Source organism: Podarcis cretensis (genome assembly GCF_951804945.1).
Source record: "Podarcis cretensis genome assembly, chromosome: 3".
Lineage (NCBI taxonomy): Eukaryota > Metazoa > Chordata > Lepidosauria > Squamata > Lacertidae > Podarcis > Podarcis cretensis.
In genome coordinates this window covers 108,940,399-109,203,505 of record NC_137172.1, presented here as the reverse complement: position 1 = coordinate 109,203,505, position 263,107 = coordinate 108,940,399, and the positions used below count along the sequence as shown (strand labels likewise).

The 263,107-nt window shown below is 43.3% G+C and overlaps 4 protein-coding genes across 9 annotated transcripts; 2 read left to right on the top strand and 2 right to left on the bottom strand.

Moving 5' to 3' along the window:
* Window positions 1-109,614: 109,614 nt before the first annotated feature.
* KIF16B (kinesin family member 16B) lies at window positions 109,615-220,166 on the bottom strand. Of its 4 annotated transcripts, XM_079969655.1 has the most exons (27): window positions 220,012-220,166; window positions 210,947-211,016; window positions 209,405-209,518; window positions 208,198-208,314; window positions 207,009-207,106; window positions 205,426-205,535; window positions 203,671-203,813; window positions 196,935-197,103; window positions 196,700-196,831; window positions 192,049-192,224; window positions 190,436-190,501; window positions 187,103-187,162; window positions 167,379-167,498; window positions 166,923-166,974; window positions 165,878-166,015; window positions 156,922-157,004; window positions 156,644-156,732; window positions 153,975-154,007; window positions 153,661-153,714; window positions 150,885-152,228; window positions 148,098-148,256; window positions 147,002-147,107; window positions 145,397-145,447; window positions 137,386-137,508; window positions 136,903-136,992; window positions 125,450-125,533; window positions 109,615-110,820 (listed from the first exon to the last, which is right to left on the bottom strand). In XM_079969655.1, the coding sequence occupies exons 1-27, from the start codon at window positions 220,056-220,058 to the stop codon at window positions 110,662-110,664; spliced, it is 3,987 nt and encodes a 1,328-aa protein (XP_079825781.1). In that variant the 5' UTR covers window positions 220,059-220,166; the 3' UTR covers window positions 109,615-110,661. The 4 variants fall into 4 exon arrangements, with proteins under 4 accessions (XP_079825781.1, XP_079825782.1, XP_079825783.1 ...); XM_079969656.1 differs by lacking the exon at window positions 153,975-154,007; XM_079969657.1 differs by lacking the exons at window positions 209,405-209,518; window positions 210,947-211,016; window positions 220,012-220,166 and having other exon boundaries at window positions 207,014-207,106.
* Window positions 141,501-145,388, bottom strand: LOC307212453 (uncharacterized protein). The gene has a single exon (XM_079969846.1). The coding sequence runs from the start codon at window positions 144,475-144,477 to the stop codon at window positions 142,432-142,434; it is 2,046 nt and encodes a 681-aa protein (XP_079825972.1). The 5' UTR covers window positions 144,478-145,388; the 3' UTR covers window positions 141,501-142,431.
* Window positions 220,167-239,285: 19,119 nt separating the features above from the next.
* SNRPB2 (small nuclear ribonucleoprotein polypeptide B2) lies at window positions 239,286-247,522 on the top strand. Of its 2 annotated transcripts, XM_079970136.1 has the most exons (8): window positions 239,286-239,487; window positions 240,825-240,940; window positions 241,063-241,149; window positions 241,595-241,767; window positions 243,483-243,620; window positions 244,587-244,637; window positions 245,695-245,783; window positions 247,048-247,522. In XM_079970136.1, exons 3-8 carry the CDS (start codon window positions 241,086-241,088, stop codon window positions 247,205-247,207), a joined length of 675 nt encoding a protein of 224 aa, XP_079826262.1. In that variant the 5' UTR covers window positions 239,286-239,487; window positions 240,825-240,940; window positions 241,063-241,085; the 3' UTR covers window positions 247,208-247,522. The 2 variants fall into 2 exon arrangements, with proteins under 2 accessions (XP_079826262.1, XP_079826261.1); XM_079970135.1 differs by lacking the exon at window positions 240,825-240,940.
* A 613-nt stretch (window positions 247,523-248,135) lies between these two features.
* Window positions 248,136-255,290, top strand: OTOR (otoraplin). Of its 2 annotated transcripts, XM_079970184.1 has the most exons (5): window positions 248,136-248,163; window positions 250,837-250,996; window positions 251,731-251,870; window positions 253,696-253,806; window positions 255,027-255,290. In XM_079970184.1, exons 2-5 carry the CDS (start codon window positions 250,870-250,872, stop codon window positions 255,048-255,050), a joined length of 402 nt encoding a protein of 133 aa, XP_079826310.1. In that variant the 5' UTR covers window positions 248,136-248,163; window positions 250,837-250,869; the 3' UTR covers window positions 255,051-255,290. The 2 variants fall into 2 exon arrangements, with proteins under 2 accessions (XP_079826310.1, XP_079826309.1); XM_079970183.1 differs by lacking the exon at window positions 248,136-248,163 and having other exon boundaries at window positions 250,311-250,996.
* The last annotated feature ends 7,817 nt before the right edge of the window (window positions 255,291-263,107 follow it).

The following is a 263,107-nucleotide window of genomic DNA, read 5'->3' as shown; positions in this document are numbered from 1 at the left end:
TGGTTCAGACACCAATTCAATGCTTCAGGAAACAGCCTGCCTCATCCCAAAATGCTTTGACAGCCGCCTGAATCAGCTCAAATTTTGTTTAATGGTTGGTGGTTTGCTTGTTTCCTTTGTCTGCATGAAGGGCAGGTGGGAGGCACATATCCTGAGAAAGAGCACATGCCAAAGAGTTATGAGCTCTTGAAAAATTACCAGTGGCAATGTTTATCCCACACATTCTCCAATGATGCTTGTTACTTGCCAACTCAATTCTCAAGTAAGCTAAGGGAAGTTTGCCTTCTCAAGGGGGCTGGAAAAAGAAGGTAGCTGTAGGATTGTCAGTATGCTATGCTCTACACTATGAAGTATAAAACGTGCAACAAGCCCATATCTGGTAGTTGATGGGCCTAGTTCCAAAACAAAAGCCCCAGAATTTCTCAAATATAGTAGCCCAACATTTCCCTGTTTTTTTAGTCATAAGAGAAAGGTAAGTTAAAGGTACAGGTCCATTAAGTCCAGTTGCCTACAACTCTGGGGTTGCAGCGCTCATCTCGCTCTATAGGCTGAGGGAGCCAGCGTTTGTCCGCAGACATGCTTCTGGGTCATGTGGCCAACATGACTAAGCCGCTTCTGGCAAACCAGAGCAGCGCACGGAAACGCCGTTTACCTTCCTGCCGGAGCGGTACCTATTTATCTACTTGCACTTTGACGTGCTTTCGAACTGCTAGGTGGGCAGGAGCTGGGACTGAACAATGGGAGCTCACCCCATCGTGGGGATTCAAACCGCTGACCTTCTGATCGGCAAGCCCTAACACAGCCACACAAACATGATCTAAAAAGGTGTAACATAGGAAGCTGTCTTAAACCAAGTCAGACCATTAATCCATCAGTGTTTCTCAAACTTAGGTCTCCAGCTCTTGTGAGACTACAATACCCATCATCCCTGACCACTGGTTCTGATAGCACGGGATGATGGGAACTGTAGTTCAACAACGACTGAAGATGCAAGCTTGAGAAGCGCTGAAGTTCATTCTGGTTAACACTGACAGACGGTGCATGAGACATTAATGGATTATTTGGATTATCCCTGCGGCGGGGTGCGCTCCCGTTGCTCGGTCCCAGCGCCTGCCAACCTAGCAGTTCGAAAGCACCCCCGGGTGCAAGTAGATAAATAGGGACCGCTTACTGGCGGGAAGGTAAACGGCGTTTCCGTGTGCGGCTCTGGCTCGCCAGAGCAGCGATGTCACGCTGGCCACGTGACCCGGAAGTGTCTCCGGACAGTGCTGGCCCCCGGCCTCTTGAGTGAGATGGGCGCACCAACCCCAGAGTCTGGCAAGACTGGCCCGTACGGGCAGGGGTACCTTTACCTTTACCTTTAAGGTGATCTTATTAGGAGATATGAATGGAGTGGTCTCTACAAATATGGATAAAGCACAAAGACAGGTGGTCTCTAAGGACGGGAGACTACCTAAGACCTTTTTTGAAATGACTGAAAACATGGACCTGATTGATATCTGGAGAACAAGAAACCCTCTTGAGAGAGAGGGAACATTCTTTTCAGAGGCACAAATGACATGGACAAGAATAGATCAAATATGGATTACTAGTGGAATGGCTCCAAGGATAAAAAAGGTGGAAATCTGCCCAAAGACATGCTCCGACCATAACGCAGTGAAGATGGAAATGAAACTAACAACAGCTGGATCCTTCAGATGGAGAATGAATGACACCCTATTGAGAGGTGGAGATTTACAAAAAGGCCCAAAAAACCTTGAAGGACTATTTTGAGATAAATCTGAGGACAGATGTTGAGAAAAGAGTGATTTGGGACGCAAGCAAGGCCGTGATGCGAGGTTTTCTGATACAACAGAACTCTTTAAAGAGAAAGAAACAAAATGAAAGGAAGGATAAGATTCTGGAAAAAATAAAAGAAGGAGAAAAGAAATTGAGGTCTAAACCAAAGTCTCATGAGATTTTGAGAGAAATTAAGTTTTATCAGATGCAATATATGGAATTGATGAATCAGGAGATAGAATGGAAAATCAAGCAAATGAGACAGAGGACATTTGAATCAGCGGACAAATGTGGGAAACTTCTAGCATGGCAACTGAAGAAGAGACAGAAACTAAATACAGTCACAAGCTTGGAGGTGGATGGAAAGAACATTTTTAAACCAAATGAGATCAGCAACTGCTTTCAGAGCTACTTCAGGAGATTATATGCACAAGGGCCGGAAAATGAAGGAGATATAGAAGATTTTCTTAAGAAATATGGATTACAAAAAATTTCGAAACAAAGTATGTTGATTTTAAATGAGAAAATAACAGATCAAGAAATGGAGGGTGCCATTCAAAACATGCAACTAGGGAAATCTCCAGGACCAGATGGACTAACCTCCAGATATTATAAAGCATTGAAAGAATGGTTAATACAGCCGCTTAAGGAGGTTTGTAACGAAATATTAGAGGGGAAAAAGGCACCTGAATCGTGGAAAGAAGCATTTATTACACTTAACCCAAAGACTGAAACTGAAAAAAACCAGATCAAGAACTACCGCCCTATATCATTACTTAATGTGGATTACAAAATATTTGCTGATATTTTAGCAAAAAGACTGAAGAGGGTGTTAATGGAGGAGATTCATAAGGACCAGGCAGGCTTTCTCCCAGGAAGACACTTAGCAGATAATGTAAGGAACATAATTGACATTATGGAAATGCTAACTGTAAATATTAATACGAAGGCAGTCCTAATCTTTGTGGACGCGGAGAAAGCCTTTGATAATATCTCTTGGAACTTCATGAAGAAGAATCTCCATGGGATGGGGGTAGGCCAAAGGTTTGAAAATGGTATAAGTGCAATATATTCTGAACAAAAGGCAAAGCTAATTGTAAATAACGTGGTTACTGATGAACTTTCCATAGAAAAAGGGACACGGCAGGGGTACCCAATATCCCCATTACTTTTTATATCAGTCCTGGAGGTTTTGTTGAATATGATCAGGGGGGACCAGCTGGTAAAAGGAGTTCAGGTCGGAGCTAAACATTATAAATTGAAGGCATTTGCAGATGACCTAGTATTGACTTTACAAGAGCCAGACACTAGTACAAAAAGAGTTTTAGAGTTAATTCAATTCTTTGGTCAGGTGGCAGGATTCAAGTTGAATAAACAAAAAACTAAAGTTTTGGAAAAAAAATTAACAAATGTTGAAAGAGAGAGATTCCAAAATGAAACTGGGTTAATGGTGGCAAAGAAAGTAAAATATTTGGGGATTAACATGACATCTAAAAATGTGAATTTATTTAAAGACAATTATGATAAATGCTGGACAGAGGTAAAGAAAGATCTAGAAATATGGTCGAATCTGAAGCTTTCCTTGTTAGGCCGAATCGCAGTGATCAAAATGAATGTATTGCCTAGAATGTTATTTTTGTTTCAGACATTACAAATTGTGGATAAACTAGATTGTTTCAAGAAGTGGCAGAAAGATATATCTAAATTTATCTGGCAGGGCAAAAAGCCCAGAATAAAATTTAAGATACTTACTGATGCAAAAGAAAGAGGGGGGTTTGCCCTGCCGGATTTAAGACTGTACTATGAATCGGCAGCTTTCTGCTGGTTGAAAGATTGGCTACTTCTTGAGAATGCAGACATTCTGGATTTGGAAGGGTTTGATAATAGGTTTGGCTGGCATGCATATTTATGGTATGACAAGGTTAAAGTTCACAAGGGTTTTAAAAACCATATTGTTAGGAAAGCACTATATAATGTTTGGATTCGATACAAGGATTTGTTGGAAAATAAAACGCCTAGGTGGTTATCACCTATGGAGGCTAAGGAGGTGAAGAAACTTAACATAGAATCCAAATGGCCAAAATACTCTGAAATTTTAGAACAAGAAAGTGGTGAATTTAAACTACAGAGTTTTGAGAAAATAAAGTTCAAGGTACGAGATTGGCTCCATTATTACCAAATAATGGAAACCTTCAAACAAGACAGGAAAATTGGCTTCCAGGTGGAGAAATCGAAATTGGAAACAGAATTGTTAGAACCCAATACTAAGAATGTATCAAGAATGTATAATTTGTTGCTGAAGTGGAATACAATAGATGAGACAGTTAAATCAGCCATGATGAAATGGGCACAGGATATTGGTCATGACATTATGTTTGCTGACTGGGAACAGTTATGGACCACCGGTATTAAATTCACGGCATGCAATGCCTTAAGAGAAAATATTATGAAAATGATTTATAGGTGGTACATGACCCCAGTCAAGCTTGCGAAGATTTATCATCTGCCCAATAATAAATGCTGGAAATGTAATGAGACTGAAGGTACCTTCTTTCACTTTTGGTGGACCTGCCCAAAGATTAAAGCCTTTTGGGAAATGATCTATAATGAAATTAAGAAGGTACTTAAATGTACCTTTCACAAGAAACCAGAGGCATTTCTCTTGGGCATGGTCGGCTAATTGGTGTCAAGGAAGGATAGGGCTTTTTTTATGTACGCCACTACAGCAGCAAGGATCCTTTTAGCAAAGTATTGGAAGACACAAGAACTTCCCACACTGGAAGAATGGCAGACGAAAGTGATTGACTTTATGGAACTGGCGGAGATGACTGGCAGAATCTGTGACCAGGGGAGGGAGACGGTGGAGGAAGACTGGAAGAAGTTCAAAGCTTATCTTAAGAATTGTTATAATATTGATGAGTGCTAAAATGTCAAGGGAAAGGAAGATACAGAATTGCAGCGGAAATTGTTTGTTGAAATAAGATGAAATTGAGAAAGATAGTAAGATAATAAGTTTTAATTAACTGGAGTAAAGGGTTGCTGAAAAACTGTAAAATAAGGATGCAAAAAGGGGGAGGTATGGGGAAGTCCGAGAAAGAAGGCTTATGAAAATGAGGTTATGAAATCATATCTGTGTGTTTGTTTTTGTTTGTCGATGTATGTTGTTTTGTCTTAAAATTGGAAAATTAATAAAAATTATATATAAAAAAAAAACACTGACAGACGGTGGCTCTGTCCAGGGAGATCTGTCTGGGATTTAGAACTTGGGACCATATTTGTGCAAGAGCGGATGCTCTGCCATTGACCTGTAGCTCCTCCAACCAATCAAGGAGGCTGCCACACATACATCTATGTGCCAGCAAGAAAACAGCACCAGACATCCAAACACATTCAACACAGATGCAAAAAGACATCCACCTGCTTACTGCTGATGGGCAATGACAAGAATTTCCTGCACATCAAATTTGGGAGGCAAAATTGTTATAAGAACCTGGCTGGAGTTGTTTTTTTGCTCTAATCTCACATACGGCAGATTTCACAGTGTGCTGTCTAAAGCAAGCCGTTTCCACGAAAGCCAAACAAGCTGCACAGGGAACCCAAGTATTTCCATAAGTAAAACCATTCAGCCAAAACAGCTCTGAATCAAAAGTTCCATCAACGCAGCTACCCTGTTTTGAGTGCAATGATAATTTTAAGACTCCATTGTTATTCTGATCCTCCAGCGCGGGTGGGTAGTTTTCTTCTTCCCCTTGGAAATCCCATCCTGGTCCGCTTGCTCGACAAATGTGCATGAGTACAGCTGGGGGGCAGGGGAGAGGACAAAAACAATAGGAGGCGATATCTACTTTGCTAAATGAAAATTATACAACGAGAGCTTGGTTCTACAGCTACTCCAGAATTGGGATGAGGTTTGTTGAGCATCAAAAGTGCTCCTTAGCTGTTTTTCCTCAATGAGATAATGCTGGTAAAGAAGACTCTACCTTTTCTAGCCTTCTGCCATTGTGGTTCTTGTGTCTCTGTTTAAAAGCCCAGAGTAAGAACAATTCAACAGTCAAAAATTTTTCCATTCATCCCATGTGTTGCCTGCAACTACCCTTGACAGCTCCACCCAATCCTTCCTTCCATCCATCCATCCATCCATCCATCCATCCATCCATCCTTGTTGATTGAATATATATACCACCCTTTACCACAAATAAGGTGTTGAGTTTGTACTTTTCAGGTTTGGTTTGAGGCGCACATAAATCCCCAGCTATTTTTAAACCCATCTTTAGTGGAAGGGGCAGGGTGCAGGGGATACAGGCAAAAGTTAGATTTTCACGGTCGCACTACATGAAAGGCATGGAGTGGTTTGTTTTGCAGAAAAATAAATACATCCAAATGGGGAGCCCGAGAGCAGGAGCAAAAGGTCATAGGATACATTTAGCACTTTTGATATTGCTGCATAGCCATCCAGCTGGGATGGCTACATGACATGCGATGCCTGATTGCTTTTGTACAGTGGTAGCTGCTGCCTATTACTTTCCAAATTAAAATCTGCTGCTTTTGGTAGCGAGACCAAATCCGAATTCTGCTTCAACATAAACACTTGGGACAAATAGCCTCTCAACTAGCAATGTCAGGTTTCACTGGCCCTTTTCAATCCATTTCTAAGATTATCAAGTAACCTATTCATTTCAATAATTGCAGCTGTTCTGCTCATTACTCAATTACGCCAAATCTTTGTGGAGTCTTTGTTGTGGTTATATGACAATGAGCATTCATCGTGGGCTGCTTGTGGGGTGTTTATATGTCTTTCCTTAGTCGTTTGTCTATCCCACACTTTTCAGGGCATTTCCTCACTTAAGTGCAGAAAGCTGCTGTTATTTTTTAAGTAGCTTTGTTGCATTGCGGTGACAGAACAATTTTATGCACTTTTAATTGCACAAATATTGGGCTCCAGTGCACACTTGAATCCCTCCCGCAACACAGTGACCATCTGCAGGTGAACTTAGTCCTTGCTTGTTTTTCAGAACACAAGCTCCCAGAATTTGGGTGAAGGGTAGCAGTAGCAACATGTAGCTTATATAGACATCACTAGTTCAACTGGCTTAATCGCCACTTCCTTTCTTCCGTTCTTTTTTCCCTGTTTTATTAAATTTGCTTAATAACATAACATTATTATATATATTCTTTAAAACAAAGAATACAGAACAAAATTAATTCATACTACAATGCCTAACTACATAACATTAATATATATGGTTTCTGAAAAAAAGGCTTACATAACAAAATCAATTCAAAATACCACCCGGTTTACTTTTTTCTTCTTCTCCTCCCTCCCCACTCCAGCCCTCCCCACCCCCGGTCAGGCCTTCCTTCTTCATACAGTGGTGCCCCGCAAGACGAATGCCTCGCAAGACGAAAAACTCGCTAGACGATAGGGTTTTCCGTTTTTCGAGGTGCTTCGCAAGACGAATTTCCCTATGGGCTTGCTTCGCAAGACGAAAACGTCTTGCGGGTTTGCTTCCTTTTTCTTAAAGCCATTAATACCCGGGGAATCCGCGCTCTGCAAGACGAAAAAATCGCAAGACGAAGCAACTCACGGAACGAATTAATTTCGTCTTGCGAGGCACCACTGTATCTTTATCCATGTACACAGTCTGTTCATTCAAGCTTGTATGTTAGGGTTCCTGTAAAATGCCCATTTATTTGTGATTCTTTGGCATTTATTTTCCCATCTATCCTCTGCCACTATCTGTGTGAATATTTCTGATTGTACGTATTCAAAAATCGCCACTTCCTCACCCCAAGCTGTCCTGGGAGTTGTAGTTCTAGGAAAAGGAAGGGGAAAGCCATAGACTATCTGCCATAGACTGCTAGCCATAGACTAGCAGAGAATTCTCAGCACCCTTGCCCGACAACAATCCCCAGGATTCCAAGATGTTGTTCCTATTGTTTTCCCTGATCCCCTGCTAGCAGTGTTCACTCACTTGCAACCAGATCCTCTACATATTTAGCGAAAAGCAACTTCCACTGATTTCAATGAGACTTGCTCTCAACTATCTGTGCTGTCCACCCCGAACAGATAAAATGACTTGGGGAGGCAGGTAGTTAGAATACCCAGTGATTTGTACATAATGCCAAACCATGGAAGACAGGCTCAAAAGTCCTCAGTAGGGATTTGACTAATTTAAAGGCAGACTTATCAAAAATTGCACTTTCCAAAACAATTCACAAACCAAAGCACAGCCAACCTTCAAAATGTGTACATCTCTAAATTTTGCAATGCGGTTCTCCAGCCAAGTAATGCTTACCAAAAAATGCATGTAAGAGGGCAAAGTGCACATAACAGTGCATCTCTCATATTGGGGAAATTGCTTAGCCTAGAGAAATTTGCACTGACATTTTTTTCTAAAAGACAACGCCCAAATATTGCTGCAGAATGTGGAGCATGGAAATTGTGATGAGGAAAATGAGAAACTGAATGTAATGAAACTGACAGATTTGCCTCTTCCTGTTCCTCCAACTGCCTAATCCTCAATCCCAGGGTTCTTCCCCTATGGAGATTGCCCCTATGGCAAGCATAATGGCAGAGACTCTTGGTGGCTGAGATAAAGCTTGGTTGGCCTCAAGCCTTGATCAACGCATGACCTGAGGAAAGATTTCTGATATATTCACAACCGTTGATTCTGCAAAAACAGCAAACTACTCGTCACTGAAGAAAACTTTTGATTACGCAAACAATAGGATTTGGGATGGATCTCCAACTTCATCTGCATCTCATAGCCTTGTCCTAAAGTTTGAGTCACCCTAACCCTATCCTTGTTGGAAGGCCGTGTAGGCATTTAATACTATAAATCAGGCAAAGGCAAATTCGTCCCTCCAGATGTTTTGGGACTACAACTCCCAGCATCCCTGACCACTGGTCCTGTTAGATAGGTGTCAGGGAACTGCCATCAGTACTGGAGGGAGAGCGCAAAAGCCAGATGGATTCCAGAGCGCGTCCAGGGATCGGGAGAAGCAGTCCATCTTCTGGGGAAGAGAATCAGCGTAGCACCAGTGGAGAAGGGGGGCAGGTGGGGGAAGTGGCGAGGCGGTCCCATGACTCCTTGCCTGGGACCAGCGGGGAGAGTAAGGGTCCTCCGTTGCCCATGCCCTCCCTGCGCAGAAGGCTTTCGCGCAGAGAGGGTAGGCGGAGACTAGGCGTCAAAGAGCTTCTTTGCTGGAAGAAGTTTAAGAAACGCCCACTCACGGATTCTGCCAGTGACTGAGTCAGCCACGGGTGTGTGGCAGTCCGAACAGATGAGGTTCACTTTGGAAACCCAGCCAGGTGTTTGCACCCAGCCAGGGAGATAGGTACCTGCTTACGCACGAGCAACCCCTTAGAAACCATTACAGCAATCCGTGAGTCCCTGACGTTGCTTGTGCGCAGCCCGGGGGAGGCAGCACGATGAGCCAGACAGGACCAGCCAGAGAGACAGAGCAAGAAGCCATGGTGCGAGGTCTGGTCGAGAGGAATCGAGACCTGGAGGCACATGTCGCTACCCTGTCGGCGTGACTGGAGGAGAGGCAGGCTCAGGATGTGCAGGTCAGAACCACCCCGATAGGGAGGAAGGTCCCCGGGCTGGTAAATAAGTTTGGAGGAAAGCCCCAAGACTATGCTTTCCGAACGGAAATTCAATACGCTTTGGAATTGCAGAAAAATGACTTTGCTGATGACAGCAAGAGGGTGGCATACATTATTGGACGTCTGCAGGATGGGGCGCGGGAATGGATCAGGCCCTTGATGGCGACGGGGAATGATGCATTAAAAGATCTTTAAAAAATTTACCAGGCAATGGACGCAATGTTCTCCAGCGAGGTGGAGCAAAGTGTGACGCGGAGGGAGCTGCTGGGGAGCAAGCAGGGGAGCCTATCCGTCAGAAGCTACTGGTCACGTTTTGCGATGTTAATGCACAAGCTCGGGTGGGACCTGGACTCTGAACCAGTACAAACGCTGTTTGAGGCAGCTTTGAATCCCGAAGTGAAAGACAGGTTGTTCAGAGCGCCCCGCCCGCGGTCGATGGAGGAGCTCACAAAGACTGTGCTTGCGATTGGTGTACGTCAGGAAGCGCGGGCTCAGGAAAAGCGGGAGATAAGGGGGGAGCGTTTCCATGGCAACCGGATTCCTGAGATGCCAAGGGAGCCTTCCCAGGCGGCAGAGCCAATGGAAATTGATGGAGCGCGCACACGCGAAGTTTCAAACGCTAGAGAAGTCCGGAAAAAGGAGGGGAAGGAATGGAAAACTACCAAGAAGTGTTTCCTCTGTCAGTGGCCAGGACATTTTGCAAAGGTCTGTCCCCAACGAAAGGCCTGGCAAGGCATGATGGGGACAGCAGGCCACACCGAGAAGGGGGAGGAGGGGTCGGTGCAGGAAAATGAGAAAGCCTGGCTGCCAACCAGCAGGGGCAGCAACCAGGCCAGCGACCAATAGAAGTGCCCCGGCCTGACCCTCCCAAGGCAGCTATAGCCATTGAAGTGGTGCTAGAACTCCCAAATGGGCACCCAGTCAAGGTGAATGGTCTGCTGGATTCTGGCTCCTCATGTAACTTCTTCTGTAGAGACTTCACCCTGGAGCACCAGCTCCACCTGTTGCCACTAGATTTCCCCTTGCAGGTGACCACCATTGATGGCAGGGAACTACTGGGAGGGAAGTGACACACCAGACACCACCAATGCGGATGAGTGTTTCCAGGCACATGGAAACCATGGCCTTTCACGTGGCCACGCTGGCGGGACCCCCAATAATACTAGGAATGAGGTGGCTGGCACTACATGACCCAGTGGTGTCATGGCATCAGCGGTCGCTCACCTTTGGGTCAGCTTACTACTTAGAACACTGCCTGGGAGGAAAGGAACCAAGAATGACTGTGGCCAGGGTGGCTGGGGTGGCCCTGGAGGAAAAGGGACGGATGCCACCGCAATATGCAGATTTGAAGGAGGTCTTCAGTGAGAGAGAGGTGGATAGACTGCCCCCCCACAGACCATATGACTGCCAAATCAACCTGCTTCCGGGGGCCCAGTTGCCGGTGGGTAAGCTGTACGCCATGTCCGACCGGGAGATGGAGGAGTTGAGGCAGTTTATTGACAAGAACTTGAAGAAGGGCTTCATAAGGGAATCGAAGGCGGTGGGGGGGAGTCCAGTGTTCTTTGTGGACAAAAAATCAACCAATCAGCCCAGATTGGTGGTGGATTACCGCCGCTTGAATTTGGTGTCAGAACCCGTGACTTTCCCAATGCCCAGAATCGACGATATTCTGACACGTGTGAGGCAGGGAAAGATTTTTACCAAGCTGGACCTAAGGAGGGCATACAATCTGATTAGAATATGGAAGGGGGACGAATGGAAAATGACCATGTTCACCCACCTGGGGGCTTTTGAGTATTTAGTTATGCCATTTGGATTACAATCGGGATCCGCCTGCTTTCAATCCTTCATGTACCATGTGTTGGGGCCCCTGCTGTACAAGAATTGTGTGGCCTTTTTGGATGACGTCTTAATCTATTCGGAGAATGAAGTGCAACACGTCAAAGACATCAGGGAGGTGCTACAGAGATGGAAGAAGCATCAGTTGTGGGTCAAGCTGGAAAAATGCCAATTCCACGCCTGGGAGGTTGAGTTCCTGGGATACAGGTTGTCAGACAAGGGACTGGCCATGGACCCAGGCAAGGTGGAGGCAGTGCTGGAATGGAAGGCCCCCCAAAACCGAAAGGATGTGCAGAGGTTCCTAGGCTTCAGCAACTTCTACAGGAAGTTCATAAAGAACTTCGCCCACTTGACAGCACCCATTACGGATTGTCTTAGTAGCAAAAAGAAGTTCGCATGGACAGAGGATGCGCAGCAATCCTTTGAGAAATTGAAGAAGGCGTTCGCCTCAGAAGAACAGCTCCTGCACGTGGATCCGGAGAAGCCCATGAGACTGGAGACGGAAAACGGAAATTATACCTAATATAAGTGACTGGCAAGTTAAAATGGTGGAATACGCCGAACTTGCTAGACTAACGGCTAGAATACGAGACCAAGATGAGCAAATATCTCATAAAAATTGGAGTAAATACTGGAAATATACTGAAAATAAATTGTAGATGACACTGGTGGGCTTCGATTAACTCTAACAGAGAATAACTAATATTTAAATTTAAGAGAAAATACGTGAATGTAGGATTATTTGATACTTACCAATAGGGTGGAGGGAAGTCCAGGACTAACTAAAGTCCAAAGGGGTTTTTTTTTTCTTTTCTTTTTTCTTCCTTTCTTTTTTGTATATCTACATGTATGCTTGTATATCTACATGTATGCTTTTGTATATCTACATGTATGCTTGTAAGTTGGGTGATATGATGATCTGTATAGCGTATATTTGTATAGACATGTGTATTTTCAAAACTTGAATAAAAAGTACTTAAAAAAAAAAAGAGAGACTGGAGACGGACGCGTCTGACCGCGTGATTGGAGCAGTATTGTTGCAACCCGGGTCCAAGGAGAACTAGAGACTGTGTGCCTTTTTCTCTAGGAAGCTGAGCAAGTCAGAGCAAAACTACACGGTGTATGACCAAGAACTGCTTGCGATTTACGTGGTATTTCATCAATGGAGACACCTTTTGATAGGGGCGCGGCACAAGATCCAGGTCCGAACTGACCACAAGAACCTGGAATACTGGCGGACCGCATGAGTGCTTAACCAGAGACAGATCAGATGGTCCCAGGAGTTCGCCAAGTTTTTCTTCGAGATACGATATGTGCCGGGAGGGGAAAATGTTAGGGTGGATGCACTCTCCAGGAAACCGGTGGGTGTGTGGGGGAGCGTTGGTAGGTAAACGAGAGCTAGCAGGGCTCACCAGAGACGATGAGTTTGCTCAAACTAAAATCAGGGAGCTCAGAGGTGGAAAGGAAGACAATGGGGGGGTTGAGGAAAAGGAAGAGCTACTGTACTACAAGGGGGCACTGTACGTACCAGGAGAGACATTGAGGGGCAAGATACTTAGGCAGCTCCATGACAACCCAACAGCTGGGCACTTTGGACAGCACAAGACCATGCCACTAGTCACCAGGCAGTTCTGGTGGCCAAAGGTGAGGGAGGACGTACGAGAATATGTACGAGGGTGCGATCAGTGCCAGAGGGCAAAGGGGGAAAGGACTGCCCCCGCAGGGTTACTGGAACCCTTACCAACACCGGAGAGGCCCTGGGAGCTGGTGTCCATTGATTTTATGACAGATCTGCCCAAGTCAAGGGGAAAGACAGCGGTCATGGTAGTGGTCGATCTGCTGACTAAAATGTGCCATTTCATAGCGTGTTCGCATGCAGTGTCGGCAGAGGAGATAGCCAGGCTGTTTGTGGATCACATTTTTAGGCTGCATGGCACCCCATTGAGGGTAATCTCAGATCGCGGAAAACAATTTACTTCCCGGTTCTGGCGGAGGCTCATGAGCTTGCTGCAGGTCGAGGTGAGCTTCTCGACGGCGAGGCACCCAGAAACCAATGGACAGGCCGAAAGAGTGAATGGTATACTCCAGCAGTACCCACGCTGCTATGTCAGCGAGAGGCAGAATGATTGGGTAGAGAAATTAGAATTGGCTGAATTTGCGTACAATAACGCTGAACATGTGTCCACGGGAATGAGCCCTTTCATGGCCAATTACGGGTGTCACCCCTGGGCCTTCCCAGGGAGGGGGGAGGAAGGATGGAGTGTACCTGCGGCTGAGCAATTTGCCGAAGAAATGGAGGCCTTACACCAGCAACTCAGGCTGAACTTGGAGAGGAAGTTTACAAGAGGCAGGCAGGCAGGCACCGTCGGGAGGGGGAGGCCATACGGGTGGGAGACCGGGTGTGGTTGTCGTCCCAAGGGTTGCCCCTAAAGGGAGGGTGCAAGAAGTTGCAGCCTAGGCGACTGGGGCCCTTTGAGGTAATACAGCAGGTCAACCCAGTGGCATTTAAACTCAAGGTTCCCGACAGCATGAAGATACATCCGGTGTTTCATAGGTCCCTACTTTCACATTACAGGGAGGGTCGGGAATTCCCGGGAAGGGAGGGAGGGGTTACCACCCACCCGCAGGTAGAGGAGAGGGAACTCTGTGATGAAGCTACGGAAATACTCAATTCGAGGTGGCGGGGTCACCAGGTAGAGTACTTGGTAGCCTAGGAGGGAGAACCCAGGTCGGAAAACACTTGGGTCCCTGCTGAATCAATCACAGACGGGTATCTGATGGAAGAGTTTCATGGTTTGTTCCCGGATAGGCCTAAACCATTAGCTAGATTCTGGGATGGAGAATTTGGACCCACAGACGACGAAGGGGACTTTGTGGGGTTTCCTGCCTCCGAAGAGGAGGAAGGGGAGGTGTCCGAGGGAGAAGAATCAGACTGGGAGGTTCAACCAGCTGAAAAAGATCCGAGGGGATGGGAGGCCGGTTTTGAATCCTCAGAAGATGATGACAGTTCTTTCAGGGGGTTCCCCGCATCGGCGGTCGAAGAGAGAGAGGAGGAGGTATCGGAAGATCGCGCCGGGGGTGAGGGGGGTCCTGAGGAGGGGGTGGATGTCAGGGAACTGCCATCAGTACTGGAGGGAGAGCACAAAAGCCAGAGGGGTTCCAGAGAGCATCCAGGTATCGGGAGAAGCAGCCCATCTTCTGGGGAAGAGAATCAGCGTAGCACCAGTGGAGAAGGGGGGCAGGTGGGGGAAGTGGCGAGGCGGTCCCATGACTCCTTGCCTGGGACCAACGGGGAGAGTAGGGGTCCTCCGTTGCCCACGCCTTCCCTGCACAGAAGGCTTTCGCGCAGAGAGAGTAGGCGGAGAATAGGTGTCAAAGAGCTTCTTTGCTGGAAGAAGTTTAAGAAACGCCCACTCAAGGATTCTGCCAGCGACTGAGTCAGCCACAGGTGAGTGGCGGTCCGGACAGATGAGGTTCACTTTGGCAGCCCAGCCAGGTGTTTGCACTCAGCCAGGGAGATAGGTACCTGCTTACGCACGAGCAACCCCTTAGAAACCATTACAATAGGGATAATGGGAGTTGTAGTCCCAAAACATCTGGAGGGCCAAGTTTGCCTATGCCTGCTATAAATACATGGCAAAGGAGGATAGATCCATCTCTACCCCCTGCACGCTAGCCTGGATTTAGCAGGCAAATTCTGGTTTCCTCTGCTAAGCATGTAACTGAACAAAGCCAGCCAGGCATAATATATCCTCATTCAACCGTCTCCTTCTGCTGTACTATGCATTGAAGTGGTGCTAATGAGTTCAATGATAATGTCTGAAATCACAAACATGCTATTAAGCAGTGACTGGAAACACTGTCTAAAGAAGAATGCCAAAGTGAGCCTTCTCCGTGATCAAAGAGTGGGATTTTAACTCCCACATAATACATTCTAACACCTGCCTCCTCGCATTTCAGGTGAGCAAACACTGACACTACAATGTAGAGTTTTCTCCATGAAAAACATGTACTAGCAATACCACAAGCTACAAAAATGGGTGCATGATCAATGACTGTAATGATTCCTGTAACGACTCCAGTGTATCAGGGGAAACATTGCGAATCCATATTCAAGACAGCTCAGAACATTGGATATTGTAATATGAATGCCGTCAGAAACAGTAGCAACTTTATTAAACATTTGTGAATGCCCAAAGGCTCTGACTACTTCATTTGTTTAGCACAAGTGGTGTGCTAGGTGCTGAACCCAAAGGGCTTTCAAGTAATGGATAAGAAAAGAAGAAAGATAGGGGAAAGCCAGGGACTGATTCAGAATAGTGTTCATTCAAGATGCCAGTAAAGTTCACCTGCCAAGCTTCCTTCAAGGAAACCCTCTGGAGAACCACAGTCACAACCAGATCTCCGTTTTATTGTGCATTCATGATGAGTTGTGCTAATGATGCTATTGAGTCGGCCACAGCCAATCCCCCTTCACATTTGTTTGCACTTGCAAAAGTTTTGGGGCAGTCACACTGCTTCATTTCCATCCCTTAATGCACATCCCATAACTTGCTGCTCGTTAATGTCTCGTTAATGTTCTATACCACAAATGTTCTGGTTAATCTCATGTTCTGATCAATATCCATTTCAAAACGACAAATAACTTTCTGCTGGGGTAAATACAAACACAACTACTCTATTTGCACTTTAGTAAAGTACCCAATCCATGATCAGATGAAATAATATTCCTTAATTGTATAATGTGGACCACTTATAAACACCATCTCCAACTCCTTGAAAGATTCCATCAATGGTGTCTCTGAAAATTTTTATACATCACTTGGGAAGACAGGTGAACTAATGCCAGTGTACTGGAAGAAGCAAAGATCACCAGTGTCAAAGCAATAATTCTTCAACATCAACTTCATTGGACTGGTCATGTTATTTGGATGCCTGATAATCATCTTCCAAAGCAACTACTCTATTCCGAACTTAAAAATGGTAAGCATAATGCTGGTGGACAACAAAAGATGTTCAAAGGCTCTCTCAAGGTAAATCTTTTAAAAATGTAGTATAAACACTGACAATTGGGAAACACTGGCCTGCGAGCGCTCCAATGGGAAAACAGCCTTTACCAAAGGTGTCATGGACTTTGAAGAAGCATGAACTCAGAGCAAAAAGGAGAAATGTGCTAAGAGGAAGGCACATTTGGCAACCCTCACCGTGATCAACTCCCACCGAGAAACCTATGTCCCCACTATGGAAGGACGTGTGGATCCAGAATTGGCCTCCACAGTCACTTACGGACTCACTTTTAAAACTGTGTTTATGGAAGACAATATTACTCGGCTACGAGTGATCGCCAAAGAAGAAGAACATGTTCACATGAAATAATATTCCTTAAACTGGCGAAAGTGGTTATCAACATATGTACAAGAAACTCTATATGGTATAGTTTGAAAAAAGAGACAAAAGTTATGTTAAAAGGTAAGTTATCTTATTTGAGATAAATAACCAGCCGAGTTCTCGGGGTCACTGTTCAGGGATTATTTGGGGAAGTAAAGGAGATCTGAAGAAATTTGTGAATGACACAGAGTTAGGAGCCACTGTAAATGGGGAGAAGAATTGCTCTGTTACGCAGAATAAATCGCATGACCTTATAAAACGAAATGATAGAAATATAATGAAATTCAATAGTACATAGTACAAGGTCATGCGCACAGGGATAAATAATCAACATTTTTGTTATCAGCTGAGGACTCATCAGTCAGCCACTGTTGACTTCATTCACACGAGGGAAAACAAAATTCTGCATGCAGGGACAACTTTGCAGTCGGGATGAGAACTGCTCTGCATTTCTGACAGTGGTAGGACCAGTGTCTAGTGACAGATATGTGGTTGGTGTGTGTGTCATAGCTGTCAACTTACAAATTTGAAAATAAGGGACCAGCAGCCTCGAAAATAAGGGACCAGCAGCCAAAATAATGGATTTTAGTCAACCAGCTGAAATATGAAGTTAAAAGGGACCAGATAATTTTGGAGAGCAGTGCTGGTTTTTAGCCCTTCGTTTTCAGAGGTTGCTGCTCAAGACACCATCTGATGAAACACTGCAATTAAATAACTATAAGCAGCAACCACTTTTCGTGCAAAATGAAGTCCAAGTTACGAAGATGCTGCTGTAGTTCTGTATATTTTCTCTCGTGCTCCATTTGCAGCTCTCAGTTCCATCAGGCGGGGCGGGAGGAAGAGAGGGGGGGGAATAGCGCCCAAAGTAAACCCGCAAATCAGACCATCTATGCTAGTCTACCACTACAAATCTATGGGAGAAGCGCTTGCAGTCCTTCCTCCGCTTTCCCCCTCTATGGTTAGCCCTTGGAACACCTGCCCGCACCTCCGCCTCCTCCTCCTCCTCCTCTCTCTGAACTGCTTTCTCTATGGTTGCCCTCGCTCTCCTCTCAAGGCTCCTCAGCAATACATAGGCCACGCCAGGCTGCCCATCTCATCTGGGTCCTTCAGTAGTGCAGCCGCAGTACGGACTAGCAGGAGCGGCGGCGGGCAGAGGGGAGGCCCCAGGCAGAGACACTCAGTTCAGCGGCCGTGAGGAGGGTGGTGGCGGAAGGGCCCGAGGTTCCCGCCAGTCCTGGTGGGGAGGGGCTCCTGGGGGCAGAGGCTGGTGAGAGGAGGCCGGAGGGGGGCAGTCTGGGCAGCCAAGCAGCACAGTTGGAGCCTCCCTCCTCCCTGGCCAGCAGGGAGGGAGGGAGAGGAGCTGCTTCCTTTGAAACCCGGGAAATTTAAGGGGCATCATCAATAAGGGACAGCAGCGGGACATGGCGCTGGGATAAGGGAGTTTCCCGCCAAATAAGGGACGGTTGACAGCTATGGTGTGTGTGTGTGTGTGTGTGTGTGTGTGTGTGTGCAATGTGTTCCAAACTGTGCAAACACAAGCTTATCTCAGCAACCTCAGGGCACACTCTACCAAGCATAACAACGAGTCATGTGTAGTAAAGATAATGTGGAATTTCCATCTCTTGGTCACACTTTCTGGGCGAGCTCCTGCTCAACAAATTGGTTGGGAGCAGAACAGCCATTAGGAATGCCAGTGGCTTTCCATGGGAAAGAAGGCAGCGTTACAAAGATGGCCCAAGCTGCCACATGAAGGTGGAAAGTGAAAGTGAAGAAGGCCTGTTGTGTGCCATTTTCAATGAAGCCATTTGCCTTGGACGGTAGAACCAAACTCCTTTCTACCCCCACCGTTGCGCCGCTGCCAGTCCCACCAATGCTTTACCCATTCCACCACAGCACCATTGCCCTCACTGCTGCCATGGGTGCAGCCACAGGTGAGGGGGAAGTGGCAGGATCAGCGTGACTGTGGGCACAATGGTGGGCATGGGTAGATCTGCAGGGGAGGTGGGGCTGTGTGAGAGGGGTATTTTCCCTGCAGTGGCAAAACATCTCAGGCTGGCCCTGGGCATATGGCTTCCTCTACTGTGTCCATGTTTGGATCTGGGACAGAAATGAACAGGGATAGGGATGCCTTGGGGAAGTAAAGGAGATTTGAAAAATAGGGGGCGGGGGACAAAAACTGGAAAAATAAGAAATCAAGATAACAAACTTTTTATAAAAGAATGGAAATAGTTTGCTGAATATTTACAAACAAATTGTAAACAGGCAAGAACATCAGCAGGATTATTGTAACAACCTGCAGTTTCCTAAGAGTATAATATTTAAAGTAAATGAATAAATGAACAAATTAAGTTAATTTGGATATGCAGAAAATATTAAAGATAAATTTAAGGAACCGCAGAAAGAGGGGGAAGGAAGACAAGTTTTTAAATGTTAAAATGACTATAAAATTATTGAAATACATGAACCTGAAAATCATAAATAGTTTTTAAAAATGGATAGAGATGCCTGAGGTGTCTTTTTTCAGGCCCGGTTCAGAAATGGACTTCAGTAGTGCATAAAAGCCTGCCTTAAAGGAGAGGCAAGCTTCCAAAAATACTGGATTCGTCCCCGCCCCCCAGCTCATATCAAAATACAGGCCACAGAAGAATTTGTTGTTTCTCCCCTCTCTTCTGCACCAGTCCTTTCCTTTTCCTAACCCCAAACACACACCCTTTTTTAACCTTCAGGTGGCAGCGGCTGTGAGAATATTTGTGGACCACATGGGGAAAAGAGAGGAGGAAGATTTTCCCTTTCTTTCCTCGGCCTCCTTTGTCTGATGCACAGTGTGGGAGTGACCAGGTGAAATGCATCTCTCATCACTTCCAGTGTCCTGGCATGTTATCAGTGGGCTGAGCTTTCAACCCAAGTCTAAGCAGGTGTGCTCAGAAGGACGTTCTACTGAATTTACTCCCTCTCAAGGGTGATATTCAGTGTTATGCTGCACACAGACACACCAACCAAGAATCCTTGGGAACTGTAGTTTGTTATGGGTTTCTTGGATTCTGATATTTACTGTGAGTAGTAAATACCATAGTAGTTTCTTGCAGCTATCATCCTACTCAGAAGAGATCCATTTGTTTAAATGGGTCTACTCAAAATAGTGAAGAAATGGAAACTTCCAGCATGCAGTTATCATGCAACTGTTACAAGACGAGCAAGGCCATAGAGGGAAGCAAACAAGAATGAGTAAATTAAGAATCTAACCTTCAAAAGGAGAAACATGGAATGTTAGAACCTGATTGGATAAGAATGTAAAGCTTCACTCTCTGTTTATTTGTATAGTCAATAAAAAGTGGGTGCACCCTGATTGGGGTGTGCAGATTGCGAACATATTGCTCTGCACCATTTGCTTTGCATATGCGAACCAAATAAACTCTGCTTAAATCCTGAATTGGCGTTTGCCTCCCTGTGTCCAGTCCGTGCTCCAGAATATCCGAGTCACATGCGGTCCAACAATATGACTTAGTTGGATATCACCCTAAGTGTGCTTTGCACTACAGACTTAATTCCAAATAAGCATGCTTACAACTCATTTCATGCCTGCAAAATTTGTGTAATTTGTATATTTGCATAAGTCACAGCAACAGCCATCTGAATCGGTGTGTGTAAATTACCTTTTCAGGACATGAAATTGCATCAGAGTACTTCTCCTGGGTTTTGGAGCATATTTCCATTCTGATCTAATTTGTGTGACTACGCACATCCAGCTTAGCCCCTAAAGCAGCACTTTAGAGTGAACTTGCTGGATCCTAGCTATGGATGGGGATTAGACTCAGTTCACTTTTAATATTCAAAATTTTCAAAATTGCATCACATTACTGGAAACTGCCTTGCAAAAAATGTACATATTAGGAAAAAATTGCATGCAAAACTTTGTATTTGTGAAGAAATACACACCAAAATGTTTGTGTATTTTCATAAGACCTCTTTTTAAAAAAAAAAAAAAAAAGCAAACTGATGTGGAAAGGTGAATAACTGAAATTTTCCAAGAACGGATAATTTAGAAACTGAAACAGACAGATTTACCCATCCCTACACCTCATCTGTCTCCTGAGAAATCTCTATGTGGGACAAGAAGCTACAGTTAGAACTGGATATGGAACAACTGACTGGTTCAAAATTGGGAAAGGAGTACGACAAGGCTGCATTTTGTCTCCCTGCTTATTTAACTTATATGCAGAATTCATCATGCGAAAGGCTGGGCTGGATGAATCCCTAGCCGGAATTAAGATTGCCGGAAGAAATATCAACAACCTCAGATATGCAGATGACACAACCTTGATGGCAGAAAGTGAGGAGGAATTAAAGAACCTTTTATTGAGGGTGAAAGAGGAGAGTGCAAAATATGGTCTGAAGCTCAACATCAAAAAAACGAAGATCATGGCTACTGGTCCCATCACCTCCTGGCAAATAGAAGGGGAAGAAATGGAGGCAGTGAGAGATTTTACTTTCTTGGGCTCCATGATCACTGCAGATGGTGACAGCAGCCACGAAATTAAAAGACGCCTGCTTCTTGGGAGAAGGGCAATGACAGGCCTAGACAGCATCTTGAGAAGTAGAGACATCACCTTGCCAACAAAGGTCCGTATAGTTAAAGCTATGGTTTTCCCAGTAGTGATGTATGGAAGTGAGAGCTGGACCATAAAGAAGGCTGATCGCCGAAGAATTGATGCTTTTGAATTATGGTGCTGGAGGAGACTCTTGAGAGTCCCATGGACTGCAAGAAGATCAAACCTCTCCATTCTGAAGGAAATCAGCCCTGAGTGCTCACTGGAAGGACAGATTGTGAAGCTGAGGCTCCAGTACTTTGGCCACCTCATGAGAAGAGAAGACTCCCTGGAGAAGACCCTGATGTTGGGAAAGATGGAGGGCACAAGGAGAAGGGGGCGACAGAGGACGAGATGGTTGGATAGTGTTTTCGAGGTTACCAGCATGAGTCTGACCAAGCTGCGGGGGGCAGTGGAGGACAGGAGTGCCTGGCGTTCTCTGGTCCATGGGGTCACGAAGAGTCGGACACGACTAAACGACTAAACAACAACAACAAGAGGCTGGGGCAGGGACGCAGGTGGCGCTGTGGGTTAAAGCCTCAGCGCCTAGGACTTGCCGATCGAAAGGTCGGCGGTTCGAATCCCTGCGGCGGGGTGCGCTCCCGCTGCTCGGTCCCAGCGCCTGCCAACCTAGCAGTTCGAAAGCACCTCCAGGTGCAAGTAGATAAATAGGGACCGCTTACCAGCGGGAAGGTAAACGGCGTTTCCGTGTGCGGCTCTGGCTCGCCAGAGCAGCGATGTCACGCTGGCCACGTGACCCGGAAGTGTCTCCGGACAGCGCTGGCCCCTGGCCTCTTAAGTGAGATGGGCGCACAACCCCAGAGTCTGTCAAGACTGGCCCGTACGGGCAGGGGTACCTTTACCTTTACCTTTACCTAAGAGGCTGGGGCAGAGAGCAGTCCTGAATCGGAGGCAGGAGAGGAGTGGGGGCCAAGAGACAGAAATGAGGCAGGCTGCTGAAGAATCCAGGGAGTCTCCCCTTCTTGCTGCGGCCAGCTCCTCTCCTCTCTGGTCTCCCAGAACATGCAGACAAATGTAGAGGGTGAAGCAACAAGAGACAAGACAATGGAGCCTTAGGCTACTGGGGAAGGAGCCTTAGAGAATGGTGGGAAGGCAGAGACATTCTATTTCACTGTTTCACTGGGGCAAGACCTACCGGGAAGAGTTGCTGTGACCACTAGGCCTGTGCTGTTTGGGTTTCTTTGAATAAAGTTAACTTCACTGACACCAGTGTTTTTTTATTGCTGACCTACTCCTGACAGGGCGCCAGTGAAATTTGAAAGACCAAAGCTTGCCCTTGCTGGGTATGTCATTCACTGCATTCAACAGGCATTTCATATAGAACATACAATTAATACGAAATACCCTCTGGACTTCTATTGGCAAAGCAGCTGGCCCTGTTGCAGCTGACATAAAGGCTTGGTGCACTCTAACCCTCCAGGTATACACTATACAAGTGAAGAACTAATGGGCCACGACTGCTGCCCCTACCCATCACACCCCTATGCCCTACAGTCTCCCTTGATGCCCACTCATTGAGAAGAACTTTGGATAAGTGAGCTCATTTGGATATAGTGGGATGTTCACAAGCTCTCCTTTCTGGCATTGCACTCAAATGTACGGACATTATGGACATTATGGGAGCCAGCAGACAATCTCCAGCTGTCCCCTCCACAAGTTGGCTATCTACACGGACGGAGGGATGCCTCTTCTGAATAGCCCTATACAATGGTACCTCGGGTTACATACGCTTCAGGTTACATTTGCTTCAGGTTACAGACTCCACTAACCCAGAAACAGCACCTCAGATTAAGAACTTTGCTTCAGGATGAGAACAGAAATCATGCTCCAGCGGTGCAGCGGCAGCGGGAGGCCCCATTAGCTAAAGTGGTGCTTCAGGTTAAGAACAGTTTCAGGTTAAGAACAGACCTCTGGAACGAATTAAGTTCTTAACCCGAGGTACCACTGTATTTTCACAGCAGTCAATGAGAGTTTCATCAGGAGTGAAAAGTAGCCTTAAGGAGCTTCCACGAGTTCACTTACAAACTGCCGAATGCTAGCCACATATGTTCAGAATCTCATTTGACATTCCTAGCTGGAGAAGAGCTACTCTGGGGAATGGCACTTGGTTCCTAACACACTGAGCCGTATTCTGGGTAAATTTGTATGCTGCACCAAGCAATTATGAATGTAACGCTGATAACACCCCCCTACCCGGAAATACAGTCGCTTTGTAGGAGATGTTGTTTCGCTCCCAGCCAGCCGGTTCTATGCACTCCAGCAAGTCCTACCATTTTAAACTCTGTTGTCTGAAGCACCTTCAGTTTGGAGGGCAGCTCTAATTAATGAGTCAGGGTTTATTGGCTGTGATAAGCAGCTCAATGGGAAGGTCAAACGCAGACGGCGGTCTTTGTGAAATATTTCTCGAAATGGCAACCATCTACTAATTCCTGGCCCGCACCTGCCGTTTCCTAATAGAAATGCTTCAGGCTCCCATCAAGAATGCTCGGTAGTTTGGGAGAGCGAATGTAATTTAGCTTATCTCATGCAGGGCAATAAAGCATTTTGGTAGCACTGGCATGTGCATTTTATCATGGTCAATAAAGCTGAAGGTCACACCACTAAAAAAAAAATAGGGGACTTCTCCCTTCAGAAAATGGCAGTAAATATTTGGCAGCAGCTTTTGATGAGGAATGTGCTAAAAACAGTTCGATATGGGGAAGGGGCCATTGTTCTACTTTCTCCCAGGTGCAGAAGGTTTAATAAGATGTGATTGATTTTTGGCTTTTGGAACCAGATCTTGAACCACTTAATACTCCAGATCAGTGGGCTGGGCTGTGGTTTCTTTGTGGGAATGGAAACTCACTCAAACATGTTCTTGCACAAAATCTGAGCATGAACACTGCAGAGCCTAGTAGGGCCCACCCTGAATTTTTGTGAGTTAATGGCAGAAGTACTTGCACTGCGAGCCTCATTCTTAGAAGACACCAACAGGTCAAAGGAAACAGGAAAGGGAAATGGTGACGGAAAGTTAGAAGGATTCAGCTCTGCACCAAAAGGAGCATATAACATGGAAAAAGGGCAATGAACATTGGTATATTTCTGTTGGCGATAAGAAAATGTTTCTGGCAGTAAAAATAGAATAACAATGGCGACTTAGCTATTTGCTGGCCTTTTGTGGCATCCAAAATCAGCTGCCTGAGTCAGCCATCTCATAACTAGCTCTGGCTCTGCCATTTTGATAGGCCATGATCTGGTTCTCTTCAGATATTAGGCTGACTCCCATCAGCCCCAGCTAGCATAGGCAACGGTCAGGAATTATGGGAGTTGCATTCCAACAAGGCTAGCCCAGAGGGGAAAGGTGACCATGTAATATGTCTGCAAAGTGCCAAACTTGTATTACAGAAGCTCACTAGGCCGTCTAGCTTCCCGAAATCAGCTACAATATTGGTTGTTGTTGTTAAGTCGTTTAGTTGTGTCCGACTCTTCGTGACCCCATGGACCAGAGCATGCCTGGCACTTCTGTCTTTCACGGATGTCAGGGAACTGACATCAGAACGAGAGGTGGAGGCAAGGCTCCACAGCGATGCAGGAGAGGGGACCAGCAGGGGGGAAGGAATTCAGCGTAACACCGGTACAGAAGGGGGGGAAATGGAGGATTCGGAGAGAGGTCTCCAAGACCCTTCACCCGAGACTAGTAGGGAGAGCGCGGACACGCCTCTGCCTTCCCCTTACTTGTGCAGACGAGTTCCGCGCAGGGAGAGTAGGAGGAGACTTGGCGTCAAACAGCTCTTATGCTGGAAGAGGTTCAAGAAACGCCCACTGACGGATTCTGCAAGTGACTGACCGGCCACGGAGTGTGAGCTGTCAGCCAAAGCATGGTTGGCCAGGCAATATAACCAAAACTGAAGGCAACCTACGCACAAGTAACCCCTTACAACCATTACAACTGCCTCCCGCAGTTTGGTCAAACTCATGCTGGTAGCTTTGAGAACACTATCCAACCATCTCGTCCTCTGTCGTCCCCTTCTCCTTGTGCCCTCCATCTTTCCCAGCATCAGGGGCTTTTCCAGAGAGTCTTCTCTTCTCATGAGGTGGCCAAAGTATTGGAGTCTCAGCTTCAGGATCTGTCCTTCCAGTGAGCACTCAGGGCTGATTTCCTTCAGAATGGAGAGGTTTGATCTTCTTGCAGTCCATGGGACTCTCAAGAGTCTCCTCCAGCACCATTATTCAAAAGCATCAATTCTTTGGTGATCAGCCTTCTTTATGGTCCAGCTCTCACTTTCATACATCACTACTGGGGAAACCATAGCTTTTACTATACGGACCTTAACAAATTCAGTGTTGGCAAACTCATTCATTCCAGATGGAAACCAGGATCAGTCATCAGCTCTGGATAAATCTTGTGGAAGCAGAGTGCACTGGAGGGATTCTAGGCTTGTCTGGAGGTAAAGCAGGACCTTTAAGAGGTATGTGTGAAGGGTTAAAGTTGGGGGCACACACACAAAATACTACAGACAAGTCTCTGCTAAAAGTAAAACCAATGTCTCCAAGCTTCTCATATAAGGAAAATGCTAGGGTGCAAGAGGAGGGGGGAGGTAGGGCAAACACCAGGGATGAGGTAGGGTGGTGGAGAGCTGCTGTGACTAACAGATCAAGCCAAAGGGGATGATTTTGCCCTGACTTTCCAGTCTCAGCATTTTGGACGTAGAGACAATCTAATTCAATCCCTTTTAGTTCTCCACCCACCTCCCCAAAAGGAAACTTTAAAGATGATTGCAAAAACGTAATGGACTGATTTATCTGCAGTTTGGCAGGTTTCTTACCTAGGGGCACCTCTCTAATGTGTGCTGTTTTTAGACAAATTGTCCACAATACATCAGGAGAGATGAAGCGATTCCCATTTTTGATCCATCCCCAAACTGCAAAGTCTGCCCTTGCAGAATAGCCACATGGCTACCTTCTGAACTTTGGCAGAATTCATCCTCTCACGTAGGGCTACCATGCCCGCAAACTTCATTTGATTATGTAAAAAAATTAAAAACTATTATAGATGTTTCTTTTACAAAAAAACAAAACAAAACTTAGTAGTGGCACCTGCCCTCTGGAATGCCCTCCTCCCATCAGATGTCAAAGGAAATAAATAACTATAAGATGTTTCGAAGACATCTAAAGGCAACTCTTCATTGGGAAATTTTTAATGTCTAATGTTTTACCATTTTTTAATGTGCTGTAAGCCACCCACAGTGGCTGGGGAAACCCAGCCAGATGGGCGAGGTATTATTATTATTAATAATAATAATAATAATAATAATAATAATAATAATAAACTTAAAAGCCCCTGAACCTGTAATTAGGCAGAATTAACTGATTCGGCGGGAGTGGGGGAGGGTAGTGTGTCTGCAAATTTCACTCCATCCAAAGGAAAAGTGTAATAGCTATTTTTAAATTTTCCACCAATTTAAAGTTGATTTCCTAAGTGTTGAATCAGGAGTTGAACCAAATCTTGTGGTGGATGCACACCCCGAACAGCAACACAAAGCTCAGTACCATGCTGCCTCAAAGTATTTTGGTAAGCAGCGTCTTTAGAGCCACTCTGTAGAAGACTGAAATCCATATAAAGATTCACAGAGCCGTACTCTGAACAGTAGACAGCAGCTGAAGACAACGCAGGAGAGGGAAGCAGACGCATCTGAAACGGCAGATGGAATCTAACCCACAGTTGGAGTTGAGTCAATTTTGCAACAGGGGCATACGTAAAAATATATTTTCAAGCACCACCACCACAAAACTATGCTCTTGAGAAGACCTAATCAAGCAAAGCTGCAATTATTTTAATCATTTCCCTCACTGCTGCCATACCCATCCTGAGAGTATACTTCTGTTTACAGCTCTGCCTCAGCTTCAAATTCCAAATAATGTTTTGCTATGTTCTGTTTTGACAACTTGAGTTTGGGCAAGACAAGCAAACTGGTAGGTTTAGGGAGAGTAGCTTTGGGGATTATACTTTTCTATCCCACGCTGACTTTTCTTGTCAGCCAAGGTGGATCATGGCACACAGAGAAGCGGTCACCTGAATACAGATTAAGCTTGCCACCACGAAACGCTTCAAGATGGCCGTTTCTCAAGGTGCCATTGTAGTAACTTGACTTCCAGCCTTGTGATAGAGTACTCAGGCGGAAAATACCCATTTTATCTGTACAGGCAGGTAAATGTTGATAACGTTTTGAAAACCAAGGTGATTGGGCCACACACACAGGATATAGTTTGAGTGTCTCACTTGTAGTTTTATAAATCATTTAATGTGTCAACACGAGTTGAAGTTATTAATATTGCAGTTGTTGTATAGTGGGATTATTACTATGACTGAGATGTAATTGAAATTAGTAAGATTTTGGAACGCAGAAATAAAGAAAATCATCAAACCATCAATTCTAGCAAACGGGGAGCCACCTAAATTATATAATTCGTTATCTGAATTAGTAATTGTATTATAAATTGGTATTGTTATAATGAGGCTATTATTGCAATGTAATTCAAAACTAAGAACAATTATTATCAAAGAAAAGAAAACCAAGGTGATCGCGTGACTCATTCCACAGTCCCTGTGTAGTGAGATCAGTGCCTCGCTGCCATTTTAGAGTCCAGTAAGACGCAGCAAGATTACCTGCCAAGCTTGAAGCACTGCTTTTGTATATATCAAATATTAAATTGCAAATAAAACAAAACAAGAGTATATTTTTAGAGCATTTGTCATGGCTATTAAAAAAAAATACACCTTACAATTATTACAGGCAGCCAACATTTTACCGGTGTTCAATTGACGTGCGATTAGGCACATGTTCGTCTCTGCAAAGCATGTAAATATAGGCCATAAGATATTTAACATGTGCCTTTCCAGTGAGTCCCAATATGTTCCCTTTTAGAAGCTATTTCTAAACTTTCCCACTTCCCTAGCACAGAGTCCACATTTTTGATAAGTCATAAATCGGCTTACTTACGAAACTCTCTGATTAATAGGCTTTTCCATGCAGGAGTCAGCAAAGGTGCGCAGGAAGTTGCAAATGTTGCTTAGTCACAAAAGTTTCTAAACTCTTAGGGCAGAAAAATGATATTTTCAGACTCCATTCTGGTCTGAAATGAAAGAATGCTGCTTAAAGCCAAGCTCAGAGCTCCTTACATATTGAAATCCACAAGGAGGGAGGGAAGAAGGGAGAACAAAGATTGGTGACCCATTTCCTCCCAAGGTGAGAGGAAGTGACATAGGCAGGACAGTGAACTCTATGGTTTTAACCTCTTCATGCACTAATTAGATCTAAGCACGCTAGGATTATATATGAGGTGGGACCCTGCAATTTGGGGACTTGGGTAGAAAGGTTGGGTTCAGTTTGGTTTGTTTTTTTCTCTGAGATGGAAAATAATACTGGGGCTTTATAATGCTCACGTCTAGCACATATGGGGTGAAGATGGAGTGAGGGGAGAGATACCTTGTGCTGGCCATCAAGTGGGCTTTCCCCACTGCCTTGCCTCACCCTCCAGCCCAGCAGAAGCAACTGGGAAGGGAGAAGAGGAGTTGTGGGTTATATCTATATTATATATAATTTTATGAGTTGTGTGTCTTTGTTTTTACATGGTTTTGCTTGCACTGTGGTGTTTTATGCATTGCAGCTTGCTGTTATTTTTATTGATTGTAGTTTAGTAATTATGATTGTACTGGTTAAGCATGAATTTGTTTCATTTTAATTTGCTAATATATTGCATGCTGATAATTGCATTGTGCACTACTTTATTCAAACGGATTGCTGAATATTACTTTATTTGACATAAGTAGTTTAAAGTTGTGTTTTTTTATGACGTTTGTATTTGGTCAGATTGTGTTACAAGGTGTATGATCTTTGTCAGGGAACTGCCATCGGCTCAGGAGCGAGAGGGGAAAGGCCAGATGGATTACAGAGAGCCCCCCCAAAGATCGTGGGAAGCAGCACCTCCTCAGCGGAGGAGAGTAACCACGCCTCCAGCGGAGAGGAGCTGCAGGGCTCAGGGGAGGCAAGGCAGTGCCAGGAGACCTTGCCTGAGCAAAGTGGGGAGGAGAGAGGTCCTCCGTTACCACGCCCTCCTTGCGCAGTAGGTTTCCACGCAGAGAGGGGAAGCACAGACTGGGCATCAAGAAACTACTCTGCTGGGCATCAAGAAACTACTCTACTTAAGGACCGCCCACTCTCAGATTCTGCCAGTGAATGAGGGAGCCACGGAATAGTGGCGCTCTGCATGGTGAAGGTTTTTTTGGCACCAATAACAAGGCTTTACAGCCGACCAGGGAGGCATTTGCCTGATTGCTCTCGAGCAACCCCCTGATACCCTTACAATCTTTGTGGAATATTTTGTTGTTTCTTTAGCCTGTAGACTGCCTTGTGTATAGCAATAGAGAAAGGCGATGTACAAATAAAAAGCAAAATGAAAATAAAATGACTGGTGTAGCTTCCTCTTAAACAGGCTAAGCTAGCTGGCTGACCTTTTTGTGGAGACTACCGTTAAGGCTGCAAGACTGACTGCTTCAGTGAGGGGCCATTTCTTCCAGGGATTTCGTTTTTATTGTCCTTCAGACGTTACCGTTGCTACTATATTATAAAGTGCTCCTTTGGGTAGAAATCATAAATGGGAGAAGTGTTGATAGCTTGATATGTGTGACAAGTGATGGGTTGTTTTTGGCTTTAAAAAAATTAATGCACTTAAAACAGATGGAATCTCCATGAATTCCATCACTTGATGATTTATGCCGTTGGAATAATTAATTGCTTTCCACATTGAGCTCGAGGCCTGTAAAGAAGTGCTTGGGGGTTAATAAGCTAAAGTATTTGCAACTCACAAAACCTTCACATCTGTAAAACCCTTCTGGGAAGTTATATTAACATCACATTACAGTGGAGAAGCTATAAAGCAGTGGGACTGTGTTTTCCACCTGATGGGGGAATCTGTCTGCATATAAAATTGTTTCGGAATTCACATATGCATGCCTGGAAGCAAAAAAGGGTCTGCACCTTCCAAAAATTGTTTTAAAGCCTGGAGAAGAGAATGTTAAGATTTCGTCGAAAAATCAAAAGAGACATTCTGATGATCGGAGCCACATGAAAAGTGGAATAGACAGCCTCAAAGAGGTGGTGAGCAATCACTTGCCAGAGCTGTTTAAGCAGAAGCCAGGCAGCCGTCTAACACAGAGGCTGTAGAGCAGCGGGTTCGGCTGGATGAGCTTTAGTGGTGCCTTCCAGTGCTATTAACTTTAAGGCTACAATGTTATTATAATATAATAATTTATTATTTTTACCCAGCCACTCTGGGCGGCTTCCAACAAAGATTAAAAATACATCAAAATGTCACACATTAAAAACTTCCCTGACCACTTACTTGAGAGTAAGCCCCATGGAATTCAGTGTGACTTATTCCTGAGTAGGATTGTGCTGTATGCTTTGTCATTGTCTCTGCGCAGCTACCCTGTTTCCTCCTTGCTTTCGTACAGTCTAGGGCCAGGCAACGTTTAATTTTTTTACGTGAGTGTGCGCCAGGACATCTCTTACTCTGACAGGGGTGGGGAAAGGTAGGTCTATCCAGCCATGAGGGCTCTTCCTTGGGAAATCCCCTTCTCTAGGCCACACCCCTTCTTATGAGGCCACACCCATCACAAGCGCAACTGCATACTCTTCTTGGGTGCTTTTGCTTGACTGGAATGTGTCCTTAAACTATGAAGATGCTTCTTGATTACCTGGATGGAGAGGTGTGTGCATAGAAACCTTCGGATTGCTCGACTAGAGCCTATTGTACTCAGTTAATAGTTGGGTGTTAATAGTTAATAGTTAATAGTGGGGTGCCACAGGGCTCTGTCTTGGGCCCGGTCTTATTCAACATCTTTATCAACGACTTGGATGATGGACTCAAGGGCATCCTGATCAAATTTGCAGATGACACCAAACTGGGAGGGGTGGCTAACACCCCAGAGGGGTGGCTAACACCCCAGAGGACAGGATCACACTTCAAAACGACCTTGACAGGTTAGAGAACTGGGCCAAAACAAACAAGATGAATTTTAACAGGGAGAAATGTAAAGTATTGCACTTGGGCAAAAAAAATGAGAGGCACAAATACAAGATGGGTGACACCTGGCTTGAGAGCAGTACATGTGAAAAGGATCTAGGAGTCTTGGTTGACCACAAACTTGACATGAGCCAACAGTGTGACGCAGCAGCTAAAAAAGCCAATGCAATTCTGGGCTGCATCAATAGGAGTATAGCATCTAGATCAAGGGAAGTAATAGTGCCACTGTATTCTGCTCTGGTCAGACCTCACCTGGAGTACTGTGTCCAGTTCTGGGCACCACAGTTCAAGAAGGACACTGACAAACTGGAACGTGTCCAGAGGAGGGCAACCAAAATGGTCAAAGGCCTGGAAACGATGCCTTATGAGGAACGACTAAGGGAGCTGGGCATGTTTAGCGTGGAGAAGAGGAGGTTAAGGGGTGATATGATAGCCATGTTCAAATATATAAAAGGATGTCACATAGAGGAGGGAGAAAGGTTGTTTTTTGCTGCTCCAGAGAAGCGGACACGGAGCAATGGTTCCAAACTACAAGAAAAAAGATTCCACCTAAACATTAGGAAGAACTTCCTGACAGTAAGAGCTGTTCGACAGTGGAATTTGCTGCCAAGGAGTGTGGTGGAGTCTCCTTCTTTGGAGATCTTTAAGCAGAGGCTTGACAACCATATGTCAGGAGTGCTCTGATGGTGTTTCCTGCTTGGCAGGGGGTTGGACTCGATGGCCCTTGTGGTCTCTTCCAACTCTATGATTCTATGATTCTATCTATCGCCTCATCCACTTTTGCCCCTGCCCCTTCCCTACTGGGAAGCTGCCCAGGAGGCATAGCTGTCAACGTTTCCCTTTTTTTAAGGGAAATTCCCTTATTCCGAATAGGATTCCTCACAAGAAAAGGGGAATGTTGACAGCTATGCCAGGAGACAATGAGGTCCCCCAATCCTGTTCTATGAAGACAGCTGAAGCGGGGTAGAGAGGTAGCTCTTAAGGTTTGTTTAACTCATAAAGCACCACTATGGCTTTTCCCTATAAAAATAACAAGAGAAACATTTGTTTATAAGTCAAGCTACAGTCAAAATCTGGCAAGGTTTGTCTTTAAAACTGAAAGCACTTGCATCTGACCAGCTATCTTTCTCGCAGTGCGTTGGGGAATTTGCCAAGTTGCCTTTAATTAAGCGTACAAAGGCTATATTTGTTCCAAGGTGCCATATTGATTGGAGCCAACGTTTGTATCAATCAATCATTGCAATTTAAACCCCCTGACTTTTCATTTAATCAGTGGAGATACAAATCAAACTATTTTGAAATGTAGATGAATTAATTCTTACAGGAAACAAATGCCAATATGAGAGACAGCTATCACTTAGGTGATTTGCAGCCTATCTTCTAATTGGTTGCTTGAATAGTTCTGAAGTCACTTTCTTTCTTCTCCATGGCCTGAAACGCCATCTAGTCAATAATTTTAGGCCCATTTTCCTTCAATGGAAATTTACCTATGACAAGGGGCAGTCACAATGCCAGGATCAATTCTGCCTTTTACCTCCAGTGGCAAATTTGTTGCAGCTGGCTGATTGGTGATGTATAAATTGCCTGCACATATGGAGGCACTGTTTACTTTATTATTATTATTATTTCTCATGGCCCAGGGCCTGAGTTCGGAAAGCGGTTTGAGATACAGCTCTGTGGAGTATTGGCCCTATCCTAAAACACACAGGACCAAATTTCACATCAGAAAGATGCTTCCAAAAAGGTGACAACTTTTTTCTTGTGATGATGATGATGATGATGAAGAAGAAGAAGAAGTGATTGCTATTAATTTGCTGGAACGGATTCAGTTTATGACAGGTCTTAAAAATATATCACCATCTTTTTCTTCTTCTTTTAATGTTCTGTGAGGAAAGCCTGAGGGAAAGGCAGAAATACCATACTTAGCATTCAAGTAGCACTTCAGAGTATTCAAAGCACTGCACATATATGAGCCCAGTAACTCTTCTAAAAACGCCTGTGGAATCACTGTGGTATAAGGAGAGAACAGTGGGCTGACTAAAGGCAGGGATAGAAAACCTGTGACCCTGACCCCACCAGACATTGCTGGACTCCAGTTCCTATCAGCCTCAGCCTCCTTATTGCTTCTTAGGGTTGCCATACATCTGGAATTCCTTGGACATATATGGAATACTGCAGTTGGCAGCAGTGTCTGGGCAGAAATCAGCAAAATGTGAAAATCCGGACGTATGGCAACCCATGTTGGCAGTGTGGTTTTTGCCACCAGGCCATCTGGTGAGTGAATGGCCGCAGCGCTGTTTCATGCAGGGCTTTCTTGGGTAACAACTTGCCTCTTAGCTACTGTGCTGTTCCACACCAGCTCTCAGACAAAGGCCTACCTGCTTTAGTAGCGTTGGTGTGTCAATCCCCTCGTGAGACAGCATGATACATCCTCACTGAACACATGACAGTAGATTTGCTTGATACGGAGTCTTGATACGTGTCCTGAAATGAAAGCCACATGGATTGGAAATTGACAACTGCCTGGAGCCAAGCTTTTTGAGATATGGGGTGTGATCCTGCTGCTTCTTCCTTTGGATTTGTCGGGCTGTTTCGCCTAATGTGCCCCATCAGCAGAAGCAGAATAAAATGATAATAAATATTCAGGTGTGCTTTCCCAGTGTTGTTTTCTTTCATTTTACTCTGCAATTGATTTTAAGATCCTTATGCATTGGAACCTCAGTTTTTCAGAGTCTCAGAAGCCAAACGTTTTGGTTTTCGAACACCGAAAACCTGGAAATAATTGCTTCCGTTTTCAAACGTGCCTCAGAAGTTGAACAGCTTCCACTGTGTGTTTTCCAATTTTCTCAGTGGATTTTGCCAACCACCCTTTGTGCCTTGGTTTTCGACCGTTTCGGAAGTCGAACGGTCTTCTGGAATGGATTACATTAGAAAACCGAGGTTCCACTATATTGTTAGTTATCATGACCATCATCCCTGCTGGGCAAAACATTCAATACAGGAGCAGGAAGAAGCACATCATAAAAAGGCACCGGGGTCAGTTATGAGGAGGAGTAACACTTGAGTGAAAACCTGGACCTTTGCTGTCCGCTTGTTTCACCACCTTCAGAGGTTGGGAACGTCAGGCCCAGGCACTGAACGTGGCCCTCTGGCCTTTTCTATCTGGCCCTTGGGACTCTTCCCATACCCCCTACCCCTTCCTAGACACTTCCCCCTCTCCCTAAGCCATGCCTCTCAGCAGCCTTGCTTCACACCCAGAGCCGGCCCACCAATGGGGCAGGGTGAAGCACCTACCTCAGGCAGCGGAAGCACGAGAGGCTATACACCACCTGCTCCACTACTTCTGCCAGAATGCCCCCCTCTTGCCAGCAAGAGGGAGCCATTTTGGCGCACGGCATTGCCACTCCTCTTCCCCCGCCCTGGGAGTGTCCCAGCTCTCGCCGGGTTTGGCGAGGTTGGGGGCTTTCCAGTGGAAATGGCACATTCCCGTCTTACCCCAGGTAGCAAAACAAGACAGGACATCCCTGTTAACCCCCTTCCAGAGTGTTTTTTGCCTTGCTGGTATGCTTTCTTTGCTTGCCCGGATGGATGTGTGTGCGTGCACGTGAAAACTAGCCAATTTAACAAAGCCAAACTACTACTCCTGCCTCTGGCACTGCCCGCCCCTGGCTTGCAGCCCCTGAAAGGTTGCTCAGAAGGGAATGCGGACCTTGGGCTGCAAAAAAGGTTCCCCACCTTGCCTTCTCTGTGTGGCAGAAGAGTCATAAAAAAATGCAGGAGAGTTAATGGGAGGCTGAACAAGAGAGAAATGCTAGTAAATGTGACGGGCTGGGCCAAATAAAAGTCTCCCGGTCATCATATTCTCGCAAAAAGAAGAAAACTTTTATAAGCACAGAAAGCTTGCTAGGATTTTTTGTCCTCCGTTAAGGGGTGAGTCACACCGATTTTGGCATGTGAGGGAAGTTTTTGGTTTCAAATGCTGATGAGCTGTGTCAAATTACTGAAAGGACCGGCATGCTTGCCGCAACAATGAAACACAGCGGGCAGGGGGGAAGCTACAGCAATTTCAAAAGCTATTACATATCCATGTACTGAAGGACACATTTCTTCATCTTATACTTCTCTCCCTCTCTCTTTTAATCTTCCCAACGCTCTGACAATGATCAAATTCCCTAGCTGGGGACCAGCTCTCCAGGCGGCAGATTGACAACTAATTGACAAGCTAGAAGCACTAAAGAGCCTCATGAGAGCAGAAAAATTGAAATGGGGCAGCTCAGGCCAGCATCCTGCATACACATCTCCTCCTGCCTCCTATTAATGTAGGTGATGTTCCCAAGCCCTCGCACGGATTGTATTTGATGCAGGTTAAAGTGTTTGCTAAAGGCAAGACGGGGTGGACAGAGCAATGCTTTATTGAACTCATTTATCTTTATGGGCTGTCACGGGTCCATTTATCATTTGCTGCATTGCAGCTGCTGTCCCTCCCGATGCACTTTGAACTTGACCAATCCTGATAACATTGGCCTGATAGCTGAAGCAGCACAATCCCCAGTCCCTTGTTTGACTCACTGTCTAGTAAGCACATATGGAAGGTTGTTTGTTGCGGACGTATAGATTTCTGTTGGAATATCAAGTTTGCAATTGAAGGGGTCTATTTACTCCAGGATGTTTGGGCTTTCTCTACAAGGCAAAGCTGCTATTGCAGAGGCAATTGACTTAAACCATGGGTAGGCAAACTAAGGCCCGGGGGCTGGATCCGGTCCAATCGCCATCTAAATCCGGACTGCGGACGGTCCGGGAATCAGCGTGTTTTTAAATGAGTAGAATGTGTGTTTTTATTTCAAATGCATCTCTGGGTTATTTGTGGGGCACAGGAATACGTTCATATATTTTTTCCAAAATATAGTCCGGCCCCCCACAAGGTCTGAAGGACAGTTGACCGGCCCCCTGCTGAAAAAGTTTGCTGACCCCAGTCATCCTGGGCAAGAGGAAAAACAAGGAAGTATTTTGTCTTCTGTGTGGAGAAGATGGAGAGAGAAGGCAGAAGTGCTCAGTACCAATTTTTCCTCTGTCTTCTCACAAAAGGAAAACAGTGTCCAATTGGGTGATAAAGGAATAAATGGTGCAAAGAGGGAGATGCAGCCCAAGAAAGGAAATGAAGTGGTGAGGGAACACCTAGCTACTTTAAACAAATTGAAATCTCCAGGGCCTGATGAGCTGCACCCAAGGGTACTAAAGGACATGTACATGTAACCTCAGAGCCTCTGTCTATAACCTTTGAAAATTCTTGGAGAACAGGTGAGGTCCATGCAGATTGGAGGCAGGCAAATGTTCCCTCTTGGGGGTGGGGGACCCAGGGAATGACCAATCAGGCAGCTTGATGTCGATACCAGGAAAGGTCCTAGAACAGATAATTAAAGAGTTGGTCTGTGAACACGTCGAAGAGGATGCTGTGATTGCTAACACCCAGCCAGAGTCTTCAAAAACAACTCATGCCAGACGAATCTTATTTCTTCTTTTTTTTTAACAGAGTTACAGGCTTGGTGGATCAGGGGAATGCTTTGGACATAGCATATCTAGAATCATAGAATCACAGAATTGTAGAACTGTAGAATCTTGATTTTGGCAAGCTTTTTGACACACACTCCCATGATATTTTTGCAGAGGAGATGGTAAAAGGTAGACAAGACCATGTTACTGGTATGTGCATTTGTAGCTGGTTGACTGGCTGAACTCAAAGAGTGCTCAACTCCTGCTCCCATCAGCCTCAGACAGCATGGTCAATGGACAAGAATGTTCGGACTTGTAGCCCAACTCCCTGCAGTTCAGGAATCTCAACTAGATCATATATGACAGTAGTGTATTCTGAAATTTAGATAGTCGCGACAGATCTAAGTTGTTGATTTGTTTAACTTGTTTCTTGTAAAACACTTTACTTAAGAATTGATGTCACCATTCAAGTACTCTACAGAAAACCTCTAAAATTCAGTGATACCTTGGCCAATATTTTTGGGTACTGTAGGAGATTTTATTTTTAATCTGTTCAGTCTCAGTTATATGTTGTCACCCAAGCTGGAGGGCTATTGCCAAAATTCATGAATAATTTGAACTTGGGTCTAACTGCGTGCGTCTGACCAAGTGGGGTGCTGTTCTTAAAAATTCAGAAAGAATAACTGAAAATTTGCCTTATTTTTAATAAATACTGTTCATATTTATCCACAAGATGCTTGTGTATTTTCAGTGCTACAGCAGGAATAGTTATGCATATTTTTGTCATATATTTATTATTGCAATAACTTAACCCCTTTCATCACACATGTTTGAGAGTAACAGTTGATGGAGCTTTATGAGTAAAGAATTCCTGCAGCAAAACAGAACAGCTGCAAATGTAGCGGAAGGACTACAAAATCCTTGACACATTCCAATTAAAAAAGCATATGCAACAAGATCCAGGGCCTACACTGACAAAGCAGGAAATGATAGAAGTGCACATCAAAGCAGGTAATTTTAATTAGGGCAATAGATCTTCTTGGGTAGCTTACTACCCATAGTATAGGCCAAGAAAATGGAATTGCCATTGTATTCTGCACAATCCTGTTTAACATGGTTTTCCCCCCTGTAGCACATGTTGGACTTTGTCTCCATAAGAATGAGATCTTGCTTTTTAACAGCTAATTTACAATTAAACTCTGGCAGAATTTAGTTCAACAAACTAATAAAGAGGTTAAGACTCCTGGTGGCCTGCAAACATAATTCCCATATGAGCCCCATTGAAATGAATGGCATTGTTACTTTGTTCTCTTTCTCAGTTTCCATTCATTTCAATGTGTTTGCAAAGGAGAATTCCAGTGGATGGTACTCTTAATTTAATATTATACCTAGAGTCATCATGTGTATTTTAAAGAAATCTTCATAAAAAAATCAAATCAACACAGAGCAAAAATGTTTAGCATGCCAGTGCCTTTCTCTGGAACTTTTCTTGAAGGACATATCCTTCCTAGTTTGAAATGCAAAAATGTAGAAATGGTGCTCATCATAAAAACATAAAACAGCATTGCATATGCACGAAACGAACAAAGCTACAAAATGAGGCAGTAGAGCCATTGTTAGCAAATTACACAGCTGATCTCAGCCATTTTACAGCCTTGAAATGCTAAATAACCAAGTCACCCTTAATGAACTGTAAAGCCATGATATTCATTCAAATATGCCATATTGATTGCAGCTCGCTCCACACCCAATCCATCATGCCAGTTTAAAGTTCTTGACTGCTACGGAAGCAATAAATGCACCCAATGGTTCATGAGAACTATTGATAATCTTGCAACATGTTTCTAAGAATCTTGCAAGTAATCCAGTATTTGAAGGCCTGTCGATAGCCCTATGCCTGCCTTCAATCACTGGACATTCTCAGCAGATTTTACTAATAGCTAGCTTTGAGTTGCCTTGGAGTTCTCCTGGTTATCAGATACATTTTTTAAAAATATCTAGCAAATAACTCTGCACCCTGGAATAAATATTTCAATATTTGCTTTCATCCAGGTTGTATTTGATCCATTTTGCCATACTTTTAAGGTAGAAAGGAAAACGTAAGTTTATAAATTCCAGTCTAGGCATATCCTGCTTAAATCTGATTTGCATGACTGCGTGCCTAGCATGGCTGCCAGTACTTCTACCAAGCAGAGCATTTGGAGCAGGATCATTCTCTTTCTCCTCCTCCTAAAAGTCAATGTATGCACATGACATCATCACACCCGCTGTGTGCACATCACATTGTCATGCTCGTGGCGTGCTGATGTCACTCCCACATGTGGCAGGGGCGTGCTGATGTGAAACACACACGTCCCATGGCATGTGCACACCACCGAGTGGAATCTGGGACGGGCAGCTCCTTCATTTAACATCTGTGGGTACCTAGGCACCCAGGGCCCCACATATTCAGCGCCTATGCAAAGGAGACATCTCGCAGTTGACTGTCATGGAATTCTACTCAATATTGATCTAGAGTAGATTCCAATGTCTAGTTAGCAGAGTAAAAACTTAAACAAGTTGCAGGATTCCACCCCCCAAAATAGACCAGAGGCAATTGTATTTCATCCAGCAGAGCTTTACTGCGACTGAAGGCAAATGAGCATAATGGTCACAAATCCAATACATTCAGGATTGGCACTGTCCATAAGGCAGAAGACCTAACTTAAACTTATAATAGGTCTAAACCTTAACATACTTGTGTACAGAACACCACACCAGAAGGAAAAGAGATAGAGAAAGTGAAACCCAGGCTCCTTCTGGCCTTACAGTGGTACCTCGGGTTAAGAACTTAATTCGTTCTGGAGGTCCGTTCTTAACCTGAAACTGTTCTTAACCTGAAACACCACTTTAGCTAATGGGGCCTCCTGCTGCTGCCATGCGATTTCTGTTCTCATCCTGAAGCAAAGTTCTTAACCCGAGGTACTATTTCTGGGTTAGCGGAGTCTGCAACCTGAAACGTCTGTAACCTGAAGCGTCTGTAACTCGAGGTACCACTGTACTTTTATAGTCAGCATGACCTTGACAAAAAGAGATAACAGAACCAGTTTAAACCAGCTGTACACAGCTTTTCTGAAGGAATAACCCAAACATCAGGAACTTTCTGCTTGTTTCTTTCGCACAGAGAAGCTTCCAGAACCCTCTTGTATTAATGAAAATAGGAAAGATCTCTACACATCAGATCAATACTTTCTGCTCTAAGAAATGCAAACTGAACAAAGGACCATTCCACATGGGATTGCAGCCATAATTGTTTTTGGACACACCACGATAGCTGCATGTGCTTGATTCCTTTTGAGGTTGACATTAGTGACACGGCAGCTGTTGCAGTGTATTGTGTTACCTCACTACTGAATTGGGTTGGGAGTCCAAGGTCACATGGAAGAAGTCCACGGTGGGGCTCTTTCACACACCAGCCATTGTGACAGTTCCTCCAAAGGGTCACAGTGATGGGACCTAGAAAAAAAAGCAGCAAGGAGAGAGAGAGAGCGGGGGGGGGGGGGAACCATGCCAGATCTCTGCTTGAATCCAAGGCTGCGGCTGTGGGAGAAAAAAGACCCTTTTAAGGTGTGAATGTTGTGAATCCCTCCATCGCAGGCTCAGGTTGTGTATATGTGTAAATAAAACATATATCATAAAAACAACACAGTCTCCATCTCACCTCATTCCAAAAGGAAACATAAACCCTGGGTAACTGACAGGAACCCCTGCAGTTTCGTGCTGCTCAAAGCGTGCAATGATACTTAGCATCCATATAATGTTTTCAGCATGTTCTTTATATCTTATCTTGTGTAATAGGCCAGGATTTCGAGTCTCCTGTTGCAGAGCAGGGGTGAGGGTGGGAGTTGTTGGCTTCCTTGAGGCCATCAAAGCAAGTGCATGGCTGAGATGAGATATGAACCAGCCATCTCCCAGGTCACAACTTATTCTCTTGACCACTGAGCCAAACCAGGTTTATTTAGCAGTGTCATAACCTGAGGAGGAGAGCAAAATGTGAGGGGTGCAATACCAGGTGTTCCTACAGCACAAAATCTGTATCCAGAAGTGCAGGCCAGCCAAGATTTGTGTGTGTGTGCAGTGACACACACATGTGTACAAGAAAGCCAACATTTAGGAAGAGGTACCTGAGGTATCTGAACGGTTTTGGTGGCAGCAACAACAAAAGGGTATGGAAAAGGCCTTGCTGCATGATGTAGCTACAATGAACTTGTTATTACCTCTTTATTCCCCAGCCCCCTTGTTCCGGAAGTAGATCTTCACTAACCCTTTATTCCCTGGTAGGGAGGGGGGCGCCACTTTGTGGTTCGCTTCAGGTGGCAAAATGTCTTGGGCCAGCTCTTTCACAGAGAATGGATAATATGCAGAGTGTGCATTCCCAATGTGAAAACACAGCATAGTGCTATAACCAGCTTTTGTGGCTGCTAAATATATGAATTCTGAAGGATCAGCAGCTTCAATTAACTACAACATGGCTTTATAAAGTGTCCCAGAATTACACATGGTCAGAAGCATAGCAATATTAATCTGTAATCACCTGACTCAGTACGTATAATGGGGATGAACTATTATTACTTCATAATAAAAATTGCTGACAAGCATCAGGCAATTTGTTCAGTGGCATCAGTGGAAAAATAGTGATAAGCAAGCCAGAATTAACTCTGCCGAAGAGCTCTGTTTGTGTGTGTGTGTGTGTGTGTGTGTGTACAGTGGTACCTTGGTTTTCGAACAGCTTAGTTCTCGGACATTTTGGCTCCCAAACGCTGCAAACCTGGAAGTGACTGTTCCGGTTTGCGAACTATTTTTGGAACCCAAACATCCGATAGGGCTTGCGCAGCTTCCACGCTTTGGTTTCCAAATGTTTTGGAAGTCAAATGGACTTCTGGAACAGATTCCATTCAGTTTCCAAGGTATGACTCTGTGTGTGTGTGTGTGTGTGTGTGTGTGTGTGTGTGTAGTCAAGGAAGAGACACACAATTTCTTTTTTTCTTTTGCAAATGAGGAAACGGGAAGGAAAGGCATTGCTTTGGCCCCTCCAGCTGCAGTTAGAGATGAAATATGCAAAGATCAATATTAATGAGAAGCAGACAGTATCAGTGCCATAAATCTGATTCAGCTGCCTACACCATCTTCCTGTAACTTATATATTGCACAAAGTATGAAAGCCAGCCAAGGACCTACTACACAGATGGGCCATTCTGTTCGTTGCAAACTTGGATGGGAGCAGAGTGGCCTTGTTTGCCAGGCTGTGAACTTTTCAAGCACTTATGCCATATGTGTACTGGTGACTGGATGCTGTTTCCCCCACAAAACGAATTACAGATGCTCCCTCTAGTCCGAATGGGCACATTTTCAATTTTCTTTAACTTCCAAGCTTCCACAGTTTGCTTGTTGTTGTTTCTCTCTGCCCTCCCTCTCTCCTAAAGCCAGGACTGTGTGCTGTTGCTAATGTATGGGGCTTGGTGACGGAGGAACAAGGACAACTGGTGAAATGGCATGTCCCTAAAGAGAGCTCTCTCTTTAATGAACCCTTCTGCTTGAATTAGTGAGCATCTTGAGGGACCCAATGTGGAGGGGCGGAGAAAAGAGGGGGAGAGGCTAGCAGCTCTCAAAATTTAATGAGTGCTGGATCTAAATGGCATGAATTACTAGTCCTGGAGGAAATAAAATGGAAACATGCCCAGGCTTACTCTGCCCAGGGAAGACTCTCAGAGGCATTTGTTGCAATGGACTTTTTAATAAACCCGCGGAACTGAAATTATCCTTCAGCTTGCCATTCATTTAAATGGGGGGGGGGGGGAGCAAAGCTATTTTAAAAGGCTTAAGGGGCCTGATCAGTAACCCACAAAAAACCAAACAATTCCCATTTACTCGTTTTATGGAACACAGCTTTGAAAACTTCAGCTCATTTTAGGATCATTTAAAGGGGAAGCGGAAGGTGCGGCCTAACCTTTGAAAATGTGGGAAGATGCCTTTTCCCGAGGCAAGGAGGTAAAAGAGGTGTTTCCATAGGATTGCTTCTGCTTATGTCAAAATGGCTCACTGACTTGCTTTTACTGTTACTCCATGAACATCTGGCAAGACTATGATCACAATGTACAAGCAAAGCAGCTGAGCATTTCATTACTTCCTATGTTATGGCTTTTCATTATTTCATTATTTATTTATTTATTTATTTATTTATTCATACATACATACATACCCCGCCCATCAGGCTGGGTTTCCCCAGCCACTCTGGGCGACTCCCAACAGAATATTAAAAACACAATAAAACATCAAACATTAAAAACTTCCCTAAACAGTGCTGCCTTCAAATGTTTTCTAAAAGTCATGTTGTTGTTTATTTCCTTGACATCTGATGGGAGGGCGTTCCACAGGGTGGGAGCCACTACCAAGAAGGCCCTTTGCTTGGTTTCCTGTAACCTCACTTCTCGCAGTGAGGGAACCGCCACTGGAGCTGGACCTCAGTGTCCGGGATGGGGGTGGAGACACTCCTTCAGGTATAGGGATCACTAATGACAAAAATCAGCTCCATATATCTTGTGCAGCAAACAACTGAACATAACTAGTAACAGGAAACATCCCTGTCTTTTGGGACATTAGAAAAGAGAGGGGAGATCCCTCCTGGTTGATAATCTTATATTAGGGCTGTATATAAATACCAAACACCTGCATTTAGAAGTTTTAATTTATGCTGCGGATGCTCTGCCCTGCCTAGATATGGTTTCCACTATCGTTTGGTATTAATCTGCAATGGATTGATGCCCAGCGAGTGCCTTCCCTCCTGCCAAATAAGAAGTTGCGTGAAGATCATGGCAAAAGACATCATTTCATTCATGTCAGCCTGGTTGCTAGGACACCAGGTTTTGTTCAGTCGGAGAACTGATCTCTCTGCAGCAGCCAAATCTACATGATCAATTATACTGATGAAGCACTGGCGGGGAAGACCTCTTCCCGGTTGAAAATGACATTATACTGATAAAGCCAGAAAAATATGGGTGGCATAACCTCTCTGGGAACCAACACAGTGCCCTCCAGATGCTGCTTAGAGTCCAACTCCTGTCATCTCTTAGGACTGGCTAATGATGGTTAGAGTCCAACAGCAGCTGAAGGGGCACCATGTTGGCTCCTCCTGATCTAGATTCTGCATGTGAGTCCCTGTGTTTATGCATGCTTGCTCCCGCCTAGTTTTGGCAGTGCCCATACCTGCTACTGGAATGCAGCCCTCAAGAGCATTCTAACTCAGATAACACGGCCTACAGGTTGAGAAAAGTTTCCCATCCTTCTCTAAAAGGAAAAGGTAAAGGGACCCCTGACCATTAGGTCCAGTCATAACCGACTCTGGGGTTGCGGCGCTCATCTCGCTTTATTGGCCGAGGGAGCCGGCGTACAGCTTCCGGGTCATGTGGCCAGCATGACTAAGCCGCTTCTGGCGAACCAGAGCAGCGCACGGAAACACCATTTACCTTCCACTGGAGCGGTACCAATTTATCTACTTGCTCTTTGACGTGCTTTTGAACTGCTAGGTGGGCAGGAGCTGGGACCGAGCAACGGGAGCTCACCCCATCGCGGGGATTCGAACCACCAGCCTTCTGATCGGCAATTCCTAGGCTCTGTGGTTTAACCCACAGTGCATAAAAAGAGTGCTCCAGGTATTGCACCCTTGACTTTGCAGTAGGGCAATGCTCATAGAAGCCTTCTCCTAGGGTTGCCATATTTCAAAACGTAAAATTCCTGACACCCGCAAAACTTTTTTTTATTGTTGAGCCTTTTTTTGAGAAATACACCAAAAAGCTTTTTGGGGGAAGCCTCCCCCCCAAAAAATTGTGGTTTTAAGATTTTGGGAACTGTTTTCTTGCCATACACCCCAGGTTTTCTCTGACATTTTGCCAATTCAGCAAAATTCCTCCTGTCGCCATTTTTACACCCGAAAACACTTGACATATGGCAAGCCTACCTCTCCATATGTTGCTTTGATGTGTGGAGATAGCGGTGGAGCTGTACCCTGACACATGAGCATGCCTGTGGCACATTCACATTCATTGTTGGGGTGAAGGGGGTCATATGCACATACAGGTGCATGTGTTTTAGAGTCCTCCACCCAAATGGAAATCCTGTCTGACCAGGGCTCTTCCTGATCATATCTCCTGGAAGGGCCCATTTTCACATGTATCTGTATGCCTTTAAGGCCCTTTCACACTGACGCTATATACGCCACTGCCATGCTCTTTGGCATGCAGGAAACAGGAGGCTAATTTGATGGAAATGAGACATATAAACCTCCTAACTAAATAATAATGACTAGCAGGCAGGATCCTGCTTCCTTTCACACATTTGGGGAACACACAGGGTGTGTGAACATCTCTGCCGAAAATGATGACTCAGAGTCCCATTTTGAGTCCCACCGAGGCCACATTCATGGCATACATATAAAGCGCTATGATACTACTTTAAACAGTCATGGGTTCCCCCCAAAATTATGGGAGCTGCAGTTTGTTAAGGGCACTGGGTGTTGTTAAGAAAGCCCCAGTCCCCACCCAGATTCAGTCCCTCTGCCCAGGGAACTCTGGGAATTGTAGTTCTATGAGGGGAATAAGCGCCACCTAATAACCCTTGTTCTCTTATGATGGCAATGAGACAGGAACTGAGATCTGGTGAGTTCTGGCGGAAAAAAAGCCCTGCTTAGGCATATAGCCTCCCCTCCCACCCCCGCAAAAAAAGAACAAAAGAAACCACCACAAAAATACAAAACATCATAAAAGAAGCAGTTGTGATTAATTGGACTGCCACTACAACGTATAAATATTTAACAAAGATTACTGACGCTGGAGATGTAGCACAGATAGTGAAATAAATAAAAAAGATCTGAGGCTCTTTAAAGCATATTAGGAACAAAACAAAACAAAATAAGTCAGGGTTTGGAGCTATTATAGAATAAGAAAAGGAAGTTGGTAATAATGATGAGTGAAGAGACTGAATTAACTGGAGTTAATATTCTCTCTTTCTCATCAGAGTTCAAAGGAGGGCAATCTCTTCATATATGCAGATACGGAAAGGAAACCAGAGAACGGAAACTGCCTTATATTGAGTCAGACTAATTGTCGGCATTTGCTTTGACTAACTCAAAGAAAGCCTCAGCGCCTAGGACTTGCCGATCGAAAGGTCGGCGGTTCGAATCCCTGCGGCGGGGTGCGCTTCCGCTGCTCGGTCCCAGCGCCTGCCAACCTAGCAGTTCGAAAGCACCTCCGGGTGCAAGTAGATAAATAGGGACCGCTTACCAGCGGGAAGGTAAACGGCGTTTCCGTGTGCGGCTCTGGCTCTGGCTCTGGCTCTGGCTCTGGCCAGAGCAGCGATGTCACACTGGCCACGTGACCTGGAAGTGTCTCCGGACAGCGCTGGCCCCTGGCCTCTTAAGTGAGATGGGCGCACAACCCCAGAGTCTGTCAAGACTGGCCCGTACGGGCAGGGGTACCTTTACCTTTACCTTTACTAATTGTAAAGTTAATTTAGGGGCTAAACTAAATTGGGGGGGCGCTGGGTGGATCTTTGCGCCCCAGCGGTGCATATGCTAAAGATGGCCCTGCTGTGAGATGAGGGGCAAGAGGAGCTTGTTGTGCCTCTTCACAACCCTGACCTATCTCTGCCTCTTGGCCTTCCTTTTCTTCTTCTTCTGCTTCTGCTTCTGATCGTGGAGTCTGCTCTTCCACCAACTCTCCCCACTCACTAAGCCCTGTTACCCCTTCAGCCTCTGACATCTCCTCACAGTCTTCTCCCTATGACCACCCATCGTCGTCCCCCGGCTCTGAGCCTTCTTCACTTGGGGGTTCCCCAGCTGCTTCCTCTCACCATTCCTCTGTGTCCAACTAGTCCATGACACCAGCCCATGCCAAAGTCAGAGGATTCTATGCCCCCTCTACCACTCCACCTAGACAAAGAGGAAGCATTTCAAGGGCATGTTCAAGCCAGACAAACATGCTCAAGGAGTTTGCACGGCAGGGCTGGTAAGGTATGTGGCTTAGGGAGATGGTGTGACCTATGGAAAACCTCAAGGGCCAACTAAGGAGGATGGGGGGTGAATTTGGCCCCCTTGGACTGAGGTTGGTAGGTCCCGTCTCATCTCCCCCAGAGGGCCTTCTCGGTAGTGGCACCTGCCCTGTGGAACGCCTTCCCATCAGATGTCAAGGAAATAAGCAACTATCTGACTTTTAGAAGACATCTGAAAGCAATCCTATATCAGGAAATTTGTAATATCTAATGTTTCACAATTTTTTATGTGCCGTAAGCCACCCAGAGTGGCTGGGGAAACCCAGCCAGATGGGCGAGGCATAAATTGTTGTTGTTGTTGTTGTTACATAGAGAACTGGTATCAGAAAGGCCTTTTAGTAGAACAGATCTTAACCCAGCCATTTCCTGGTGGACGGTCATGCATAATGTTGATACAATGATTTTTTAAAAAAATAAGGATTGCAACACACGCACACGAAGCGAAGCGTGCTTGTTTGTCTGCCTTTCTCTCCAAAAAAGCATACGTAGCAGCAATAGTAAGGAACAGTAAATTGTAAGGGGCAAAGCAAAAGAGAAGCAATGTTATGATTCTGGAAGACACCAGCTTGAGGGCCTCAAGTGTACCATATACAGCAGCACTCGCTATAAACAAGGAGTACCTTTTAGATCTCGTAATGGTGATAAAAAACAATGGAGACAGTGAAGTTCATCATAGCAGTCTAGAAGGATGTTCAGGATAAGCCGAGTAGAAATGTTGTCTCTCACTTTCTCCTCCTTATTTTGAACTGGAATTTTTTCTCACTTAGTTTGAACAATAAAATGCTGCAAAACACAATAAACCACCATACAGTATTTGGAAGTTTATTTAGCAGTGGCAGCACCTCAGTTGCAGAGGAGGGAGGGATTGCTTCAATGGCTTGATGACCTTAGTTAGTGTTGTGCATTGGCTAAAAGCATTTTGCAGTTGTTGCTATAATGTAAGTGAAAGGAAGTGAATACCGGGTCTGCAATTTTCAACAGCAAGAAAATCCAAGTTGCCAATGTTATAGGGGTTGGGAAAGGGGAAAGCCAGCCTGCTCTGTAAAGCATAAAAACAGGGGGTGGAGGGTGGGGAGCATTAATAAGATGCACTAGGAAGGGATATTAAGGTTATATCTCCTATGGTGAGTCAAAGAAGTATGGTCTGTTGCCAGAAGAGGTGAATAATTTACTGTTCCATCTGCTACAGCAAACGCTGCATTCAAAAATTATTTACTACTTTAGCATGTTGGTATTATGGCCCGGGGGCATTATATATACATGGATAGTTATTTTCTGCCCAAAACAAAAGAAAGAAAAGGAAGAGAATGGGAAATGTAGCTGCTGATTAATTGTAGATATGTCTGAACTGGTTTGTAAGTGAAACTCATAAAAGAAGCCGGAAGCTAGAGGCACTGTGAGATGTAATAGGCAGTGTGTTGACATTGGCAACTTTTCTGCCTGTGCAGGCCTCAGATGAACTTTGTATGACATGATGTTAGTCTCTTTAGCAGCCAGAGATGGAGTCCCAACTCAAGACACATTGAAATATACACCCTATGGTGCCATGTACAGCTAGAGTTATAGCATGGCTACCTTACTGAGCAAACAGAGCCTCTATCTAGTTGACTTTCTCCCATGGTCACTCAAACCAACAACCTGTCGGGCTTCTCTTTTAAAGGGAAATTTCATTAAAGATTTGGAAATGCTGCTCAATCCCCTGTTGAGCTGTGAAAAGTTCAGCACGACACCAGAAGTGGCATATGATTTTGCTGTCTACCCTTCTTCTTCATTTCCTGGCATGTCTGGTACGGGGAAATGTTCAGTCACTGGCTTCCATGGAAATGGTTCCATGGGGGGAAATACCTGACTGAAAGGCAGGGAAGTCAAAAGGATCCTCATAGGAAACATTCCTTGATTGTAGAACCATTGAGAGGAACGGCCCTTGAACCATCCTGCAAGTTGGCATGCACTGGAAAATTCCAGTTGTTGCTGTTGTTGTTGCTTAGTCACTTAGTCGTGTCCGACTCTTCGTGACCCCATGGATCAGAGCATGCCAGGCACTCCTGTCTTCCACTGCCTGCCACAGTTTGGTCAAACTCATGCTGGTAGCTTTGAGAACACTGTCCAACCATCTCGTCCTCTGTCGTACCCTTCTCCTTGTGCCCTCAATCTTTCCCAACATCAGGGTTTTTTCCAGGGAGTCTTCTCTTCTCATGAGGTGGCCAAAGTATTGGAGCCTCAGCTTCAGGATCTGTCCTTCCAGTGAGCACTCAGGGCTGATTTCCTTAAGAATGGATAAGGGAAAGTTCCAGAGCTCCCCCTAAATAGCTTCCACGTATAAGATGTCAGATCTGCTCTATTTAGAGTCAGAGGTGTGTTGTTTGGCACCATCTAAACCAGGGATGGGGAACTTGTGGCTCTCCATTAGTCCTAGCCAACATAACCAATGGTCGAGGAGGGTGGGAGCTGGAATCCAACAGTGTCTGGAGAGCAAAATGTTAGCTTTTCCTAATCTGGACTAAATTCCAGTGGCCTTTTGCTCAATAGGACTGGAGATTCCACTCTTTTTGCTTTTCAGATTCCTAATGGATAGAACAGCCAGCTATGAAAACAGATATGTGGTGGTTTTAAAGCAGGGCATCATGCATTTTTAAAGGTAATGCATGAGTATTTAGAATAAGGTATCTCAACAGTAGCCTGTTGAAATCAGGAATGATTTTTTTACTTCTTCCCTCTCTTCATTGAGCCACTGTTGATAAGATAATGGAAAAAATCTTATAGATAAGAAATTTGACGTTAACTTTGGATAATTGTGTCACTTGCACCACAATCAAGTTTGTGCTCTTTTCCATAACCTAAGTACAAATGCTTACTAATATAGAGTTGCCATTCCTGAAACATCTGCAAATACGAGACAAACTTTCCTACTCTTTAACAACTCTGAGTGCAAACTTGTGGCTTCAGTGTGTTAAATGATAAATAATCAGTGCTTTCTACAAGCAAAAGCATGCTAGTCTGTTGCGGAGAAAACAACAGAGTCTTGTAGCACCTTAAAAGCTAACAAATTTATTATGGCAACAGCCTTCATGGACCAAAGCCCACTTCATCAGATGCAGCATTCATCAATCAATGTTGCAAGCTTGAGCACGTACCATTGTACATCACTGAACAATCTGGATTCATCTTCATTCTTCTCCCGATACAATTCTGTAAAAGATTCAGAAATGCAGGAAAGTGGAGGTGATGTGAAACAGCCAGTAGATTGCCCAATTACTTTGCTTTGAAACTCTCATCTGGCAAACGGAGATAACAAAAAAAAAAACCTACTTGGGTTTTCTTTTTGTCAAAGAAAGCTGATAATAGGCATTGAAACTACGCACTGAATTCCTTCCTCTCCTCTGAATTAGCATGGAAATATAAGGAACTGTCACCTTATTGGTCCATCCAGCCTGGTGCAGTATTTTCTGAATGGTTGCACCTCTGCAGGCAGCAAATTCTTTCCCAATCTTTCCCCATATATTTTTTTATCTATAGGTGGGACTGTATAAACGCACAGGATGTGGTCTCCCACTGAGCTATTTGAGTATGCTGATGAACAACGTAGTGTGTGCACACTCAGAAGATGACCTCCAACCATCCTAAATACCTTCGCAGAAGTTTACGAAAAGCTTGGCCTATCGCTCAACATCCCAAAAACCAAAGTGCGGCACCAAGAAGCACAAAACAGCCCCTCTGTGTTCTTTCAGTTGGAGATGCCAAAGCCTGGGGTCTTCTGCAACCAACACATGTGCTTGAACATGATTTACAGCCTTTCCCTGTTAGTCAACAGACCAGTTTTTAGAGCAGATGTGGTGTAACAATTAGTCTCAGCCACCTTAAGTTCCAGTTACAGGTAGGTAGCCGTGTTGGTCTGCCATAGTCAAAACAAAATAAAAGAAAAAAAATTCCTTCCAGTAGCACCTTAAAGACCAACTAAGTTAGTTCTAGGTATGAGCTTTCGTGTGCATGCACACTTCTTCAGATACACTGAAACAGAAGTCACCAGACCCTTCTATATAGTGAGAAGGTGGGGAGGGGTATTACTCAGAAGGGTGGTGGGAATGGGTGATTGGCAGATAGTTGTGAGCCTATGTCAATATTAAGTTGTGAGCCTATGTCAATATGTCACCTTAAGTTGTGAGCCTATGTCAATATTCTTTGAAGGATGCAGCTGGGAGTTGTGGATTGAGGGCCCGACCCCCGATATGTGAAATAAACACACAAGGACACGCGATATAAGGTTAATGGGCAAGAAAAGGCCACAACTTTATTGATTACAGCAGTGAAAAGGTATTGGCTTAGGCATTGGATGACTATAGGAGGTGGGTTTATTCAACAGTAGGTGGAGCCTGTTGATGCTAATACAACTATAGGCTCACCCCCTGATGTCACTGAGGGTCGTGCCATGGCCTCCCGCCAAGCAGGCATCGGACGGAATACACGACCGCCAGATTCCTTTAACGGAATAACCCACGGTAGATCGCTGCGGGACGACGACGACTGAGGAGGAGGCGGAGCTGGCCCCACAGCATTAAGCTGCTAAACACGCCCCCCGGAGACACCTGGCTGGCTGCCTCCGGTGGGCGTGGGCACCAGCCAGGTGAGGAGGGGCGGGGGCTACGGCCCCCGGCCAGGAGGTGGGGCTCGGGCTCCCGCCCACAACCACTCCCCTCTCTTCCAGGGAGGAGAGTCTTTGCAGCACACAAGTAAACAAAGAGGCGAGACATTCCAACAACTTGGAAAACAAATGTTTCGGCATGATCATGTGGACTGAGTGGAGAAGGCAGAGTGAAAAATGAAAACTGTCTAGGAGACAATGAAGCATAAATAGCTGTCAGAGAAGAGGAAGCATTTGTGGGTGAACCTTTACTTGTCATAACAAGTGATGGAGATGGGTCATCTGGGATGGAATTCAGATCAGAGGAGAACATCAGGAATTTCTCTGAAGCTGCCAAAGTTTTGCAGAAAGGCAAAAGGAAAAGCCACCAGGAATATAATAAATGAAGAACAAATTGTAGCAAATTGTAGAATATAGGAACAGACCTTTATTACTATTTTTTAAAATGCCTTCAGTTGTGTGTCCGTGTGTGTGTGTGTGTGTGTCCAGGGGACCGCATCAAAAAGAGGATTCCGTGTTTCTGTGGGTCCTCTTTTTTCATTTGTCTTTGAAAGGAGATCTGCCAGCAGTAATTAAAGGTTTTATAGATGACATACATAAAATAAAAACCCTACTGGATTTCCCCCCCAGGGACATAGCTCACTATAATTTTGTAATGAGAATCTCCCTTTACAAGTGTTGATTTTCTGCTTACTAATTTCATCCAAGTTCAATTAAAAGCCACTTGTGATGTGAGGGGAGAGTGATGATTCTTTAACAGAATTAAAATCATCAGGGCATCAAATGGCAGGACTCTAATGGCTTCCCCCATCTCCTCCTCCTCCTTCCAATGATGGAGGCTTAATCCTGGTTTTATATTTTGTAGATCTACTACTCCTTTGAGCTGTCCATCACAGTCGTCCTCATTAGGATTCTTACAGCACATGGCTGCTAATACTAATTCCATAATGACAGTGGAACAGTGAAGTAACATTTAACAGTTCCTCAGTTAATCATTAAAATTAGCCCACCTCAGTGGATAGTGGATCGTCTAATGTTTCAGGGCAATGTAATTTCAGATAATAAATGAGATTATGAAAGACGGGTTTCTTTAAAAAATATAGTATCGCACCAGAGAGGGTAGTAATAGCTGCCTCCCCCCAGCACCTGAGGTTTTGGAGAGGGCTGTGCCAATCGATGTTTTTTGTTTGGTGTGTTTCTGAGAGAGAGCCTGTTTGGGTACATCTAGTATAGATCAAAAAGCCAAAAATGCTTAAGCAAATCAAAGAGCAACAGAGCATGCACACCTTATGAGTGCATTGTCTTTCCCAGTACATTTTCAGAAATGTTACTTACAAAGTGAGGAAGCCCATGTTATCGCTCAAATTGATGTGCAGCATGATTAACCCCAGAAGGCATAAAAGTTTCTATCCTTCCTCTATTCTTCCAGGGTTTCTTTGGGTCCCCCCCAACTCTCTTCTGGCCTGTTGTGACCCATAGATTAAAAAGACGTCTCTCCGAACCTGGAGGGACATTTTTTAAAGCTCTGACTTTACTACGAGGTTAATGAGGAAATTCCTGCTGAAGGCAGCTTTTTTACTGGAAATGAGACAGTAGGAAAATAAGTATTTTGTCATTTAAAAGACAAGTCTGACAAACAGCAAAGCAGACACAAAAAGGCGCCCCCCCCTCCCCATTCTTATGGACCTGTGGCTGGTAGGAAATCATTATAGCAAATACTTCAAAAATAATCACCATCTTCTATTCTTCTTCTTTTTCCACTTTCAAAGACAGCCTTTTAAAACGGAGGACTGAGTTCCTTCAGTAATTGATTCCGAATGTCAAGTCCTTTCCTCGAAGCAGCCACAGATCCAATTAGCAGTATAACTTTTTGGCCTTTTCTGGTGTGTGCCTGCTCCTTTTTATGAGCTATTGATGTGTTTTGATTGCAAAATAATAATACTTTGCATTTACAGTTGTGATTGTTTAAACAGCTGTTGTTCTGCAGGGGGAAGCCTTCCTATTTTGCAGAACTAAACAAGGCAGTCCCGCTTTTATAGCTGTAATCAGCAGCTCTGTAGGCTACTCACGAATCCTGACCTGAATCATGGGGCCTTCAAGATGGATGTGGAAGCTGGTGAATGACACAGCAGAGAATTGCATGCAGCACTCCCATGGCATGAGCAGAACAAATTGTTGCTCATGCAGTGCGACCTCCCACCCATCCCCGCCATGAACCCTTATAATCTTTTCCATTGGTAAAGAAAGGAAATGGGACGCGGGTGGCAATGTGGTCTAAACCACAGAGCCTAGGGCTTGCCGATCAGAAGGTCGGCAGTTCGAATCCCCGTGATGGGGTGAACGCCCATTGTTCAGTTCCAGCTCCTGCCAACCTAGCAGTTCAAAAGCATGCCAAAGTGCAAGTAGATAAATAGGTACCTCTCCGATGGGAAGGTAAACGGCATTTCTGTGCACTGCTCTGGTTCGCCAGAAGTGGCTTAGTCATGCTGGCCACATGACAAACGTCGGCTCCCTCGGCCTATACAGTGAGATGAGCACCGCAACCCCAGAGTCGTCCGCAACTGGACCTAATGGTCAGGGGTACCTTTACCTTTAAAGAAAGGAAGGGGAAGCTCCAAGGTACAACACTTCAGGCGAGGAGAGGAGAGGAGAGGAGAGGAGAGGAGAATGAATTCTCCTATGTGAGAAAATTTTCCCATTAATACCCATGACAACCCCTGAACTAGAGCATTTCCTGATATTCCTAACTTGACCTCTGTTCCATAACCTGCTTCCGAGGGAAAGTGAGCTGGTAGGAGGAGATTTAAAGAAGAGAAGAACAGATGGAGAAAGTCAGGCAGAATCTGCTGGGTATGTGATTTCTGTCTCCCTCTGTTCCTCTTCCTGTTGGGGTAAGGGAAGGGACTGCTATTAAATTAAACCCAGCCTCTTAAATTAAAATATTGATGCAGGTATTTAACCCTTGTGGCACTGGATGGATTGCACAGAAGTCTGTGATGGGAAGATGCGGTTCCCCCCTCCCCACCTTCGAAATGCAAATCACTTAATCATCACACCATTTCATACTGAAGGTGTAAAATATGGCTAGAAGATGTAAAAGCTGGTGAGGCTAAGTTCTATTTTTATATTCTTAGTAACATGTTCACCAATGAATAGGGTTGTTTTCCTTTAGGGCGCTCCCAGATGGAGGCCTATTTTGTAATTGTTGCTGCTTCTGGACGCAAGCATTTTATACTGCCTGCACGATGCCATCAAAACCTCTGCCTGAAATTTGTTCACGTTTAATATGGGTTTCTTACTGCAGAAAACCTCCCCCATCTCCATGTCCCCCACCATCCATACATTGGACTGGTGTAAAAATAGTCTCTACATAAACACCATCTATATGTGCAAAAAGTTTTTTTGGGGGGGAGGGAATAGTCACAGTACTTCTTGATGATGAGGGTAGGATCTAGTTTGTGTCTTCACACATTTTTTCACTTTGGGGGGCATCTCTTTCTCACCCCTCCCACTTCCCTCCCTGGGAAGATTCAGAGTCCACAATAGGCAGAGCCTGTATGATATATGGCTGCCTTTTGAGTTGACGAAAGTAGATAATATTTATGGGTGCTCATGTTAAATTGTGATTTTATTGTTGAGTGGTAAGCTGCTTGGAAAGCAGCCTATGAATAGCCTACACACACACACAAACACGCAAGCAGGCTCTAATTAGAGTGTAATACATGAAAATGACATTTCAACTGTGAGACTATCCCTAGGCAATGAGGATCGTCTTAATAAGAAATGCAGTGGAAAAGAGATGGTTAGCTTTATCCACCCTAATGAATGTGATGAGGACAAATACTCTGTTCATCAGCACCCTTTTGGCAACATGGTTAATTTGTTACACCCAAATGGACACACACAGTGAGCCCGTTCATCTTCATTAGGATGCATGAGAATCAACGGCAGAACAGTAGCGGCATTATTATTACGAACTGCTCCGTTTCCTCTTATAAATGAAGGGGCGCAAATTGCCTGGGTGGAGCTCCTTTCATCTTCATCACAAATGGGTACCATCCTCACATCTACCCTAACCGTGGCGTAAACACCGCTTCCATTATTTCCAGAGGTCGCGCAACACTTTACTTATGCTGCAGTCCCAAGGCTGGGGTGCGTACAAATGTAATCCAGAAGTGGTTTAACCTCACAACCTTAGAGAAGTGCTTTTACACCCCTTCCTCCATTTTGCAAGGTTGTGGGTCTTTTTAACAAAAGAAAAAAGAAAATCAGCCCCTCCCACACACATTGAAACAAGGGGAGGGGGGAAAGAAGGAAGGAAGGAAGAAATTTAGCACATCAGTTCAGGATCTGGTCTAAATCTCTAGTTTGGGGACAAAATAGGAGACTGGGACAGCTTTGGACCCTTTGCATCCTGCATCCTTCCTGGCACCCTCCCCATATGACACCTCTACTTTTTGGCTTTACCGGTGGAGATTCAATGTGTTTGGGGTGGTGCAGGGCATTGGAGGTTTCCATGAGGAGGATCTAATATTGACCTTCTCGATCGTTGGATCTCTGTCTTCATTGCTGAGGGAGATCCAGTATATGCCATGGGCCAAGAGATATCTATCTCCCAGGGGCTCTAGCAATACAGCCATACTCATTTATAGATAATCATCTTATTCACATTGTTTACGGCTGGCACAAAGCCAGGCTACGCATTCTTTTTGGCACAGGAGGTCTGTGACAGGATTTCCCAAGGTTTCCATTTTTCTTTCATTTGCATTTTGTTTCCCATTGAGCATAAAATTAACAGCCGTTTCATCTTGTCAAAATCCAGTTGAGAGAGAGTTTCAGGTTTACCACACATTAAACAATCAAGTTCCATTGCCTGATTCTTTCTTTCTTTCTTTCTTTCTTTGCCAATAATCAATACATGATTTCTGGTTTTGAGAGAACCCACTGCAGTTCAGTTGTCTTTTTTAATATTATTAAATAATATAATTTAATAATATTATTTGTTGATTTCCCAGCTAGCCACAGAGGAGGTACTCGGGGTGGGGTGGGGTGAGGAGTAGCACTTTGGGAGGGAGAATAAAAGGAGCCATTTCTGAGGGAGAGAGTTAGATAGGGCTTGATTTGAGAAGATAGGGTTTGGTTCTGAGATAGGGCTAAAGTCAAGAGATAGGGTTTGATTTGAGATGGGAATTAGGGAGTGAGATAGGGAGAAAGAAAGGATTTGACTGGGGAAGAACAGGTTGGGCTTTGAGTTAAACATCCACATGGAGAGAGACCTGGTTCTGATTTGAGTTAAAAATCCACCCTGAGGGAGAACTGGTTTGGATTTGAGTTACACATCCATATGGAGGGAGAACTGGTTTGGCTTTTAGTTAAACATCCACACTGAGGGAAAACTGGTTCAGATTTGAGTTAAACATCCACACTGAGGGAGAACTGGTTAAGATTTGAGTTAAACATCCATACTGAGGGAAAACTGGTTCGGATTTGAGTTAAACATCCACACTGAGGGAGAACCGGTTTGGATTGGAGTTACACATCCATATGGAGGGAGAACTGGTTTGGCTTTTAGTTAAACATCCACACTGAGGGAAAACTGGTTCAGATTTGAGTTAAACATCCACACTGAGGGAGAACTGGTTCAGATTTGAGTTAAACATCCACACTGAGGGAAAACTGGTTCGGATTTGAGTTAAACATCCACACTGAGGAGACTATCTATAGCCAGAGGACAGACAGGAGTGTTCTGAGAGGGCTATGGCTGAGCCAGGAGAGGGAGAACCTGTGGGAATTCAGGCTACTTGGGTCTCTTTCTAGCCATGAGGGAAGACTTTTTCTAGGTGCAGAAGACTCCCAAATCAGTAACAAGGGGTGAGGTGATCCCCTGGGTCTGTTATACTATTTGGAATACTTCAGGAGTGGGATAGTTAAGAGAGTGGGTAACTGAGGAAAAGTGCCCCTCACTCACGAACCAGAGTATTAATCTGTGAAGTAAACTGTGTTGTATTAAAAGGATTCAATTGAACCGCCTGTCATAACTAAGTAACAGAAACTGAAGTACAACAACTGGTTTTGTCTGAAGAGAGGCTAAGAGGAGCTGTGACCATGACACTGGGTTTAAGCTGGGGACATCTTATAGTTAGTTAAAGGAAATAAGTTAACTTCAAACTGAAAGTACGCAATTCCTGCCCAACTTTGTTTCCCCAACTTCTTTTCTTGAAAATAAACTTGTTTGTTCCTGAGGCTTCAAATCTAAGTTTTCCCTCACACAAGTTGTTTCCTCAACCTCTTTTCTTGAAAAGAAACTTTTCTTGTTCATTCCACTTCCGTCTGAGACTTTAAATCTAACTTTTCCCCTCACACAAGTCCCTCACAAGACAACCTGTGGTAAATTGGTAAAAATTAGCATAATTGGTGTACAGTGAGGTGTGTACACTATATTTGACAGGACGCAAAGAGCTGGGTGAGCCCCCTGCATTATTAATTGGAAATAAGTGGTTGGATCTGCTACAGCTGGAGTAAAAACATTTGGAAACCAGGATAATCATATACACTCCGGGCTCAGCTCTAGCACCTCTCAGGTGGGCACCATTGCCATTCTTTTTTCTAAAAAATAGCACTGTGTACAATATTATTTATTAGGTCACTAATTATTATTATTATTATACTTTTTGACCCAAAGGTCCACCAGCAGTGAACAGCATCTTAAAACAAAATTATACAACACAGTACAATAAAGCAGCATGAATCAATCAACAAGCAAACAAGCCATACAAGACCAAAATTCACAAGGTATGAGAGGGTGACAAGAAGCCCGTTCCAAGCCAGAGGGCCACAAAAACCAGTTAACATTAAAATATGTAAAAATCAATCACAGTAAGTATTCTGCATTTTTATTAAGAGAATAAATATTAGATGAATTGGCTAACAATTCCCCTAACCATCTTCTTAATTGGACTGTATCAACGTGTGCATAAAAGGCAATGCAGCCCCTCCGCTCCATTCATATTACTATATTTTTCATTCAGTCCCGCTCTCTTTTAGGTTGCTTTCCACATGTGATACATGCAGACTTTCTAGATGATCTGCTTTTAGAGTGAGATTTCACCAGTGGCTTTTAGCTTGCCCACTTACAAAGCAAACTTACCGTAAATGTAGGCTCCTTTCCCCCCGGGAATTACTACCCAATAACACAATACCTATAATAATAATAATAATTTATTATTTATACCCCGCCCATCTGGCTGAGTTTCCCCAGCCACTCTGGGCGGCTCCCAATCAGTGTTAAAAACAGTACAGCATTACATATTAAAAACTTCCCTGAACAGGGCTGCCTTAAGATGTCTTCTGAATGTCAGGTAATTCTTTATCTCTTTGACATCTGATGGGAGGGCGTTCCACAGGGCGGGTGCCACTACCGAGAAGGCCCTCTGTCTGGTTCCCTGTCTGGTTCTCGCAATGAGGGAACCGCCAGAAGGCCCTCGGCGCTGGATCTCAGTGTCCGGGCTGAACGATGGGGGTGGAGATGCTCCTTCAGGTATACAGGACCGAGGCCGTTTAGGGCTTTAAAGGTCAGCACCAACACTTTGAATCGTGCTCGGAAACGTACTGGGAGCCAGTGCAGATCTCTCAGAACCGGTGTTATGTGGTCCCAGCGGCCACTCCCAGTCACCAGTCTAGCTGCCGCATTCTGGATTAATTGCAGTTTCCGGGTCACCTTCAAAGGTAGCCCCACGCAGAGCGCGTTGCAGTAGTCCAAGCGTGAGATAACCAGAGCATGCACCACTCTGGCGAGACAGTCCGCGGGGAGGTAGGGTCTTAGCCTGCGTACCAGGTGGAGCTGGTAGACAGCTGCCCTGGACACAGAGTTAACCTGCGCCTCCATGGACAGCTGTGAGTCCAAAATGACTCCCAGGCTGCGCACCTGGTCCTTCAGGGGCACAGTTACCCCATTCAGGACCAGGGAATCCTCCACAACTGCCCGCCTCCTGTCCCCCAAAAACAGTACTTCTGTCTTGTCAGGATTCAACCTCAATCTGTTAGCCGCCATCCAACCTCCAACCGCCTCCAGGCACTCACACAGGACCTTCACCGCCTTCACTGGTTCTGATTTAAAGGAGAGGTAGAGCTGGGTGTCATCTGCATACTGATGAACACCCAGTCCAAACCCCCTGATGATCTCTCCCAGCGGCTTCATATAGATGTTAAAAAGCATGGGGGAGAGGACGGAACCCTGAGGTACCCCACAAGTGAGGGCCCAGGGGTCTGAACACTCATCCCCCACCACCACTTTCTGAACACAGCCCAGGAGGAAGGAGCGAAACCACTGTATAACAGTGCCCCCAGCTCCCAGCCCCTCTAGACGGTCCAGAAGGATGTTATGGTCGATGGTGTCAAAGGCCGCTGAGAGATCCAGCAGAACTAGGAAACAGCTCTCACCTTTGTCCCTAGCCCGCCGGAGATCATCAACCAGCGCGACCAAGGCAGTTTCAGTCCCATGGTGAGGCCTGAATCCCGATTGGAAGGGATCCAAATGGTCCGTTTCCTCCAGGCGTGCTTGGAGTTGTTCAGCAACCACCCGCTCAATCACCTTGCCCAAGAATGGCAGATTTGAGACTGGGCGATAGTTAGCCAAATTGGCCGGGTCTAAAGATGTTTTTTTAAGAAGCGGTTTAATGACCGCCTCTTTCAGCGGGTCTGGGAAGGCTCCCTCACAGAGGGAAGCATTCACCACCCCGCAAAGCCCATCGCCCAGCCCTTCCCGGCTCACTTTTATCAGCCAGGATGGGCAAGGTTCAAGGAGACAGGTGGTCGGTTTCACTCGTCCAAGCAGCCTGTCCACATCCTCGGAGGTAACAGATTGGAATTGATCCCATATAACAGGACCAGACAGAACTCTAGCACTCTCCCGCCCTGGCCCTGTTCCCACTGTGGAGTCTACCTCCTTCTGAATCTGAGCGATTTTATCTGCAAAAAACTTTGCAAAAGCATTGCAGGAGATCTTGGGGTCCCTACCAGGCCCCGGTGGTACAGGTGGTTCCGATAAACTGCGAACCACCTGAAAAAGTCTCCTGCTGCTGTTTTCTGCAGATGCAATGGAGGCAGCGAAGAAGGCCCTCTTCGCCGTCGCCATTGCCACTTGGTAGGCTCGACGTTGAGCTCTAACCCGTGTCCGGTCTGATTCAGAATGAGTTTTCCGCCACCTCTGGCACATATCGATCTGTTCGTGGAGGATTATACACAGCTGTTGACAGATAAGATTTTTTTTTAAAAAAAATGAAACAGGAAACTCTTAGTGCTCGTACCGTACAAAACAGTTATTGAATAGCAATCTAAACATTCAGGCTGTTCCACTCAATAGCCTAATGTTTTCCCGTGTTAGCACCTTCCCATAGAATAAAAATCATTACGCCCATATTGTTTAGGCGCTAGCTTTTTGAACTCTTATTCTTCGTCCTTTATTGTCAGCTAATCAATAAACCTTAAAAAAGAAGAAGTGCATTTTATGCCTAGCCTTTGCAATAACCTCATGCATGTATTGACCTTTTTTTCTTTTTTTTGTAAGCCTATATTTGAGTCCATTATGAAATCATGGCCTAAATCGGCTCTTAGTGACAAAAGCCCCATCTGTGCCCATCCAATTGAGCTTCACATTGGCCTCATCCTTTTAATTTCTTTCACTGATAATAATAATAAAAAAAAACCCACACTGTAATAGAAGTCAGACATCAATATTTCATGTTTTCATTTCTCATTGTTAATTGCTGCCATTCGTTTATTAATAAGCCGAGCAAGAATTGCCATAGCAACTCCAGCATGATGTTATTAGAATTTACAAGCAGCAGCTGCATCAGCCACACCATAAATGGGGGGGGGAATGGGAAGATATCAGGTCAAGTTCACCCCTGCCTCCTTCATAATCTGTAAATCATCATCGCCATCGTGGAAGGAAGCATGACACTGCCGTCTTATCTAAGCCCTCTGTGTGGCTGACCTCCTCTGGGTACACTGCTATCAGTGCTCCTCAGTCTCTTGACATTGTGTGCCTCTCAGTGATTTTTGCTAGACATCTAATTGCTTAATGAACAACATTATGCTGAGGACTCCACTCCACTCTCTGTTTCACACACATTAAGTCCCAAAGATAGAAGTCCAACCACATTGCACAATGTCTCTTTTCTACATCCCTTCCAACGCTTCCAGCAGAGACATCCTGGAAAACCAATCTGGGTACCATTTTGAACTTCCTTCAAACTTAAGAGTTAAACTAAAACTGCCCAGCTTCTCCAATGACTAATAATACTAAAAAAATAAGCACATGAAACTGTTTAGAGTATGATGCAAAGTAGCAAATAAATTCCAGCAGGCATATTACCGAGTCTATATTCCAAATAGGAATTGAGAGGTCAAAATGTAGGAAAGAACAAGCAAAAAAGAAAAGCTCACTCTACTTATAGTCATCTATTTCCCATCCTTTCACCTTTTCCATTTTCTTTCTGCTTGCCCCTTCTGCTCTCTGTTCTGGGAATCATGGTCTTCACACCCAGACTATAAGCACAGCTAGACTCACAAAAAAACCCACGTAGAAATAAATAGCCAAATCTGCAGTTAGGAACTTTTTTCATTACGTGGTTAAAATGCAGGTGGGATGATAGAAACACCTTGTTATCATCCCTCGTGGTTGGCCAAGATGGTTCGGGCTGAGAGAGCAGGAGTCCAATAACATCTGGAGAGCGGCTGGCTTCCCACCCCTAAGTCAGAAGTTCATTTAAATTGGTTTTGCAGATGGGTTAAATGTGATAAGAAATAGTCAAGCATTAAGGTAAGAGGGCAAGAACTGGAGCTGACCACATTAGAATGCAATTCCTTTATTTGCTTTCTGAGCTGGGTTGTAGATATGGCATGATTTGTGTATGAATGGTGAAAGATGTATTTTCTAGCAAAATTGCCAACCAGCAAAATTGCCAACTTTCACTGAACAGTTTGTTTTTTAATCCATGCCTTCTCCTTTTTCAGCACTATTCTCTCCAGAATGAGGTTAGGAAACAGATGTAAAATCTGGGACATTTTCCAGATGGGTTTCCACATGCGTGAGATGCTTTCATCATTGGCAGCCAGCATCTCAGTGTCCATAAGAAGGCTGTCAAGAGCATCAGTGATGCACTTTGGACACATCTGGTGTGTGACCAAGTAGTTTCTTCAGTTGTTTCATGGCGACTAGCATATCTGCTTTCATCAATAAGAACAAGAGGACTGGACTTTCTTCTCAAGTTGTTGCGACTTGTCATTGCCTCGAGGCAATAAGCAGTCTGGAAAACATTATTGCAGAGAAATAGTGGACACTGTCAACTTTAGCTTTAAAATCTTCCAGCGTTGGAGAGAATGGAAATGTATGTGCTCCGAACTTTAGATGTGTCATCTACCGACATTTCTAGGGTGCCCTCAGGGTGACTTTTATGCCTCTCATGCGACCAGGGTGGGAAAATGCAAATACAAATGATGTGTGCCAAATATGAACAATGCCAGTGAGTTCAACTCATTCTGTTCAGCCTAGATCAGATTCTGTTTAATTCGCTAAAACTCAGGGTGGTCCAACTTTCATACTGAGTGGGCCGCAAGAGTACTTTGACATGTAACCCGTGGGCTGTGCACGACCTTGTCATGCAGGGTGGAAGGAGCGCAGTCAAAACTGGATGCTCCCCACAGCCGTTGCACTGCCCTCCCAAAGCCAGGTAAACAAGGCACTGGGCTTTAAGAAACAGGTGTGAGGTTCTGGCAGGTCCTAGAGCCCTCCCACCTCCTTCCCAAAGCTGGGAAAACATTAACTAGGACCCCATCAGAGCCCTCATGTCTCCTTTCCAAAATCCAGCACCTTGCTTACCCTGCTTTGGGAAGGTAATGTGAGGGCCAGGGCATGGTGGCATCAAATGTTGCTGAGAGCTGCCAAAATTTGCCTTGAGCATAGGGATGGGTGAATCTATCAATTGTAGTTTCTTTCGGTTTTTCATTTCTCCAGGCTTAAATTCAGAGTTTCCATATCAGTTGGTGGGTTCTTGTCTTTTTTTAAAGTCCTCATGAAAATTCATCAGCATTTTAACGCCAATTTCTCTTAATATACAGGTTTGTATGCAATTTTGCCTAATTTGCACCTAATTCTGCCTAAAATAATGTATTTTGTAGGCTATGCTCACTAGTACATGCATTTTATGGATATTTGAGCCCACTATCATTTTTATATGTGTTATTTGGCTGGAGAATTGCACAGCAAAAATGGGAGAAAGTGTGGTTTTCAAAGGTTTTCAGTTTTCATAGGGTTTTGAAAACTGCAGATTAAGAAGGTTCTGCTGCTTTGGATGTGAACTAAATCCCCCCATCCCTTCTTGAGAAGGGATGGGAAGGCTGAGCAAACTTCAAGGGACAGGTTGGGAAAAGCAGAACTGTGCCACATCCTTTCCCACAGAAAATCCAATAAGTTAAAAAAACCAACACCAAACTGTTCCCAATGACCCATTGGTGATAAGCAACAGCCTCCCAGTCTGGAACGACCCTTGGTCTACAACCACCAGTTCATATATTTCTGTTGGAAGCTATAACAGAGTTTTTGCAGCACCTCTGTGATTGGGTAAGACAAGTGATGCTCTTAGGGACATTAGTGATCTCAGAATAAACTTGTCAAACAGAAAAGCATAAGCCAAATCAAACTAGAAATCAGCAGACTGAAAATGTTGCCTTTTGCTAAAGCTGTTGGCAACCGAGGGAGCGGGAATGAACCACTAAATAAAATGCATCATGAACGAATTAGCAAAATGCATTACAATAGTGATGGCTAATGACCTGCCATGAATTACCAACGTCTTCAAACCACTTCTTCTCCATCAATGTCTTGATATGATTAAATCTGGAAAAGCACCAGGAAAAACACAAAAGGAAAGCCCCCAGTGCAATTGGCAACACAGAGCAAACATTTTCCTTTAGCTCTGTCACTGTTCTTGACATTCTACAAATTAAACTTGATATGAGGCTGCAGCATCGTTCAGATCAAACCTTCAGAGAAGGAGAACAGAAGCCAAATGATACATTGGCAGTTGTGAACAAATTTCTAGCAAAGGGGTCTGCCCTTAGCAGCCCCTTTTAGAGGTGTCCAATCTTAATATATCTAGTACATGACTTTTGAGAAATGGAGAGAGAGAATCAACATAAAAAATACCAAAGAATAAAATAAAAAAATCACTTGGCCTCTAATTTTGATGCCTGCATTTCTAGTGCATCAAACTAACAGTCAAATTAATTCTAGTTTTTTTAAAAGTTTATTCTATTGTTCCTGGAGATAGCATATGTCAGATAGCTAATGAATGAGTGCTACAAAACTGTGGAATGACCTTGAAGAATTGTTTCTCGTTTGATGGATGGCCCAATGGGAAAATGAATATGTGTAGTAGATTGCACACAAGATGTCAGTGTATCTGTTGTACAGCTGCATTGTTGTTGTTGTTTTTAGGGGGGGTGTCAGTGCCTACCCTGGTGTTCTTAGTGTACAAATGAAGCAGAGAGTTGGGCCTAATGTGGGGTGAACTCCCTCCCTCCCTAGCCCACAGTGACCATATCTCCCTTCCAGATCTGTGGCCACTGCTACTGTGGAACTGCATGTCACCCACTAACATTAACAGATTGGAGAACTGGCCTAAAACTAAGAAATTTAATAGGGATAAATGTAAGGCAGAAAGAAACAGCTGCACAGATATAGGATGGGGGACAGTAGTGATGTCTGTTTGAATCCAAGGCTGCAACTATGGGAGAAACAAGGCCTTTTTGGGGTGCTGATGCTGTGAAACCCTCCATAGTAGGCTCAGGTTGTAAAGATGTGTAAATAAACCATATATCACAAAGACACCATGGTCTCTGCTGTGTCTCATTCCCAAAAGGAAACACAAACCTTGGGTAAGTGCCGGGAACCCCTGGAATCTCACACGGCTTGAAGATTGTGATGGCATGCAGCAGAATAATGGTCTTTGGTAAGGATTACTGAACTAATGCAAATGAAGTGCAGTAGACACTTGAAATAAACCATACTGATTTCAGTTCTAATTAAGTCAATTTGATGCCCAATTGAGGTTGAGCCTCCTCAGGCATCTTGCAATGCCTTTGCTATAAGACTTGTGTTCTCACCTAGCACCAAGGCACTACCCAAAGCCCAGGACTATTGCAAGCTGAGCAGAGAGCTTTGGTGTGAATGTACCTAAAAATCACAAATAGTAAAAGTAAAGGGACCCCTGACCATTAGGTCCAGTCGTGGCCGACTCTGGGGTTGCGGCGCTCATCTCACTTTATTGGCCGAGGGAGCCAGCGTACAGCTTCCAGGTCATGTGGCCAGCATGACTAAACTGCTTCTGGTGAACCAGAGCAGCACATGGAAACGCCATTTACCTTCCCAATGGAGTGGTACCTATTTATCTACTTGCACTTTGACATGCTTTCAAACTGCTAGGTCGGCAGGAGCAGGGACCGAGCAACGGGAGCTCACCCCGGCGCGGGGATTCGAACCACCGACCTTCTGATCGGCAAGTCCTCAGCTCTGTGGTTTAACCCACAGCGCCACCCGTGTCCAAAAATCACATATACAAATCAGCATATACATACATTTCCATTGTGAAGGCACTTTGTACTAGGTCAGCTCACTAATTTATTATCCAGTCCAGTCTTGCCTACTCTTGACTGGCAGCTGTCCCCCAGTGTCTCAGCCAGAAGCCTTTTCCAGCCTTGCAACCTGAGATCCTCTCAACTTATGGATGGGCAACCTGTGGTCCCCCAGACGTTGCTTAACTCCAACTCCTATCCATCAAAGCCAGCATGGCTGAAGGATAATGAAAGTGGCAGTCCAACAGCATCTCTAGAGCCAAATGGTTCCCCTCCCTTTTAGCTGGAGATGCCAGAGATTAGAATGTAGGCTAAAGCTTTCTGCATTATTACAATTTATTATTAATTATTCTCCCTGCTGCCAAATCTCGTTTGTACCACAATGCCCCTGTAGTACAAACGCCTGTTGTCATGCAGTACCAAAGCATTTATGGTGTTTGATCCAAACTGTTTTCAGTATAAACAGGACCCAAAGTGGCCACAGGGGAAATTAGTATAGATTCCATTTTGATCTCTCACTTGTCATGTTTCATCAGATCTAGAGGGGCTGTTGCAACAACTGCAGTGGTTAAACTACCAGTGAATGGGAGTCAGTGTTAAATACCTCTGTTTTGTTTTTCTTTCCTTATTGAATTCAGCAAAGTGCACACTTTTACAAATGTTAGCAGCAGCGTTGCTATTAAAAAGAGCATCACTGGAGATATGACCACATGGTGCTCGTCTCTTGAAAACAAAGGAGCAGGGTGATATGAGATGACCCAATTCTGACATTACCCTTGCAGCCGTGCCAATTGTATGTATGCAGAGGTTATTCCCCAGGACCAAATAGATCCCAAAAGATTCCATGCCATAGTGTCAACTGCCTAGGACCATCCGCACACCTGTGCAGAAACCATGTGCAAAAACACTGTGGAGGAAAGAAGCCGCCAACCCAGCATGAATGTGTATTCTTGCGTTAGATGGTTTCCTCTAGTTGAAAGAAAAATGATGGGATTTTGCAGATATCAGATAAGGAAGGCCTTGTTTTGGTCCCTGATCAAATCCCTAGTACCCCTTAAAACGGCAGCTGAGCAGGTTTATGAGGGGCAATTCAAAAAGCGGGAACAAACTAGCTGCTATGAATGCAAAATTAGTGCAAAGGAAAGCTGTAATCACAGAGGGACGCATGCTGTAGGTGTTTATCACTGTAGCCCTTGTTTTGGCAGTTAATTAATAATGACTTGGAATCTTTCATTGGCTCTCATCCAGCACTATATGCGGAGAAAGCATGCTACGTGCTTTTAATACGATATGAGGGGGGGTGCCTACATTTAAAGTCTTCGTAAAATAATCTTCATTTTGACTTTGCAAAAGTTGCCATCCTGTTATAGTTAGTGTGTGTGGTCCTCAATCTGTCTGCAGTGTGAAGTCACGTCATAGATAAAGAGTCAATGCTAGTTCTTCCTAGAGTAGACCCATTGAAATGAATAAACCCAAGTTACTGATGCGACGTCAGCGTGTCTACTCTGAGTACAACCAACAGTAACTGAGGAAAGGCAGCTGAAGGCCAGAGCTTCTACCTTAGAGTCCTTCAATGGAATAAGCTAGAGGACAAATACAAAGAGATGGAAAAAATGTGGAAAGGAAGGCTGCATGAGGCTGAGTGGAACTTTAATCTTTTGGAGGTGACTTTGGCATACCCAAAAATGCCAAGGGTCTTAATGACATACTTTTCACCTGTATAGAAATCAGTGATTCAAGGCCACATTAATTTTTACTGGACAAAGGCCTTGCCCTAAAGAATGATGTAGATGGTTTTGAACCATCTTGGAGTGGGGTAGCAGTCTCCAAACAGTGGGATCCATACTCAGAAGTCCAGAACGCCATTAGCTTTGTGACAAATCAGGTTTTCAGGTAGTGAGTTGGTGGAGAAAGGGTTCAAAATAAGTAAATCATAAGCTATTTTAAACACCAAGAAGCATGGGAATGTAAAACTGAGGACAGTGGCTTCCTGTTTGTGCATGGCATACAGTTAAAGGAGGAAACAGAGCGATAACTATTCATTCATTAGACACCACATATAAAGTTCTCCACAAATGATTCAATCAAAATGTGGCCCAGTTTCCAAAGCACATCCATTCCATGAGTTATGACGGGGTTTGGACTTACTGTTCCTCAAACAGAAGCCTCCACTTGTTCTGTATGGCAAACTATTAGATCCATTACACCAGGAGTCACCAACCTAAGGCCTGGGGGTTTCTCAATCTGGCCCGCAGGCAGTCCAGGAATCAGCGTGTTTTTACATGAGTAGATGTGTCCTTTTATTTAAAATGCATCTCTGGGTTATTTGTGGGGCATAGGAATTAGTTAATCCCCCCCCCAAAAAAATAATAATAATTCAGCCCACCACATGGTCTGAGAGATGGTGGACCAGCCCACAGCTGAAAAAGGTTGCTGACCCCTGAATCACACCATCTCCTAACAAACACGCAACAGATATAACCTTTGTTCCAAACTAGACCTCCAAGGATGGGAGGACTGCTTCTATGATGGAGCGAATTGGGGTCCAGTGGAGGCTCCTGAAAGAGTGTACAGACAGGGTGGCATTTTTCACTTACATGCCCTTCCCACTGAAGCACCTGTCATGCTACCTTAGTGGTTTCTCCAACCCTCCAGAGAAGATTTTTGAAGGAATCACATTTGTGAAAAATGCAAAGAAGCCCCACAACCTTCCACTGGTGGGAGTATCCCATGTGCGCAAATCGCAGAACACTTCTGAGGATCTCAGCCATAATACAAAAGGAGTGCATAGAACAGACTCATTTATATGAAACAATTGTTAGGTTAGTATACCCCGAGCACTGGAAATCATCTCACACTTAGAAGAATGGATCGTAAAAATGCAGAACGTTGTAGTCATGCCTGCACTGATAAACCACATAATATAAAAGGGAAATTGTCAAAACTGGACTCATTTTCATGATAAGTGGCCACTATTTGTCTAATTTTGCTGACTCAATTTATTAATTCCTAGCCCACATATTTGTTTCAAAATGATCTAAAGTGTTGCAATTAGTTATTTCAGAATAGCTGGATTAATGGCTATTATTTAAAATTATACTGAAATAGATTGTTGGTTATGTCTTCTGTGTGCATTCCTAGCGACGGTATATATATAATTTGGAGGTTTAAGGCATTGTTTGCTAACTTTGCTTCAGGTTTTCTTAAATATATTGTGATGTAGTAGAGGAAACATAATTCTCTGTGTTCTCTGTGTGTTCATATTTTTTGTAATAGCAGCCAGTGGGGACCAGAGGCTCTTAACACACACACTCTCCCAGCCCTCTTTTCTCTTCTGGGTAACCCTTCCCCAGCTGCTTAAACCTTCCTTCCTCTGCAGTTCCTGTGGCAGATTGACCCCATGGTGCTATTAGCCTTTTCCCTAAGCTGAATAACAATGGCTAGGCAGGGATAGGGGTGAGATTTCCAGCAGAAGCATGGGGTTGGGAGGGAAGGTTTGCACATTTCCTCTCCCTGCAATTCCCCTTGTGCTTCTCAACTGGCTGGGGCACAGTGGAAAGTGGCTGAAATGGAGTTGGGACCGCATAAATAAACTGGTCTTTATCTGAAGCCCTTCTTCCCAGTACTTGACCGGTCATTGGGAAGATATGTTGTGACACATGTAAGATCAGGCATCAGGCCAGAAGCAACTTGGGCAGCGAAGATTGCACACTTCTGAACAGGAAATAGCAAAAAGGCATGTTTCTTGGGGGCTATGCATACTGACTGGAGAATGTGTATATTGCCTAGATATTGTATAACACGTAGGTGAGATATGCACACACACACACACCCGCCTGTCAGGGATAATGCAGCCAGCTGGAAAATGTATCAAATTTACTCAGTATATGCACATTTCCAAAGGTCTGTTGGAGATCATTTCTATTGGCTGGGAAATGTGCACAATTCCCCTCTTTGTGGAAGGATTACATGAACATTCTCCATGAAGCCTGGAGAATGTGCACAATGGCTGGTTGATATGCACACTAACCGCTCTCAACCTACATGCTCAGTGTAGATATGATTTGGGAGAGAACTGGGAATGGAGAATACAGCACAGGCAGAGTTAACCTGGCATAGGCTAGAATTTTGTCCATTTCATATTTAAATAATGGGGGTGGGGGAGGTGAAAAGCTTTCTTGTCCCCACTGTTTTAATATTTGCAAAATGTTTGGGTTGTTTAGAATTCTCTGCTGAAAGAACGCCAGGGAAGGGAGGAGGAAAGCAGGTAGGAGATTTCCTCAACTGGCTTTCCAAGACGGTGTTTTCTGCAGAAATCTGCCTTCATTGCAAAAAGACAGGCACACACACCTGTGTGTACATCCCCCACTCCCAAAATTCACAACCCTTCATTTTGCCCATTGTAAATATTTGCAAATGGTCATATTTGCTCTTGCACCCTTCCTAGGGATTTCTTTTTTAAGATGTGGGTGCACTGGTGAAAGACTATGCACACGACTAGTTTGAAAACAAAAATGGTAACAGAGATAATGAAAGGGGAATGTAATAACTATGGGGAGAGAACCTGCACACACCACAAGGACACATCAAGGATCGCCCACTAATGTGGCTAGGAAGCGCTGGTTTAGGACTCAGAGACTGAACATTCAAACCACCCTTGCACCAATGCACACATGGGGTTGGTGGTGTAAGATTAATAATAATAATAATAATAATAATTTATTTATTTATATCCCACCCTCCCCGGCCAAAGGCGGGCTCAGAGTGACTAACAACAAGTAAAAATAGCACAGTGTCCATAAAATCACACAGTCAATTAATTAAAACACATTCTAAAATCAATTCAGAATCAAATTAATGGCAACCATTGGGCTAGAGTTCTATGAGGATCACAGAAGGAGAGAGGGGGTCAGACTGTGCCTTGGCCAAAGGCCTGGTGGAACAGCTCCATCTTGCAGGCCCTGCGGAAAGATGTCAAGTCCTGCAGGGCCCTAGTCTCTTGTGACAGAGCGTTCCACCAGATCGGGGCCACGGCCGAAGAAGCCCTGGCTCTGGTTGAGGCCAGCCTAACCTGCCTGTGGCCCGGGATCTCCAAGATGTTTTTATTTTCCTGTATGGACAGAGTCATAGAGGTTAGAGGTAAAAAGAGCAGAGAAACAGTAGAAAAAGAAGGTAGCAGGGGAAAAAGAGGACCTCTTTAGTAAGGAAGGGAGGAGAAGAGGGGCAGAGATGCAGACGAAGAAGACTAGGTTTTATGGAGTGGAGAGAAGACAGAGGAGGAGGGGAAACCAAGGGAACAGAAAGAGGAGAACATGCCTCAGGGGTGTGCAGAGAGCATGGGCAGTGGGTTAAGAAAAACTTAATCTAACAGAATCTAACAAAAACACTTCTGTAGTTAATGTAGTGATGCCTCCCTCCTGGATTTATAAAAATAATAATGTTTGCCCTCAGAAACATTTGTTGTGCACCCGTGATCTGTCAGGTCAGCCCAGAAAGTCCCCTTTTGCCTGTGAAATTTGAGAGGTGATGAAAGAGCTGGGAGCTGCGATAATAAAAGCTGAACCCCTGACATATTTTGGATACCCTTCTGCACGGCATCTGCATCTCTTTCAATTATTTCTTTATGGCACATGTTTGCAGAGCTCTGTGTGAAGAGGGTCACAGTCAGTCCTCAAGCACAAATGAAAATTGAAACCTCGATTTTCCTGCCCTTATTTCTGGGTTTATGTCACAACAATGCTGGGCCATGCCTGTAAAATGATGGCTGTGTCAAAAATTCTATTATAAACCTTTACTGTCAGAGGTTTATATCTTGGCGGTAGAAACCACCTGAGTTCTCACACAGTAAATTTTACTTGTGAGCTGAAGAAAAGCCATGCTCCTTGGTTTGAGACGTTGACGTTTTGGTTGCTTAATTTTACAGCAGAGGGGCAGGAAAATAACTACTTAGCATTCTTTTTCTCCCTTGTTTTTCATGGTTGCAAGAAAGAGAAGATGAGTTCGCAGAGAGACAGCTTCCCAAAGGATGCTTTAAACACTTGAAATTATATTACAATACCTATTCAAAATTCATGCTATCCTTTTCTAAAAATGTGGAGAAGTCAAAATGGCCACACTGGCATTTTTTGCTATGAATTTATCACAGTATTTATTTGTTTGGGTTTCCTTTTGTTTTAAAAAACCTACTTGCTGAGGAACTTAAGCCAAGCTGACAAGTCGAAAGAACAGAACAATATTTCAAATCTAAAACAGTCCCCAGGTTTAAACCAGTCAAAACCACCATAATAACCCCAAACCCACAGTAATGATTTCCAATGTTGTTAAGCACCAGACCTAAATATAATCGGCTGAATTTTCCGATCTTGCACTTTTCAGTGACAGCGCCTGACAGGGCCAATATCCAATGCAATGCTTCATGTGTTGGGGAGTAACACTGACTGCGCATTCCTTGATGCAGCACCATCTCTCCCCTATCCACAGTAAGTATGTGTAGATGTAGGACCAGATAAGAGAGCATGTAATACCTCTGTTAAGTCAGACCAAAGGTCTATCTGCTTTAGAAGAAGAAGAGTTTGGATTTGATATCCCACCTTTCACTCCCTTTAAGGAGTCTCAAAGCGGCTAACATTCTCCTTTCCCTTCCTCCCCCACAACAAGCACTCTGTGAGGTAAGTGGGGCTGAGAGACTTCAAAGAAGTGTGACTGGCCCAAGGTCACCCAGCAGCTGCATGTGGAGGAGCGGAGACGCGAACCCGGTTCCCCAGATTACGAGACTACCGCTCTTAACCACTACACACTGGCTCCCAGTGACCAACCAGATGTCTTAGATGCCTATGGCCCTATCCCATTGTTTGTCTCCCAGCAATTAGAGATACACTGTCTCTACACTTGCAGATTTTCTCTAAGCTAATGGCTGTTGACTTCCACGAATACGTCTCGTCTTCTTTCGTTCCCATTTAAACCAACAGCTGGAGAACTAGATTTAGCCTTGTTGGTCTGACACAGTCGAAAGAAATAAATAAAATGTCCAGTAGCACCTTAGAGACCAATTAAGTTTGTTCTGGGCATAAGTTTTGGTGTGCATGCACACTTCTTCAGATACACCAAAACAGAAGTCACCAGACCCTTATATATAGTGGGAGGGTCAGGTGGGGTTTCACTCAGAAGGGTAGTTGTCTCATTACACATGCTAAAGCTATTTTTGGTCATCTCCATACTATCCTATGCTTTTTCCTGCAGGACTAATTGCAGTCGTTAACAGACGTCAACAGGTTTACCATACCTGTTGAGTCAATCACCCATCTCCTACTACCCTTCTGAGAAAAAACCCACCCCACCCTCCCACTTTACAGGGTCTGGTGACTTCTGTTTCAGTGTATCTGAAGAAGTGTGCATGCACATGAAAACTTATACGGTGGTACCTTGGGTTACAGACACTTCAGGTTATGTGATTTCAGGTTGTGCACCGCACTGAACCCGGAAGTACCGGAACGGGTTACTTCTGGGTTTCGGCACTCGTGCATGCACAGAAGCACTAAATCGCGCTTTGCACATGCGGAGAAGTGCCGAATCATGACCTGCGCGTGCACAGATGTGGCGCTGCGGGTTGAGAACGTGCCTCCCACACAGATGACGTTTGCAGCCCGAGGTTCCACTGTACCCAGAACAAACTTAGTGGGTCTCTAAGGTGCAGCTGGAGAGCTGTGTTTGAAAACCTGTTTCTGTGTACAGTGGTACCTCGGGTTACATACGCTTCAGGTTACAGACTCCGCTAACCCAGAAATAGTGCTTCAGGTTAAGAACTGTGCTTCAGGATAAGAACAGAAATCATGCTCTGGTGGCGCGGCGGCAGCAGGAGGCCCCATTAGCTAAAGTGGTGCTTCAGGTTAAGAACAGTTTCAGGTTAAGAACAGACTTCCGGAACGAATTATGTACTTAACCCGAGGTACCACTGTATAGGTCACACTTGTGGTAATGTTAACTATATTGACGGTTGCCTTGGACTGTTTCCCCCTCCCTCTGCTCCCACCTGCCTGTTTGCAAAGCAGAGCACCAACCAGCAAGCAGGCAGTGGCGTCTCCTGCCCCTCCTCATGGCCAAACAGGCATAAGGTTTGACTTTGCAACAGGTTGGCTCTGTTTAAAATGAATTAGTTAAATCATGTGAAATTATAAGCAGAGGCCGAGGGGAGTCTGAACTTCTAATGGGTGATCATGCTTGAAGAGTCATGTTGCTGGGTTTTAGCTTTCATTAAAGATTGCAAAGCTTTGGAATTTGAAAAGCATATTCCGTATTAAAGATTGGCACACCACTAACTTGAGCTTCAGGGGAAGAGGATTAGGGTTGAAGTTGTGGGTGCATGGAGCTTAAGTTGTAAATGAGCACAATATGCAAGGTTCCCCCACCAAAAGACCTTTTGCATATATGGTGCAGAAGTTAAGATAAATACCTTGTTGCAATGTCTATTATTTTTAGATCCTAATATAGACTTGCTTTTTTGAAAAGGAAATTCACCGAACTATACCTGTATGAATAATCAGGGTTTATAATAGTAATTAGGTGTCCTAAGTTTTAAGATGCTGAACACAGTTTGCTTACATAATCCCATTGTCTTTATATCATGCCTGCAGGGGAGGCCATTCCCCCCCCCCCGCCCTGCTTTTATTATCTTCACACTGGTGGTTTAAGATGTGTATTAAGCATACAGTGCAGTCCATTGTTATCCTCAAAGTGCACTGAGGCAATGGGATAAAGCTGAGAGAGGGGGTGGCTGACAGAAATCCTGGAATGCGGAGTTAAGAGCTATATCAGAAATTCAAAACACATGCAGTTGAGATCACCAAACAAAGCAAATCAAAGTCACATGCTGCAACTGTAATCACAATATGGATTGTATAGACAAATAATTAAATAAGCATAAATAAAGAAATGTATGCCTTATCCATTTTGGCCCTTTCTGAAACTTGTTCTGCTTATACCCCTCTCCCTGCATCAATTCTCTGACAAACTGCAAGTTTGCTACAAGTTTGCATTTCATAATGAACAGAATTTTTGGACCGCATAGTTATAGCATTTTGGGAAGAGTTCTTTTGCCTTAAATGCTAGAAGCTGCCCTTCTTGCAGCCTTATAACTGATCACTGTCTAGTCAGTTACTTTGGATCATTAGTCACTTTCAATATTTGCTGCCTCACCATGATTTTACTTGAGCTTAAATCCACTAGGCTGCATTCCTGCATTCCTTTTCCCCCCCTCAATGAATCGACCTGATTCACCGCTGCAAGACACTCTGTTGCATGTGTTTGCCCTGCCTGTATATGCATATGAAATCTTTAGCACTTGCAAGAATTAAACGTTTCCAGAAAGAACTGAGAATTAAGCTGCATCGTGCACCAAGGTGCAGCATGTATTGACATTTCTCAATTAGGTTCATGTAATGAGTGTCTTGCCAGAATATGAATAGAAGGCCTCATACTGATATGATCTGCTCCTATGGGGACAACTTCATGTATTCACATTCCTTGTCATGTCAAAAGGTTTCTCAGATGACTGCAGAACTCTCCAACCTTTGCACATCTCTGAACTGCTCAGCATTTCTAGCCCTGCTTTGGGAGCAAGCGCAGCCTGGTGGAACGACTGCCATGGTACCGGTGAGTAATGTAGAAAGCATCTGACTACAGAAAAGAAGCGACTTGCAGCATATTCAGGCTGCCTATCTATTCTAAACCAATTTGGGCTTGGCATTTATGCCCCCTAATTAAACTGGCAAGCTACTCTTTCAGCTGGCATCATGCCACACCAACAGATGGCTAGGTTGAGAGCTGGGCTGGGACCATGTCTTGGTTAAGGACAGAATTTCCAACTTAGACAGCTGGAATTTAGCAAGCCTAAGACTTAAGAAAATGCTGTACTATGCTCCAGTCTTGACGGAGATGGAAATTGAACATGGAAAGATATTTGCCCTCTGATGAGCACCAAATAAGGCTGTGCTGTGAAACCATTTGAGATTTCTGCAAAGAGTTCACATTTCAGGATTCATAGATTTTTTAAAAAAATCAAATCTGCTGGATCTGGACTGCACTAGTTAATCTTCCCCTTATAAGGAATATTGCATTTCCCCAGTACTCTAGGATATCATCTTGTCACTGGGAAAATTTGCATTTTCCCAGATGCATTTGTATGACACTTTGATACATAAGCTCTTCCATTGTTGTTTTAGCTGTTTTAGTTTTTTTCTCCAGCCTGATCTTTAAGAACAGAAGAAGAACAAGCTGTGTACCAGTTTACAAGGCCATGTTAATTAAAAAGGTTTAATCAGTGAAGGAGGATGGTACTTCTTAATTGCATTTTGTTATTTGTTCTCATTGTTTGTCATTTTTTCAATTGTTGCAGCCCACTCCAAGATCACAAGTGATGTGGGGTGGAATATAAAACATACAGCTAGCTATGTAAGTAAATAAGTAAAGGCAACCCTTATTTGATGGCATCACTGCTGCACAGTAAGAACAATCATGTGCTTTAACCAGTAACTGGGTTTGATCACCTTCATGACAACATTTATGCCACCTGTGCTGGAAACTGATGGGGCAGCTGGGGTTTCCACACGTCTGCAAGAGCACCTGAGAGTGATTCTGTTGATGATCTATTCTATTCCACCATTCCACCCTGAGTGCAGGGCTTCAACTGGATCACCAGCTTTGTCAACAGGAAAATCTCACTCCCCACCCCAGCATTTGAGTATACCTTGGATTCAGTGGGAGACTTTGGGTTTTAAGATTTCAGCAGCACCCTGTGTGATGCCAAAATTTGGTGCACCTTGCCTCTTGCCTTCCATCCTTTGTCATTGTTGCAGCAGCCTCTCAGCTCAGTGCCCAGTTGCACTTTCCTAAATCTGCCTCTGCTGGGACTCCATAAGTCTCTGGGGAGGACCATCACAATATTCCCTCTCATTGGGAAGGAAGAAGTCTGACCATGTCAGTGGAGTTATTCTCCTTCCCTCAGTTGCATCAGTCCACCACCCCCTACCCCACTTTTTGGGACAAAAACTAAATCAAGGACATGAGCTGTTTTGTGTGTTGGGTTGGCAACATATTGAGACAACCTCATGAAGTCCCAAGCTGGACCAGTTTCAGAGGACTCAGCATGAATGTTGAAATTTGGGGGCTCTCCAACACCACCCATGCCCAGGCTGCCTCCATCAGCTCAGGTAGGAGGTGGCTTGCCACAGGGTGGACAACACACTAGCAACAAACCTAGTCTATGTTTTGGACCTAACAATAGGAACAAGCCCACTGCCTCAGAGTAGAAAGTCCTCTTGATAATGGAAATGAAATTGGTGTGATTTAATTTAATCAAGAGCACGTTATTTTTTTTACAAGTAACCTCCAATTCATTTATATTAGGAAGCCAAAGTCACTCTTCAAAATCAACCAATCTCTTCTCATTCTTCAAATTAGAATTCACGACTGACCCTATCAAAATATAGTTTGCTGAGCTGGTTTAGATCTCTGGCTGAGCTATTTCTGTAAGGCAGCCTCTTCTCCTTGTGGTGGGTGGTTTCTGATGCTTCTCGGAGCGCATATGTGCAACATGCCAATTACCAGCCATTCTGGTGAGAGCTAAATGAAATTGCTACTCGGAGGCACACAGATCAGATTGCACAAATTGCCTTAGGTCTGGTGAATCTTAAACAGATGGGCAGCTGTGTGTTATCCTTTGCCTACACTTAGCCTTTAAATAAAATCCTCAGGGTGGAAATGGAACAGACGGCAAAGAGTGACATTTTAGTGTCAAGAAGAACACTCCCTTTGGAGACAAACCTTGGCAAATATTAAAGAGACATTGCTGGGTTTCCAAATTGAGTTCATTAACAAGCATGTGCTCAGAACAGTTTATTGGGAGGTGAAGAGGATGGCCATAAAGCAAAGACACGCTAAAACAATGGTAGACATAATCACTCCGTCATTATAACAGTAGTTCAAGTCAAGGAACATGTATGTCAAGCGCACAGAACCCTCAGATGTGGTTCAACTCCTGGCTTTCATCAGTACCAGACACCATTGTCAATGATCAGAAATGGTGGGAGTTGTCCATCCCTAATATTTTCAGTAAATAGCAAGACAATATGATTTTGCACCTACCCAATAGAAAACCAGAAATACTGGACAGTAGGAATTTCTACTTGTGGGGGACCACATGGACCCAAGAAACAGGGCCAATTAGCATCCAGTTGCCAGTATCCCCTTTGGGGGGCAAGATGCAAGAATAAGTGGGTAGCCATTCCAGACATGAATGCTACTCTTTATCTGCAGGGTATTTGGAGCATATTTCTTATTAATGTCCTTGTTGCTTAAATTTTGTAAGGTTCATTGAGATCTCTGATAAAAAGCAGCATATAAATGTTTTAAATATATTATTTATTTATGTCCTAGACTAAAGGCACTCTATCTGCAAACACACATTCTCCTTAACTGTGTGAAGAATATTTTCTTCCTTAAATACCTCTCATACTCTTCAGAAGGGGAAGCCAAACGCAGGCGGGCGGGCGGGCGGGGAGTTATATTTTAAGAAACTTTGAAATGAAACAGTGAAGAATCGTGGTTGATATTAGTGGGAAGAGCATGCGGTGAAGCTAAAGCAAAAGGATGGAGATGAGAGACAGAGCAAGAAAGCTGAGGTCGAACATGATGACAAAAGTGGAAAGAGCGAAGAGCACAAGAAGGAATGTAACAAGAGATCAAAGATGACAAGTACAGAGGGGCCAAGGCATTCAAAGCTTTACAAGTAAGAAGCAACAGTTTGAATTTCGTATGAAAGATAATACAGTGGAGTGAACAGTAAAGAGGCGAGATATGATCAAAGCACCATGCTGGATGGATAATGTGGGCAGCCAAATTCTGAACAGCAATGAAAAGGTTTAATGCGTGAGAGAGGAAGACCAGAAAACCAAAAAAAAGCAATAATTCAAAAGTGAAACAAATCTCAAACTAGTATCTTTAGCAGTGAAGAGAGAGAGAGAGATGTTTTGTGTGTGATTAGAAAGGGCAGGGATAGCTTAAGTTTGATAAGCAAAAAATAAAAATAAAAATAAATAAATAAAAAGACACCAAGGCATTGAACCTTTGCCAGAGGAGTTGGGGAATTAATCAACATCAAGATAAATATAAGTACAGAGAGACAGAATTTTGGTTTGTATGTATTCAGCTTAAGATGCCTCTGGACCATGAAAGTGGAAATGGCCCAGCTTACAAGTCAGCAGTACCAAGGAGAGAAAGGGGCAGAAAGAGGGCTTGTTGTTGACAGCACAGAAATGACAACAGAGACCAGCAGAAGAGATGAGTTTATCAGGAGATAAAAGAGTGCAAACAGAACCAAGAATAGAATCCTGAGCAATGCCCATAGGGAGAACGAAGGGGAGATGAACTGAAAGAACCTGAGAACATGCAATTTCGCTGGAAATAGATGTGTATCTACGGTATTCTGTATTATATCTGCACACATCTGAAGACTCTGGTAAGCATCTAGGGCAAGAATGTTGGGCTCCATCTTCCCTCTGTCTCATCAAGCATGGTCAGTGGTCAGGGTTGCTGAGAATTCCAGTCCAACATTTGGAGGGCCACAGGTTCCCCATTTCTGATCTAGTGTACATGGAAGGTTACTTTGAGAGCATGGTGGAAGACCGACAAACCAGTGCCGCCACCCCACCCCCTCATAGATGGCAGGAAGTCTCTTTGACACAGCTGTTCCTCCCTATCCTCTTTGCCCCTGTGTTTGGGGAAGGGAGTACAGTGGTACCTCGGGTTACATACGCTTCAGGTTACATACGCTTCAAGTTACAGACTCTGTTAACCCAGAAATAGTGCTTCAGGTTAAGAAATTTGCTTCAGGATATGAACAGAAATTGTGCTCCGGCGGCACAGCAGCAGCAGGAGGCCCCATTAGCTAAAGTGGTACTTCAGGTTAAGAACAGTTTCAGGTTAAGAACGGACCTCCAGAACAAATTAAGTACTTAACCTGAGGTACCACTGTACAGCTGCCCTCAGAGGACAGATTTGCCTCAGGCCAGCTGCTGACCTCACCACGCGCTGGCATCCCTGTGCCATTGGGAAAGCCATCTTAAAGCATATGGAGAAAAGTTTTAGAAGAAGAGCAACAGCTTATGATCTCTCCAGAAGAGTGGACTCACTCAGAACATGCTGGTCTTAGAGCTCTGTTCATATGAAAAATATGTTTGTACCCATACTTTCTTGGTAGGATTCAGTATGTCAGTAAAAGGGAAATAAAACCAACCTCCCTGTCTCATTCGCCCCCCCTACTTATGCTGAGCCTTTTATTGTCCTGATGACATTAGCAGACATGGCTACCTTTTTCAGCCTCGATTGAGGGCATGAGGACACAGCAACATCATGAAACCAATCAGAGTATGGGCAATAGTGTCTTCCCTCACTCCCTGCTTTTTAGAACAACGGAAATGGCATAAAAATAAGCAAGCTACAATCAAGTACAGTGGTACCTTGGGTTACATACGCTTCAGGTTACATACGCTTCAGGTTACAGACTCTGCTAACCCAGAAATAGTACCTCGGGTTAAGAACTTTACCTCAGGGATGAGAACAGAAATCGTGCTCCGGCATCACAGTGCAGCAGGAGGCCCCATTAGCTAAAGTGGTGCTTCAGGTTAAAAACAGTTTCAGGTTAAGAACAGACCTCCAGAACGAATTAAGTACTTAACCTGAGGTACCACTGTATAGCTATTGGAGGTTTTTTTTCTGTAAAAAGGAGATCACTTGGCAAACTTGGGAGGAATGAAGTACCAGTAGCAAGTTACACTGAAGAAGCCATATTAGAAACACACAGAGTAGCATGACAACAAATATTCCATAGCAATAAAAGTAGTCATATGAAAAAGATAATATACAGTATACAGGTAAGACCTGCAAGGGGGGGGGGCAGAGATTGCAAGGAGAAAAGAAAGTAGACATGGTTAGAATGCATTGCTAGTCTCTTAAGCAGGCAATCCAATGTAATGTTCAAAGCCTAGTTCTGCATAGGCTTGGGCTAAAAACTGAGCTAATTCCTTCGTATGGTATTTATCCTCCTCCCATCGGCAACACCAAAAGCCACATCCAGACAAATTACCTGTGTGCAGATGCTTAATTCTGACAATCATTGCCTCCTTAATCCTCCAGACAAATCTAGTTAACTGCAACACTGAGGATAGGAAGAGAAGCCAGCACCTGAGCTGCTTCTTGATTCTGATTTACTGCCAAGAACAGAGGTGTCAGCTGTTTGCAAAGTCTTCCATCTGTTGCCTTTGATCAAAGGGAAACCCGCACTGAATGAAGATGCTCAGTAGCTGAAGACTTTTTTTTTCATTTTAATAATAATAATCACGGAACTTAGTGAGAAATGAGAGCACCCTAATTAATAGGGTTGTCACCACCTGGTCTTTTGGCAGGATGCATGTCTTTAATAGGAGCATGGAAGGTGGAAATTCACAGGTGATGTTTCATCCATCACTACAAATTCTACCAGACGCCTCACCTGCTGGATTCTTTTGTCACGCTGTAGATGATGGACTCTCGTCTCCCATAGGATTCTGCTCCACCTTTAAAATCTGCTTCAGAGACACTCCTCTGGGGTTTCTGCCATCAGAGTTCAGGCAGCCAAGGACTTCTCAGTGGTGGCACCCTGTTTGCAGAATACTTTCCTTCAACACATCAATGGCATACAAACATTAGTGCCATTCCAGAGGCCAGTAGATGCTTTGTTATTTTCAAAGTCTTTTCACTGGGTGACCCCTGTTGCTTTTCCTCTGCTTTTATCGTTATGCCAGAATACAGTGGTACCTCGGGTTAAGTACTTAATTCGTTCCGGAGGTCTGTTCTTAACCTGAACTGTTCTTAACCTGAAGCACCACTTTAGCTAATGGGGCCTCCTGCTGCCGCCGTGCCGCCGGAGCACGATTTCTGTTCTCATCCTGAAGCAAAGTTCTTAACCTGAAGCACTTTTTCTGGGTTAGCGGAGTCTGTAACCTGAAGCGTATGTAACCTGAGGTACCACCTTACTTGTTAGTTGGTGAGCTGCTCTGGACACATTTTTGAACAACAACCCAGAAATGAACAATTGTAAAGGATCCCTGTGCGAATAAGCATGATGACCCTCCCTTAAAGCCTCAACTGAAATAGTGGCTTGGTTCTTTGGTAGTGGTAATTGCTGGCATATAAGCCACAGGTGAGGGACGCGGGTGGCGCTGTGGGTAAAAGCCTCAGCGCCTAGGGCTTGCCGATTGAAAGGTCGGCGGTTCGAATCCCTGCGGCGGGGTGCGCTCCCGCTGCTCGGTCCCAGCGCCTGCCAACCTAGCAGTTCGAAAGCACCCCCGGGTGCAAGTAGATAAATAGGGACCGCTTACCAGCGGGAAGGTAAACGGCGTTTCCTTGTGTGGCTCTGGCTCGCCAGAGCAGCGATGTCACGCTGGCCACGTGACCCGGAAGTGTCTCCGGACAGCGCTGGCCCCCGGCCTCTTGAGTGAGATGGGCGCACAACCCCAGAGTCTGTCAAGACTGGCCCGTACGGGCAGGGGTACCTTTACCTTTACCTTTAAGCCACAGGTGAGTGCTGGCTGCATGCTGGAGTCCCACCTGCCTGTGCGTCTTTGGGATGATGCTTGCAGCCGAACAATAAATCCATTTATCGTTTTGCCCATGAAGACAACTGCTTGCCATTTAACATACCAGTCCTCAACAATGTTTACTTGGAAATAAGTCCCATTGATCCATTTCCTTGAACCTTACTTCCAAAGCAAGGGCACTGTGGACTGCAACTTAAGGACGTGTGATGAGAGAGGTGGAGAGCAATGAAAGGAGATGTCACTCAGTTAACAAAGATCGAATTGACCGCAGCATTATACAGATGTCTGAAGGGCCTGCCTAGCCCACACTCCTTAACATATTATTATAAAAGGCCAGGGTGTTTGGGAGGGAGAGGGCAAAAGACTCAGGAGGAGCAATAAACCATCCACCTCCTTTAGTCAAATGAAGAACCTATACAGTATCTGTTTTCCTGGGTAAAACCCAGTTTATAAAAGCTCTGATGTCCTGTGCTGTGCAGTATCCTGTCCCCAGATGAGTCCAGTTATAGGGATGACAGACTGCAGAAACCTGCATGGGGATGTATTGCATCAAGTGTGACATCGCGAAGCCATCAAGAACCTACCACTGATTCATCATAAGAGAGAATAGTCGGAGCAGAGCATCTTAAAGTAAAGGTAAAGGGACCCCTGACCATTAGGTCCAGTCGTGGCTGACTCCGGGGTTGCGGCGCTCATCTCGTTTTATTGGCTGAGGGAGCCAGCGTACAGCTTCCGGGTCATGTGGCCAGCATGACTAAGCCGCTTCTGGTGAACCAGAGCAGCGCATGGAAACGCCGTTTACCTTCCCGCCAGAGCAGTACCTGTTTATCTACTTGCACTTTGACGTGCTTTTGAACTGCTAGGTTGGCAGGAGCAGGGACCGAGCAACGGGAGCTCACCCCGTCACGGGGATTCGAACCACGACCTTCTGATCGGCAATTCCTAGGCTCTGTGGTTTAACCCACAGCACCATCCGCATCTTAGTGTGCATTAAATATAGCCATCAAAAGGTGTGCCATTTCTAGTTATAAGCATGCCTCAAAATTTCCTATGTAGGAAAAATAGAACAAGGCAGAAGGCAGCAACAGCAGAAAAAAATATGGGGGAGGGGGGGAAGAAGGGACAAAGTGCATTTCAGCAGCTGGCAGGGAAGGTGTTGAAACATTTTATATTGAAAATCCCATTCCATCCAAACATATGGGTTGGGTTGAAGACTCCAATGTCCTCTCTTTAGTGCCTCCTGTGAAGTAAATGATCACTGACCTATTCCCAGAGCTGTATTGTTGCAAAATAACCATTCATATCATTCCTGATTCCTCTCTGCTGGTCTTGTTGGGAAGGGAGTGGGGGCACAATTTGCTGCTATGCCTTAGGTAGCAAAATGTCTTGGGCCACTCCTGGCCAAGAAGGGGCAATCATAGAATCATAGAATCATAGAATCATAGAATCATAGAGTTGGAAGACACCACAAGGGCCATCGAGTCCAACCCCCTGCCAAGCAGGAAACACCATCAGAGCACTCCTGACATATGGTTGTCAAGCCTCTGCTTAAAGACCTCCAAAGAAGGAGACTCCAACACACACCTTGGCAGCAAATTCCACTGTCGAACAGCTCTTACTGTCAGGAAGTTCTTCCTAATGTTTAGGTGGAATCTTTTTTCTTGTAGTTTGGAACCATTGCTCCGTGTCCGCTTCTCTGGAGCAGCAGAAAACAGCCTTTCTCCCTCCTCTATGTGACATCCTTTTATATATTTGAACATGGCTATCATATCACCCCTTAACCTCCTCTTCTCCACGCTAAACATGCCCAGCTCCCTTAGTCGTTCCTCATAAGGCATCGTTTCCAGGCCTTTGACCATTTTGGTTGCCCTCCTCTGGACACGTTCCAGTTTGTCAGTGTCCTTCTTGAACTGTGGTGCCCAAAACTGGACACAGTACTCCAGGTGAGGTCTGACCAGAGCAGAATACAATGGCACTATTACTTCCCTTGATCTAGATGCAATACTCCTATTGATGCAGCCCAGAATTGCATTGGCTTTTTTAGCTGCCGCGTCACACTGTTGGCTCATGTCAAGTTTGTAGTCAACCAAGACTCCTAGATCCTTTTCACATGTACTGCTCTCAAGCCAGGTGTCCCCCATCTTGTATTTGTGCCTCTCATTTTTTTTGCCCAAGTGCAATACTTTACATTTCTCCCTATTAAAACTCATCTTGTTTGTTTTGGCCCAGTTCTCTAATCTGTCAAGGTCATTTTGAAGTGTGATCCTGTCCTCTGGGGTGTTAGCCACCCCTCCCAGTTTGGTGTCATCTGCAAATTTGATCAGGATGCCCTTGAGTCCATCATCCAAGTCGTTGATAAAGATGTTGAATAAGACCGGGCCCAAGACAGAACCCTGTGGCACCCCACTAGTCACTCTCCTCCAGGATGAAGAGGAACCATTGATGAGCACCCTTTGGGTTCGGTCAGTCAGCCAGTTACAAATCCACTGAGTGGTAGCATAGTCAAGACCACATTTTACCAGCTTCTTTACAAGAATATCATGGGGCACCTTGTCAAATGCCTTGCTGAAATCAAGGTAGGCTACATCCACTGCGTTCCCTTTATCTACCAGGCTTGTAATTCTGTCAAAAAACGAGATCAGGTTAGTCTGACACGACTTATTTTTCAGAAATCCATGCTGACTATTGGTGATAACAGTATTCCTTTCTAGGTGCTCACAAACTGTTTGCTTAATGATCTGCTCCAGAATCTTCCCTGGTATTGATGTCAGACTGACTGGGCGGTAATTATTTGGGTCCTCTCTTTTCCCCTTTTTGAAAATAGGGACAACATTTGCCCTCCTCCAGTCTGCCGGGACTTCGCCTGTTCTCCAGGAATTCTCAAAGATGACTGCCAGTGGTTCTGAGATCTGCCAGTTCTTTTAATACTCTTGGATGCAGTTCATCTGGCCCTGGAGACTTGAATACATCTAAACTAGCCAAGTATTCTTGTACTATCTCCTTAGTTATTCTGGGCTGTGTTTCCTCTGCTGAATCATTTGCTCCAAATTCTTCAGGTCGGGCATTGTTTTCTTTATCGGAGAAGACTGAGGTGCTGGTGCTGCATACAAAAGCCCCCCCCAAAGCCCAGGATGTTCATTCAGAACCCTCTCTGTTGTAGAAAAAGAAATATCTTCATTCTCTTATTGTTCCTTTTTTCTCTGTGCTGAAACATGGTGACCATGTTCCTACCAGGCATAAAGGAACATGATTATTCTTTAATTTTCTGAGGTTTTATTCCTGGTTTATCTGCTAGGACCTATTGAATGAAGGTAAACTATAACAGGAGGAGAGAACTGTTTCATTGTTAAATATGCATTGTAAATATTGTGATGCTGCGGTTGTGTTTTAATGAGTTTAGTGCACCTCTATATCAAGTGGGCTATAACAATGAGAGAAGATGATACAGAGAGCACTTAACCTGATTAAACATGCATACTTTAAATATTTTACTAACTTTTTTTTAGATTCAGGTAATTCAAGCCTGCATGCATAACAAGCAGATATTTTGGGTGGCAGGATCAGAGAGCTTGCTGGTTCAACTGATATTTGCACTGCATTCAGTTGCTGTCTCCTTTTCCAGCGTGAGGATATATTAAAGGGAAAAGGCTGTTTGCTTTCTTATTCTTCATGGTTAAATGGGAAATTGGTTGCACAACTGCTCAGAGTTTCAAGCTGTTCCGTGGTTATGAACTGACTTTGCAGTTTCTGAAGTGAGGCATGAAGCAAGGTAAAAGAGCAGCCTCACTTTATTTCAGCCCAGAAGAGACTTGGATTCTTTTTCAAACACAACCTGCCCTCTGACCTGTTCTATGAGGTCTGGGAAGAGTAGTCATCAGCTGCTTTCTAGAGGAGCATTAAATTATGAATGGTATACAATTCCACTTCTTGCACTGATGACATGTACCGTATGTTTCCAATAAAACCGCACATTAGCAGATTAGATCACGGAAGGCACAGCGCTGAACGTATTAGCAGAAATATCCTTGAAAAAAATCTTTGTTAATGAAACTAGGGAAGCTTCGTCCCATCCATCAATAAATGAAATGAGTGGCATTTGCACCCACAATGCATTTTTGCTTGTTCCCCCTTTCACACTAGCAAGAGTTCAGAAATTGAATCTGAAATACTATTACATGCTTCAAAAGGAGAGAAATAAACAGATGACTACTGCAGTTCTGTGCATGTACACTCAGAAGTCGATGCACTGAACATAATGGGGCTTGTTGTTGTTGTTAAGTCGTTTAGTCGTGTCCGACTCTTCGTGACCCCATGGACCAGAGAACGCCAGGCACTCCTGTCCTCCACTGCCCCCCGCAGCTTGGTCAGACTCATGCTGGTAACCTCGAAAACACTATCCAACCATCTCATCCTCTGTCGCCCCCTTCTCCTTGTGCCCTCCATCTTTCCCAACATCAGGGTCTTCTCCAGGGAGTCTTCTCTTCTCATGAGGTGGCCAAAGTACTGGAGCCTCAGCTTCACAATCAGTCCTTCCAGTGAGCACTCAGGGCTGATTTCCTTCAGAATGGAGAGGTTTGATCTTCTTGCAGTCCATGGGACTCTCAAGAGTCTCCTCCAGCACCATCGTAAATTTCATCTTTTGAAAGTTTTATCTCGCCTGTTGATTATGCTTTTTTAAAATCCTCTTGCTGGTTGTATTGCATTTAATTCATTTCATTATATTTAAATTGCTTTATTAGGAGCTGGTTTGGAGGTTGCTAAAATTATTACATATAAAATTTCATGTAAATTTATTACATAAAAAATGCTTATAACAGGTGTATTAAGGATTCCAGCTTGGGGCTTGAAAAGCTATACACTTACATGGGAGTAAGTTCTACTGAATGGAATGGGATTCCTGAGTAGACATTGTCCTGCAAAGCTACAAAAAAGTTGTTTGAGTGGAAAATAAAAAGCTCCCCTATTTTTTTGGTGAAGTAAATATTTTGCAAAGTTTTTTTTTACTGTAAATTTTATTTACAGTAAGCAATTGCCAATATTGTCATATCTCCACTTATGATAGTTGTAACTGATGAGTCGAATATGTTAAACTCAAAGCCAAACAATTCAATAATTAATTCAAATGTATGGAAGGCGCAGAGGAATGCCTTTTCTGCTCCCTTTCAATGAATAGTCAAGCCCATGGCAAGACCACTAAGGGACATTTTAAGAGTTTGAGAGGCAGGCAAGAAACATAACATTCAAGCTGGTCATTAGAACTAGCAAAGGGAAGTCAACTTTTTTTATTGACCCACAATAAATCATCTAGCACAATGGCAGAGAGCCAATGATTGGCTATAAATGTATCGTGCATGAGTGCAAGTAACGTAGTAAGTGACAGCTTGCAAAGATTTATCCTCTGCTAATGTTCTTAAAGCACTTTCAAATACAGAAGGTGGAAAATGGGCATGGCTGTGGTGTGTGTGTGTGTGTGTGTGTTTAAAAAGCAAAGCAAGGAAGAAGAAGAGGAGGAGGAGGAGTTTGGATTTGATATCCTGCTTTATCACTACTTGAAGGAGTCTCAAAGCGGCTAACATTCTCCTTTCCCTTCCTCCCCCACAGCAAACAGTCTGTGAGGTGAGTGGGGCTGAGAGACTTCAGAGAAGTGTGTCTGGCCCAAGGTCACCCAGCAGCTGCATGTGGAGGAGCGGAGATGCGAACCCAGTTCACCAGATTACGAGTCCACCACTCTTAACCTCTACAATATTGCTGCACAGATTCTAAGCATCACTCCCAGGGTACAAGGTTCATTTCCTAGCAGGTTTGAGGGACCTAGTGCCCTCCAAATGGTGCTGGGCTCCAGACTAGTGGCCTCTTCCTTTAGGAATCTCCACTGCTCAGGAAAGTCGTTTACACTTGGAGAAGAAGCCAGGCCTAGAGAGGATATAAAGGTTAACACAAGAAGAGTCTTGCTGGACCAGACCAATGGCCCATCTAGTCTAGCCACACATAGGGCAACCAGATTCCTGCAAGAAGCTGAAAAGCAGAGCCTGAGAGCAACAACACTTTCCCCACTTGTGATTCCCAGCAACTGACATTCAGCTGTGTTCAAAACCTCAGAGCAACAAGTTGCCACCTCTGAGCTGTCCAAGGTTCTGCAACTGCATCTTGATCCTACCTGCTACCTACCTGCACTTAGCTAGTGCCCTAATATGTGGGGGTTTTTGGCAGGTGTTATTGGATGGTTGTTTTTATTTTGATTATGTTTTTAGTGCTTTTGAATTTTGAATTTATTCTGTGAACTGCCCTGAGACCTCCAGGTATAGGGCGGTATATAAAGTCTAATAATAATAATAATAATAATAATAATAATAATAATAAAGGTAAAGGTACCCCTGCCCATACGGGCCAGTCTTGACAGACTCTGGGGTTGTGCGCCCATCTCACTCAAGAGGCCAGGGGCCAGCGCTGTCCGGAGACACTTCCGGGTCACGTGGCCAGCGTGACATCACTGCTCTGGCGAGCCAGAGCCGCACACGGAAACGCCGTTTACCTTCCCGCTGGTAAGCGGTCCCTATTTATCTACTTGCACCCGGAGGTGCTTTCGAACTGCTAGGTTGGCAGGCGCTGGGACCGAGCAGCGGGAGCGCACCCCGCCGCAGGGATTCGAACCGCCGACCTTTCGATCGGCAAGTCCTAGGCGCTGAGGCTTTAACCCACAGCGCCACCTGCGTCCCTTTTAATAATAATAATAATAGGTTATTCCCCCATTCCCACACAACTCTTGCCCTCCACCTCAGTCTGCCATCCGCTTGCTGTGAGATCAATTGCTGTACGATACAAGAATTAAGTGATACATTTTAAAAAGTATATTGATGTATATATGCCTTTATCAGGAACATCACATATAAACAGGAGCTTCTCCCTTTCTCTCCTCTTGGTGGATCACTGGACAGGGCACAATAGGTCAGTATGGAAAAACACTTAGCATGGATGACTTGGTGCAAATCTAGCAATACAAATTATATACATTGTCTTCTTGTATTCCTTCACTCTCTGGGAAAATCAGCTTCCAGCACTTGAACTGATAAGAGAACAATTGTGGAAGAAGACCTATTTTTAAAACAAGCATAAAGAGAGCTATTAATAGAATCCCTTGCTCACAACAAACCAGTCACTCAGTAAACTTTTAAATGGATTAGGGTCCACATTTTAGGGATGGGAAAGGGAGAAAACAGGATATCATTCATTGTCTGACAACCACAGGATAAACAGCTTTGTGCCTTGACCTCCAAAGGCCCATGGCAGGAACTGTTTTTCTCTGTTTAAAACAAACTATACACAATAGTAAAATTCCTAAAATACCTGCAGAGCAGGTTTATGAGAATCTACTGCTTCAGTTGCAAACATAATGGCAGGCTTATCCTAAATATTATTTGGGGATTTAATGCATGTCTCAGCAAGGAGGCAAGCAAAAATAGCGTAGCATCGTGGTGGAGTATGAACTCTGAACTGGGATATCTCCAGTTCAAGTGTAAGCTTACCCAATAAGAGGCTTTAAGCAGCCACTTGTTCTCTCAGCCTGGATTTGAGAGAGCAATAAGGTGCAATATGGATGCTTGGGAAACATAAGCCCAGAGGCTTACTTCTGCAGTTATTTATACTAGGACATACATACAAGGACCCTCTGTAAATATGAATGCTGCTACAGAATCTCAATGTGTTTTGCCAAGCAAGAACAGTTAACAATAAGAAAAGTACACAACTCACTATGTGCAGTGCCCTAGCTGGATTCCTTACCCGAGAAAGCAAAGTGGAAAGGATGAGGTTGGGACATAAATGTTCTTTTTTATGATTTTCAGTTTTATACATTTCAATAATTTTACAATCATTTGAACAATTCAAAACTTGACTTCCTTCTCCCTCTTTCTGCAGTTCCTTAAATTTATTTTTAATATTTTCTGCCTATCCAAATTAACCTAATTTGCTCATTTATTCATCTACTTTAAACATATACTCTTATAAAACAACAGGTTATTACAATTATCCTGCCAATGTTCTTATCTGTTTACAGTTTGTTTGTAAATATTCCATAAACCATTTCCATTCTTTTATAAAAAGTTTGTTATCTTGATTTCTTATTTTTCTGGTAAGTTTTGCCATTTCTGCATATTTCATAAGTTTATATATCCATTCTTCTTTTGCTGGGATGTCTTCTTCTTCTTTCCGTTTTTGGCCAAGTAACATTCTTGCCACTGTAGTCGCATACATGAATAAATTTCTATACGATTTGGTTAGTTTTGTCCCTATAATTCCCAAAAGGGACATAGATGTTCTTTAATGGAGAATTACTGGAGATGGCAAAATATAGCAGAACATGGATCCTGTCTTCTTAGTTTCCATCAGTGGCTACTAGTCACGATAGCTACGTTAACCTCCTCTCTCTGAGGAAGTAGCCATTGAATACCAGTTGCTGGCTTTGCGTAGGCATCTATTTGGCTACTGTGAAATCAGGATATTGGAGAAGATGGACCTTTAGCGTGATCCAGCAGGGCTTTTCATTCTTAAGATCTTTTCTCTTCATGGTCTCAAACCAATATGGCCGTGGATCTTAGCAGAGGGTCGTAGTTTTGATGACCAAATGACTGTGCTAGCAGTGGTGAAGAAGTGGGTCAATCCCAAATCTGCTAAGTGATCCCTACTGCCTGTAAGGATGAACAAAAATGTCTACCCACATAATATATCGTTCAGTAAACCAAGACATCCCCAGAGGGAGACGGCAATTTGACTTGCCGGGAGGCTGGCAGCAGCAACAGGCTGTAACGTACGAGGTGCTAGTTGGCTCCTGACCCCCTCGGCTCCCCGGCCCATAAGAAGTAAAACTCTGGCTTCTTGATCTCATCGGCTGATTATCCCATGGGGGTGTTGGCTTGGATGAATAATGGATGGTAAAACTTCAGCATAACCCTATCACAAATCTCTCCCCCTCCCACGTTATGGAGTATTTGAATCAGTTCGATTCCTCTGCTGTGATCACATTCTGCCGCCTGCTGATTTTCTAATATTTACGCTTGAAATTCTCCTCCCCGTAGTGCTGTCCAAACGAACAGTAAAATCAACCAAAGGAATTTTCTGCGTTCGTTTCTCATATTTCACACACACAGAGAGGGGGGGGGGACCTGTAAAGATGATAACAGGCAATCTGCAAAGTGAGCTTCAAGAGAAAAGGGAGAGGAAAGGAAAGGAAAGGGGATTAAAAAAGAAGACAGAGAAGAATGAAGGATTTACAAGGGGAAGGACAGTGTTTATAGGGATGGAATCCCATGTGCAGCAAGACCTCTGGAAAACTGGATGCCATTTTCTTCTGGAACACAAGGTCAGGTTTTTGCAAACTGGTTTGTACAAAGGCCAAGAGGAAATGGGAAAATCTGAGCAGAGTTCTCCGTTACACCCGTATTTGCAATATAATGCAACATGTTCAGCAGTTACTCGTTGAAGTAAACACAGTAGAAAGCAAGATCTGCTCCAAAGATATAGCAGCAGAGAAGATCGTATGAAGCCCAGCCTGGAATTAGGTTAATTAATTTGCTGTGAATGTGCACCTTTTCCTTCTTTTGGCCTGGGCTCAGTTACAGAACCTCTCATGATTGTGCAACTGTGTGCAGTTACTGATGGAAAAGTAAACAGCTTGGCAATAGAAACATTGTGGCAGTAACAATGTTATAAGCATTCTATTTTTAAAATAAATTTTATTAGATTTTATAGCGATACAAAGATTATTATTGAATATTTTTTTTGTCCGGACTAAAACGTTAATATAAGTAAAACAAAAACATAGATCCAGAGGAGAAGAAAGCTGGGGTGGTAGAAAGGAAGAGAGAGAGAGAAAGAGAGAGAGTGAGTGAGTGAGTGAGAGAGAGAAGAAATAAAAAGAAATAAAGTTAAGCAACTAAGGAACATCCAATTCTTCATCTGCCGGCTATATATAAACATCATTCAACTCATCCACTCCAATATAACACCCAGCATGACTACTGTCTGTTATAAACATTCTGGAAATAATGTGTCATGTTTATTACCCCAAATCCTGTTTTATTACGTGTGTAATATAGCCGCATGTAACTAAAAAACAACCAAGTGGATACAAGCAGAATCTTACATTTCTCCTAAAAATGGGTGCATGAAACATGTTCTCTTCTTTGCCTGGCAGCTGGTGAGATTTCTGTGAGGATGGGAGTTTTTCGGGAAGGTATTCCTGAACATTCATTCTTGTAACATTCTCTGTCAGATCAAAATATATAAATAAATAAATCCTGAAGTGGAGCAGTTATCTAGATGAGGGATGGACGAAGTCTGGGTCATTGAGGACTGCTCTGTTCCCCAGACATTGTTCCGGGCGCTGAAGGTGTATTTTATCTCACAGAATTGTGACTGATTAATTTGGTTCAGCTGCAATTCCATACAGGCTCCTAAACTGTATGTGACCACTCACTTTGCTCTGAATAATGAGGGTGTCATTGGGGTAAATCAGGGAAGGCTCCTGTTTGTCCAAGTCACCACTGATCTCAGCATGTGTCAGTCACAGGTTGAAAGCTGAAATTGCCATATCTAATGCAAGTAATGCCCTATGCTGTGTCCATTGATTATTCCTTGTGGGCGAACACTTTCCCAGCAAACAAGCAATTAAACCAAGTGTGTAGGTATATATTTTATATTTCCTGAGAAGCCCAAGATTGTGCCTCATTCAGCAAGGGCAAGATTGCCTTGTTAGAATAAATTCTGAAGGCGCAGACATGCCTCAATGGCTTTGTTTTGCCCTGTGGCATGACCCTTAATTGGGATGACATGGGATGTCCAAAGAAATTTTCCACCTGTGTCCTTTTGCCATCTAATGAAGCTTAAGTCCAAGCTTGGGACTTTCTTTCTTTTTTCCTTTTTGAAAAATGTCTTTGAAATTCAGGATTCATGTTGCAATCCCAGTTTGTTCAGCTTTGGGGAATGAATCTAGAACATTTTAAAATGTTGTGGATGGCAAGGAAAGCCAACTTCTCTTCCCGTTTCTTTAAACTTCAGCTAGGTTCCATCCCTGCTTCTGAACTATATTTGTGATTTTGCTTTGGGAGTAGTTAGGATTCCTCAGTGGAAAGGCACCCAACCATGTCTTTCTGAGGGGGAAAATCGGTATGTTTCTAACTGAATTGGAAGTGTTCTAAGAACATTTCAGGATAGCATAAAATGACAGAGTTTTTGTCAGCCTCTCTGTGGTTCTGACAGATTATTGTAGGCAAAGGAAGACCCTCTTTGACGGTAACAAAAAGAACCAATAAGACGCCACAGTCAGCTCCATAGTAAACTCCTAGTCCATTCATGGTAGTGCACTTCTAGGTAACAGTGAAGAAACCAAGCTTTATTTCGATCCAATTTCTCTTTACTGTTGGATAGTTAAATATTAGCACGACAGCTTTCTTACTTCTTTCTTTTTCTTTATTTGCATGACATCTCACCTATCTCTGAATCTTGTGCAACTGGAAAAACTACAACTTTGAATGTAACTTCTCCCCGGTGCTGCTGCTTCCACCTTCTGCAAGGCAAAGCTGTGTCAATAAGACACGGCCCCATAACTCCATATTCGGCACTTGTCTGAATTTGCAGGTGTTTGTCCTGTCCTTCTGCTCTGAACATGCACCTCCCATCCCCAATTTCTGGGAAGGCTCAAATTGACTCCCAGACAGACAAACAATTTAATTCACATGGTTTTCCCAGTAGTGGTGTATGGAAGTGAGAGCTGGACCGTAAAGAAGGCTGATCGCCGAAGAATTGATGCTTTTGAATTATGGTGCTGGAGGAGACTCTTGAGAGTCCCATGGACTGCAAGAAGATCCAACCTCTCCATTCTTAAGGAAATCAGCCCTGAGTGTTCATTGGAAGGACAGATCCTGAAGCTGAGGCTCCAATAATTTGGCCACCTCATGAGAAGAGAAGACTCCCTGGAAAAGACCCTGATGTTGGGAAAGATGGAGGGCACACGGAGAAGGGGATGACAGAGGACGAGATGGTTGGACAGTGTTCTCGAAGCTACCAGCATGAGTTTGACAAAAATGTGGGAGGCAGTGGAAGACAGAAGTGCCTGGCATGCTCTGGTCCATGGGGTCACGAAGAGTCGGACACGACTAAACGACAACAATTTGCAACATTACAGGAATTATCATCAGCGGAGTACTGACAGTTCTTTTGGCATTCTTGGCCCAGGAACATACATTTTACCACCCAAATAACTCATGAGTTATTGCCTATCCACATTTGGAAAATGGTATCTTCCATATTATTGTCACAGAAGGAGCATGTCAGTTTTGTAGATGCAAAGTTCAGAAGCATATATTTTTAAAAAGCACTCTCAGTACTGAGGTTTTTAAAGCAAAACACTGTTCTGGATGTGGATTGGGAAGAAAGGTTTTCAGGGTTTCAGTTGCTAAGATATTTTGGGGTTTTCGATATGTAGTTAAACACTGGTAATAGCATCATTGGTACTTGTTTGGGATGTGAATTTTGTGTGTAAATTTGTTTTTTAAAAAACTGGTAATCTGCTCTGAGTTTTTGAGAAAGGAAGGAAGGAAGGAAGGAAGGGAAAAAAATCAATACAGTTTAATGATCTGCAGCATGATGCCTGCACATAACCAGCCTACCATGAATAGGGAGGGAGCTCACTGGAGAGATGGACAACTTTGCCAATTTTGGTTTCTCTGTGTGTCTCTTTCACATTCCCTCATCAATCCTTTTTTTATTATAAAAATAATAATTCAAAGTCTTAGTGAAAATTAATCAGCCTTGTAGGGTGCATTTTTCCTAACGTTCACGTTTTTGCATACAATTTTCCTTAATGTACACATTCGGCAAACAATTTCCCCTAATCAGGAACAGTCCAAGACATCTGAGGCATCTGAGGTGAACTACAAAATGCCTCCCCTCGCCAGATAAGAAAGGTTGAGTGAAGAGCTACATCAAGATAAGAAAGGTTGAGTGAAGAGCTGCATCAAGAATAAGAAGAGAATAAAGATCTACAAAGGGACGTGGGTGGCGCTGTCATCTAAACCACTGAGCCTATTGGGCTTGCTGATCAGAAGGTTGGTGGTTTGAATCCCCGCGACAGGGTGAGCTCCCGTTGCTCTGCCCCAGCTCCTGCCAGCCTAGCAGTTTGAAAGCACAACAGTGCAAGTAGATAAATAGGTACTGCTCCAGCGGGAAGGTAAATAGCGTTTTTGTGTGCTGCTCTGGTTTTGGTGTTCCGTTGCACCAGAAGTGGCTTATTCATGCTTGCCACATGGCATGGAAAAACTGTCTGCGGAGCAGATGAAACATAGGCTCCCTCAGCCTGTAAAGCAAGATGAGCGCCACAACCCCACAGTCTCTGCAACTGGACTTAACTGTCAGGGGTCCTTTACCTTTACTTTTTAAAGATCTACAACAGGATCTTATCGGTCCTTTGAATTCTGCCACCTGAGGCCAGCCCTGCCTTTAATATAAGCAGAGGTGAGATGGCCATCTGTCAAGTATGATCTAGCTGAGATTCCTGCATTGGAGAGGGTTGGACTAGATGATTCTCGCGGACTCTCCCAACTCTACAAATTCTATGAATCCATGGTTCTACAATGCATTTTTTTGGTATATTTTACACACATTTTAGTACTTTTTTTGGTAGGAGAATGCACTGCAAAATTCAGGGGAGAGTGAATTTTGAAGACCGGTTGTGCTCTGTGCACACAAATGTTTTCAGGAAGTGCACGTTGGGTAGAGTTGCATTAAGATATGAAGTGGACTGAACTACTTCCTATCACTAGTTCACACTTTGGTTTCGAGGGTCCATTGCTCACTAAGATGCAAATAATCTCAGATTCAGGTTTCCAATTCAACCCAGAGGGGTATATGAAACTTTGTACATAAAGGGAGGTGCGTCTCTCTACTGATGCCGTAAGGGGGGTGGGGAGTGGAATTTCAGCGACTTTCTGCCACTCTTTTATTATTTGTCCGATTTCTTAACAGCCCTATTCCATAAGGTCTGTGTCACGCTTCATGAGAAATGAAAAGAGAATTAAAACAGATCAAAAATCTGAGGAAGCCTAATCTTAAGCAGCTCATTCCATTTTCTGCTTAAACTTACCGATGCACGTACATTATTTGAGCTAATCTAAAACTAGTAATAACTTTCAGAGCATCGCTACATCCAAATCCTTGTATGAAACCTAGAAAAGGAACTCAGGTGATTTAAAAAACAAAAAACGGAAGTTTTATATACCACCTCAGTTTCTTTCATAGGTCTAGTTCTCAGTTTGCATGATTCTATTCATTTTCCTTTTGGGGGAGAAGAGGCCAAATTGTAGATCAGGCTTATGGATGTGTATGCCAACTATTTCCACATATCTAATCTAAGTTTGAGGTATATCATCTCTAACTAGTACCACCAACTATTTCAGGAGTAGACAATGTGGTGCCTTTGGATGTTGTCGGATTACAACTCTCATCTGCCCAGCCAGTATGGCCAAGGATCAGGAATGATGGGAATTTTGAGTCTAATAACACCTAGAAAGCACAATGTTGGTTGTTCCTGAACTACAATATTTCTGGTATTATGTGTATGTGTCTATTAAACATGGCACTGTCTGTTGTCAGGGAAACAATCCTCTGTTAAATTTTTAATTCTTTAATTTAAAGTGCTATATTCTGAGCAGAGAAATTCATGAAAATTGTATGAGGGAGGGCTAAAAAATATCTCCGACGAAGTAGCCCCTCTACTTGTGGCAACATTGATGGGGCACTGTAATTACTCCAGGTTACAAAGGGCAGTTGGAAGATGTAGCTTTCATGTTAAGACTGTTATTAATGTTTCCACACATGAGTTATGATGAGAATTGTGTGAGCCATTTATTCTTCCCATGTACATCTGTGGTAAAAGTTGCCAGCTGGAATCACAATTTACCTTGTGTATTGCAATTTTTATGTAGGAGGCAGGAATGATCACCATGAAAATGGCTGCCACGTGAAGGCAAATTCACTTATATAAATGGTAATTTGAATTGTATACTTTAGCAATTTGAACCCAAACTTAGTATGTTCAGACTGATGCACAGGTAAATTCTGTAAATTGAGAGTTCCCCAATTCAGGGATAATTTGAAAAGTTTTGAAAAATTCAACTCCAAACACTCCAAGCAAGTGTACAAATGGCCTAAGTTTTTTTTTTAAAAAATAGGTGTGGATCAAGCCCCCACTTTTTGCTGTTAAAGGCATTACTCAATAGTACAATTATACACATAGTGTTGTGACAGGGGAAATTCAGTTTTGCCAGGGGTCAGGATGTGAGGCTTGTATGCTTGTAAAATAGTTCTTTTTCCGCAACAACAGAGGCACAACTTGATAGAAAATGTCTATATTCCCAATCAGGAAGGGATTACAGGAGTGCCTTTGTCTTGCCCACCCCAAAGAAAAGTGACATCTGCACACATCACTGGTTACAGGAACATAAATACTCAACCAAAACAAAAGAGACAAAACTGGAATCTCGTCCTAGATGATCAGTGCCCCATTGATCCCTTGAACTGTTGCCTCCATTCCTTCACACAAGCTGCATTTTTGTTTACTTTCAACATATAATTGATGTGCATGTGCATGACAGTGCAGCAGGAAAAGAACTGTAAAATGCAAAGAGGTTTGTCAGAAGTTTGGCTCTGACTTTCCTCACACAATAGACTATAAATCCAGGAAGCCCCTGACATATGTGAAATATTTCAGGCCTGGATGCCAAATGTCTCTGTAAATTTGCAACAATCTACTACCCAAACCTAGTAAAAGCTAACGTAGGAGTTAAAAATAAAAATAAAAAGCGCACTCTCACACCTTAAAATTATATTGACTCACTGACTTTAAGGGAAAGCTTTAACACTAAGGGAAAACATGTTTCTGTTTTCAAATTCATCTACAGACTAAAGTCTGACTTGTATTGAATTGGGAGTTGCCAGGTGTGTCGTATCATGTAATTTCTGAGTGGCCACATTTTTTTTTAAAAAAGATGCCTGTGTTGCTTGGCTGTTCTCTGGGTGCATGCCCCATTTGTACAAAATGATCATTTTTGAACAAACAAATTGGCAGGCAGGGATTTCCTATTGGTATAGGCAGAAACAAGTGAATTTGAGCTTTAACTGAGAATGCAAATATACTCATACCTTAGAAGTTGAATGGAATCTGTTCCGGAAGTCTGCTCGACTTCCAAAATGGTCAAAAACCAAATCGTGGCTTCTGATTGGCTGCAGGAAGCTCCTGCAGCCAATCAGAAGCCGTGGAAGCCCCATCGGACGTTCGGCTTCCAAAAATAGTTCACAAACCGGAACAATCACTTCTGGGTTTACAGCATTTGGGAGCCAAAACGTCCGAGTTCCAGGGCGTTCAGGATCCAAGGTACGACTGTACGTGTGTGTGCATTTGTCTGGACTAATGAGGTAAATTTGAATGGAGATAGTGTTGAGTATGTTGAGTAGAGACATCACCTTGCCAACAAAGGTCCGTATAGTAAAAGCTATGGTTTTCCCAGTAGTGATGTACGGAAGTGAGAGCTGGACCATAAAGAAGGCCAATCACCGAACAATTTATGCTTTTGAATTATGGTGCTGGAGGAGACTCTTGAGAGTCCCATGGATTGCAAGAAGATCAAACCTCTCCATTCTTAAGGAAATCAGCCCTGAGTGCTCACTGGAAGGACAGATCCTGAAGCTGAGGCTTCAATACGTTGGCCACCTCATGAGAAGAGAAGACTCCCTGGAAAAGACCCTGATATTGGGAAAGATGGAGGGCAGAAGGAGAAGGGGACGACAGAGGACGAGATGGTTGGATAGTGTTCTCGAAGCTACCAGCATGAGTTTGACCAAACTGCGGGAGGCAGTGGAAGACAGAAGTGCCTGGCATGCTCTGGTCCATGAAGTCACAAAGAGTCGGACACGACTAAACAACTAAACAACAACAACAAGTATTGATCCAAATGAGACCCAGCATAAACAGGGATAAACCCTCTGTCCATGTGCAGAATTTCATTTTTCCAGCTCACTTAGTTTCTTACAGATGCTATTTGCATGGATGCACTTCCACTGTTCCTGTAGCAACAAAATGGACTGCAGTCATTGAGAGCTTAAGCCACATTAGATCGATTAGTCTTTAAAGTACTGATGGATAAAATAATGATTTCATATAACTATCATTTTGACGATTCCATTTTCTTTGGAGCCTATGGCTTAGCTAAACTGAAAAGTCCTGTGCCTGCATTTTACACTATAGAACTAGGTGCTTTCAGGTACCGCATGTAGCAAATCTTCATTCCATAACACTGAAAAGAATCAACTTGTTAGAATCCATGGTGACCATTGCATTCATGAAAAGAAAATCAGCTAGGCATAGTGGTTGTGATTCATCTTGAATTGTTTTGTAGATAGATGAAAGAGGATATTGGGAGACATTTAATGAATAGGAAAATTAGTCAAAAGTTTTATTTTTAAAAATTGAGAAATGATTATATGTAATCACATGATATTATGATCTGGAGAGCTAAATAGTTTTGATTGGTTCAGGATGATGACACTGGGTTGCAACTGCTAAGATTGCTGTAATCTTTTGACTGCTAAATAGAAATCATGTGTGTGATCTGGGAATGTATAAGAAACATTGCTTTGGATGTGGTTCTTTGCAGCTGCCTCCTTATTTATGAGAAATTGCTATTTCACTTGGAACATGCATCCTTGTCTGTTGAGGTTTCTGAGAGGGATATCTCCAGTCTTAGGAACCCCTTTTCAACTCCCCCAACAGTACCACAAGACTCTTTGCTGTTTTCCCCCTACAACAAACTCTGTACCTCTGTTGAAAAGATTGTGATGGATATTTATTTTCTTTTTCTGCCACAGTTCACGTTTCCCAGAGTCACTATGCCACCCCCTCCTATGTGAACCCAGCATTTGGTTGTTTTCAAATTATTAAGATGAATGTATCTATTCCTTAATATGAAAAACAAATTCAGTTCGTGAATAGAGAGTGCATCTGCTTTATTACTCTGGGACATCAGTTGTTCGGGGATTTAACCCATTTCTGGCATGGTAAACCCTCCACTGTGGTTTCTAGTCAGTCCTGAGAATTTTCCAGCCCTATCTCTTCTCAGTAGCTATGGGGTGGGAATTGGGGCAATAATACAAAAAAACATTTTATGACAAAATCCAGATAGGGTAAATGTCTCAGCACTCCTTGAGAGCCAAGAGATTTTATTTATAGTCCATTTTTCTTCCAAAGAGCTTGAGGTGACACACACAGAATCTTGAGTCTGTGGGAGGACTGGTTGTTGACAGGCAGATCAGGAATCCTTCACTTAAAAGTGAAGTTATATCTTAACCTTAATTATATCTTATTTAGAAAGACTGACTTATGCCCTCAAACACATGTTACTAAAATCCATTAATTTCAGCTCTGGTCCAACATTGTCAAATTTAGTGGTTTAACTGAGAAAAGAACAAGAATCAAAGTCCTTTGTTCAAGCTTAACCAAAATAAGGAATGAAAAATGTCAAAGCAATGATTTTTCAACATCAACTTTGTTGGACTGGTCATGTTGTGCAGATGCCTGATTATCGTCTTCCAAAGCAACTATAAAGGTAAAGGTAAAGGTACCCCTGCCCGTACGGGCCAGTCTTGACAGACTCTGGGGTTGTGCGCCCATCTCACTTAAGAGGCCAGGGGCCAGCGCTGTCCGGAGACACTTCCGGGTCACGTGGCCAGCGTGACATCGCTGCTCTGGCGAGCCAGAGCCGCACACGGAAACACCGTTTACCTTCCCGCTGGTAAGCGGTCCCTATTTATCTACTTGCACCCGGAGGTGCTTTCGAACTGCTAGGTTGGCAGGCGCTGGGACCGAGCAGCGGGAGCGCACCCCGCCGCAGGGATTCGAACCGCCGACCTTTCGATCGGCAAGTCCTAGGCGCTGAGGCTTTAACCCACAGAGCAACTATATTGCATACTTAAAGATGGAAAGTGTAATGCTGGTGGTCAACAAAAGAGGTTTAAAGACTCAAGGCAAATCTAAAAAAAAATGTAGTATATACACCGACAACTGGGAAACACTGGTTTGCGAGCGCTCCAATTGAAGAACAGCTTTTACCAAAGGTGTCATGGGCTTTGAAGACACTCAAACTCAGGACGAAAGGGAGAAATGCACACTTGGCAAACCCTCACTGTGATCAACTCCTGCCTGGAAACCTATGTCCCCACAGTGGAAGGATGTGTGGATCCAGAATTGGCCTCCACAGTCACTTACAGACTCACTTTTAAAACTGTGTTCATGGAAGACAATCTTACTCGGCTACGAGTGATCACCAAAGAAGAAGGAGGAGGAATAAAAAAATAAAAATCCACAAAGAGGCATTTAAAAGGCCTTGGACAGTCCATGGATGTGCTGTTGTCAGTTGCCCAACAGCAACTGTACTGAGGAAAGTTAAGTGCATATATATTGTTGAATAGGATTAACCCCTTTGTATCAGGAGGTTAGGTGCTACAGCAACATTAGTTTGATAGAGGTAAAAATCCTTGACATTTTGCTCCAAGGGTTACTTTGAAATGGTGCAGTTACACACATAGATAAGGGGAGGAAGTATCTTGGTCATCTGGAAAATAGACAGAGAATTCTACTATAAAAGGTAAAGGGACCCCTGACCATTAGGTCCAGTCGTGACTGACTCTGGGGTTGCGGCGCTCATCTCACTTTATTGGCCTAGGGAGCTGGCATACAGCTTCTGGGTCATGTGGCCAGTATGACTAAGCCGCTTCTAGCAAACCAGAGCAACATACGGAAATGCCATTTACCTTCCCGCCAGAGTGGTACTTGCACTTTGATGTGCTTTCGAACTGCTAGGTTGGCAGGAGCAGGGACCAAGCAACAGGAGCTCACCCTGTGGCGGGGATTCGAACCACCGACCTTCTGATTGGCAAGTCCTGGGCTCTGTGGTTTAACCCACAGTGCCATCCACTTCCCTAATTCTACTATACCAAGGTGCAAAAACAATTGCTAAGACCAGGAATCAGCAACCATAATTTTAAACCCCTTTTATGTTGCTTTTCATACAAGCAGTCAGCAAATGCTGGGCCTAAAAGGAGACTGTGGGCATCTTATTGGGTGATTATTAACATTCAATGTATGATTCAAGCAGTTGTGGCTATATAGAAGCAACATCAGTATCTGTGATCTTCATGGATGCTTTCCAGCCTCTAAAATCATGGAAGCAGCTATAAGCTGAGTGTCCAACCCCAACATTACTTTTAAGTATGTGAGAAGAATCCCTAGGACAACTTGCTTGAGCTAGAAACGTGACGGTTAAATCTGGTGCAACTTTCAAATATTTTATTTTAAATTAAAATAATTTTAAAGTAAAACAATATACTGCCTATTATTAAGAATTAAGGCAGTTTACAGCAATTAATAAATGCAACAGAAGCAGAAGCAACAACTATCTAAAATGAAACAAGTCATACTAACCCAAAGTCCTGAGCGAAGGAATAGGTTTTCAATAAGCACCAGAAACAAATGATCTTGGTGTCTGATTTCTTAGCAGTTTTGCAAGCCGTGCCTTGCTGCATTTGTCTATAGAGTACCACACTGAAAACTGTTGAAAGAAGATTATTTGGGAGATAAACTCTTTTTAAAAAGTCCAGTGTGATGTTTCTGAGAGTTGTATCTAACTAACTCATACTGAAAGCAATCTAACAACATAATTATGACTCACTTAGGTGATTGATGTCCATGGGTTTGAGCATGACTTACTTGGATATTTTTTTAAAATGTGGAAATTAAGAGTTTCCTGTTATTGGATGTGATGGTTACATCTGAACATTTAAAGGGCATCATGCAGACTACAAGAGAAATTTTAGGACACAGAAGGGGTAAGACATTCACGCTTAGGTGAATTATTGTTAACAGATTTTGCAAGGTTAAATGAAACCACATAGGACTTAGACATAATCCCTCACAAATACTTAAAGCTATGTTAATCTCTTTCCAAGTAGTGCCTGATCTGCTTTCCCAAACTGTGACTTTCACTAGGACCCTTAAAATCAAACATTTATTTCCTCTGTAACATTTAAGCCAATTACGTTATCGATCACTTTATTTTATGCATAAAATTATATGCATATATTGTTCTCTGTCCAATAATCCCCAATTATTTTAGGCCTAACTTCCTCCACAAATCCTTACTTTGTATTTCATTAGCAATTTAAAATGTTTCCCACACTATCATCTGCTCCCCCCCATCTTCACATCCCCCCCCCAAAAAAAACAAATCTTTGGTATTCTAGTCTTAAACTAGTTGCATTCCAAGATTAATGTGGATTCAAAAATCGAGGGACAACTAAGACATGCTTTTAATTGCTTATTGGCTCAAGTCACAGAGACATTCTCTGGATCAGGATCATGACAAGAGGGGAAAGTTATTTTTTAAAAAATGCTTTAAAAAACCCTTTTGATTCAGTTGCCCTCTTGTTGTGGTTCTTTGCCCTTAAAGCAGCAGTGGGAAATCTCCAAACAACTTCAGCCAATCAGGTCTATGAATCTGGCCCACGAGCCCAATTTGAGCAAAGCACACCCACCTGACATGAGGCACAAAAAAATCTGTTTTCTCTCATCTAAGCACTTAGTTTGATGATTGGAGATTTGGGGTCTCTATTCTACCTTAGTGCTTAAGCACCACAACACTAACATTGGAGGCTGGTATCTCCCTGCTCAAACCTAGATAGCATCTTAAAAAGTAGAGACATCACCTTGCCAACAAAGGTCCGTATAGTTAAAGATATGGTTTTCCCAGTAGTGATGTATGGAAGTGAAAGCTGCACCATAAAGAAGGCTGATTGCCGAAGAATTGATGCTTTTGAATTATGGTGCTGGAGGAGACTCTTGAGAGTCCCATGGACTGCAAGAAGATCCAACCTCTCCATTCTTAAGGAAATCAGCCCTGAGTGCTCACTGGAAGAACAGATCCTGAAGCTGAGACTCCAAGACTTTGGCCACCTCATGAGAAGAGAAGACTCCCTGGAAAAGACCCTGATGTTGGGAAAGATGGAGGGCACAAGAAGAAGAGGACAACAGAGGACGAGATGGTTGGACAGTGTTCTCGAAGCTACCAGCATGAGTTTGACCAAACTGTGGGAGCAGTGGAAGACAGAAGTGCTTGGCGTGCTCTGGTCCATGGGGTCACGAAGAGTCGGACACAACTAAACGACTAAACAACAATCTCCCCGCTCTTTGATACAGCCTTGTCTCCAATCTTAGTGCTGTGGTGCCACAGTGCTAAGGCTGGAGGCAAGAGATACGTTGCATTATACTGTCAAAGGGAAGGTAGAGGCTTACCTTCTATTGTGCATAGGAAAGTGCTAAGTGAAATTATGAAGTTTGGAGCAGGATGTCATTGTGTGTTGACGGCACCGAGGCACTTCCGCCAAATCCCGCTGTGGTTTCCTCTGACTCATCTCCTGCATTGCTAGCACTAGGTATCTCATTATTTACAGGCACTGAGGATACGTAATGACAACCACAGCTGATTTCTCGGCCTGCGGTGTTCTTATCTAGTTGTCTGTGCCTTGAGCTTCAGGTTGTTTGGATCTTGAAATCATCAGGTGCACATACACTGATAATCGGCAAAGGAGCGACAAGTTTTGGAGAAGCCTTTCAGGCGCATTCAAAGTCCAGAGAGAGACATAAACTGAAGTACAGAACACATTCCTTTTATAAGTGAGGTCCTTACTCTAAATGACTACATGAATGGGGGGGAAGGAGTGTGGGGGCCACACTATTTTACTATATACACAAAGCATGTGTTCAACCACCAAATCACACACAAACACACACACACACACGGTTTCAAAGTTTGTTCTCAAAGCTATTGTACTGCCAACCTTACTGTATGCTTGTGAAACATGGACCACTTATAAACGACATTTCCAACTCCTCAAAAAATTCCATCAATGGTGTCTCTGAAAAATTTTACACATCACTTGGGAAGACAGGCAAACTAATGCATGTGCACTGGAAGAAGCAAAGATCACCAGTGTCAAAGCAATGATTCTTCAACATCAACTTTGTTGGACTTGTCATGTTGTTCGGATGCCTGATTATCGTATTCCAAAGCAACTACAGTGGTACCTCAAGTTAGGTATTTAATTCGTTCCGGAGGTCCGTCCTTAACCTGAAATTGTTCTTAACCTGAAGCACCACTTTAGCTAATGGGGCCTCCTGCTGCTGCCGCGCCGCCGAAGCACGATTTCTGTTCTCATCCTGAAGCAAAGTTCTTAACCTGAAGCACTATTTATGGGTTAGTGGAGTCTGTAACCTGAAGCATATGTAACCTTAAGCGTATGTAACCTGAGGTACCACTGTACTCTATTCCGAACTTAAAAACGGAAAGTGCGATGCTGGTGGTAAACAAAAGAGGTTCAAAGACTCTTTTGTGGCAAATCTTTAAAAATGTAGTATAAACACCGACAAGTGGGAAACACTGGCCTGTAAGTGCTCCAGTTGGAGAACCAAAGGTGTCATGGACTCTGAAGACGCTCAAACTCAGGACGAAAGGGAGAAATGTGCTAAGAGGAAGGCACGCTTGGCAAACCCTTACCATGACCAACTCCCACCCAGAAACCTATGTCCCCACTGTGGAAGGGTGTGTGGATCCAGAATTGGCCTCCACAGTCACTTACGGACACACTGTTAAAACTGTGTTTATGGAAGACAATCTTACTTGGCCACCAGTGATGGCCAAAGAAGAGAGAGAGAGAAAACAACAACAACAACAACAACAACAACAACAACAACAACAACAATTTCAACAACAACAACAACAACAACAATTTATTTGTACCCCAACAACAACAATTTATTTGTACCCCACCCATCTGGCTGGGTTTCCCCAGCCACTCTGGGCGGCTTCCAACAAAGATTAAAATATATATTCAGGCACTGAACAATGACTCCACTCATATATAGCCTAATTCAGTTTATTTTTGTCAGCCTAATTCAGCTGGAGGCTATATGTATGTGGGAAGCAGGCATCCATATGATCAAACATAGCCACAGGCAAATAGGTGCCACATACATTTCTCCAGGAGCTGCATAGGTGTAGCCCTTTTTCTTTTTTTTAAAAAAAGCCAGAAACTCACCAGAAGGTTTGGACCAGTGTGTGCATGCATGTACAACACAGAAGATGACTTAAGGAATTCAGTTCTAATAATGCAAATTATGCAGATCCATCCTTCGGAAAGAGCAGATACTTTTCAAAGCTTAGTGAAGCAGGGCTGGATTCTGAAAAATCTGGTCCAGCATAAAGTGATGACAGAAGGAAATCTATTCCTGCATTGCTAATTCACTGCATTTCCTCACTGCTGCCTGAAAACTGGCGACCCCGAGCACTTCCTGCACAACCAGATTGCTGCATTTCCCTTCTTTGCACTGAGAAAGAGGCTTCCCTTATTAGCAGACGGAGAAGTAAAAGCTGGGAAAGGATTAGTGTGTGCATGTGATACAAAGAAAGTGGGGTGTATTTAGTATGCATATAAACCCTATAGAATTTTTTTTGTGTGTGATGTGCAATAATAATGTGCGTGCTTTGGTCCCACTTGCAAATAACATGCAACTTGCAACTGTTCTCCCTTCCCTGAGTAAATTTGGCTTTTGGGGGTGGCGAATAATCACCACCCGTGTTGTAAAAAAACCCCAGTGTTCTGGTTTAAAACTATAGTGAACTGTAAGGGATCTAAGGATACTGTCAACTAAACTATACATAGATATATGTCCAGAAGAGACATTGCAAGGGCAGTTTCAGGTGCTTGGTGGGCCTGAGGAATCACAAAAGGAGTATTAGAAAAGGAATTTGTTAATGGACATCATGTTTTCCCCCTTTTTGGAGTAGCAAATGAATTAAGAGATTCAAAGATGCAGCAGGTATTGTCTTCAATAGACACTTGGCATATGATCCAACTGGCCTTGGAATGAGGGGGTGAGAATGGGAACTGATCTTTGCCTGGTGTGGTTGGCAGATCATCTAATATGTGGGAAATTTGATGTTGTTGAAACAGTAGGGAAGAGGAGGGCAGATAGACAATGACACACACAGAGCGAGCATAGATAAATGAAAACAGACCCCATTATGTTTGTGTAAAAAAGGGTGGGCGCTGTGGGTTAAAACACAGAGCCTAGGACTTGCCAATCAGAAGGTTGGCGGTTCAAATCCCTGCGATGAGGTGAGCTCCTGTTCCTCGGTCCCTGCTCCTGCCCACCTAGCAGTTCAAAAGCACGTCAAAGTGCAAGTAGATAAATAGGTACCGCATTGGCAGGAAGGTAAATAGTGTTTCCGTGTGCTGTTCTGGTTCGTCAGAAGCGGCTTAGTCATGCTGGCCACATAACCTGGAAGCTGTACGCTGGCTCCCTTGGCCAATAAAGTGAGATGAGCGCCACAACCCCAGAGTCGGCCACGACTGGACCTAATGGTCAGGGGTCCCTTTATCTTTTTTAACTAACTAATTAACTAAGGTGTCTAACTGTTGGATATGTGTAATGGTTCTAGGGGGTTGCTCATGCGTAAGTTGCCGCCACTCTTGGCTTGGTTGCCTGGTTGAACCCTTTCTGTCTGGACAGCCCTTCACTGCGTGGCTGTCTCAGTCGCTGGCAGAATCCGTCAGTGGGCGTTTCTTAAACTTCTTCCAGCAAAAAAGTTCTTTGACGCCAAGTCTCCTCCTACTCTCCCTGCGCAGAAGTCTTCTGTGCAGGGAGGGTGTGGGCAGCGGAGCAGCTGTGCTCTCCCCACTAGTCTCCGTTGAAGAGTCCTGGAGCCTTTTCTCCGATTCCCCCATCTGCCCCCCTTCTCTCCTGGTGTTACGTTGATTTCCTTCCCCAGCAGCTGGGCTGCCTCTCTCCCTGCTGGGACCCTCTCCGGCATCGCTCTGGAGCCTTCTTTCCACCTCTGTCTCTGATGGCAGTTCCGTGACAATATGCAACAGGGATAATGCTTCTCTAAAACATGTTTTTTCATTGTCCTATATTGAAAGATTTTTGGCAGAAGGTAACTGAAACCATCAACAGATCTGTATGGAACAACCTTACATTTACAGAGCAAAATACCCCCTTGAATTACATGCCCAGCACATGGAACCTTACAAAAGGACAATACAAGTGGACTTTCTGTGCCCTTATCACAGGAAAAAGACTGATATGATGAATCGGAAAAATAAAAATGCGTCTCCCTTCTACAATTGAAGACTTGTACAAACTCGCAATATATGAACAACCTGCATATGAACGCAGACTTGACATGGAGAAATTCAAGGATATTTGGAATCCATTCTGACAAATACTATAATAGGTTAAGATCTGGTGAAGTACAATAACAAGCTTGTAAAACAAAGGAGGGAATGAAAACAGGCTTGCATCAAAGTCTAATCAAAAGTCTAGGCTAGGGAGGTGATGAATATGGTATTCTCAGCAGTCATCATTGTGACTGTAGAGTTCAGCCTAGAAGAGGTATTCTGGATAGTGAATAGAGGGTTGTTTGAAAGAGAAATCTAGCAATCCAGTACACACACTTTTAGATTCACAAATGAATCTAGAATACTCTGACTTTTTTGTAGCTCCATCCTAATGGGAGAAGTTACCCTGGAAACTGACGTAGACAGCCCAATTTCCTTCTGAACAGAACTCCTATTATTAGCACTAATACAACTATGGAATAAAAGTCTATGAAAATCCTACACAGAGAATCCCTGCCTTTTGCAACAATAAAATCAAGATTAACTTCTTCTGCCTAATACTAAGAAATCTTTAAGGCTCAGTTTTGATGAAATGGAGAATCTTTATTATACTTGAAGATACAGAGAGAAAGAGAGCGCTCACAAATGAGTTTAGCAGTACCTTGAAGATAGTTACAGTCGGTGGTTTTGCTTTTTAAAATCTTTATTATATACAGAGTATGTACATGCCTCCATTGTAGGTCATAATATTTTTTTTCAATTTGTACTTCTACAAAATGGATATTGCTGCCTCTATACATGTGCAATTCTAAATAAGCCCTGAGTAAATCTTAAAGCACATTGAAATAGTCTAAATTCTTATTCTTGCAACTAAGGATCAGTCAATGATAGTGTTATACCTTTATGGGGGGAAATAAGTTTAAAAAGTAAGATTCCATGCTGCATTTCTTTTATGCCTAGCCGTGAGCACAATATGATACATTAAATACAGTAACAATCCATATAATTAGAAAATGTGAAAAGAAGCTGACCTCATTCCCCCTCCAAAAAAAGCTGTTGCTTCCTTTTCTTTTGAATTAATGGCAAATGATTGACTCAAAATCTCAAGTCTTTGGATTACAATGATATCCAGTTCTCTGCAGATTATATTTTGTAAACATTCAAATTTAAGGTAATATGCGGAAGAAAATGCTATGATCAAATAGATAAAGTGCAGTTCTCGAGATATACAAGGCATTGTGCCAGTATTTTTTTAAATGGAACAGGAAACCTGCTTAAGATATAAGCTCGTCTGCCTGCTGAAAACATAATCAAAATAACTTGGAAACAGTAATGGAAGGCTGTATCTCTCTGTGTTGCCAGAGAACATGTGCAAAGAACTTTGGCCGTCAAGTGGTCTCAACCGTGTGTGAAACTTGCATTGTTTCTCAGACCAATGTAAAGTAGAAAACTTCTAAAGTAGAACCCAGAACTAGGCAGAAGAACCATTAAAAATGCTGTTTTCAACAGTCAATCGTTTGGGTGGAAATTTTCCAGGAATGGCAACCTAATTTTGTTGCTGAGTTCATGGAGCAGCAAGGAAGACAAGATAAAGTGTATTCTTCGGCTGGGAAGTGAGGCTCCCAATGGTTAACTTGTGCCATGGCTGCTGTAGTCAAAAACACCTTTCTTGAAGAATGACGAGAACTCACAGATAGCATGTTTTGAAAGGGCCAGACCCTCTTTGTTTACATGCAGTGGTGATGATGGAGAGTTGAGCATCACAGCAAAGAAATTTCTGAGATATTCCTGTGGAGGGAGAGAAAAACAGAATCACAACTGTTATGCAGTGACTACTGCGCTTAGAGAAGCATTACAAATCACTAGAAAATTAAGAATCATACCAACTGAAATACAAAACCTTTAAAACTATTCATCTTGACTAAAATCTTAAACATTGATTAAAAATCTATCTTCCTTCTAAACATTTCCCAATTGTCTACTAACAAATGTATTGCATGTTATATACCCAACTAACAAACCATTGAAATCAATGAACTCCCATCCACGGATATAGCGTATGTAACCCGAGGTACCACTGTAAATGGGTCTTTTATTCAATCCTTTATCAATGTATTCTGCTCATTGTTTATTGTTTATTATTTTAAATATAACAATACAATAACTCATACTCATAGAATCATAGAATCATAGAGTTGGAAGAGACCACAAGGGCCATCGAGTCCAACCCCCTGCCAAGCAGGAAACACCATCAGAGCACTCCAAAACATGTGGCCCAGAATTAGTGCAATATTTTCCTTTCCCAACACTTTCCCCCATAAAACTGGAACCCCTTCAAATGTATATCCAGTGTCGCAGAATCCCAACCTCTAGATGCTCAAATCACATAAGACTAACTAAATTAACAAAAACAGAGGGGGAATAGGGGAATATATATTTTCAGAGTGTCTCTGACAGTTGTCTTGTGTAATCACACACCTTTGACAAGAGGTGGAGGAAGTTGTGCCAGATATGTTCAAACTTATTAAGATTCTCTCTTTCAAAGTAAGCTCCTTTCTCATTGTCTGCATGATTCAAGAAGTTGTGAGACCTGTGATCTGCAGCTGGTCCCCTTTGGGTCCTCCATTTGTCAAAGATCATTGTCTTGGCAATCTCTACTGCCCTTTGAAAACGCATTGTTCGATTCTTGCTTAGGCCTCCTCTTCTGCTTGGTCAACCGTATAAATCACTAAATAGAATCTTAGTAAATACTTATTGTCCACTATATAGATGAATTTTATTAAGTACATTGGGTGTAATATGGTTTGATATTTGGAATGCCTAACCTGCCTTTTCCCTTAGAAATCCTTTGATTAACTCTCTTTCTTTTCTTTTTTGCTATTTTCACCAAAAAATGTACATGAAAGAAGTGTTTGCCACTTTGTCAAAACAAAATTCAGAGCCATAAAATGAGATTTTTCATGTTTTTTTTAAATAGCTCCATCTGTATTCATCTGTACTGTGTTCTTTATCTTCTGAGGTAAATATAGCTTTGTCAACTTTAAAACTACATTTACCTCAGAAGATAAAGAATACAGTAAAAATGAATGCAGTATTGAAAAGTCACAATGTTTGAGTTTTGTGAGGTATATAAAGATGCAAAATATCTAACAATGTGAAGTACACGAAGATTTGCAGTACTTCTTAATAGTGTTAGAAACTCAGATATAAATGGCTCATTAAACAATTACAGTCAATGAAACAGAACACCTAGTTGCCATTTTAGGGCCGGATGGCTTGAAAGTCACTATTTTTCAAAATGACTTTTCGGTTCCTGAATTTCGTTCCGATTGTGAGGATAAAACAACATGGATAGAATTCTAAAGGATGTGTTGTTAGTGTGTGAAAACAGTCCAGATCCGAGGATGGTGGAGACATCAGGCACTATCCTGGCGCCCAGGTGCCAGGTGCAAAATGTGCCTGGCAAATTTTGAACACTGTTTCTTAGTAGAAATTGCTGTAAAAGTTGCATTCAGGGTTTTTTTTTATTGGTAGAATGAAATTTTTATGTCTACTATCTATCAGTTACCTATCTTCCAACTTTACAGTATCCTGTGGATTTTATACACTTCAAAATTTTCTAGTATCTTTATGGTGATCCCACTAACCCCCCCCCCCCCAAAAAAAAAAAACCACATCCAGTTTGGCCCTATGATAATGTCCTGCATTTAGCTTCCAGTGCTTCAAGCTTGGGTTACAAGTGCTTGGGAAATATCAGTAAATGACCAGAAATTCCATGAGTTTGGCTTTTGCAATATCAAGACCTGTTCTCTCTTTATTATAGCTAAATTTAGAAGGAATTCGGACATTTTTTCATCTCTCATCATTGCCCCCTTGCTATGGGTAGCTTTGAGCACTGCAGGAATCCAGGAACTCTAACATCTGAAGAGGGAATTTGAAAATCTGCCCTACAGAAAGATACAGAGACTCCAGATATGGGTAGATTATAGAGGATATACCAGAAAGTACAGATGAGCCTATCATTTGTGCATTTGCTCCCTGATACTTTTTGTGGAGTACCAAATAGTGTATAAAATTCACTATAAATAATAACTTAAGAATAGCAACTGACCAACTGTCATGGCATGAGGAGAATTTATGCAAAACGTATCTCAGACTCCTGGTGAAAACAATGTAATGTCTGAGTGGAAAACGAGAGCATGTGAAATGCCCAAATGCACATAAAACATATGATGGAGAGTAAATGAAAAGGTGAAATGTAAGCAGTGGTGATGGAAATATTATGTACAGTAAAAAGGATCAGGCTTGCTCAGTAACAGACTGGATAATAACAGCCTTGCTGTATCCCAGTGACACTGCACACTGTAATTGTGGACTCAGGGGAGAAAATAATCTATTTACTAAAGTATCCTTTGAAAAATGCACAGTTCAGAGAGTTACATGGAGCATCAAATTTATTTTGAGCAGCTTTCCCCAATAAGTAGAAATTTCATCTTCAGGTGAAGTTTTTCCATGTAAACATGACGGACGTGTCTAAATACTGCTAAAGTTCTCAGAGATTTATTACGCAAATACTTCAAAATGTTAAGCAAAGCGCATAGCTATTTTATTGGTCTTTTTTTTCCCTGACTGTACTAACCTCCATACCAACGTTTTGCTTTGAGATGCACAACAAAATCCCTGTAAAATGAATGTCAACAGACAAAACAGTCATTTAAATCAGGGAACAGTTGTGTCAGCCTGAGGTATGACTAGTAAGCAAGGTCTCCTCTGTTTCATGCGCATTCCCTCTATAAGACAATGAAAACACAAATGTTGGATGCAGCAGCTGAGCAGCGGGCATTTCAAAAATGGGTACAGCTGGGTAGAGAGTTAAAGCGGCTAAACTGCAATAATAGTTTGATTTATTTATTATTTATTTAAAGGATTTTTATCTCACCCTCCTCGCAAGAAGCATCATATACAACTTAGGAGAATGCACCAATGTCTTACTCAGAAGATGTATTTACAACACCAACGTTAATTACAGACTGGCGTTTTGTCTCAATTTTCTTTGGATATATACTACTACCTATTTTTAGGGGGGAACCCTATGTTCTGAAGGGATGGCATAGTTGGTAGAGCATGAGACTCTTAATTTGAGTCATGGGTTCAACCCCCATTTGGGGGGAAAGGGGTTGGACAACACCATTATTATTATTATTATTATTATTATTATTATTATTATTATTATTACAGTGGTACCTCTGGTTATGAACTTAATTTGTTCCGGAGGTCTGTTCTTAACCTGAAATCATTCTTAACCTGAAGACCACTTTAGCTAATGGGGTCTTCCACTGCTGCCGTGCTGCTGCTGCACGATTTCTGTTCTCATCCTGAGGTAAAGTTCTTAACCTGAGGTACTATTTCTGTGTTAGCGGAGTCTGTAACCCGAGGTGTTTGTAACCCGAGGTGTTTGTAACCCGAGGTACCACTGTATTATTATACCCTGCCCATCTGACTGGGTTTCCCCAGCCACTTGGGGCGGCTTACAATACACCAAAAATTGTAAAAAATTAGATATTAAAATTTTCCCAATACAGGGAACCCCATGGTCCCTTCCAACTCTACAATTCTTTGAGAAGATCTATATCGCCTTGGAAGAAGGATGGATTTATCAGGTTAATCAATAAATGAATTAGGGTTGTCTATAGTTGGATGTTCTTCAATTCCTCTGACATGCAACGTCAGCTTTGCTAGTTTTTCCTCGCTGCCCCTTTTGTTTTACGGCAACTTTTCTTTTTAAAGCGTTCTATCCACTTACAAAGACTGTTGACAACCTACAAAGAGGTTTCAGCGCCGAACGTGGACTTGTTTCAAACTTTTATTTGAGGCTCAAAGCTGCTGCTGCTGTTGCACAGAGCGTCTGACCCAACATTTGAAAAGGTGACAGCAGTACTGCCCTTTTGGTTTGTCCCACATAATTATGCCCTTTAGACAGCCAAACCAGATCCATACGGTGTGAGCTATGCTTAGTTCAAAGCTTTAACCTTCCAATTCAAACACCCCTGAGAGGAAGAGAAAAGAAGCACGAGTAAGCCTGCGAAAACTCAGACCTGCTTCTTTATTGACTGGGCTGAGCAACTTTGCTCAAGCGTTAATTAAGGCAAGAGTGATATTGTAGCCATTTAAAAACCTTATTGGAAGCTATTTTAATAGACCTGTACTCTTTAACTCTAGCCTGGTGTTCATGTGATAGGCAATATTTCAGCAGAGAGATGTCATTCTAACATTTTCTGCACCATCTCACATCGTAGGGGCTCCGGTTTTCAGGGTATGTAGCATAAATCCTGGTTTAATTTAAAGTTATTAAAATTATAAAAAAAAATGGCTTTGGGCAATTCAAAGAGGAGCCATAATTGCTCTTCTGGTTGTGACATATTAACAGGAGACGTGGCTCACTTGCACTGTTCTCATAATCTATTGCAAATCTTTGAAGTCAACAGCACAGTTTAACTAAAAGTTTTCTTTTTTAAAATCATGATTACCAGTACCTGCACTGTTTTAAAGCTTACGTGGTACAAACTACTCCGAAGAAAAGGAAAGTTGGGTTTGCAACTGACAAAAGCAGCTCTCTGAGGTTGGATTATTTTTCTGCCTCCAGTTTACAGAAAGCATCAAGGAAAAATGAAAGGAGGTGGGGAAATTGAGGGTTTGGATAGATTTTACAAACCCAACATGCATGTGAACATATGAAGCATATGAAAATGAACGTGTGAAAAAAAACGGAGAACTCTTTGTCCTATCTCTAGCTGGTTAGGAACCAATGTTTTGAAGTATTTACAACATGAGCAATACATTGAAAAGCTCTAGATTTAAATCTAGGTATAGTATGCATATGGGACGCGGGTGGCACTGTGGGTTAAAACCACAGAGCCTAGGGCTTGCCAATCAGAAGGTCGGCGGTTCGAATCCCCGCAAGGGGGTGAGCTCCCGTTGCTCGGTCCCTGCTCCTGCCAACTTAGCAGTTCGAAAGCACGTCAAAGTGCAAGTAGATAAATAGGTACTGCTCCAGCGGGAAGGTAGACAGCATTTCCGTGCGCTGCTCTGGTTCGCCAGAAGTGGCTTAGTCATGCTGGCCACATGACCCGGAAGCTGTACGCTGGCTCCCTCGGCCAATAAAGCGAGATGAGCGCCGCAACCCCAAAGTCGGTCATGACTGGACCTAATGGTCAGGGGTCCCTTTACCTTTACCCATAGTATGCATGCCCGCCAATAAGAATAATAATAATAGTAATTACAGTCGTACTTTGGAAGTTGAACAGAATCCGTTCCGGAAGTCCATTTGACTTCCAAAACATTCGGAAACCAAAGCGCAGCTTCTGATTGGCTGCAGGAAGCTCGTGCAGCCAACTGGAAGCCGCAGAAGCCCCGTCAGATGTTCGGGTTCCAAAGAACGTTTGCAAACCGGAATACTCACTTCCGGGTTTGCAGCATTCGGGAGCCAAAATGTTCGACTTGCAAGGCGTTTGGGATCCAAGGTACGACTGTATTATTTCTACCAGTACTTTTAAGTCTGCATTTGTACCAACGGTTGTTCTGAACTGGAGAGAAGCCATTGTCTGTAACAGCATAGCTGAGAGTTTGCTTTTTCACACCCCGGTAAAACGTAACATTATAATCTGCAGGTGTTTCTTGCACTGATCTCTGCTTTAGTGAGTTTCCCAGTGCACCTCACATTATGTTGAGCCTTACGAAACCGACTAAATGTCCAAGCAAGTAAAGCTCAAGCTGCAATAATTATCTACAATAATGCTTCCTACTACACCCATATATAACATTAAATTCATTCAGAATCCCTAGGATTTAATATTCCTTACAGCACACACAAGCAATAAAGCTTATGTTCTTTGCCACAGATGAAAACAGCAGCAACACTATTTAAACTGTTGGGGGAACCTAGAATTTACAGGGGTTTTGTAGTTTTGTGAATCTGTTTTTTTTTTTAGGGATGTGTTAAGGCCCTGTTTGAAAAGTTCAGAATATGCCTGGCTAGTGAAGGAAATCCATCTTTCCTCTTGAGCACTCGTTAAAACAAGTCTTGTCAAAATCCATTTGCAGACAACAACAAAGGAATTGAATTTCCTACGCATCTCTGGGTCAGCAGTGACAGGATGTCATTTGCTGGAGTGGTCCTGGCAAACGGCTAACCCAACTGCTTGACATGCATCACCCTCAACTTCCTTTGGCGAAATCAAAAACTGAGGGATGATTGATAAGGTTGCTCTGAAAAGGGACAAGACCAAAGTGCATCTTGCGTCCTTGCCTGAGTGGTCGCTTTATTGATACACTTGAGCTCTGAACGTGAAAATCACAGTTTGAAAGCTATACAGGTACACAGCCCCGGCGCAGACTGGCGAGCACATTTGAAAAATTTGCTCTGATCTGACAGCAAAGGAAATTAAATAAGGTTAAACTGGAAAACAATGTATTTCCCCCCCAGAAACAAACCAATATTAGTCACTTTGTCCTCCTTTTCCTCTAAAATGAAAACCATCTGTGGCCAAGTTGAGATTTCTAGCATATAAATCATACCGTGCCAGTTTCAAAAAAGTTAATATATGACCAAAATGAAAAAAAAGTAGCAATTTAGTAATCTTTTAAAACATCAAACTGGCTGAGTCAAAGAAGCAAAAACGAAAGAAAAAAAGAGGAGCAGTAACAACACAGGCCTAAAACTGGAGAAGCCGAGATAATAAGGTGCTGCCTTAAAGCAATTCTTGCAAAGCTCTGGAACTGGAAACACAAACAATTTTCTTAATAATTTTTTGTCCACTGACATCTAACTAGCAGTTTTGACAGCTCTTCCTAACTGAGCACAGTTGCATAAAATCCCACCAGAAAAACATAAATGTTTCCCTTACTACTGTTTTCAGAAGAGTTCCCCTTCTCCTTGATTTGACTAGATTTCCCCCCACTATTTATCTGAAGATAAATAAAACAGGGTAAGGCATATGAGCAACTACAGTGATTAACATCTTGCCTAAATGATTGTATTTAAGGAAGAGCCATGGCAAGTTTGTTCCTGCAAATGCCACGTGCTGTTCAGTTCTTCAGGGTGGGGTGCTGCTTTGCATTGTTCTGCTTCAGGCAAGTCTTCTCTTTGCACCTGGTTTTCTGAAGCTTTGGGTGTCTCCTTACTTGGTGTCTTAAAGGACATAGGGGGCAAGTGTCCAAGGCAGGAGGAATAAATGTTGTGCCACAGCCCCACAAAACAGTGCTGACCCCCACTGGTTTTCTGAAGGCAGCAGCGACATCTTTGAAGACACATACAGTGGTGCCTCGCAAGACGAAAAGAATCTGTTCCGCGAGTCTCTTCGTCTAGCGGTTTTTTCGTCTTGCGAAGCAAGCCCATTAGCGGCTTAGCGGCTTAGCGCTATTAGCGGCTTAGCGGCTTTTAGCGGCTTAGCGGATAAGCGGCTTAGAAAAAGGGGGGGGAGGGAAAAAAGTCGGAAAAACTTGCAAGACATTTTCGTCTTGCGAAGCAAGCCCATAGGGAAATTCGTCTTGCGAAGCACCTCCAAAACGGAAAACCCTTTCGTCTAGCAGGTTTTTCGTCTTGCGAGGCATTCGTCTTGCGGGGCACCACTGTATTGGGGTTCGGGCAGCTGCTATGATACCTACAAAGCTCTGAATCTCTGGGATCAGCCCAATGTGAATGGCCAACCCCTACAACCAACCAAAGGGACCCCTGAACATTAGGTCCAGTCGTGACCGATTCTGGGGTTGCAGCGCTCATCTTGCTTTATTGGCCAAGGGAGCCGGTGTACAGCTTGTGGCCAGCATGACTAAGCCGCTTCTGGCGAACCACAGCAGCGCACGGAAACGCCGTTTACCTTCCTGCCAGAGCGGTACCTATTTATCTACTTGCACTTTGACATGATTTCAAACTGCTAGGTTGGCAGGAGCAGGGACCAAGCAACGGGAGCTCACCCCGTCATGGGGATTAATACAAAAGGGCTGACCAATAGGCTTGAAGAAACCCCAATGATTCAGATTATTAAATGACAAACTGATAATGACAAGTTGATAATCTTTGGGTTACAGAAGTGGCCATAATCCAAAAAGTATGAAGGAGACTGGGTAGAAAACAATATTGCCTTACTTCCCCTCCTCCCCATATAAAAATCATTCTGTGGTGTGCTTTGTTATGATGGCATGTCACCGAACTGAATCCTGAGGATGAAATTCCATTCGTTTCTGCAAGCAAGCTCCATTGCACGATCTTCTTTTACAACTGTCTACTGCTAGGCATCAATGTGATGCTGTTTATATAATAACTCGACTCTTCAATCTGATAAAACTAGTAGCATATGCCCTTCAGAGCCTTAAGCAACTCGGTTTGATGTACTGCAACACTCATGGCATTTGTTTATTCCTTTATCTTGACGTGTAGGCAGCAAATGAAAGCCAGGATAGAGATTCAGGAATTCTAGTGTTTCAAAGGTCAGGATTTTTGTAGGCTTTATTTTTACACCTAACACGGAACTGAGGCACAATACCTGGAAAACCCTTTTTCTTTTAACCTCATAAGTATCTGTATAGAAACCCGACAAATCTTGTGTTTTTTAGGCAAGTGTTGTAAGAATAAATGGCCATATGCTGAATCCCTTTTGCAGGCATTAAGCTGCACATGCAATTCCAAAAAGACATAACTTATCTGAAAAGCACCTAATGACAAGAAATGGCTGTGTTAATTAGCACTAAATACAACTGGGCAAAAGGAAACAGGAAAGTGGAAAGTCATTAAGACAAAAGAAGTTTATTGTTATGAGTTTATGTTATGAGTTTGTGGGTACTAGGCACTTAATCCCCAGACCCAGCAAATGTTAAAAGCTAAAAGCTAAAGACAGGCTAGTTTCCTCAAGAGGTAATCAACCGCCTAGGAGATAAGCCATTAAGAAAACAAAGGAAAAGTAATGAGCCATTAAGAAAGCAAAGGCTCTGGGCCAGACGGCCAAATTGAGATTTCTAGCATACCATGCCAGTTTCAAAATCATACCATGCCAGTTTCAAGAAAGTTACCTAATATATGAGTTGCTTGGAATAGCCAATACTGACAGCGTGCCCTTTGTTGTGGTTCTGGAACACATTGAACTCCACACTCTGGAGCCAGGCTTGGGGAGAAGAAGAATATTTCCTAGGCAATTTCCTTTCAAGGTAGCAAATTTGTGATGTCAACCAATAAATTGACTCACAAGCATGCTAATTTAAACTGATGTATTTTCTGAGAACAGGAGACAGCAGTAACGGAAAGCTATGCTTATGAACTACTGGGCACAAAGTGTGCTGCATCAGTGCAGTACCACAATTTGTGGTGTGACGGTGGCCATACAAACAGATGCAGGATAAGCAGTGGCTATCAGCAGTACATGCAGAAGTCAACTACTGCTAGATGTGCAATGAAGCAATAAGTCAGCATTGCATGGGTCACAAAAATGTTGGGACGGGTTACAGTGTAGGCCGGTATAACAATCACATGCTGAACAATGGTATCTTTATCAACAAGCTGTGAAATATCCTGCAAAACCCAACATATGTGGTACCATATATGATGTAATAAGATGTTATAATGTGGATTTACATGTTCCATTTGTATCATAATGCTGTAGCCATTTGGTGTGACTTTTATAAACAGTAGCTAAAGTGAGGAGGAATTAAAGAACCTTTTATTGAGGTGAAAGAGGAGAGCGCAAAATATGGTCTGAAGCTCAACATCAATAAAACTGAAGATAATGGCCACTGGTCCCATCACCTCCTGGCAAATAGAAGGGGAAAGAATGGAGGCAGTGAGAGATTTTACTTTCTTGGGCTCCATGATCACTACAGATGGTGACAGCAGCCACGAAATTAAAAGACGCCAGCTTCTTGGGATAAAAGCAATGACAAACCTAGATAGCATCTTAAAAAGTAGAGACATCACCTTGCCAACAAAGGTCCGTATAGTAAAAACTATGGTTTTCCCAGTAGTGATGTATGGAAGTGAAAGCTGGACCATAAAGAAGGCTGATCGCCGAAGAATTGATGCTTTTGAATTATGGTGCTGGAGGAGACCCTTGAGAGTCCCATGGACTGCAAGAAGTTCAAACCTCTCCATTCTTAAGGAAATCAGCCCTGAGTGCTCAAGGAAGGACAGATCGCGAAGCTGAGGCTCCAATACTTTGGCCACCTCATGAGAAGAGAAGACTCCCTGGGAAAGATCCTGATGCTGGGAAAGATGGAGGGCACAAGGAGAAGGGGATGATAGAGGACGAGATGGTTGGACAGTGTTCTCGAAGCTACCAGCATGAGTTTGACCAAACTGTGGGAGTCAGTGGAAGACAGACGTGCCTGGCACGTCCATGGGGTCACGAAGAGTCAGACATGACTAAATGACTAAACAACAACACACATTCACAGCCATATCCCAACCGCAGAGTTGTTCAGTGCTCATTTTGTGATGTTCAAAAGACTGCATCTTAACAAACCTGGTGCAGGTGTCCAACGGCGGCTAAGTTGCTACTTTTCAAGGGGAGTAATTTTAATACGAAATTTTGTCATGCTTTACTTTCCCTTCTTTAAATACACACACCCGCACAGCCATGGTTTTAAAAACAGTCAAATAATGACAGCTTTCCCCTATTTATAGTTATCAAATGGCATGAATGGATAAACAACATTAACTTCTATTCATTAACTTTAATCAACAAAATTCTTGGCTGTGTCAGTCAAGACAGATTTAATTAAGCAAGGGTGGCTTTAAAGTTAAATTGCAGTACTTAAACTGCTGAACAATTAATTTAGAGTTTTACCATGCAACAGGCCCTCATAGACCACTAAATTAAAAGTTGACAAAATAAGCCAGAGATTTAGGCTTAGTTCTCACTGAGCTGGCAAACTCATGCCTAGGTGCCTTCACTTCAGACTGCAGGGGACACATATGACCTCACCAAATAAATAAATCCATGCATACAGAAAACTAGGGTGTCAGGGGAAAGGATAGGCAAGAACTGTTCTCCCTAACGTCTATATTCAGGGAAGTTTTTTGTGATGAGGAGTGCTGTGAGTCCCTATCTGCAGTTTGGACTGATAAACCACAGATATCGTTTTGCTAGCTCAGTGAGTTCTTTTAGAAACTTTTCCTTCAAAGTCTTATCTAACTACTGTGAACAGTAGCAGCGACAGAACACATTACTGCTTAACTATTTTCTGACCAAAAAAAAATCTTAGTCTTTGAGAAATCTTATTGTTTATATTTCATTTTAATTTCCCGTTGAAATACTTTTAACTCCCATATGGGAAAAAATACCTTTCAATGCTCTGTGCAGTCTAGTCTGATGTGAGAGAAAGCTTTTCACAGAAAGTTAAAAATGAAAGAACTGTACCACTTAACGGGACTCTGTTTTACCATGGGCTATTTCTGAATCAACACATTTCCTCCAATAACAACTACCAAACCACCATTCACTGGGGTTCACATCCCACCATGGATTCTCCTGCACAGAAACTGGTTCCTACATATGCATTAAATTTGCTGAAGTCAGATGCTTGCAAACTACCAGGAGAATGCAAACAATACTACTAGGCTGCTGACTAGGTGAGAAGCATCCTTCATCAAAGCAATAAACATTTACTGACAGGGATGTCATTCTCTGCTTCCCAGCTGCATGTGGATATCTACAGTTGACAATTTTCAAAGCCCAGCAAACCTTGCTTCCTGATCAAGGAGCAGTGCTCAAATTTTACAGCCAGCCACCTGGTGCTAATGGCCTTTTGCACTATCCCTCGAGGTGACAAGCAGAGACAGTATCTCAGCTGCTGCCAGCCAGTTCCATAAAGAAAATCTTGTCTTGGCCTACTGACCTCAGACGAATGTGATCGTCTGCTTATGGAATAAACTGACTTTCTATGTGAAATGAAGGGACCAGCCAGGCTGTTTGATGTAAACACAGTTCATTTGGTTGGCTTCCAGTTATGCTCCCCCCCCCATCCCCCTGAAGTTTAATTTGCTTCACTTCTATTTTATTTCCACCAGTGCCTCCTAACTGGATGGTGTTTTGCTGACTGCTATTAAGCTGGCTCTCTAGCACTGAGATGCCTTCAGATGTAGTCCACAATGAGAGCTACTTTTTGTCTGAATGCTGACCTAATTATGCTGATTGCTGTGCTGTTTTCCTGCTGGGATGCCTTTGGCAGCAATCGATGTGAACGTTGATCTTCTGGCTGTGGCATAGCAGGCACCTTCAGACTGGTACTATTAATAGTGCACTTGGAAGCAGCAAAACACACTTTAAAAGGATGTGTTTTGGGGTGTTCTTAGGAGCTCCAGTTCAGAACGAATTGCTGAAAACTTGGGGAAGCCCAATGCTGATATGCAACTGCTGGGGGGAAATGTAAAAGGGCAGGGGGAATGTGCGGGAGATGGGGAACTAAATAAATTGCCTATTTGCTGGGGGTCCCCATGTTGTCGTCGTCCCCTCCCTCTGAGCTTTTGGTGGGTCATATGCAACCCTCCTTTAGATCTTCTTGCTGAATGCGAGAACGTTGACAGGTGAGGCAAGCCCATGTGGTCCTGCACCTCTACATAGCTGTCAACTTACAGATTTGAAAATAAGGGACCAGCAGCCTCAAAAATAAGGGATCAGCAGTCAAAATAAGGGATTTTCCCAGCACAGGTATGTTTGACTTCTGAGCCCCTCCAAGCCAAAGGCAGAAAGCCTAGCCAGCAGCCAAACGAAGCCTCAAGCTGTGGTTCCCATAGTGCAGCAACCTGGCAAAGGGGATGCAGCAAGGAAAACCACCATCACCTCTCCGCTGGGAAGCGCTGAGCAAAGGCGAGTCCCCAGGCAACGTGGCCGATTTGATCGGCACAAGGCATGCAAGCTCCGCCCCCCCCCCCAGTTGTTCTTAGACTCCTTATTGGGTGAGCAATGCAGCCAAGCAACACAGTTGGAGCCTCCCTCCTCCCCGGCTGGCAGGGAGGGAGAGGAGCTGCTTCCTTTGAAACCCGGGAAATTTAAGGGACATCATCAATAAGGGACAGCAGCAGGACATGGCGCTGGGATATGGGACTGTCCCGCCATATAAGGGACACTTGACAGCTATGCACCTCTACCATGGTTAGACATTTATACTGCTGAGAGAGGACTGTACAGTACGCTATTCTAGGTTGCATCAACAGAAGTATAGGGTTCAGATCAAGGGAAGTAATAGTACCACTGTATTCTGCCTTGGTCAGACCACCCCTGGAATACTGTGTCCAATGCTGGGCACCACAATTTATGAAGGATGTTGACAAGCTAGAATGTGTGCAGAGGAGGGCAACCAAGATGATCAAGGGTCTGGAAACTAAGCCTGATTGAGGAGCTGGGCATTTTTAGCCTGGAAAAGAGGAGACTGAGAGGAGATATGATAGCCATCTTCAAATATCTCAAAGGCTGTCACATGGAAGAGGGAGAAAGCTTGTTTTCTCCTGCTCTGGAAGGTAGAACTTGAACCAATGGCTTCAAGTTACAAGAAAGGAGATTCCGACTAAACATTCGGAAAAAACTTTCTGACACTAAGACCTGTTTGACAGCGGAACAGACTCCCATGAGAGGTGGTGGACTCTCCTTTCTTAGAGATTTTTAAACAGAGGTTGGATGGTCATCTGTCATGGATGCTTTAGCTGAGATTCCTGCATTGCCGTGGGTTGGACTAGATGACCCTCAGGACTCTTCCAACTCTAAGATTCTATGAGAATTTTGTTTTCTTTACTCTGAGATACAGTAGTTAATAGTGCATGTCCCATGCAGGAATAGTCAATGCATTAAAGGGAAGTACATATAGTAATATTCTCTCTGTGTGTGTGTGTTTGTGTGTGTAATGCTGGTATTGAGGCCACAGAATCTGCATCTGGTCACACTTTTATAATGAGAATTCTGGAGAACTTGAAATTTTGCATACTGTTTTGTGATATTTTGGTGGTCTGATAAAACTACTGCCCTTATACATATTTTGGTGGGGCGTTCTTATGGGACTATATAGCTCCCTTTACTTTTGATGTGAGCTGAAACAGCAAGTTAATAATTCAGAATCGAAAAGATCTATAAAATCTTCCCTCTGTTCTAAATACTCATCTCATTCCCAATCTCTTAGCCCTCTAATGAACATATTTCCTACAACTCCTACGATGCTTCTTTACAAGACCATAATAATTTTTCTGATCTATGTGCCACATTACTTTTTGATATACTGTTGCCATCTTCCATGCCAAATGAAGCAGCCGCAATTGTCCATTTACCAAGGGGCTATTTAATTTCTACCACATGGAAATGGTTCCTATTGGTCAAGCAGACAGAACCGTGTAAATATATCTAAAGGAAGTAGTTTTTAAAAAATAAAAATAAAATTCTATTACCTCTAAGTGATTCCGACGCTCTGCGATGACTCGTTCATCTTTGTTTCTAAAGAGCTTCTTGGGAGGAAATTCTAACATAGCCAGCTGCAAGATGCAACAGAGAACGAATCAACTGAGAAATGTTCTTAGCAACTATGAAATAAGATACAGAGGGGAAAGGATGTACATGGGTAGCTTGCTTGTACAGCATTAATGGCAACAGCATTCTCAAACTCATTTTTAATATACAGTGGTACCTCGGGTTACAAATGCTTCAGGTTACATACGCTTCAGGTTACTAATAATAATAATAATAATTTATTATTTATACCCCGCTCATCTGGCTGAGTTTCCCCAGCCACTCTGGGTGGCTCCCAATCAAGTGTTAAAAACAGTACAGAGTTAAATATTAAAAACTTCCCTGAACAGACTCTGCTAACCCAGAAATAGTGCTTCAGGTTAAGAACTTTGCTTCAGGATGAGAACAGAAATCGTGCTCCGGCGGCACAGCAGCAGCAGGAGGCCCCATTAGCTAAAGTGGTGCTTCAGGTTAAGAACAGTTTCAGGTTAAGTACGAACATCCGGAACGAATTAAGTACTTAACCCGAGGTACCACTGTAATTGTGGGCAGGACAAGCCTATGTCATCCAAACTATCACAGAGTCTTGTGCCTTAAGGTTACTTAAGTGTAAGTCCCACTGAACCAGGTATGTCTGGCATATTATTGCACTACAAACGTTTTACAAAAGAACTGAAGAGGTCATGCGTATACTAGATCATAACCCATGGTTATAATCTAAACCATAGGTTATACAGTGGTGCCTCGCAAGACGAAATTAATCCATTCAGCGAGTCTCTTCGTCTTGCGGTTTTTTCGTCTTGCGAAGCACGGCTATTAGCGGCTTAGTGGATTAGTGCTATTAGCGGTTTAGCGGCTATTAGCGGCTTAGAAAAAGGGAAAAAAAGGAAAAAAACTCACAAGAACTCGCAAGACGTTTCGTCTTGCGAAGCAAGCCCATAGGGAAATTCATCTTGTGAAGCACCTCAAAAGACGGGAAACTGTTTCGTCTAGCGAGTTTTTCGTCTTGCGAGGCATTCGTCTTGCGGGGCACCACTGTAATCTAGTATACACAAGACCTCTTCAGTTCTTTTGTAAAACATTTGTAGTGCAATATTATGTCAGACATACCTGGTTCAGTGGGACTTATACTTAAGTAAATGAATTCAGCAGTAAGGCTTTAAAATGGAAAAAAAAACAATTAGGAGAAGGAATTCAACATTACAAATGTTTCATCAGCCTAAGCCCAATGGAGCGACCTCGCTTCTGCTCCCCCTGTGTGCTGTTTTCGGGGGTCTACCACACATACCCGAGCCAATAAGGGTCATGGGGGGAGAAGTCCTGTTGCACTTGTGTAAACCCTTGCATGGGCTTCTGCTAGCGGGACCAGTTAGTTGAATCCAACCCGATATGCTTAACAATCCTTCTTCCATTCTTTGGAGACAATTTTTTAGAACTGCCTAGAATTTTTTTTTTTGGTTCTAAGCCACTTTGTCATAGACTCAAAACAGCTTCCAAGCAAGCAAGCAAGCAAGCAAGCAAAACGGTATTTAAGACAGCAGGGGGAATGCAACAAAAACCCCCACCCCAAAGCAGTTTTTACTAACTCAGGCTTTGTTCGTGCCACCCACAGAGCCACAGCAGTTAGCTGAAATAGGTGTTCCTTGCAGCCTTTCTCCAGAGGCAGCTACCAAGTTCGGTTTCAGAACTCCGCAGGAAGATTGTTCACAGCCTCTGGCAATTATGATAAAGGCTCTTTGCACTGATGAAAGATGAAGCAGGGCCCCAATTTGAGGAATGTAATTATGATAGCAGCCAAAATAGGCAGAGGTGGTTTCTACGATGTGTTGATTCTATGCTTTGAAGGGCTTTAAAATTCAAAGTCAGCATCTTGAACTGGAAGTGCCTTGGCAGTCAGCATAGATAGACGTACCACAGATTGTATTCAGGAGGCAGGGGCACAATGTGGAGCATCTGATGTCTCCAGCTCATCACACAGAACACATGTATTATAACACACACACACACACACACACACACACACACACACTACCCCTCAGGTATTATGATGGAAGAAAGGTGGAATATAAATGCAACTATAAATAAATGAAATAATAAAAAAGCAGTGCCAGGTGTTTTTTTTTCATTTTCAAAGTAGAAGAAAGTCTGTTTTAGTGCCCCCAATACAGACTGGGGGTGTGAGAGGGGGAACTTTTAAAGAAAAGAGAAGCAGAGTATGAGCAGAAATAATTTTTAATGTTTCATTATGACTTGATTTTTGTGCATTAGCCTTTCAAATCTATAGAGAGAAATATTAAAATAATGTCACTTTAAGCATTAAGGTATTTAACATTTTCAGGCCTAGATTTTCTCAGTTTTTCAAGGGCTATGTCTGACTTCTGATCCTTTGTCCTGGTTTTCTATGTCTGATTCGAGAAAAATCAGAAGTGGTCTCCTCTTTCTGTAGATAGTCAGGGGCTGCTTCACTTACTTTTGAGCTTATAATGAAAAGGGGGAAAAGTGTCCTAGTTTAAAGTTTTTGAAGTTTAAACAAGTAACTCAAGCCTCATCTTCTAGAGAAGTCCTGAAACTCCTCGAGTAAAGGAACTGGACAAAAAAAAAAGTTCTAAAGTTGGAAGTAGCACTATATATTTGGAAATTTGACAACTCTTATCTTTCTTGCCTTGGAAGATTTCTCCAGTAACTTATTTGAGGATAAAACAGCTTTTGCTGACATTTCTACGGCGCTTTCAAGAGGCACGGTAAGAAAGGCAAAACTGCCTTACTTATAGCTTATAGCTTCTTACAGCAAGCAGCTCTGAAACAGGTCAGAAGGGGAAATATAATTTGAACAAACATTTGATTAAAAAAGCCAATTAAGGCAAAGTAAAACCTTTTTCAAACTTTTTACAAGGGTGAAGAGTATCACCTATTTCAGGTCAGGTCATATTTCTGAAACACAACAGCTCAATCAGACAAAGGGTTTCTTTTGTCCGTTTGCCATCCTTGGTTCTGTTTGAAGAACACCAAATCTTATGGCCTAGGTCCCTGAACTGCTTGTACTGTCTTGGCAGGTCACAATGATGGGATGCAGGGCTTCCTATCAGTGGCGTAGCGTGGGTTGTCAGCACCCGGGGCAAGGCAAGTAATTGGCGCCCCCTAACCCGTGGATTTGCGCCCCCTAACCCTAACCCCCAGATGTTGTGCCTGGTGCGGCCGGCCTCCCCTGCACCCCCCACGCTACGCCACTGCTTCCTATTGTCACATCTGCAATTTACGGAAGTGCATGACTGGCTATGATCTACCGAATGGAAACTGATCTCTTTCTCCTTGCCAACCCCAAAAAGTAGGGGTGCTCTCTTTTTTATATTGGGAATTGTTCTGTTAAATTCCATTTCCTGATGGCATCATGCTTAATACCTGGTCTATAAATTATGGTACAATATTTTCATCATAGGCTAAGTAGACATTAATTAAACTAAAAATGACAGCATGGCTTGATTTCCGTAGCCAGAAAAAAACGAGCAGAATCCCACCCACTTCCACATAGACTTGTAGAGGAGATCTAGACACCATGGTTTATTGCATTATTATTTTAAAATCGGTCTGCCTGATGTTATTAAGGAAACAAATTAAATTCTGCAGAAAATTTTTATCCAGATTAGGGACATCTTTCATTCCCAAAAGCAATTTTTTGGGGGCCTAGCTGGATATAGCAGTAAACACTGGTAGTACCATGGATGATAGGTAACATCATTTGATAAACGACTTCACCGTTGTGTTCATTATAAGTAGTCTAGGGTAGTGTTCATACGCAGAATTCTAATAAAAAGTGAGTGGAGTGCAATTTAGAAGTTCATGCAAACCTTTTATAGTGCTATAAACACTATGGAGCCTTAACTGGATTTTAAATTGCTTACAAAAAAAATCAGGACTAGTAAAGCCACGGGCTATTTACAGAAATAAATTTACCATAGAACCAAGTTTATTCCCTGAAGTCATATGAGTTTTATCCTTATGTGTTTACTGCCCCAGACCTTTTTACTTTGCTTCATGATAAGGTAAAGGTAAAGGACCCCTGGACGGTTAAGTCCAGTCAAAGGCGACTATGGGGTTGCAGCACTCATCTCGCTTTCAGGCCAAGGGAGCCGGCGTTTGACTACAGACAGCTTTCCAGGTCATGTGGCCAGCATGACTAAACTGCTTCTGGCGAAACAGAACACCGTGATGAAAAACAGAGCACACGGAAATGCCGTTTACCTTCCCGCCGCAGCGGTACCTATCTCCTATATTTTTCCGTGTGTAAGATGCCACCATGTATAAGATGACCCCTATTTTTTTAAACCCAAAATTAAGAAATTAAATTGTTTAGCTTTTTTTGGGCGGGGGAGGTCACTTCCGCCAATTGCTCATCTGCCTGCCCACCACTTTCGACTGCACACCTTGCTGCAGCTGCCAATTGTCTGCCTGCTCACTGCCACCAACAGCCCACCCGCCCACTTGCGCACCGATCCCTCTTGCCCTCCTGGCTTCAGCGAAAGCAAGCCTACTGGCTTTCCTCCCGCAAGAGCCGCACACTCTTTAAAGGGAGCGCGGTTCTTGGTGGCTTTTCTGGGAGGTGGGGGAAGGGACAGAGCCACACGCACTGTCCCTTCCCCCACCTCCCGCAAAAGCCAGGGATAGTCTCACGAAGCCTCTGCAGGGGAGCGGGATGAAGGCTCCCCACTCCCCTGCGGAGGCTTCGCGTGGTTAAGCCAGAAGCTAGAACAGCCAGTGGGATCCCGCTCATTGTCCTTAGCCGCGCGCAGCCTCTTCCGGGCAAGGGGAGCCTTCATCCCCTGCCTGGGAGAGTCTGCGTGCGGCTACAGCTCCTCCAAGAGCCGCGCTCCCTTTAAAGAGCTCGCGGAGTGTGTGTGCGGCTTTTGGGGGATTTTCCCTGAGGAGGGAGAAGGGCAGCTCCACACGGCAATTTAAAGGGAGCGCTGACAGAGCCTCCCGCCTGCATTCGCTCCATAAGACGCACACACACTTCCCCTTACTTTTTAGCAGGGGAAAAGTGCATCTTATAGAGCGAAAAATACGGTAACTACTGCAATCTGAACGTATATCTAATATATCTATAATGACGATCATCTGTTTTGTTTTGTTTTTTAAACGTAACTTCCAGCTGTTCACTGAGGGCCAGAGAACACAGGACATTACACATACACTTTTTTAAAAGCATGTGTACAACAGGCTACTGCTCAACTTCCTGTTGAGTTTTCTTTTGTTTTTGTTTTTTTACTTCAAGTGCAATATTATTATTTGTTTATGTGCCTCTTCTCTCAATTTGACTGACATCCTATGCCCTTTTAAAATGCGGTGGTTTTTTGAGGTTGTTGTTTTTATTTTGATTATATATATTATGGTTTTATATTCTGATTTTGTTCTGTGAACCGGCCTGAGGCCTTCGGGTATAGGGCGGTATATAAATTCAATAAACAAACAAACAAACAAAACAAATACTGTCTTTTTTTCTTTTTTGTAAAAGCTGTCGCCGGTGCTCCAATCAGGACTGGAACAGCAGTTCAGCAAATAGCTTCTCCTGAGTTTAGGAGTTATACCTCCCTCCTGCCATGCTCTAATCTGGGTCAAATTCCTCCCATCCTGCAGCAAGGGCAAGGGAATGCTTAATTTTATCTGGATTGTACTATTTATCTGAGCAAAATAATGGAGAAATGTAGTTTTTTTGGGGGGGCTGAAACCTTCCCTAATTTTTACACTTAACCTAATTTACGCTGAACTCCATTTAGTTCAAATTTCACTAATCAACTGCACTACACAAACAGTTTTCAGGGATGCCAACTAAAGAGGACAGTTGAGTATTTACATGCAACAGCACAGGTTATATTTTCCATTTACAGTGGAAATGCTACAATTATTTTACGCTATTGGTTTTTAAATACCAATCAAGATGCAAACAAATGCAGAAGTAAGAAAATAAATAAATAATCTTCATAAAGCCTGGAATAGTTCTTTTGTGACCTAACACCTTGAACACAGTTGTAGTAGCATTCCCGCCCCCCCCCCTTTAATGCTCCAAGGAGTGTTTTAAAAGCAAAACAATTTTAAGCAGGGACCAATAGGGGACGACAGAGGACAAGATGGTTGGACAGTGTTCTCGAAGCTACCAGCATGAGTTTGACCAAACTGCAGGAGGCAGTGGAAGACAGGAGTGCCTGGCGTGCTCTGGTACATGGGGTCACAAAGAGTCGGACACGACTAAACAACAACAATACTGGCACTCTTCATACCTTAAAACATTTGCTTGTGGCTCAGTTTGTAGAGCATGAGACTCTTAATCTCAGAGTCATGGGTTTGAACCCCACATTGGGCAAAATATTCAGGGGGGTTGGACTAAATGATCCTCGTGTTCCCTTCCAACTCTACGGTATGCTATGATTTTATAAATGTGATTATCAATGGAGAACAGGCAAGAATTATAAATTATTGTAAGGCTATGCTCGCACAATCCTTTGCTTTTTAGTCGGCTTCCCCCACTAAACTGATAAGAATGTATTGACTAGGTTCTGACTGGTGTGGTCATTATGTATTCCAGTCACAGTCCTGAAATTGACAGGGTCTCACACTCTGGCTTCTATGTGAAACAAAAATCTCCATAACCACATTAGCAGGCCCCTCCAAAGATGATTTTACAGTCCCCTCTAAAGACGATTTTCTCATTGCACAGAAGCTCAGCTGGGTAACATCTGGCAGCATTTATGAAACCTTCTTGTCTTATGAGACCAAACAGTGCTGTAAATTTCAGCCACCATTGCCTCTGAGAAATGCTAATAATGAAAACTCATCAAAGGATAGCAATAATTCTTAGTGTTGATGAGATGGATGTGTTTCTGACTTCTCAGAATTAATAGCAGGCCCCAGGGTCTAAAAGAACAGCTGTCACATAGAAATATACCTGCAGACAAACAAACAACCTCCCTTTAAGTTAAATCTGGTGCGAGTAGTAGCAGCAGATCTTCAGAAAGGGAAAAGGGAGGGGAGTGCAATTTCTGCTTTACTCCAAAGCATTTTTAATGGTATCTAAGTTTAAAAATCTATACTGTGTTTATACAAATTGCACAAAGAGCTGATTAACCAAAAATATAACAAGCCAATTTCAGATAAGCCTAAGGTCTTCCGCAATGAGTATCTCTTTGCTCTTTTTAGAGCTCAAATCACCAATATTGGCAATACACCCCAAAACCAGGGAAATATTGTCAAGAAGGAGATCTTCAACATCAGGAACTGAGAGACAAGCAGCAAAGGCAAGAAATAAATCTGTACCAGCTGGAATTTTATTGTTATTATTGTTACTATTTAATTTATTAGTCACTTCCCTGACATAGATGTTAAGCAGCATGAGAGATAAAATTGAACTGAAGGCTCCATGGGGCCAAACATCAGTCCCCAAGCACCACCTCATGAAAACAATATCCAAGGAGACCTGGAAACACGACTGAGTGATGCCACCCCCCAGGGGCCCCCCTCCTGTTTTGCCACTTGTGGAGAAATGGAAAGTAGATCAAGGGAAGTAATAGTGCCACTGTATTCTGCTCTGGTCAGACCTCACCTGGAGTACTGTGTCCAGTTCTGGGCACCACAGTTCAAGAAGGACACTGACAAACTGGAACGTGTCCAGAGGAGGGCAACCAAAATGGTCAAAAGCCTGGAAACGATGCCTTATGAGGAACGGCTAAGGGAGCTGTGCATGTTTAGCGTGGAGAAGTGGAGGTTAAGGGGTGATATGATAGCCATGTTCAAATATATAAAAGGATGTCACATAGAGGAGGGAGAAAGGTTGTTTTCTGCTGCTCCAGAGAAGCGGACACGGAGCAATGGTTCCAAACTACAAGAAAGAAGATTCCACCTAAACATTAGGAAGAACTTCCTGACAGTAAGAGCTGTTCGACAGTGGAATTTGCTGCCAAGGAGTGTGGTGGAGTCTCCTTCTTTGGAGGTCTTTAAGCAGAGGCTTGACAACCATATGTCAGGAGTGCTATGATGGTGTTTCCTGCTTGGCAGGGGGTTGGACTCGATGGCCCTTGTGGTCTCTTCCAACTCTATGATTCTATGATTCTATGAAAGTGACTTCCTGCCTCGCCGCATGGGTATTGGTGCTGATTTCAGGCAAGATCTCTCATGCTCTGCAAGATCTCGCATGATCTTGCCGAGATCTTGCTGGAAATTGGTACCACTTCTCTGCCCCAAGACGGTGGCTTCACCCTACCCAATGGCTGGGCTGACTCTGCCACCCACCTGACTCTCCAGAAAAATGCCACAGTCGTGGTATTGAAAGCCACTGAGAGATCAGGGCTAAAAGGGACATGCTTCTCCAGATTCTCTCCTGACAGAGAACTTCTTACAGAGCAACTAAGGCAGTTTCCATACCCAAGCCGGACCTGAACCCAGCTTGAAATGGATCTAGAAAATTTGTTTCAGCCTGGATTTCTGGTCTGTGACCACCCATTCAAGGACCTTGCCCCAGAAGGAGGGAGCTGGTGACCAATCAATAATGGCTTTGATTTTCTAGATCCAGTGAGGGTTTCTTAAAGATGAGGAGGAGGCTTGGTAAATATACACTATGTACAGCCCTGTAAATAAATAGAATAAAATAACCGAGCGTATTCAGCTATTAATTGGTGGAATTCATAAACCGAATTATATTTATAAGCTCTTTGCTACTGTATGGAAATATAAATAACAAACCACAACAGAATGACTCAGTGTGTATCCTTAGGGTCAACAAAAAGCTTAATCCGCCCCGCCCCCCCGTCCTCCATTTTATCCATTTCTATTTGCAGTCCACTTTTCCTCAAGTGTTGATTCTATGCAGTCAACATGCACATTGCTTCTTTATAGCATTAGGACCGTGTTGTGAAACGCCATTTTAATCTAACATGCTACAAGGTCAGGAAATAATGAGTCTCTAAATGCCAGCAGACATTTAGGCATGATTTAATACCAAATGCATAATTAATACCCAATGTTTAGTGTTTGACACCACCAACATATTAGTCTCGAAGTGAGCACGTCCAACATTTTGACTGGATGCATTCATGTGGTCATCAACAACAACTTGTTTATCTGACTCGACAAAATAACATGCTGCAAAATTTCAAAACTGTAAGATGACAGCATTTCTCTTTTAATAAACTGTTGGAATTTTACCTCCCATGATAAATCAATATTTCAATACACTTCTTTTGGAAATGTGGTGGCGGAAACATGAAATGCATCTTCAGATTAAGAATACAGAGGCAGTAGCCCAGAACTGAACAGCTAATGAGCTATAAAGTTCACCTCTACAGGACATTGCATAAATTAAGCAAGCATGCATTTCTCTATGTACAATAAATATAAATCTGGAGTTAGAAGATTGTGAAAAAGAGCCCTGCTAAAATAATGAGTGCACAGGATTTGGGATTCTCTCCCCCCCCCCCCCCACTTTTGACATTAGATATTTGAATTTATGGAACTTTAACCATTCTTCTACTTAAATAGCAAGAGTGCTATTTTAAAGCTCACTCAAAACCTCTGTAATCATGGGGTTGGATCAAAAAGTAAGTGCACATGCAGAAGCATACCATTTCACAGAGACATCTAAACTGCATTATATTCATTTACAAATATATGCAAATACAATAAGCCTGCAACTTACGTTGGGGCTACGAACTGGGAAACATGCCTAAAGTCAAAATTCATATAGTCAAAGCACACTGGGTTCAGTGACAGGTGGGATTGCCAAAGTCTTTTTTCCTGGACGCCTTCCCCACTTTTCCATTTATTTTTTCTTTTTTTGCCAAGCATGTAAAGCTGAATGCACACAAGTTAGATGCTCATACTTTGCAAGCTTATTGTATGCATTTTTAAACTACCAGGTATTCAGAAAATTGTCAGTGCCCAGGAACACAACAACAGAAAACCGGGAGCTTCTACAACGAAGCATATATAGAAACTGAATTTAAGTACAGTGGAATTGTACTTCGGTATTAAGCATCTCAGAAGCTGAACGTTTCGGTTTTCGAATGCCAAAAACCTGAAAGTAATTGCTTCCATTTTCGAACACACCTCGGAAGTCAAACAGCTTCCACTGCGTGTTTTTCTTTTATTTCCATTGACTTTGCCGACCGCCCTTTACGCCTTGGTTTTTGAACATTTTGGAAGTCGAACAGTCTTCCAGAAAGGATTACGTTTGACAACTGAGGTACCACTGTACTGTTAAATTAGCACATTTCCCTTTAAGATCTGCTTCTGTTAACTAATTTAACTAAAAATACTCAAAAAGACACCTCAGTCAATTACAGTATTAAAACACTGTTGGCGGGGTGTGTGTGTCATTTTGTAGTGAAGAGAGAATGTGCTTTCTGTTATAACTTTAGATCATCCAGAGCAGAAGACATTTGTGAACTTCCATGGTGAATGTGCACAACTGATTTATAAACCAATCCTAGAAGAGGCAGACAGTTGAATACTGCATCATGCAGTAATCCTCTAATACTCTGAAGTTCACTTCACTAGAGATATGAATAAAATGTCCAAAGAAAGATTACCTCCAAGCAACTATTGTTCTTAATGGATAATACACCTGTCCTGAAAAAGAGGATGTAACTGCATCATTGTGCCCTTTTTCCACTCTTGAGCTCTACAATGATCAACTGGAGGCAGCCATCTTTTCCCCTTTAAGATTCTCACACTGACTGGGGAAAGCTACTATCATATCATATGATCTCCCCAGGTTTTCCCTCGGCTACTAGGAAACCAACAGAAGCTGTGGAATAAAGAGGATTACAGGCACTTTATGATCCACTGCTTGGTTTTTCTTCGGCACTTTTTTTTCTTTTTAACCGAGGATGTTTCCAAATCCTTTTTATGTTGCAAATCATCGTATTTATATATTAAATGCATGTTTCCAGAAAATTACATAGAATTTTTCACAATTAAAAACTACAACAGAATGCTGGGAAAATACAAGAAAAACGGTTAAAAGGTAATGCAGAGAAAGATTCAGTATGTTCATGAATTCCTCTACACTCAAAAATTTCGGAAGGAACCAACACCCCAAATATCTATTTTGAACTTTTGTTTCAGTGATATTATAAGAAACAACAAAATCCTTCTGTAATTTTGGTAGGCTTCATAGTGAAACACACACACACACACACACACACACACACACAGCCTTGTAAATGATAGCACAAAAATCCTTCCAGTGCTTTCTCTGACAAAAGAAGGAAAAGGAACAACACGTAAGTAAAAGACTGAATCATGGTAGCAGAGATCCTGAAAGGATCATTTTTAGTGGAAATACAATAAATTGTGGAGCAGAAAAGGCAAGATGAATACAAATGTAGATATAAATTAATTAGAAACTTACCTCTGGGTATTTTAATTTTAATGTTTGATGCATTTCCCTAAACCGACTGTACCGCCTGAATACTGTCCACGTCTCATCGAGGACTGATATCTGTTATGCAACGGTGAAAAAGAAAATAGCAAAATTAAGATGAATGAAGCATATATAGAAACACAGATAGTATGGCTCCCTGCAATGGACAATTTTCTCCCATCAAACTATTATTATCGGGACTGGCTCATCTTGTACATGGGGAATAAATGCACTCATTGATACAGGATTTGCACGAGAGCCACATCCGCACAATTGACTCAGTGGGCAAACTGACAACAGAACGCAGAGCTGATTTTATAATAGTAAAATCCATAGAGAGTGCCCGTGGTTTTAAGCTTCCTATAATAAATGCATCCAGCTTAGATTCTTCATGAATCCCTGTAGTTCTCTGTCTCTCCTCCCACTCTAACACACACACCTTTCATTTTAAAAAGAAGTTAAATTTCTTACCTTTATTTCATATTCACAGTGCTCATCCATCCCTTGTCCACAAAGGACATAACGTGGAATACTAATTTTAACTGGATTCTTTAGGTCATCTGGGTTTGTTTTAACAGAGCGACAGATCATTCGCTATCAAATGAATATCAAACAGGAAGAACAAATTAAAACCTGCATCACTTCATGAACAACAGTTTGTAAGGCCAGAAATACGTTTTCTGACAGAAAAGTAAAATAAAGTAAGATTGTTATTATTATTAAATGGAGGGTTTATGAGAAGCAAGTGGTAATCCTCTTGCGAATGTTCTTTCAGGGGCAGAGAGGAAAATGGAAATAATCTCTGCAAGTGTTGCTTACTCTTTTTGCAACCTTAAGCACAATGAAAAACAGATAATAAAACTTTATAACCACTTTTATGATCACGTAAGAAACACATCTAAAAGCCTGTCTGTTGGAAGGAGGTGGGGAAACAAATTCTGACAATTCCTCTTTCTCCTGAAAATCTCTGACAGAGGTTCTGAGAACCTCTGGAACAATGTGGGAGATGTTGCAGGGTCCTGAAAGGAAAGGAGGAATTGGTGAAAATTACTTTGCGTGGACAGGCGGAGTCCCCAGATCCTGCGCGGTCCCCCCGTCATGTGGAATAACGACTCAAGACAACGTACTATGGGATTAAATTGGCCACAACTTTATTAAATTTCAAATGTGGGTAGACCTTGGCTCAGGCATTGGGCGTTCTCCCTCCCCAGTCCCCAGCCGGGGACCTAGGGAGCATCAGGGTTATCCAGTGTGTGTGGGGCGGATGGGCTGGCTCTGGAGAACATATGTTCAAGCAGAGATAGTCGCCCCCGTTACGCCGCCACCGCAGGGGAGAGCAATGACGACCTTTCGGCGTACGGTCAAAGCCTCCCTTCAGAAAACTCCTTTAACGGGGAAAGAAACACATCTAAAAGCCTGTCTGTTGGAAGGAGGTGGGGAAACAAATTCTGACAATTCCTCTTTCTCCTGAAAATCTCTGACAGAGGTTCTGAGAACCTCTGGAACAATGTGGGAGATGTTGCAGGGTCCTGAAAGGAAAGGAGGAATTGGTGAAAATTACTTTCCAGTAGGAGCCTCCACTGGATTGTAGCCTCTTCCACAAAGTGGATCCTCTCCATTTACAGAAGGAAAACTCAGAATGCAATCCGTAGTCACAAGCCTTTCTGAACAGAAAGAAAGTAACCTTTGCTGCATCAAGGAAAGCTTAAAGAAAGCTGGCAACTTGCTATTCCTTAAAATTGATCATTCAGTTGGTTTTTCTATGATTTTACTAACATATTTATTAAAATATTTCAGCATATGGTGAAAGTAGCAATCTGTACAAGATTACGAAAAAATACTTCCTATTATTATAAAAAACTATTTTTAAAAATCATACAGGCATCAATAGTTTTATCAACTGATGTAGTTTAAGCCATGAAATCAAGGCCTATGCTTACTGACACTGCAAATTTTAGTGCTTCTCATCATAAAACCATGTGGGTTTTGAAAGTTCTCACTATCTCCAGATAGCACTTGGGTAGCTGCCCTAGACCAGTGTTTCCCAACCTTGTGCCTCCAGCTGTTTTTGGACTACAATTCCCATCATCCCTTGCCACTGGTCTTGCTAGTCAGGGATGATGGGAGTTGTAGTTCAAAAAACAGCTGGAGGCACAAGGTTGGGAAACACTGCCCTAGACAATGTAAGCGATCAAACGCACAACAAATTCGGTGGTTTTACTTGACACCACCTATAGAACATCTCTGTATAGAACGGACCTCACTCTTGAGGAGTCCTTAAAATCTTACAAGCATAGGCTTAGCAAAGCTTGACAAAATAACAGCACACAGAAATGTTAACGTAGCAAACAACAAAAGAATTGGTTAGATAGTTCTGTAGAAGCAGTGTCTTGAGGATGGGTCTCTAAAAATAAATCAAAGCTGCATGGACTCAGAATGTATGGCAGCTGTGCAAGATTATATCGACAAGGTTGTTTGTTTTTAAGGAAACAGTGATAAATAACTAGCAGCGGGAGGAAACCTATATAGAGTAACACTGGAGGGAGATGCACCACACTCTCTTTAATGGTGTTCTGGGAGGGATAAAAAACAGCAGAGACCTGTGCCGTGAGAGGGTCAGAGAAATAGTGCAGGCTATGGCCAAGGTAGAAAGTCACATTAAATCACACCTTAAAACAAACTTATGTGTGTGAGCCAGTCTATGAACGGCCTCATATAAGGCAGGAGTGTACCAGGGAGGGCAGAACTATCAGCCAGCTAGACTCTGGGATGAGTGGAAAACATGGATTTTATCACTTATTCAGGCAACTCTTCTCCAGTTAAATCAAACATGATGAGCCCGGCTTGAGCCACGCATAGCCCCCAACTTATGAGCTCCTACCTCCCCTCATATGCAGAGATTAGAAGTGTCTATTCCCGGTCTGTGTCGGCTAATAGTTTGCAAATCCATCCAAACAACCAACGATGGTTTGTGCTTGCTTGCATACCTGGCTTGTGGCCCTGGCTTGCAGGCAAGGACAAACCATCTTTGCCCATTCTCTGCATGTAAGGGAAGAAGGCACCAACAGGGTGCCAACACAAAAAAGGCTGTTCTAAACTTGGAAGTTGGGGGTTAAGCCAAGCCTCAGATAAAGGGCAAGGAAGTACATTATCATTCTACACAGTAAGGCTGCAATAATATGTACACTTATCTGGGTCAAAACTGCAAGGAATTGGGGGGACTTCCTTAAACAAAGATGTCTAGGATAACTCTATCCAAAATTAGCTATCCTTGGCCTATATTTGTTTTATTTCTCTCCTGGGCCATATACCTGCAGATGTGACGTTGGTTTCAGAGTAAAATGCACATAACAGGGCTGATGCAAGTTGACTTTTCTGTCCTTACCTCCCTATGGCACTGGCTCTAGGAACTCCAAAATGCTCCACTGAAGGTCCAGGGACCCTGCTGAATGGGAGCGAACTGTGGCATGGGGGAATGGGGGGGGCCTCTCCAACAATTTCTTTAAGCATGCCCTTTAATCCAAGTCTTTACGGCATGATGCCTTGAAGATGTCACCTGCAATCTTTTATAAAGCAGTATGCTAATTTGGATGAAAATAGCATATAAAAGGGAAAATAAATCAGTAAGACACTGAACAGTCTCACTTCCATTACAAACTGAAGTAGTAGTAGTAGTAGCAGTTGTAGTAGTAAAGGTAAAGGTAAAGGGACCCCTGACCATTAGGTCCAGTCGTGGCCGACTCTGGGATTGCAGCGCTCATCTCGCTTTATTGGCCAAGGGAGCCAGCATACAGCTTCCGGGTCATGTGGCCAGCATGACAAAGCCGCTTCTGGCAAACCAGAGCAGCGCACGGAAACGCCGTTTAGCTTTCCGCCGTGCTTTTGAACTGCTAGGTTGGCAGGAGCAGGGACCGAGCAACGGGAGCTCACCCCGTTGCGGGGATTCGAACCGCCGACCTTCTGATCGGCAAGTCCTAGGCTCTGTGGTTTAACCCACAGTGCCACCCGCGTCCCTAGTAGTTGTTTTTAAAAAACAAGAAACAAAGTATGTGGGTATCCACATTTGTCATAGTTCCACATATTTATGCAACAACAAAAAGTTGCAAAATGAAGTTTTCCCTCAAGAATTTTGTGCTGTGTTAGAATGGTAACTTGCCATTTAAAAGAAGAAAACCCAGCTCAGTGCTTACTTTTCCTTAAGGCTATTATTGATATTATGACTCTGTCTACTGAAAGATTTAGCAGTAATGAGCATAAAGGTGTCATTTGAGGACATAGCATGAAGATTAATTTCATAACACTTTTCTCTTTGATACTTAAATAAATGCTGGTTTCAGGACAGATATCATAATTGTTTCTTATGGTAGTTTCATGTATTACTCTCCCTGTCAAGGCAACTCATCTCCACATGGGGACTGTAATGTTTGAAAAGTGAATCGGGTGGTTTTTCATGTTATTTTTGTGTCTCAGTATATACACACTATCCCAGCATTTACACACTAATAAGTGAGCTATGTATTAACAGTTTCAAATAATCTGCAAGGCAGTCCACAGAAACAAGAAATAAAAACACCCTAGCAATCAGATCACGTACCAATAAAAGTGAAGGCAGCAAAAGTTTTATTCAAGAGGAGCAAAAGGGAGAAATCATTGCATCAGCATTAAACCTGCAGACAAGCTGTTGCTTTCCATTAAATTATTTTTGGATTAAGGCACAGAAGCAAATCTTTACATGACTTCTGACTGCTAGTGTATTAAACCTTCCCTGTTCACACAGAGATCAGTTGCCACATCTACTGATGGTTGTCATTGTATCTCCAATGTAAAATCATGCCTTCCCAAATGTGAAAGTGTTCCGAATTGAAGATACAATTGTGCATGAACACGAAGTACCCAAAACTCAGTTCCTATATTTTTTGTCCGAAAGAGGGCAAGAGGATATTAGTGCCTTCCTCTCCTACCATAAAGAATATTTAAAACTGATGCTTAACACCAATAAGGTAAAGGGACCCCTGACTGTTAGGTCCAGTCGTGGCCGACTCTGGGGTTGTGCGCTCATCTCGCTCTATAGGCCGAGGGAGCCGGCGTTTGTCTGCAGACAGCTTCCGGGTCATGTGGCCAGCATGACTAAGCCACTTCTGGTGAACCAGAGCAGCACACGGAAACACCGTTTACCTTCCCGCCAGAGCGGTACCTATTTATCTACTTGCACTTGGACATGCTTTCAAACTGCTAGGTTGGCAGGAGCAGGGACTGAGAAACGGGAGCTCACCCCGTCGCGGGGATTCCAACTGCCGACCTTCTGATTGGCAAGTCCTAGGCTCTGTGGTTTAAATTTCAGATACATCTTGGATGTAGTGTAAAGCAACTCTGAGCTGAAAATTTTGCATGACTATTTCCCTAACACAGCCCTGCTTGCAAAGACTTAAGTATGTGTCTCATCTGAGAGATTCTTTACATGAAAACACACATTTGATTTGCATTCTTTTGGATATAACATCTAAAAAGCACCCAGATTTACTGTCCTGTCAAATGCAGCATTAGCTTAATGGCATCTTCATTTGAACTGAAAGTCAATTTCCAGATATATGGTGGAGTGCTAGGTTGAGCATGACAAAAGGGTGAAACAGTTCTCAGTTGGGTAAATGCCTCTCTCTGAGAAATGCAAGCCAAACTGCGGGATGAATCACAGTCAAACTTACCTGCATGAGAAAATACAAGCTCAATTTCGATTAGTTTTTCTTTCTCCAGGACAACTATGCACTTGAGCTCACTCAAACAATGCAGCTGAATTTTGTCAACTTGCAATTGGTCAACTAGGGAATGTAAAGGGCTAGGAACTGGGCAGAAGATACTATCTTCCTCTACAAGACCTACATGAGTATTTGTAAGGACTAGTGATCGGATTTTGCCCTCTAGTTTTACTGTTGTATAGAGCAGTATCTGAATTTCTCCTAAAGGGGGCTTGTTGATTCCCATGTTTCCATGGAGCATGTACACCAGATCAGCTAAATTGGCATCAAAGCTGCACGACAGATGCACACCATTTTCAAAAACCAAATCGGAGATTCCTGAAGCCCAGTCAAGCGAAAGGTGCAACAGATCTCCTTTCAGGAGTGGGTGATTTAAGTAAGCAGACTCAGATGATGATATTACAATGCTAAGTATGTCGCGGCATATTCTTTGTGTGAAATATTTGTTAAAGGTAAATATTTTCATTATCTGTTCTTCATTAGAACACAATAGTCTGATGCTCTGTCCAGCATAGCCAATTTGCATTTCTCTTAATGCAGTAATTGGGAAAACATGAAAAATTTCCAGAGAGTCCTGACTGTTCTCCAGTGGATTGGCTAATGTAGTAATGGCATACAGGACCGAACCAAGTAAAAGCAAACATGCAGGCTCTGGTCCAGTTCTGTTATGGTTTCCTACAGCAATCCAGTAGATTCCTTTTAACTCATCAGGTTTGGCACAAATTTCTGGCAAGATATAGGTCACATATTGCAACAGTTCATCCTGAGAGCACAGCTGCAATTTCAGAAGCCCATCTGAAAAGCACACAAAATTTTGCTTAAGCACAAGGCTAGTTTCCAGTTCTTCCCTTCTGGGAAAGTAAGTATATCTCTCAGAATGATCTGCTGTACGCATATCAATTGAAATGCCGGAGTGTAAGAACTTCGTATCTTCATCTTTTTGCACAGGACTTCCTGGACTGATACTTGCATCATGGAAGCCATTCTTGTTCACATCTAAAAGAAGATTTAACTGTATTTTTTTAATAAATGGAAAGTCTTTCACAAATGACACCATTTGTGTACACGTCTCATTTTTGTCACACAGACTGGCCAGACCTTTGATCTGCTTAGAAAACCAGCTACTCTTAAACGCTTGATAGTTGGTATCACTGTAAATACTGGAGAATTTGCTGAAGAGATGTCTCAGCCCATAACTCTGTTTTGTTCCCACATGGGACTCTGGGAGAGGTTTCTGGCTGGCATTCGTAGCTCTCTCATCTAACTGCTGGTATGGAATCTGGGCACAAATTTGGGGGATCTGGTTACTGTGTTCAAGAGAGAGAGAAATGCAAGCCCCAGACTGATGTTTGGCAGAGGCTAAAAGTTCTGAGGGAGGAATACGGCAGTCAACAACAAGATCAGATTCTGCTCCCAAACTACTGGGTTCCCAAATAGTAGTAGCTAAGCCTGTGATGTTGAAATGAGAGCATGCAGATTTGCTTTCTGATGAATGAATCATTCCATATCTGTCGTGAGCCTGAAGATGAAAATCTGCAGAATATTTGGAGCAAGTTCTCTTGCTATTTATGACTTTGGGTTGATTCGAGTCACATTCATTACTGCACAGCCAGCTGATGGATTCTTGTCCTAACTGTCTTGTTTTATTTGTAGTTTTTTGAGTCATGCAGAACTCCGGGACTCTTCTCCAATGAGGATTGAATGCATCTATGCTTTCGTCCTGCTTACTGATGTCTGCTATTCTTGTAGTTTCACTTGTATAACATTGGCTGTCATTAGTAGGTAGAGCGAGAAAGCCATAAAGGGGCATTTTCTGTTTAAAATGTAAAAAAAAAAAAAAAGCACAAAAAGGCACTTCTTGTGTTTAACCGAAAGTGTATTCTCATGTAAATTTTCAGATGAGGATTTTATTGTTTTGTTCAACTCTGGATTAAACAGCATTGACACTACATTAAATCAGTGGGATCAGTTGTGATTCCAACCCATAATTTCCCTTTAGCATAATCTTGCATTTTGAACAGTATCCATTTCACTTAGGTAAATATTGAAGGATCGATCCACATCCCTAATGGCAGAGCTACCGATTTGAAAAATAAAGCTGAAATTTATATTATCAGTCCCCCAAAAGAAGCAAATGTTTTGATAAAAATACCTAATCAGCTTTGATAAAAAGCTGTTATTTAAGCATGTATTTTTGCTCAGAAAACAGGAAGGAAAGCATATTACCAGAAGCAAAGAAACTTACTGTGAAAACTAAAGTTGGGCACCTGCAACAGTTTGCATGCAGTATTTCTGCATTATGACTGATCATTTGGAAAAGTGAATTTTAATTTTTCCAGACTATATTGGCCACGCACAACTGACTAGAAGACCGTGCCCTCTCATACCATTGACATAGGTTGGAATTCAGAGCAGCTGATTGACTGATTGATTGCAGTATATCAGGGTATTCAACCAATTACTTACACCTAAATATATAAACATTGTTTCTAAATTATAGATCGCTGAAACTGTTGCAGTGTCAAATATATATATATAATGATAACAAACTATGACCAACCAAAGTTTTACCATAGCAGAAGCTTTAATTTTAAGCCTTATTCCATTGGCTATTAATCTTGCAGGAATACAGAATTATAATTATGCTGCAAAATGTTAAAGAGATTTAATCACAGAGCATGCCATAATTTAAGATGAGCACTTCTTCAAGATGACAAGCTATAACTTACCTCATACTTCAACTTGCGTTGAGCAGCGTCGTTATAAAACTTCTCGTTATCCTGGAAATCAGGCAAAGTTCAAATGTTCAGAAAAGCGGCACAAAAGTAATCAAGACAACAAATGGCCCGGCTCAGCTGGGATATTAGCAATGCCAGCCTATTTAGTCCAAATACTCATTGGCAAATGGAAAATGTACCAAAGTGAGCCCATGGTAGTCTGCCTATCTCCCCAAAGCTCACTCCCACTCTGTAACTGTAGCAAGAGAACACAATCCCTGGCATCAACATCCCAGTAATGGTCTATGATGGGGTACAATCAGTGCAGGCTGAAAAAACACACCTTACTAGCCCAGAGATGGAAAGAAGAGAGAGTCCCTACCAGAGAAGAAAGGCAGAAAAAGTTGATGGACTATGCTGAATTGGTAAAAATGACCAGAAGAATCAGGAAGACCAAAATTTTAATAAGGAATGGGGGGAAATATATAATTTACCTTAAAAACCATTGTAAACAATTAAAATTATTAGGAGGACAGGAATAACACTTGTAGTTTAATGTTAAATTTGGGGTATAATGGAGATTTAATAGATTTGGAGGAACATAAAGAAGACTGATCACCGAAGAATTGATGCTTTTGAATTATGGTGCTGGAGGAGACTCTTAAGAGTCCCATGGACTGCAAGAAGAACAAACCTATCCATTCTGAAGGAAATCAGCCCTGAGTGCTCACTGGAAGGACAGATCGTGAAGCTGAGGCTCCAATACTTTGGCCACCTCATGAGAAGAGAAGACTCCATGGAAAAGACCCTGATGTTGGGAAAGATTGAGGGCATAAAGAGAAGGGGACGACATGATGAGATGGTTGGACAGTGTTCTCAAAGCTACCAACATGAGTTTATCCAAACTGCGGGAGGCAATGGAAGACAGAAGTGCCTGGCATGCTCTGGTCTGTGGCGTTACAAAGAGTCGGATACGACTAAATGACTAAACATCAACAACAACAACAACAACAACAACAACAACAACAACAACAACAACAGATTTGGATTAATAGACAAGATGCAGGAGGAAAAGGTTAATATAAGGACCCACAAAGGGGAGGAAGGAAGTTCAGGAGATTTTTCGGAATTCTTTTTCTAAACTCAATTTTTTTAAAAAAAACACAACACCTATACATTTCCAAACCTCATGTAGAAGGCTGTTTTGTATTCTCTCGTTGCTCTCTTCCACTTCCCAGCGACAGGTTCAGGAAATACATATACACAAGGGGCACACTGCAACATTTTGTTTTATCATTTATCATTTACAAATTATTTAGCACCAGCTGCATTAACCATGTTAGGGATTAAATTAAGGGGAATAAGTGGGTCTGATTGCATGTACAAAACAAATGTACTTCAGAGAAGCAATTCAAACTCGATTTTACTGCTGCTTGAACCATTGTGCGAGAAAAAGGGAAGCAAAAGCCAAAATTGTGTGGTTTCTCTCTCTTTTCTGAGTTGGCAGTTATCAACGCACAGACGAATATGAGGGGAATATTACTTTGTGGAGACATTCCCCCTCCCCGATGTGATCATAAACTTATGCTTAGGGACAGACCAATTATATTTTCTCACCTTTGAAAGTTCTGCAGACTGCAGGAGGCTATTATTATTTTCTCCACATGTATAGTGTATGTTTTGAAGACGTCTTTGAACTTCTTCTTCGATGAAGGCATTTATTCTAGATATTTTTAAAATTGCAAATAAAAGAGAGAAGAATTACTCAACTATGTAAAGGACCATTAAGGCTCTGTCCCCTAGGTAACCTTGAACAAAAAGATTAAGTGTCTTTTGATGGTTAGAGATAGGGCAGGATGATGGAAGTGTTAATAATGAACAGATTTATGGTCTTAATATATTGTTACCTGTCCCAAGACTTTGGAAGGGACAGGCTACACAATAAATAAGTAGTACATTAGTACAGTCACTTCAACTGCAGGAGGAATTGCTTGCCTTGCTCTTAAGTTTTCTGCACTTACTAATTGCAGTAAAGACAAGAATTAGTGACAGCCAATTCCCCCATTAAGTTAAAACATCCAGTGGCAGCCATAGGCTGTAATTATCCATTCAAAATCTATGAAAGCTTTGCTGTTGCCTTCAGTAGCAACAGGATTGCTTCCACAGCTTTCAGCATATAATTCTAGTTCCCACTGTGAAATTTGCTTATTTATAATAAGAGAAAGCATTATCGTAAGAGTTGCTAGAGAGAGCACGATCTTGGTTAAAAGCAACAGAAGGAAGAGCAAAACGGTGCACACGATGATAATGTTGTTTTTTTAAAAAAACACCTCAAGGGTGCTTGCGGGGGTGGGGAGATTTGGCTCCCTGTATGCTATTGGGTAATATTTTATATTCTCTTGATTACATGGCATTAAACAGATTTCCCAGCCGCTGTGGAACTACAATCATAAAACGCTGCAAGCCCCTGGGCTCTGTTTTTAAGAGACCAAACTCATGAGCTTACCTCAGGTAAAATCAAACAAAGTTCAGAGTCTTATTTGGAAAACATTTCAAACGCCTCAAAGCAAAAAAACTGTGCCATTATACTCTGATTACAATGAGAGCATTCTTTTAGCAGTGCTATTAAAAGACATCCATCTAAAAATACTTCTGAAGAAAATTGCATTATAGGTTGTTATTGTTTTTTAAGATGTAGAAGTTGAATACATACCTGTCATCTACCAATGGAATAAAGTGGGATTGAGATTTTGTAACACTAGAAGGGGAACTGCTATGGGACAATCTCTCTTCTCCAGCTCCTAGGGACCCTTTTTCAATCCCATCGCCTTCATATATCTTCTGCTTTAACTGCTGTATTTGCAAGTCCAAGCTGTCGGCAAAATTTCAACACATATTATTTAAGATGCATCAACACAGCAGGGTTTCTTAAAGCTTTGCTGCAGTAAACTTCATTAAGAAAAGCTTCACCCCGCACCCCTCAGTTCCAGCCTATAGAGACAAAATAAATTCAGGCAATTTTCAGCTGGTAGGTAATTCTTATCCTGGGGGTAAGAAACTAAAAGCCTGTGGAAAAACAGGGGTGTTATTTCTTGTCCCTGGCACAATCAATAAAGTGGTGGGTGAAAGGGTGGAATACTCATACTAAGCTGGATTGTAAAAGCTCCTCAATAATAATAATAATAATAATAATAATAATAATAATAATAATAATTTATTTATACCCCGCCCATCTGGCTGAGTTTCCCCAGCCACTCTGGGTGGCTCCCAATCAAGTATTAAAAACAATACAGTGTTAAATATTAAAAACTTCCCTGAACAGGGCTGCCTTCAGATGTCTTTTAAAGATAGGATAGCTTTCCTTCACATCTGAAGGGAGGGCGTTCCACAGGGCGGGCGCCACTACTGAGAAGGCCCTCTGTCTGGTTCCCTGTAACCTTATTTCTCGCAATGAGGGAACCGCCAGAAGGCCCTTGGCGCTGGATCTCAGTGTCCGGGCTGAACGATGGGGGTGGAGACGTTCCTTCAGGTATACAGGACCGAGGCCATTTAGGGCTTTAAAGGTCAACACCAACACTATGAATTGTGCTCGGAAACATACTGGGAGTACTAATAGACTGCTCATATGTGGACCCAATTTCAACAGTGCTTACTGCCTCCGATCATACTTGTGTCTAATATGGTAGACACAAAAATGGAGCCAATATGATTTGAGAAGAAATTAAATCAGGATGTTATTCCATAAGGGGCATTTCCTTAGACTGTAACATTCTTTTTGTCAATATATGTGCCTAAGTAGTCATTTGTCAACAAGGAACTTCATTAGGATTTAAATATATTAGTTAAACAAATGAACACTAGTAATTTTCACAGCAAATATCTTAGTCAGCTCATTAAAGTTAGATTGATTCATGAGTCTTAGGCCATTAGCAACACTTGAGTAACCCTGCCTCATTTCAGAGCATCAACAACAATTTCAGCAATTGAGTCTCCAGAGGAACTGGCTGAAGTCAAAAGATGCCATTAGATTTAAACAAATGAACACAAACATGTTTTTAAATGTTCAAGTATTTTAGAAGAAGGCAAACTTAGTTCAACGGAGCAGAAAGTCCATGATTGGTGGGTGCCTCTTTTAAACCTGGAGTAGAAAACTAGTATGCTAAAAACAACAACTAGGTAGACAATTAATTTGCTTTCTGTGCTTTCAAATGCAAGCAGCCTTGCATATTCTGACAGTCCATACACCTTAAAGATCACTCAAAATGATCATTTTGAAGGGTTGTACTAAATGACTCTTGGGTACTTTCCAACTCGCCTAGAATAGAATTCTACGAATCTATGAAAATTTGAATCTAATACTTGCACTGGAAAGTATTTAAGAACTTTAACAATTCCCCTCCACCCACCCCAAAAGTTAGCTGCTTGCTACATGTAGACATGCACAGCTGATTCAAATTCAAATTTTCTACCAGAGGGAAAGAGAAAACATCACTCATTCCTTTCTACGGAACTGCTGCAATGTTAAATGAGCAAGATTATTTGTTTAGACCTATGGTTTGGTCCATGTACAAAAGAGCCGAAACCAAAATATAAAGTTGTATCTTCATCCCACAGTGATTCACTGGAACAGGAATTTAACATCTCCCTCACAAACTAAAAAAAGTTCTTACTACAAGAAGCAATCTACAGCTGCCATTAGTTTGGAGGCTATCATTCCTGCTGCACTGAAGTTAGGCTTATCTGTGGGTTTTGTTATTTTTCTGCTGTTTGTGTAATGGTTATAATTCTTAATGTGCAACTGGAACCATACAGAAAAATCTGGAAGGTAGAACACTGGCACAATAGAAGTGTAAAGAAGTTTTCAGCTTCTCCCCTTAGAGACTGGCCATCCATCTGCCCCCAAAGAGGCAGTTTAATGGCCAAACTAGACATGACATTTAATGGGTCTTTGCCTTCAACATGCACTTCTGGAAAAAATGCAAATAACATCTGTTGGGGTGGTACTTCGTAGAATCCTAGAAAATGGGGAATGAGTTTAACCCTTCTCCTTTCCTGCTGTTGTCGTGACAATACAGTGGAACCTCGGTTGTTGAATGCTTCGAAAGCTGAACAATTTGGAACCCAAACGCCGACAACCCAGAAGTGAATGCTTCCGTTTTTGAATGTGCCTCAGAAGACGAATGGCTTTGAAGCACGTTTCTCCATTTTTAAAAGGAATTTGCCAACCGGCAATTGCGCCTCGGTTGTGGAATGTTTCGGAAGTCAAACAGTCTTCCAGAACAGATTATGTTTGACAACTGAGGTTCCACTGTAATTGCTTCTCTGAAAACCACTATGAAAGCATAAAGGAAGCGCCTACAGCTAAAAGGAAAAAAACCTTCACAACATGGACCCTTCAGCCTCCATAAATTTGGGTGACTAGTGCTTTTGGGTGTATTAAAACTGGGTGGCACTGAAAAGCTAAAAGTACGTATTTATTAATGATAAAATTGGTTCTTACTGTTCTCTGTCTTCTTCCAAGGCTTTTTGTTCTGCCTCTAGGGTAGCTTGCAGGCCGGCCTGTTCGCTGCAACTGCTGTTCAGAGTTGCAAGCTTCTGTTTTTGCTCCTCAATTTCTATAGTTGAATGACGCTGCAAAGCAGAGTGTCGCCTTTCCAACTTAGCTACCGCTTGCTCCAGTGCCTCTCGCTGCTGCTTTTGCTTTGATTCTAGAATTTCTTTTTCCTTCTTCCGAACTTTCTCTTCTTGACGAGCTACATTGGCAGTGAATTCAAATGTCTCTTGAAGCTGCTGCAGCTGGCTGGCAGTTGCCCTGTACTGCGCTAGCTGGTCTTCTTTTTCTTCCATTTCTTTTTCAACTTCATAAAGGGTATTGTCCAAGTTCTGCAGGCCTCTATCGAGAACTTCAGAGGCTCTCTGCTTTTCTTCCAACAAAGCTGGCAAATGGTTATTTGTCAGATAGAGAAGCTGCCGTTCTTTAAGCTGCAGCCTGTATTCACATGATTTTATTTTGTTACATTCTTCAACTGTCAAGGCAGCATCCATTTCATCGTTTTTCTCAAGGTTTAAATGTTGTGCGTGTGCACACTTCAAACGATTCAGATTTTCGTGTTCATCAGCTACGTCTTTTTCTAGATGATCCCTTTGCTGAACCAAGTCTCTCTCTAAACTAGTTAGCTGTTCTAGCTGCCTCTTCTTGAAATCCATGTAGTTGTACTGTGCCTTTTCTAACTCTTCACTGTTTTCATCTCCTTCAGATCTGGCCTCTTTGACTCGCAAGAGGGACTCTCTGATGTCTTCAAGATTCTTCTTCTCTTCTTCAGCCCTTTGCACATCTCCTAGTTTGACCAGATGTATCATGGCTTGTTTGTCTCTGAGCTGCTCTTCTAAGTTTGCCACCAGTAATACTTGATCTCTTTCTTCCTCTTCCAACCTCCTTTTTTCCAATTCTAACTTGATATACTGCTCCTCTTTTTCCTTTTTAAGCTTTTCCAGTTCTCGGAAAATCTGCATTTTCTCCGCTTTTTCATTCTGATTGAGCTCTTGTAATCGCTGAAGTTCTTCTTTAACTCGAGCAAAAAATTCTTCTTCTTGTTTCTTTTTTTGAAGCTCTATTTCTTGCTGCTCACGTAATCTCTCTTCTTCAAATTTCTCCTTTTCTGCCAGCAAGTCTTTCATCCTGCTTTCTATATGAAAGCTTTTCCTTTTAAGATTCTCCTCTTGCTTTCGGATTTGTAGCTGAACTATTTCCGTTTCCTTACGTTGAGACTCCACTTCTTGCTGCATTCTTTCTAGTTCAGCTTTGTTAGACTTTTGCTTTTCCTCCATTTCTTCTATCAGCTTTCTAAAAGTTTTTTTAAGAGAGAGAGAGAGGAGAGGAGGATTGTATTTTTTCAAATATTTTGTATCTAGGACATGTACAGGTGAAACTTGGAAAATTAGAATATCGTGGAAAAGTTCATTTATTTCAGTAATTCAACTTCAAAGATGAAACTAATATATGAGATAGACTCATGACATGCAAAGTGAGATATGTCAAGCCTTTATTTGTTATAATTGTGATGATCATGGCATACAGCTGATGAAAACACCAAATTAACAATCTCAGAAAATTAGAATATTAAATGAAATCAGCAAATAGAGCGACATTGCAAATAGAGCGACATTGGACCTCTGAGAAGTAGAAGCATGCATATGTACTCAGTACTTGGTTTGGGCCCCTTTTGCATCAATTACTGCCTCAATTTGGCGTGGCATGGATGCTATCAGCCTGTGGCACTGCTGAGGTGTTATGGAAGACCAGGATGCTTCAATAGCAGCCTTCAGCTCTTCTGCATTGCTCGGTCTCTTGTCTCTCATCTTTCTCTTGGCAATGCCCCAAAGATTCTCTATGGGGTTCAGGTCAGGCGAGTTTGCTGGCCAATCAAGCACAGTAATCCCATGGGCAGTGAACCAGGTTTTGGTACTTTTGGCAGTGTGGGCAGGTGCCAAAGTCCTGCTGGAAAATGAAGTCAGCATCCCCATAAAGTTCATCTGCTGAAGGAAGCATGAAGTGCTCCAAAATCTCCTGGTAGACGGCTGCATTGACCCTGCACTTAATGAAGCACAGTGGACCAACACCAGCTGATGACATGGCTCCCCAAATCAGCACAGACTGAGGAAACTTCACACTGGACTTCAAGCATCTGGTACTGTGTGCCTCCCCATTCGTCCTCCAGACTCTGGGTCCTTGGTTTCCAAATGAGATGCAAAAACTGCTCTCATCAGAAAAGAGATTTGGGGAGCCATGTCATCAGCTGGTGTTGGTCCACTGTGCTTCATTAAGTCCAGAGGTCCAATATTGCTCTATTTGCAGTCCTTGTTTTGCTGATTTCATTTAATATTCAAATTTTCTGAGATTCTTCTGTGTGGTTTTTAAAACAAGTTATTCATTAAAAATCATTATTAACACTATAAAGAGGTGTGCATAGAATGTGAAGAAGTACAACAAAGTTTACGGCATAAACACATCTTTAAAAATTCATATTTGATTGATAATATGTACAGTACAAAAAAACTAAGGTAATTTTATGGACTTCCTTGTTTGTCCTTCCATGTTAGAGTTGTCTAATGGAAAACTCTGCAAAGCCTGAAAGCTAACAAATGAAATTTTCTTCCCCAATCCTCTAAGATTTAATGTGTGAATAAAATATTCCAGTAAAAGAAATAATATAATTCCTCTTCTTTCTACCAATTATCAACATGCATCTTTACAGTCAAGCATCCATATCAGTTACCTTTTACTTTCTAATTTTTCGAGTTCTTCTCGTTGCTGTCTCTCAAATTCTAATCTGTGTTTTTTTTCAAAGGAAAAGGAAAAGCGACATTAAGTTTTAAAATAGAAATTATGACGAATAGTTAGAACTGACATTATATAATTTGATATACTGTATAATTTAACATACTCAATAACTTGTGAGTTTTATATTGCATATAATTTATAACCAAAACACAGCCACATTAAGTAAGACAGTTGAACGATTAGCACGGCTTCCACAAGTTAGGGACATGCAGGTATAGCAATCAATATAATGAAATTTAGTGTCTCTACCTTAGACAGATTGGTCCTTTAATAGGGAAAAGGCTGCCAGAGGAGGTAGAGAGAAATAAAGTCATCAGTAAAGAAAAGAATGTATAGGTATAAGATTAAAGAGAAAAGCAGCAAAAAATAGTCTGTAACATAAACTTAAGGTAAAGGTAAAGGTACCCCTGCCCGTACGGGCCAGTCTTGACAGACTCTGGGGTTGGGCGCCCATCTCACTTAAGAGGCCAGGGGCCAGCGCTGTCCGGAGACACTTCCGGGTCACGTGGCCAGCGTGACATCGCTGCTCTGGCCAGAGCCAGAGCCAGAGCCGCACACGGAAACGCCGTTTACCTTCCCGCTGGTAAGCGGTCCCTATTTATCTACTTGCACCCGGAGGTGCTTTCGAACTGCTAGGTTGGCAGGCGCTGGGACCGAGCAGCGGGAGCGCACCCCGCCGCAGGGATTCGAACCGCCGACCTTTCGATCGGCAAGCCCTAGGCGCTGAGGCTTTAACCCACAGCGCCACCTGCGTCCCAACATAAACTTACGCTATCACAAATATTTCTGCTGTCTACCCCCTTCTGGAATCACATACTAGGTGTCTCTCAAACCTTTAATATGGCATGTTGTCCACACTTAAACAGTTACAGTATTACTCCAAGATACTTTGGGCCTTTTCAGACATTTAAAAATCACTCCCTGTATAGTATTCATGGAACCACAGTTCACAGCTAACATTGCTATGAAATCAGCCATCAGTAATTTAAAAGGGACAATGCCCTCTCTTGTCTCAACCATGGCTGTTTGTTGTTTCAAGATACTCTATATTCTCTGCAGGGCTAACCAAAGTAGAGAGATGATATATCCGGTCAGTTTTGCCCTAAATATTTGGCTTGCACTGGGTTTTCACTTTAGGCTTGTGTCGTTCCGAAGTCAGTGCTCGTCAAAACCAATGCTGCATACAGGCTCACAAGCAGAAGAATAAAATGACTACAGTGGTGCCTTGGTACTCAAATGCCTTGGTTCCCAAATGCTGAAAACCCGGAAGTGAGTGTTTCGGTTTTCGAATGTTTTTCGGAAGCCGAATGTCCGATGTGGCTGTTGGCTATTGTTTCTGGGGCACCTGCACCAATCAGAAAGCTGTGCCTTGATTTTCGAACATTTCGGAAGTCAAATGGACTTCTGGAATGGATTAATTTTTGGCTCTTTTGTTTTTGCTATTTATTTTGTATTTTTGTTTTTGAGGGTTTTTTCCCCAGTTAATTTGTTTTTGTGACTGTGTGCAACCCAGTTCAGCTGATTCATGGATTGTGTGACTGCAGAAATGGGTAAAAAAAACCCATCCCAGCAATGACTATCATCAGCGTAGGTAAGAAAATTTTTTAATTTTTATTTTTATCATCTACAATACTGTCTTATTTATTTTATAGTAAAGTACATTGATTATTGCTTTCATTTTATGGATCAATGGTCTCGCTAGATAGTAAAAATCACGTTAAATTGCTGTTTTAGGAGTTGTTTTTAAAAGTCTGGAACAGATTAATCCATTTTGCATTACCTTCTATGGGAAAGCGTGCCTTGGTTTTGGAACGCCTTGGTTTTGGAACAGGCTTCCGGAATGGATTAAGTTTGAAAACTAAGGTACCACTATACAGTGAAAATCAGATAGGAAAAGTTTTAAGGCTCCAAATTGGTGTGCTTTAAAGAAGTGTGTGGACAACCCCCACCCACCTGCAAATGCTATATTGTAATTGTTTAAAGGAATATTAGACAAATTCATGGAAGCCAGGTTTATCAACGACTATCAGCCATTACAGCAAAAGACAGAAGAGGTCTTAATGCCAATTGCTGCGGACTGCTTGCTTTGTGGGTATCCTAGAAGCATTCTTCTGTGAACCAAGCTACATGTTAATGCCAAATGCATGATCATATTTAACATATCTGGTGCATTATTATTATTTTAGTAGATGCTTCCTTCCAATACCCAAAAGCAGCTTTGATGGCATATGCTGCAAACATGTGTTCAGCACCGCAAAACTATTGTGGGAACTTCAACTGTTTCCATTATGAAAAGTCATGTTTTAAGAAGTCCCAAAGAAGGCAAGAATATAATGAGCGCAGAGATTTATAGAAGACAAGGAATAAGAACCTCGGGAGAGGACAGAAAGCAAAATTGGGCTTTTCCTCAGCTGCATTATGACCACCATCCCACACAAATATAGTGCTACCTTGGTTCTCGAAGACCATTTGACTTCCGAAACGTTCGAAAACCGAGGCGCAAAGGGCTGGCTGCAAGTTCAATTGGAAAAATTGGAAAATATGCAGCAGAAGTCGATTGAATTCCAAGGTGTTTTCTAAAATGGAAGCAATTACTTCTGGGTTTTCGGCGTTTGAAAACTGAAACATTCAGCTTCCGGGATGCTCGAAAACCACTGTTATTCAAGAAGAGGGACACAAGTTGACTCAATAGAGAAGAATGTGAATAGTTATGTTTAGATATGTGTCTACTTCTACATAATGAAGACCAAATATGCCAAGCAACATTACTTAACAAGTAGCTTGATAAACACCAAGCTTTCACATGCACCAGCTTAGTTAGGAAAAGTGCTCTTTTCAAAGGCTGACATTACTCACACGCACACAAACACACACATGGACTTGATGTCACAAGGAATCGATATTTGGAACATACTCACCCTGGATTATATAGCATAACTGCTGAGAGGTTTTCACAAGATTTTGAAAGATCTGACATTGACAAACTGAAGGAAGAAAGCAGTCCACTCTAATAAGACAGCAGAAGATCAAATAATTACTTACTACTAATATCAAAGTATGTTACGTTTTCCTTAAAACTGTTCACATTTCCCCAGACAAAATATGCATTAATCTCGTAATGCAAATTAGGGCAACGTGCCTATCTAATGCAAAAAAGGCATCAGTAAGGTACATAGGAAGAAACAGCCCAACTCACTTTTCTTTTTTCTCTCAATTTGGCTGCTTCCTTCGGATGATTGAAACGAAACATATTTGTTCTCCCAAGTAATATTACAGCACCTGGCCAGAAAGAAACATAATTCAATTGACTACATAACACATTAAGGGCGCTTTTTCGAGGGAGTACAGATTCCGAACACACACTCACACACACACACACACACACACACAGACACACACTCTGACCGTATTCGCATCTAACACTAAACATTTCAAACAAGCCTGTGTTCAGATGACATGCGAAGGCAGCACATTTGAGCAATCTCTGTAAGCCATAGTTTTGCTTACCAGGACATGTAAACTAGGCCAATTAATTTGCTCCATCAAGTAGAAAGCAAAACTGAGCCAAAAAAATTAGGTGCAGAGAACTGCCAGTGTTTCAAATTTGATATACTTAAGCTTATGTTCTCCTTCACTACTGCTTTAAAATGAATTTAATAAAGAACAGAAGGGTCTTGCCTACCCATTTATGAACACGTCAAAGCAATTTATTGGCAGCAAACATTATCTCTCAATACTATTCTTATTCAAGGCCTTTTGAAGGGATCAAAGTGGAATAAAAAAGTGCTTCAGTTACCACAGTCATATACATTCTAACCCTTTTCCTGTAAGTTTGCCATTATTTCCAATAAAATGAAACACACACACTTTCATACATATTTTTAAAAGAGAAAGTATGTGAAAATGCACGTGCATTTCAGTTTTAAATGTTCTGCTTCTGGAAACATTTTTTCTAAAAAATAGTAATTCATAAACAGAAAATACTTCGAAGAGAATTATCTTCATGGCACCCTTTTTAAAATGTCAGGTATGCAATGTCCATCAAAACAAGTTTCAGAAGAAGAAAAAACTCTTCTCAAATTACTCCAAGATCTTTTTTCATCTGGAGTAAGCTAGCATGACCCAGCGAGTGGAGGTTGGCAAGGCTTGGCAGAGGGGCACTTCCACCCCACCTAATACTTTTCCCCACCCCAGTTGGGCACAAGAGAGGCCGGATTGCAGTGCTATAAATAAAATAAAATAAAATAAAATAAAATAAAATAAAATAAAATAAAATAAAATAAAATAAAATAAAATAAAATAAAATAAAATAAAATAAAAATATATTTATACCCTGCCACTCTGGGTGGCTTCCAACAAAATATTAAAATACAATAGTGCATCAAACATTATAAGCTTCCCTAAACAGGGCTGCCTTCAGATGTCTTCTAAAAGTCTGGTAGTTGTTTTTCTCTTTGACATCTGGTGGGAGGGCGTTCCACAGGGCGGGTGCCAGTACCGAGAAGGCCCTCTGCCTGGTTCCCTGTAACTTGGATTCTCGCAACGAGGGAACCACCAGAAGGCCCTCGGTGCTGGATCTCAGTGTCCAGGTGAAACGATGAGGGTGGAGATGCTCCTTCAGGTATCCTGGACCGAGGCCATTTAGTGCTAGGCTGGGATCCTAATCATGGATCCTATGGAAACTATGGATTCCACAGGACTTACTCCTAGTTATGTGGGGCTAAGAGTGCAGCCTTATGCAGTTAACTTGCCTCTAAAAGTCATAAAGTTATATTGCCATAACAATCCACTTGGACTTCAACTGTCTAGATGAGAATACTGACATGAAATATTTCCCTCAGATATGAGCATACCCAGTGCTCCCCCCCCCCCATAAAAACAGGTGCCGGTACACGCCATGAAGTTGTTACAGTAAGTGCCACACCTTTTAACAACCAAAAAGAGGTGCAGGTACTGCATACCCTTGAGTACCCCCTGGAAAAAAGCACTGAACACGTCCCCTCTAACATCCACATTAAATTAGGAACGTAATTTTAAATGACAGGATTTCTAGAGAACCTTGGTAATTAAAATGCAGAGTGAAATCATATTCCATACGTATGTAATCCAAAGCAACAGCAAGGAGCAGAAAACCACCTATGTGGCATTCAAGTGATAAAGAACAAGGAAGAAAAGGGTAACAGGACAGGCTTGTCCTGGCTCAACCCTTCGGTTGAGCACAATAGTAGGTCTGGGGAGACGCTAAGCACAAATAACCATAATACAGTGGAACCTTGGTTCTCGAACTTAATCCGTTTCAGAACTCCATTCGACTCCCAAAGCGTTCAAAAACCAAGGAGCGGCTCCCAATTAGCACAGGAAACAATAGCCAACAGCCGCATTGGATGTTCGGCTCCCGAAAATGTTTGAAAACTGGAACGCTTACTTCCGGGTTTTCGGCATTCGGGAGCCAATATGTTCGTCAACTAAGCTGTTCGAAAACCAAGGTTCCATTGTATTTAGCCAAGACCGAAATATGAGTGTGAAGAATGGCATGCAGGCCTATGTAAGCCCCACACACAAGGTTCAGAAAGCAATGTGTAACAAGGCAACTTGGACCCATCTCAGCTGGCTCCATGCTGCTTTTCGTACCCAGACATACTTGACCTGGTAGCCAACGGCAAAAGGTAGCATGGTATAATTGCCAGAATGGGGAACCTGCAGCCTTTTTGGTGTAGCTGGACTCCAGCTATCATCAGCCGCAGCCAGCATGACCAATGGTCACAGTTGTTGAAAGCTGTAGTCAACAACAATGTTGGGGTCCCTTATGAATTTCCTGGCTCCAGATTAGAGACTCACAGCACCATCAGTTCTAAGTTCTGAGGTTTTCCTAATGCACAAAACAAGATGCACCAGCTTGTTTCTGAACAACTACTTCCAGAGCCAATCAAATCAGCACAGTCCGCTTCTCAGTTTAAAAACACAGATGGGGAGACATTCTAAAAATGAGCAGAATTAGGACAATCCCAGGGATCACAAGAAAACTGAAACATGGGATTTCAGCTTCTTTGATTTCACTCTCTCTGGTGTCAAAAGTGCAGCCCCCATCATTACCCTTCAGTTTGATCTGTTTGCTCCAAACAAAAGCAGATGCTATCGAGTCATCTTTCCATGTTATGCCTTAATTATTCTTGGAACAGCTCAAGCAGTTTTCTTGACTTGGAGAGATAAAAGAGTGCTCTAGAGGTTCCAGCTACAAACTAGATCACATTCTGTAAATATCATGAAATACCATGTGCTCTGGAAAAACTATTTAAATAATTCAGTAGGGCAAAAGGAGGTGATAAAAAGGAGGCATGATTTGTGTTTTTAAAGATGAAGAGGCAAATACGGTTTGCGAGTTGGTTTGCATTATGTCAAAAATACTCAATCTTGAATCCTCATTGCCAGTTAAACACACTGAGTGCAGCATCTTTGGCTAATTCTCTCAATCCATTTATATTTCGGCCACTTCAACATTTCCAGCAATTTCCACTAACTAGAGCAGAATTGCATTTTTAAAAAAAACACTACAGCTTATGGATGAAAGCAAACGCCAAAAAACACACACATAATCTCAATGCAACATGGCTCAGAACAATTTTCTTTGCATATTTCCATCCAAGTACCCTTTTTAAAAATAATATGTCCAATTCACTATGGAAATTAAAATGTAATAGAGATTGTATGACAAGTATACGTTGCAAACTATGCCAAACCGCCTCTTAGAAAGGCAGAATCCAGTGTTTTCTTTCAATTCAAAATTATGGTAACATTGCCTACTGCACTTTATCGCAGTCTAATCTTAAAGAAGATTTACTGTTCATAAAACTTTATGCAGCAAAGCTATTTCAATACTATCACCGTAATTTATGCTATGCACCAGGCTGGCCTTCCTTTCAATTGGGATATTTTTATGAAACTATAGTCAAGGGTCCCAGCTGGTTACAATTCTGCCAGCTAACACTGTAAAATAGTTTTCTCTCTTGATTCTTTCATATGCTTGTTACTTCACAAAGCGTTTCTCATCCTTTGTGCCACCCTGAAAGTTAAATTTACTATTTTCCTTTGAAAAGCTCAGAGAGTGATTTAAGCACACTCGCTCAGCTGTTTTGAAATAATGGCAAAAAAGCAGCTCTAAATGGCACATTTATATTCCAGCCCTATAAAGATTCACACACATGCTTCCCCAAGCATATAGGGAGTCTCAGGCTGCAGACTGACTGTGCAACTGAAGCCCTTATGACTTTGCAGGAATAGAATGTGGCCGCAACATTTGCTTATACATGGAAGAAAGTAGATTTCTAAAAAAAGAATTAACATCTTGAGAAAAGAGATGGCCCTGGTGCTGACTGCACAACATTTCCGAGTCTGCTTAACTATTCAGAGCTTATAAAGCACTCAGAGGACGTGGTTGATTGAGTGGTATATCAATGCCAAAAAAACAAAACTGTAATGCCCACGCTGATGGAACACTTGTAACAGCACAACACTGAATTCCACGCAAAGTTTGCATCTCTATCTGAACCAGGGAAACAATGATTTGTGCAAGCCATATTTCACTTGCTAACCAGGGTTTCAAGTCGAGTTCAAACTGTAGCTTGCAATCCTCCTCTTTGGACAAATTGGGATGGATCAGATGTGGTGGCAAGCAAAGAGAATTAGGAGAGGAAATCCAAGAATCAAATGGAGAAGGAGAGATCGTTCAAGCTTGTTTGTGTATCACCAATCCAAATTCTGGTGTTACATTTGAACCACCCAGAATTTCTGAAGCTCAACCAGGATTTCTTCGCTTAATTTCAAATGGCTTTTTAGGGTTAATTTGGAATGATGCCAATTTCAGTGCACATATCATGCTCACCATCTTTAACATTAAAAGGGGGTTATGCAGGAAGGAAGAGTGAAGAGAAATCAGCATGCCTATATCATGCCAGTAAATTAAATGTCTTCCTGCCTGCATTGGATGACATTTCCTTTAACTAATGTTAATTAGTTTATAGTTGAAAATCTAGACTGCAAGTTCACCAGGGTGGAACTATGTCATGTGTATGTTTATGGGCTCACAAATAAGAATTCTTGGTGGCTGTGGTTTTGCTTCCTTTGCAGATTCACCACAGCGTGAGCCAGTATTTTTTAATGGAAATGGGATGAGATGCTCTTATTCAGCTAGGCTTTGGGTGGCTAAAGCGGAATACTGTATTTAACATGTTATTAACTATCCAAACCTATTCAGATGGTAGTTTACTCAATGACAAATACAGTGGTACCTCTGGTTGCGAACGGGATCCGTTCTGGAACGCAACCCGTGTCTGCGCATGCATGTGTCGCGATTCACTGCTTCTGCGCATGCACGTGATGGCATTTTGTGCGTTTGCGCATGCGCGAGTGGCGAAACCCGGAAGTAACCCTTTCCCGGAAATAACCCTTTCCGGTACTTCCGGGTCGCCGCTGGTCGCAACCTGAAAAGATGTAACCTGAACCAAATGTAACAAGAGGTATGACTGTACACTAAGTTCTTACACTTTCCCAGTAGTGATGTATGGAAGTGAGAGCTGGACCATAAAGAAGGCTGATCGCCGAAGAATTGATGCTTTTGAATTATGGTGCTGGAGGAGACTCTTGAGAGTCCCATGGACTGCAAGAAGATCAAACCTCTCCATCCTTAAGGAAATCAGCTCTGAGTGCTCACTGGAAGGACAGATTGTGAAGCTGAGGCTCCAGTACTTTGGCCACCTCATGAGAAGAGAAGACTCCCTGGAAAAGACCCTGATGTTGGGAAAAATGGAGGGCACAAGGAGAAGGGGGCGACAGAGGACGAGATGGTTGGATAGTGTTTTCGAGGTTACCAGCATGAGTCTGACCAAGCTGTGGGGGGCAGTGGAGGACAGGAGTGCCTGGCGTTCTCTGGTCCATGGGGTCACGAAGAGTCGGACACGACTAAACGACTAAACAACAACAACAACAAGTTCTTACACAGTGTTTTCTAGTAAAATTGGTATCGAATATGGAATGACAACCATTCCTCATTATTTTAAGTCCTAGCTCTAAGATGAGTCATAGAATTGTAGCACTGGAAGGGACCCCAAGGATCATCTAGTCCAGCCCCCTGCAATGCAGGAATCTCATCCATGACAGAGGGCCATCCAACCTCTGCTTAAAAATCTCCAAGAAAGGAGAGTCCACAACCTCCCGAGGGGTCTTACAGGTCTTACTGTCAGAAAGTTCTTCTTGATGTTTAGTCAGAATCTCCTTTCTTGCAACTTGAATCCACTGGTTCGAGTCCTACCCTAAAGAGCAGAAGAAAACAAGCTTGCTCCCTCCTCCATGTGACAGCCCTTGAGTTATTTGAAGACGGCTATCATATCTCCTCTCAGTCTCCTCTTTCCCAGTACCCACCTCCTTCAACCATTCCTCATAAGGCTTGGTTTCCAGACCCTTGATCATCTTGGTTGCCCTCCTCTGCACACGCTCCAGCTTGTCAATATCCTTCTTAAATTGTGGCGCCCAGAACTGGACACAGTATTCCAGGTGTGGTCTGACCAAGGCGGAATATAGTGGTACTATTACTTCCCTTGACCTGGACACTGTACTTCTGTTGATGAAGCCTAAAATAGCATTAGCTTTTTTTGCTGCTGCATCACACTGTTGACTCATGTTAAACTTGTGGTCCACTAAGACCCCAAGATCCTTTTCATTTGGACTTCTAGTAAGCCAGGTGTCCACCATCTTATATTTGTGCATCTGGTTCTTTCTGTCTAAGGGCAGACTCTTACATTTGTCCTTATTGAAATTAATGTAGAAATATAAAAATCAAAAGCAGCACCTGATATCATTTTTATGCAATTTTGCTTTTCTCTGCCCATGAGCCTTCTTCACATTCATCATCAAATGCTACTTTTTCTGCAAAGATATGTGACCCTCCAAACACATAATACAGAATACCGTTCCCAAGAAGACAACTTGCTACTACATGCCCTTTGGTTTTTACTCTACAAGATCTCACATGTAACACCATGCAAGATATCTGCTTTCAGGATGGAGAACAAGGTAATCCCAGGTTTATTAAACTCTAGGAGCTTAATTTTATTTTTTTAAGGGGCAGCATTTGGATTTATTCCTGGTCCCCCCTAGTTTTGGCTACATTTTACTGACTGGAAACCAGTTCCACTTTTCTTGCATTTGGCTATGCTAAATTTAAAAGACACATTAATGCCATCTCAATTAATTTTGACAAAGGCGTGGTAGCTAATTACAAGGCATGCCGGTATAGTCCCCACACTTCTCCCAAAGAGTTTAACACATTTTTGATGCATGGTAATTCTAAAAGGAAAGTAGATTGTTAAGTGCAAAAGGAGCGAATCAGAAATATCTGAAGCAGGTATTTAAAGGTGCTGTGACTCCCGACTGTAAGATTTAAGAAACAGTGCTAAAACATGCATAATGAAAGCTAGCATGAAGACTTTCCAGCTTGTGAACTGTGATTTGGTGTACATGTTGCTGCCGTCTATCTACATTTAAGTTGGTTGTCTTGGTTAATCCAGACTCTAAAGTTTTCTTCCAAATTCTGCCAGATTCCTGATTTCAGTTCTTTCATATAAAAGACTTCATGGAATGTTGCATGACTATTAAAAATCTAGTAAACTCTATGCACCATCTTTATCTTCAAGGCCATAATACGATACATGTAGAGATTGTAAGTAATGTGAAGGAGATTATGTGTTGAAATATTTTAGTTGATGTTTTAGATTGTAAAATGCTATTTTATTTGTTGATTTGTTTTACCTTGTGGGCTTATAGCCGAATAAAGTATTATCTATCTATCTATCTATCTTCCAAAACACAGGTTCTCAAAGGTAAGCCTATGAAGATATGAAGGAGGCTGCGGAGAATTTTTTCAGCCTTCCCAATTTCATATACAGTGATACCTCAGGTTACATACACTTCGGGTTACAGACTCCGCTAACCCAGAAATAGTGCTTCAGGATGAGAACAGAAATCGTGCTCCGGCGGCACGGTGGCAGCAGGAGGCCCCATTAGCTAAAGTGGTGCTTCAGGTTAAGAACAGTTTCAGGATAAGAACGGACCTCCGGAACGAATTAAGTGCTTAACCCGAGGTAGCACTGTATACAAAAGCGAAGTCTGATAGACTGGTTAGCAGCACTCGTAAAGAAACACAGTGAGCAGGATAGAAAGGATCAGGAGTGTGCTTCAATAACCTTGGGGAAGAAACACAAGGGGGGAAATGTTTAAAATAATATGGCGTTCTGTTAGGTGTCGATACTCAAGCACTGTAGGCCACTTGGGTATATACACCTTAAAACCAGTTTAGTGGAGAAACTGAGGAAAGGTCTTGCAATCCCCAGAGCAACTGCCTGGGCATTGTTCGCGACACTCAAAAATACAGCAGTCTAGCAAGCTCCCATCTCTTCCCCTCATCTTAATAATACTCAACAACTACAAGGCAGCTGTTGTACTGAGAGAAGAACGGCAGTGAAAAATGAAGTGTAATCCCCTTCTTTCAAGGGAGTAGTGGAAAATGAAATTGAACAGCTGAGCATCATTGCAGTCACAGCTTTAGTACGAACACTGAGTCCAATTAAACAGCCACCCCCAAACTCAATCCAGGCCACCAATCATTTTCCTCTTTTTCTGGAATGGCCCAGTGGCCACACCTGAACTGCATGGAGATTACAAGCCAGTCTGATGATCCCTAAAATATCTAGAACGTATGGACGTGGGGGGGTTGGGGGGTTGGTGGGTGTCTAAATAGAGATTATCAATTGTTGGTATCCTCTATCTTGGAGGCAATGGAGGAGTGCACTTTTGGGGGTGAAGTCAAACATTGGAGAGTTAGAGCTCTGGCTGTGGTTGTAGAGACCAATACGTGAGAGACATGTTTTATTGCAGCTAGGGCAGACAAAGGGATCCAGTTATGCCATGGTGCATCTGCAGCAGCACACATACTAAATAAACACACTGTATTGTTGTGCTTCTAATCACTGTATCATTTGCACAACGAAAACAGAAATTTGATATTTAACAGAAATTGATATATAGAAAAAGAACAGGAGGGAAAAAATATCTCAAAATACAATGGAGTTTCATTGCAAAGAAGAAAAGAAATGTATAGATACCTTGGTTGAGTTGTATGGCCTCTGTGATCTGAATTCCATTTACAGAACATTGTGCTCCACTCAGTGGTATCAAATTAACTGTTCCATTGAAATGTTCAAAGATGCAGTGCTCACTTTCCAAATCGAGGCCATGAAGGACTATGAAATGCAAACATTTTTCTTCTATTAGTAAACAAGAAGATAAGCCCAGGTACATATGATACACAATTTAAAAATCTATTGACTCTCATTCTATTCACTGGAAAAAAGAGATTCCTGATTTTTAAACATCTTCTTGCATTGTGCGTGTGTGTTTACAAACAAGAGAGAGAGAGAAATATGTTGTATCCAGGAATTTCCTGCTGCAACCAAAAGGGCTCCTTTTTCTTAAGAGGCAGGACCCTGGTGCAGCAGAGACTCTCACACTGTCAACTGGATGCTCCTGTAGGCAAAAAGTTATTTTGCCAATCCCCTTGCCTGTGCAGCCTCTGTATTATCTCCCACACTGCTCTGGAGGGTCCCCCAAACCTCCAGAACAGACATGGGGGGCTCTGGGGGCTGCTGGGAGAAGGGAGAAATTAGATAAAAAATACACCCTTAGTTTCTGCTGCAGGAGCATCTAGTGCAACCTATAAAAATAATGTAAAGGGAGCAAATAAAGTTAAGTGGTCTTACTATGAAATCACTGTATAAAAGTAGATTCAAGTTGTAGAAATATTGCATGTACTTTCTGGTAACTTAAACAGAACACTTCACACATAAAATTAATTCATTATTAGTGGAAACTGAGGCCTGCTTCATTTATGGTTAAGAGAACTATATGTTAATCTGCAGGTAGGTTGGTCTGCCGTAGTCGAAAGAAAATAAATAAAATAAAATAAAATTTAAAAATTCCTTCCAGTAGCACCTTAGAGACCAACTAAATTAGTTATTGGTATGAGGTTTTGTGTGCATGTACACTTCTTCAGATATATCTGCAGCATGAGGAATATCCCCACCCCCCCCACCCCCGTTTTAGGAAGATAACTCAGACAGGGTTCTCCCCCCCTCCTCTTATTTCATTTACCAATATCCTGTTCTGATGCAGCATCTTCTCTGCCAACGTGTGTTTGTCCCTCCTATAGAGAAGAGTAAAACTTAATTTACTATGGCGCAAAAATAAAATGATTCCACATAAGTAGAACAGCAATAGCTAAAACTGCTAATGAATTAAAGAGCTTTTATCAAGGAAATATTGTTTTCATTACTGTTCCTCCTTAACAGGCAAGAAAGAGCATCCTGAAAGTTTCCAAGCAGCATCAATTCACGGCCACAGCAAAATGAATGAACCAATATGCTCCACTAGGGTACCATTCAGGCAGTACTGACTGATACTTTTATACTAAACAAATTAGAGTACCTAACAGCTGATGTCACATTATTGCAGGGATGTAATGGATGCTTAGCTTATTTAGACAACAAATTAACACTATCATTAAAATTGCCCATTTAGGAACGGGAAGGCAAATAAATATTGAGTTACCTTCAGGTGATACAAGATGATGCCAGTACTGAGAAGATCATCATCAATGCCTATTAGGTGAGGCAGCTCAGAATCTAGCACAACACCAATTCCTTCTTTCCTCAGAGCCAAAGTTTGCTCCTGCAAAAATAAACAGAAAAAAGCTACTTACTGGATTTATTTCTGTATGTGAATTCTACTGTCATAATAGTTAAAGAGAAAAAAGTGAGTGAAATCACCATGACAGAAAAAAAAGGAAAGATGAAAGGCTACACAACACAAGATCTTACTATTCAATGTGACTGTTTCTTTACTGGAAAAGAAACAGCCCAGTTATTTCTAAATAAGCAAACAGATGAATAAAAAATATATTGCAGCTTTTGACACTTACCTGTTTAAGGAAAAAAAGAATTATCTATCCTATGATCCTGGCACATTATTAAGTATTATTTGTTATTAAGTATTTATTAAGTATTAAGTATTTATTAAGTATTAAGTATTATTAAGTATTTATTAAGTATTTATTTTATACCACTTCTCTGTTATAAAATACCCACAACACAGCTTACAAAAATCAATATCTAGAATAATACCGCACACACAAACAGTAAGAGAAAAAGCCTTTGGAAACTGCAGCAGATTAAAAAGCAGGAAACTAGCAGAATAACCCTCTTTTATATAAACCAAATGTAAAAATAAAAATAAAAAATCAGCGGTCATTGCTACTGTTAAACCTCCAACAACTTAAGACTTCTTGGGACTGATTACTCATTACACAAACACTAATTTGAGATTCAAAGGCTTTGGTATCAGAAGGTATTTAACCCAGGTAGGCAATAGCATAGGCAGAAAGATTTGCAAGTGTTAAGCTCTCCTTGGACAATTCCTGCGTATAGTGAAAAGTTTAGGAGGTTGAAATCTGCCCTGGGAACTGTAGGGCATTACTTCCTTGGCTGGAAGATTAATGTAAGCAAATATGCAGTAGTCCTGCGCCAGGTTCAATTTTCAGTACACAAACTGCCCCTTCAGAATGGGAACACAGTTCTTGCCAAAAAGGTTGCAAAAAGCCCCCGAGAACTTGCTGCAGTTCTTACACCAAACCATCTCACTTTCTTCACAGAGGGGCTGAGACTGCGCTGCACAGTGAACTGTGGATTACAGTGGTGCCTCGCAAGACAAAATTAATCCGTTCCATGAGGCTCTTCGTATAGCGGTTTTTTCGTCTTGCGAAGCAAGCCCATTGACAGCTTAGCGGATTAGCACTATTAGCGGTTTAGCGGCTTTTAGCGGATCAGCTGATAAGCAGCTTAGGGCTTAGGAAAAGGGGGGGGAGGGGAAAAAACCCGCAGGAACTCGCAAGACATTTTCGTCTTGCGAAGCAAGCCCATAGGGAAATTCGTTTTGCGAAGCGCCTCCAAAACGGAAAACCCTTTCGTCTAGTGGGTTTTCCGTCTTGCGAGGCGTTCGTCTTGCGGGGCACCACTGTATCCCCTTTTGAGTCACAATTTGAGCTGAGTCTTTGTTCTGACCAGCTCCATTGCAAGGATCCTTCATAAGGGAGTTGCTGCCAGGAGCATTATGCGCAGGTGTATTTTGATGCACTGAACAGAATGAAAGTTTCTGAGTGATGGCGAAGGGAAGAACATTCAACAGGACTTTGTTTGTTTGTCTTGTTGCTATTTTGTTAAAGTTGTTGATATTGATTTATAGATATGAATGCTGTAGTACTTCATGAATCCTATACAGTCGTACCTTGGAAGTCAAACGGAATTCGTTCCGGAAGTCCGTTCGACTTCCAAAACGTTCGGAAACTAAAGCGCTGCTTCTGATTGGCTGCAGGAAGCTCCTGCAACCAATCAGAAGCTACGGAAGTCCCATCAGACATTCGGCTTCCAAAAATAGTTCGCAAACTGGAACAGTCACTTCTGGGTTTGCAGAATCCGGGAGCCAAAACGTTTGAGAACTAAGCTGTTTGAAAACCAAGGTACGACTGCAATATGATTTTTGGTGTAACTGTGATGTTTGGCTTATTTTTTAGTTGTTTCGTTAATAGTTTTACATAGATGGTAATTGTTTTGTTTGTGATTTTTGATTGTTGTACTGATGATTTGTTAAGTATTCTATACAATTTATGCTGTATTCATGATGTTCCATTATGTTATTTTTATCTTTTGTTTGTAATCAGCTTTGGGATTCATTTGAATAAAAAGTGGCATAGAAACAGAATCAATCAATCAATCAATCAATCAATCAATTAATTCCTACTTTAAGAGAAGGGATTTGCATGTCCTCCTTCTGCCAAGAGAGGAGAGATTCAGAACACACAGTAAATTGCCTCCTTTAAAATTGTAGGTGCTACTTTTAAAAGGGACGCGGGTGGCGCTGTGGGTAAAAGCCTCAGCGCCTAGGGCTTGCCGATCAAAAGGTCAGCAGTTCGAATCCCCGCGGCGGGGTGCGCTCCCGCTGCTCGGTCCCAGCGCCTGCCAACCTAGCAGTTCGAAAGCACCCCCGGGTGCAAGTAGATAAATAGGGACCGCTTACTGGCGGGAAGGTAAACGGCGTTTCCGTGTGCGGCTCTGGCTCGCCAGAGCAGCGATGTCACGCTGGCCACGTGACCCGGAAGTGTCTCCGGACAGCGCTGGCCCTCGGCCTCTTGAGTGAGATGGGCGCACAACCCCAGAGTCTGTCAAGACTGGCCCATACGGGCAGGGGTACCTTTACCTTTACCTTACTTTTAAAAGAGGCTAACCAATCAAACAGCCCAGTTTTTATGCCATATAATGGGCCCCAGATACAACTCTGGCAATAGCGTTCTGATACAGTAGATGAAAACAAAAAAAGGAAAAAGCTTTTAAAAAGAAGCATCTGAATGCTCTTTTAAGGGCAGTCCCTTAAATAATACCTTACAACAGCCCAGTCTAGGGATGACCAAGGCACTGATGCAATTTGCATTATTCAATGGTGACTCAAAAAAGGCCAACAAAGTTGTGCAAGACCCATGTGACAGTGCCAGTGAAATAATTACACAGAAAATAGGTTTTTTTCCTCCATTTTAAGACCAACCCACCCACACCAACACACAACCTTCTGCTGATGACCAACAGCCAACTAACGTAAGCTCCCATGAATGCAGTAACTGGAGAAAATGCCAAAATGGAAGAACCAGCCAAAATTCATAGAGGCAGATTTTTAATAGTACTAATCTGCTTGAGTTGGAAAAAAGAGAACTGGAAATCAATGTCTCCTGCAGGATTCATACCTGATTTGTTTAGTTGTTAAGAAGTTAAAACAGGCTAGATTGTCATGCTAATCTGATTTAGCCGAAAGCAATTGCAATCCATGCTGCAAAAGCAGTTTCTTTTGAGCTATAAAACATTACTGTTGTCTATAATTTAGCTTGTTTGGTTTATGGCTACCTGGTAACTTGCAGCTAATACCAATTGATTAAGAAGTGATCAGGTTACAAAGAGAAACCAGCTGAGCACATATAAATGTTCTTTGCAAATGATTTAAGTATGCTTACTATCATTACCAGTCATTATTCAGTTCTCTTGTAATGTAACAGAAGATTCTATTGGTTCCAAGCAAAACAAGTAGATAAAATTTATAACATTAACACAAAATAAAAATGAGAGAAGTATAATTGAACACAGCAGAACTAAATTAGTCTTCTGTCCTATATAACAGCCTCAGGAAAACGTGCTGACATACTGTGAGATATTGATATCTTCATTATGATAGGCATTGCAATGTTAAATCAGGCATGGAAGAGAAATGTTATGGCTACTGTCAAGTACATAGCTAAATTCAACTGATTTCAAGTGGGCTGGATAGAACAAGTCAATTCACATCAATTCAGGAGGAAGTCCCACTGAATTCAGTGGAACTTACTCCCATGAAAGGGTACATAGCCCCGCACTCAATATATACTGAATGTAGGATACACTAAAACATGGCTAGGAGTATTTATATTTCTTTGTATACCTTCACTATGCTTGAACATGTCTGCATGCACTTGACTATATGACAAAAGCAGTATCTGAGAGCTGGGAAAGAAAAAGAAATGGAAGTCACCAACCAGCCTCCAAACCAAAAGCTATTTCACTGAATTGTCTCCATGACAAAATGAATCCCTTAATGCTTGAAGTTCTGATATGCACAGAGCACCTACATTTCAGTCCAATGAAAGAAGCTGGAAAAATAACATCTTTGACCTCTCATTTCTGAGCAGTGCTGAGAGTTGGTTCCGCAAACAACACATGTTTACATCAGGTAAAAAACCAGTGGTAAAGATCAGGTGCCTCATACGAGCTGAAATTCCTTCCACTGACATTACATTATCACAGAATCGGGGGTCATCTAGTCCAACCCCCTGCATAGGAATCTCCACTGAAGCCATTCATGACAAATGGCCATCCAACCTCTGCTTTAAAACTTCCAAAGAAGGAGAGTCCACCACTTCTCGCATGACTCCATTCCACTGTCAATGGGTTTCTCCTGGCAGAAAGTTCTTCCTATTAAGTCAGAATCTGCTTTCTTGCCATTTAGATCCGTTATTTTGGATCCTCCCCTGAGAAACTAGGGGGGGGGGAACCCCACAAACTTGCTCCATCTTCCATGGATGAAGCCATCCCTCAATACAATTCACTGCACAGGGATCAGAAATTATACAACCTGTTGATGTAACTGATGAAGCCATCACCACCTAACATTCTCCAAGAAACAAAGGTTCCTTTTCATCAGAGCTGATCTCAATGGCCCCACACTTAAGTTGTGAGTTAGATACAGTGGTGCCTCGCAAGACGAAAAGAATCCGTTCCGCGAGTCTCTTCGTCTAGCGGTTTTTTCGTCTTGCGAAGCAAGCCCATTGACGGCTTAGCGGATTAGCGCTATTAGCGGTTTAGCGGCTTTTAGCAGCTTATCGGCTTAGCGGATAAGCGGCTTAGCGGCTTAGAAAAAGGGGGGGGGAAACCTGCAGGAACTCGCAAGACATTCTCGTCTTGCGAAGCATGCCCATAGGAAATTCGTTTTGCGAAGCACCTCCAAAACGGAAAACTCTTTCGTCTAGCGAGTTTTCCGTCTTGCGAGGCATTTGTCTTGCGGGGCACCACTGTATGTTGAAAGCTGCCTTATACCGAGTCAGTCCACTGGCGCATCTAACTTAGTGCTGTTTACACAGACAAGCAATAGCTTTGCAGGGTTTCAGACAGTACAGTCATACCTCGGCTTACAGATGCTTCAGGCTGCATTTTTTCAGGTTACATACCGCTGAAACCCGGAAGTACTGGGTTATTGCACAAAAGCAATAAATCGCGCTTTGCACGTGCGCCGAAGTGCTGAATTGCAACCCGCACGTGCACAGACGCATAGCTACGGGTTGCGAATGCTGCGGGTTGCGAATGTGCATCCACTGTAGTCTCTCAATGCCCTATCTGGAGATGCTGGGGCTTGAAGCATGAACCCTGTGCATGCAACACAAATGCTCTACCACTGAGCTATATGGTCCATCCTCTTTGGAAACTTAATACAAAACAGCCATTGAAAGGTCAGAACACAGCAAACACAAAAGGTGTACTCGTGCTGGTTTCAAGTAAAAAGATCAAGTGTTTTCACGAAGACAGATGAAATGGCCTTTAAAAACCTATCAGTTTGATTTTGTGTGCCCATACCATAAACTAATTGGTGCTCTTGCTCTCTCAAATGTCATAGGTAATTGGCTAGTCAGATAGCTATGGATTTTGATATCTTTCATACTTCTACAAGCACACAAATCCTGCTATGAACTCCATAACTGTTTCTTAAGCCACTCAATTTTATGTGCTCTGTTACTGATGCAATACAAATAAGTTTCAAAATAACCTCCAAGCTGAGCCTGATGGGCACCACTGTATTCACAATTACCTTTTACAGTGGTACCTGGGGGAAAAAACCCCACAAGCTTGCTCCATCTTCCATGGATGAAGTCACCCCTCAATACAATTCACTGCCCAGGGATCAGAAATTATACTACCTGTTGAGGTAACTGATGAAGCCATTCCCACTGAACATTCGCCAAGAAATAAAGGTTCATTTTCATCAGAGCTGATCTCAATGGCCCCACACTTAAGTATTCACAATTACCTTTTACAGTGGTACCTCGGGTTACATACGCTTCAGGTTACATACGCTTCAGGTTACAGACTCCGCTAACCCAGAAATATTACCTCGGGTTAAGAACTTTGCTTCAGGATGAGAACAGAAATCGCACGGTGGCGGCACGGCAGCAGCAGGAGGCCCCATTAGCTAAAGTGGTGCTTCAGGTTAAGAACAGTTTCAGGTTAAGAACACTCCAGAATGAATTAAGTTCTTAACCCGAGGTACCACTGTACCTTACAATGGGAAGCTGGACATAGCGCATAATGCAAGAACAAAACCCCATCTCCCTTTGTTCCAGAGGGGTATAAATTCACTAAGCAGTCTCATTCTTATGTTCAAAGCATTTGCAGAATCAGCAGCTAATTAGAACCATAATGATGGAAAGTTTAAATGGATTCTGACAGGTAATAAATATTTAAGTCTAAGATTCTCCCCCCCCCCCCCGCTCTTGATTGCACTCAAAGATGCACCAAGGCTTTGCCATGGTACCACCTCCCACACTACGCAGAGGACTCATTTTTTAATTCAAAAATTGGCAACTCCATAGAAAACCCAACCTAAAGAGACACTGAAATCAGTTCTCCTCTAGGCTTCAATTGCAAACACACTTAAAGCACAATTCTATTGCACCTACGTTGGTGGCTGGAAGAGGTTAGGATGGCAAGAAGCGATTCTTGGGCAGGGAGATAGGAACTGCGGTGGCAGTGGGCAGAAAGCCCCGCCACTGGGCCTATTTTGAATCTGCTGGATCCCAAACTATGTGAATCCCCAGAGGGCTTGACCATCAGCCCCCTCAGCTGTATCACAATGGAGCTAGTGCAGTGAAAGGAGAGGAGCCTCTGTTTTCCACAACGGGGGAAAAAGGTGGCAAGGTTCTGGGTGCTGCCCTGCTCCTCACCAATCCCATTTAGGATTCCACTGATATGTGGGCTGCCACTGGAACTGAAGCCCATTTCAAAAATTGCACAGCTGCAAATTCAGGTTTCCTTCACTATATGAAGGTAAAGGACCCCTGGACAGTTAAAAGCGACTATGGGGTTGCGACGCTCATCTCGCATTCAGGCCAAGGGAGCTGGCGTTTGTACACAGACAGCTTTCCGGGTTATGTGGCCAGCATGACAAACCGCTTCTGGTACCACAGAACATCGTGACGTAAACCAGAGTGCATGGAAACGCCGTTTACCTTACCACCCCAGTGGTACCTATTTATCTACTTGCACTGGCATGCTTTTGAACTGCTAGGTTGGCAGGAGCTGGGAGAGAGCAACGGAAGCTCACTCCGTCGTGTGGATTCGAACCGCCAACCTTCTGATCGGCAAGCTGATGAGGCTCAGTGGTTTAGACCGCAGCGCCACCCTCATCTCGCCCTTCACCATATACTCAACAAGGAACCACATCTCATCATGGCTCCTTGATGTTTGCATCGTATAGATATTATCCTTTGCACCTTACTTTAAATTTCTGAGTACATATACTTAAGAAATGTTAAGCCAGGCATCCCCAAACTCAGCTCTCCAGATGTTTTGGGACTACACTGGTACCTCTGGTTACGTACTTAATTCGTTCCGGAGGTCCATTCTTAACCTGAAACTGTTCTTAACCTGAAGCACCACTTTAGCTAATGGGGCCTCCCGCAGCTACTGCGCCGCGATTTCTGTTCTCATCCTGAAGCAAAGTTCTTAACCCGAGGTACTATTTCTGGGTTAGCGGAGTCTGTAACCTGAAGCGTATGTAACCTGAAGCGTACGTAACCCAAGGTACCACTGTACAATCCAATCATCCCTGACCACTGGTCATGTTATCTAGGGATGATGAGAGTTGAAGTCCCAAAACATTTGGAGGGCCAAGTATGTGTGTTGTGGCCTTTGCTTTCATGTTGCACATTTGGGAATTGCGATGATCCATCAGCAATTGCCCCAGTCAAAGTGGTCCTGTCCTGACTGTCCATTTAAGACTGCCCCAATTTGCCATTCCAGGAGCCAGGACTGTTGCAACTCAGCCAGCATTCCCGATCATGTAAAACTGGGATCTCAAAAATCCAAACCAATTATAAAAGCCTTCTGGCTTTTACAGGTGGTACGGAATGAGTACTACAGACATGAACATCACATTCCCATGGACAGCATTCTGCTCAGGAGACTCTTAAGTCTATATAGATGATTACTGAAAGCTTGTCTAATAAGTGAGAATTGGCTTGATTCTCAATGCCTTCCATCAGGCTCCGTTAAGTCAAAATACTGAATTTTCTGAGAAAAATTAAATAGCATCTGGGTATGAGTGACAAGAAAAGTAATGCCAAAACCTGTTGTGAGAAAGTTATTCTGACATATTTGATATTCATACTGAAGTGATAAGATGCCCATTAAGGAAGGAGAAACGTATTCCGTGGGCCTTGCTAATGCAGTGCCGGTTTTCTAAAAAAATTGTTATGCAAGTATTTTGGGTGCACTGTAATGCTGTACAAACTCTGTAACTGACGCCCTGCTCAGAAACCTCAGTGTAGCATATAGTTAAAGTTACAAGCCATGGGTGACATTCAACGATGTCCGCCTACTCATACAATGGAAATCTGTGTGTGCAACACTGGTTTCTCTTCTCCCCTCCCTCCAACTCTCCAAGCACCCCCTAAAATCTGCTCCAATGTGGCGACCAATCTTCATAAGCTTTATTTTATTTTATTGGGGATGAGGGGAGCTACAGTGGGAGGATAGATTTTTAAAATCTCCTTATCCAAATAGATGCTTGCTGAATCTCTTCCAATATCCACAAATCCCTCTAGGAACAGGATCGAACTGTCTTTGTTTTTTGACATTCACTTATTCCTCTACCCAAATAGTAAAAAAATGTACAGTGATACCTTGGTTCTCGAACGGCTTAGTTGACGAACAAATTGGCTCTTGAACGCCGAAACCTGGAAATAAGTGTTCCGGTTTCTGGACGTTTTTCAGAAGCTGAACGTCTGACACTGCTTCCGCTTGAGTGCAGGAAGCTCCTGCAGCCAATCGGAAGCCACGCCTTGCTTTTCCAACAGTTTCGGGAGTTGAACAGACTTCTGGAATGGATTAAGTTCGAGAACCAAGGTTCCACTGTATATACAAAATATTCCTAGAGTCTAATTGTGTGGCAGGCATTCCAAACGAAGTTCTAGAAACTAGATTGTCGCTTCTTTCAGATAAGTGAAGTCTCCTCCACTGACTACTGGCGGCCATCTGTTTTTCAAAGATCAAAGACTATTCATAAAAATATAGTGATTTAAAAGAACCTGTGTTAAAAAGCACACACAAAAAGCATGCATAACACACACACACACACACACACAGTGCTAGGCTGAAATTTCCTAGTGAGCTCACTCTCTCTCCTTGTGTTAGGTCATACTATCCCCATCCATTGGAGGTAGGGGGAGAGAGAGAATTAAAGAACACACAGTGAGTTTTGAAAAAGCGAGCAGAGCACTGTAGAGAGCAGCTTACTGTGAAAATACAGGTGGTGCCAAAACAGCCCACACAGACATCAATAGGCCTCCAAAATAAATGTCAATTAAAAAAAGGCAGATGTAGCATGCAACTCTGTCCAAATGAGCAGCTACTGGCACTGTTAAGTTATAATGATGTGCAATTAATGAGAGAATTCTTTTAGGGTGGTAGAGGAGATGGAATTACAGGCCCATTATAGATCTTATGAATTCAGTTTACTTTTTCCATTATTTATTACTCGCCTCTCCCAAGAACTGTTTGCTAACGTAGCTATACAAATATTGACGTCTGTTAACACATAAAAAGATATTGTTATTGCCACAATCACAAAAACTAGCATAATTAATGTCCGCATTGCTAAAAATCAAGTCTCTGCAAAAAAGAGAGAGAGAGAACAAAACATTTGCATAGGCGAATCTTTCTTTAAAAGATTGTTACTTCAATACCCAATATACCTTTTTGGATTTTGGTGGTGACAGAATTTAAGGAAATATATGTCATCAATACACTGGTTAAAAGGCAGATTGTTGAAAAGGACTAAAGAATCTTTAAAACTGACTGATAGCCTTTCAAAGAGGGTTTGAATTTCAGGGGGATAAAGACTGAGGGCACAAGGAGAAGGGGAAGACAGAGGATGAGATGGTTGGACAGTGTTCTCAAAGCTACCAACATGAGTTTGACCAAACTGGGGGAGGCAGTGGAAGACAGGAGTGCCTGGCGTGCTCTGGTCCATGGGGTCACAACGAGTCAGACACGACTAAACGACTAAACAACAAAAAAAAAAGCACATGAACTTGATAAACAGCACACTTGTCTAAGTCACAGAAGATGTAGGTAAAGGTAAACGACCTCTGGACGGTTAAGTCCTGTCAAAGGTGACTATGAGGTGAGATGCTCATCTCACTTTTCAGGCTAAGGGAGCTGGCGTTTGTCCACAGACAGCTTTCCAGGTCATGCGACCAGCATGACTAAACTGCTTCTGGCGCAATGGGACACTGAGACAGAAACCAGAGCACATGGAAACGCCATTTACCTTCCCACCGCAGCAGTATCTATTTATCTACTTGCACTGGTGTGCTTTGGAACTGCTAGGTTGGCAGAAGCTGGGACAGAGTTTCTGGGAGCTCACACCGTTGCATGAATTTGAACTGCTGACCTCCTTCTGATTGGCAAACCCAAGAGGCTCAGTGGTTTAGACCACAGCACCACCAGCATCCATTCACATAGGAGTGGGAAGGGAAGACTAGAAAATTCAGATGGGCTTAAGCTGGGTGGGGGACAGTTATGAGATTCTGGCTGTTTTGTTATCTTTCTTCCTCAAAAAGTCAATGTTGAGTGACATGTGAGCGATATAAAACCCACCCTTCCAACATGGCATTGAAACTGGTATGACTGAACAGCGATCTTCTGAAAACTGCATGCAGAACCTATGTTGCTCATATAATTCCAATCAATATGCAGAGGACAGAAAGATCCCCAGTCCCTTAACTAGTTCATGGCAGGCAAAGGTCACACAAAGCTGCATTCACACACAGTTACAGGACTCAGCTACATTAGTAAAGAAACTACACACTGAATGCATTTGAAACACGCAACACTAGTTGACACCAGAGAGCCAGAATTGTTTAAAACAGGATTTCTCATTGGGATTTTTTTCTTTTGTTAAAACGATCTAATTTCTGAATTATTTATAGTAGGGTTTTTCCCCCTGTGTTTAGAGCCACTCACATTCCCACCTGGGCGTACAGTGCTACCTTGGTTTGCAATCGTTTTGGATTACAATCGTTTTGGATTACAACCACATCAAACCCGGAAGTACGTGTCCCTTTTTTTGGGATTACAACCCCCCCCCCCATTTTGGAGGCCCCATTGGCGAAAGCGTGCCTTGGGTTACAACCTGTTTTGGTTTACAGCCGGACCTCCAGAACGGATTATGGTTGTAAACCAAGGTAACACTGTATGTACCTCATTGTGATGAGGCTGCATTTTAATATTTTAATGTTTCAATATTTTAATGTTGTATTTTAATCTTGTTTTTAAGTTGTATTCATTCAACTTGTTTTTATTATTGCTTGTTAGCCACCCTGAGCCCAGCCTTGGCTGGGGAGGGCGGGGTATAAATAGAAATTATTATTATTGTTATTATTATTATTATTATTATTATTATTATGCACTTGCTTCTGAATTGCTCACAGAAATATTCTATACCAAAGCATATAGGCTTGAACCTTAAACTACCCTTCTGTTCGTTTATGGATTCAGATCCATAAAGGCTCCCATGGCTGCAGGTGGGGGGGGGGAGAAATTTTCACCTCCTTCTTGTCTTGCAGCCCCTGTCACCACCTCCAATGTTTTTTGTAGGATGCTCCAACATTATGGAACAGAATTGGGTGGCACTGCAGCAAAACTGCCCCCTTCCTTTTTTACAAGGTCAATATTCTATGACTAAAGATCCACTCACAAAATCATAAAAGACTAGAGTAGGAAGAGGCCACAGGGGCAATCTAGTCCAATCCCTGCAATGCAGAAATCTTTTGCCCAACTCATGGGAGCTTAGGATCCTGGGCACAATTCTTTCCCCCCTTCCAAAGGAGGATTACGTTTTATGTAACCAAACTGCATTCCTCAGAAATGCACTACCTTCTCTGCGGGGGTAGAGACACCCCGAGGAAGCAGGTAATGGGCTCAACTGGAAGAGTCATTTCACTTAACTGCCATGTAACCAGAACAGGAGTTAAAACACATTAAAACAGTAAAAGTGCATTTTATCAAATTACACTTCAGTACAAAGAAATAACTCTAAACAGGCTAGAACAGAGTAACAAAAACTGAAAAATATACCAACAGAGTTCAGTTAAAACAGTGGACAAATTTTCAACTAAAAATCTTGATGTGACGATAGATACGACTTTTGCATTTATAATGCACTTTAGAAAAATCAGTTCGGGAGGGGGCTGATAATTACTGAGGTCATAGCAGAGGAGGAGCTTAACCCTTTTTATCCCAGGGCAAAAATTGCTCTTCAAAAGCAGCTATTTGTATTGGGAGGGAAGGTCCCATTTCTGCCAATACATATAAAGTAGTTTCAGAAGGAGAAATGGGCCTTCTGTTATGAGCACTGCTGTTGCAAAACCTACCAATGGTATTTGGAATAAGTCACAATGAAAACTAATTAATATTTTATCTGTTTGTGCAAATGATTGCACATCGCAGCAAAGAACAGTCGTTCACAAGTTCTTCAGTCAGAATTACATTATCTTGTTACAACCTACACCCATAACAATGTTTTGCAATTCTTCAAACTGCTATAGAACATGAAGCCAGATTATTCCAAACCATTTCCCTTTGATATATCCAAAGAGCCCTCAATGCAGAGGAAGCAAATTCCTGCATCTGCAGTGACATCTAGTGGTGAGGAAAACAAAGCGTAGGTAAGTTTTGAACAGCCAGGACAGGATATTTTTTCTTCATAGCTGAATAATGCAATTTTAAAACTATAACCTTGGTGACTTTTTAGAAGTTATGGGATTTTCCAGAAACATTCTAAACACTAAAGTAAGGGGAAATCAATGATAAAATAAAATAACCACCGGGATCAATTTGCAGAGCAATTCTGCCAGGCTGTGGTGTTTATGGGGCAATGGAGTTGGTACTGAAAAAGTCATCTATTAAGCTTAGCCACAAGCTCAGAGGTGGGGCACCATATCCTTAACCAACTCACTTTTGCAAAAGACTGAGAGGATGTTGGCAACTGGCATTTTGGGACGGTGGCGAAGCATAAGCCGCTTTAACGAAACTTCAGCCAGTTCAACAAGTATGGTAACCAACATGCCAGAACAGTCGTTTGAATTTGCCCTCGGGTTTCGGCAGAAGGAAGAAAAGATACAACTGTGATTATTCGTTTTGAGAGGCAGCCGCCTTTTCAGAGATCTGAAAGTTTGGCAGAGAAGAATGCCAGAAGCCTTGGCCGGGCATTAAACCGTTGACCTAATGACAATAAAGCCCTATGTAAGCACAGAACATATTTGTGGGAAGGATGAATTTCGACTGGGGAGCAGCAGGACAAAAGTTTGGAGAAGAAGGGGAGGAAGGCTTTAAAGCTTTAAATCCCTGCTTTATATTCCAGCTTGTTGGCATTGTTGTCATAGTTATATTGCTACTATTGTTGAGGGACAAAGAGCTGTAGCATGCTGGTGGGAGGACAAGCAAGCATGCAGAACTTTTGAAGGTGAAGACAGGAGGGCTGGGAACCATGACACAGATGACTAAACATAGTAAATCAGCAAAGAAGAGCAAGGATAAGAAGAGGAAATTAGATAAAGTGTGTCTTGGGGCAGGGTGGAGAATTGGGGAAGATGACCAACAAAGTGAGAAAAGAGATTATGTGGGGTGGTGGGGATTGAATACCGAAAACAATTATGATCAAATTCCGGGAGCTCTGTGTAACTAGGTAGTGATAGCCAGAGGCGTTGTTTAAGGAGAATTGTACTTGGATAGCACAATTCAAATTTTGTACACAAAAAGTAACGCTGACCACAAAGAATTAAAGTTAAGAGAAGTGAAGACAAGGAGTGCTCCTTGGAACTGGAAAATAATTTATTTATTCAAAGCATCTATACTGCATTTTTCAGAATGAAAAGCTTCCAGGGAAGCTTATGAATGTATCAAGTTATTTTAATAAAAGAAACACCATTTGATCCTAAACATTTTTTTCTTAAATGACTCCAAGCATTTTTCTGCTATTATTTGCTCATATTTTGCACACACGTGTACCAAATTAAGTAGACATGTGAAATAAATAAGCTATATTTGGTTGACGAATATACAAAAACACCGTCTCATCTCCCCTGATCCTATTAATTAACACTGATTCAGTTTGAAGTGCTTGCAATGAATTTCCTTCTTCCTGTAGGATCAGGTATATGGTAGAAATAACTGCTCAAGTTTTATTGGTGTGGTGTGTTCAACATGCAAAGGGTTAAACTGGGGACAGAGAAAGGGTACAAACACAAGCCCTGCTCCCAGCGCCTCCTGGTGTCCAGTCAGCTCTTCAGGTTTTGGTGCTATCAACAACCATAATTCAGAGCATCAGCTTATTAAAGGCAGCCAAGGAAGCATTCTGAGCAACTCAATGCTCACCCTGAATTTTTAAAAATGTCTTATTGGTTACAGGAAGTTTCACACAGATTTCACACTATATGACCCATCTGATAAACAAGCATATGAATTGACGCCTACTCTCCCATTTTTAATATGCAATGTTACTATAGCATAGCCTTCTGTCAATAACACAAGACAGATACAACTATCATGGGACAAATGTGGCCTGCTGAATCCATTCAGCTGCTAAGGCAGAGCTTTAGATCAAGTTACAGAGATCTCAAAAACATGATAAATAAAGAAACCACCCTCTTCATTCCCCAATCAGCAATCCTTTCATTAAGGAGAAGTGAGACTGAGCAGTTTTAATAACACACCTACATACACGAGAACAATTTTCCTCCAAAAAACATAGTTCATGGTGATTAGATTTTGCATTGACAAAGCTGGGAAGGCAGTACAGTCGTACCTCTGGATGCGAACGGGATCTATTCTGGAGCCCCGTTCGCATCCTGAGCAGAACGCAACCTGCGTCTGCACGGGACGCGATTTGCCGCTTCTGCGCATGCGCGTGACGTCATTTTGAGTGTTTGCACATGTGCGGAGCAGTGAAACCTGGAAGTAACCGTTCTGTTACTTCCGGGTCGCTGCAGGACGCAACCTGAAAAGATTTAGCCCAAAGCTACTTTAACCAGAGGTATGACTGTACACAGCAGATGGGTCAAACTAGTCAACACCTTACTTGGATTTCACAGATAAGGAAATTGATTATAGACAGAAATACACATTGGGGGGGAAAGGCATTTGAGTATGTATGTAGAGAACTCACAAAAGCAGATCCTATACTAAACTGTCAGGTTCAGACTGTAATAAAAGGTAAAGGGACCCCTGACCAGTCACGGGTTCAGTCACGGACGACTCTGGGGTTGCGGCACTCATCTCGCTTTATTGGCTGAGGGAGCCGGCGTACAGATTCCGGGTCATGTGGCCAGCATGACTTAGCCACTTCTGGCAAACCAGAGCAGCACACAGAAACACTGTTTACCTTCCTGCCGGACCGATACCTATTTATCTACTTGCACTTTGCCGTGTTTTCGAACTGCTAGGTTGGCAGGAGCAGGGACCGAGCAACAGGAGCTCACCCTGTTGCGGGGATTCAAACTGCTGACCTTCTGATCGGCAAGCCCTAGGCTGTGTGGTTTAGACCACAGCACCACCCGTGTCGCTATAATAGAGTAATAGAGATCTGCAATTCTGCCAAATAAAATATTTGTGAGAACACCACAGAGATCACTCCATAATTTTATAATGGCTTCTCTCAAGTTGGTAAAGTGGGAAATGATTTTGTCTTCCAGAATTATTCAAAATCCCAAATCATACATGAACCCTATTCCCATGCATATAATACAACAGAAAATGAGGGCATAGGAGCATATTTTAACTCCACAATATAAATTAAGCTTCCTTCCATAACATAAAAAATACCCATTCTGACCTGACCGTGTCTGCATTTCAAGGTGAAATTAAAATGAAATAAGCCAATCTTGCATTGCTCCTCCTTGCTTGTGCAGAGAATAAACCACAATGCCTGGTCTAGTGTTATGTCTAAACCAGAGGTAATAGTTTTGTTTCACTCCCAACAAAGCATGATCTGCAGCCAAAACCCAACTGTAGCTGAACCCACATCACGCTTTGTTTCCTATGAACCCTCGGGAGGATGACTAAAATAACCCAGGTAGAAGTGTTCATGGTAAACCATTAGCTATATCTTAAAGTAATCCAACTTCAAACCATGGCTTATGAATCTGGCTTCTTTTTAAAACAAAAACTATTGTCATGCCTCACAATCAGGAGTCCTATGAGGCAGAGTCCAGTTACAGCAGCCCAAGTAAGATATGGACTCACTTCCTGGCCCATCCAATGTGGAACTAAGGTCACTGGAGCTCACATATCCTTTTTCCTGAACCCCAAGCATACAGCTGTGCCACCAGACTGAGACGGCTGGCCCTCCAACTCCTCAGATCAGGAGAGCCCTGAGGATACATCCCAAAAGCCTGAAACCCCAGGGCCTAAAAGCAGCCAGTGACTGCAGAGGAAGGCATTTGCCCTTGAAGTGTTCAGGGGTTGGGGCCTCTAGTTGATGAATACCTAGCCCAGGCTATAGACTGCTCCTGGACACTGCTGAAACAACTTGGATGTCTTGTCTCAGCTACAGAATTGCTAGCCGTGGTCCTGAAACCCACACCCAAGTACCCCTCACTTCCCTGATTGCTGGAAACCCTGAAACTATGGACCTACCCCTTGCATGGTTCATTGCTTATTCATAGTTTTTGCAGCCCACACATCAGGGCACATAATTAAGATTTAGCCATAGTTTAGGATTTGAGCACAACACTATATTATTATGTTTCTATCTCACCTTTCCTCCAGGAATCAAGGTGGCACACATGGTTCTCCCCACTCCCCATTTTCTTCTCACAACAATCCTATGAAGTAGGTTAGGCTGGGGGGTGTTGACTAGCCAAATGTCATCCAGTGAACTTCAAGGCTGAGCCGGGATTTGAACTCTGGTCTCCAAAGTCCTAGCCTGACATTCTAACCACGACAACACACTAAACTGCAGCAGAATTGAAAACAGAAGCCAAAGCTTCTAATCCACCTTATAGCCATGGTGGAGAAAGGAGGAGTTTGTAAGCCCACGGTTCATTGTGTCTCCCTATCACAATAAATCACGCTTCATTGTGATATCCCAACTGGCCCAATGGTTGATAATAGATATTAGAAAGTAATGAAAGACAATACACTCCCTCACTGTTAATTCTAAAAATATGAACCAGCGAGGGTCGATATTGTTACCAGGCAAAGGGCCTTCTCAGTAGCGGCGCCCACCCTGTGGAACGCCCTCCCATCAGATGTCAAGAAAATAAACAACTAGCTGACTTTTAGAAGACATCTGTAGGGAGCCCTGTTTAGGGAAGTTTTTAATGTTTGACATTTTATTGTGCTTTTAATTTTCTGTTGGGAGCTGCCCAGAGTGGCTGGGGAAACCCAGCCAGATGGGCAGAGTATAAATATCTTCTTCTTCTTCGTCTTCGTGGTATTGCTTTCCTTTTCTTGGAAATCTCCCATTTCATGTTAGCTGGGAGGTCACATTAGAAATAAACAGGTTAAGGATGTGCCTTGTCATGTCAAGATTTGTCTACTTCCCTCAATCTGTAATGTACAAAACAGACCTCAGGTTGAGTTTTTCAAGATAGGTATATGTTGTTGTTGTTGTTTAGTCGTTTAGTTGTGTCCGACTCTTCGTGACCCCATCGACCAGAGCATGCCAGGCACTCCTGTCTTCCACTGCCTCCCGCAGTTTGGTCAAACTCATGTTTGTAGCTTCAAGAACACTGTCCAACCATCTCGTCCTCTGTCGTCCCCTTCTCCTTGTGCCCTCCATCTTTCCCAACATCAGGTTCTTTTCCAGGGAGTCTTCTCTTCTCATGAGGTGGCCAAAGTATTGGAGCCTCAGCTTCGCGATCTGCCCTTCCAGTGAGCACTCAGGGCTAATTTCCTTAAGAATGGATGCGTTTGATCTTCTTGCAGTCCATGGGACTCTGAAGAGTCTCCTCCAGCACCATAATTCAAAAGCATCAATTCTTCGGCGATCAGCCTTCTTTATGGTCCAGCTCTCACTTCCATACATCACTACTGGGAAAACCATGGCTTTAACTATACGGACCTTTGTTGGTATATAATAGATATAGATAAAGATAGGTATATCTAGATATAGATAAAGATAGGTATATAAAGTATATATAAAGATAGGTATATAGGTATATATAAAGGAGAGCAAAAGGAGAGCGAGAGAATGCTGAGTTGCAATTGAAAGTACAGGGGGAGCCAATATAAGCTCTGGAAAGCCAGCTTTTCCAGCTGTTTTATGCTGCAGAAACAGTATATTTTATGCCGTACACTTAAAGTTTGCTTCTTCCCAGGACACAGAATTTTAGCATGCAATAGTGTAGTAGAGCAGATAAATTAGTTGATGTTTCCATTTCCCCTAAAGCAACCATGTTGTACAGATCCAAGCTAAAATATGAAACATAAGCTAGTTACACATGACTGGCACATCAAACTTGGGTGGAGAGGGAAAGAAATCAAATAAAAGCAAGGCTTTTTTTGGGGGGGGGACAGCACCACGAGAGTGAGAAATTACTTTTAGTAAGAAATGATGGCATTGTTTAAAAACCCTTATATTGTAAAAAAACTAAACCCTCACAAAATTCTGAAGTATGTGAATATTCTAATTCCCAATTCAATATCTGGGCAGAAATTACACAAATCAGTTCATTCTGTCGCACCATCTGCTAGGCAGTTTTCAGTTCAACACTGAATTCCAGACTGCGTACTTTATTTTGAAGTATGATATCCTTGGGTCATTGACAAGTCCGTTAACGCCACACATATGAAAAGTGAGCTGCTTAAGTTTCTATAAAATGTCACTATGTTGGAATGGCTGTGCGTGAGGAAGCAGGTTCAGTATGTCCCAGATATGAAAAGGGACTACAGTTCATTAAGTCACATTTAAATGCATGGTTATCCACGCAAAGACAAGATTAATGAATCTCTTGAATCTGTCTATACCTATTCAAACCTTTTACCACATTTGAAAATTGACCTGAAAAACAATAATTTCCATAAGTAACTGGGTTATTTAAGTGCTGAGCAGAAAGTATGAATAAACCAGATTGCATGAAAGTCTTGACCACTTTTAAAGATTTAATTAATTTGATATCCTGAAAACTTGCATGTTTGCTTTAAATTCTTCCTCAGAAGTTCTCTCTTAAGCTTTTAACATAAGGTCTTTGATAAGGGAGAATTTTTAGTAAGAATTAAGGACTCTACTTTTTACTTTCATGATGTTGCACTACACCGTGTATAAGACTATGCACTACAAGGTGTAAGTAAATTCAATAAACACAAAATACAGGATCCCATTCTTAAAACATTTAGATTTAGAAAATCAAGAAGCATTTAGATGACCCTTACTTTTAGAATATTTTGGGTTTCATTCCACTTGTTGGTCCACTCTTTAGTAAGCTCTTGCACCTACAAGATAAACCAAAGTATTATTCACAAATAAAACCCAAAGTTTTAATTTTCACATTTTTTCTGTCTGTTCTCTAGGGAAATCAGCATAGCCAAATAGCTCACTTTTATTCATTTATGCCTGAATCCCAGTTCTCCTGCATTAAAAAGCAAAACACATACACACGTGGTTCTGATTCTGTTCTATTTTTAGGGTACAATATTCAAGAAAAAGTATATTCAATTAAAAGAAAAAAGGCTTTCATTTTTCTACTGAAACATGGGGAATAGAGAGTTTAATCCATACAACCAATTAATTATTGCATTAAATTATAGACTATCATAGAGTACAGGGAGAAATTCCAGTCATTATGCTTGCATTAATTATCATGAATCAATCATGCAACATACTAATGAGGTTAACAAAAGATAATAAAAAAGCACTCGATATACTTCCTGCATAGAAATATATTTCTGAACAGGGTAAGGATTGATTCCTGCAAGATAATGAATAATATATTCCATTTTGCATCCACTGTGAAGTTTTTCATTTTGAACTATGTTCACAACAGTTAGTAGCAAACATAATCTTATTTTTCCCAGGGAGGCAGGCAGACGTTTGTTTGACTTCTTTCTCACCCCTCTTTGAAAAAAAGACAAGTTAATGAAATGATATTTACAGTGGTGCCTCGCAAGACGAAAAGAATCCATTCCGCGATTCTCTCCGTCTAGCGGTTTTTTCGTCTTGCGAAACAAACCCATTGACGGCTTAGCGGATTAGCGCTATTAGCGGCTTTTAGTGGCTTAGCGGATCAGCTGATAAGCGGCTTAGCAGCTTAGAAAAAGGGGGGGAAGGAAAAAACCCCGCAGGAACTCGCAAGGCATTTTCGTCTTGCGAAGCAAGCCCATAGGGAAATTCGTTTTGCGAAGCGCCTCCAAAACGGAAAACCCTTTCATCTAGCGGGTTTTCCGTCTTGCGAGGCGTTCGTCTTGCGGGGCACCACTGTATTTAATTACTCTAACTTTTGCCATTTGCCAGTATTGGACATCAGGGTTTGACTGCAACTATGAGGAACATTTTGGAGAGGTTAGGCTTCCAAGGGAAATGATAATGGGTAGATCTGAGAAGCAGGATCTGACATATTGGCCACTTTACTCAGTTGATATTTTTATTCAGGTTTACTTAAGAATTGTCTTTGCCTCATGAATGCCATTTCACACCTTATGCAGAGGCAAGCATGATACAGCAAATGAGGATACATTCAGACAGGAATGAAAGCCAATCGCAGCTTTGGACTGAGTAAGAGCACATGAAACCTAAGTTTTCAACCCATTTTGTCTCGTTTACATTTCATGCAATGTTTTCAAAAGTTATTTTAAACTAAGGTTTCGTGAAAGAGTGGCTAACTTCTGTCTCTCCAAATGCCACAAGTATGAGGGCCACATAGTCTAACACAGACATCCACAAATGCACATCACACTCAATGCACACACAGCTTTTGGTTACCGTCTGAACACAGAATTGTGATTAACATTAACTATGATTGATTTAAACCAGTGTCTCCCAGACTTGGGTCTCCCGCTGTTTTCGGACTACAATCCCCATCATCCCTGACCACTGGTCTTGCTAGCTAGGGATGATGGGAGTTGTAGGCCAAAAAAACAGCCGGAGACTCAAGTTTGGGAAATACTGATATATAATAATAATAATAATTTATTATTTATACCCCACCCATCTGGCTGAGTTTCCCCAGCCATGCTAGGCGGCTACTAATCAAGTGTTAAAAACAATACAGCATTAAATATTAAAAACTTCCCTGAACAGGGCTGCCTTCAGATGTCTTTTAAAGATAGGATAGCTGCTTATTTCCTTCACATCTGAAGGGAGGGCGTTCCACAGGGCGGGCGCCACTACCGAGAAGGCCCTCTGTCTGGTTCCCTGTAACCTCACTTCTCGCAATGAGGGAACCGCCAGAAGGCCCTCGGCGCTGGATCTCAGTGTCCGGGCTGAACGATGGGGGTGGAGACACTCCTTCAGGTATACAAGTCCGAGGCCGTTCAGGGCTTTAAAGGTCAGCACCAACACTTTGAATTGTGCTGAGAAATGTACTGATTTAAACCAAAGTCAACTTTAAACATTATAGTTCAAAATTAGCATATTTTAAACTAATCATCATTAATGTTAACCACAGTTTGTCTGTTCAGATGATGTATCAAACTGCAGCTACCCAAAAGCAGAAGCACTATATATGCGTTTCACAAAAGCTAAACATCCCATTTGTGAATATATTGAATTATTTCCCTTCTACCCATCCTACTGGAAAAATCAGCAATCATGGAGCCTTAAAAGCCAATAGAACAAGGCTGTGTGTATTCCCCATGATTTCATAAGAACACAGGGAACTCAAAATGAGTTATTGGCTGTACTGTAATTCAGTTTCCTGTGAATCCAAGCTTTCATTTATTTTTAAAAAAGGGGAGAGCAAAGTCTCAGAAGCCAGAAGATTTCCAGTGGTCAAAGGATTTGGCTCCAGTGTCCTATTTAGCTTCTTGCCTCTCCTCACAAATAGTAGAAGCAAATATCTACTTATGCGAAGTGTTTTCATAATTTGTACAGGCCCCTGAATTCAATTCAGGATTTAGGTTACTTTGACTCCAAATTTTTGTGTACAAATTTTAAGTAGCCCAGTTTAAGGGGTTTGGAAATCAATTGGAAACAAGATTTGGTAGGCCTATTGCTGGATGGTAATCCTGTGAGCAGTGATTTGGGACAAGCCCTGTGCCAAGATAAGGGCAACTATTGGAGCTAAAATTTAAACTACTCCTTTAGGCACCAGGCACCCCACTACCATAGTAGAGGTAAAATGAAAGTAGTGGGAAATGTGTCCTAAGTTCTCTGAGTTCACAACTATTCCTTTGAAAGACTGATACACTTAGCAAAATGTAAGGGAGTGTACATTAAGAATTAGACCAAAACTACATTACTGTACGTGGAAACATGTGTGACTTTAGCTCAGCAGTTCATTTTGTGTTTCTTTCTTTGTGTTTCCCCCCCGAAAAAGCCTTTCTGGATGGGACAACTATGAGTACATAGCAGTTTGAATTCAAAATATTTTCCTCTCTTGTTTTTATTCTATTTATGGATTTTTAATTGTTTTATATATTCTACAAGCCGCCCGAACCATGTTTACTGAAGTACAGCATATCAAGCATCTTAAAACAGAACACATAACTTAAAACCTGCAAATCTGCCAAGAATTCAGACACAGATGAAGTGTTTGAACTAAAACTTACTCTGGCTTCATTCTGTTGAAGCTTTTCTTCCATACTTAGGGCTGTTGGAGAATCCAAAAGTGCAATCTAGGTGAAGCAGACAAAATAAACATTAAAGATATAAAAACAAAAGATAGCCTACACTGCAATACTATTGATTTCTATTTAAGAATTCAGTTGGGTTCAATGAGTCTTACTCTCAGGGGCATGCATAGGACTGCAGTCGTATATTGCAATTTTAGGCCACTGTCCTTAGCCATATATCAATAGGTCTTAGCATGCCTTAAGTGGAAATCATCTAGGAGTAATGATTCTCAAAAGAATCATTAAAACAATTTGTTTTTATTTGAAAAACGGGATCATTGGTTCCTGGCTGCAGATTGTTCTCCAGCTCTCGCACTGCGCCTCACAGAAGACAGATGTTTCTGTACAAGTCAAGGAGTTTTTAGGTCTTTCAGGAAACTTGCACACAAGAAGCTTGAAAACATCCACAAATGATATACTGTATTTTTCGCTCTATAAGACGCACCAGACCACAAGACGCACCTAGTTTTTGGAGGAGGAAAACAAGAAAAAAAATATTCTGAATCTCAGAAGCCAGAACAGCAAGAGGGATTGCTACGCAGTGAAAGCAGCAATCCCTCTTGCTGTTCTGGCTTCTGGGATAGCTGCACAGCCTGCATTCGCTCCATAAGACGCACACACATTTCCCCTTACTTTTTAGGAGGGAAAAAGTGAGTCTTATAGAGCAAAAAATACGGTACTTCCTTTAAAGTCCATACAAATTCTACATCCTCCTAAGGACTCTCTGGCTCCTGTCCAAAGTAAAAAGCAGGTAGAACAGATCTGTTGGGGACTCATTTTCTTTGTGCTGATTCTCCTACATCACTCAGTCCCTTGTCCTGCTTCATGCACCCAAACAGTGCTTTGTCCTGTTTTCTTCTCTCTAACGTGGCATTCCAGCTTCTCTTCCTACTCCCCAATTATCTTCTCTCTCTCTCTCTCTGTGTGTGTGTATGTGTTTGTGCATGTGTGTATTTAACAATCCTTAAAATACAGAAACACATAGTGTCACTCAAGGTGGTCTTACCCATAGGTGCTAGGGGTGCAGGGCACCCGGGCGCTGGGCTCTCATGGGACGGCAGGCTCTTCTGCTGCGGCCGGCTCTCCACCCAACCCCCTGCCCTCCAGCCCAGCATCTGACGGCGGAGTCATGGTCAAAGTCTTAAGGTGCTGTGGGACAGTGAGTGGGCACTCCGGGCCCCCGGATGGGCTTTCTCAAGCTGCCCGCAGAGGCTTGACACTTGGGTGCCCGGCGACCGCCCGCCTTAACTTTCCTCCTTCCCTTTCTCTACCTCCCAAATTTTAGGCACCTTGCTGGAGACGGAGGACAACATGTGAGCAGGGAGGGCAACGCAGGCAACAAAGAAGTTGGCTTGGTGGAGTCCCTGGCCATTTTATTTGATTTGTAACCCCCTCCCTGACGCCAACACCCGGCATCCGACCAAGCTGCGGCCGCAGCAGCTCCGTCCGGGGGGGGTGGCGCGCCGGGCGGATTTTTGTACCCTGCATATGCTTAAGACAGCCCTAGTGTCACTCAAAGAAACCACTCATGCCTCAAGTGCAAAGCTAACCTGATTCCCCTGAGCAAGCAGAGTTTTCAGCCGGGCTATTTCAGCTCGAAGCTCACGAATTAGCTTGACGTTTGGATCCTCGTTAATGGTAGGCTTGTTGATTATGTTTTTAGCTCGGTTTGCATAGCGAAGGGTGCTTAAGGTTTCTCCATAATTGACATCAGCAGGTGAAATGGCTACGGAAAATAAATTCAAAATTAGGTTATACGTACATATATCATTTAGAAATCTTAGAAACCCAGTGTGGGTGGAGAGAAAGCAAACGGTATGCTGCACTGTTGTGAGTAGGATGGCATTTTAGGGGGGAAATACTGCATTAATTTGGTTCACAGTTTCATTATGTAGCATTAAAAATCCCACCATTCCAATTTTCTTTGAGGACAAAGGGAGGTGTTCCGCAAAATATGATACACCATAATTTGGACATTATCTAAATCAGGGGTCAGCAACCTTTTTGAGCCGTGGGCTGGTCCACTGTCCCTCAGACCATGTGGTGGGCCGGACTATATTGGGGCGGGGGGAATGAACGAATTCCTTTTTTTTTTTTTTAAATATATTTATTAAAATTTTTAAACATAAATGCAGAAATAAAAAACAATGAAACATATATCATAACATATTTTCTTAGCTTCATTGGACTCCCTCACGTCTCCTGCTCCCACTTGCATCATTGTCAATTCTTACCCGCAATTTATCATCTTGTTTACATTCTTATATCCCATTCATTTAAAATATAATCTATTAATCCTCCCAAAGGTTTATGTTTTTTCCTCAATCTCACTTGTCATCCTAATTCCATGTAGTTTAGTGGTGCTCAATTATTTATGATCTAGCATCCTTCTTAACATTCAACCAAATTACAATGCTTTTTAAAATAAATCTTAAATTTCTTCCAGTCTTCTTCAACCTTCTCTTCTCCCAGGTCTCGGATTCTGCCGGTCATCTCGGCTAGTTCCATATAGTCTATCAGCTGCATCTGCCACTCTTCCAGTGTGGGTAGATCTTGGGTTTTCCAGTGCTTAGCGATAAGTATCCTTGCTGCTGTTGTTGCATACATAAAAAATGTTCGGTCCTTCCTTAACACCTTCTGGCCGACAATACCCAAAAGGAAGGCCTCTGGTTTCTTAGTGAAGGTATACTTAAATACCTTTTTCAGCTCATTATATATCATTTCCCAGAAAGCCTTCACTCTAGGGCAAGTCCACCAGAGGTGAAAGAATGTTCCTTCATTTTCTTTACATTTCCAACATTTATTATCAGACAAATGGTATATTTTGGCAAGTTTAACTGGGGTCATGTACCATCTATATATCATTTTCATTACATTTCCTTCAAAGCATTACATGCAGTGAAGTTCAACCCAATGGTCCACAACCTTTCCCAGTCCTCAAACATAATGTTGTGCCCAATGTCCTGTGCCCACTTTATCATAGCCGATTTAACCATTTCATCTTGTGTATTCCATTTTAACAGCAAGTTATACATTCTTGAAAGTACCTTAGTCTTAGGCTCTAACAGTTCTGTTTCCAACTTCGATTTCTCCACCTGGAACCCTAACTTTTTGTCATTTTTAAAGACTTCTTTAATCTGAGCGTAGTGTAGCCAGTCTCGCACTTTATCCTTCATTTTCTCCAAACTCTGCACCTTTTGAAGGTCCTCTCCGTATGCAGTCAAAAATTTATCTCTGTCTTCCAATGTTCTGATTTTAACCTTCTTCCCTCTAAAAGTGAAAGATACTCCTTGGGGAAATTCCCACCTGAAGATAATTGAGTTGCTCCTCAACAATTTGACCAGTTCAAGATAGTCAGATCTAAGATCCAACAGTTGTTTAGGGATGTCCTTGTAAATTTCAATTCTTCTGTCCGAAATGTCCAGTGACTTTCCGTAATGTAGGCCCAAAATCTTATCCCTTTCCTCCTTTGATCTCAATGTTATCAAACAGTCTCTGGGCTTCTCTTTCTTTACAAGTCTTCCAAGCCTGAAGGCTGATACGATTTTAAAGTCCTTTTCCTCTAAATTCCAAAACTTGGAAAACTCTTTAGTCAGGAACTCAGCTAAGTTGCCTTCTTCCGCTTCTGGTATCGACCTTATCCTAAGGTTGCTCTCCCGATTCCGCAGTTCTATCATGGAGAGGTAGGTCTGGTGTTCACCTACTTGTTTGCTGAGTGGTCTTACCTCTTGTTCCAAATTTCCCAGTCTTTGGCTAGTATCCTCAGCCAATTTCCGATTTTCTGCCGTGGCCTCCGTCAGTTCTCCAATTGCTTGTACGTTCTGTGATACTTGTCCAGTTAATCTATTTAAACATTCTGTGTTTTGATCAATTTTAGCTGTTTGCTCATCAGCTTTCTTATCCAAAGATTCTACTCTCTTGTTCAAAGATTCCAGTTTTTCGTAGATTTTCTCTAAAATAGAAGCATTTGCTCCTGAGGCCATATCTTCCAGTTGTAATTGCTCAGTTTCTCCCTCCCCTGCTTGTGGCCGAGAAGCAGCTTCTTCTTCTGAAGGCAGAGTAGATACAGATGATCTGCGTGCCTGAGAGGCTGCGGTTAAAGTTGTTAAAGTTGTTTGTCTAGTTTTTGGTCCCTTTTTTCTTGCGCCACTCATTCCAGAGTTATCTAAAAGTCAAGGTCAAGCTGAGTTGTTCCCATGAGAAAACAACAGCCCAGATGGTAACAGTCAAACAGGAGGCCAGGAAAGGAAAATAAAATAATGTCACTGCTGTAAATCCCGAATCCTCTAGGGGGAGCTTAAAATGTCTTTAGGGAAAAGATCAATTCTGATAAAATTGCTAAAATCAAGCTTAAAGTCCAGGAACCTTCAATAGCAGGTTTTAAGCAGAGTTAGTATTAGCAGCCACATTGTTTCAAACAGTGCAAACTGGTATTTCAAATGATGCTTCAAAGTAGCAAGTCCAAACTCCCTCAGAATGTTGCAATTTTTAATTCAAAGTAACCAAATCTGCAGACTGACAGCTCAGTCACTCAGGCAGCTCCAGAACCTGGGTTTCTTACTCAAATTATATTTCCGATAGAAGAAAGGTATCACGATGCAAGTGAAGAGCATAAAATCAAGTGCTTAAAGTCCTTATTTTACTTACAAGAAAGTTCAGCGGTTGCTCAGATCGATTAGGTTAAAAGTTCTTTCTTTGCCTCCACTCCTCCAGCTCTTTGCTTTGAAATTCAGTGACAGCGGAAGACGGACTTCCTGTTTTACGTTGCTCCGCTTTCAGCCAAATTCAATAATTTTTAGTCTCAAATTTTGTAAAGTCCTCTTTACTCACGGATTGTTGCTTTTCCAAATCAGAAGTTTCAGGAAAAGAGGTCAGCGCTCACCGGCAGCAGCAGCGCGGCTTCACTCCGTAGCTTGCGAAACGACCCACAGCGCCGCTACCCCCTCCCCGCTCCGGAGCCCCTTACGGGGTTCCTTCAACGTTTCAGGGGTTGCTTCTGGCGCCCGCCGGGTCCCGAGACCACAGGCTTTTGCTGCCTGTGGGTTTCCGACGTGGGTCTCCGCTTCGCCGTAGCGGACGACCTGTTTCCCACGGAGCTTCCTCTTCACAGAAGGAAGAGGACCGCCATTGCCGTTCGCGCCGCCTCCGGAAGTGGGAATGAACGAATTCCTATGCCCCACAAATAACCCAGAGATGCATTTTAAATAAAAGCACACATTCTACTCATGTAAAAACATGCTGATTCCTGGACCATCCGCGAGCCAGATTGAGAAGGCGATTGGGCCGCATCAGGCCCCCAGGCCTTAGGTTGGTGACCCCTGATCTAAACAAGCAAATAATAATAATAGTAATAATAATAATAATTTATTTATATCCCACCCTCCCCAGCCGAAGCCGGGCTCAGAGCGGCTAATAACAGTAAAATAATACAGCATTCTAAAATCAATTCATTATAAAATCAGTTCAACTCAAATTGATGGCAAGAGTCTTGCAGCATCTTAAAAGACTAAAAAAGTGCCTGAGGATTTCTAATAAAGACAAAGGCAGTTTGTTCTCTGCCTTATTTCCAACAGTGAAACAAGTTCACTTGTCCCTCCCAGAGGCAGACATTGCACGAAGTTGATGGCCCAGACCTGCCTTTTGCCTATGAATTGAGAGCGAGGCCTCATGACTAGTGGAAGTGCCCAAAGCACACATGATGCTCTTCATCCAGTGCCCTTTTTGCAACAGGCTTCAAGGTTGAGTGTAGGGCATGAACCTTAACCTTTTTGGGGAACTTCCTCTAAGCCCTAAGTGGGGGGCTTGGGAAACCCCCCTCTTAAGTAGTCCAACAACTGGTATGGGTTTCAACTGCACCTCCCCTGAGATGGATAGAGGTAGCAGGATCTCACCATTTATCTTCCGAAGATCTGCACAGCGGAAGAGCTGAGTGTTACATCCCTTGAGTATGTGCTTTCAGATGCCTAACCAGGGGGAAGCAGCGCATTCAATTATTCTGCACTGTGTACTGACTCTGCTTTCATCTCTCCACTCTCCCGGCAGGATATTATTCAAGCTTTGTTGTGAAGACAGCCCCATTAAAAATAGCAAACAGCAATATTGCTTAATGAGTCACTTGTAATGCCAATCAATTGGATGTATAGATAACCTTTTTTAAAAAGGCAAAGCGCTGGGAATTAAGGTACTTCAAAACCCACTCACTTGCAATCATTATTGTCTTAGAGTTTCCTCCTAGGCTATCTTTCAAAAGCCATGTCAAAACAGAATCCCTGTAAGGCACAAATACTTGCTTCTTCTTTGTAAGGGGGTTTGAGGCATCCTGAGATAAATCAGCTGTAAAAGAGCAAAACAAGGAGGCAACACTACCATTAGAGAGGGCTGGATAACAAGTTTGGTACTCAATTAAGTCGATAAATTAAAATAAACAGAGACTTACCTAAGGCAGAAATTACATTTCCCAGAGTAACTAGGGATTTGTTAATATTTCCTCCTTCTTTTAATCTGACACCTGTAGCTCCAGTAGCATCTGCTCTCTCACTTCCAGCAAGGTCTACCAAATGTATTTTGCTAACTGTTTCACATGGCATCTCATCATCAAACTTTGCCTACAGAAAAACAAGATGTTGGGCTATAACATGGAAGTCTAAGAAGAAAGGAGGAACAGTTTCTATTTCTGTTTCTCAGTTGTAACAGGAATACAGAAAAACTAGGGGTACAACTATGCTATATCATTTGCATAGCAGTTCTTTTCTATACATACTGTGGTGGGATAATGAGCTGCTTGTGCGTTGAAGCTGGATCCCTCAGAGCTCACTCAGTGTAGTGAAGCCCTGCCTTGAACGGAGCCCTTCAGCATGGCTCCGTCAGTCGCTGGTAGAATCTGACAGTGGGCGTTTGCGGAAACGTTTCCAACATAAAAGCTGTTTCACGGACATGCGCCTCCTGGATTCCCTGCGTGACAGTTTCCGGCGGGGGGTGGGGGTCCTTAAAGGCTGTCCTGATACCTCCTCACTGTTCTCACTGGAAGTATCCCAGAGCCTCCCCTCCGACTCCTTTTCCTTTGGAGCTCCCGCACTCCCCCTACTGGTTCCCTCTTCTGCTGAAGAAGTGTCTCTCCTATTCTCCTGAAGCCTTCTCACCACCTGTCCTTCCGATGGCAGTTCCCTGACATCCACCTCCCCCCCAGGGCCCCCTTCACCCCCTCCCGCCTCTTCTCTTACTGGCGGCGAGGACGGAAATCCCTGGAAGGAACTCCCCTCATCCTCCGAGGATTCAAACACTTCTAACCACGGCCTTCCGTCTCTTTCCCCCTCTTCCTCTCCTTCGTCGGAATCTGTTTCCACCTCCACTCCCGACTCTGGGAACCCTTCAAACTCCCCTTCCTCATCTGTAGTCCCGAAGTGTTCCCTCCTAAATCTTGCCACTGGTTGTGGTTTCCTTGGGAAACGCCGATGAAACGTTTCTATTAAAATCTCGTCTTTGACTTCCTCTGCCGGTACCCATGTGTTTTCTGACTCTTCCTCCCCCTCCCATTCTACCAAGTATTCCACCTGATTCCCCTTCCACCTGGAATCAATGATCCCTGCCACATCCATGTTGCGTTCTCTCTCTTCTATGACGGGTGTCCGGGTGACCTCCCTCTCATGTTCCCCCCACTCACATCCCTCTCTGTATGGCGACAGTAATGACCTGTGAAATACTGGGTGCAATTTCATGTGACTGGGCAATCGGAGTTTGAATGCTACTGGGTTGACCTGCTGTATGACCTCAAATGGTCCCAACCGTTTGGGTCTCAATTTCTTACACCCTCCCTTGAACGGCAGTCCTTGGGTGGATAGCCACACCCGGTTACCCACCCTTATGCTTTCGCCTTCCCTCCTATTTCTGTCTGCTTGCTTCTTATATTCTTCTTTGGCTTTCTCTAAGTTGAGTTGGAGCTGACGGTGGATCGCTTCCATCTCTTCAACAAAATTTTCCGCTGCAGGTACACTCCACCTTCCCCCGCCCTCTCCTGGAAACGCCCGAGGATGACACCCATAATTGGCTAGAAAGGGACTCATCCCTGTGGACACGTTCTCCGCGTTGTTGTAGGCAAATTCTGCCAGAGGTAACCAGTCTACCCAATCAGTTTCCCTGTCCTTTACATAACACCTCAGATATTGTTGCAAAACCCCGTTTGCCCTTTCTGCTTGCCCATTTGTTTCTGGGTGCCTGGCGGTGGAAAAACTTACCTCCACATGCAACATGCTCATTAGTTTCCTCCAGAACCTAGAAGTAAATTGTTTTCCTCTGTCGCTCAAAACCCTCAAGGGGGCGCCATGCAACCTAAAAATGTGCTCCACAAACAACCTTGCGGTTTCTTCCGCTGTCACTGCATGTGAACAAGCTATAAAGTGGCACATCTTAGTTAGTAGATCTACCACCACCATGACCGCGGTTTTCCCTTTGGATCTCGGTAGATCGGTCATGAAGTCTATGGACACCATCTCCCATGGCCTTTCTGGGGTGGGTAAGGGTTCTAATAACCCTGCTGGCGCCAACCTCTCTCCCTTTGCTCTTTGGCACCTGTCGCATCCCCTGACATACTCCCGCACGTCTTCCCGCACCTTGGGCCACCAAAACTCCCTGGTAACCAACCACATGGTCTTGTGCTGCCCGAAGTGCCCCGCCGTGGGGCTGTCATGCAACTGTTTAAGCACCCGCCCTCTTAGTTCCCCACCTGGTATGTAGAGCGCCCCTTTGTAATATAGTTTTCCGTTCTTTTCCTCAAACCCCCCTGCGTTCTCACCTGTCTCCCTGAGTTCCCTAAGTTTTTCTTGGGCATATTCATCGTTTTCAATACCCTCTACCAGTTCTCTTTGCCCCACCAATGCCGCCCCACAAACCCAGTGGTCCTCTGAGATGATATGTCTTTCTTCCGCCCCTCCTTCCCCCTCCAAGTACTCAGGTTTTCTGGAGAGAGCGTCCGCCCTGACATTCTCAGCCCCTGGCACGTAGCGAATTTCAAAATTGAACTTGGAGAACTCTTGCGCCCATCTTACTTGTCTCTGGTTCAATACTCGGGCTGTTCTCCAGTATTCTAGATTTTTGTGGTCTGTCCGCACTTGAACCTTGTGTTGCGCCCCAATCAACAGGTGTCTCCATCTCTTGAACGCCTCGTGGACGGCGAGTAATTCTCTGTCGTACACTGTATAATTCCTCTCAGACTTGTTCAATTTCCTCGAGAAGAAGGCACACGGTCTCCATTCCGACGTATTCGCTCCTGGCTGCAGGAGCACGGCGCCCACCGCTCTGTCAGACGCGTCGGTCTCCACCCTCATCGGCTGCTGCAGATCCACGTGTAAGAGTTGTTCTTCCGAAGCAAACGCCCTCTTTAAACTTTCGAAAGCTCGCTGCGCTTCTTCCGTCCAGACAAATTTCTTCTTACTGCTGAGACAATCCGTGATGGGGGCTGTTAAATGGGCGAAGTTCTTGATGAACTTCCGATAGAAGTTTCCGAACCCCAAAAACCTCTGCACATCTTTCTTAGTTTTCGGTGGCCTCCATTCCAGCACCGCTTGCACCTTGCTAGGATCCATGGCCAGCCCCTTGTCCGACAACCGGTACCCAAGGAATTCCACCTCCCTGGTGTGAAACTGACACTTCTCCAGTTTCACCCACAGCTGGTTTTCTTGCAGTTTGCTCAGTACCTCTCGTACATCTCGCACATGCTGCTCTTCATCCTCTGAGTACACCAGTACATCGTCCAAGAACGCAGCGCAGTTCTTGTACAGCAATGGTCCTAGTACGTGATTCATGAATGATTGAAATACTGCTGATCCCGCCTGGAGGCCGAAAGGCATAACGCAGTACTCAAATGCCCCCAAGGGGGTGAACATAGTGGTTTTCCACTCATCTCCCTTTCTCATACGTATCAGGTTATACGCCCCCCTCAGGTCCAGCTTGGTAAAAATCTTCCCTTTTCTCACCCGGGTCAGAATGTCATCGATTCTGGGCATAGGGAAAGTCACGGGTTCGGACACTGCGTTTAGGGCCCTGAAATCCACAATTAATCTCGGTTTGTCCGAGTTTTTTTTGTCCACAAAGAACACTGGGCTACCCCCCACCGCTCGTGACTCCCTGATGAACCCACGCTTGAGGTTTTTGTCAATAAACTCCCTTAGCTCCTGCATCTCCCTGTCAGACATTGCATACACCTTGCCCACTGGCAATTGCGCTCCTGGGAGTAAGTTGATTTGGCAGTCAAAGGGTCTGTGCGGGGGTAGTTTATCTGCTTCCCTTTCGCTGAAGACGTCGGCAAAATCTGCATATTGTCGTGGTACCCTACCTTGATCCATTGCTTTTATCTTTGCTAACGTGGCCTGAGTGCCTACTTGGCCCCCTTTTTCTGTGCAGTGTCCCATACAATGTGCTGACCCAAAGGAAACCACTCTCTGATGCCATCCCACAAGCGGATCATGCAGCGCTAGCCAGCTCATCCCCAAAATGATGGGCGCTCCTCCCAACGTGGCTATATTAAACGCTATCCGTTCCGTGTGTCTTGCCACCCTCATTGTCATGGGGACAGTCTGCTGGTCTACTTCTCCCCCCAACAGCGCCCTCCCATCAATCGTGGTCACCTGCAGGGGACTTTTTAAAGGAATGGTCTGTATCTGATGTGCGGCTGCAAACTCCTTACTCATAAAGTTGCAGGAGCTGCCTGAGTCTAATAGCGCCTTCACTTTTAGTGGGTGTCCGTTTGCCAGCTCCAGCAATACCTCTATTACAAGAGCTGGTCTTGGGGGTTCTGGCGTGGGCACATTTACTGTTCCTTGGCCTGGCTGCTGTGCCCCGTCGGTGGCAGCCAGGCGTTGGCTTTTACTTGCTCCTTAGCTCCTTCTCCCTCCTCCCCAACAGCTCCCGCCATTCCTTGCCATTCCTTTCTTTGCGGACAAACTCTGGCAAAATGACCTGGCTGTTGGCAGAGAAAACATTTCTTGGCGCCTTTTCCCTCCTTCTTCCGCCCTTCACTGGGGTTTGAAATTGCGCGCGCGCGCGCTGTTCCGATTTCCATCGGCTCTGCTGGCAGAGAAGGCTGCTCTGGCATCTCTGGAATGCGGAAATCCCTCCAACGCTCCCCTTTCCCTTCCCGCTTCTCCAAGGCTCTGGCCTCCTGGCGTGATCCTATGGCCAGCGCTGATTTAGTCAGATGGTCCATAGACTCCGCCCTGGGCCCCCGGGAAAGTTCGTCTTTCACTGCCGAAGATAGTCCTTCTTCGAACAGCATTTGTATCGGTTCCGCTGACAAATCCCAACCTAATTTATGGATCAACATGGTGAACTCAGTCCAGTACTCACGGACAGATCGGTTCCCTTGTTTACACGCCATTAACTGCCTGCGCGCCACTCCCTGCTCAATCTCGCTGGAAAACATCAGATCCATGGCGCGAAAAAACTTCCTTGTGTCCCTTAGGGCTTCATTATTGGCTGCCATTAGTGGCCTCACCCAATGTTTTGCCCCGCCTTCGAGATGGCCAATCACATAAGCAACCCTCGATTCCTCATCAGGAAAATCATCAAACTGCAGATTGAGGGCATATTGCATCTCTGTCCTGAAGGCTTGGTAATTCCTGGGATCACCCCCAAACTTCTGCACCAGTCCAGGCACTTTCCTCGAGAGCTGGGCGGCTTTCCCCTTTTCTGCATCATGAGCCCTCCTCTCCTCCAGCCTCGCCGTTTGCAGAGCTAACTGTACCTCCAACATCCTGTACCTTTCTTCCAGGCTAGGACCGGCTGCAGCTGCTCCCCCATCTCCGGCTCCGGCTGGGTTGCTCATGATGCCTCTCTTTGCACAAGCTGCTTTCAGGGACTGTCAGATTGCTGTGGTGGGATAATGAGCTGCTTGTGCGTTGAAGCTGGATCCCTCAGAGCTCACTCAGTGTAGTGAAGCCCTGCCTTGAGCGGAGCCCTTCAGCATGGCTCCGTCAGTCGCTGGTAGAATCTGACAGTGGGCGTTTGCGGAAACGTTTCCAACATAAAAGCTGTTTCACGGACATGTGCCTCCTGGATTCCCTGCGTGACAGTTTCCGGCGGGGGGTGGGGGTCCTTAAAGGCTGTCCTGATACCTCCTCACTGTTCTCACTGGAAGTATCCCAGAGCCTCCCCTCCGACTCCCTTTCCTTTGGAGCTCCCGCACTCCCCCTACTGGTTCCCTCTTCTGCTGAAGAAGTGTCTCTCCTATTCTCCTGAAGCCTTCTCACCACCTGTCCTTCCGATGGCAGTTCCCTGACACATACAAGTAATTTACACACGTGAAATCCTTTTCCTTTTCCAAGACACATAAATGCCAGAGAAACTGGTGTGAAATGACTTGAAATTCAATACTCTCAACATAAATAAATCCATTTGCAGCCATTGGGGGGCGGGGGAGTGTTGTTGTTTACACAGAGAACTCCCATGAATGAAGTTGCATTCCAAGTCTGTCAAGATGAGAAAATAATTCACAATTTTGTTCTCCCTACTTTTCTAGATAACAGTTAAAAAAATTAAGTTGTGCAGGTTGGGTGGAGAATTATACTAGGTAAAAGGGAAGGAGGTATTAATTTCTCCTCCCTTAGCGCCACTCCCTAAATCAAATGTATAACTCTGCAAGCTAAATTGAAAGCAACAATTAAAAAACCTGGGAGATCTTCTCAGATGCTCCATCACAGCAGAGCTTCAAAAACTCATTCTCCTGTCAAAATTTTTGTGCTGGATCAAGTGAGAAAGACTGTGTCCCCTCTCCAACACAAAGTGGTCATAACCAGAACATATACATCTTTTATTAGAAGTAAAACTTCTTGTGAACTGCCCTCAGATCTTTTGATGAAGGGCAGTATATAAATCAATTAAACAAACAAACAAACAAACAAACAAATACAATTTAAAAATAAACCTAGAGACTAATAGAGTTACATCTAAAAAAGGCTTCAGCCAAAGCACTTCTCATTTTATAAATACTGCATTAAGCACGTATATCTCCTTTCCATATTTTTTTTTGAGAGGTGGGGCGTGGCAAATTTCCATTATTTAATCCAACAAGCAGTGAAAGGTCATATTTCAAGTCCCTTTTCAAATTTAGTTGAAGCTGAATTTGAGTTGCACCTAAATTTGAGAAATGTCAACAATTCATTGTGAGCTGCTCCTTTTTGTACCTGAGTGAAGTTGACGGTGAAAATGGCATGGGATCGGCTGCTGACATCGTTCATTCCGGTCGCAGCAGTGGTCCGGTTTATGTTTCCTGCTTCCATAAGTTCTTCTACGTCACCATAATTTTGTACTAAGTGTTTGGACAAGTCTGAGGAAAACACAAACACAAGCCAACAGTTACGAGGACTGCAACCTTTAACCAACTAATAGTATTTAATCCACTGAAGAGGCATCCCCAGTTCATCAGGCAACATCTTTTTAAAGTTATCCGCATCTTTAAAATAACTATTTCTAAATGCAGCTGGTGGAGGAGACAATCTTAGAAGAGAAAGCTTCACACAGGTGGCCATGAGGTGGCAATACAGTGGTACCTCGGTTCTCAAACGTAATCCGTTCCAGAAGACAGTTCGATTTATGAAATGTTCAAAAACTGAAGCGCAAAGGGTTCAATGGAGAAAATCTAAAAACACACAGCAGAAGCCATCCGATTTCCGAGGCGCATTTGAAAATGGAAGCATTTACTTCCGGGTTTTTGGCATTCAGGTTCCAAAACCTTTTGTTTCCGAGATGCTCAAAAACCGAGGTATCACTGTACTTCTTCTAAATTGGCACTTACTGCAACAGATTCACGAACCACCTGAAAGCGAAGTTTTGGGTACAGACAAACTGAAGGCCTCCCTTCATGTCACAGAAGGGACTGATCCAATGGAGGCTCCTGCTGGAGTAAGGGAGAGAGGGAATTTTTTGCCTCTTCCACAGGAGCAGTTTTTGACAAGGTACAGGAAAGAAAAAAATCTGAAAATCATCTTCCCACCCGCTTTCCTCCAGTGGAACATCACATGAATGGCACTCTACACATGACAAGTGTGGATCTAACTCAAGGGTCAGCAAACTTTTTCAGTAGGGGGCCGGTCCACTGTCCCTCAGACCTTGTGGGGGGCCGGACTATATTTTGAAGGGGAAAAAAGTGAATGAATTCCTATGCCCCACAAATAACCCAGAGATGCGTTTGAAATAAAAGGATGTATTCTACTCATGTAAAAACACGCTGATGACCATCTGTGGGCCGGATTTAGAAGGTGATTGGGCCAGATCCGGCTTGGTTAGCCTACCCATGATCTAACTCAAAGAAAGCATTTTTTCCCCTTCTAAAATGACAATTTGTTAGTTATATGCAAATGTACTGATTTAACTTATTTGAATGACTAAAATGTATTCAACTGACAAACAGTGCTGAGGATTGTGAAGTTAAAGAAAAGTGTATAAGGGGAAACTGATCGTGCCCTTTTTTCTATTGCAAAATAGTGCAGAAGCTGCATGGCAAGCTTGAAATGGCCGTATTTATTTTAGCAGAAGACATACTGCTAGACACGTTAAACATACAGAATGTCAGCCTAAAGAGAAATCTGCAGTCTTCCTAAACATTGTGTACTCTCAGGACGCTATAGCATAAATTGGAAGGGGATGGATTAAGACAATTAAGTTCTAATAAGTACTCTTCCATCACAAGTGCCTTTGATTTATAAGTGAGACCCATCATTGGTCTCAATTAGTAGGACGTCACACTCCAGAAGAAATCTTTAAAATTTTCATTGTAACTGGTGACAAGCTACACACAAATTAGCGCACCCAAACAGGGTTCATAGACTTTTATAACTTCGTTTACACTGGCCTTCAATTTACAACAAAGACAAATTTATACAATTAAAAATACAACTGGACGTCCAACAAACAGAAGCATTCAGCTCTTTAAATCCCACCTTCAACATAAGGACCTTCTTTCGGATGCTCACGAATTCTTAAGTTATTTGTTTTTGTAGACTTGCGCCTCAATAAATCTCTGACACGTTCATTATATATTTCCAGGTAACTGAAACAAATATACTTTAATCAGAAGAGAGTCCGAGTTTAAAAGCCTATCCATTAAAATGAATCTCACATAAGCACAACTTTCATATGTGCATTTAAGAACATAAAGAGAGCAAGGCCCATCAAGTCTAACATCCTGTTCTCACAGTGGCCAACCTATGGCCAAAACTAATCATGATTCACAGTAGAATACCATTTTAAAGGATAATCACAGTACACAGCATTCCATTGGGTCTCACTGACTCTTAGATATAGGCCAGTGGGATGGCAGATATTGAAATAATTCAAAGTTATTGGCTAGAGGGATCCTGACTGAAACTGTATAAAAGGTCAGTCACAGCATTGTCCAGGAGCAATGTGGTCTAGCAGTAAGCAGAAGAAGAGGTGAATCACTAAAGACAGACAGTGCAGAGAAAACTCCCAGATAGCTTCTGGCCAGAGTGAAAGCAGAAGGCAAAGTTGGCCTCAGGAAGCAAGAAGACTTCTGAGGATGCAACAGTGTGACATCTTCTTCGCTGTGTCCTGATATTCAAGTCCCTGACCAGAAAGAGGATTTCAGGGGAAGCTGAAGCCAGCCAGCCAAAGAAAGCGTATGTTTCCAGAAGCTGAAAGCTGATTGTGAGTGACAGCTGGGAGACTCTGTTCATCCTTGCACTGGCCCAGCTAAGTTCCTGACCAGGGAGAAAAAACTTCTTATCCTCTAGGAGAGCTAACTGGGATGACGTTAGAAACAGTACACATTTAATGTCAAGCACTGCTGAAGCATTTTTTTTCACATCCATTCCTCTTTGGCTAATTAAACAATCTATGGCCTTTTGTTTGTTACTATGTTGTGTTGTTGTTTTTATGTTGTAAACCTCCCTGTGATAAAGGACTGCCTAGAAATGTATTAAATTAATATCAATAAATAAAATATTATTGCGGTATGACATTCATCTGATCTATTACTGATTTATTATTTTCTGTACATAAAGGTTGATAAATATTAATATTTGCTTTTTTTAACTGTGTGAATGGGGATAAGATGTTGGGGTGGAAGCAGGATTGCAAGGGATAAAGAACTAGAGTATGTTTATAGCACATTTGAGGAAGGATTAGTCAACCAGATCCTCAACACTTTGGGAAGGTTCAGGAGGATTAAAGAATTCTCCCCCTCCATCTTCCACATTTGGTGTCACTGAAATTAGGTGTAACACCGACAGTGTTTGCAGGATCTTAAATGGAATAGAAATAATAGGCAGGCCTTTGAAATAGCTGTATGGGTAAAAGGTAATGTAATCCAGACTGAAGTCCTATATGAAATCTTTGCTTTGTAACGGTTTAGTTCTCTCTTCCTCCCGGACGAACATGGCCTATGAACTTCTGCAATGAACTAACCACCCAATGAGCTGAGACATGGATAAGAAAAAGGAAGGCAAAGACAGTCAAGACAATTTTGGTTGTATACAGTCATGCAACTGCTACACAAGCATACCTGACCTCTGTCCGAAAAGAGGCTTCATTCCATCTTGTTTTTTCATTTATTCGGTTGAATAATCCTTCACAAATCCGAGGTATTAAACCGAGATCCCCCTGCAACAATGAGAGCCGTTGTCATACTGCACTCTGTTTAATGCAGCCATCACAATCTGAAAAAAACACTGACAGACTATTCAAAGCCATAGGAATTGAGCTCCAGTCATGGAACTGGGGGTTCTCTGCTCCCCTCTACGCATCCCTGTAGTCCCATGAGCCCTGAAAATGAGGCTCCACAGAGTTGCTGAAACAAAAGGCAAAGCAGTGTGCAGCAAGGGAACATTGGCAAAAAGTACACTTTCCCCTTCTGTTTATGGAAGGGCTCCTTCCATTTGTGGGAGACTACTTTCTGGCCCAGGGACGCGGGTGGCGCTGTGGGTTAAACCACAGAGCCTAGGACTTGCCGATCAGAAGGTCGGTGGTTCGAATCCCCGCAACGGGGTGAGCTCCCGTTGCTCAGTCCCTGCTCCTGCCAACCTAGCAGTTCAAAAGCACGTCAAAGTGCAAGTAGATAAATAGGTACCGCTCCGGCGGGAAGGTAAACGGCGTTTCTGTGCGCTGCTCTGTTTCGCCAGAAGCGGCTTAGTCATGCTGGCCACATGACCCGGAAGCTGTACGCCGGCTCCCTCGGCCAATAAAGCGAGATGAGCGTCGCAACCCCAGAGTTGGTCACAACTGGACCTGATGGTCAGGGGTCCCTTTACCTTTACTTTCTGGCCCAGTTTAGAGAGTGTATCTCAGGCAGATTGAAAAATAAATAAATAAAATGAATTGGCAAATACAAATTAGTCTATCAGGTTCATATCATGCTGTTAAGCTTTGTGCCAGACAGCATGCATCTTTGGCTTCCCAAGTATACAATTTGGGGGAGCCACGATGTTCACATCTGCATTAAGCATGCCCAGCTAAAACTAAATATAATGCAACTGGCTTGTACATTCTCTTGTCTATATCTGTGCACAACCAAATTAGGCCTTGCTAAACATCAAAATTCCTTTAAATTATTCTATTCAATCCAGAATTGCTAGAAAAATATGGTGGTTCCTTGTAACAATTTAGAATATATGTTGCTCATCTTATATACATAGAAGAAAAGCAGCACACTTTTAAAAGGCAAGTAAAGTAGAATTCTGAAAAGCTTTACTTACAGCATTTCCCATCATAGTATATGACTTCCCAGATCCAGTCTGTCCATATGCAAAAATACAAGCATTATAACCTTCAAACGCAGATTTGAGGACATCGCTGCCAAGGTTCTTAAATACCTGGGGAAATAAAAACAGAGGGAGACTAGCAATATAATTAAAAGCAGAAGTTTTAGTTTGTTCTCCTCAGTAGAGTATCACAACATACTATAGGAACTGCTCTCTTACTGAAGTGCTTATGAAAGATGATCAGTTCAAGTGTTTATGAAAAAATAGTAATTCTGTGGGTTCTCAAACAGTCTACACAGGTGTACCTTAAGATATATATGATACTGCAGAAGATTAACTTGGGATTTCTTTCCAAAGGCCACTTACTACTACTTCATTTTACTAGAAAACAAACTAGTATGATGTATCAAAAGTATTTTTTTCCCTTGAACCAATATAAATACACAAAAATATTGTAGAAGAGCTGTGCCAAATCCAACCTTGACAATTTATCACTCAACAAACTGCATGCAGCCCAGCAGCCACAGTTGGTCTCAGTGGCGTAGCGTGGGTTATCAGCACCCGGGGCAAGGCAAGTAATTTGCGCCCCCTAACCCATGGATTTGCGCCCCCTAACCCGTGGATTTCCCTAACCCCCAGATGTTGCGCCCGGTGCGGCCAGGCCCCCCTGCACCCCCCACGCTATGCCACTGGTTGGTCTTCCATCAGAGATTCAGTTAATCTCTTTGCTGGGATCTATTTCTGGTTTTTTGACCGTGCCACATAGAATCACAAACTGTCTCTGCAATTCCCCTCAGGGGTCCCTTCCAACTCTACAATTCTATGATTTGGAGTGCTGCTGTTTGAGACACAAAAGCCCAAAACTTCTTTAGGAGTGCAAAACTGGTTGTGTAGTTCTTTGTGTACCCTGCTTTTGCAGGCTCCCTTGAACTGCAAGAGAATGGCAAACTACTATGCTAATTTATATCATAGCTTTCATGGTAAATCTACTGTATAAAGCTTTCTAGCAGCTAAATTGTTTAAAATCCTCTCCCTAACATCTATGGGAATCCAAATGTGCAGTTCTTTGTCACTAATCTATTTGTAAGTCATTCTGGGAGCCTTTTTGGCAGGTTAAAGCACTTTAAATATAAATTTTAAAAATGTACTTTGACATTATATTTTCATTCTGAAAGAGAATTACAGGTTTCTGTCTGCCTACCATTTCCTGAGATGCATAGTTTGGACTTTTTGCATCAGCTGAGAAGTAGGAGAAGTCATATGTGAATGTTTTAGTCCGTTCTCTTCCAAGGTCTCCAGTTCCTCCCTCTGGTATCTAAGAATAAGAATAAGCCAGCCTATTACCATATTGCTCCCTAAGATATTAACTCCGTATGTTTCCAACATTTCTTCTGAGAGCCAATATTATTACTGCCAATATAATAATAATAATAATAATAATAATAATAATAATAATAATAATAATAATAATTATTATTTATATGCCACCCATCTGACTGGGTTGTTCCAGCTGCTTTTGTCAACAAAATTGATTTAAGCATAAAATAAGCACTTATTGAGCATATGTTAGAAATTGGCAACTGAATAATGTCACAGTTTAGAATGCTATCCTACTAGGGCAGAATGCTTATTTTTGAACATGGCTATCATTATCGTTGCAACATAGTATCTTGAGTTTAAGGTTATAAGAGTAAATCAGAAAATGTATATAAAACATTTCCTAGGAGAGGTTCTGCATATTGCAACCTAAAGGTATCTTTTCCAAAAGTGACACAGGCTGAAAATGAATCGCTTCATAAAATTTGTATCACAACGAAGGGATGCAACACCCTTCCAGTTGGATAGTTTTGACACTGTAACCAACTGTTTGATAGGTGCAATCCCTAGGTTGTATTTATGCATTTATAATAAGCACAAATGCATAGCTTATTTTCAATGCTTTACTATATCGCAAAAATATTTACAAGTATTCCAGTAGGAATAATTTTCAAGCAAAGCTTTTAATTTGTTTGAATATTTGAACTGCATTTTGTACACTTTCTTGAATTCCCCCCTAGTTGTTTCAGTTAAAATACTTTTGGCTACTGGGAAAGAAAAACGAGGTTAATGCTGCGTTCTTAACCCCTGGCTGGAAGCATCAGAGCTTAATAGAATGTTGCAGCTGTAACCTTGCCACTTGTACCAGACAGAGAGGAGGGGGGGGGCAAACTACAAAGGACCCTCCCATGGGGGGGGGGTCAGAAGTAGCTTTTGCCCACCATTTGGACAGAAACATCAAGTGCTCTTTGCCAGCAGAGCTCCCCACTAGGTGGAAGGCAGCAGACCTGGGCAGGACTTAATGAAGGTTACATCACCACCCAACCCAGGCCCCATTCATCACAGTGGACTGGGAGTTTGGAGAGCAACTAACCTGGCATATTTCTTTAGTCATTTACTGGGAGTCTGGAGAGCAACTAACCTGGCATATTTCTTTAGTCATTTACTAAGTAAATCCAATATGATAAATCAGGTCCCAGTCAATTTAGGGCACCTGCAAAATCTTTTGTGCAGTTTTCTAAACCAATAATTTCCAATGATAATTTTACACCAGCACTTTGTGGCAAGGAGAGACTTACTCATCCAGGTCCACTAATCACAAGTTCTGAAGCCATCATGACAAAACCCAAAGTTTGCCAGGAGGAAAATAAAAAAGAGCAAGAAAAGCAAGAAAAAAAGTATTTCTGTGATTGCTTAAAACACTCACCTTCATATTTGTAATGGTTGTTTTATTTTTCTCCATTGAAATAATAAATTTAGCATCCAAATCCTTCTCCCTGTGAAATTAACATATTTCAGTAGATTAAGAAACAATTATAGGGAGAATCTGATAGCTGTTGTCAGCAAACTAGTATTTTCCTTAATGCATACATTTTACCATAAACTCTAGTTTCATTTTTCATTGTGGAGTTTTGTGAACATTTTATTGCCATGGCACCATGGGGGGGGTGTCACTTTTTCGCTTTGTATCCAACTCTAATGTTTCCCCTAGTTGCTGAATTAGGCAACGAAGTCATATCTTACAAGGGAAGTATTTATCTACTTGCACTCTGACGTGCTTTCAAACTGCTAGGTTGGCAGGAGCAGGGACTGAGCAATGGGAGCTCACCCCGTCACGGGGATTCGAACCACCGACCTTCTGATCGGAAAGTCCTAGGCTCTATGGTTTAACCCACAGCGTCACCCGCATCCCTTTAATGGCAACATACTTTAGGTCAACTAATCATTTTTAAAAAAAAATCTTAGCAAGGAAAGAGGGTTGGGAGACACAGGACAGAGGCAGACTTGGATTCTAGGATCCAGGAACAGAAGGAAGTTCATAGAAGGAAGGACTCCCATCCCTTCCTCCTTTGCTGGAGCTGTTTGTGCCCTCTGAAAAACAGCTTCCATAGAAGAATTTCCTGGGATGAAGTATGGATGCCTGTTGAAAATGGGAGGGAACCACCTAAGAATCAGGCAGCCACATTACTCATAGTACAGAACTCTTTCCTATAACCCGCCCCGTGCTCTATCCTGCATTCATTCATTTTATAGCCTTACAGTTCTAGAAACCCAAAGCAGAGGAGGATTTAAGGCAGCATGACCTGTTCAGTTGTACTGGGTGCAGAGCCTTGGGGGTGCTGCAACCAAGTTTTAGAATGGGGCGTGAGAGGCTGGGGAATGCCGAATTTTGGCATTGCACAGGGAGCTGGTGAAATTTGAGGCCCCTGCCACTGCCCAAAGCAGCATACTGTATATGATATTGATGTAAGGACATCTCTCCAGGCCCAGACCAGACTTGCTTACCTTCAGCAAGGTGGTTGTGCCATGTGCCTTCAGATCACACCTTGACCCTCCAGAGAGGCACTGTAAGGAGTGCAAGCAAGTACCAAGAGGTGTGTGACCAGGGCCGTCTTAAGCATATTCTGTGCTGTGGTGCAAAGATCTCTCTGGTGCCCCACCCCTCGTTTCCCAGAGTTCTTGACCTTTTCCCAAGCCTCTGCAGGGATCGCTCTCCTCCTGCGGGGGCTTGGGAAGGAAGCTGCACGCCTGCCAGCGATATGGTTGATGGGGCACAGCTGGCGGGCATGCAGGAAGGAAAGGGGAGGCCGCTGGCAAAGCCGCGCAGCTCCCCCGCTCGCTGGGGTGCCCCTGAACGGCCGGCACCCTGGTGCAACACGCCAGTAAGCCCAATGGGAAAGATGGCTCTGTGTGTGACAATACAGTAAATCTCTCTTTAGTGAACTTCATTCCATTCACATATCATAGGTTCCAAGCCAGAGGATGAGATACAATTTCATCTGTCACATCCACATCTGTCACCCTTTGTTGTTTTCAGTAAAATTTACTATTTTACCCCTTTCCCTTTTCCTTCTGTGATGGAACTCCTATTTGGGGACTTCTCTGGCTTTTTCTACCCCATGTAGGACCAGTCTGAATAGTTGGCCTTGGTGAAGATTTGACATTTTCATCCCCAAAATGTTTCTGAACTGAGTTTCTATTGAAATGAGGCTGCACTTTAATGTTTAATTTTAATCTTGTTTTTAAGTTGTATCTTAATCAATTGTTTCATATCTGGTGTTAGCCACCCTGAGCCTTGTCTTGACTGGGGAGGGCGGGGTATAAATAAATTTATTATTATTATTATTATTATTATTATTATTATTATTATTATTATTACTATGTCTAATCTCCATGTGCATCATCATCTGACCTGCCACCAACGAAGTTCATCAGCAATTTTGAAGTGGCTTTCCTAGGCACCCATCTTTGCCTCAGTCCCTCCTCCTCACCAGAGCATACACAAGTAAAATCTAACACCTTGCTCGTCTAGCCATAACTGCCTTCCTACTAAAATTTCATGGGTTGCACCGAGCTCCATAAAGGAAAACAACTTCTTAGCTTATAACCAGCAATGACACGCAAATTCCTCAGGGATATTTCCTGGCAGCTCATATAATATGGTATTATGTTGCAGCACAATCTTAACCATGTCTCCTCAGAAGGAAGTCCTGTTGAATTCAATGGGGCTTTTTCTCCTGGATAAGTGAAGTTAAGATTGATCATTTTCTTTCCAAGGCTGCAAAGGCAACAAAATGAAGGCAAAACAATTCTGGCTAATTTAGTAAAGGGAAAAGAGTGTCCTCTGCTAAGACTGCACGGCTAATAAAGCTATTAAGGATTGCCTTCTCATTATAGTGTTGCTATAAAATTTATTTTATTTCATGAAATTTATGCGCAGCTTGATTGGTGGTGAGGTGGGGAAACAAACCCTCAAATGCAGTTCTATAGGTCAGGAACAGATAGAAGGTTTCCAATTCCCATTATTAAAAAAATCAAGGGGTGGGGATTAAAGGTACAGTAGAGTCCATGCCGGAACGCAGGTGGCGCTGTGGGTTAAAGCCTCAGCGCCTAGGGCTTGCCGATCGAAAGGTCGGCGGTTCGAATCCCTGCGGCAGGGTGCGCTCCCGCTGCTCGGTCCCAGCGCCTGCCAACCTAGCAGTTCGAAAGCACCTCCGGGTGCAAGTAGATAAATAGGGACCGCTTACCAGCGGGAAGGTAAACGGTGTTTCCGTGTGCGGCTCTGGCTCGCCAGAGCAGCGATGTCACGCTGGCCACGTGACCCGGAAGTGTCTCCGGACAGCGCTGGCCCCTGGCCTCTTAAGTGAGATGGGTGCACAACCCCAGAGTCTGTCAAGACTGGCCCCTACGGGCAGGGTTACCTTTACCTTTAGAGTCCATGCCACAATATATAAAACACAAACTAACAAAAAGCAGACAGATATAATAATGCAAAACGTAAAGAAGATATACAGGTGAAGACGAAACAACAACTATGGAGCAAGTTTGAACAAGCAATCCACAAGGAGACGGTTGAGGGAGCCGGGTATGTTTAGCTTGGGAAAGAGGCGACTTAGAGGAGATATGAAAGCCATCGTCAAATATCTCAAGGGCTGTCACATGGAAGATGGCGCAAGCTTGTTTTCTCCTGTTCTGGAGGCTAGGACTCGAACCAATGGATTCAAGTTACAAGAAAGGAGATTCCAACGAAACGTGGGGAAGAACTTTCTGAGAGTAAGAGCTATCTGACAGTGGAGCAGACTCCCACGATAGGTGGTGGAGACTCTCCTTTCCTGGAGGTTTTTAAGCAGAGGTTGGATGGCCATCCGTCACGGACAGTTTAGTTGAGTTTCTTGCAACTTCAGGGGGTTGGACTAGTTGACCCTTGGGGTACCTTCCAACTTTACAATTCTTATGATGGTGAAGGGACAGCTCAGTTGGTAGAGCATGAGACACTTAATCTCAGGGTCATAGGTTTGAGCCCCATGTCGGGTGAAAGATTCCTACACTGCAGGGGGTTGGACTAGATTATTCTCGTGGTCCCTTCCAACCCTATCGTTCCATGATTCTGTGACACAAAGCTGTTTCTGCTGAACTGCTCAATGAGATGCTGAAGGGAGGGTCATGTGACTGTGCACTGGTGGTTAAGAAGTTTAAAAGGAAAGTGAAGATAAGTGATTATGGCCCAAACAATCCATGTGCCTCAGTTTAAGAATGATCATAAAAGCAACATATTATCTAGCAATGAAGCCTGATAAAGCCAGCTGCACCACAGTGAACTCAGCTTTGAACAAGCTTCAGCTTTGAACAAGCAGCTTAAGCTAGCAACTGTTTGCAATTTTGCTCATATTCTTGAGAAAGGGAGGAGCAGCAGAAACAGAGCTCAGCGCTGTACCTGTCTAGCTAGTTCACCCAGTTGCCCTCATTTCCAATTTTCAGCATGATATCTTACAATGGTCCATTAACTACTGGTGCTACTTTGTAATCCATCCTCTTGGGACAAAGTTTCATTGAAGCTGGAAAAGAGATCAGATGGGTTCAACAGTCACTCAAAATAGAACGCGTCTCAGAAGTACTACCATGGAATATGGTGCTTGTGTAAAAGACAGTAGCCTGTCTATTGCAGAAGAAGAAGAAGAAGAAGAAGAAGAAGAAGAAGAAGAAGAAGAAGAAGAAGAAGAATTTATTATTTGTACCCTGCCCTTCTGGCTGGGTTTCCCCAGCCACTCTGGCCAGCTTCCAACAAAATATTAAAATACAATAGTGCATCAAACATTATAAGCTTCGCTAAAAAGGGCTGCCTTCAGATGTCTTCTAAAAGTCTGGTAGTTGTTTTTCTCTTTGACATCTGGTGGGAGGGTGTTCCACAGGGCGGGTGCCACTACCGAGAAGGCCCTCTGCCTGGTTCCCTGTAACTTGGCTTCTTGTAGCGAGAGAACCACCAGAAGGCCCTTGGAGCTGGACCTCAGTATCCGGACAGAATGATGGGGGTGGAGATGCTCCTTCAGGTATACTGGACCGAGGCTGTTTAGGGCTTTAAAGGTCAGCACCACCACTTTGAATTGTGCCCGGAAACGTACTGGGAGCCAATGTACGTCTTTCAAGACTGGTGTTATGTGGTCTCAGCGGCTGCTCCCAGTCAGCAGTCTAGCTGCCGCATTCTGGATTAGTTGTAGTTTCCGGGTCACCTTCATAGGTAGCCCCACATAGAGCGGATTGCAGTAGTCCAAGCGGGAGATAATCAGAGCATGCACCACTCTGGCAAGACAGTCCGCGGGCAGGTAGGGTCTCAGCCTGAGCACCAGATGGGACTGGTAAACAGCTGCCCTGGACACAGAACTGACCTGCACCTCCATGGAGGAGCAGATATTTAATCCTACCAGCCTTAGAAAATGTAAATGTGTTTACAAGATGGGCATATGATTTCAATATCTCCACCGACCATGGAAATAAATGGATGCAGGTGGCGCTGTGGGTTAAAGCCTCAGCGCCTAGGGCTTGCCGATCGAAAGGTCGGCGGTTCGAATCCCTGCGGCGGGGTGCGCTCCCGCTGCTCGGTCCCAGCGCCTGCCAACCTAGCAGTTCGAAAGCACCTCCGGGTGCAAGTAGATAAATAGGGACCGCTTACCAGCGGGAAGGTAAACGGCGTTTCCGTGTGCGGCTCTGGCTTGCCAGAGCAGCGATGTCACGCTGGCCACGTGACCCGGAAGTGTCTCCGGACAGCGCTGGCCCCTGGCCTCTTAAGTGAGATGGGCACACAACCCCAGAGTCTGTCAAGACTGGCCCGTATGGGCAGGGGTACCTTTACCTTTACCTTTAAGTATCCTTAGGTAGGAAAACCCAGCTCTGCACTCTGGTTTGTGCAGAGATGCAGTATTCATCACCAAAACTTTCTGAAGCCTCGCTTAACATTTATAGTAACCAAATTGCTCCCATTCCAGCTTTCGGTTTATAGCAGGCAGGAGCATGAAAACACGAGTACTGAAAGTCTGGTAACTTCAGAGAAGCATTACCAAAATTACAACTCCACTCCAAATTACCAATACTTCACCTTCAACACAGTTGCTACCAATAACAACTTTTTAAATAAAAGATCTCCATATGGCAACATCCCCTTTTCTATTAAATTCAGGGGGGAAAACACATAAACCAAGCTTTTGTTTTTTTGTTAATCAATCTGAAATCAATAGTAATAGAAAATATTTCTGAAATTGTCAAAGTTGTTGAGTCTCAAGTAAAGTTAACATACAAGAAAGGCAAGCACTTTCAGACCCCAGAAAATAAATCAATGTTGTGGCACCAGAGAACCCCTAAACTGTGGGACATCCCCTCTTTGAAAAAAGCAGCAAATGCCCAAGGCTGTTTTGAGTTCAGAGCACATGCTTTTAGATGTATCATGTCCTGTCCCAAAGCAGTGTTGTGTTCAGAGAGTAGGAATGCAACTTAGGTAACACTTATACCCAAGGATAACAATTTAAATGTTGTTAGCCGCTCTAGGGAAGAATGGGATACAAAAGCAAAACAATATCATCTAAAAGTAGCTGATAGAGCATTTCTTGCGCAGCCATGAGCTGACTAGTCTGTTCTGCTTCAACAACATGGGCCACGTTCAAAGCTCTTGTGTTAATTGACAGGGCCCTTAACAACATGGGTCAAGGATATCTTAAGGACTGCCTGATCCCTTATATCATGGCCCAATCACTGAGATCTTTGGGGCTCATAACTTCTGGAAACTGTACATTCAGTCTAATGGGTCAAAGTCTGTGGATCTCCCTCCCAGCTGAGATTAGACAGCTCCTTGCTGAACTTCAGGGCCATGACCATTATTTTGTTGTTGTTCCAGCAGGCATTTTAAGGTAGTGTTTGTTTTATTGTCCCATTTTCTGTGGATTGTTTTTTATGTACACCACTTAGAAATGCAAATTAATCCCGTGGTATATAAATATCTTAAATAAAATAAGCCAACAACGGCCAGTGTTTTGTTCAGTAGCGCTACAAGAACAGAATTCTGTTACGCTGCAACAACTGCAAGCAGCAGCTATTGAAAATCCTTGTTTGTGTATTTTCAAGAACTTAAAACACATTTTCAAGAAGGTTACATAAAGATAAATGCTGTGAGCTTTATTGACTTTGTTTCAAAGCAAAAGATGCATGTACCACATTTATAGATTATTTAAAAAGTATTCTGTCATGATCCCTATATACTGTATGCAACCTCTTCTGTGTGTGTTGAGCATATATGTGTACCACAACCACAAGATCCCACACTTCTTGAATAAGGTTATTGAGTTCCAACAGATTAAATGCGCAGAACTGTTAAGGACAGAATGTTTTCTAGTGCCAAGAAGAAGTATTACCTGTCCAATATCTTTTCAATCTTAGGCACTCAATCTGAAATCTCATTATACTGCTTACTTCTTTCAAATTAAATTTCACCACACTAGTTTCATTCATTGAAATTATACCCCTTAAATTACCTTCTCTAAATCCTGTCAGACTGGGAAAACAACATAGTTCTACTCACAAAGAATCATACAATTGTAGAGTTGGAAGGGGGCCCAAGGGTCATCCAGTCCAACCCCCTGCAATGTGTGTAGGGCATATGTATGCAGAATGATGAACAGGGTCAATTGCTTTTAGCTCCACCTCAGCTTCATGTATTATTTCAGTAACCACACATGTGAGGAAAAAACCCCAATGCATTGTCTCCTGTTCACAAGTAGGTGCTCAACATATTCCCTACACTGGTCACTTGCAAACTCACCCCAGAACAACTACAACTATGTAGAGAGATGCTGAGTTGAGGCACCTTCCCACGCTAAGATGACTTTCATAACAACTTTGAAACAAATAGATAATATATAGAGCTACAGAGGTGTGATAAAACCCACCTTCCTACATGTCTGGCTGACATCTGCCCTTCCAAAGAACTGACATGAACCTTTAGTGAGTTTGCTAGAAGCCGCCAGGGACAAAACGATCAATCATCACCAGTTTATACAAAAGCACAAGCTCAGCACAAAGCATCATAAAATTACTTTGGCAGAGTTTTACAGCTGGCATGCTTTATTTAAAGGGTGTGTGTGTGAACATATATGCACATTTAAGCATGTGGTGTGTACACCTCCTCAATAGATAGTACACTTTTGTTTTTACCTCCTTTGGACACCAGAAATATGTTTGTCAGTGCCTTGTATGAACAGAATTCTAAGTGTGGTGTACTGGTTAAGAGTCCTGGACATGGCCCTGGGAGATCAGGGTTCAAGTCCCCACTCAACCATGAAACTCACTGGGCAACCTTGGGCCAGTCATTGCCTCTCACCCTAACCTACCTCACAGGCTTGTTGTGGGGACAGAATGGGGAGAAGTTATGTACGCCACCTTGAACACCTTTGAGGAGAGGCGGGCTATAAAGGTGATGAATAAATAAGTAGATAAATAAAAATACATTATACTTTCCCAGATCTAATAAGTTAGGGCGACCAGATTTAAAAGGGAGGGGGAGAGAGAACAGATTCTCCTGTGCCCTTTATTTGTTAGTTTCAGGGAAGAGACTCCGGCAGCTGTGAGGGGGGGGGGGGGAGCCAGAACACCTCCCCAAAATGCTCTTTACTTTTGGAAGTCGCAGGAGCCTCCTTCGCACCTGGCTCCCCAACAGTCATGGCAGAACATGCTACCCTAGCAATGAGGCTGCCAGCAAGGCAGCAAAGTTTACAGGGTTTGAACAACAGAGTTCAAAGAGACACCAAGGGTCATCTAGCCCAACCCCCTGCAAAGCAGGAAGCTTTTGCCCAACATGTGGCTTGAACCCCCAGCCCTGAGACCAAGCTATCCCAGGATGGTTTACACCGGCATCTCATCCAGCAGGGAGGCAGTTTGTCCTTTTATTACGCAGAAAAAGGGCATTTCAAGCAGGTGCCCTTGTCTTGTTTTGTTTTCCTTGTGGGTGCCACTCTGCCAGAACCTCTTCCGTAGAAGGAACGAATAAAAAGGCAGAGCTCGGTCGGTGGCTACAGCAAGGAGACTCCCAGTCTCAAAGTCGTGGGTTCGAGTCGCACCTTGGGCAAATGACCCCCGCCTTGTAAGGGGTCGGACTAGATGACCCCCGGGGGGGCCCTCCCAACTCTCCAATTCTAAGAAAGAGGGAAACTCTTCTCTCTTCTCAATCTCAAATCTCATTATACCAAAGACACTTTTTTTTCGGTTTTTTTGTTCTGTTCCCCCCCAGCCCCCCCTCCCGCCCCCAGCCCATCATTGCGCCACGACACGCACCCGGGAGCTGGCAGGTGAGGGAACGAGTACTGCGCGTGCGCGTTGCAGTCGCAGCCGGGCAGGGGAGGGAAGACCCACGAGGGGAGAACGTGGGAAGAAAGCGAAAGCGGGGGGGGCGGCGTGCGCGAGGGGAGGGGGCGGAGGGCACGAGCTCCTCTCGCTCGGCTCTGGCTGCCTCACCTGCGGTTTATGGGCCGGACTCGGACAGCCACCTTCACCGACGCCATGGCGCCCAGACCCCCCCCCCCCGCGCCTCCTCCCCGCCTCCGGCCTGCCTACTCCTCGTCGCTCTCCCGGACGCGGCCCGCTCCGCCCGGCGGCTCCCCGCGCGCTGCCAAAGGCCGCCCTCCGCCTCGCCCCGCCCTTCAGCCGCCCCGCGCGCGCCGCTTTCGACTCCCGCAGCACCGCCCTGCAGCGCCGGGCGCCGAGGATGTAAGGGTGCCGCCGGCGGACAAACGCCGCCGAACGCGTTGCGCGATCCCCTGGGGAGGACCCTCGGGAGGACCAAGTGGCTCTCGCAGGCGCGCGAGAGGAGGGGGTAGGGGGTGGGTCAGGCCCGGGTTAAAGCGGAGGGAGGGGGGAATGATGGAATCGTAGGCTTGGAAGGGGGGCCCCACCCCCCAGCGTGGTCGAGTACAGCCCAGCCCCCCCCCCGCGCAAGGTAGGAATATGCGCACACGCACACGGCGATCGAACCTGCAACCTTGGCATTATCAGCAAGCGCCACAGGTCTGGGCAACCGAGGTAAAATGCCAACAGCAGGAGTTGGAAGGGACATTCTGGGGTCATCTAGCCCAACCCCCTACAAGGCAGGAATATGCACACACACACACGGATTGCACCTGTGCAATGAGTGCAATGAGATCGAGTGTTTGTGGGGGGGGGGGGTAAAGGTAAAGGTACCCCTGCCCGTACGGGCCAGTCTTGACAGACTCTGGGGTTGTGCGCCCATCTCACTCAAGAGGCCAGGGGCCAGTGCTGTCCGGAGACACTTCCGGGTCACGTGGCCAGCGTGACAAAGCTGCATCTGGCGAGCCAGAGCCGCACACGGAAACGCCGTTTACCTTCCCGCTGGTAAGCGGTCCCTATTTATCTACTTGCACCCGGAGGTGCTTTCGAACTGCTAGGTTGGCAGGCGCTGGGACCGAGAAGCGGGAGCGCACCCCGCCGCAGGGATTCGAACCGCCGACCTTTCGATCGGCAAGCCCTAGGCGCTGAGGCTTTAACCCACAGCACCACCTGCATCCCTTGGGGGGGGGGGAGGCTCGGTTAATTTCATTGTACACAGGTTGTACACGGGTGGTGCTGTGGGTTAAACCACAGAGCCTAGGACTTGCCGATCAGAAGGTCGGCGGTTCGAATCCCTGCGATGGGGTCAGCTCCCGTTGCTCGGTCCCTGCTCCTGCCAACCTAGCAGTTCGAAAGCTCGTCAAAGTGCAAGTAGATAAATAGGTACCGCTGTTGCGGGAAGGTAAACAGTGTTTCCTTGCACTGCTCTGTTTTGCCAGAAGTGGCTTAGTCATGCTGGCCACAAGACCCAGATTCTGTACGCCAGCTCCCTCGGCCAATAAAGCGAAATGAGTGCCGCAACCCCAGAGTCGGCCACGACTGGACCTAATGGTCAGGGGTCCTTTTACCTTTACCTTTACACAGGTTGTACATTGACAATAAAATTATTATTATTATTATAACCTGCAACCTGGGCATTAAGAACAAGTGCTACAGTTCTGGTAAAATGTCAAGAGCAGCAGGAGTTGGAAGTGGAACCCCCAGGCGTCATAGAGTCCAGTTGCCCCCCCTCCCCAGCAAGGCAGGAATATGCACACCCACCCATGGGGATCGAACCTGCAACCTGGGCATTATCAGCAAGTGCCACAAGTCTGGGCAACTGTGGTAAAATGCCAACAGCAGGAGTTGGAAGGGACCCCCCAGGCGTCATCAGGTCCAGCCCCTCTGCAAGGTAGAAATATGCACGAACACACAGGGATTGAACCTGCATACTTAGCAATATCAGCAGGTGCCACAGGTCTGGCTGACCGGGGTAAAATGCCATCTAGCCCAACCACCTGTGAGGCAAGGAAGTTGTTTTGCCCAACGTGGGGCTCGGACCCACGATCCAAATCAGGCCAGTGGCGCACCTAGTCCAGGGACGGAAATAAACACCAGGATGTGAATGGTGCAGAAGCTGTCAAAGGTCAGGTTTCATCCTTAGCTTAAAAAAAATATCTAGAAAAACCTGGGCAAGGTGCTGGCTTGTGTTCAACACTTAGGCAGGAAGAACCAGCTGCACAAATGTAAGAAGGGGGATGCCTGGCTTGCCGGTATTACAGTGTTACCTCAGGTTACATACGCTTCAGGTTACATACTCCTCTAACCCAGAAATAGTGCTTCAGGTTAAGAACTTTGCTTCAGGTTGAGAACAGAAATCGTGCTCCGGTGGTGTGGCGGCAACAGGAGGCCCCATTAGCTAAAGTGGTGTTTCAGGTTAAGAACAGTTTCAGATTAAGTACGGACCTCCGGAATGAATTAAGTACTTAACCCGAGGTACCACTGTACATGTGAAAAAGATCTAGGGGTCTTAGTACAGTGGTGTCCAGTAAGACGAATGCCTCGCAAGAGGAAAAACCCGCTAGACGAAAGGGTTTTCCGTTTTGGAGGTGCTTCGCAAGACAAATTTCCCTATGGGCTTGCTTCGCAAGACGAAAACGTCTTGCGAGTTTTTTCCTCCCCCCCTCCCCTTTTTCTAAGCCGCTAATAGCCTCTAAGCCGCTAAGATGCTAATAGCGCTAATCTGCTAAGCCGCTAATAGGGATGCTTCGCAAGACGAAAAAACCACTAGACGAAGAGACTTGCGGAACGGATTATTTTCGTCTTGCGAGGCACCACTGTATACCACAAGCTTAACATGAGTCAACAGTGTGATACAGCAGCAAAAAAAGCTGATGTTGTTCTAGGCTGCATCAAGAGAAGTATAGTGTCCAGATCAAGGGAAGTAATAGTACCACTCCAGTCTTCTTAGTCAGACAACACCTGGAATACTGTGTCCAATTCTGGGCACCACAATTTAAGAAGGATGTTGACAAGCTGGAATGTGTGCAGAGGAGGGCAGCCAAGATGATCAAGAGTCTGGAAACAGCCTAATGAAGGAGCTTGAAGGAGCTGGGTATGGTTAGCCTGGAAAAGCAGAAACTGAGAGGAGATATGATAGCCATCTTCAAATATCTCAAGGGCTTTCACATGGAAGATGGAGCAAGCTTGTTTTCTGCTGCTCTGGAGGGTAGGACTCAAACCAATGCATTCAAGTTACAAGAAAGAAGATTCTGACTAAACCTCAGGAATATCTTTCTGATGGTCAGAATTAATGACAGAAGTTCTCTGGATACTTGGGCATCTAACTCTGGCTTTTCAAATCTTACTACACACATCTAATGGGAGGGGGCGGATGAACAAAATTCAGAGCAAGTTCACAGTTTAAATTGGGTGAGAGGCAGAGCTCAGAGTTGGATGAAGGTGAGGCACTCTCTTCAATGCTAGTTTTAAGTGCATGGCTTTAAAAGAGGATTAGACACATTCATGGAAGATAAGGCTATCAGTAATTAGTAGCCATCATTGCTAAGTTCTGTCTCTGCTGTCAAATGCTGGGATTTGCAAGTGCAGAGGGTTCTACTGCTCAGCCCCCAATATCTTCCCGCACAGGTGCTGGTCTAGACGGGCCTTTGGCCGGCCTCTTCTTATGTTCTTAAGAATATTTATTCATTTCCCTCCCTTCTGATGCAAAGCACCACTGGGGGCTGTTTACAACATTTGCAATGAAAATGTTATAAAAACAACAATATCTAAAAATAACCAGCCCAGGAGGCGGGAACAGCAGTTAAAACCACCAATGAAAACAGTATCTGCCACATAGGAATAAAATGGACTTTAATCACTGATGAAAAACTGTGAGGGTGAGGGCCAGCTAGGGACAAGGCGTTCCATAACTGGGTAGCCTCTCCTTCCCTTCGGGGATCAAGGCAGGGCTGGGAGCGACCTCTGCTCCAAATCCCACTCAAATGTGCTTCTGTCCTAGGTCGGATCCAGAGAATGGCTTTTGCTTTGGATCTTAGTAAACAGGTCAGGGGATATGGAAAGATGCAGTAGTTGCAGGATTCCTGTAACGTGATCCCACTGGCATGTGCACAGCAACATCTTTGCAGCCGCATCCTGGACTAGCTGAAACTTCTGTAATCTTTTCAAAGGTTGCTCCACATTCAGGTAGTCATTCAGGTCACTGTTCTTCAACCTTGAGCCCTCAGATGTGGTTGGACTACAACTCCCATCATCCACCACCAGCTTAGCCAATGGTCAGGGGTGATGGGAGTTGTAGTCTGGTAACATATGGGACCCAAGTTTTAAGAACACCAACCCAAGTAAAAGCCAAGTGAAGGAGCACCCACTCTGTCAACCTGAGGAGTACTAACCCATCCAAAACAGAGCTCAGTGGCAATTTCAGAGTCCATTTCTTGCCTAACCAGGAGTGCCTCTGCCTTGTTCTGATTAAGTTTCAATTTAGCCCTCATGCAGCACATAACTCTGCATGAGATCAGTTCAAAGTGTCAACAGCTTCCTTGGTATTACAGTGGTACCTCGGGTTACATACACTTCAGGTTACATACGCTTCAGGTTACAGACTCTGCTAACCCAGAAATAGTACCTCGGGTTAATAACTTTGCTTCAGGATGAGAACAGAAATTGTGCTCCGGCGGCAGCAGGAGGCCCCATTAGCTAAGTGGTGCTTCAGGTTAAGAACGGACCTCGGAACGAATTAAGTACTTAACCCGAGGTACCACTCTACATGAAAGGGGCTTGGGCAGGTGGGAACTTCCCTCAAGGCTAGCTCTAATGTAATACCCAGGAAATGTAAATCAGAACTTTTATGTTGGGTTGATTTAGACAATCCCCCCTCCTTCCTTGGCCCATTTTGATGTTTGTTTCTGAGGTACGGTGCTGGTGGGAATGTGCGCAGAATTTTTTTTACACTTGACAAAGAAAGCTGTGCCAAAATTGATTTCCCAAACTAGCAGCCATCATCGAGGCCTTCCCAAAGTTGTCATGGATCACAGAATGCAGCATTCTGAGCAAGCAGCTTGAGGGTGTGCTGCTCAATTTGCTCCAAGCTGCGAAACTGCCATCTCTCTCTCCCCCCCCCCCAATTTCCTCCCTCTCCAAGATTGATCTGTGGCTCATGAAATATCACCAAGATGCTCTTATTCAGGGAAAGCTTTGAAGGCAATGTCATCTCGTCACAGCTGTAGATCAGCCCATCTCCAGAACTATCCTTTCCTTTGATCCCTGATCCTGAGCACTTGGGGGGGGGGGGGAGGAAACTGCTGATCAACCGATCAGCTGATCCATTCTGTCACTCTTTAAAACTCTCTTTATGTGGAACACCAGGGATGCCACAGCATTCTTCATTTCTTGCAGAGCCTCATGCTGTTATTAGCTATCGCGGATAGCCTTTTTTAAAAAAAATTGCCTCCACTCTAAGGATTTTACTGCCCAGTGTTTACATTTTGTCCTCCCCTAATCCAGCCCTTGTATTACATATTCAATAGTGTATTAAGAGTCAGCAATTATGTTTCCCTCAGTCAGCTTCCCAGGGAAGATGGTATTGATTTCATAGGAACCGCGCATTTGTGTGCTAGCCTTGAAACATTCATCTTCCTAAAACACTGGTAGAGCTTGCATGTGCATGGCCCTCAAACGGCTATGCATGTGAACATGCTGCAGTAACTATTCTGTTCTTGTGGAGTCCTAGGCAAGAGGGCACGTGGTGCAATTTTCTCTTTCCTGCAGAGGGGACTTGCATTTTTTAAAAAAGTTTTAAAGGCAAAAAAACCCCTATAAGAATTTCAGGTATTATGTAATTATTCAGCACCCAAAGTTTTATCGCCCTATCACTCTGCCAAGCATCTCACTGTAATAATTATGCATTTCAAAACAAGCAACTTTCCCTCCCTCTAGTGGTCTGCCTGGTGCATTGGCAAATCTGAAGACTTCCAGGAAGATCAAAGAAATTTAACAGCACATGTACGGAGCATTATTTTGCAATAAACAGAAATACATAAAATCCACAACTTCATGGGTAGAAATGCACATGCATTTTTATTATCTGCACAGCAAAGGGATGCAGAGTGCACGGAGCTGATACAGAAATATTTGAAGATAATGAAAAGCCTCAGTCAAAATACCACTGAAGACAATGGATATTTTTATAACGCCTCGGGGGGGGGGGTGTTAGATCTAAGCAAGAATTATTTCAGAGTAGATGATCATTATAATTAGAAGAAATCCCATTTTTGCTTAAATTCCACAATAGAAGCCTGGGGCTTTTCAGATATATGCAGATATATTTTCAGGCTGTTGCTATAATTCTGAATTTGTTAATGACTCCTTTTCAGACATTTTTAAAGCAGACCCATCCATGAAGCTTTCCATTCTTAATACGCCACTAAAGCTTATAATGTGTGCAAATTTCTGCACCTCAGGCAGCTCTTTGGAAATGAGCATATTATTCTGATTTAACTATCAGAAAGACTCTGAGTGGATTAATTGGATGAATTAATTGTGTAGACTAGAGTGGAAGATTGAAGACATCTAATTTCGAAACAAGTGCAACTGTAGCGTCTTTACTGTTCCTCCCTTATTAATTTTCCTGTCCACAAATCATGGAACCTTGAAGATGTATAGAATCAAACACTCCTCTTTGGAATCCTACATCACTTTTCCAGTGGCATAGAGGAGATGTTGTACCCTAGTCGTTTTAATGGCAGAGTAACATCCTTCATTGAAATAAATAAGGCAAGCCTCTGGTGGTTACTGGGTGGGTTCTGTGTTCTTATCCTGTCCTCTGCATTTAGAATTACTCACTAGATTGAGTTGGTAGCCTTTTACATGGCTGGGGGTGAGGGATTGTACCCTGAGCCTAGTTTCACCTAGAAGGCAGGGGAGCCCAACAAGCTGCACCAACAAGCACAAAACAACCCCTCTGCAGCGCCACATATCCAACATTGGAAAATGCCAGTCCCCTTTCCTACCTGGGCAGTTATCTTTTCACAAGGTCAGACATGGATGCCGAAATCCAGCATCGCCTGAGCTCTGCGAGTGCAGCTTTCTCCCGACTGAAGTGCAGAGTGTTTGAGGACTTTCGCAGGGAAACCAAAATGCTTGTTTACAAAGCTATTGCACTACCAACCTCACTGTATGCTTGTGAAACGTGGTCCACTTATAAACACCATCTCCAACTCCTAAAAAGATTCCATTAACGTCGTCTCCGAAACATTTTGCACATCACTTGGGAAGACAGGCAAACTAATGCCAGTGTACTGGAAGAAGCAAAGATCACCAGTGTCGAAGCAATGATTCTTCAACATCAGCTTTGTTGGACTGGTCATGTTTGGATGCCTGATTATCATCTTCCAAAGCAAGTACTCTATTCTGAACTTAAAAATGGTAAGCATAATGCTGGTGGTCAGCAAAGGAGGTTCAAAGACTCTCTCGTGGCAAATCTTAAAAAAATGTAGTATAAACACTGACAACTGGGAAGCACTTGCCTGTGAGTGCTCTAATTGGAGAAGAGCCTTTACCAAAGGTGTCCTGGGCTTTGAAGATGCTCAAACTCAGGATGAAAGGGAGAAACATGCTAAGTGGAAGGCACGCTTGGCAAATCCTCACCATGATCAACTCCCGCCTGGAAACTTATGCCCCCACTGTGGAAGGGTGCGTGGATTCAGAACTGGCCTCCACAGTCACTTATGGATTCGCTTTTAAAACTGTGTTTATGGAAGACAATCTTAACTCAGCTACGAGTGATCGCCAAAGAAAGAAGAAGGAAGTCTTTTACATGGCTGGAGTGGAAGACTGTACCCTGCGCCTAGTTTCACCTGGAAGGCAGGGGAGCCCAGAGGGAGGGTGAGAGGGAAACACTAAAATGGATGAAGTGATGATGGAAAGATGAATGGGGGGGGGGAGCCCTCTGAAGCCAACCAGTTCTGATCAGGAGTGACTTGTCCTTATGCTAGCAGCCTGCCACAGAGGGAGTGAACATGAAGTGGCAAAGATGGGTGGGGTGGCCTCACTGAGTTTTGCCCCTCGTCCTGCCCACTACTGGCAGGTCCCTGACAGATTACTCCTGGGAGAATGCAGCCCTCAACGGAAAAAAGGTTCCCCACCCCTGGCTATGATTTGTAAAGACAACAACAACAAAGAGCTGTTCCCTAGGCACCAGACAATTAGCATGGATATATGTCAAATGCCTTTTACATTTTTGATATAATTTGCATGGGACCAGACAGACATCATGATACGCAGCCTTTGTACAGTGGTTTCAAGTGTTCGAAGCATTTCACATGCATTATCTAGTTGTCGCAATCCTTACAACAACTCAGTAAGGCAGGCTGGTATTATTATCCTCCGTTTCACTGTTGGGTTTGGGGAGGGTGAATGAAGCAGAGAAGAGAGAGAGAGGGTGTGCTCAGCAACTCTGTACACAGATTTCTGATTTGGGAAATTGTACGATGTGGTTTCAGCATACAGTTCTGCTTTAGAAACAGCATTAAAAAGGGAAGTTCTGAGCCTGGTCTGCACTCACTAAACCACATTGTCATAATTGGTGAAGTAAGAATCTGCCACAGAATGAGGAGCCAGGGGAACTCATCTCATCCTTTAACTCAGCCCTGGATCGAGATCTTCCCTCAAACACTTGTGTCAAGTCAAGACACGTTCTTATTGCTCAGAGAAACACCTGACAGGAATAGATAAAGAGATGCGTTCTTATTAATGGTGTTTAAACGAGTGCTTACTCCCATAAAGACTCAGAGACCCTTGGCAGATGCTTGCAGGATATGTTCCGGCTGGCAATTGGCAGCTGGCCATGGAGAAGCATTGTGTACAGAAGCTGGAAGATTTACAGAACAGCTAATAAATATCAAGCATCTGCGAGAGTCAAACAGACCTTGAGGATCCATATGGTTCTAAGGCAGTGTCAGGAGATAATTCACTTCCCCCAGGACTTGACCCTTGCCTTACTGAAGAAAGGGGTAAAGTCTGCAGTTAATGATGCTATCTATATATATGCCAACTCAGAAATAAGCCCCACTGGACATAAGAAGAAATTTGCTGCATCGGGCAGTGTCCTGTCTAGTCTAGCATCTGATTCTCATATTGGCCAACTAGTTGCCTATAGGAAGCCCACACACAGAAACCGAGGGCAGCATGCCAGCAATATGTTCAAAGGCACCCTGACTCTGAAAGCACAAGTTGAACACTCCCATCAGTAGTAGTCACCAGTAGCCTTATTTACTTGACTTGTATGAGGGCAGTGCAAGAAGAAAGAAGAAAAGCCAGATGGTTACAGTCTGAGGTCGTTTCTCACTTTCATGGTGTGGAGACAATTGCTCCAAACAGGGTCCTTCAAATTTTGGGCGTGCCTTCAGCATTCGGCAATTGATGGAAATAGACAGATTGTTACTGTTTAAGATGTCTGAAACTAAATGGCTAGTCTGTGCTCAGGTGAGGAACAAACAGAAGTGGCAGTGTGGCAATAAATGTAACCCACTGAAACAATACATCATGTTTGTAATTCAAACATGAATTGCCATCCCAGCAACTTGCCTAGTACTAATTTGCTTTGAAAATATGTAGCCTGATATTAACATTAGATACACCTATAATATTTATAAGGCAGCTGGGGCACTTAAAACTCACCTATTTTTAAACTAGAAAGCATCTTCAGTAGAGCTTCCTTGTGGTTTAGTTTGGTGTAATTTCTAAAGAAGATGTTCCATTCTTCTACAGATTTATTAGTGAAATGACCTTCCCAAGTTTCCATTAGACAGTAGGTGCTGCTGTGATTTCAAATGAAATAGATCCCCATATCTGTAGCATTCAGGATTAATTGACCAGCCTCACGTCAGCCCTGGCAAAAGGTTGAAGACTCATCACCGTTCCCTGGCAACACAGAACTAAGAAGCTCTAAGCCTAAGGAATGTTAACAATGCTTATCCATTGTAATAACCCTTCTCTCAGCCCTCCAGATTTCCTGCTTTCATACCTGTTTCCCTTGGGTGAAAATCACAATTCTCGGTGTGACTTAGTAGAGACTTTTCTTTCAGTTTCCCAAGGAAATAAATTATAATGTTCCTCCTATTTTTACACATATTGTGTGGAGCAAATCTGTTCTTTAAACTACAGGCAGACATTTAATTATATTAATATATGAGGATAGAAAGATCAATACTAGAACTGAAAGATATATGCAATTAATGAATCAGTGAGTCACTCCTATTCTTTGTAGGTTATGTTTGCTCAGATTTTAACTAGTGTTATTACCTGGTAGGTATGCATGGGTGATTTACAACTAAATCACACTTGGAGACGACCCACTGAAATTGATAGACAAGTTAGCTGTATATCTTGATAGGTTAATTTGTGAACAATGAATTATTTGTCTTCATTACCGAGTTAAAGAAAACTATTATCTTCATTAAGTATCATTGAATTATTGAATGGAACGGGATCCAGTAGAAATAGCTATATCAAGGAATAATCAAGAATGAAAATTGACGCTTTTAAAAATCTGATGCAATTAAATTCACTGCATTGGTTTAATTCCAAACCATGCTGTCCTTTACAAAATGTCACCCACTGTGGCACAGTTCATTCATAAGTAGACATTGACTAGCAACAACAAAACTGTAGAAAGCCAATAAGCACAATATTAGATGCAATTGAGGAATGAAACATTTTGCTCCTATTTCCAACAAAAAAAGTTATAATGGAGCCAGATGGCACTGTGTCTAATCAATAACAACCCTCTAAAGAAACCTAAACAAATTAGAATGCATTTTTAAACCAACTGAATGAAATTAAAACCACCCACAGGTTTCATTTTCAGTGTGCTAGCATGGGGAAAATGATAAAATAAGCAAACAGGAAAAAATGCAAACATGAATGGGCTGATAAGGTAGCATTTGTTTTTGGTAAAAGTCATAGATTCCACATGATTGGAATTAGAGCAGTAGGTGTATGTTTAAGTTTGGCGGGGAGGAGATGGTTTTAGTGAAATCAGAGAACGATCAGAGGTACAAGTAGAACTTTTTGTGAACTCAATAACCAAATGTTGACCAGATCAACATAATGTTTTTCACCACCCATGAACCACTGGGAGAGAGTCATGTAGTGTACATGCACTTTATAAGAGCAATGGAAGTGTGGTGGTGATAGGCAAACAGCTCCTGGCAGATGTGTTGAGACAGAGTTTGGGTTATCAGGATCAGACCCTTAGGGGTAGGATTATAGTCTGGAGAGTCATGATGCAGCAATCTGGATTGCGTGGATCAGCCAAGAACCCCATATACATGATGCCCTGAGCTCCAAATGCATTTTTTTTAAAAAAAATCAGTTTCTTTTAAAAAATAATGTGTAACTGTTATAACAGTACAAAAGATATGCAATTGTGCACGGTTAAATTACAGATAGTCAGTAAGTTGTAGTAGTTAGAAAAGTAAGAAAGTCTACGGTAGAGCATGAGATTCCTGAATCGCAAGGGTTGGGACTAGACAATCCCTTCCAAATGTACAATTCTATGATCCTATGAAATCTCCTCGCAACCAAAAAGCTGACCGGGTGATCTTTACTGAGTTGTTTTGAGGCTAAAACAAGGGGAGGAAGAACCATATGCACTGCCTTGCATTGCTTGGAGGAAAGGGGGGGTTTATATGAGAGAGAATAATTCTGGAAGTTATTAATTTCTGGGGACACTGTAGCCTCTTTTCTCAGATCCATGTCAAGGTACAATTAGGATAATTTGCTAGCGAATTGTATGGAAGCCATAAAAATGGATCCCAGAACCTTGAGATTATAACTGCTGTACTGTTGCTGAAGGCTTCCCCCACCCTAAGGAAACCAAGTCATGGGTGTAGTTGATGCTGTATTTTGTTTTAGGAACATAGGAAGTTTCCTTATCTGGGGTCAACCCATTGGCATGTAACATACCGTATTTTTCGCTCTATAGGATGCACCCGACCATAGGACGCACCTTGTTTTAGAGGGGGAGAACAAGAAAAGAAAATCTCCCCCTCTCTGCTCAGTGCCCCTTCAGTGAAGCGGCAGGAGAAACGGAGCCCCTTCCGTTTCTCCTCCCGCTTCGATGAAGGGGCGCCGCGCAGCTCTCCCTCTCTGCTGAAGCCGGGAGAGTCTTGCTCTCCCGGCTTCAGCAAAAGGAACCCGAAGCCTTTGGAGCGCAGCGTGAGGTCCCGCTGCGCTCCAAAGGCTTCAGGCGGCTATCCCTGAAGCCTGGAGAGCGCAACGCGTAGCCTCCGGAGCACGGAGGGAGCGCTTCCTCTGCGCTTTGGAGGCTTCGCATTGCTATCGCTGAAGCCAAGGAGCCTGCATTCGCTCCATAGGACGCACACACATTTCCCCTTAATTTTTGGAGGGGAAAAAGTGCGTCCTATAGAGCGAAAAATACGGTAGATGCTCTACCACTGAGTTATGGTTCTTCCCTGGAGAGGTGGCCCACGCTCCTGAGGCTGATACATACTTTATTTAAAATCAGAAAATGACAAGTGCACTGAATCCACACATTCCCAGCAAATGAAGGAATGAGAAAACTCTGAGGGCACACGGGCAACTTTCATATCACACGCCTAATAATCACAAGGACCTCATTGTTCTTGGGTTGCGCTTTAATGAGTAGCGCTCATTGCTTGCCTCTTTTCTATTCCTCCTCTAAATGATATTTTATTTCTGCATGGCTGATAAAATACAAAGATGGGGGCACGATTTCACGGTTTGCGTGAGATGCAATTAGCTACAAATGTCAAGAAGATAGTACAACTTTATTCATCCCGGTTCATTTAATGAAAGTAATTAGAAGTTTTAAGGACTGCAAGTATCTGTGTCAAAAGTGGCACGAAATGCCATAATAGAAGTGGATAGATGAAAATGTGATGTGGCAAGTGAAATGAATCTCGCCATCTGGAGGGAATGATTTACCTCCGTGATAATTTAATGGAAATATGCACACCCATGCTCTGTCTCAAGAGACTAGTCGCATGAAACACCTTGTTGTGCATGACAATCTCTGGATCAGGATCCCATTGTGCAAAAGGCTTTCCCTTGTGAGCTGGGATGTCCAATAATAATAATAATAATAATAATAATAATAATAATAATGTATTATTTATACCCCGCCCATCTGGCTGGGCTTCCCCAGCCACTCTGGGCGGCTTCCAAAAGAATATTAAAATACTGTGATACATCAAACATTAAAAGCTTCCCTAAACAGGGCTGCCTTCAGATGTCTTCTAAAAGTCTGATAGTTGTTCTCTTTGACATCTGGTGGGAGGGTGTTCCACAGGGTGGGTGCCACTACCGAGAAGGCCCTCTGCCTGGTTCCCTGTAACTTGGCTTCTCGCAGTGAGGGAACCGCCAGAAGGCCCTCGGTGCTGGACCTCAGTGTCCGGGCAGAACGATGGGGGTGGAGACGCTCCTTCAGGTATACTGGACCGAGGCCATTTAGGGCTTTAAAGGTCAGCACCAACACTTTGAATTGTGCTCGGAAACGTACTGTACCATACCTTAGCTTCCTCCTGAACCCCCAAAATCTGTTCAAGAAAATCTGTTCCCTGTTTAGGGAAATTTTTAATATTTAATGCTGTATTGTTTTTAACACTCGATTGGGAGCCACCCAGAGTGGCTGGGGAAACTCAGCCACATGTGTGGGGTATAAATAATAAAGTATTATTATTATTATTATTATTATTATTATTATTATTATTAGGAAGCCTCTGGAGAGATTTTTGTGACTACAGGGAGGAGGTGAGAAGCTGAAAGGCCAGTCGAACAAGCATAAATCCTTTGCTTAATCTGAACGATGTTACTGGATGCTACGCAATGTATTTCCCCCACCCTGATTTATAATCAGCAATTAGAAAGGCAGGATGCAATCTATGAATAAATAAATAAATGTGTCAGACCTTAATGTGATTCACTTCCTGGCCTCACAAGATGGAGATCAATGTACCTTTACATCTAGAATTGATTGATTTATTTATCTAAGTCAACTGTTTTCTACTCTGCTAAATGCTGGAGTGGGTGTTGGCGGTTCTGAACTGCTGAATGACCCCTTTCAGCACAGGAAAGGAAACAGGGACACCACGCAGGGCCCCGCAACAAAATACAGCAATGTGTTGCAAAAGGTTATATGGGCACGTGGCTGGAAGAACACACACACACACACTGAAATCAAAGACTCGAGTTCCTGCTCTAACTTGGGTCTTAGCTTCATGTGCAAAAAATAGTTCTCGAAGATTAATAAGAGCGACCTGTATTCATGCAACTTGGTGCAGCATAAGGCTTTTGTATTCAGCAGAGTGCTTGTCTTGGGAGGAAGGGACAGCTTACCGTATTTTTCGCTCTATAAGATGCACTTTCCCCCTCCTAAAAAGTAAGGGGAAATGTGTGTGCGTCTTATGGAGCAAATGCAGGCGGGAGGCTCTGCTCAGCGCTCCCTTTAAAGGCTCTGCTCAGCGCTACCCTTCTCCCTCCTCGGGGAAAAGCCCCCAAGTGTCGCACACACACTCCATGAGCTCTTTAAAGGGAGTGTGGCCCTTGGGGGAGCCTTAGCCGTGTGCAGCCTCTCCCAGGCAGGGGATAAAGGCTCCCCTTGCCTGGGAAAGGCTGCGTGCAGCTATCCCATAAGCCAAGACAGCAAGCGGGATCGCTGTGCAGCGATCCCGCTTGCTGTCCTGGCTTATGGGATTCAGAATCCCCCCCCCTTGTTTTCCTCTTCCAAAAACTAGGTGCACCTTATGGTCTGGTGCGTCTTATAGAGCGAAAAATACGGTAAGTAACTTGGCGTTTGCTGCAACCTGAGAGCTAAGGGAGGTTTCTGACTGGGAATCCAAACCAGACTCAGCCCCACCTCTGACCTGTAATATTCACAATCGGCTACATTGCAGGGCTGTCATAAGCAAGTCTCTCTCTCTCTCAGCATAGCTCCCCAGTCTGCAATAGGAAAACAACCCGTGAACAACACTGCAGGGTTGCTGCATGCCAATCTCATAGCTCAACCTGCAGTGCAGGGATAAAAGGGATTACACAGTGCATTTGACCTCAGCTAGCCCCACCTATCAGCAGTTCAGCATCATTTGGAAGCCTTCCGGGTTGTTGTGGCCACAACATCCTCACCTGTCGCCTCTACCCAGTTGATTCCCTTTCCTATCTCGCCCATTTTCTTTTCCAAATAAAAGCTACATTAAAAAAAAAGTCTGCACTCATTACTGAACTTTGGAAATACAGTGGTACCTCGGGTTACATACGCTTCAGGTTACATACGCTTCAGGTTACACACTCCGCTAACCCAGAAATAGCGCTTCAGGTTAAAAACTTTGCTTCAGGATGAGAACAGAAATTGGGCTCTGGCGGTGCGGCGGTAGCGGGAGGCCCCATTAGCTAAAGTGGTGCTTCAGGTTAAGAACAGTTTCAGGTTAAGAACGGACCTCCGGAACGAATTAAGTACTTAACCCGAGGTACCACTGTAGAGGGATTTATGACTTGCATTACGCTCTGCAGAAAAATGTTTCAGTGTGAACTAAATACATAACCTAAACACCAGGTCTTATTCATTTGTTCTACATATCTATTAGCATTTAAACTAATGTATTAAATCTGATACACACTTGCTCAGAAGTAAGCCCTGTTGAGTTCAAGGGGACTGGACTCCCCTTGAATATTGGGGAGTGAATATTGGATTGTAGTCTTAGCCCTCCTGTTGAAACTCCTTTTTGGGGAAAAAATAATAATTTCTCATTCATAGAAACCAAAACATTTTGTTAGCAAACTAATTCCAAGCATTCATCCATCATACTTTAAGGAATGTTTGTTTATTCCTCTGGGCAACTCAAGAGAAATTAAAACAAATATTTTGGTAGCCTTTGTATTTCAATAATTTAAAGCAATATTGTATTGAATAAACATTCTTTGTCTATAGGCATTACTAAACTGCTGACATCACTGGCTCTTCATATTTGCTGAGTCACATACTAATCCTGTTGGGAGAACAGTAATAAAAACTTAACACGCACTCCCTTGCATAACAACTCAATTTATCATACAAGGCTGAAATCCGGGGAGTAACCTCTGTTGAACACTGTAGGACTTACTTCTGGGTAAACTGCGCAGGACTGCATTGCACAATGGCATTCTGGAAGGGCAAACGTCTGTAACATATCTTTGTCCCTTGACTGCTGAGAAAAACGATTCTGGTTTGCACATTCTTTTTTCTTACCTTACAGTTATATGCTTGAAATCTTCTAAATTAAAATTCAGCTGCTTAATTTGTCACTTGTAGCCATGGGTGAGAGAAGCTGTACGCATTCATGGGAGCGTTCGCTGCTCAGCTTTCTTTGATCACTTGTGCTGCTGAAAAAGCCAGTCATTTTTCAGCTTAAATGCATGCTTCTGTACTGCCACCATTTTCAAGTGGTATTCAATCGCATATACTATAGCAAATACAGGTTGCACAGTTAAAAGTTCATTTGGTGCTTTGTGCAACAAACCCACTCCTCTCTGCCCCAGTTGGACTTTATGCAATAAGGAAAGTGATGTGAAATGCACTGGAACCTGAGAGATAACAGTTGGATAACCTCCTCACAAACAGATCAGGATGAATGCTCAATGTTGCCATTTCAGCTTGCACACCAGCTATTAATATTGCTATTGTTTCCTGTATTTATAACCCACCATTTAACACAAAATTCCCAGGTTTGCTGCAAAAATCAGCAACTCACAATCCTGACTTCGTGGCATTCATTGAGATGGCAGGGCACAATTTAATTACTAAATTGCAAGAGCACAAATGAGTTCAACTTTTTTTCAGCGACTTATAAAAACAGGGCTGTTCAGAATGACCAAACACGTTGACCTACCTTCCTAGTCCAATCAGTCTTGCTTCTGTTCTTTGCATATTGATAATCTGTTTTTGGGATGATTGAATGCCCCATGTTGGGCTGCCTTGGAAAAGAGTTGAGAAGTTTCAGTTGCTGAAGCTTGATTGTTTGGCAGGAGTACAGTGGTACCTCAGGTTAAGTACTTAATTTGTTCTGGAGGTCCGTTCTTAACCTGAAACTGTTCTTAACCTGAAGCACCACTTTAGCTAATGGGGCCTCCCACTGCCGCTGCGCCACCGGAGCACGATTTCTGTTCTCATCCTGAAGCAAAGTTCTTAACCTGAAGCACTATTTCTGGGTTAGCAGTCTGTAACCTGAAGCATATGTAACCTGAAGCGTATGTAACCCGAGGTACCACTGTACAGGGAACCATGAGTCCATTAGTGTTTCTATATGAGCCTTTACTGGGCGGGTTTTGGTTTGATTTTTGCAGAATTATTTATTATGTATTCTCATTTTGTATTTTTCTGTTGCGAACCTCCCTGGAATCTTCGGATGAAGGGTGGCATACAATCTTTTAAGTAACAAAGAATAAAAATAATAAATTGACCCGAACCAGAAGGGCTCTTCGTATATTAGCAAATTCACTTTGAATGTGTATTTTGCATGCTGCTACGATGGCTTTCTGGGACGCAGGTGGCGCTGTGGGTTAAAGCCTCAGCGCCTAGGGCTTGCCGATCGAAAGGTCGGCGGTTTGAATCCCTGCGGCGGGGTGCGCTCCCGCTGCTCGGTCCCAGCGCCTGCCAACCTAGCAGTTCGAAAGCACCTCCGGGTGCAAGTAGATAAATAGGGACCGCTTACCAGCGGGAAGGTAAACGGCGTTTCCGTGTGCGGCTCTGGCTCGCCAGAGCAGCGATGTCACGCTGGCCACGTGACCCGGAAGTGTCTCCGGACAGCACTGGCCCCTGGCCTCTTAAGTGAGATGGGCGCACAACCCCAGAGTCTGTCAAGACTGGCCCGTACGGGCAGGGGTACCTTTACCTTTACCTTTTACGATGGCTTTGTCCAGTAACTATACAGAATGTAACCACACCAAAACCTAAAACAAGGATGATGATAAAATTGATGGGTTCCTTAAATGGCCTGTCAACAGTTTGCTCCTCATGTTTTGGAATAAGAATTGCTGCCCAATCCTTTACTACTGTCTGCTAAAGCTTCTTTCCAAGGATGATGAAGAATTATTGCATTTATATCACACCTTTCCCCTCCATATTCCATAAGTTTTTGTATCCATTCTTCTTTTGCCAGGACAACTACTTCTTTCCATTTTGGGGTGAGTAACATTCTTGCCGCTGTAGTAGCATAAATGAATAAATTTCTATGCAGTTTGGATACGTCTGTCCCTATAATTCCCAAAAGGAAAGCTTCTGGGTTGTTGTTTTTTACAAACGTTATTTTAAACATCTTTTCTCATTCATTATATATAATTTCCCAGTAAGCTTTAACCTTGCTATAAAACCACCACATATGATAAAAAGAACCTTCTTTCTCTTTAAATTTCCAACACTTCTTTGATTTGGATTTAGACATTTTTGCAACTTGTCTTTTCCTTTTTTGCCCTGATGTATATAATTTTTATTACATTTTCTGTTTTACAATTTAAACTACTCATTTAAACATCATTAAAATATAAATGAATTCTGTTCTTCTCTTTCCATGGTTCATTTTGCATATTATAAATCCCAGCATATTTTACAAAAACTAATTTTTTGCCCATTTTGTTCAGTACCATCGATAGTGGCGCCTGCCCTGTGGAACACCCTCCCAGCAGATGTCAAGGCAGTAAGCAACTATTTTACTTTTAAAAGGCAACTGAAGGCAGCCCTGTTTAGGGAAGATTTTAATGTATGATGCTGTATTGTTTTTAATATTCTGTTGGAAGCCGCTCAGAGTGGCTGGGGAAATCCAGTCAGATGGGCTGGGTATAAATTATTATTATTATTATTATTATTTCATTTTCTCTTCCACATGCAAGGAATTATTTCTAAAAGGAAGTGCTTTGCTTCTTTAAATTTGATTGGCTGCTGGTAGCAATTCAGAGGGGCTCTCTGCACGTGCTCAGAGGCACCTTTCTTACAAAAAAACCACCCCAAGACGTAGGGCTACACTGCAGCAGTAAAAAACACCCCCGTGAACCACACGTGTCTGTATCGTTGTATCAGCTGGGCTCGCAAAGCGGAAATGAACCAATCGATAGCCGAAGAACTCGTCGCGAATCGGCCGTCCTGGCATTGATTGAGTGGCCTCGAGCGGAGAAGGCAAATTCTATAGAGGGGGATAGCTAGAGCGTCTCCAACTTCCTTTTTAACAGCGCTTCGCGGTCTAGGATGGAACTTCCCAATACTTTACCATAGATACGAGGCGGCGCAGAGCGGCCGTACAACGTACGGACCAACAGCCAATAAGGAGTTTCCGGTTGGGGTTTTTTCAACCGGAAGTTCAAGCCGCATGCGCTACAGGTTTTCTTTCCCCCCATCCCTGCTCACCTCTTTGGAAAAACGTTCCCCCTCAGTGGCGATTGCCCGCTATAAGGGAAAACATCGCCGAGGGCCGAGAGGGAGGAGCGGAAGTGCACCTCACCGCTGGCCGGAAACGGAAGGGAAGGAGAGAAGGAGGCATGTCGGGTGGTGGCGCGCTGGAAGAGGCGGTTTGAGGCGTTGAGACGGTACAGGCAGAGCGAAAGAGGGGAGGGGTGGGGGAGTCATTGGGCTCCCTACGCCTTCCGGGGGTGGTTAGCGACGGCACCGTCGGGTTCTTTAACCTCCTCATAGAAGGGACCCCCCCAGGGCCATCTAGTCCAGCCCGCTGCAGTGCAGGAATCTCGGCTAGGCCGCAGGTGGCCGCCCCGGCCTCTGCTTAGAAACCTCCAAGGGAGGTTTTGTGCGGGAAGCGCAAAAGAGGGTGGCAGTGGGGTGTCCCCTACTTGCATCCACCCACATACATGCTCTTCCCACGCCTTTCCCCCCCATCTACTTGGCTCCTCTTCGTAATATTACCCAGCTCCAAGGGAGAGGGAGGCCTTTGTGAGTCCCGCTTCAGCTTTGGGCTCAGTGTTTTCGGGGGGTTGGGGGTGGAAGAGAGGTAAATAGGGCGACTTAGTGAAATTTTACAAGGTATCCACACACACACACACACGTGTACATACCCTTCTCGCCGAGCCTAGTCGGTGTAGCCAAATCCTGCCCTTGTAGCCTCCTAAAGCATCATTATTATTTATTGGATTTATATACAGTGGTACCTCAGGCTACATACGCTTCAGGTTACAGACTCGGCTAACCCAGAAATAGTGCTTCAGGTTAAGAACTTTGCTTCAGGATGAGAACAGAAATCGCGGCGCAGTAGCTGCGGGAGGCCCCATTAGCTAAAGTGGTGCTTCAGGTTAAGAACAGTTTCAGGTTAAGTACGGACCTCTGGAACGAATTAAGTACTTAACCCGAGGTACCACTGTACCGCCCAATACCCAGACATCTCAGGGCAGTTCACAGCAAAGATCAACATAAAAACCACAATATATATAAATATAAATAAATATATAAATAAAATATATAAAATATATAAATAAAAACAACAACCCAATAACACCCGAAAGCAGTGCCCCAGCCCAGTTTTCTTTTACCCCCTTGCTGGTATTTTATTTTATGCAGAGGGAGCTAGGCCAGGAAGGATTTGGTATCTGAGCTAAAAACTCGTGTGGGCGCACATGCTGCCAATAAAAATAAAGTTATGTACAAGCTTTTGAGGAGCAGCTGCAGCCAGTTAATGCATGTTTGTTTTGTTAACTTTCCATCCTGCCTTTCCACCAAATGGTGCTCAATTTGGCTACAGGAAGTAATGTAAATTAGTAGGATACAATTTGTGGTGCTTTTGCCAACCCTGTAAACTAGGATAGTGTTGAGTAGAAATAGCTAGCGTTGTCCACTAATTCTTTTTAAAATTAAATGTTGTAGTCTGATAAGTCAGCTATGATCTTTAATTTTAAATATGCTGTATTTTGTTGTACAGAGCCCTCATCATTTAGTGGCTATAGTGTTGGGACTTGGACTGAGGAGACCTGTCTTCCAAAACCTGCTCAGCCACAAAGCTGGCTGGGTAGGCTTGGGCCAGTCACTATATCTCAGGTACACCTGTCTCACATTGTGATTGCAAGGATAAAATCAGATAACTCAATGTAAGCTGGTTTCAGGGGTTTTGTTTTTATAGAAAATATGCTAAATAAATTCTTGGTTTTGTTTTTTTCCAGGTCAGCTTGACAGAAATTAAAAAATGGATATCCGACCAAACCACACACTGTATATCAATAATGTTAATGACAAAATTAAAAAGGAAGGTATGAAAATAAATTATTCCTTATTCTGAATGCTTAGTCAAGAAACAGAAAGTTTTTGTAGGAAGTATGCTGCTTCATGCCATCTCTTCACCACGAGAGAGGATTGGTCTTTGGTAAATGATTTGTTAGTCATTTTCTCCAGAGTGGTAAATTGTTATCGATGTCTTGAAATACCTAATGATGGCACAGAAATTTCCCATGAAGGGAATTGGCTGGGAGCAGTTAACATTTCAGCAAACAATGGGTAAGAAGTGACGATTGAAAGTATCATATGTCTGGCATGTTGCATTGTCAGACTTTTCTGATTTTAGAGTGAGAAACTTGGCTGGCTTCACTGCCCAAGTCATGTGCTGTCTCTTGGAGTGATTGCCGTAACCTTGAAGATGCTGTGGTGTCTTAGAAGCAGATACAAGTATAAGTCTCCTTTTCTTCCTTCCCTTAACAGAACTGAAAAGATCTCTGTATGCACTGTTTTCTCAGTTTGGCCACGTAGTGGACATTGTGGCACTAAAGACGATGAAGATGAGAGGACAGGCCTTTGTTATATTTAAAGAACTTGGCTCCTCCACCAATGCCCTGAGACAATTGCAAGGCTTTCCATTTTATGGTAAACCAATGGTGAGCTTTATATTTTACTGCAAAACATAAGAGAACAATGTGGCTGGGGATCTTGTGGTTTCTCTGCCTAGAGCAGTAGGTAGTATATTTAAAGCTTTTGGTCTGTTCACTAGGCTCTTCAAACACTAAAGGGGGGAATTCAGCACCCCACTATGCGGATCATTCTCTCAGGGCAAGTGATTTGGCTTGTCAGATGGGATGTTCCTCTCTCTTTCGCCTCTCTGCACTGTTCCTGAGCCTATTTAAGGGGGCGGAGAGAGGGGAAGCTGCATTGCACAAGTCTACGTCCTTCTTCAGGGCGTCTGCTGGCAGGACTCTTGTACCTACAGGACCCTCGTACCTGCGGGACCGCCTCCTGGTATGCCCCACGGAGGACCTTATGGCCTGCAAATAATATTTTGGAGGTCCTGAGCCTCAATGAGATTACACTGGCCTTGACCAGGGCCAAGGCCTTTTTGGCCGTGGCCCCAGCCGGGTGGAACACTTTGTCACAAGAGATCAGGGCCCTACGGGATTTGACATATTTCCGCAGGGCCTGCAAGACAGAGCTGTTCTGCCAGGCCTTTGGTTGGGGTTCAGTCTGACTCCCCCTCCCCTTTCATAAGAACTTGCATGAAAGTGGCCTCCCAATTTTTCTCACAGGCCCATATAAGTTCAGCACAAACAACGAGCATTTAAGGTCCCCAACCCTAATCTGCGGGTTGCCATCTGATTGGATTTTATTCTGATCCTGATCTGATTTTAGGGTGTATTTTAATTGATTTTTTGATTTTATGTTAATGTGTTATACATCTGGTGTTAGCCGCTCTGAGCCACGTTTTGGCCGGGGAGGGCGGGGTATAAATAACAAGCTATGATGATGATGATGATGATGAAATTCTATCCTGTCAGTTCATAACAAGGCCCTTCATTGGAAACTCGCCATACCAACTATAGGCAAACACATAATTTTAAACTTCTCTTGGGAGAAACCTGTTGTCTTTCCAGTGCAGATCAGATCAATGCTACAATTCTAAAAGCACTTACTAGGGAGTAAAATCAGTAAGACTTCTAAGTAAGCATGTTCAGGTTTCTTCTGTAAATAAGTTTCAGTTCCTCGTTATAAGACTGCTAATTTAATGTAACTGTCAAAAGCTCTCTTTTGATTAAAATATAGCCAGTGAAGTGTGTTAGGAACACCTTGATCAACTCATTTGAAATATATTTATGGATAGCTTCGAATCAGCTTTGGAAAATGTCCAAGAATTGAACAGAAGTAAATGTCTTAAGGGGACTGTTCTAAAAACATGGCTAAAGACCTGAATCTTCTGTAAGAAAATCCTATTTTTTAGTGTGTATTTTTAAAATCTTTATGCATTCCGCGTTGATACAAATTCATTGTGAAAACCAAGTATTTTGTGGCTGTTCTTCCCTACCCTGGACAATATATAATGTTTTCTTTGGATATGCACCTTGTTTCTGGCTAGGGTGGCATGTAATGGCATGGTGGTGCCATCTCTGGCAGTGTGCCCAACAGGCTTGCAGCACTGTATGTAACTCATGCTCTGGGTTGGACTCCAGGTGCCAATACATAACACTGCCTTAGCTTTTCAAACAGTTCATTAGCTGGATACTCTGTGACCTTCAACCCACTCCCCTTCATTCCTTGTCTGTTCCAAAATATCAGGCTCAAATTCACAGCTTTGATGCTTAATGCAGCATTCTCATTTCAACAGCGCATCCAGTATGCAAAAACAGATTCTGATGTGATTTCTAAAATGCGTGGTACGTTTGCTGATAAAGAGAAGAGGAAAGAGAAGAAGAAGATCAAGTCCTTGGAACAGTCTGCTAATGCTGCAAAGAAGCCAAATCAGGTAAGTGAGTTTGTCCAGATCTCATTGCCGTTGGTCAAAGAATAAGCCTCTTTCTTTAACATTTGCCTATAACATTAACAAATGGTAGGGTACATGTGTTGGGAGACATGTAGAACAGAACTATGCGTTATGTAAGCCGAGTTAAGCCTCGGTTTCAAAACAATACACGTAAAAACCAACAGTTGCTTAACCTGAGAGTAAGATCAGCTGGACTTGCTTCTGAGGAAACAGAAATATGATTGTGAAATTGAGCCTGACAGTTGTTGGTTTTTTTACTAGCTTTATGCGGTTAGCAGTTAACGAAAAATGTACTTTCCCCTAGCAAAATGACTGATCCCCTTTGAGCTAAGAATATTTTACCTACCAGGTGATATTGCTGCCACATGTAGAATAAAAAATCTCCCAGATTTGTTCTGCTTGGGTATCATGGGTGCTGTTATTGTGAGAAGAAAATTATTTGAGGAATCCAGGACTTTTGTTTACTTTGCAGAGCTGTTTGTATTTGTTTGTCTTTGAGCATTTTATATTTCCTTCCAGCTATCCTGTTTTTTGTTTTGCAAAAAAACAAGACTGTGGAGTTGTTGGGAGGGAATAGGAGGGCAAAGTCACTTGTATGTGCTGGTGAATAAGGAGGCAGCTGTGTGTGTGTGTGTGTGTGTGTGTGTGTGTGTGTGTGTGTGTTTGCTACTAGCAACTGTTGGCAAAACCACAAGTGGCAAGGCTCCCTCGTCCAGTAAAGCGAGATGTGCGCTGCAATCCCAGAGTCATCCGTTACTGGACTTAACAGTCAGGGGTCCCTTTACCTTTAACTCTTAAAAACATAAGCCCATGTAAGTATTTTTTTCTATTTAAAATATGAGCCTCTAGCAACTCTGTAGGGTAAATTATAATATATGTGGGTTTTTAATACTGACTTCACGTCTTGAAGCATAATTTAAAAACAAAAAATCTTTTTATTTCTCAAAGGGAGCAAACCAGAATTCAGCAAATTCCCAAGCAAACTCGCAGAATCAACAGGTAATCCTTAACATCCTTTGCACTGGAAGTACACCAATTTCAGATCACCACGTTGGTCTTTTTTAGAGTTACCTATTTTGTATACAGATACATGCATTTTGGAAGCAACATGCTTTATTCATATATGACCAACTTCTGTAAATGATTAATTAGCAGTCGGTAACGCCTAGGGCTTGCCGATCGAAAGGTCGGCGGTTCGAATCCCTGCAGCGGGGTGCGCTCCCGCTGCTCGGTCCCAGCGCCTGCCAACCTAGCAGTTCGAAAGCACCTCCGGGTGCAAGTAGATAAATAGGGACCGCTTACCAGCGGGAAGGTAAACGGCGTTTCCGTGTGCGGCTCTGGCTCGCCAGAGCAGCGATGTCACGCTGGCCACGTGACCCGGAAGTGTCTCCAGACAGCGCTGGCCCCTGGCCTCTTGAGTGAGATGGGCGCACAACCCTAGAGTCTGCCAAGACTGGCCCGTACGGGCAGGGGTACCTTTACCTTTACCTTTTTAAGTGTTATCCGCTAGTATTTGCTTAGAGGGACTGTAAAATATATAACTGTACCTCCATTTATTGTTGTAGAAAAAGCAAACAGTGTCCAAAATCTGTAATTTAATCCTATCATTCTAATTGTGCCAAGTCCTTATTAGGATAACGGAGATTATAGCACACCACAAACTGAATACTTGGTATGTGAGGGTTTAGTTTTTAAAGGTACAACTGGGCTGACAGCTGTTGAATGCCTGAAGTGCCAACTACCTGGACCTTTCGCAGGAGAGATGTTGTGGAGTATACTATCTAGCCGTATTCTTAACTGAAAATGCTCAGAATAGCTGCCTGATTGTATTAGACTCCTTAGCTAACCTTAAAACCTGTGAAGTGCAGAAACAAACAAACAACTTGAAGCTGTTTACGTCCACCCCAATTCTCTTCTTATGTCAAATGAAGAATTGGCAGCTTCTTGGGTTAACGTCAATGAGTTATGCCAAAATAGCTACTGTTAACATTTATAAATATTAAAGCAAATGTGGTTTTGGCGTACCATAGCACATTATTTGCTGCTTCCTTTACAGGTGCCTGATAATCCACCGAACTATATACTTTTCCTCAACAACTTGCCAGAAGAGACCAATGAAATGATGTTGTCAATGCTGTTCAATCAGTAAGTTCATCTAGATACATAGATATATAGAGTTCTACAATCCTTTACACCTGCATTTGAGACTCAGCAAAATTAGTGGGAATTTTTGTAGTAAACTGCACAGGATTGGGCTGTTAAGAGTTTCATCTTCTGTAGAAACTTTCAAGAACCCAGTGGTGAGATACGTGGTCTTCTAACCTTCTGTCATTTGCAATAGATTCCACCATTTGAACTCAAAGAATGATGTATGGTTCTATGCAACTATGTTTTTGCAGTTTGGATGGGCTGAGATAATGGAGCCTTCAGTGCAGGCTATGGAGGGCTATAGAGATCCAAGACTCTTTAGAAACATACCTCCTTCTTTCAAGCTGCCATTTATATGCACTCATAGAACAAAAATTCATTGTTATTGTCAGATGTGACTTAAGAATTTGCCTCTTTGGTTATGTTCAAGCTGAATGAATTCAGTTTTTTGGCCTCTGGTGGCAAAGACATTTCAAATAACAAAGAAGTGGCTGTTCATGCAACTTTCTCCTTCCTAAACATTTCATGCTGCCTCTTGGATTAGCTGCTGATTTAAATTTACATTTATGAGTAAGAAAGGCAGAACAGTCAATGGATTTCTAAAAATAAAACTGGGATGCTGGTAATGAGCCATGTTTGAGGGACAAGGAAAGACAATATCAAACATGGATTTTAACCTGTCTCGGATTTAGTGCAGGATGTCTGTGTTTATAGTCTGACTCGACATAAGTTTTAGAAACAGTAGCCATGCAAACTGTGAAATACGTTGCATTTAAGGTATAGAAATATTTGGCAAAACATAAATACCCATACATTGTATACTTGGGTAAGTGTACATCATGTGACTTCTAAGTTAGTCATTCTAGTAAATTATGCTTTGTCAAAGCTGGATAGAGATTGTGTTGAATTAGCTCTGTAGGAGAAGGTTTGGAAACAGAAGAACAAATCCATTCTGGGAATCGTATTTGTTGAATGGAAATTAACTGAAAAATAGTTTGGCAGAAAGTGGCCTTCATAAAATGAAAAACATTTTCTGAAGTCTGTAATGCCTGCATTTCAGCTGCTCTGTTTTTCCATTGTGTTACAAGTATGTTCCTGGCATCTTTGGTATGTTTTACTTGGCAAATTCAGCCTATGGCTTTCAGCTTTATTTTCAACGGTGAATTTCAATTTTATAAACTTTTTTTGGTTGAAGAATAAGAACAGCCTGTAACCTGCAAAATCAAAGCATGTCATCTTGTTTAAATTTTTATCTCTTAAGGTTCCCTGGTTTCAAAGAAGTGCGCCTGGTGCCCGGGAGACACGACATCGCATTTGTGGAGTTTGAAAATGATGGGCAGGCTGGAGCTGCTCGCGATGCCCTCCAAGGATTTAAAATTACCCCTTCGCATGCAATGAAAATCACTTATGCCAAGAAGTGATGGAAGGAAACTAGGATCCCTGAAGGACTTGCTCAGTTTGGTTTTTCTTTCCCCCTACATGCTGTAGGGTAATTTGGATTGACTGAAGTGTGGTTCCTTGAATTTAAGGAAAACATCTGGTATGGCATTGTTGGGAGTTAGTACAAGTATGTAAGGATTCTAAACACATTCAAGGAATGCCAGCTGAAAAGCTGGAAGCTGTAAAATTTGGTTGTTGTACATAAGTCCGTTTTGTATACTGTGACTAGAGGGGCTCCTTCACAGTAAAGTTACCTGTTCAGAAATAAAGGTGCATTTTCTCTCTTGAAACAGTAATCTAAGGTGTACTTGTGTTTCATTAAAAGCAATAGTTTTTAGGGACTGGAAATGTACTTGGAAATGCTAATGATTTGAAATACATGCTCATTCCATGAGAAGTTCTTTCGCTACCCCAAAACCTGCTCTGGAGGGCTGGGGGAACCCTAAAAACAGATTTGGGAGGAGGGGCACAAGGGAGGAGAGTGAGGCGGTGCTTGTGCCAGTGGGATATCTTCCTTAGATACAACTCCAGATGTCCTGGTGAAGATACAGATAACTGAGAGGCTGTTCTATATTTTGAAAGAGTTGTCAACAATCTTGGATGAGCTGCTTGTGAAAATAATACTGTCAGGGATGGGATCTGTCTAGAGTAGACAATGCAATATAGATTATTTGGAAAGATGTATTGGATAAATACAGTGGTACCTTGGAAGTCGAACAGAATCTGTTCCAGAAGTCCATTCAACTTCCAAAACATTCAAAAACCAAATAGCAGCTTCTGATTGGCTGCAGGAAGCGCCTGTAGCCAATCAGAAGCTGTGGAAGCCTCGTTGGATGTTTGGTTTCCAAAAGAACATTCGCAAACTGGAACAATCACTTCCGGGTTTGTGGCATTCAGGAGCCAAAATGTCCGAGTTCCAGGGCGTTCAACAACCAAGGTATGACTGCATCCAAAATTGGACCAGTATTTTACCATAAAGATGCAAATAAGGAAATACATTCATCAGTAGTCACTGACTTCAGTAGTCTTAGCATCACTATTGAGGGGTGGGGGGCGGTATCTCCCAGGTGATTTGCAGGTGTCCATATGTATACAGTGTCCACCTGAAATATGCAGTAGGTATCACTAAGCCCCTGCAGTAATAGGGAGCTGCTATCCAGAAGTTTTCCCAGAATCTGAACAAGCCACCCAGCCAGCTGAATGTGAGTATGGTAGTTTCATTTTAAATGAACCCATTATCTGCAGAATGTAATTTAAGGAGCCTACAGTCTGCAGGGGGGTGTCAAACGGGTTTGAGTGCTGAACTCCCTACTCAATAATACAGTCACTGAAATATTGATTCCGTTTGAATTCAGCACCATTGATGCTCCAAAGCATTGTGCTTGTATTCTTCTCTGCTTGATGTTGTGTTCTTGGATACCTAGCTTTTAATTTAGTGTGACCCTGGGTGGTTGGGGTCAGTGGAAACTCTAGACTTATACTAAGCACATCTGGTTCTTAGCCTTGGATATAGTTAAATAACTTGTGTAGAATGGGTGTTGGTCATCACAAGCTCCCCTAAATTCAGGGAAGGGCTGCTTTTCTGTTCTGCCACCTACTTCTTAGCCAAGTCCACCTGCAACTTCAGATGTCCCTAGGAAGCCCTTTGTACAATAACATTTACTGCCAAAGACCAGACGTTTGCCATAAGCTCGTAAAGAAATCACATACCTGTATCCCACTCTTCTACATTTGTAATCTGAGCAGATGACAACACAAAACAGAAACAAAACACACTTGAACCAAACAACTAGAAGGCAGCAGTTCATGACATGTGATGCAGTTAAGGTCAAGCCAGAGGCAACAGCAGATTTAAACATTAAAAGCCTATAGAAAGAAGATATGCTTTCAGATACTGTTGAAAGGAGAGGAGGCTTGATGCAGCACGACAGTAAGGGTCTTCCGGGACCATTCAATACATTACACCTTTTTGCAGATTCATTACAAACTGATCTGGGGGCCAATGTTGGCTGAAAAGAGATATGAGACTTTCTGGAAAGGATTTTGATTCATTTTGTTCGTTTTCATAATTCATACCCCACTGAATGTCTCAGTTTCTAAGTGGAGGTGGCTCTTGCTTGTCAGAAAAGGTAAAGGTACCCCTGATGGTTAGGTCCAGTCGTGGACGACTCAGGTTGCGGCACTCATCTCGCTGTATAGGCCGAGGGAGCCAGTGTTTGTCCACAGACAGCTTCCGGGTCATGTGGCCAGCATGACTAAGCCGCTTCTGGCGAACCAGAGCAGCGCACGGAAACTCCGTTTACCTTCCCGCCGGAGCAGTACCTATTTATCTACTTGCACTTTTGACGTGCTTTCGAACTGCTAGGTGGGCAGGAGCTGGGACTAAACAACGGGAGCTCACCCCCGTTGCAGGGATTTGAACTGCCGACCTTCTGATTGGCAAGCCCTAGGCTCTGTGGTCTTGTCAGAAGTAGGGGAATAAATTCCCCTTTCTTCTCCTTTCAGCCCTTATGTGCTGCCTTCCTTGCTGTTCTGGAGGGTCATGAAACCAGCCACAATAGGATGTGATAATTTGTGATGGCCTTACATTTGACACGTACCATATAGTAGCTCAGTCATCTGTATTCTGCAGGTGCTTTGTGAGGCCATACACTGCTGCACGGGATGCGGGTGGTGCTGTGGGTTAAACCACAGAGCCTAGGACTTGCCGATCAGAAGGTCAGTGGTTCGAATCCCCGCAACGGGGTGAGCTCCCATTGCTTGGTCCCTGCTCCTGCCAACCTAGCAGTTTGAAAGCACTTCCAAGTGCAAGTAGATAAATAGGTACCGCTCCAGCGGGAAGGTAAACGACGTTTCCGTGTGCTGCTCTGGTTCACCAGAAGTGGCTTAGTCATGCTGGCCACATGACCCGAAAGCTGTATGCCGGCTCCCTCGGCCAATAAAGTGAGATGAGTGCCGCAACCCCAGAGTCAGCCATGACTGGACCTAATGGTCAGGGGTCCCATTACTTTTACATTGCTGCACACTTCAAATATAATCCTTTGAGATAGCAACTGGCTCATGGAAGGGGGATCAAAAGCAAGCATACATATAAACCCACAACTTGATGACTGAAATTGCATCTCACTCCTATGAGCTGCATTACTGCCACTGTGGCTCATAAGCTTCTGATGGGGGAAGATGGCTTGTCTCTTTGCACTGGAATCGGTCTGGTTTTCGTTGGCAAAGTTCCTCTGGCACTTCCTCCCCAGCCCATGGCCAACATAGGATTCTTTGTGTTTCTGCTGCACTTTCAACCAACCCATAAGATTGGAAACCTATAATTAATGGGGATCTGTTGTTTTTGATCCTTGCACAAAATCTGCTGAATGCGTTGTTGAGCTTGACTTAACTGCAGCAAGAGACAGGCATTTAAAAACGCTTGGCAAATACGTAAAGCAAAAGGGCCCCTCTGAAGTTTTCCCGGCTCTTTAAAAGCGATGGAATGTTGCCCTCACAACTTCCTATTGGTCAGAGAGCTTCTCTTCCCCACCCTCCAAAACTGCATCTTAATGTTTTTTTATACATATATAATAGAGAGCTTTTCCTTAACCTGTTCCTTTTATGCAAGGCAGGGAGAGCGAGGTGCCTGGGAGAAAAGAAAATGCCCCACACTCTTGGCATGTTGATGTTTCTGCTGTTTCTTGGATTCACTTTCCCGATGATCGCGAAGGGAATTTTTATGGACAAGCTGGCAAGCAAGAAGTTGTGTGCCGATCAGGAGTGCTTATGTAAGTCACCCGTTTGTGAAACTGTGTGCTGAAAATGTGAACTCTTGCATGAATGGATCCCTCTGTGGTTTGCCATACCCCAGGCATAACTTTAAATTTATGGATATATTTTTCATAAATATATATTGGTGTAGCGGTTAGAGGGTGGGACTGGGATTTGAAGACCAGAGTTCAAATTCCCACTAAGCCCCCATGTTCACTGGGTGATCTTGGGCTGGCATAGCCTTACCTGCTTTGCAGTGTTGTTGTGAGGATAAAATGGGAACGGGCAAAAACATGTACAGTGGTACCTCGGGTTACAGACGCTTCAGGTTACAGACTCCGCTAACCCAGAAATAGTACCTTGGGTTAAGAACTTTGCTTCAGGATGAGAACAAAAATCACGCAGCAGCGGAGTGGCGGCAGCAGGAGGCCCCATTAGCTAAAGTGGTGCTTCAGGTTAAGAACAGTTTCAGGTTAAGAATGGACCTCCAGAACGAATTAAGTTCTTAACCTGAGGTACCACTGTACACCACCTTGAGCTCCCTGGTGGAAAAGAGTGGTATATAAATGTCAAAACAAAACAAAATGTAGATAGCTTTTGCAGACTTCCCAGGAAATGAACTGTGAATGTGGAAAGGGATGCTTCTATAAAGTATGATTGCCTTTGCAAACTTAACGAGAATTTCCTCTTCTTACCACCCAGCCCTTTTATTCTGTATAAAATCTTAATGGTGTTTCTTTTCCACCCCCAGATGCCATCTCCCTGGCAAGGGCGGAAGACGATTACAACGCGCCAGACTGTCGATTCATTAACGTCAGAAAGGGGCAACTGATCTACGTTTACTCAAAGCTGGTGCAAGAAAGAGGATCTGCAGAATTCTGGGCTGGGAGTGTAAGGACCTTTCCTATGTGAAATCTTATCCTTTGTCTGCATGGCTATTTACTCTCCAGTATCCACAGTTTTTAGAGAAACCCCTGCCCCACCTCTCCTTGGACAGGGCAAGGTGATATTGTCACAAGCTCACCTGTATGTCCAGAAGCATCTGTTGCCTTCCCTCACTCAGTACTTCATGGGGGAAGCAGGGAGGTTAAAAAACACTCAGCCTTCTTAAAAGAGAGAGAGAGTGAATGAGTTTTGTGCCAAAGTAAAAATAAGAAGGGGTGGGGAAGGTCTCTAAAGTGGACTGAAGAAATACTTACCTTATGAAAACTTTAAAAATACATTTATATGTTACATGTATGCCTCACCTTTCTTTCGTGAGAGCCAGTGTGGTGTAGTGGTTAAGAGCGATAGACTCGTAATCTGGGGAACCGGGTTCGCATCTCCACTCCTCCACATGCAGCTGCTGGGTGACATTGGGCTAGTCACGCTTCTTTGAAGTCTCTCAGCCCCACTCACCTCACGGAGTGTTTGTTGTGGGGGAGGGAGGGAAAGGAGAATGTTAGCCGCTTTGAGACTCCTTCGCGTAGTGATAAAGTGGGATATCAAATCCAAACGCTTCTTCTTCTTCGTTTTGGAATTCAAAGCAAGCATACAAAGGGGGATTGGATGCACAGCTGCCTGGCATGAGAGGAAAGACATTTTCACTCTCGCAAGATGACACTTTTGGGAATACCCCCTCTTGCTCAGCCCCCTGCCCATATTATCCCTTGCCCCATTCCAAAGGCTTTCCTTAATCCTCAGGTGCAGTGTGTGTGTTTTCTAGGGAGACTGTAGTGAGGAGGGGAGGGAGTAGGGAAAACTTTGCAGGATCAGTGTTTGGCAGTGCTGCTTGGGGGCTGTTTTCAAGCACTCGGGTCTTAGCCAGGCCTGGACTTTGTCTTCAGCAAAGGTTCACCCCCCTGCCATGCCTTCAAGCTATTCTCTGGGTCTGTGCTATATATGTTAGACCTGCTTTTGCACAAAGCCACTAGGTTCTAGTGAAACACCAGAATATTTCCAGTATTTATTGAAATGTCCAGGGTAGCGGCAGTGTCAGTGCACATTACCATGACAGCTGAGCCTTCCTCAAAAAAACTGGTTTGGCATTCAAAGTGAGACCAGTTTGATGAGTCCAAAAAAATGGCCTCTGCTGCTGGGCTTTTTTTATTTTTAGTCTGAACTCTCTGGAACTGAATTCTGGTACCTCTCAGGTGGGTGCCATAGCCATTATAACAGATCAAGGGAGGCGTTCTTGGTGAGCTCTGGCATCTCTTTCCCCCCTAGAAAAATAGTGCTGTCTTGATGTATTGTCATTCTGGAGCATTGTGGGAAATTTAACTCATGGCTAGACCCAGCTACTTCAAAATGCCTCAGCACCAGTTAAGCCACCAGGCTCCACTGTCAACAGAATGGGACCCACCAGAGAATCTCTTGCCCAGAAACCCTTTGAAATGGAGTTGGGTATTGTCCAGGGCAAACCTTTTCAAGAAATCCCAGTTTAAGGAAATAAGGATTTTAAGAATATGATTAGTCAAGACTACAGAAGAGGAATTAAAATCTGTATGAGCTCACATTTTTTTTGGTCTCATTCTTGGAAATGCAATTGCTTATATGTGCCTTTTGGTAAACAACAACAACAACAAATCTGTTTTGTTAGTACCTTATGCTGACCGAAATAATCTCAAAGAGTGTACAGGGGGACTGGCGTAGCCCATGCTTCCAACAGAGCAGCGAATTCATTTACTCTGAAGAATGGCTGCGCTTAACTCCAGGCTTGTTTGATCTAACCCGTAAGGTTTATGCAGAACAGTACGAGGACCAGATGGGCACTGTTGGATATTTCCCCAGGAATTTAGTCACAGAGCAGCACATCTATCAGGAAGCAAACGAGACAGTTTCCACGAAGGTAAGAAATGAGCGAGCTATGCAAATGCTTTGATGGTTTGTGGCCGAAGTTTCCGTAGTGGCTGAATATTGGTGACCCCATAATTGGTGACCTCATACCTTCTGCTAAGGTAACTTGAGTGAAAATTTTGCATCCTTGAAATTAATGAATAAGCCTCTGCAAGATGTTTCTTATTGATTTGGTTCTGGCCTCGTGTACACTGAGAACAACACTCCTCTGGGCACAAGGTATGCTCTGTGCTTCTTTGGTGAGACTGCTTCCAGTTGCTTTTTCCTGACTGCGCTGTGTGTTACAGTCTCACCTTCTGATTTATTGGTTTCCTTCACAGAGGGACATTGACTTTGCTTGTTTGTTTTTCTCCTTCTTTGAGTTCTGAAAGCACTACAAGTTTCTTTCCTAAACGTAACTTTGGCTTAGTTCTCACTGAGGTGGCAAACCAGCCACCTGGGCTCTACGCAGGCACCATTCTAGAGGCCTTCTCATTGGGAAAGGCGAAGATGGAGATGTTCTTCAACTACCTTGTCTTCAGGTTTTAAGGGGGAACCCAGCTCCTGTCATGGAGAATACAGCATCAGAGGCTTTTTGTGGGGCGAAGAGGCAGGAAACGCAATAAAATCCTAAAAGCTGCCAGAACAGCCTCCAACCCTGAGGCTACTGCAGCTTGTGCTAACCAAATACAGAAGCAAGACTGGGTCTTAGTATTTACTGAAATGCAACATTGCTCTTGTATGCAACTTTGCAAGAAACATGGGACATTTGCTTTTCAAAAAGCCAAGTCAGAGGTGGTCCTAGAAGACACTGGGGACTCAGATATACAGCTACAAATATAATGTTTTAAGTGCAATTTAAGTGTGACTCTAGATGTGTGGCACTAAATATGACACTAGATGGGGCTGATGAGCTAATGGCAAATTCCATATATATTTTATGTTTTTTTTTAAAAAAGCACTTGCGCTGTGTTTATTTATATCTGTGTAGATCCACTCTGGATTCAATCTAGTCAGTCATGCTTGGAGCAGAGCCGCTGAAGTAACTTAAGAACTCTTGAGTTCAGTTGGGCCTCAACACGGAGCATGGCTGTCTGGATCCAACTCATTATGTTTTCAAAGCAACTGATTTTCCATAACTCACTTTGTTCAGAATTGGCTCTAACTGCTTACTGTGTTTAAAAACTATAACAGTGAACCCAAACAACAACAACAACATGTTCTCTTTCTCAGGCCATCGATTTCTTCTGTGAATAGAAGTCTGTAAAGTGGTCAACCAAGACAGTTAAAGAAAGGAAGTACAGAAGCGCTGAGCAAAAGAAGATCTTCTGCCTTTCCTATTGTAGATTTTAGGGAAAAACAGAAAGTCTGTTTTTCCTAAACACCTTTTTTCCAATAGAAAGGGAAGAAAAACACACAAATAGGATTAATACGTAATTTTGATTTACTTTGCAAGTGATTTTAACCAATGCCCCAAACTGCTGTTGCCTTTTAAATGACAGTATTCTCTTTGTTACTTTTCAGAGCAATAAATGCTAAATATTATAGGCAGGTGCCTACCATCTGTGCTTTGTCCATTTGCCTGAGCTTGTTGTTTCCTCTAATACCGTGGTTCTCAATGTGGAGCACAATTTGCTTTTTGAGGGGGGCAATTCGAGAATGAGTTATTAACAGTTAATGGCCTTTTAGGCTTCCTCCACATGAAGAGGAGTTCACTTTTTGAATAATAAGATTTATATGTCACCGGGGGGGGGGGGGGAATCAGGATTTTAGGTGGGGCATGGCCCCAAAAAGGTTGTGAACCACTGCACTAATGTGTTTTGTGTTGCTAAATAAAAGTCAAAAGGGAAACATTTTATTTTGCTATGTCACAATTTGAGGTTATCAAGGATACATTGTTTAAGGGAGGTTTTTGCCATTCGGGGGGGACGCGGGTGGCACTGTGGTTTAAACCACAGAGCCTAGGACTTGCCGATCAGAAGGTTGGTGGTTCGAATCCCCGCAACGGGGTGAGCTCCCGTTGCTCGGTCCCAGCTCCTGCCAACCTAGCAGTTCAAAAGCACGTCAAAGTGCAAGTAGATAAATAGGTACCACTCTGGGGGGAAGGTAAATGGTGTTTCCGTGCACTGCTCTGGTTCGCCAGAATCGGCTTAGTCATGCTGGCCACATGACCTGGGAGCTGTACGCCGGCTCCCTCGGCCAATAAAGAGAGATGAGCGCCGTAACCCCAGAGTCGGTCACGACTGGACCTAATGGTCAGGGGTCCCTTTACCTTTACCCTTGCCGCTTGGAAGGCAGCAGGACATACATAACATCTCTTCATTTTTCATTCCCTCATATGCTTCTGTCTTGTGCTGACGACAGGTATGGGCTGCATTGGATTGCTTTACCTGTCAGTTTGATGGGTAAGCGAGCTCATGCATAAGTGTGTAAGGAATAAGCATTCGTAGGCCTAGATTGTGCCATGTGAGTCTTGGATTTTTTTATTGGTGCAGTTCTGATCTATTCAAGCTGCATCGTACATGCCTAGGCTGTGCTCCCCAGACACAGATGTCTAGAGTGTCGATAACAGGGCAGCAACATGTAAGTATTCAGAAGTAAAGGTAAAACAACAACAACAGGTAAAGGGTAATCTGGACGGTTAACCTGGACGGTTAACAGAGTAACCTGGACGGTTAGTCCAGTCAAAGGCGATGATGGGGTTCTGGCGCTCATTTTGCTTTTCAGGCCGAGGGAACTGGCGTTTGTCCACAGACAGCTTTCCGGGTCATGTGGCCAGCATGACTAAACCGCTTCTGGTGCAACGTGACACCGTGACAGAAACCAGAGTGCACGGAAATGCTGTTTACCTTCCCGCTGCAGTGGTACCTATTTATCTACTTGCATGCTTTCGAACAGCTAGGTTGGCAGGAGCTGGGACAGAGCAAAGGGACCTCATCTCGTCAAGGAGATTCGAACCACCGACCTTCTGATCAGCAAGACCAAGGGGCTCCGTGGTTTAGACCACAGTGTCACCCGAGTCCATATATATACCTCATGTTATGTTTGCTTCATGATACGTTTTTTCAGGTTATGTCCCGTGGCGACCTGGAAGTACTGGAAATGGTTACTTCTGGGTTTTGCCACTCGCGTATGCGCAGAAGCACTAAATCGCGCTTCGTGCATGCACATGGCGCATGCACATTCGCACATGGCCAAATCGCGCCATGCACCTGCGCAGATACGGTGCTTTAGGTTGTGGGCTTTTCATGTTGCGAACAGGCCTCTGGAATGGATCCCATTCAAAATCAGAGGTACCACTGTATATACATACATACAAAAGTATAAAGTCTCCAACTGTGGAAGCAGAATGGTTTAAATGAAAGCATCTCTAGTTCTTGTACTCCTTCCCCAAAATCTGCAGCAACCTCTGCTTCTCTTCTGTTGGAAAACTCATTCCTCCCTTTTGCCATGTGCAACTGGCTCTACATCCTGCATTTTTCTCTGTTGCATCCTGATGAGTCTTTGACCAAGGCAGGTGAGGAGTTTCCATTTGTAGATTTCATACACAGGTCTTCAGTAGGTTTATGCTGACCTCCAGTGGTTGTATTACGCTTTAGGTTTTAATTGCCTATGTATATAATTCACTGCTCTATTCTCAACTTAGACCTCTTTTCTGTTCCTGTGTGCTGAGGATATGGCCCTTTGGTGGAGCAAGGCAAACCAATGAACTGCCATTTTTTATTTTTTGGGGGGGTTAAATATTTTTTATTAATTCTCAATAACAAGAATCCAATATGTGCCAAATTATATTAATACCAAATAACAATAGCAATTCAGATACAAATCAAATTACATAATTAATTATAAAGTTTGTATGGCTTCCCACGCGCTGTACTTCCGGGTCTGAGTCCCTTTAATTCTGCCTCCTGACTATTGCTCAAACCAAATACAATCCATTCTTGATAAAATCCCTTATACCACAGCTACAGTGATTAACCTCAATTCGCATTAACACATATAGTAATTTGTAAATTCTCAAATGAAGTTCTCCTTTTTTCTTCCTGTGTGAGGTTTTAATTTCCATCCATTGCTCCTTTATTCCTTTATCAAATATTATGTCCCTATTACTTATTCCTGATCTCCTTTGTTGACTCAGAGTTACTCTGGAGAAGTCTCTCTCTTTGTTTTCAACTTTTCTGATGCAGCTGTAAAATTCCACTTTCAATTTCAAACAGGGAGTCATCCAACTCCCTGCCAAAGCCCTGTCAATTTAGGTGCCACCGGAGGCATTATAAAGGGGCAGATAATATGAATCAGTGGTGCATTTTGGTACCAAAAGCAGCTCTTGCTATTCCTCTCTGCGGGTTACTCTCAAGCAGATGGCATGGCTTTAATAAAAGCCACGGGGTCTATATTGTTTTGTTGCTCATGTGCCAGAGAGTAGATTTTTCAAATTAAAACCCTCCAGAAAAGATAAACCACAATCCTACCCATGTCCCCCCCCCCAAGCAAATCCCCACTATGTTCAGTGGTGCTTATTCCCAAATAACTCTGCTTTGGTCAGTAGCCGTAGGCTTTTTAGATCCCTGAGTATCAAAGAATCATAATGAATAAGTCTTTCATGCTCACCAATTTCTTTGAACTTCAGTATGAATATAAAGGCAAGGGACGCGGGTGGCGATGTGGGTAAAAACTCAGCGCCTAGGACTTGCCGATCGCATGGTCGGCAGTTCGAATCACCGCGTCGGGGTGCGCTCCCGTCGTTCGGTCCCAGCGCCTGCCAACCTAGCAGTTCGAAAGCACCCTCGGGTGCAAGTAGATAAATAGGGACCGCTTACCAGCGGGAAGGTAAACGGCGTTCCGTGTGCTGCGCTGGCTCGCCAGATGCAGCTTGTCACGCTGGCCACGTGACCCGGAAGTGTCTGCGGACAGCGCTGGCTCCCGGCCTATAGAGTGAGATGAGCGCACAACCCTAGAGTCTGGCAAGACTGGCCCGTACGGGCAGGGGTACCTTTACCTTTTTTATGAATATAAAGGTAACTAAGAAATGTGGGTCGAGGGATGCAGGTGGTGCTGTGGGTTAAACCACAGAGCCTAGGACTTGCTGATCAGAAGGTCAGCAGTTCGAATCCCTGTGAGGGGTTGAGCTCCCGTTGCTCGGTCCCTGCTTCTGCCAACTTAGCAGTTCGAAAGCACGTCAAAGTGCAAGTAGATAAATAGGTACCACTCTGGCAGGAAGGTAAACGGTATTTCCATGTGCTGCTCTGGTTTGTCAGAAGCGGCTTATTCATGCTGGCCACATGACCCGGAAGCTGTACGCCGGCTCCCTCGGCCGGTAAAGCGAGATGAGAGCTGCAACCCCAGAGTCGGCCACGACTGGACCTAATGGTCAGGGGTCCCTTTACCTTTACCTTTTTAAGGCGTGGGGGTCATTTTTGAGGTTTGCAAAATATATGCATGGTGTGGTACAGGAGTTTTTCCCTCCCACTTATAATATTAGATCCCAGGGTCGCCCTGTCAAACTGAACGGCTCGAGATTGTAGACAGAAAACATCGTCTGAATGTGGGATTTCAGTAGGATGTTATGGGACAGGCACTGATTGGTAATGAAGCTGTGTGACCTCCCCCAAACTTTTACAGGGGCAAATAATATTGAAAGCAGGACTGTGCATGGGACTATCCCGATAGCATCATGAGCCCAAATCTCTTTCTCTCCTTCTCCCTCTCTCCCACCCACCCGAGCAATACTAGTATAGGAACATCAGTCTACTTCACAAGGCTGATGTAACATGTGCTTTCCATTTAGTTCACGTTTTTAAAAGAAAGAGAGCATGCTCATGTTCTCTTTAATTTTCCTAATGAATATTTTTATTGGTTTTCTATGCAAACAGAGAAAAATATGCAGATAGAGAAAAGAAAGAGTAATACAATCTCTTTAAGTAAGCACACCATAGGCCTCATTCTGGATAAGATTATTCTCCAACTATTCCAGCATTTTTTGCAAGAAACCCAGTAACCCAACAGCTGTCACAAAAGCCACTTAGAGCTGCCCAAAGGCCTGCTGGTCGGCTGCAATGTTATCATTTGCTCTCCCCTGCATTGTGCAGGGATATGTGATCCAGTAAGGCAGAGATTAATGCAGCACTAAAAACTGCCAGGGTTTCCAGATAGGCTGTCATGTTACATTCACACCTACTTGGTTACCAGCAGGACTGGGTACAGCTCTGTCACGTGTGATAATGATTTTGGAAAACAACCACCGTTTTGGGCTTAGGTTGGCTTCATGCATCCTTTCACCTCTAGAGGTCCTCCTAGCTTTATTTCAGTCAAAAAGCTACAAAACAGAACAGCATGGTTTTTAAAGAAAAAGAAACAAATATGAGGCCTGGCGAGGGTTTCTGGGCGTCTTAATGATGTGGGTTCTCTGTCTTTCCAGTAAGACACATTCTCCTTCCCCCAGCAATTCTGCCACACACCCCATGCTGCCATAGTGCTTATGTTTTGTATGGAAAATAAGACCAAGATGCCACAAAGGATGCTGTCACTAGGTGCTGTTGTTTTGACCTAAAACCATCCTTTAGCTTAGGAGCAACACCAAAGGGTAGAAGAACGTGGTCAGCGGGAACAGAGTGCTGGTCCGTCAGAAGCTTGATGATATTTAAGGGAGTGGATGGTGCTGTGGTCTAAACCACTGAGCCTCTTGGGCTTGCCTATAGGAAGGTCAGTAATTCGAATCCGTGTGATGGGGTGAGTTCCCGTTGCTCTGCCCCAGCTCCTGCCAACCTAGCAGTTCAAAAGGACACCAGTGCAAGTAGATAAACAGGTACCACTGTGGCAGGAAGGGGAACAGCATTTCCATGTGCTCTGGTTTCCCTCATGGCGTTCTGTTCACCAGAAATGGTTTATTCATGCTGGCCACATGACCCGGAAAGATGTCTGTGGACAAACACTGGCTCCCTCGGCCTGAAAGCAAGATGAGCGCTGCACCCCATAGTCAAGTTTGAGTGGACTTAACCGTCCAGGGGTCCTTTACCTTTTTTTTTTTTACCTTTGATTATATTTGTCCTATTTAGTTTAGGGTTGCCATACGTCTGGGTTTCCCCAGGCATGCTCTCTTTCTTGGGGCCAGCATGCCCATCCAGGTGGATTTTTGCATTTGATGTGAAGTGTCTGGGGTTGGGGTTTTTAATGTTATTTATTTATTTTGGAGCGAATGCTAGGCTTTGCACAGTTTCTGGTGTGACCCGGCGTGATCTTCCCAGGGCTGCTCATTCTCGCATCGTCTGGAGAGATGCAGAATCTCCTGAGCAGGAAGCCAAAGACAGCAAAGAGAGGAGAGGAAAGTGGGGTGAGCAGGTGGGCAAGGAAGGGGTCAGAGGCAGGAGGGGTGGAGAGCAATGGAGAGCTGGGAGCGTGTGCCCCCGAATGTGTCTGGGTTTTTGCTCTTTGGAATATGGCAACCCTAAAGGTAAAGGTAAAGGTAAAGGGACCCCTGACCATTAGGTCCAGTCGTGGCCGACTCTGGGGTTGTGGCACTCATTTCGCTTTATTGGCCGAGGGAGCCGGCGAACAGCTTCCGGGTCATGTGGCCAGCATGACTAAGCCGCTTCTGGCGAACCAGAGCAGCACACGGAAAGGCCATTTACCTTCCCACTGGAGTGGTACCTATTTATCTACTTGCACTTTGAGGTGCTTTCGAACGGCTAGGTGGGCAGGAGCAGGGACTGAGCAACGGGAGTTCACCCCATTGCAGGGATTCGAACCACCAACCTTCTGATTGGCAAGTCCTAGGCGCTGTGGTTTAACCCACAGCACCATCTGCGTCCCACAGCGCCAACCACGTCCCAAGTTCATGGCAAAATGGGCAAAACCAAAGCAAGCAGATAACTCCCAAAGGACCTATTGTTCTAAAACTTAGCTGACACGTTCCCATGTTCCTGGTGAGTTTGGCTAGCCTTCAAGTCAGTGGCCGCTTATATGCAGCTTAAAAAGAAGAACTGGAAACACGCTTCCAGAAAGAGGTTTGTGTACAATTTGTACATTCTTATCTGCATGTGTAGATGAAAAATCAGAAAGTATAGGTATAATCTAAGCAGACATGCCACGCAGCTCTTATCATGGTGGGGAAAACGCTGACCAGATGAGCCATGCACCAGAGCAGGCTACTTTCTAACTGCTGACTTTTCATGGGTGTGTTCAAAGCCCCAGACTTTCCTTCTTAGTGTTCTTCATCTTTAATCAGACAGCCCTTCAAAGAGAAGACTGTGTTTTGTAAAGTAGGACACATGGCCACCTAAGATTTGTTAGAAATCTAAGGTTATTCCCCTATGGCAAAGCTGAAGTACAAGCAACACAGGCCATTTTTGTTTTGTTTTGGATCCATACAATTCAAATTGTAATATGATAACATACAATACAAGAAACAAAAGAAGCTATAGAAATGCAATTAAAAATCAACTTGTCCATTTAATGTGGGAATGCTACAGACCACGTGAATGAAGGCTGTGCATGGACCACAGTTTCGGAACTCCTGATGTATATTCAACCTTACTAAAGAGATAGTAAAGGTAAAGGGACCCCTGACCATTAAGTTCAGTCGTGACCGACTCTGGGGTTGCGGCGCTCGTCTCGCTTTATTGGCCGAGGGAGCCAGTGTACGGCTTCCGGGTCATGTGGCCAGCATGACTAAGCCGCTTCTGGCAAACCAGAGCAGCGCACGGAAATGCCGTTTACCTTCCCGCTGGAGTGGTACCTATTTCTCTACTTGCACTTTGACGTGCTTTCGAACTGCTAGGTTGGCAGGAGCTGGGACCGAGCAACGGGAGCTCACCCCATCGCGGGGATTCGAACCGCCGACATTCTGATCGGCAAGTCCTAGGCTCTGTGGTTTTAACCCACAGCACCACCCGCGTCCCTACTAAAGAGATAGCAGTTCTAAAATAAACATTTGGCACTGATAGTAGCGAGGATCACAATCTTTTCAGCTACATACTAATAGTTCAGATGTTGGAGAGAGTTTCTTTATGTTCAGCTCTTTTTACCGCTGACCTGGTTTCTTCCACTTTCTGCTAGACTTCCTCTGCTGGCCTCGGCTGCTTCCTCTGGCAAGACTGGTTGCTTTACTTTTTGGAAATTTCTCTTGGCATTCAGTTCTCACTTGCCATGTGCTCACTGTCATCTTATTAAGGCTAACCTAATCTTTTGGATTCCCTTGAGATATTTCATTAGAAGTAACTCAGGGCAGCTTATTCTATCTGGTCTGTTCAAAATAACCAATCCTTTGACACAGGCCCATCAGATCCAATTACTCATAAAGGAAAGAACTGTTGCAG

What these genes read in the sequence shown, in the direction of transcription:
- LOC307212453 (XM_079969846.1), bottom strand. Translation starts at nt 144,477, where the DNA reads ATGCCCCTTTATGGCTTTCTCGCTCTACCTACTAATGACAGCCAATGT.
- KIF16B (XM_079969655.1), bottom strand. Translation starts at nt 220,058, where the DNA reads ATGGCGTCGGTGAAGGTGGCTGTCCGAGTCCGGCCCATAAACCGCAG. An exon ending in TAAGACAATAATGATTGCAA is followed by an intron (nt 192,225 to 196,699) that starts GTGAGTGGGTTT and finishes TATTTTCCGTAG; the next exon opens with CCATTTCACCTGCTGATGTC. An exon ending in TCATCTTGTATCACCTGAAG is followed by an intron (nt 166,975 to 167,378) that starts GTAACTCAATAT and finishes TCTTCTCTATAG; the next exon opens with GAGGGACAAACACACGTTGG.
- SNRPB2 (XM_079970135.1), top strand. Translation starts at nt 241,086, where the DNA reads ATGGATATCCGACCAAACCACACACTGTATATCAATAATGTTAATGAC. An exon ending in CTGCAAAGAAGCCAAATCAG is followed by an intron (nt 243,621 to 244,586) that starts GTAAGTGAGTTT and finishes TATTTCTCAAAG; the next exon opens with GGAGCAAACCAGAATTCAGC. An exon ending in TTGTCAATGCTGTTCAATCA is followed by an intron (nt 245,784 to 247,047) that starts GTAAGTTCATCT and finishes TTATCTCTTAAG; the next exon opens with GTTCCCTGGTTTCAAAGAAG.
- OTOR (XM_079970183.1), top strand. Translation starts at nt 250,711, where the DNA reads ATGTTGCCCTCACAACTTCCTATTGGTCAGAGAGCTTCTCTTCCCCAC. An exon ending in TGCCGATCAGGAGTGCTTAT is followed by an intron (nt 250,997 to 251,730) that starts GTAAGTCACCCG and finishes TTCCACCCCCAG; the next exon opens with ATGCCATCTCCCTGGCAAGG. An exon ending in ACGAGACAGTTTCCACGAAG is followed by an intron (nt 253,807 to 255,026) that starts GTAAGAAATGAG and finishes TCTCTTTCTCAG; the next exon opens with GCCATCGATTTCTTCTGTGA.